Consider the following 288,358-nt stretch of genomic DNA (forward strand, 5'->3'; position numbering starts at 1 on the left):
TGTATACAATGCATTACCGTATCCAACATTGTACCTTACGTAGGCTACGTGCAGGCTACAGTGCGTCTCGTGTGAATTCTTATGTGGATTATAATAAATGGACAAATTTGTAGGCAGTAGATGTCATTTTCGTGAGGGAAAATTTGTTTTGTTTGATCAATTGTTTTATTATATGTTGAAGGCAAGCAATAGGCAGAATACATTATTGGTTACCTCAGGGCCTGTGTGGTGCAGCGGTTTACCCCGGCACACATATCCAGTGTAGGCATGGGTTTGAATCTGCCTCACTGCCCTTTCACTCATGGATGAATGCATTTTTGACACATTAATTCTTCGTGGTTACAGGGTTAATTCCGTGTGGTTACAGGCTTAAAACAGAAACAACTCAAAGGTTAATAGTTTAGCATTAAATCTGAGTAGTTAAGGTTAGGGGAAGGCTGTGGTTTTGGGAAGGCTTTAATAAAAATAATTCTAAAAGACTATGTATGTATCATCAGTGTTCATTGCCTTCTTAGTGCTAGGCAGGTAGCCGAGCGCAGTGGTCTAAGCAGCACACTCTGGCTCCGAGCCTCATGAGTTCGCTCTCAGTGCTTGGTGAGCTAGTGACAAGTCTGAGCCTACAGTAGGCCCACAAGTTAATTGCATATAAACTCAGCAAAAAAATAAACGTCCTCTCACTGTCAACTGTGTTTATTTTCAGCAGACTTAACATGTGTAAATATTTGTATGACCATAAGATTCAACAACTGAGACAAACTGCACAAGTTCCACAGACATGTGACTAACAGAAATGGAATCACATGTCCCTGAACAAAGGGGGACTCAAAATCAAGTAAAACTCAGTATATGGTGTGTCCACCAGCTGCATTAAGTACTGCAGTGCATCTCCTCCTCATGGACTGCACCAGATTTGCCAGTTCTTGCTGTGAGATGTTACCCCACTCTTCCACCAAGGCACCTGCAAGTTCCCGGACATATCTGGGGGGAATGGCCCTAGCCCATACACTCCGATCCAACAGGTCCCAGATGTGCTCAATGGGATTGAGATCCGGGCTCTTCACTGGCCATGGCAGAACACTGACCTTCCTGTCTTGCAGAAAACCATGCACAGAACGAGCAGTATGGTTGGTGGCATTGTCATGCTGGAGGGTCATGTCAGGATGAGCCTGCAGGAAGGTTACCACATGAGGGAGGAGGATGTCTTCACTGTAACGCACAGAGATTGCCTGCAATGACAACAAGCTTAGTTCTATGATTCTGTGACACACTGACCCAGGCCATGACGGATCCTCCACCTCGATCTCGCTCCAGAGTACAGGCCTCGGTGTAACGCTCATTCCTTCAACGATAAATGCGAATCCGACCATCACCCCTGGTGAGTCAAAACCGCGACTTATCAGTGAGGAGCACTTTTTGCTGGTCCTGTCTGAGCCAGCGACAGTGGGTTTGTGCCCATAGGTGACGTTGTTGCCGATGATGTCTGGTGAGGACCTGCCTTACAACAGTCCAGACATTGCGGACAGTCTGAGCACTGATGGAGGGATTGTGCATTCCTGGTGTAACTCAGGCAGTTGTTGTGCTATCCTATACCTGTCCCGCAGGTGTGATGTTCGGATTTACCGATCCTGTGCAGTGTTGTTGCACGTTGTCTGCCACCTCGAGGATGATCAGCTGTCCGTTCTGTCCCCCTGTAGCGCTGTCTTAGGCGTCTCACAGTCCGGACATTGCAATTTATTGCCCTGGCCACATCTGTAGTCCTCAGACCTCCTTGAAGCATGCCTAAGGCACATTCCTGCAGATGAGCAAGGCATCTTTCTTTGTATTTTTCAGTCAGTAGAAAGGCCTCTTCATAGTGTCCTAAGTTTTCATAACTGTGACCTTAATTGCCTACCGTCTGTAAACTGTTAGTGTCTTAACGACCGTTCCACAGGTGCATATTCAGTAATTGTTTATGGTTCATAGAACAAGCATGGGAAACGGTGTTTAAACCCTTTACAATGAAGATCTGTGAAGTTATTTGGATTTTTACAAATTATCTTTGAAGGGTCCTTTTTGCTGAGTTTATTTCAATGTGTTCAATAAGTAAAACACAATAGAAAAGTGTCTCAGCTAAATATGTTGTATAATAAATCAAGTACGAGAAACAAGCAGATAAAATATAAGGTATGAATAAAATAAAAATAAAAATAAGATGAAAAAGCCTATAGGGATACAGAAGGCTGTGGACATAGTTTGTCCATGTGTATAGTGAGTGGAAAAGGTACTGTACAGTTACAGCATATCATTTATATGAAAGTATACACGGAAAGTATGTCGGTCAATTTCTGTACACAAAGAAAGACAATGGAGTTACATATGAATCCCAGATGGTCTTAAACAAGTTTAAGAATTTACATATAAAGTGCACAAAACAAATATAACACATTTATATAAAAACGTACTGTGAAGAATGGTAATCAGAAACAAGTTCACGAAACAGGCCTCATCTCCTGCCTATGTGGTGGTGATGGCAAGACTGTTTGACAGAATGCAACGTAGCATCTGCCACACTGTCGACTTTAGGTCCTTGGCATCCATTACAACCAGAAACCTAAGCTGCAAAATAAGTATTAGAAATGGCACTTAACATATTTCCCAAACCTATGTTTGATATACCTTTATTATGGCCGTAAAGACTGATGGACAGATATTCCCAATCCTGTAAGTATGTACATTGAAGTTGTTAACAGTAATGTTCTCACCGTTATGTCTACGACCCAAACTTGGCACTTTTGGCCCGGTGTAATGACTCGATCCTGGCCCTGTCAGAAACAATAACATTACATTGAAATAAAGTACATACTGTGCAAGAAAGAACAGATTGGAAAAGTCTCATCTGGGCTAAGTGAATGTAACATTACCTATCTCATTGGATATCACATCCACATGGTGCTGTGGGGAATATGATGCTGAGGCTGGCCAATGATCTAATGGAAATAAGCTATGGATTAGCTAGCTTCTATAGATGACTAAAGAAAGGGTAAGATTCTCCTCTGAATGTAAGCTAACTAACTACATACGCTACATGACCAAAAGTATGTTGACAAGCTTTAACGTGTAAAAATTGTCTGTCCCCGGTTGTAACACTCACTACCAGTTCCAAACTGCCCCTGGAAGCAACGTCAGCACAATAACTGTTCGTCAGGAACTTCATAAAATGGATTTCCATGGCCAAGCAGCCACACACAAGCCTAAAATCACTATGTGGTGTAAAGCTCACAGCCATTGACCTCTGGAGTAGTGGAAAAACATTCTCTGGAGTGATTAATCACGCTTCACAGTCTGAACGTCTGACAAACAAATCTGGGTTTTGCAGATGTCAGAAGAACTCTACCTGCCCCAATGCATAGTGCCAACTGTAAAGTTTGGTGGAGGAGGAATACTGGGGCCATTTTTCATGGTTTGGGCTAGGCCCCTTAGTTCCAGTGAAGGTAAATCTTAGCGCTACAGGATACAATGATATTCTAGATGATTCTGTGCTTCCTTGTGGAAACAGTTTGGGGAAAACCCATTCCTGTTTCATCATGACATTGCCCCCGTGCACAAAGCGAGGTCCATGCAGAAATGGTTTGTCGAGATCGGTGTGGAAGAACTTGATTGAACTGCACAGAGCCCAAACCTCAATCACATCGAACACCTTTGGGATGAATTGGAACACCGACTGCGAGCCAGGCCTAATTGCCCAACATCAGTGCAGACCTCACTAATGCTCTTGTGGCTGAATGGAAGCAAGTCCCCACAATGTTCCAATATCTAGTGGAAAGCCTTCCAGGAAGAGTGGAAGCTGTTATAGCAGCGAAGGTGGGACCAACTCCATATTAATGCCCATTATTTTGGAATGTTCGACAAGCAGGTTTCCACAAACTTTTGGCAATGTAGTGTACGTTAGCTATAAGGTTAGTCGATGTTGTTAGCCAGGTAGCAAACCATCTAGCGTAACATTAGCAAGCTAGCGAATTAACTCAGCTAGCAAGGACACAAGCAGATAAAAAAACTAGCTAGCCAACTTAACCACATTTGCCATAATTTCGCTAGCAATGGTCAAGTTCATGTTTCTATCTAGCTAGCTAATGTTAGTAAGCTAGCCACGTAATGTTAGCTAGGCAGGCTAGGTTACATTTTCCTTGTGGACATTACACAAGTAAATCTACTAAGAAATTAAGGAACGCAGTAACATTATAGATGCATTCCAATCTGGTGCATGAACAGATGAGGACTAAAACCAAAAACAATGTTACTCCTCAGGGAGTAAAAATATAATAGTTAGCTAGGCTATCTAGCTAACAAGGTCTATTTTCTCCCACAAATGATCCACTGCCTGGCTGCATGTAAGATTCAAAATTTAGGCTAGCGAATTGTTGCGCCATCTCATCGACCGCTACTGTAATATTAAGTATTTCCAAACGTTCGGTGGTGATAAATAAAACCATTAAACTGTTCTTTAGTTACAAAATCTTGTGGAATTTTATTTCCCAAAAGCTAGCTTGCTAATGGCTATTAGCTAGCCAGTATCAGAGATTTGCAACCTCGATGGAGGATTGATTCCACTATCGTTAATTACCACAGCCACAAAATCAATTGGCTAAATCGTAAAAATGTATGAAAAAAGCAATTATCTTTTGGGTCTTAATTTAAGGTTAGGGTTATCAGTGTCGTTACATTTCGGGTTCTTCTATTTTAAGATTGGGTTGGCAGATTGCATTCAACTTTTGAGGTGCCAGTCACAGCCTACCTACATTTAAAGGCTAGTCACGGCCAGCCTACATTAAATTATCTTAATTAGTCATATTCCTCAAAGAAAGTGAAATAGTGTCCTAGACACCACTCCCCTCCCATTTTCTCCCCCTACTACACAACCCAAATCCCAACCGGCGCCGACAGAGATGGCCGCCTCGCTTCGCATTCCTAGGAAACTATGCAGTATTTTTTTTGTGTGTGTGTTATTTCTTTTATTGGTATCCCAGGTTATCTTAGGCTTCTTTACATACAGTCGGGAGGAACTACTGAATATAAGAGCAATGTCAACTCACCATCATTACGACCAGGAATATGACTTTCCCAAAGCGGATCCTGTGTTTTGCCTTCCACCCAGGACAATGGATCGGATCCCAGCCGACGAACCAGAACAACGTCGCCGTAAAAGGGGCAAACGAAGCGGTCTTCTGGTCAGGCTCCAGAGACGGGCACATTGTGCACCACTCCCTAGCATTCTTCTCGCCAATGTCCAGTCTCTTGACAACAAGGTTGATGAAAACCCGAGCAAGGGTAGCATTCCAGAGAGACATCAGAGACTGTAACATTCGGCATATACTTCCGGCGCCGACAGAGATGGCCGCCTCGCTTCGCGTTCCTAGGAAACTATGCAGTTTTTTGTTTTTTTTACATGTTATTTCTTACATTAGTACCCCAGGTCATCTTAGGTTTCATTACATACAGTCGAGAAGAACTACTGAATATAAGATCAGCGTCAACTTACCATCAGTACGACCAAGAATATGTTTTCCGCGACGCGGATCCTGTGTTCTGCCTTACAAACAGGTCAACGGAATTGATTCCATGCAGCGACCCCAAAAAACGACTTCGTAAAAGAGGGAAACCTAGCGGTCTTCTGGTCAGACTCCGGACACGGGCACATCGTGCACCACTCCCTAGCATTCTTCTTGCCAATGTCCAGTCTCTTGACAACAAGGTTGATGAAATCCGAGCAAGGGTAGCATTCCAGAGGGACATCAGAGACTGTAATGTTCTCTGCTTCACGGAAACATGGCTCACTGGAGAGACGCAATCCGGGGCGGTGCAGCCAACGGGTTTCTCCACGCATCGCGCCGACAGAAACAAACATCTTTCTGGTAAGAAGAGTGGCGGGGGCGTATGCCTCATGACTAACGAGACATGGTGTGATGAAAGAAACATACAGGAACTCAAATCCTTCTGTTCACCTGATTTAGAATTCCTCACAATCAAATGTAGACCGCATTATCTACCAAGAGAATTCTCTTCGATTATAATCACAGCCGTATATATCCCCCCAAGCAGATGGCTCTGAACAAACTTTATTTAACTCTGCAAATTGGAAACCATTTATCCGGAGGCTGCATTCATTGTAGCTGGGGATTTTAACAAAGCTAATCTGAAAACAAGACTCCCTAAATTTTATCAGCATATCGATTGCGCAACCAGGGGTGGTAAAACCTTGGATCATTGTTACTCTAACTTCCGCAACGCATATAAGGCCCTGCCCCGCCCCCCTTTCGGAAAAGCTGACCACGACCCATTTTGTTGATCCCTGCCTACAGACAGAAACTTAAACAAGAGGCTCCCACGCTGAGGTCTGTCCAACGCTGGTCCGACCAAGCTGACTCCCCACTCCAAGACTGCTTCCATCACGTGGACTGGGACATGTTTCGTATTGCGTCAGATAAAAATATTGATGAATACGCTGATTCGGTGTGCGAGTTCATTAGAACGTGCGTTGAAGATGTCGTTCCCATAGCAACGATAAAAACATTCCCTAACCAGAAACCGTGGATTGATGGCAGCATTCGCGTGAAACTGAAAGCGCGAACCACTGCTTTTAATCAGGGCAAGGTGTCTTGTAACATGACCTAATACAAACAGTGCAGCTATTCCCTCCGCAAGGCTATTAAATAAGCTAAGCGTCAGTACAGAGACAAAGTATAATCTCAATTCAACGGCTCAGACACAAGAGGCATGTGGCAGGGTCTACAGTCAATCACGGACTACAAGAAGAAACCCAGCCCAGTCACGGACCAGGATGTCTTGCTCCCAGGCAGACTAAATAACTTTTTTGCCCGCTTTGAGGACAATACAGTGCCCCTGACACGGCCTGCAACGAAAACATGCGGTCTCTCCTTCACTGCAGCCGAGGTGAGTAAGACATTTAAACGTGTTAACCCTCGCAAGGCTGCAGGCCCAGACGGCATCCCCAGCCGCGCCCTCAGAGCATGCGCAGACCAGCTGGCCGGTGTGTTTACGGACATATTCAATCAATCCCTATACCAGTCTGCTGTTCCCACATGCTTCAAGAGGGCCACCATTGTTCCTGTTCCCAAGAAAGCTAAGGTAACTGAGCTAAACGACTACCGCCCCGTAGCACTCACTTCCGTCATCATGAAGTGCTTTGAGAGACTAGTCAAGGACCATATCACCTCCACCCTACCTGACACCCTAGACCACATATGTCAGAGTCAAGGCCCGCGGGCCACATCCGGCCCGCGAGAAGGTTTTTTACGGCCCCTGGGATGATCTTGATTTATTATTAGAACCGGCCCGCAGACCGCAGCAAGCCGGCAGCCCGCAGATCTTTTACACGCACCAATACTACATTTCCCACAATGCAACGGTGACGCACCGAGCAGTAGGCTGCTTCATTTCAATATTTATTGGCACAGCAGTTGTCAGCATCACAGTAAAATTAACTTTCAGATACCCATCAAAAATGGCAAAACGGAAGGTGGACACTGAGAACCGGGGGTTTCAAACAAGGTGGGAGTCGGAGTATTTGTTCACGGAGGTAGCTGGAAAACCTGTGTGTCTTCTGTGTGGAGAAAGTGTGGCGGTACTGAAAGAGTATAATCTGAGACGACATTATGAAACGAAACACGCGGACAAAAACAAGAATATGGACATGGAACAAAGGCTACAAAAGGCAGAGGAATTAAAACGAGGCCTCAAATCTCGACAGGCTCTGTTCAAAAAAGCCAAATCACAAGGCCAGGCTGCTGTCAAGGCCAGTTTTATTTTGGCAGAAGAGATCGCTAAATCAGCCCGGCCATTTACGGAGGGGGATTTCATCAAAAACTGCATGATTAAAGTTTGTGACGAAGTTTGCCCAGAAAAAGGCAACTCTTTTTAAATGTGAGTCTGAGCAGAAACACCATTGCCGAGAGAGTAGACCAGTTGTCCATCAATCTAAAAGAGCAGCTTGTGAAAAAGGGAAAAGATTTCATTGCATATTCCTTGGCTGTGGATGAGAGCACCGACATTTCTGACATTGCCCAGTTGTCAATTTTCATCCGCGGAGTGGACTCCAGCCTAAGCGTGACAGAGGAGTTTTTGGCTTTACGTCCTATGCATGGCACAACTACGGGGCATGATTTGTATGAAGAGGTGTCAAGATGTGTAAATGAGATGGAGCTGCCTTGGGAAAAACTCGTGGGTTTGACAACCGACGGAGCACCTGCGACGTGTGGACACAGGAGCGGACTGGTGGCGAAGATACGGGAAAAGATGCAAGAGGAAAACGCGACAGGTGAGCTGACAGCTTATCATTGTATCATACACCAGGAAGCGTTGTGCGGTAAAGCCTTGAAAATGGAGCATGTAATGAGCATCATCACGCGCACAGTTAACTTTATCAGAGCCAAAGGTTTGAATCACCGCCAGTTCAAGGCATTTCTGACGGAGTTAGAAACGGAGCATGGTGATTTGCCTTATCACACAGAGGTGCGATGGCTAAGCCAGGGAAAGGTGCTTCAAAGTTGTTTCGAGCTTCGTGAGGAGATTTGTCTGTTCTTGGACAGCAAAGGGAAAGACACAACACAACTCCGAGACGAAATGTTTCTGTGTGAAATGGCTTTTCTGTGTGACATTACGAGTCATCTGAATGCAATGAACTTGCAGCTGCAGGGTCGGGATCGTGTCATCTCTGATATGTACAGTACAGTGAAGGCATTTAAAACCAAACTGACTCTGTGGGAGACGCAGATGCGGAAAGAAAATTTGAGCCACTTTCCCAGCTGCCAGACCATGAAAGAGAAGCTCTCTACCAGTGCGTTCCCGAGCGCACAGTTGGCTGATAAAATAGGTATGCTTGCCGCTGACTTTCGACGCCGATTTGCTGACTTTGAAGCACAAAAAGCAGGTTGGAACTGCTCGGTAACCCATTTGCTGTTGACGTGGAAAGCTCACCACCAAACCTCCAAATGGAGTTGATTGACCTCCAATGCAATGATGCACTGAGGGCAAAATATGCGGCAGTGGGTGCTGCGGAGTTCGCCCGTTTCCTCCCCCCGACACAATGCCCCAGCTGCGCATCCAGGCTGCTCAAACGTTGTCTATGTTTGGCAGCACATACCTGTGTGAACAACTGTTTTCTTTGATGAACTTGAACAAAACATCACACAGAAGTCGACTTACTGCTGAACACCTCCACTCAATTCTGAGGATTTCCTCAGCTCAGAGCCTTACCCCGAACATTGATGAACTTGTGGAAAAGATGGGACACCACCAAGTATCACCCTCAACCTCAAACAAGTGAACATTACTGTGCAATCACATATTTAGAGTTTTTACTCAGTTCAAGTTTAAAAGTTAAAGTTTAATATTTGTTTTCACTGCATGTTACTTCTCCTTAAACAAAGTGTTGTTTTTGATTAATAGATTTTTGCACTTTATTTTATTGTATTTCAATCCAATTATATTTTAAAAATATTTCAGTTGAGTGGATGATAGAAAATTGCTATTATTGTTTTTTTCTTTGAAGTAAATTTAGCCCACTTTTGCTAAAATAGAAAATATAGGCTACTGATGGTGCCTTGAATACCGGTTTCTTTCATTTAATGTTCATGTTATGGGGATTTTTATATAAAGGAAATTTGTCTTTTGTGTCTGTTGAAAATTAAAGATTACTGACAGAGCCATAAGAAAATATTGCTTTATTTATCTGATCATATTGGAATATATTTGTTAGGTTTTCAGTAGGTTCAATTAGGTTCACTAGACTATATGCGTCATTTAAACATTTTTCAATGAACATTCGAACAGTCCGGCCCTCGGCTTGTAGCTAAATTTTTTATTTGGCCCTCCGTCCATTTGACTTTGACACCCCTGCCCTAGACCCACTCCAATTTGCTTACCGCCCAAATAGGTCCACAGACGATGCAATCTCAACCACACTACACACTGCCCTAACCCATCTGGACAAGAGGAATACCTATGTGAGAATGCTGTTCATCGACTACAGCTCGGCATTCAACACCATAGTACCCTCCAAGCTCGTCATCAAGCTCGAGACCCTGGGTCTCGACCCCGCCCTGTGCAACTGGGTACTGGACTTCCTGACGGGCCGCCCCCAGGTGGTGAGGGTAGGCAACAACATCTCCTCCCCGCTGATCCTCAATACGGGGGCCCCACAAGGGTGCGTTCTGAGCCCTCTCCTGTACTCCCTGTTCACCCACGACTGCGTGGCCACGCACGCCTCCAACTCAATCATCAAGTTTGCGGATGACACAACAGTGGTAGGCTTGATTACCAACAACGACGAGGCGGCCTACAGGGAGGAGGTGAGGGCCCTCGGAGTGTGGTGTCAGGAAAATAACCTCACACTCAACGTCAACAAAACAAAGGAGATGATTGTCAGCAGAGGGAGCACACCCCTATCCACATCGATCCACATCGATGGGACATTAGTGGAGAGGGTAGTAAGTTTTAAGTTCCTCGGCGTACACATCACGGACATACTGAATTGGTCCACCCACACAGACAGCATTGTGAAGAAGGCGCAGCAGCGCCTCTTCCACCTCAGGAGGCTGAAGAAATTCGACTTGTCACCAAAAGCACTCACAAACTTCTACAGATGCACAATCGAGAGCATACTGTCGGGCTGTAGCACCGCCTGGTACGGCAACTGCTGCAGTGTGTGCAAACCTGGTCAAGAACTACAAGAAACGTATGATCTCTGTAATTGCAAACAAAGGTTTCTGTACCAAATATTAGGTGATGTGATTTTCTGGATTTTTGTTTTAGATTCCGTCTCTCACAGTTGAAGTGTACCTATGATAAAAAATACAGACCTCTACATGCTATGTACGTAGGAAACCTGCAAAATCAGCAGTGTATCAAATACTTGTTCTCCCCACTGTATACTCTTAAAAACGACAATCTATATATCACTCCACACATCATCTCACTTCCTCACCCCATTCTATCCTACCCTCTATCACGTTTTAGGGAAGACCCAGATGCAGACAGTGTCGAAGTAACAAAAGTTTATTACTAGAACAAGGGGCAGGCAAGACGACAGGTCAAGGGCAGGCAGAGGTCAATAATCCAGATCAGAGTCCAAAAGGTACAGAACGGCAGGCAGTCTCAGGGTCAGGGCAGGCAGAGGTCAATAATCCAGTGTGGTGGGGCAAGGTACAGGACGGCAGGCAGGCTCAGGGCAGGTAGAATGGGAAAACAGGAACTATAGTAAAGATAGGCGCAAAGGGAAAACCGCTGGTAGGCTTGATGAACAAACCAAACTGGCAACAGACAAACAGAGAACACAGGTATAAATATACAGGGGATAATGAGGGGAGATGGGAGACTCCTGGTGGGGGGTGGAGACAAGCACAAAGACAGGTGAAACAGATCAGGGTGTGACACCCTCAATCATATCCACATCTACACTTGGTCTCGGAAACCGCCACGGAGGAACAATCCCCAATACAATTGCTGGCCCTATCTCTCTCTCCCTCTGTCCATATCCTACAACCTTCTGCCCAGTTGTCCACCGTAAGCCTTCTGCTTACCTACTCGTCACTCCCAGAATTCCCCAGTTGCCATGGCCGCAGGATGTCCTCCTGAACTCCCTTTCAACCTTGCCCAGTATGTTAATGCAAGTTTGTCCTGCCTTATCCTTAGTGGCAGTTCCCCACTATCCACCTGCAATGCTTCAATAGGTGTCGTCCTGAAGGCACAAACACACAATCTCGGGGCCCTTGGCTGTGTCCGTTTTGGCTGCCGATCCATATACAAAGCACCCATAATCCAAATACGACCTGATCAATGCCTGATACGTACACAACAGTGTTAGTCTATTCAACCCCCAATCGTATCCTGCCACTGCCCTCATGAGGTTCAGCACCTTCCCACACTTAATTTCAATATACTCAACATGCCTCTTCCACGGAGACCTCTCATCATATATTTCCAACCTAATATCTTTAACCTTCCTTCTAGAAAACACTAATGCCAGACATCCAAAATCCCCATGTTAGAGACCAGTCTTCCACAACTCCCACAGCTTCTTTCATCTTCTTCTTCACATTCCCACCTCTCTTGCATATAGCCCCATCATCAGCATACAAGGCCACACCCACTCCCTGCCCCACCTCCTTAAATATGTAATCTATCATCAGGGTGAACAATACCGGACTAACCACCCTTCAACCAATCAATCAGTTGTATTTATAAAGTTCTTCTTACATCAGCTGATGTCATAAAGTGCTGTACAGAAACCTTCCTAAAACCCCAAACAGCAAGCAATGCAGGTGTAGAGGCACAGTGGCTAGGAAAAACTCCCTAGATAGGCCAGAACCTAGGAAGAAACCTAGAGAGCCTTGGCTATCTCTGTACTAACTGTCACGAGGGCATACATAGCAGACCTTCTTCTCAAGCGTAGGGTTAGGTTTAAAATCACATTTTAAGAAGAACAATTTTAGAAATGAGCGTGGTTTAAGACTTTGTGGCTGTGGTAACTAGTGATGACCATGGAGGATGGTAGCTACGAAGAACTCCGGTTGAGGCTTTTCCGTTTCTTCTGTGGGGTTTAAGAGGTGTCATCACCTAATGGCCGTTGTGATCAACACTTTTCTTCAAGTGGGTGATGCGGTTTAGGGAGTGTCATTTACAGTGGTGGGAAAGGTACCCAATTGTCATACTTGAGTAAAAGTAAAGATACCTTCGTAGAAAATGACTCAAGTGAAAGTCACCCAGTAAAATCCTACTTGAGTAAAAGTCAAGTACTTGGTTTTAAATATACTTAAGTATCAAAAGTAAATGTAATTGCTAAAAAAGTAAAAACATTAATAATTTAAAATTCCTTATATTAAGCAAACCAGACAGCACCATTTTCTTGTCTTTTTAATTTACAGATAGCCAGGGTCACACTCCAACACTCAGACATAATGTACAAACTAATCAAATCAAAGTTTATTTGTCACGTGCGCCGAATACAAAAGGTACAACAGTAGACCTTACAGTGAAATGCTTACTTACAGGCTCTAACAAATAGTGCGGAGAAAAAAAGTGTGTGTGTGTGTATAGGTAAGTAAAGAAATAAGACAACAGTAAAAAGACACTTGAAAATAAGAGTAGCAAGGCTATATACAGACACCGGTTAGTCAGGCTTATTGAGGTAGTATGTACATGTGGGTATGGTTAAAGTGACGATGCATATATGATGAACAGAGAGTAGCAGAAGCAAAAAAAGAGTGGTTGGTGGGTGGTGGGACACAATGCAGATAGCCCGGTTAGCCAATGTGCGGGAGCACTGGTTGGTCGGGCCAATTGAGGTAATATGTACATGAATGTATAGTTAAAGTGACAATGCATACAAGATAAACAGAGAGTAGCAGCAGCGTAAAAGAGGGGTTGGGGGGTACACAATGCAAATAGTCCGGGCAACCATTTGGTGACCTGTTCAGGAGTCTTATGGCTTGGGGGTAAAAACTGTTGAAAAGCCTTTTTGTCCTAGACTTGGCACTCCCGTACCGCTTGCCATGCAGTAGTAGAGAGAACAGTCTATGACTGGGGTGGCTGGGTTCTTTGACAATTTTCAGGGCCTTCCTCTGACACCGCCTGGTGAAGAGGTCCTGGATGGCAGGCAGCTTTACCCCAGTGATGTACTGGGCCATACGCACTACCCTCTGAAGTGCCATGCAGTCGGAGGCCGAGCAGTGGCCGAACCAGGCAGTGATGCAACCGGTCAGGATGCTCTCGATGTTGCAGCTGTAGAACCTTTTGAGGATCTCAGGACCCATGCCAAATCTTTTTAGATTCTTGAGGGGGAATAGGCTTTGCTGTGCCCTCTTCATGACTGTCTTGGTGTGTTTAGACCATTCTAGTTTCTTGTTGATGTGGACACCAAGGAATTTGAAGCTCTCAACCTGCTCCACTACAGCCCCGTCAATGAGAATGGGGACGTGCTCGGGGCTCCTTTTCCTGTAGTCCACAATCATCTCCCTAGACTTGGTTATGTTGAGGGATAGGTTGTTATTCTGGCACCACCCGGCCAGGTCTCTGACCTCCTCCCTATAGGCTGTCTCGTCGTTGTCGGTGATCAGGCCTACCACTGTTGTGTCATCAGCAAATTTAATGATGGTGTTGGAGTTGTGCCTGGCCATGCAATCGTGGGTGAACAGAGAGTACAGGAGGGGACTGAGCATGCACCCCTGGGGAGCTCCAGTGTTGAGGATCAGCATGGCAGATTGCTACCTTCCCTCACCACCTGGGTGCGGCCCATCAGGAAGTCCAGTATCCAGTTGCAGAGGGAGGTGTTTAGTCCCAGGTTCCTTAGCTTAGTGATGAGCTTTGAGGGTACTATGGTGTTGAACGCTGAGCTGTAGTCAATGAATAGCATTCTCACATAGGTGTTCCTTTTGTCCAGGTGGGAAAGGGCAGTGTGGAGTGCAATAGAGATTGCATCATCTGTGGCTCTGTTTGTGCAGTATGCAAATTGGAGTGGGTCTAGGGTTTCTGGGATAATGGTGTTGATGTGATCCATTACCAGCCTTTCAAAGCACTTCATGGCTACGGACGTGAGTGCCACGGGTCTGTAGTCATTTAGGCAGGTTGCCTTTGTGTTCTTGGGCACAGGGACTATGGTGGTCTGCTTGAGGCATGTTGGTATTACAGACTCAATCAGGGACATGTTGAAAATGCCAGTGAAGACACCTGCCAGTTGGTCAGCACATGCCCGGAGCTCACGTCCTGGTAATCCATCTGTCTCCGCAGCCTTGTGAATGTTGACCTGTTGAAAGGTCTTACTCACGTCGGCTAGGGAGAGTGTGATCACACAGTCATCCGGAGCAGCTGCTGCTCTCATGCATGCCTCCGTGTTGCTTGCCTCGACGTGAGCATAGAAGTGATTTAGCTCGTCTGGTAGGCTCGTGTCACTGGGCAGCTCGCGGCTGTGTTGTGTTTAGTGAGTCCACCAGATCAGAGGCAGTAGGGGTAACCAGGGATGTTGTCTTGATAAGTGTGAATTACACAATTTTCCTATCCTGCTAAGCATTCAAAAGTAAAGTACAGATACCCCAAAAAACTACTTAAGTAGTACTTTCAAGTATTTTTACATTAAAAATATTTAGGGGGCAGCATTTTCACTTTTGGATGAATAGCATGCCCAGAGTGAACTGCCTCCTACTCAGTCCCAGATGCTAATATATGCATATTATTATTAGTATTGGATAGAAAACACTCTGAAGTTTCAAAAACTGTTTGAATGATGTCTGTGAGTATAACATAACTCATATGGCAGGCATAAACCTGTTTGTAGTTTTTGAACTCACCCCTATCGAATACACAGTGGGCTATGGGTTATTTTGGGCTCTGAGCGCCGTTCTCAGATTATGCTTTTTCCGTAAAGTTTTTTTAAAATCTGACACAGCGGTTGCATGAAGGAGAAGTGTATCTAAAGTTCCATTTATCATAGTGGTATTTTCATCAACATTTATTATGAGTATTTCTGTGAATTCATGTGGCTCTCTGCAATATCACTGCATGTTTTGGAACTACTGAACGTAACACGCCAATTTAAAATAAGATTTTTGGATATAAATATGAAATTTACCGAACAAAAAATAAATGTATTGTGTAACATGAAGTCCTATGAGTGTCATCTGATGAAGATCAAAGGTTAGTGATTAATTTCATCTCTATTGGTGCTTTTTCTGACTCCTCTCTTTGGCTGGAAAAGTGGCTGGGTTTTTCTGTGAGTTGGTGGTGAACTAACATAATCGTTTGTGGAGCTTTCCCTGCAAATCATTTTTGAAATCAGACACTGTGGCTGGATTAACGAGAATTTTATCTTTAAAATGGTGCCTAATACTTGTATGTTTGAGAAATTTGATTTCTGAGATTTCTGTTGATTTGTATTTGGCGCCCTGCAATTTCATTGGCTGTTGGCGAGGTGTTCCGCTAGCTTAGTCCTAGACAGGTTAAGTACTTTACACCACTGTTAATTTATTGCTAGAAACGAACCATTCAAAGGAACCTCAAATATATAGTAGCTAATATTAACTTCTTCGAGATAGGGGGTGCTCTTTTAATTTTTGGATAAAAACGTTCCCGTTTTAAACAAGATATTTTGTCACGTAAAGATGCTCGACTATGCATGTAATTGACAGCTTTGGAAAGAAAATGATTCCAAAACTGCAAAGATATTATCTGTGAGTGCCCCAGAACTAATGCTACAGGTGAAACCAAGATGAAATTTCATACAGGAAATGGTCCAGATTTTGAATGCGCTGTGTTCCAATGTCTCCTTATATGGCTGTGAATGCGCCAGGAATGAGCCTGCACTTTCTGTCATTTCCCCAAGGTGTCTACAGCATTGTGACGTATTTGTAGGCATATCATTGGAAGATTGACCATAAGAGACTACATTTACCAGGTGTCCGCCCTGTGTCCTCCGTCAAAATTATTGCGTAATCTCCAGCTCCATGCGTGTTTCCATTTTCTTCAGAGGAGAAAGTCAACTGCCACGAATGATTTATCATCGATAGATATGTGAAAAACACCTTGAGGATTGATTCTAAACAACGTTTGCCATGTTTCTGTCGATATTATGGAGTTAATTTGGAAAAAAGTTCACGTTGTAATGACTTAATTTTCGGGGTTTTTTCTTACCCAAACGTGATGAACAAAACGGAGCGATTTCTCCTACACAAATAATCTTTTTGGAAAAACTGAACATTTGCTATCTAACTGAGAGTCTCCTCATTGAAAACATCTGAAGTTCTTCAAAGGTAAATTATATTATTTTAATGCTTTTCTTGTTTTTGTGAAAATGTTGCATGCTGAATGCTAGGCTTAATGCTATGCTAGCTATCAATACTCTTACACAAATGCTTGTTTAGCTATGGTTCAAAAGCATATTTTGAAAATCTGAGATGACAGTGTTGTTTACAAAAGGCTAAGCTTGAGAGCAAATATATTTATTTAATTTCATTTGCGATTTTCATGAATAGTTAACGTTGCGTTATGGTAATGAGCATGAGGCTATAAATAGGATCCCGGATACGGGATTGTTCGTCGCAACAGGTTAAAATCAGTGGTAAAATGTAGGCAATTTTGGGCGTAATTAATATATCATTAATACACTTAACCTTTTGACATGTACGAACACACGGGTGTGATCATTCTACAGTGCAGCGTATACTCAAACCGGTGTGATTAGAAAACGTATTTAGAAAGTCCAGTTACGATTGATGCAGCAGTCAGCGTTTGAGCTGGCCACACTGTTTTTTCACAGAAACATTTTGAACAAACAGTCTATACAATGTTATGTCCTCAATGTGAGCAGTTTATATGTGGATGCAATGTTCTGATATCCACAGAAGTAGTGAAAGCTCCTGAGTGGTGCAAGGCACTGCATCTCAGTGCAAGAGGCAACACTGTAGCCCCTGGCTCAAATCCAGGCTGAATCTCATCATTGGGAGTCCCATAGGGCAGCGTCGTCCAGGTTTGGCCGGGGGTAGGTCGTTATTGTAAATAATAATTGTTTCTTAACTGACTTGTCTAGTTAAGTAAAGGTTAAATTACACAATTCTCATCCAAACTGGAAAATGTAGGCTACATTATGTCACTCTTTCCTCGCTAAAACTACTTTCCTCGCTAAAACTGGTGTTGTCTACCATCATTCACTTCTGGAAGTTTACTCGAAAGACTAGTGAACCATCCTTTCACCTAATTTTGTTATAACATCTTTGGTCTGACAGACGTTTACATGACAACCAGAATGCATTGCATGATGCCAACAAACATGGTGCCACACATAGCTGGTAATTAGCTTAGCATTAGCTCATCATAATCAGTAAAACCTTCAAAAAAGTATTTTACACGCATCATGTGTGTCCATTACAATCTATGTAAGAATCGGAATGCATGATTTGACATCAGCCCTGAAAACATGAATATAACAGTCAATACATTATGTGCCATACAAATGGCGTGCTATAGTAGAAACAACAACACGATTTACAGAAACTATAATGATAACATGCTAGGACGCACGCATGTTCAAAGTTATTAATAGTAGTGAATGCAATGCGTGTGCCAACCGGAAAATGTGCCAGGGAGGAAAACATTTGTGCTTGGGCTCTCATCAAAAAGAGTAGTTTGTCAAGCTCAGTAATGCCTCAAACGTAAATTGTCCACAACAGTGAAATGGGCTACTTCTATGTGAATTAATGAGGAGGCAGAACTCCTCGCAATTCAAACGTGTTAGAAAATCATTTGAAATTGACAAATTGAAGCCTATAGATAATTAACCTTGTTTGTCATCAGTGAGTGTATTCTGACATCATACATCACAAAACTAATGTTGGGGTGACCGTTAGAGATATTTGGAACTCACATGTGAAAAGGTTAAACAGTAAATTATTAGATGTTGGACTGATGTTGACACGTTTTGTGTCATCAGCAATGATTGTAGGATTATGTCCACGTGTGGTTGTATTGTGTTTTTAAATTGGCAAATAAATTCAATCCAATTCAAAATCACAACAGTAAGTTATTTATAGAAACAACAAAAACAGCCTCTGTCTCAAATATATAGAAGCCTGCAAGGTGGCAGGCCGAATTTGAGATTAGAGAAATTCCTTGCTTTTGTCTTTCAAATTAACTTGTGGCTAAATGGCTTGCCTAAGGCTTATAGCTGTTCTCTGAACGGATGCTAAACGCCAGAGATGCAAAAGTGGACTGCTGTGGGCTTTGCAACAGATGCAAATCATGTCCAGAATGGCAAACTCAACTCGCCTGCTGGCGGTACAAACGTATAGACTTGGACGTTGCGCCAGCAGAAAATAGCACGTGGGGGACATTTTTGGTTATCAGGGACAATGCTTGAAAATATGAAGTGGTGTGTTGTGTTAGATTGCCCCAAACATAACATTTTGTATTCAGAACAGTTATTCAGGGCAGTTTTACTTTCGTGCCTTATTGCAAACAGGATGCATGTTTTAGAATATTTTTTATTCTGTACAGGCTTCCTTCTTTTCACTCTGTCATGTAAGTTAGTATTGTTGAGTAACTACAATGTTGTTGATCCATCCTTAGTTTTCTCCTATCACTGCCATTAAAGGTAGTCATTCAGAAATCATGTTAAACACTATTATTGCATGAGTCCATGCAACTTGTAACTTGATAAGCAAATGTTGACTCTTGAACTTATTTAGGCTTGCCATAACAAAGGGGTTGAATAATTATTGACTCAAGACATTTAAGTTTTTCATTTTAAATATTTCTAAGTGACCCCAAACTTTTGAACGGTAGCGTATATATATATTGTTTTATCAAGGCATATCAAGGTAAATCGCTTATAAATCAACTTATATTAGACCAAATCGCTTCACGACAGTTCTGACTGATTGCCCTGATTCCCTGTTTCAATTCAGTTGGCTCCGAATGACTCTGTGGTGTTGGGTTACATATCCGCAGCCAGTCAAGGCTCGGGGGAGTACCGCTTTAAACACTCATTTGCTGTTCAGACTGTCCGTCAGTGTGAGGTGGAACGGTACATCCCAGGCACACAAGCTACGTAGCGCTGCAAAGCTGAGAGTCTACTGCAGTGATAGGAAATAGGCCATTGTACAATGACAAACATACAAAAAACACCATTTGAAGACGTGAAACAAAACCACTGTGTTCGTCACAGAGGGACAAAGTTTATATTTGATGAAAACTGAGATTGTGATCAGTCAGTAGATTTGCTAGCCAACCCTTTGGTACGTTCATTGGGGGATAGAGACAACAATGCATCCCTTACCACGAGTTACTTTATACAAAAAAACGATTACAGTAGTAAGGCATTTGAAATCGTATAATAGCAAAGTTAATTATACGTAAATGTAGACTATCAAGAAAAAACAATCTACGCCCTATTCCCCAATTTTTCATGATTATAATTTTAGTGCGAAAAAAAATGCATACAAATCATATATAAAAAATAAATACCAAGTAAAAATTTGGAGCTTTATTACAGTACAAGGAATTTCTGGGTACTGTTCATGGCCCTCTCATGATGATATGTCCACTTAACATTAATATTCAACGGGTCTGGAACTTAGCTTTACAAATATTTGTCAGTTTTGTCTATACTGTCTATTGAGAGGACATATAGCGCAGCTGCCAAAGAAATGTCTGATTCATCTTAGCTGTGCTCAATAAAGACACTTAGTGATCCAATGCACCTGCAGACCGAGCCACTCTGAAGGTGTAAAAAGCAATCAAAAACGATTTCAATGGCTTTCAACATTGGATAATAGCATAGCTTTCTACTTACCTCACATTTGAATCGGTTGCCTGCATTCTCTGTCCTTGGTGCTTATGTGCATAATGGCTGTAGTGTGGTTGTCATGGAGGGGGTAATATTGGAACAGAACAAAACATTATTGTGTCATAAGTTATATTCTCACTCTTCACAGGAACTGCCATGAGATTGTGTGTTCAGTCATCGAGACCCATAGGCTGAGTCCAAAATGACACACTATTCCCTATATAGTGCACTACTTTTGACTGGGCCCTGATCAAAAGTAGTGCATTATGTAGGGAATTAGTGTGTCATTTGGGACATATCCATAGAGAGGCATATCGCCTGATTTTGAGGCCTGCGTCTGTTGCATCTCCTAGAGAGGGACACCTCATTTGGAGTCGTCAACTGTGATCAATGTCTCGTATTACTATTCAACACCCATTGTTGTTCAGCGGGAGGGACAAAGTCCTGTTTATGACTCAACCCAAGAAATGGTGGGCGACCAGCAAACAGATCTTTACAAGCAAAGGGGAGTTTTGGGGTAAAAGGATCCATTGCTTCAGCATGGTGCGGGTAACAAAAAGCCCCTGAGTGAGTTCCTTCTGTGGACTGACAATTATCTCTTCTATCTATAGGATAAGTTATTATGAACCCTCTGCACTGGTCAATTTCTAGGAATAATAAGAACTATTTTCAACAGAATAAAAAAAACTGTGGTTTTCTTTTAACCAGCAGTACAGTTCTTTCTGAGTCATTACGTATCTCAGAGAGTTGAATTCAACCCTGTGTCACCTTATGATCAAAGCACAACGTTTTTTTAAAGACACCCAGGAGAGCACTCCAATCCTACACCCAAGCAGAGCTGCTACACTGCGGGTGTCATGGTCGCATTATTACAACTCGATGTGGGTATTTAGTTGCTACACTAGCTGCTCTGTTTTCTTAATTTGAGAGACTTTAGGAAGGTTGAATGAGGCAAACAAAGCTACTACAATGAACATAGCAGCTTGTCAAAGAACAGATTGGCCATACAAAGTAAAAGGGATACATTAAAATGTCCCTACACATGGGACATTGCCTGGGTCACAGCTGTCATTGGCTGCCGTGAAGAAGGAGCACATCATGACATAACAAGTAGACAGCAGTCAGTGGCATTTGAACAAATACCAGCATTTGAGCCTCAAAGTTCAGGAGTGAGTGGCACTTCTCCCTTTGGGGAATGGGGAAACATTTGTCGGATCAAAGGTCCTGCCATGCAGTCACTCGTGGATAACCTCCAGACCTCCCCAAAGGTATTGACCACTCAGACAGCTATGCTTCAGACAGAGTTATGTTTGAATAGTGGGCTCAGTTTTGAACTTAGTGTCATTCTCTCTCAGCCGTTAAAATCCGTGCCTCGCTGTCTTTTCAATCGAATGACAAGTTTTAGTATTTGCAAACTTTGTACAAACTATGTACGGTACATAAAACGCTCTAAAAATTAAAAGGCAAATAGAAGCTTTGTTAACTCTGGTATATTTCATAAGTGATTTGCATATACATTATCTGCATATTTTCATGAAATTATTAACCAATATATGGTTGCACAGGTTAAATATTTTTTTTGTGCTCCTCAGCTGCTACATACTCTGATTGAAAATGGTATCTTGGATCCTAGATTCTTAGTCAATGGTATGGCATCTGTTGCCAGTCACACCATATGTACCCTCAAAGCTCATCACCAAGCTAAGGATCCTGGGACTAAACACATCCCTCTGCAACTGGATCCTGGACTTCCTGACAGGCCGCCCCCAGGTGGTGAGGGTAGGTAGCAACACATCTGCCACGCTGATCCTCAACACTGGATCTCCCCAGGGGTGCGTGCTCAGTCCCCTCCTGTACTCCCTGTTCACCCACGGCTGCATGGCCAGGCATGACTCCAACACTATCATTAAGTTTGCTGACGACACAACAGTGGTAGGCCTGATCACTGACAACGATGATGACAGCCTATAGGGAGGAGGTCAGAGACCTGGCCGGGTGGTGCCAGAATAACAACCTATCCCTCAATGTAACCAAGACTAAGGACATGATTGTGGACTACAGGAAAAGGAACACCGAGCACGTCCCCATTCTCATCGACGGGGCTGTAGTGGAGCAGGTTGAGAGCTTCAAATTCCTTGGTGTCCACATCAACAACAAACTAGGTTGGTCCAAACACACCAAGATAGTCGTGAAGAGGGCACGACAAAGCCTATTCCCCCTCAGGAAACTAAAAAGATTTGGCATGGGTCCTCAAAAGGTTCTACAGCTGCAACATCGAGAGCATCCTGACCAGTTGCATCACTGCCTGGTACGGCAATTGCTCGGCGTCCGACCGCAAGGCACTTCAGAGGGTAGTGCGTACGGCCAGTACATTACTGGGGCAAAGCTGCCTGCCATCCAGGACCTCTACACCAGGCGGTGTCAGTGGAAGGCCCCGAAAATTGTCAAAGACCCCAGCCACCCCAGTCATAGACTGTTCTCTCTACTACCGCATGGCAAGCGGTACGGGAGTGCCAAGTCTAGGACAAAAGGCCTTCTCAATAGTTTTTACCCCCAAGCCATAAGACTCCTGAACAGGTAACCAATGGTTAACCGGACTATTTGCATTGTGTCCCTCCCCCCAAACCCCTCTTTTACGCTGCTGCTACTCTCTGTTTATCTTATATGCTTAGTCACTTTAGCTATACATTCATGTACATACTACCTCAAATGGCCCGACCAACTAGTGCTCCCCCACATTGGCTAATCGGGCTATCTGCATTGTGTTCCACCACCCGCCAACCACTCTTTTTACGCTTCTGCTCTCTCTTTTCATCATATATACACAGTCACTTTAACGATACCCAAATGTACATACTACCTCAATAAGCCTGACTAACCGGTGTCTATATATAGCCTTGCTACTCTTTTTTCAAATGTCTTTCTACTGTTTTTTTTTATTCCTTAACTTACCTACACACACACACACCTTTTTTTGGCACCATTGGTTAGAGCCTGTAAGTAAGCATTTCACTGTAACGTTTACACCTGTTGCATTCGGCGCACGTGACAAATAAACTTTGATTTGATTTGATAGACATAGAACTATCTATTATATGATAGAATTTCGTATTCCAGATGTTATATTGAACATTATACATATTGAGCTCATCAACTTGTAGTTCTAAACCCGTAGTTCTAAACCCGTAGTTCTACGGGTTTAGACGTGTAGTTCTAAATTAGTTACCTCTGGTTCGTTCCGCCATTCCTATTGGGAAAATGAAAGCGAAAAGAATAGGGTTTGGGATAAACGGCGAAAGTAAGTTTTGAGGTTAAATAACAGGTCACAGGCTTAGGAGATCTTACACTGTATGTTTTGTTCAATGAGATAATATCAGTCAATTAACATGACCTTTATTAATTATGAAGCCTTTATGTGCTTTGTGCCTATTTACATTTGTTTTACATAAATGCTTTAAAATTCTCAAAAAGTGATGCTAATCTTCATAAGCTAACTCATAGAACAAAACGTATAAAATCTCCTAAGCCTGTGTTTACCACAGACTTTTATTTAGGTGTTTATCCAAAAACCATGAACTTCTCCCACAGGCTTTGTCCAACAAACCATGGCGGAGTTAGTGCCTACAAAAAAACACCATTACTATTTTTCTCAATTCTATGGAACTAAAACAATGATTTGTTGCATAGGCTGGCTTTTCAATGAGAATGCTTTGAATTGAGGTTTGGGTACCGGCATTGAGACAGCTCAGTATCCAGGCCATTACACACCCACACACACAGAGGACCTTGCTGATAAAATAGGGAGATGTCAAATACAAGCTAAAGACAGATGTACACACATCATTAAAGTACAACATTTGCCTCAACAATACGAAGGACAAATATGTCCCGACTGTGCGGTTGCAAACCCAAATTGTGACTTCCACTCCCTTGTTAGAGTTAATGTTATCATTTACGGTTTAGCAGAGTAGGAAGTAAAGGGCATACAGTGGGCAATAAGGGGTAAAGATTGGATATCCAGAATCCATCAGCCATCTCCTTTTCTAGAGGGTCACGGTAGAAATTAGTTGGAAATGTTTTGGGTAGTGACACCCAAGTGATTATATCATTAATACACATATACAGTGAGGGGGAAAAAGTATTTGATCCCCTGATGATTTTGTACGTTTGCCCACTGACAAATAAATGATCAGTCTATAATTTTAATGGTAGGTTTATTTGAACAGTGAGAGACAGAATAACAACAAAAAAATCCATATAAAAAAATGTAAAAAATCCATGTAAAAAATGTTAGAAATTGATTTGCATTTTATTGAGGGACCAATCTTCGGTGAGAACCTCCTTCCCTCAGCCAGAGCATTGAATATGGGTCATGGATGGGTATTCCAGCATGACAATGACCCAAAACACACGGCCAAGGCAACAAAGGAGTGGCTCAAGAAGAAGCACATTAAGGTCCTGGAGTGGCCTAGCCAGAATCCTATTGAGAACTTGTGAGCCCTTCTCAAATGTGAGATTTACAGTGTGGGAAGACAATACACCTCTTTGAACAGAATTTGCGAGGCTGTGGTTGCTGCTTCAGATAAAGTTGATCGTGAACAGATCAAGAAACTGACAGACTCCATGGATGGAAGGCTCATGGCAGTTGTTGAAAAGAAGGGAGGCTATATTGGTCACTGAATATTTCTGAAAGGCCAAAAATATTATTTCATTGTCATTTTGTGTAACTTATTTGATACACTTACTCTAAAAATAAAGTGAGTTGGTAGAAATAAATGTTGTAATTTAGTTGCCTAATAATTCTGCACACTAATAGTTGCCTAATAATTCTGCACACATATATTCCCCTGAGAAAGACACAACTCACTTTTCCTTTGTTAAACATTCAGGTTTGAGGTTCAATAGCATTTTGGATTGACTGAGAGCATTTGTTCAACAAGAGTGTTTGTTCAACAAGAAAATTCATCCTGAGGAATACAAGTTGTCTAATAATTGTGCACACAGTGTATATTACACTACTTTTGACTGGGGTGCCATATGAGATGCAGACAGTATTAATCTGTTATTCAATGTGTTTATATGGGATAATAGCCGAATAAGGCCAAATTCAATGTTATATCAATAAGAAATGTTGGATACCTTGGGAGTGTTTATTAATTAAATTAACCCAAACATGTGTTCTTGCACAAAGGAAAAGGTTTATCTTACCTTAGCAGGGATGTCCTGATACAGATTAAGATTGAGATACTGCCCAGCTTGAAGGCCATTGTGTGAATCAGAACCAATGACGTGCTAAATCAGACTACGAAAATAAAGCTCACTGAACATTTTGATCACACAGTGTTCCATTATTTATCAAAGGGCAGTGGATACAGTCACTCGTCTAATGGAGAGTAAGTGTCTTCTATTGCCAAATTTAATTTTGTAAATAATTGCCACCTTGTATGTTCAATACAAATGATCCGAGCCAGAAATTTGCCCATGACAAATATACTTAGATTACCCTTCCCTGAAATGGTCACGAAATAATAGGGTGCATGCGCCCCTCTCTTTGGGTAATAACGGGTCCATGAGCGTTCCGTTGAGATTGGCAGAGGATAATGATGATGACGGCACATGGTTCCTTAAGACTGCAATGCATATCTGCCAAGTCCATTATGATACGGCCTGGCACACAGCAAAATGGATAAATACATAGTTCCTTAGCTGTCTTTTTTTTGTTCCCCTGAGACCATTAAGAACAATTGTGACAGCAGGAACAGCAAGGAACCATACTGGTGAGTGCACTTAATAATGTTGATCCGGGAACATAAAAGACATGCCATTTAGGTTTATAAAAAGACAGTTACAAAATCCCTGGGGTAGGGAGATGGCATAGTCTCGATGTTTGAGTTGGCAGGCTTTTTTGTGATTGTCAGGTAACTTTGCCTTTCTCTCTGAAATATGTTGGTCCATAGTTTCCATTGTGATAATGGTGTGCACTTATATTTCTACCATATGGATGGAGGAGTTGTAGAGTCACACTGCTGCAACATACACTGAGTGTACAAAACATTAGGAACATAACAGGTGAATCCAGTTGATAGCTATGATCCCTTATTGATGTCACTTAAATCCACTTCAATTAGTGTAGCTGAAGGGGAGGAGACAGGTTAAAGAATCATTTTTAAGCCTTGAGACAACTGAGACATTGATTGTGTATGTGTGCCATTCCGAGTGTGCCTTTGAACGGGGTGTGGTAGTAGGTGCCAGGCACACCGGTTTGAGTGTGTCAAGGACTGGAACACTGCTTGGTTTTTCATGCTCAACAGTTTCCTGTGTGTATCAAGAATGGTCTACCACCCAAAGGATATCCAGCCAACTTGACACAAATGTGGGAAGCATTGGAGTCACAGGAGGTTGGTGGCACATTAATTGGGGAGAACGGGCTCGTGTTAATGACTGTAGCGGAATTAGTGGAATGGTAAATAAAACACATGGTTTCCAGGTGTTTGACATTCCATTTGCACCGTTCCGGTCATTATTATGAGCCATTCTCCCCTCAGCAGCCTCCTGTGATTGGAGTCAACATGGGCCAGCATCCCTGTGGAACGCTTTCGACACCTTGTAGATTCCATGCCCCGACGAATTGAGGCTGTTCTGAGGGCAAAAGGGAGTACAACTCAATATTAGGAAGGTGTTCCTAATGTTTTGTACATACTATTTCTCATTTGTGAATGTAACCAATATATTTCTAGTCAAACCATGAAGAAGGCATTCAAATAACTCACATTTTGTTCCCTTTGAGAATGCAAAAGCAGACATCCAGCAGCATTTTTCAAATAACTGTCCTACATATTTTTTGTTTCCTTTGTTTCCCCATACATTCCCCATTTATTTTAAGGCGGTAGCTAGGTAATCCACTGGACATGAGAACCAATCTACTCCCCAAATTATCCCAACCAGAAGTTGTTTGTGGTTGGTATGTCGGGTTGATGTATACATGCACTAACTATTTGTGTTGCATGCAAAAATGTCCTGGAGGACATTCCATCTCTGCAAACTTGGACCTAATATATAAATAATAATAATAATATATGCCATTTAGCAGACGCTTTTATCCAAAGCGACTTACAGTCATGTGTGCATACATTCTACGTATGGGTGGTCCCAGGGATCGAACCCACTACCCTGGCGTTACAAGCGCCATGCTCTACCAACTGAGCTACAGAAGGACCTCACTAAACCATAGCTGTGATGTGTGTTTAGATTGCTTGACAGCCTTCATAATTCCAATACCAGTTTGTATCTCTAATTCATTCCAGTACAATATGACAACCAGGGCGGTTTGAATGTCTGCAAGGAAAGATATAGATCCTTGTTTAAATATCAATGCGACAGACTATTACATATCTTTGCTTGAACATGAAACTCATTTTCAGGTGTAGTGGGGAAAAATATTGAAATGTAGATAAAAAAAGCATGGATTGATAAAGATCAACCACAAATGCGTGTCTTTCTCCTCTTTTGCCATTTTGGATTCATTTCAGATATGCTCTGTTGTTGGATTGGTGGCTAGGCTTCATCTCAATTTCAGGAAGTCAAATGTCCTGTCAAATGTCCTCGCTTTATGAATTATTTGCCTAATGGAAGGTGACTAGAGTGAATACAGTAAATCAGTGCATGGAATAAGTACCTCAGGACTTGAAAAATCCCAGTACTGATCTTATCTCTTCGTAAAGGTTAGGCTTTAAGTAGTGGGTGACAATGGGGAAAGAATTAAATAACTATTTATTTTAATACATCAAAATACATATTTTCTATCTTAATGTGATAACTCTGTTGTTGCAGAGACTTTTCCTCATAGCAGGAAATGCAAACAGTAGTATATTCAGGGTTTACAGAGGCTCTAAAGTCTGAAAAAATTGATCAACCCCTACCAAAATGTACATTTATTATAATTCAAATTTCCTGTTGCTCCAGGATTATTTTTCTGCTGTGAGAATTGGGGTCAAATTAAGATGGCGCATCTGTAACATTGACTATACCGAGTAATAAATGGCACCGTTTAGGCCCTCGACAAAATAGTATAATAAATAGCACCCAATATTTCCTATTTGGACTGCAGCCATAGAAGTAGGAGAGGGAGAGCTGCTTCCCCCTCATGGAGGAGTTGTGGTTGAGGACATGGTTGAGGACTAATTAAAGCCTATGATATTCTACTCAAATAGCACATGGTTGTCATGTGACAGGAGTTTAATGTGAGAGAGGAGAGAAAGCTGTAGGGAAGCCAGAGATGGCTTTTATTTTCCGATTTTGCACGAAATGGAAAGCTCACGTCCCTGATATTTTAGTGCTCCTTTTTGAGTGCGACGTGAGTGTTTTTTTGCTGCTGTATTAATGATACACAATATTCGATACAGATTTATTCAGTGCCCTGAAAAGGAGAGGCAGTATCTCGCCAGCTTTTATAATGTGCAGTGGCATAGTCTATGACAGACAAATGGCTAATACTTGCTTGTTTAATAATTCAATGTATTCTAAAAAATGTCTTTAGACGAAACAGTATTTATGATGGTGGCCTTCAAGTGGACTGGTATCATACAAATGGTTGGGTCCTTGAGTAGCCTATCTATAACAACTCTCTGATGATGAATTATGGCTTTGAGATACAAACAGGCAAAATTACAATGATGGAATGGATAAGCAGGTTAAAGCTAGAGAGGATACACCCAATGTTTGTAAAAGCCTTTATGGAAATGACTAGTCAATGTTACACAAGGTTTAGTGTTAGGCATTTCCTTCTACATCACATTTATGTGTTGTAAGCACATCCCTATGCTAAAACTTGATGTAATTGTGTTTTACAATAAGGAATTAATTTGGGAATACACAATCTCTGTTTTCACTGAAGTAAACCAGTGATCACATTATTTCCCCAACCCACAGTAGCTGCATGGCTTTAAAACCAACACAATGCATGTCCCTTAAAAGGGCAAAAGCTTGAGTCCTGAGCTATTGTTGGTTGTAATTGACTTCTGAACTGTTTGTAGCCCTCAGCTCTCTAAAGTGTAATCCTGGACCCTTAATTTCCCATAGTTGTGCACTGCATAACAATTTCTACAACATAATCCTTTATTTCTTCCAATCATGTTTAATAGGATCTCCTTTGTAAAGGTGCTCCAAACCTAACAGGAATCAATGAAATGAAATGAAATGTTATTTGTCACATGCGCTGAATACAACAGGTGTAGTAGATCTTACAGTGAAATGCTTACTTACAAGCCCTTAACCAGCCTATAAAAACTGGTCAGATGAAGCAGATGCTAAACTACAGGACTGTTTTGCTAGCACAGATTGGAATATGTTCCGGGATTCTTCCAATAGAATTGAGGAGTGCATCACATCAGTCACTGGCTTTATCAATAAGTGCATTGAGGATGTCGTCCCAACAGTGACTGTATGTACATACCCCAACCAGAAGCCATGGATTACAGGCAACATGCGCACTGAGCCAAAGGGTAAAGCTGCCGCTTTCAAGCAGCAGGACTCTAACCCGGACGCTTTAAAAGAAATCCCGCTATGCCCTCAGATGAACCATCAAACAGGCAAAGCGTCAATACAGGACTAAGATTGAATCGTACTACACCGGCTCCGACGCTCATCGGATGTGGCAGGGCTTGCAAACTATTCCAGACTAGAAAGGGAAGCACAGTCGCAAGCTGCCCAGTGACACGAGCCTAGCAGATGAGCTAAATTACTTCTATGTTCACTTCAAGGCAAGCAACACTGAAGTATGCATGAGAGCATCAGCTGTTCTGGAAGACTGTGTGATCACGCTCTCCGTAGCCGATGTGAGTAAGACCTTTAAACAGGTCAACATTAACAAGGTCGCAGGGCCAGACGGATTACCAAAACATGTACTCCGAGCATGCGCTGACCAACTGGCAAATGTCTTCACTGACATTTTTAACCTGTTCCTGACTGAGTCTGTAATACCAACATGTTTTAAGCAGACCACCATAGTCCCTGTGCCCAAAAACTGTAAGGTAACCTGCCTAAATGTCTACTGGCTGATAGCACTCACGTCTGTAGCCATGAAGTGCTTTGAAAGGCTGTCATGGCTCACATCAACACCACTGTCCCAGAAACCCTAGACCCACTCCAATTTGCATACCGCCCCAACAGATCCACAGATGATGCGATATCTATTGCACTCCACACTGCTCTTTCGTACCTGGACAAGAGGAACATCTATGTGAGACTGCTATTCATTGACTACTGCTCAGCGTTCAACACCATAGTGCCCTCAAAGCTTATCACTAAGCTAAGGACCTTGGGACTAAACACCTCCCTCTGCAACTGGATACTGGACTTCCTGACAGGCCGCCCCCAAGTTTTAAGGGTAGGTAACAACACATCTGCCACGCTGAGCCTCAACACGGGGGCCGCTCAGGAGTGCGTGCTGAGTCCCCTCCTGTACTCCCTGTTCACTCAGGACTGCACTCATGACACCATCATTAAGTTTGTAGACGACACAACAGTGGTAGGCCTGCTCATCGACAACAATGAGATAGCCTATAGGGAAGAGGTCAGAGACCTGGCCGTGTGGTGCCAGGATAACAACCTCTCCCTCAACGTGATCAAGGCAAAGGAGATGACTGTGGACTACAGGAAAAGTAGGACTGAGCATGCTCCCATTCTTATCGACGAGGCTGTAGTGGAGCAGGTTGAGAGCTTCAAGTTCCTTGGTGTCCACATCCCCAACAAACTAACATGGTCCAAATATACCAATACAGTCATGAAGAGGGCACAACAAAGCCTATTCCCCGTCAGGAGACTGAAAAGATTTGGCATTGGGCCTCAGATCCTCAAAAAGTTCTACAGTTGCACCATCGAGAGCATCCTGACTGGTTGTATCACTCACTGCCTGGTATGGCAACTGCCCAGGCCTCCGTTCCACAAGGCACTACAAAGGGTAGTGAGTACGGCCCAGTACATCACTGGGGCCAAGCTTCCTCCCATCCAGGACCTCTATACCAAGGCCCTAAAAATTGTCAAAGACTCCAGCCACCCTAGTCATAGACTGTAGTAAAGATTGTCTAGAGTTTTTTCCCATCTGGTTGCACATTTAACATGCTGGTAGAAATGCACGTTTCCCTGCATTAAAGTCCCCGACCACTAGGAGTGCCACACCTGGATGAGTGTTTTACTGTTTGCTTATGGCCTTATACAGGTAATTGAATGCAGACTTACTGCCAGCAACGGTTTGTGGTGGTAAATTGAAAGCTACGAAAAATATAGATATAACTATAGAAAACTCTCTTCGTAAATAGTGTGGTCTATGACATACAGTGGGGCAAAAAAGTATTTAGTCAGCCACCAATTGTGCAAGTTCTCCCACTTAAAAAGATGAGAGAGGCCTGTAATTTTCATCATAGGTACATTTAAACTATGACAGACAAAATTTGAAAAAAAATCTAGAAAATCACATTGTAGGATTTTTTTAAATTTATTTGCAAATTATGGTGGAAAATAAGTATTTGGTCACCTACAAACAAGCAAGATTTCTGGCTCTCACAGACCTGTAACTTATTCAGAAGAGGCTCTTTCTGTCCTCCACATGGTTACCCTTATTAATGGCACCTGTTTGAACTTGTTATCAGTATAAAAGACACCTGTCCACAACCTCAAACAGTCACACTCCTGGGACTACACTATGGCCAAGACCAAAGAGCTGTCAAAGGCCACCAGAAACTAAATTGTAGACCTGCACCAGGCTGGGAAGACTGAATCTGCAATAGGTACTGTTTGCTTGGTTTGAAGAAATCAACTGTGGGAGCAATTTTGGTGGAAATGGAAGACATACAAGACCACTTATAATCTCCCTATAGATCTGGGGCTCCATGCAAGATCTCACCCCGTGGGGTCAAAATGATCACAAGAACGGTGAGCAAAAATCCCAGAACCACATGGGGGGCCTAGTGAATGACCTTTCAGAGAGCTGGGACCAAAGTAACAAAGCCTACCATCAGCAAGGGCATTTTTTTAAGATGAAACGTGGCTGGGTTTTAAGCATGACAATGATCCCAAACACACCGCCCAGGCAAGATTTCTGGCTTTGTAAGAAGCATTTCAAGGTCCTGGAGAGGCTCTTCTGTCTCCAGATCTCAACCCCATAGAAAATCTTTGGAGGGAGTTGTTATCCGTGTAAAAGACCCAGCCACAGCCCCAAAACATCACTGCTCTAGAGGAGATCTGCATGGAGGAATGGGACAAAATACCAGCAACAGTGTGTGAAAACCTTGTGAAGACTTACAGAAAACGTTTGACCTCTGTCATTGCCAACAAAGGGTATATAACAAAGTATTGAGATAAACTTTTGTTATTGACCAAATACTTATTTTCCACCATAATTTGCAAATAAATTCATGAAAAATCCTACAGTGTGATTTTCTGGATTTTTTCCCCTAATTTTTCTGTCATAGTTGAAGTGTACCTATGATGAAAATTACAGGCCTCTCATCTTTTTAAGTGGGAGAACTTACACAATTCGTGGCTGACTAAATACATTTTTGCCCCACTGTACTTTACCTCAGACAAGCTAAACCTTAAGACTTCATTAATATTAGAATTCGTGCACCAGCTGTTGTTTATAAACATACATAGACCGCTACCCTTTGTCTTACCGGAGGTAGCTGTTCTATCTTCTATTTTATCCATGTTGTCATTCAGCCACGACTAGGTGAAACACAAGATATTACCGTTTTTAATGTCCAGTTGGTAGGATATTCGTGATCGTAGCTCTTCTAATTTGTTATCCAATGATTGTACGTTGGCTAATAAGACTGATGGTAGAGGCAGATGACCCATTCGCTGTCGGATCCTTACAAGGCACCCCGACCTACATCCTCGATATCTCCATCTCTTTCTCCCGTGAATGACAGGGAATAGGGCCTTGTCGGGTGTCTGAAGTAAATCCTTCGCGTCCGACTCTTTAAAGAAAAAATCTTTGTCCAGTACGAGGGGAGTAATATTTTGTTCTGATATCCAGAAGCTCTTTTCGGTCATAAGAGACGGTGGCATTGTCCTATGGCACACTATAGTGTGTCATAAGACTATTAGTGTTTGATATAGACTCGGTGCTTAGTGGAATCCTTTTTCGACAAACTGCTCCTATATCACTGTTGAAAGTTGTGTGATGTGTACATCCATCATGCCATACGTCTTATATTTTCATGTTAGGCCACATTATGGCATATTTTTTGTTTCAGTCCTAAGACCAGAGGCTTGGCTAACACTGTCACGGTGTACATTTAAACCGAAACACCAAGACAAGTAAAGTTAAACAGTTGAGTAAGCCTGTGAGATTTTACATCCACACATGGATAACGTTCCCTTAATTCTGGCTGTGCATGTCTCTGACTGGCATGGCCCTTTGCTGACTCCCCCTTGCCTGGTATGGGCGGTGCGTGCGTGGCTGTGCACACACCCGTGTGCACGTGTGCGTCGATGCAAGAGAGATGAAGAGGGCACTGTAGAGCTAGACACTGCTGTAAGATGAGAGCATCTTTTGCGGTCTGAACACTGAGAAAATAAACCCCGGGCAGCCAGAGTGCTAACCATAGCCACAGAAAGTAGGAGTACTGCAGCACACCCTGAAAAAAAATCTAACCCCCCGACCCCCACCCCCAAACTACTTTCCGTGGCTATGCTGCTAACACTACTGTTTCGGGGTAGTGTTAGACACTCCCATCAGCTCGCTGCAAAGCCAAGGAGCACTGGCCCTCAGTTCACTCTACACAAAACCTTAGCAGCATGGAGGACCATGCCAATGGATTTATACTGCACTGAACTCATTTCAAATGTCTTGTAATCTCTGTGCAGAGCTATAGTTGAGTGGTAGCACTCCTAGCACAAGTCCCATGCAATTATTCCCACTGGTGACCAAGGTTCAATCCTCTGGTTGATCACCCTTCCCACTGTACCCTCTTCTGATTTTCATTCTATCTCAATAAAATGTAAAAAAACAAAAAACAAACATATATTCTCCAATTGATTATAGCCCATAAATGGACACTTTAGTTGGTGTATTTCAGTTACTGCACCATTTGATTAAAAGTGCCCGAAAACAGCCAACACAGTACATGATCCTTTACTTAGATTTGTGTGAAATTGTTAGATATTACTTGTTAGATATTGCTGGACTATTGAACTAGAAGAGCAAGCATTTCGCTACATCAACAATAACATCTGCTAAACACGTGTATGTGACCAATACATTTTAATTTGATCCTAAAATTGCATATTAGAATAGACTGCAGTCATTCACTGATTCAGTGATGGTCGACCAAGATCAGGATTATAGCTGTATAAAGTTATGTCCCTCTTAACTATTCACATGGTAATGGCAGGTACAGTGCAATTACAGTGTATAATTGTTACATTACCTGTTCGTAACAATACAAACTAAATATAAGCATTACATTTGTAAACCAACTCAAATCAATTCCGTTGAAAAATGAGATTATGCAAGCCACTAACAGGTAGGATAACCGTGCTAAGCACAAACAAATTACGACATTACATTGTACCTCAGCAGTCAACTGCAGTCATTCGAATTGTGATTTGTGTTTACACAATTTGAAATGGGAAACAAAGTCAAAAATGTTATTTCATATAAATGATTATCAACATTTCACATGGTTTTCATGGGGGTGAATAGTCTTTGCCTCAATCATGCGGTGGGAATGGAACTTCCAGTGCACTGTGCAGAGACAGATCCCTTGTTTCCACCCCTATGGTAAAGAAATGGTTTGCTCCATGCAGATAGTGGCTCTTTGCTGAATTTCACTACAGTCGGTGCTTGCCTTGCTGCCGTGACAGTACTGTACCTTTTTCTGCGTCTGTTGATCTCTTATTGCTCTTTGAACAATTTTACTCTTGACATTTTCCTTGGTGAGTAATTTCTTCCCCCTCTTACCTTTTCTTTTTTCTCTTCTTTTTCTCTATTTTTGTTCCTCTTTATTTTGTTATATTTTTCCATTTCAGTGCCTCAATTCTCACAGATTTTTACATTTTTTAAAATGCATTTTGACTTTTGGATAGCTCGCTATTGACTTATAATTACAGTGTCCGAGGAAAGAATGTATGTGTCTTTACTCTCTTACAAAATGTGCATTACGAATAGGACATATAGCCTATCTATGTGTTGGGAGGAATTTATATTTCCAATAATCAGCAATCTGTTTTCATGTTCTCTATTTTACTCCCAAATGACTGTCATTGATTTTTGGTGTGCAGGTTTTTCTAAGCCTACAAAAAGTAACCCAATGACACACTGACCAGGTATACAATGTTTTTTGTTGTTGTTATTCTTCTGGCGTATCTCCGTTTGAGGTTATTAACCATTTTTCTTTTTAAGATGATATATATATATATATATATATATATATATATATATATATATATATATATATAATTTTTATCGCTATTTTCATTAAAGTAGTTCATGCAGCTAGATATGCGTGTGGCTCAACGTCAAAGTTTAAATGCAAAATTAACATAAGGCATTAACGCCTTCTTATTTATGTATTGTGCTCTTATATAGAACGTTCCATTGTACTTTGACTGATAGCATAGTGAAAAACAAAAAAACTAACCAAGAATACAATTTTCTCCCAACATCATGGCTAGAATTTCATATGGGGTTTCTCTCATAGAACAAATTTCACCAACAGTCCAAATAGTTCATGTCAATACAATACTAATGATCCGACACTGCAGATAGGCTATTCATGCAGCTGACTGATGACACAGGGCAATGAGAAAGCTTAGCCCGAAGACAGCCATGGTATTTGCAGATCTGTCATCATCATTATTTAGTGTTTTACCCTAATGCATCTATTATTTGTGGATGCTGTGCTGTCAAATGTTTTGTGCTCCACCTCTGCCCTGATAGAATGTCTTTCCCTTCAACTGGCGGTAACCCCATGCTTCTATAGGGTTATCCATCAAAAATACATAATTACAATGTAATGTATGAAGCAAGAGTAGAGACGGACCCATTGAATTATAGCAGAAGCATTCATTTGTGGAGGTGACGAAAGGGCAAACATTCTAGGGTCATTTTTTACAGAAAATGTATCATTGTTTAGCTACCTCTGCATTATCAGTATCTGTCAATATACTGTATTTATAAAGGCGTCGCAACTGCTTAACCCCATCCTGACCAATTCAGTACCAGTATGAAAATAACAGACCTGGGTCCAAAAAGTATTTATTTTCTTTCAAGTACTTTACCTGCGTTTAATCATGCTTTAGTTGCGCTTTAGTTGTTGAATGGAATAGTCCCAAAAGTGCAAACCCTGTCCACCTGGCACTTCTGGCAGGTTCACTCAAATGCTCAAAGTGCTTGAAAGAAAACAAATACTTTTTGGACCCAGGTCTGAAAAACATGAAACTGTTGAATGACTGTTTCTGAGAGTGGGACGCCTGCTAAACTGGGCTAAACTTGTTTAGATATAAGTCAAGGTGTTTTAATGTAGGGCTTCATTTTGGGCCAGGGAATGCTTTTAAACTGACTCAGACATACTGGTACAGACATACTCCTGTAGATATGCATCACGTAGCTTATCATTCCAAGTCTTCTTCTCTTACGTCTGTTAATTGCTAAGGCTCTCGTTGACTGAAGAAGATTCCCATTAAGAGTGATTAAAGTGCATGCATCCCAAGTCCAATTTTAATCAAAGAAATGTAGTCTTACTGAATATGGCATGAACAACCAAAATGGTTCTGAGAAGATAAACCAAATTTTTGAGTTAATTGACCTGATAATTAATTTAAGCACTCCATGAGACATAAATGTGTTTTTCATATAAAACTGAATGACAGATTTTGTGTTTTTGACTGTCATTTTTCCAGCAGTAATGTTCACTGTCACCAGGGACAGAAGTGTTAAAATCTCGGTGAAAGCATAACAGAAGTATAGCAACCGTGTGAAGTGTAAGGGAATTTTAAATGGAAAGCTCAGGTGTATTGCCTTAGGCAAGAGCAGGCTGCCACTTCTTTGCAGGGGTCTGGGCTGAAAATGACAGGTGTTTTGATCCTTTGATCTTCAGCAGGTTCTTCCAGGAGCTAACTCCAATTCACGTTGTAGAGAAAGTATGTCTTCTACCGTGTGCAAAATCCAGTGGGTAGTAACTTTTTTTCTTAAGCACGATGATCGAATATTTTCAACACAGAGCATTGTGTTATGATACGGCCATGTTTTGAGGAGCATGGTTGGGTTCTGGACAGACCAGACCTCACTCTTTGATCAACAGTACTCCTACGGGTTACCTTTGAGCTTTGGAAAACACGAGTCCCCAGATCACTTGTTTCTAACCAACATACATTGCAGTAGCACTGTACGTTACAAATAAATATGTGTAGCCTATTAGTAAGAGATTCACCAAAAGATGTTGCCTAACTATCTTTTCCCTGGTGAAAGCCATCAACACATGCAACATATCCTCTTTAAATAGGACAGAATATTGGCACATACGGGGGGGGGGGAGATCATTCAATATTTGCAATGTAAAGCTCTGTAGGGAATAATATTTTATCATCCAGATGCTGCAGCAGTAATCCTGGACTCCCTAATTGAATCCACAGGGTGTTTTTAGTGATAAGGTCTCAGGTGAGCCTCTGCTGCGACAGATTACGTCTCTGTAGTCAAATCACTCTGCTTATCATGCTTCTTTTAAATTGCAGGATTCCATTGTACAGTCCCGGGCTGAGAGCACTGGGACCAAGCATCTAGTATCAGACCTCCTCGTTACCTGGTCAGAGTAGACAGGTATGTGCAGTGGCTTTAATAACCAATACAGTATTAGGAACCTAACAATAGTCTGAGCAGTGATATATTGAACATTTAGGAAAGATGTCATATGTTGGTTGTTATCTGGTCAGATAAGCAGATTTACAACCAGTTTAAGTATTTTCGGGTTGCTCAAATTGTTTTTACAAAATAGTATACAACTAAGTATACAACTGGACCATGTTGCCATACTTGACGTCCCGTTTTGGCCGCTAAGATGCTGTCACCAAATGTTCTATGACAATAACACTCACATTTTCATTGTAACTGGAATGAAATTGTCCAACATGGCAGCAATGGAGGAAGTGCATGAAGATGACCACAAATGCCTCGTTTGCCATATTTCTCTATGTTACTCTTTCTTTGTATCGGCATTAGCATGATGCCTATTCTAGCTCCAAGACAGCAGCAATTTTAAAAAGTATATTGTGCTAATTTATTGGTGCATTTGAACCATGTCGCGCCCCATAGTTTAAAGACTCGGTGGTAAAACAATGACATCATACAGTATCTGTGCTCTGCCATCTTTATACATGTTCGCCATTGAAATATAACATTTGTTACAATGTAACAGTAGGTTATACCAGCTATAAGGACTAGCCTTTTGAAAATAATTTGAATGTTCTATATGGTCCTGTCGTATGACTGGTGGCAATACTTCGACTGGGCACCCCCATTTTATGTTAAAACTACACTGGTCATGGTGTTGATATTTTTGGCGTTAAAACAAAACTAAATGGAGTAAATATCCAACTCTCAATTGGAGTTGCTTAAATTGAACTCCAATTGCCATTTGACTATTTTCAGTGTTGTTTTTAATGAACTCCCTTGTCATTGTAAACTTTTTTATTGTGAATTAACAATCAAGCAGAGAACATTTCTCTTTCAGTTTAGTTAATTAGAGTTATAAGGATGTACAAGTTTATTTGAATATTTCACGTTAAGGTGGTTTGAAATTTTTGGAAGCCAACTTGCAGGAAGATATCCAGCTCTTTTATATAATTTACAACTTGCAATCAGAATGCCTGTCAAAGTAAGGATGAAATGGTGTACATGAAGACTACCTATAGCATGTAAACTGGAACAACAATCTTACCAATGGTTGCTATAAATACAACCACTTACAGATTGGATTAGTTTAGAAAAATGCATGTTTCTGATCTGTGTGTAGCATAAGATCAAAAGCAATCAATGTACATGTGAAAACACACAATGAAACAAACAATTAAACAAATCAACAAGGCATGCCGGGAAATATTAGGCCCCTCCCACATTTGTGGATAACTCCATAGATTTAACTCCCTTGCCCAATCCCAAATCGGCCCCGAGAGCCTACACTTTACGCAATTGTGGAGATCTGAGACGATTTGACAGGAGAAACTTTCACCAAGCCTATCAGAGGACAAGGTTAGCAATTCAAATCAAATTTATTTGTCACATACACATGGTTAGCAGATGTTAATGCGAGTGTAGCGAAATGCTTGTGCTTCTAGTTCCGACAATGCAGTAATAACCAACGAGTAATCTAACCTAACAATTCCAAAACTACTAACTTATACACACACAAGTGTAAAGGGATAAACAATATGTACATAAAGATATATGAATGAGTGATGGTACAGAACGGCATAGGCAAGATGCAGTAGATGATATCGAGTACAGTATACACATATGACATGAGAAATGTAGGGTATGTAAACAAAGTGGCATAGTTTAAAGTGGCTAGTGATTCATGTATGCCATAAAGATGCAGTAGATTATATAGGGTACAGTATATACATCAAATCAAATGTATTTATATAGCCCTTCGTACATCAGCTGATATCTCAAAGTGCTGTACAGAAACCCAGCCTAAAACCCCAAACAGCAAGCAATGCAGGTGTAGAAGCACGGTGTCTAGGAAAAACTCCATAGAAAAGGCCAAAACCTAGGAAGAAACCTAGAGAGGAACCAGGCTATGTGGGGTGGCCAGTCGTCTTCTGGCTGTGCCGGATGGAGATTATAACAGAACATGGCCAAGATGTTCAAATGTTCATAAATGACCAGCATGGTCAAATAATAATAATAATCACAGGCAGAACAGTTGAAACTGGAGCAGCAGCACGGCCAGGTGGACTGGGGACAGCAAGGAGTCATCATGTCAGGTAGTCCTGAGGCATGGTCCTAGGGCTCAGGTCCTCCGAGAGAGAGAAAGAAAGAGAGAATTAGAGAGAGCATACTTAAATTCACACAGGACACCGGATAGGACAGGAGAAGTACTCCAGATATAACAAACTGACCCTAGCCCCCCGACACATAAACTACTGCAGCATAAATACTGGAGGCTGAGACAGGAGGGGTCAGGAGACACTGTGGCCCCATCCGAGGACAACCCCGGACATGGCCAAACAGGAAGGATATAACCCCACCCACTTTGCCAAAGCACAGCCCCCACATCACTAGAGGGATATCTTCAACCACCAACTTGCCATCATGAGACAAGGCCAAGTATAGCCCACAAAGATCTCCGCCACGCCATACATATGAGATGAGGAATGTAGGGTATGTAAACATTATATTAAGTAGCATTGTTTAAAGTGGCTAGTGATATATTTTGCATCAATTCCCATTATGAAAGTGGCTGGAGTTGAGTGAGTGTTGGCAGCAGCCACTCAATGTTAGTGGTGGCTGTTTAACAGTCTGATGGCCTTGAGATAGCAGCTGTTTTTCAGTCTCTCGGTCCCTGCTTTGATGCACCTGTACTGACCTCACCTTCTGGATGATAGCGGGGTGAACAGGCAGTGGCTTGGGTTGTTGTTGTCCTTGGTGATCCTTATGGCCTTCCTGTGACATCGGGTGGTGTAGGTGTAGGCTCTCCATCCTCTCCGAGTTGGGCATCTCCGGCGCGGCCCACGCTTGGATTGCGTCCTACCTGACAGGTCGCTCCTACCAGGTGGCGTGGCGAGAATCTGTCTCCTCACCACGCGCTCTCACCACTGGTGTCCCCAGGGCTCTGTTCTAGGCCCTCTCCTATTCTCGCTATACACCAAGTCACTTGGCTCTGTCATAACCTCACATGGTCTCTCCTATCATTGCTATGCAGATGACACACAATTAATCTTCTCCTTTCCCCCTTCTGATGACCAGGTGGCGAATCGCATCTCTGCATGTCTGGCAGACATATCAGTGTGGATGACGGATCACCACCTCAAGCTGAACCTCGGCAAGACGGAGCTGCTCTTCCTCCCGGGGAAGGACTGCCCGTTCCATGATCTCGCCATCACGGTTGACAACTCCATTGTGTCCTCCTCCCAGAGCGCTAAGAACCTTGGCGTGATCCTGGACAACACCCTGTCGTTCTCAACTAACATCAAGGCGGTGGCCCGTTCCTGTAGGTTCATGCTCTACAACATCCGCAGAGTACGACCCTGCCTCACACAGGAAGCGGCGCAGGTCCTAATCCAGGCACTTGTCATCTCCCGTCTGGATTACTGCAACTCTGTTGGCTGGGCTCCCTGCCTGTGCCATTAAACCCCTACAACTCATCCAGAACGCCGCAGCCCGTCTGGTGTTCAACCTTCCCAAGTTCTCTCACGTCACCCCGCTCCTCCGCTCTCTCCACTGGCTTCCAGTTGAAGCTCGCATCCGCTACAAGACCATGGTGCTTGCCTACGGAGCTGTGAGGGGAACGGCACCTCAGTACCTCCAGGCTCTGATCAGGCCCTACACCCAAACAAGGGCACTGGTTCATCCACCTCTGGCCTGCTCGCCTCCCTACCACTGAGGAAGTACAGTTCCCGCTCAGCCCAGTCAAAACTGTTCGCTGCTCTGGTTCCCCAATGGTGGAACACACTCCCTCACGACGCCAGGACAGCGGAGTCAATCACCACCTTCCGGAGACACCTGAAACCCCACCTCTTTAAGGAATACCTAGGATAGGATAAAGTAATCCTTCTCACCCCCCTAAAAGATTTAGATGCACTATTGTAAAGTGGCTGTTCCACTGGATGTCATAAGGTGAATGCACCAATTTGTAAGTCGCTCTGGATAAGAGCGTCTGCTAAATGACTTAAATGTAAATGTAAATGTAGGTGTCCTGGAGGGCAGGTAGTTTGCCCCCGGTGATGCGTTGTGCAGACCTCACTACCCTCTGGAGAGCCTTACGGTTGTGGACAGAGCAGTTGCCGTACCAGGCGGTGATACAGCCCGACAGGGTGCTCTCGATTGTGCATCTTTAGAAGTTTGTGAGTGCTTTTGGTGACAAGCCGAATTTCTTCAGCCTCCTGAGGTTGAAGAGGCACTGCTGTGCCTTCTTCACCATGCTGTGAGTGGACCAATTCAGTTTGTCCGTGATGTATATGCCGAGGAACTTAAAACTTACTACCCTCTCCACTACTGTCCCATCGATGTGGATAGGGGGGTGCTCCCTCTCCTTTGTTTTGTTGACGTTGAGTCTGAGGTTATTTTCTGACACCACACTCCAAGGGCCCTCACCTCCTCCCTGTAGGCCGTCTCGTCGTTGTTGGTAATCAAGCCTACCACTATTGTGTCGTCCGCAAACTTGATGATTGAGTTGGAGGCGTGCATGGCCACGCAGTCATGGGTGAACAGGGAGTACAGGAGAGGGCTCAGAACGCACCCTTGTGGGGCCCCAGTGTTGAGGATCAGCGGGGTGGAGATGTTGTTACCTACCCTCACCACCTGGGGGCGGCCCGTCAGGAAGTCCAGTACCCAGTTGCACAGGGCGGGGTCGAGACCCAGGCTCTCGAGCTTAATGACAAGTTTGGAGGGTACTATGATGTTAAATGCTGAGCTGTAGTCGATGAACAGCATTCTCACATAGGTATTCCTCTTGTCCAGATGGGTTAGGGCAGTGTGCAGTGTGGTTGAGATTGCATCGTCTGTGGACCTATTTGGGTGGTAAGCAAATTGGAGTGGGTCTAGGGTGTCAGGTAGGGTGGATGTGATATGGTCGTTGACTAGTTTCTCAAAGCAGTTTATGATGACGGATGTGAGTGCTATGGGGCAGTAGTCGTTTAGCTCAGTTACCTTAGCTTTCTTGGGAACAGGGACAATGGTGGCCCTCTTGAAGCATGTTTGAACATCAGAACATCCGTAAACACACCAGCCAGCTAGTGTGCGCATGCTCTGAGGACACGGCTGGGGATGCAGTCTGGGTCTGCAGCCTTGCGAGGGTTAACATGTTTAAATGTTTTCCTCACGTCGGCTGCAGTGAAGTAGAGTCCGCAGGTTTTGGTTGCGGGCCGTGTCAGTGGCACTGTATTGTATTGTCAAATCCTCACAGATCTCCACAAGTGCATATGGTGTGGGGTCTAGGGGTCAAATTGGGATTGGGTTCCTGTCTCTGGTTACTCTTATTAATGGAGTAAAAATTACTCCTTCCAGTTATCAACACTAACTCCAGGGAGCGTATCACTCTCCTGAAGATAATTCCCAATCGAGTCAATTTAACCCATATTTTTTTTATCACTGTGATTTGTACTATCCTTGATTTACTGTGCATATTGATTGCTTTCGACCAAATAAAACAAGGAATATATTAAATCAATTCTCCTAGCTCTGACACATCCCCTCACATTTCTGTAATACTGAATAAAGGATTATTTGGTCACACTTTACATAATGTATAATTGTTACATTGACAATATTGTTCTTTCAATTTATTTAAGTAATTGCAATGTGACAACATGTACTATGTAACAACATAATACAATGTTGTTAGTGTAATTACAGAGTTGCTACAAAGGCATAAGAGCAATTAATGTAACTGGACACAATAGTTTAGAACACCATTTAATTTCTTCCTATGAGTCGTTTCCTGTATCAAAGTTTGCCACGTGCAACATACCTCAGGTTGATAATTTGACCCACCTGTCCTATCCAATTACATAATTCAAGAACAAAACACACACACACACACACACACACACACACACACACACACACACACACACACACACACACACACACACACACACACACACACACACACACACACACACACACACACACACACACACATGTATATATACAGTGGGGAGAACAAGTATTTGTTACACTGCCGATTTTGCAGGTTTTCCTACTTACTTACAAAGCATGTAGAGGCCTGTAATTTTTATCATAGGTACACTTCAACTGTGAGAGACAGAATCTAAAACAAAAATCCAGAAAATCACATTGTATGATTTTTAAGTAATTAATTTGCATTTTATTGCATGACATAAGTATTTGATACATCAGAAAAGCAGAACTTAATATTTGGTACAGAAACATTTGTTTGCAATTACAGAGATCATACGTTTCCTGTAGCTCTTGACCAGGTTTGCACACACTGCAGCAGGGATTTTGGCCCACTCCTCCATACAGACCTTCTCCAGATCCTTCAGGTTTCAGGGCTGTCGCTGGGCAAAATGGACTTTCAGCTCACTCCAAAGATGTTCTATTGGGTTCAGTACCAGTCAAAAGTTGACACACCTACTAATTGTTTGGGTTTTTCTTTAATTTTACTATTTTCTACATTGTAGAATAATAATGAAGACATCAAGACCATTAAATATCACATACTGTATGGAATCAGATAGTAACCAAAAATCTGTTAATCAAATCGAAATGTATTTTATATTTGAGATTCTTCAAAAGAGCCACCCTTTGCCTTGATGACAACTTTAGTCACCTGGAATACATTTCAAATAACAGGTGCGCCTAACAAGCTCATTTGTGGAGTCGAAAAAAACAGCAAGCTCTACTACCGGACAGCCCTTCTTTGTCTTCACCCATTCAGCATCATTCACACCCTCTTAAGCTTCAGCCCCTCCCATCTCTTTAAGGGTTGATCTGAGCATTCTTTAGTAACAACAGAAGTTAATTCTTAGGGCTGCAATCCCGGTAACGGGATGATATGACAACAGCCAGTGAAAGTGCAGGGCGCCAAATTCAAAACAACAGAAATCTCATAATTAAAATTCCTCAAACATACATGTATCTTATGCCGTTTTAAAGGTAATCTTGTTGTTAATCCCACCACAGTGTCCGATTTCAAATAGGCTTTACAGTGAAAGCACCACAAACGATTGTTAGGTCACCACCAAGCCACAGAAGAACACCACCAGCCAAAGAGAGGAGTCACAAAAAGCACAAATAGAGATAAAATGCATCACTAACCTTGAATTATCTTCATCAGATGACACTCATAGGACTTCATGTTACACAATACATGTATGTTTTGTTTGATGAAGTTCATATTTATATTTAAAAAATGTGAGTTTACATTGGCGAGTTTACGTTCAATAGTTCCAAAAACATCCAGTGATTTTGCATAGCCACATCGATTCAACAGAAATACTCATCATAAATGTAGATGATAATACAAGTTATACACGTGGAATTATAGATATACCTCTCCTTAATGCAAACGCTGAGAAGGCGCTAATAAATTAAATTTTCGCCATGTTGGAGTCAACAGAAACCAGAAATCACATTATAAATATTCCCTTACCTTTGATGATCTTCAATAGAATGCAGTCCCAGGAATCCTAGTTCCACAATAAATGCTTGATATGTTCGATAATGTCCATTATTTATGTCCAAGTAGCTATTTTCGTTAGCTCGTTAGGTACATATATCCAAACGCTCGTGCTTGTCCAGCCGAACGTTGGACAAAAACTTTATTAAGTTATATTACAGGTCGAAGAAACATTTCAAACTAAGTATAGAATCAATCTTTAGGGTGTTGTTATCATAAATCTTCCATAAAGTTCCAACTGGAGAATTCCTTTCTGTCTCGTGAAGCAATGGAACGTAGGTCAATATCATGTGGAATGCACGTGACCAGGAAATGGCTCTCTGCCAGTAACCTGACTCAGTCAGCTCTTATTCAGGCCAACAACACAGTAGAAGCCTCATTCAAGTTTCTAAAGACGGTTGACATTATTGGAAGCCCTAGGAAGTGCAACTTCATCCATATCTCAATGTGAATTCAATAGGGCCTGGGTTGAAAATCGACCAACCTCAGATTTCTGTTTGGATTTCACTTCCTGTTCAGATTTCTTCTCAGGTTTTTGTCTGCCATGTGAGTTCTGTTATACTCAGACATCATTCAAACAGTTTGAGAAACTTCAGAGTGTTTTCTATCTAATACTACTACTACTAATAATAATATGCATATATTAGCAACTGAGACTGAGGAGCAGGCCGTTTACTCTGGGCACCTTTCATCCAAGCTACTCAATACTGCCCCTGCAGCCATAAGAAGTTTTAAGCACCCCTGTAAAGGCCATTATTTAAAATAGCTACAGTTGAAGTCGGAAGTTTACATGCACCATAGCCAAATACATTAACAATCAGTTTTTCACAATTCCTGACATTCAATCGTAGTAAAAAAAATACCAGTTTTAGGTCAGTTAAGATCACCACTTTATTTTAAGAATGTGAAATGTCAGAATAATAGTAGAGAGAATGATTTATTTCATCACCTTCCCAGTGGGTCAGAAGTTTACATACACTCAATTAGTATTTGGTAGCATTGCCTTTAAATTGTTTATCTTGTGTCAAATGTTGTTTCGGGGAGCCTTCCACAAGCTTCCCACAATAAGTTGTTCAAATTTTGTCCCATTCCTCCTGACAGAGCCGGTGTAACTGAGTCAGGTTTGTAGGCCTCCTTGCTCGCACAAGCCTTTTCAGTTCTGCCCACAAATCCTTTTCTATAGGATTGAGGTCAGGGCTTTGTGATGGCCACTCCGATATCTTGACTTTGTTGTCCTTAAGCCATTTTGCCAGAAATTTGGAAGTATGCTTGGAGTCATTGTTCATTTGGAAGATCCATTTGCGAGGAAGCTTTAACTTTAACTGATGTCTTGAGATGTTGCTTCAATATATCCACATAATTTTCCTGCCTCATCATGCCATCTATTTTGTGAAGTGCACCAGTCCATCCTGCAGCAAAGCACCCCCACAGCATGATGCTGCCACCCCGTGCTTCACGGTTAGGATGGTGTTCTTCGGCTTGCAACCCTCCCCCTTTTTCCTCCAAACATAACGATGGTCATTATGGCCAATCAGCTCTATTTTTGTTTCATCAGACCAGTACAGTCTTTGTCCCCATGTGCAGTTGCAAACCGAAGTCTGGCTTTTTTATGGCAGTTTTGGAGCAGTGGCTTCTTCCTTGCTGAGCGGCCATTCAGGTTATGTCGATATAGGACTCGTTTTACTGTGGGTATAGATACCTTTGTACCTGTTTCCTCCAGCATCTTCACAAGGTCCTTTGCTGATGTTCTGGGATTGATTTGCACTTTTCGCACCAAAGTACGTTCATCTCTAGGAGACAGAACGCGTCTCCTTCCAGAGTGATATGACGGCTGCGTGGTCCCATGGTGTTTATACTTGCGTATTATTGTTTGTACAGATGAACGTGGTACCTTCAGGTTGAACCAGACTTGTGGAGGTCTTGGCTGATTTCTTTTGATTTTCCCATGATGTCAAGCAAAGAGGCACTAAGTTTGAAGGTAGGCCTTGAAATACATCCATAGGTACACCTCCAATTGACTAAAATGATGTCAATTAGCCTATCAAAAGCCATGACATCATTTTCTTAGTGTATGTAAACTTCTGATCCACTGGAATTGTGATACAGTGAATTATAAGTGAAATAATCTGAAATAATCTAGCTAACTAGCTAAACAGTGAACCATAATCACAACTCATGAGGTTACTACCCTGCATGATTCTGCAGTGAGCTAACCAACCAGGTTCAATGTTAGTTAGCCAAGCAAATGGCTCTGAGATACAAATAATAAGATCATACACGTAACGTTAGCTAGCAAGCAGTACACTTTAACTAGAAATGAAACAACTTTCTTACCCATATACATCATAGATAGACGCGTCTCCTGTCACGGATGTCATGTTTCCCTTCGTTTGAATATGTAATCCGGAGACAGGAGTTTTCTCCATCTCCAATTCCATTGAACTCGGTCCTCCAGAAAGTGGAGGGAAACACTTATGCAGTTTTAATACGCGATACATAAAAAAGCTACGTTAGACAGGATTACCAACACATACTGACCAGCTCAAATAGACAGACGCGTACTAAACTCAGCAAAAAAGAAACGTCCCTTTTCCAAGACCCTGTCGTTCAAAGATTATTCGTAAAAATCCAAATAACTTCACAGATCTTCATTGCAAAGGGTTTGAATGCTGTTTCCCATGCTTGTTCAATGAACCATGAACATGCACCTGTGGAACGGTCGTTAAAATAACCTAACAGCTTTCAGATGGTAGGCAATTAAGGTCACAGTTATGAAAACTTAGTACACTAAAGAGGCCTTTCTACTGACTATGAAAAACACCAAAATAAAGATACCCAGGGTCCCTGCTCATCTACGTGAACATGCCTTAGGCATGCTGCAAGGAGGCATGAGAACTGCAGATGTGGCCAGGGCAATAAATTGCAATGTCCCGTACTCTGAGACGCCCAAGACAGTGCTACAGGGAGACAGGACGGACAGCTGATCTTCCTCGCAGTGGCAGACCACGTGTAACAACACCTGCACAGGATCAGTACATCCAAACATCATACCTGCGGGACAGGTACAGGATGGCAATAACAATTGCCCGAGTTACACCAGGAACGCACAATCCCTCCATCAGTGCTCAGACTGTCCGCAATAGGCTGAGAGAGGCTGGACTGAGGGCTGGTAGGCCTGTTGTAAGGCAGGTCCTCACCAGACATCATCGTCAACAACGTCACCTATGGGCACAAGCCCACTAGTGGACTATAAAGGGAATCGGGTGTCATATTGAACATTGAGATACTGTCTCTGTTGTCTATGAGTTCAATGGACAAGTGTCCTGTGACGTCAACATTAAGTAAACCATTTTAATAAGCTAAGTACATGCTGTGATAGGTGGTAGGTACACGAGTGTGTTTGAGCCTTTTCCTTACTCCCCTTTAGTGTTTTACCACTGCATTGGATGACATGCTCCCTTTGGGGACAGCAATTGTGTGTGACTGTAGCCCATCTCTGAAAACCTCAAAGGCTTTTTATTCGGCATCTTACCCCAAGTGAACCTTATATTCAAGGTCTTTGTCTGTCGGGCTGGTATCATGTCAGGTAACGATAACGCACTACTGTACTGTTGACTGGTGAGCCATACAGGTCAGTAGTACCCAGGACATCCGTGTGATAGTGTATCCTATCACATGGATATACACAGTGAGTGTGTAATTGTGTGTGTGTGTGTGTGTGTGTGTGTGTGTGTGTGTGTGTGTGTGTGTGTGTGTGTGTGTGTGTGTGTGTGTGTGTGTGTATTTAAAGGGCTGGTATAGTGTGCTTACACGTGTGTGTGCATGTGACACGTGCACGCATGTGTGACAGCACCTGAGAGAACCCATATCAGCTGTCCGAGTTTGTAATCATCACGTCTCCCTTCACTGCCACATTACTTTATTGCATTTTTAAAAAGGGCCTGAAAATGAATGGGCTCACTCCCAGTTCATAACGAGTATCCTCTGTCTTGTCTCTCCAAGGGCTGGATTCAATCCGCAGCGCTGAAGTTCGGGGTTACAGCATGATTGAAATTTAAAGGCACTGTTCCCATGTTAGCAGAGACCGCATTCGCAGTGAACGCTGCATAAGTCAGCTCAATCAGAAATGACCTTAACATTTTGATCGCGCAATCTGTAAAGCTTCAGCGATACAGATTGAATTAAGCCCTTAATGTTGCTCTTGCTCGTCCCAGTGAGTTTACGGTAACAGTTAGTCAATGCTCTAGATGTCATTAAACAGCCTAACCAGCTCTGCTGCACTGAGTAAAATGGTCAGAGAGAGGTGTTCTCGATCTCTTGTGTCTGGTAGTAGCTAACTAGCATGCCAGCCAACTTTCGGCAGTTAGCTTGTGTTCTTGGTTGGGACAAGCATGCATTGACAACGAGGCTACAATTCCCCATCCTTTATCAATACAATTTTGACGGCCAACTAGTTGAGAAAGTTTGAGAGGGTTTATCTAATGTTCCTTCATTAGATTTGAGCTTATCTTGCTCTGCCTCACAACTGAGGGAGAAGAGAGCCTACCTTTTCATGGTTGTTTAATCAATAGAACTCTAAAGTTCCCAAAATGTAAGAGGACTCCCGTGGTGTTTACATATTTGCAGAAATCCAATTAGACCACATGGGTCTCCCGGTCACAGCCGGCTGCGACAGAGCCTGGACTCAAACCCAGAATCTCTAGTGGCACAGCTAGCACTGCAACGCAGTGCCTTAGACCACTGCACCACCTTGGAGGCCAAATTGCATTTTATTGCTGGCAATTTGAGTGCACAGAGATACCATGATGAGATCCTAAGGCCCGTTATCATGCCATTCATCCGCCGCCATCACCTCATGTTTCAGTGTGATAATTCACGGACCCATCTCGCAAGGGTCTGTACACAATTCCTGGAAGCTGAGAATGTCTGAGTTCTTCCATGGCCTCCATACTCACCAGACATGTCACCCATTGAGCGTGTTTGTGTGCTCTGGATCAACATGTACGACAGCGTGTTCCAGTTCCCGCCAATATCCATCAACTTTGCACAGCCATTGAAGAGGAGTGAGATAAACATTCCACAGGCCACAATCAACAGCCTGATCAACTCGATGTAAAGGAGATGTGTCGGGCTGCATGAGGCAAATGGTGGTCACACCATTGACTGGTTTTCTGATCCATGCCCCTACATTTTAAAGGTGTCTGTGGCCAACAGATGCATATCTGTATTCTCAGTTTTGTGAAATCCATAGATTAGAGCCTAATTTATTTATTTAAATTGACAGATTTCCTCATATTAACTGTAACTCTGTAAAATGTTATAAATTGTTGCATTTTGTGTTTATATTTCTGTTCAGTATATAAAGGTCTACTGTTGCTCTGATTGGCTATAGCGCATCAGTCTGTGTAGACTCTGGACCTGGACAAGACAGATGTTTTTATTGCAGTGTCTATTAATTGTCCAAATGCGCGGCAGCTTTCCCACGCTATATTGATATAGAATTTTCACAAATGTCTTAGTATGTCTAATTCCAAAACATTGTAAGAATTTATGAAAATGTGAAAATTACCATATCTAAGTGGTTGCTTATCAGAAATGTTTTAAGTGGGGGTGTATATATGAACAGATTTTAATAAGATTTTGTGTTGCTAAATTGTTGTCAGTTGTACTTAAAAATTAAACAATGTTTCACACACAGTTATTTCCAAAGAGATGGCTAACAACAGCAAGCGTGCTGCAATAAATGAGTTTCACTCACCAGATGATGATCATTTGAAACTTAACTTCTTGGTGAAAGTTATTCTTGAAAAGGGAGAAGCTAACAAATTAGAAGATAACAAAAATTGTCCCACTCATTAAGTCAAAATGTGATTGGTTGATTCCACTGTCACTCCAAAATGTAGCCCTAATACAGTTGACAGATGCCTTTATCTAGCTTCTGATGGCCTAGCCAATGACTGACTTAGCTAGCTAGATTTATCTCCCCAGAGACCAGCAAAGAGAAATCCTGAAAACTGAAGATGTTAAATCAGAACATCATTAAAAATAATATAATGATCATTATTATATTATTATTCTATAAACCCTTAGCCCTTCTCTGAAGGCATAGAAGGACCCATAGTTCCCCACTGTGTTTGGGTTAATAATAAATTATAGAGTGGCTCTATTTTCCCCCTGCATGTATTTTTTTCAATATTCTGAATGTCTAAATAATCCATATGTTGTTCTGACATTATCACAGAAATACTGGACATTTTGAACTCTTATCATGGTGTTAATTTGACAAAAGAATTCGGGTATCGGTCTTGACTCAGTCTAGGACCCCCTTGTTCCCCTCCTTGACTTGGACTCAATTTGCTTGGGTCTTGGTCTCGAACACAACACTGTTGGACACCCCTTCAAATTAGTTTATTCAACCACACTCGTTTCTGACAGGTGTATAAAATCGAGTACATAGCCATGCAATCTCCATTGACAGACATTGGCAGTAGAGGGGCCTTACTGAAGAGCTCAGTGACTTTCAACGTGGCATCATCATAGGATGCCTACTTTCCAACAAGTCAGTTCGTCAAATTTCTGCCCTGCTATAGCTGCCCCAGTCAACTGTAAGTGATGTTATTGTGAAGTGTAAATGTCTAAGAGCAATAACGGCTCAAGAGTGAAGTGGTAGGCCACACAAGCTCAAAGAACGGGACCGCTGAGTTCTGAAATGCGTGGCGCGTAAAAATCATCTGTCCTCAGTTGCATCACTCACTACCGAGTTCCAATCTGCCTCTGGAAGCAACGTCCTCTCAAGAACTGTTCGTAGGGAGCTTCATGAAATAGTTTTCCATGGCCGAGCAGCCACACATGCCTAAGATCACCAATGCCAAGCTTTAGCTGGAGTGGTGTAAACGCGTTCTCTGAAGTGATGAATCATGCTTCACCATCTGGCAGTCCGACGGACGAATCTGGGTTTGTCGGATGTCAGTAGAACACTACCTGCCCGAATTCATAGTGCCAAATATAAAGTTTGGTTGAGGAGGAATAATGGTCTGGGCTGTTTTTCATGGTTCGGTCTTAATTCCAGTGAGGGCAAATCTTAACGCTACAGCATACAATGACATTCTAGACGGTTCTGTGATTCCCACTTTGTAGCTACAGTTTGGGGAAGGCCCTTTCTTGTTTCAGCATGACAACACCCCCGTGCACAAAGTGAGTTCAATACAGAAATGGTTTGTTGGTGTAGAAAACATTGACTGGCCTGCACAGAAGAACCCTGACCTCCATCGAACACATTCGGGATGAATTGGAATGCAGACTGCGAGCCAGGCCTAATCATCAGTGCCTAACCTCACTAATGCTCTTGTGGCTGAATGGAAGAAAGTCCCCGCAGCAATGTTCCAACATCTAGTGGAAAGTCTTCTCAGAAGAGTGGAGGCTGTTATAGCAGCAATGGGGGCACCAACTCCATATTAATGCCCATGATTTTTTAATGAGATGTTCGACGAGCAAGTTTCCACATACTTTTGTCATGTAGTGTAGTTCGGGTAGCCATTTGATTATGGGGGGTAGAAGCTGTTCAGGAACCTTTTGGTCACAGACTTGGAGCTCCGGTAGCCCTTGTCATGCGGTAGCAGAGAGAACAGTCTATGACTTAGGTGGCTGGAGCTTTTGACAATTTGTATGGCCTTCCTCTGACACTGCTTGGTATAGAGGTCCTGAATGGCAGGGATCTCTGCCCCAGTGATGCACAGTGAGGGAAAAAAGTATTTGATCCCCTGCTAATTTTGTACGTTTGCGAACTGACAAAGAAATGATCAGTCTATAATTGTAATGGTAGGTTTATTTGAACAGTGAGAGACAGAATAACAACAAAAAATCCAGAAAAACATGTCAAAAATGTTAGAAATTGATTTGCATTTAAATGAGGGAAATAAGTATTTGACCCCCTCTCAATCAAAAAGATTTCTGGCTCCCAGGTGTCTTTTATACAGGTAACGAGTTGAGATTAGGAGCACACTCTTAAAGGGAGTGCTCCTAATCTCAGCTTGTTACCTGTATAAACGACACATGTCCACAGAAGCAATCAATCAATCAATCAGATTCCAAACTCTCCACCATGGCCAAGACCAAAGATTGTAGACCTACACAAGGCTGGAATGGGCTACAAGACCATCGCCAAGCAGCTTGGTGAGAAGGTGACAACAGTTGGTGTGATTATTCGCAAATGGAAGAAACACAAAAGAACTGTCAATCTCTCCCTCGGCCTGGGGCTCCTGCAGCGCCCGCAAGTTCCCCTTGCTCAAGAAAGCACATACAGTGGGGAGAGCAAGTATTTGATACACTGCCGATTTTGCAGGTTTTCCTACTTACAAAGCATGTAGAGGTCTTTTTTTTCATCATAGGTACACTTCAACTGTGGGAGACAGAATCAAAAACAAAAATCCAGAAAATCACATTGTATGATTTTTAAGTAATTAATTAGCATTTTATTGCATGACAAGTATTTGATCACCTACCAACCAGTAAGAATTCCGGCTCTCACAGACCTGTTAGTTTTTCTTTAAGAAGCCCTCCTGTTCTCCACTCATTTCCTGTATTAACTGCACCTGTTTAACTCGTTACCTGTATAAAAGGCACCTGTCCACACAGTCAATCAAACAGACTCCAACCTCTCCACAATGGCCAAGACCAGAGAGCTGTATAAGGACATCAGGGATAAAATTGTAGACCTGCACAAGGCTGGGATGGGCTACAGGACAATAGGCAAGCAGCTTGGTGACAAGGCAACAACTGTTGGCGCAATTATTAGAACATTTAAGAAGTTTAAGATGACCTCCAATCACCCTTGGTCTGGGGCTCCATGCAAGATCTCACCTCGTGGGGCATCAATGATCATGAGGAAGGTGAGGGATCAGCCCAGAACTACACGGCAGGACCTGGTCAATGACCTGAAGAGAGCTGGGCCACAGTCTCTAAGAAAACCATTAGTAACACACTACGCCGTCATGGATTAAAATCCTGCAGTGCATGCAAGGTCCCCCTGCTCAAGCCAGAGCACGTCCAGGCCCGTCTGAAGTTTGCCAATGACCATCTGGATGATCCAGAGGAGGAATGGGTGAAGGTCATGTGGTCTGATGAGACAAAAATAGAGCTTTTTGGTCTAAACTCCTCTCGCCGTGTTTGGAGGAAGAAGAATGATGAGTACAACCCCAAGAACACCATCCCAACTGTGAAACATGGAGGTGGAAACATCATTCTTTGGGGATGCTTTTCTGAAAAGGGGACAGGACGACTGCACCGTATTGAGGGGAGGATGGATGGGCCCATGTATCACAATATCTAGGCCAACAACCTCCTTCCCTCAGTAAGAGCATGGAAGATGGGTCGTGGCTGGGTTTTCCAGCATGACAACGACCCGAAACACACAGCCAGGGCAACGAAGGAGTGGCTCCGTAAGAAGCATCTCAAGGTCCTGGAGTGGCCTAGCCAGTCTCCAGACCTGAACCCAATAGAAAATCTTTGGAGGGAGCTGAAAGTCCGTATTGCCCAGCGACAGCCCCGAAACCTGAAGGATCTGGAAAAGGTCTGTATGGAGGAGTGGGCCAAAATCCCAGCTGCAGTGTGTGCAAACCTGGTCAAGAACTACAGGAAAACGTATGATCTCTGTAATTGCAAACAAAGGTTTCTGTACCAAATATTAAGTTATGCTTTTCTGATGTATCAAATACTTATGCCATGCAATAAAATGCAAATTAATTACTTAATCATACAATGTGATTTTCTGGATTGTTGTTCTCCCCACTGTATATGTGCCCTTCTGAAGTTTGCCAATCTGTATACATGCCAACATCTGAATGATTCAGAGGACAACTGAGTGAAAGTGTTGTGGTCAGATGAGACCAAAATGGAGCTATTTCGCATCAACTCAACTCGCCGTGTTTGGAGGAGGAGGAATGCTGCCTATGACCCCAAGAAAGCCATCCCCACCGTCAAACATGGAGGTGGAAACATAATGTTTTGGGGTTGTTTTTCTGCTAAGGGGACAGGACAACTTCACCGCATCAAAGGGACGATGGACGGGGCCATGTACCGTCAACTCTTGGGTGAGAACCTCCTTCCCTCAGCCAGTGCATTGAAATGGGTCATGGATGGGTATTCAAGCATGACAATGACCCAAAAGACACAGCCAAGGCAACAAAGGAGTGGCTCAAGAAGAAGCACATTAAGGTCCTGGAGTGGCCTAGCCAGTCTCCAGACCTTAATCCCACAGAAAATCCCAATCTTTTCAGCCTCCTGAGGGGGAAAAGTCGTGCCCTCTTCACAACTGTGTTGGTGTGTTTGGACCATGATAGGTCCTTCGTGATGTGAAAGCTCTTGACCCATTCCACTACAGTCTCATCGATGTGAATCGGCCCTCCGTTTCCACACTGCAAGTTCTCTGACTTCCTCACTGTAGGTTGTCTCATCGTCATCAGTGATCAGACTTACCACCGTTGTGTCATTGGCAAACTTAAATCTATATGATTAACAATAACATACTACTTAGAGCAGGGGTGTCAAATTCATTCTTCACTGGGGGCAGCATAAATAATGTGGTGTTATTTCTTCGCTGTCAAAATTGTTTTAGGAATTGTCAATGCTCCCTGACTGTCTAGCTTAGCTGATTATTAGCGAGCTGGAAACAGTTAAGAAACTGTTGGAATGTTGGTTCATTATCATTTCTATACAGTTTCGATTTGATTTCAGTAAATAAGGTAAATAAATGTTAAAAAGTATATTTATTTTGTTTTACCCATGGGCCATATGTTTGACACCCCTGATTTAGAGGATGCTCAAATCAAATCATAGCTTGATATTAAAAATGAAAATGGTTGTCTTAATCTCTTTTTTGTTGTTGTAACTAAAATAAGAATTAAATTGGTCTAGTGAATTGATTACAGTTCTATAAAAGCATCTGTTCCTTTTTCTGGGTCTAAGGATTTAATGGTTTTAGTCAGATTAGACTCTGTCTATCAAGTTAGCTACTCACACATCTCAGTTGGGGCCCATAAGAAAATGTAACCATAGGCACTAAATGGAGAGATAATTACTCAAATAGCTTTCTAGTAGCAAATTGAGATTATTTTTACGGCTTTAATGGTTATTTCTGAGGTTTCCCTGCAGCCCTCAATGGGCTTTGTCTATACAGTATGCATTCTTATTGAATATAGGTGGATACCTCTATTTCAGTTCGGCCTAATGTGCAGTTAGTCTACACATTTATGTAACCTCCCTTTTACAATGCACATTGCTTATTTCATACCTTAGAGCCAGATAACTCTCTGGAACTTAGTATTAGAACCAGACACGGGCCACTATATTTTTGTAATGAGGAAGATGCTGGGTTAGTCCTCCTGCCTGCATGCATGATGTGCCTGTCTTACCCAGCATCCACATCAGGGGTGACCAAGGAAAGAGGTTTCACACCCGGATGCCTGGGAAAATAAGGACAGTTGCATATTATAGAGCACAGCGGCTTCAAAATGCGCATTAAGAAAGTTAATGGACGAGTTATTCGTACGCCATCTATACCTCCATAAAATCGACTTTTCACAGCATTCAATACAGCTTTCGATCCTTATTGATAAAGTATGTTCATTTGACCTATAATGGTAATAATTAAGGATTTGTCGTTGGGTGGAATAAGGACTTTGACCATCCTTTGCCCGTACAGAAATGTACAGCAAGTAAGAAAATGTGTCTATCAACACTAAGCTGTTGTAGTAAACACCCTCAGAGCAGCTTTGGGGGGTGACAAACTGCCCACTTCACATAACATGTCTCCACACTCAGCCCAACCTCCACTATGTTCAAGTGGAAAGATCCGACAGTTCTGATACTGAAATCAATGGGCACAGATACCCTGTGCAGAAAATGATATGCAGGGAGCTAAGCAGCAGCCAAAACGAAGGCAAGCCTCGCCACTCCTCACACAGCAGTTGTCCTCCAATATGTCTCAACCTTCCACAATGTTTGCTGCTTCTTTCAAAATATCCCAACTAGTCAAATGGGAATGAGAAATGGCATTGTTAACTGCTGTGACATCCACCACCCTTCCCCTGAACTCGTAAATTACAGTTTGAGCAGTCAATAATCACTTCTGTATAAATAGCCTCTCAACCTAAGGGGTAACCTCGGCGAGTGAGTATGATCATTATTAGTATTATTTTCGCAGCAGACCAATGTGTTATTTTTCCCTCCTGAGTTATTCACTGTGACTGTCAAACAGGCCCACCACACAGCTGCATGGCTGTGTGGTGGTGGTGGTGGAGGGAGGGACTGTTCTCCGTTGATTAGGAATATTCAACAACAATTAGGATCAGAGTTGTTGCAGAAGGAGCCGGCCGCCGAGCCTCAGTGCCAAGAACAACAGCACAAATGTCACTAGAACTAGTCACAACGTTTTTAGATCAGCAGGATACACTGGGGCCTTCCAGGCTAGCGTTTCCAGAGGGAAAAAGCTCTCGGTTTTGACTGTGGAGATGGTGCAGGTCATTTTCGATTGGAATGTAGAGGCATTGTTAGGGAAGCTACTCTGAAAATATAGTTTACCCAAGCTACCAATTACTTCACACTGGAATAAGTTAAGCTACCCTTAAGAAAAATATAGTTTACAAATTGCAATGACAGATCACTCTGTAGTCCAATGTTAACTGTCTAATTTAGCGTATTAAACACAACTGTTTCAAGTGAAAATTAGGTAAGTATGATGTTCGAAAAGAAAGGACATTCTTGCTTAATACACCCATATTTTATTTTGGTTAAAAAAAAATTGTTACAGTAGTTGGCTACACGGCAAATAAGTAGTTAACTACAGAAAACACTACCAAGATTTTAATTGACTAGTTAAACTACCACCAAACTGCTCCACAATAGAGTTAAATTACTAGTTGAACTACATGTACTTCACTACTTACTTACACTGCATAACAGGTGTGTCTATGATTTTATTCATGTATTCGTGTGTGTAACTGAATCAATTGGCCCCATTCTTAATCTCTCTTCCCCTTAAGCCATGAAGAGCCATAGTCACAATTGCTTCTATCAACGCTTGGATAAGCACAGTTCGAACACAGTTAAGTATGCAGACTGTCAAGTCGCTAGTTTATAGGAATTCTGACCACAAACCACTTTTGCATCAGCAGTCAAATATTAATTGCCAAAATGGGCAATTCTTTCCAGTGTAAACACAGATGGAAAAATAACAGCAAGAATGCAACAATGTGAACGCTATATGTAGGCACCTCGTTCACAAACTGCGCTGTATGTAGTTGGCCTCTGTGTTGCTGATGTCAACGATGGCTGCAAACATAAAAACTCTACTGAAATGGCTGCATCACAGCTCAACACAACAGGAGTCCAAAATTATCCACTTAAAAAAAAAACTGCTACATTTTAACATAATAGGAGAAAAGACCAACAGAGTTGCATTCAAGAACAACAATACGAGGATGATATTGGGAGGTCTGTCATATTGGCAGTTATGGTATTGTGTGCCATCTTTCTGTATGAAATACACAACAAAGCAAAGGCTTTTGTCCAGACTTGTTTGTGTCCCTCCTGCTTTTCCTGTCTATTCACCTGCACCCAATGAATCAAAGTTAGTTTGTGCCATTAGATGAGTGTGTGTGTTCCCTGAATCATTATCTGTGTGCCTAATAATTTTCAGATGTGGGAGGAAGCAAGATGAATAGACTTTGCTGATGCGAGGTGTGTGCCATTTCATGTGTGGGCACTTGGCAAACAGATAAATAACACCAAGTCTTGTTTATGGTACAACAGATTGTAGAGACAGCGGACCAAATGACCAAGATCCATCACATCATTACGATTAGGGCCTGAATAGTAAAAACAAGATATCTAATGTATGTTTTAACAAGAGGCTCCCTTTATTGTATTGCTCTGTGAATTACACGTGGGTGTGAAAGTGACACATTAAACAATTATATAATTATTGAGTGTGCTGTATGAGTTGTGGGAGAGGTGGGGCCAGGATAGCATCTCTTCTTCATTTGGCTATTACAAATTGTAAGGGTCTTGTTGGAGCTAAGCAGTGTGTGTGGGTGCGTGTGTATGGTGCGAGTGTGCTTTCTCGTGTCCATGCATTTAATTGCTTTATTAAACCATCTATTCAGAGACCTGCTTATGGCAAGCGTGCCACAAGTGATCCTATTTGAACAGGGGACTGTTTGCCCACTAAAATGGCTTTGCCAGGGCTCTGTGTATTTACTAAATTACTCAGGAGCTCAATTACGCCGCCCCCAAAAGGAAATGTGCTCTGATATCCAAGTGATCTTAATGAAGGCCATTCTGATAAGCCGTGCGTTGAGTCTCTGGAAAGGAAAAGGGCATGGGCAGCAGTGTCGAAGGAAGTGTGCCAATAGGAGAACTGATGGGCTCAGCAGAAGTGTGTGAGACCGAGTGGGGACGAGAGAGATGAGGGGAGTGGGTAAAAGGGGAGAGGATTCCTTGGCCCAGGCACGTAATGGAGGTATGCGGTGCATGTGTGTGGGCAGTCACTCTGGCAAGCTTAACAGATTGCCCGTCAGTTGAGTGGTGACCTTTGCTGACAGCAGTGCACTGTACAGCCCTGTTGCAGCCTCCAATCGGCTCCCGCTCTCTGGCTTTGGTCAAGTAGAATACAAACTAGGCTAAACCAAGCACACCATGCGGTACTACTCCCCTTTGAGGAGAAACGGAGGGCCAGGGGGGATTTGGGGGAGAGGGTGCGGGTGGGGTGGGGTAGATGTGTGGAAGGGAGGAGTAAGAGGAAGATGGGACATTTTGCATTCAGAATTTGGCAGTAAAGATCTAAAGAGAGGAATGCAATTTAGCATTTTATGCAAAATGTTATGTTTGTATTAGGTACAAATATTTGTAAAAATACATTTTCAACTAACACAGAAAGTCAGAGATGGAAAGAAAAAGGCTCCCCCCCAAGTTGTGTTAGGATCTGTGGGTCGTGAGCAAAACCACTCTGCCCTTTCATCAGGCTTATTCCAAACTGCTGGCACTGGCTTGCCTAATTAATGCAGAAGCATGCAAGAGGCTCAGGAGCACACTGTGTGTGGGAGAACACTGCTATAGTGCTATGGCCCTAGCGACACGGTAGGGCAGTGTCAAACTCATTCCATGGAGGGCCGAGTGTGTCCGGGTTTTCGCTCTTCCTTCCTTTGTACTTGATTGATTAATTAAGGTCACTAATTAGTAAGGAGCTCCCCTCACCTGAAACGAAAAACAAACATAAAACAGCAGACACGAGGCCTTCCAAAGAATGACCTTGACACCTCTGTGCTAAGGCTACGGCCCAGCTCCATGGGAGACAAGCCCACAGAGAGGAAGGTGTGAGTGGGGTGAATTGAGTGCAGTGAATGATTTTCCTGAGTGGGCCTGGTGGTTTTATTTTCCAAGAATTCATTAAGTGGTGTAGTCGGTAATGGATAGATTCCATTTCCTTTCCCTGCAGGGTTGGGCTCAATTCAAATCGAAGGCAGTCAATAATCGAAGGCAGTTAAATAGCTTCTACTTCTCAGTTTATTGAAAAGAAATGCCCTTTTTTTCAATTATTGAACTGTAATTTGTTTACTTCCTGAATTGACTGCCTTCATTTCTAATTGAGCCTAAGGGAATGTGGAATGTTTCCCTGAGGTAATGTGTACTCCCACTGCCTTATTAGAAACTTAGCAGTTACTGTTGCAAGCTTACAATATGGGTTTGATTCAATGGAACCTAAAATGTTTCTGCTGTGTTACTCTGAGTAAGGAAGTGGCAACGCATGTTTTTTTTTTTTTTTTACAGGTCCAACAACAATCCTGATTGTATCCAACTAGTGGAAAACTACAGTTTAAAAAACTAAATATTTCACTTAATTAAATTCAGGAAGTTAACAGAAATGACTATTCCAGTGTCAGTCCTGATTTGAATGAATTGAAATTAAATTGAACCCAACCCTAGTGTTTACGTTTAACTACTGTGTGTGTTGGAATAAAAACAAGCCCCTGGATGGCTGTATTTCACTCAAACGTAACCAGTTTAATGACTAAAGAGCCATAGTTGAGAGACTTAATTTTCTTGTTTCGCAGAACTGAACTGTTTTAGCTTTGATTAAGGACACACAACTCAATAACTGCCTCTGCACGATAACCATTGCTTCTGCTTCATTGGAGACCGTTTTAATTAGAGCAAAAAATATTAAGCATTTGATTCGCCAAGAGTTCCCAGGCATGTTAAGCCATTGATATCTTCACACCCTAATTGATCTAAGGGTCTCTGTGTGTACATTGCAAATAGCAGTGACAACAGTGTGAGCAACATCAAACGTCATTGATGTTGTGCAGACAAATGGAGAGCCAGAGCAAAAAAATGTTTTTTTCTTTGGTATCAGAAACTCGCGTTTTGCTGGATTTAGATGGAGGTAAATATTTTGGTGTTTCACTCAAAATCCGAAGGCCTTTGGAAATGAAATAACGAAGGAGCCTTCAACAGAGATGTACTGTCGTAGTACAAAAGGCAATACAGTGGCCTTATAGCCTTCGTGCTGCCTGTAACACGAATCAAACCCACTTGACTTGATACTCTATTGAATGTGTCATGTGTGCTATTCCTTCTCTACCCCGTCACAAAGCACAAAGTTCTCTTGAAAAACCTTGGATGCTTTGATGACTTTGTGTGTGCGCTGACCAAGTGTGCGATTAGGCTAGGACTGGGCTGTCTGCAGCTTCTATTGTCAAAGAGCATTCCATGCTCCACTAGTTTCACATCATTGAAAGGCTACATACTCTCTCTGTCTGCTCTTCTCTCTCCATTCAGGTGACACACTGTTGGAGGTACACTACATGACCAAAAGTACGTGGACACCTGCTCGTCGAACATCTTGTTCCAAAATCATGGGTATTAATATGGAGTTGGTCCCCCCTTTGCTGCTCTAACAGCCTCCACACTTCTGGGAAGGCTTTCCACTAGATGTTGGAACATTGCTGCAGGGACTTGCTTCCATTCAACCTAAAGAGCATTAGTGAAATCGGGCACTGGTTTTGGGAGATTGGGCCTGGCTTTCAGTTGGGGATCCAATTAAACCCAAAGGTGTTCGATGGATTTGAGATCAGGACTCTGTGCAGGCCAGTCAAGTTCTTCCACACCGATCTTGACAAACCATTTCTGTATGGACCTCTCTTTGTGTCATGCGGAAACAGGCCTTCCCCCAAACTTTTGCCACATTTGGAAGCACAGTATTGTCTAGAATGTCATTGTATGCTGTAGAGTTAAGATTTCCCTTCACTGTAACTAAGGGGCCTAGCTTGAACCATGAAAAACAGGCCCAGACCATTTTTCCTCCTCCACCAAACTTTACAGTTGGTACTATGCATTCGGCCAGGTAGCATCCTCCTGGCATCCGCCAAACCCATTTTTTTCTGCCGGACTGCCAGATGGTGAAGTGTGATTCATCACTGCAGAGAACACATTTCCACTGTACCAGAGTCCAATCCTTTACACCACTCCAACTGATGCTTAGCATTGTACATGGTGATCTTAGGTTTGTGTGCGGCTGCTCGGCCATGGAAATCCATTTAATGAAGCTCCCGACAAACAGTTCTTGTGCTGACGTTGCTTCCAGAGCCAGTTTGGAACTCCGCAGTGAGTGTTGCAACCAATAAAATATTTTTACACGCTGCGAGCTTCAGCACTCGGCAGTCCCATTCTGTGAGCTTGTGTGGTCTACCACTTTGCGGCTCAGCCGTTGTTGTTCCTAGACGTTTCAGTTGACTGTGCTCAATTTTATACACCTGTCAGCAATGGGTGTGGCTGAAATAGCAGAATGCACTAATTTGAAGGGGTGGTCCACATACTTTTGTGGAAATATAGTGTAGGTCTCTTGTACCATCTCTCACCCCACAGCTGTTTTGAGTTGTAATTACAAAAATAAGTCTGTTCAAAAAGGGAATTTAGTAAAGGGAATTTAGTAACTTGAGGAATTTGTTATGGAGGGATATTACATTTACATTTACATTTAAGTCATTTAGCAGACGCTCTTATCCAGAGCGACTTACAAATTGGTGCATTCACCTTATGACATCCAGTGGAACAGCCACTTTACAATAGTGATTTACAATATATTAGTTTAAGAAAGGAGCAACAATCTTGTTATATATTCATGAGAATATTATACACCGGTGTCAACATACTTTTGTATTTAAATGGTATACAGTGCATTTGGAAAGTATTCAGACCCGTTCACTTTTTCCACATTTTGTTACGTTCCAGCTTTTTTCCAAAATGTATTAAATTGTTATTTTTCCTCATCAATCTACACATAATACCCCATAATGACAATTCAAAAACAGGTTTTTATAAAAATCCTAAACTGAAACATCACATTTACATAAGTATTCAGACCCTTTACTCAGTATCTTGTTGATGCCCCTTTGGCAGTGATTACATCCTTGAGTCTTCTTGGGAATGACGCTACAAGCTTGGCACACCTGTATTTGGGAAGTTTCTCCCATTCTTCTCAGAAGATCCTCTCAATCTCTGTCAGGTTGGATGGGGAGCATCGGTGGACAGTTATTTTCAAGTATTTCCACAGATGTTCGATCGGGTTCAAGTCCGGGCTCTGGCTGGGCCACTCAAGGACATTGCGACTTGCCCCAAAGCCTCTCCTACGTTGCTTGGGCTGTGTGCTTAGGGTCATTGTCCCGTTTGAAGGTGAACCTTCCCCCCCAGTCTGAGGTCCTGAGCGCCCTGGAGCAGTTTTTCATCAAGGATGTCTCTGTACTTTGCTCCATTCATCTTCCCCTCGATCCTGACTAGTCTCCCAGTCCATGCCACTGAAAAACATCCTCACAGCATGATGCTGCCACCACCATTCTTCACCGTAGGGATTGTATTGGCCAAGTGAGGAGCGGTGCCTTGTTTTCTCCAGACGTGACACCTGGCATTCAGGCCAAAGAGTTCAATCTTGTTTTCATCAGACCAGAGAATATTGTTTCTCATGTTCTGAGAGTCCTTTAGGGTCCAAGCGGGCTGTCATGTGCCTTTTACTGAGGAGTGGCTTCTGTCTGGCCACTCTACCATAAAGGCCTTATTGGTGGAGTGCAGCAGAGATGGTTGTCCTTCTGGAAGGTTCTCCCATCTCCACAGAGGAACTCTGAAGCTCTTTCAGAGTGACCATTGGGTTCTTGGTCCCCTCCCTGACCAAGGCCGTTCTCCCCCGATTGCTCTTCCATTTAAAAATTATGGAGGCCACTGTGTTCTTGGGGACCTTCAATGCTGCAGACATTTTTTGGTACCCTTGCCCAGATCTCGACACAATCCTATCTCGGAGCGTTACGGACAGTTCCTTCGACCTCATGGCTTGGTTTTTGCTCTGACATGCACTGACAACTCTGGGACCTTATATCAACAGATGTGTGCCTTTCCAAATCATGTCCAATCAATTGAATTTATCACAGGTGGACTCCAATCAAGTTGTAGAAACATCTCAAGGATGTTCAATGGAAACAGGACTCACCTGAGCTCAATTTCAAGTCTCATAGCAAAGGGTCTGAATACTTGTGTAAAAAAAGGTATCTGTTTTAATTTTTTAATACATTTGCTAAAATAGCTAAAAACGTGTTTTAGCTTCATCATTATGGGGTATAGTTTGTAGATTGATGAGGAAACATGTTTATTTATTTTATTTTAGAAAAAGGCTGTAAAGTAACAATGTGGATAAAGTGAAGGGGTCTGAAAACTTTCTGAATGCACTGTATGTCTGTGAGAGGTTAGTGGGCCTAGCCGGTCAGTGACTTGGCTGAACTGCGGGCCATGGGCAGCTAAATGGCCAGTCTGGCCCCGAGTTACCTCTTTGGGCTTCAGCATCCATGATCGAGCAGAGCATGGAAGATGTCTAAAGAGAAGAAGAGAGAGTTTAAGGGTGTGTGTGTGAGAGAGAGTGGAAGACGGCGAACATGTGTGTGGCTGCGAACATATGTGTCAAATAGATGGGTCATGATCTCTGTGTGAGTGTGTGTGGAAGGAGATGGTGGCAAATTGTGTGAGTGGGTGTGAGAAAGGGAGAAGGTTAGTGTGTGTGTGTGTGTGAGAGAGAGAGAGACAGCAAGTGTGTCTCTGTTCTGCACTTGACGGATCATTTGTAGTGTTCCCCTGTGGGTTCCCACTCTCTCTTCCAGTCAGCACACAGAGCATTGAGCACAGAGCTCACAGCTTGGAACATGCAACAGCAACGTCCCACATTCAGGCATCAGTACCATTAAATCCAAGAGGCCCAGTTTTGAAAAGAACGGCTGTATATAAGGCTTGTGCAGTTACCTCCATAGCAGCTGTTTTGATTCACTTAGTCACTGTTTTATTCCTAATTTCGCCAGTGTTGCTTACTACATCTTCTGGTAATCAGTGGCGTTGGTCTGTGTAAGTGTGTATAAGTGTATTTTCGCTGTTGCTAAAACTAACCTAGTAACCGAGATCAGCCTATTCGGATGGGATTCGTTTTACTGGGGGAGGTCGTATAATGTCATTTTGTGAACAAGGGCAAAACACCATATCTATCATTTTTGTCCTGTGCGAATCTGCCATGTCATTCATTTTTACATGGCTGGAGTGTAACAATTCCATCCAGAATAACCTACTGTATTTCGGCAAACTCCAAGGTCCTCTGATAATACTGGTCCCGTGCGTATTGGCGTCCCTTTGTTTTGTGAGACATTACAGAGTTGGACAGGTGCGTCTTGCAAGAAAATAAGAACTGATTTGTATTGTATTACCTTTTATTTAAACTTCACTTAGTCAAAGTATTGGACAAAGTATTGCTGCAGAGTTAATTAAACATTCTTTAATGAGTTTGCCCTCAGCTAATGGCTTGCTATGTTTAGCCATTTTGTGGGACACTACATAGCTAGCTCTCGCAATTCTGTCATTTGCTGAATGCAGTTTTGTGAAAAATAGTTGCTGCTTTTGCAACTGAGAAAGCAACTGTTCCGATGCACTTGCCCTCTGCTCAGAAGACACATTCCTATATTTCTCTGCATGCTTCGCCTGGAGGTGTTGGGACAAGTTGTAGTCTTTCAAGACAGCGATGGTCTCTTTGCACACAGCTTTCCCTGATACCTCAATAAAGAAATATTTCAATGTCCACTCTTCCTGGAACGCCCTACATTCATTGTCTACTTTCCTTTTCTTTGAAATCTTTCAAAAAGTCATTTTTGCGCAATTTCTAACTAGCTACTATTTGTAAGTATGATATGTGTCTGCCTGTCAGTCACTGTCTGCCCTCGTGCAGTTGTTATTTATACGTGCCTTCAAAATAAATGTCCCACAAGCGGTGGGAGTTAAATCATTACACAAAGGCGAGTATTCATTGGGCTTTTAATATGAATAACAAATGTTTTTCAAAACTATACTATCGCAAAATTTCACATCGGTTACACTCACCCCCCTTTTGACCTCCTTTTCCGCAGCAACCAGTGATCCGGGTCAACAGCATCAATGTAACAGTATAACTTTAGTCCGTACCCTCACCCCTGCCCGGGCTCGAACCAGGGACCCTCTGCACACATCAACAGTCACCCTCGAAGCATCGTTACCCATCGCTCCACAAAAGCCGTGGCCCTTGCAGAGCAAGGGGAACTACTACTTCAAGGTCTCAGAGCAAGCGACGCTACCGATTTGAAATGCTATTAGCGCGCACCACCGCTAACTAGCCAGCCATTTCACATCGGTTACACCGGCCTTTGCCCAGGCCTGATCTAGAGGGACAATCCAGGAGGATTAACATTATTATGGATGGCATACCAGAGTCTCCACATGAGACCTGGATGGAGTCTGAGGAGAAAGTGAGAAAGATGGTTATCGAAAAGCTGCAGACTAGTAAAATAGAAAAACTCAGTGAAATGACAACTATTGAGAATGGTAGCAGACTGTATTGTCACCCCTAATTGTTCTATCTTTAACCAAAGCCTAAAATAGTGTTTTTACACAGGCATGGAAGGAACCTAAAGTAACTCCACTACTTAAAAATACTAAAGCACCCGTTGCTAGCTCTAACAACTGCCCAATCAGTTTGCTGCCTGTTCTTAGTAAACTGATGGAGAGAATTGTGTTTGACCAAATATTATGCTATTTCTCAGATAAGTTAACTACTGACTTTCAGCATGCGTATATAGAAGGGTACTCAACTTGTACTGCACTGGCTCAGATGACTGATGATTGGTTAAAATAAATGTATAACAAGATGATAGTTGGGGCTGTACTGTTAGAGTTCAGTGCAGCCTTTGATGTTATTGATCATAAATTGTTAGTTAAAAAAAACACTTACTACGGCATGACATCACCTGCCATCACATGAATGGAGAGTTTATTTATCCAATAGAACCCAGAGAGTGTGGTGTCCGTCAGGGCAGTTCCCTTGGGCCATTACTCTTCTCTATTTTTACAAATGATTTGCCACAGGTCTTACTCGAAGCTAGAATGACTGTGTATATGCAGATTATTCGACACTCTACATGTCAGCACCCAAGCCAGTGAGCTCACTGACATTCTAAATAAGGATTTACAGTCTGTATCAGAATAGGTGATATCAGTCTGTATCAGAATAAACTTTTACTGCAGTGGGCTAAATCAGGGTCAAACAGAGTGATTCTTGGTTGTCTTAAACAAATCTACTTTAAAACCACAGTATACACCTCACACATAGGGTTATGGAGTTTTAAAAAATAAGCCACCTGAACCATGTCAGATATAGAGTTTAAATGTATAATTTATTTTGTTTGCATCCCAATATTACACTTTATATGCATCACAGAAGACTGAAATATAGAAAAAACATTGACATAGAAACACAGGATTTAATAAAAATTGTAATCTTTATTAATAATGAAATTATGAAAAATATTTACATTCCACCCATGGGGACAAAGAGAGCGCTTTTGGTCATTAACTCCAGAAAAGGGCTATTAATAAACTGGTCTTAAATACTGTACATATTAAACTAAAAGCATTGTATTTGGTTCAAAACATGCTCTAAGACATCAACCTCAACTGGAGTTGTGTATAAAGGGTGTGACCATTTAACAAGTTGAGGAACCTAAACTCCTAGGTATAACATTGGATGGTCAAATTATCATGGTCAAGTCGTATTGACAAAGTTGTGAAGATGGGGAGGAGTGTGTGAATATGGGCAGGGGTATGTCTGTTATAAAAATATGTTATGTGTTTGTTTTTTTACACAAAAATCAACTGTACTAGTTGTTCATGCTCTGGTCTTGTCCCATCTTTATTACTATCTGGTAATATGGTCAAGTGCAGCAAAGAAAGACCTAGCAAAGCTGCAGCTGGCTCAAAACAGACCAGCACGCCTTGCCCTTAACTGTACATACAGAACTAACATCAACAACATGCATGCCAGTCTTTCCTGGTTGAGGGTTGACGAGTGGTTAACTGCTTCTCCTAGCTTTTATGAGAAATATTACTGTGATACATTCCAGGTTTGTCTGGATAATCGAATAACATACAGCACAGACACCCATACCTATCCCATAAGACATGCCACCAGAGGTCGCTTCACAGTCCCCAAGTCCAAAATGAATTCAAGGAAATGCACAGTATTATACCGAGCCATGATCCCATGGAACTCCTTCCATCTCCAATTACTCAAGCAAACAGCAACGTTCCCTTTATGGCAAAATAGGGACAGTGAAATGACACACACACAAACACACTCTAACACACACAATCTAAACACACATTATTATTTAGTTTTGTTTGTATATCATTGTATTTTATATTTGTGTGACTGTTCTTGTCTATCAGTGTATTATTGCTTTTGTTGCTTGTCGTGTTTTATGGTTTTGTGCAGACCCCAGGAAGAATAGCTGCCGCTTCGGCAAAAACTGAGGGGATCCGAATAAACCAATTGAGCTTCAACATCGCCAAATATGTCAGTTTAATTAAATGTGCAATAAAAATGAAATTGCCCTAGGCCTATTTAATGAAACCTGGCTGTTGATGTAGGCTGTAGACCGCAAAGCAGGGCATTACCAAAACTTTGTGGAAATGGCAAATTCACTTTCTCATCCATAAACGCATCTCAAGTGCGCTGTTCAGCAGCTCACATAAGCAGGATGGAGGGCATTTTCATTAGTTCAATTCAATACTGTGAATTGATAAAATAATGATTATGATCACACTTCCTCAATTTAATTATTATGGGGACACCTATACATTTGGCAGCCAAGCACGAGTTATCCGTGTAGCTTAGTATCACCTAGACATAATATTGCAATATATGCATGTCTAGAATAAAAATCTCCAGGCTTCCATCATAAGAGTCAATTGAATTTAAAAAAAATAAAGAATTACAGGGGGCAGTACTCTGGAATCACGCACACACGCCTGGGTGATATTTACATAACCAACGTCTCTAGTCCTGTCCGAATATGTCAGCAGACTCCATCCCTGTTAGGATGGTCCTGGAGAGCTGTAGTCCAGGGTTTTGTTCTAGCCTTGCACCAACACATGCTCTAATCCAGTTCTTACTGATTATAGTATCAGGTATGTTTGTTTTATTGCTATAGAATTATAATTGCTCCCCAGGACGGGGACCACCACTGGCTTACAGAACTGTAATAGGCCTCATCTACAGTATATTGAGGTCGCAGGTCATAGTGTAACGAAAACCAATAACTAGCCTGCTAATACTGCTGCACTCGCTATGCCTAGGGGTCTTAGACCTAGTTAACTGGTTTTTAACCTGATTTTACGATGTGCATCTTTGTAAGAAGTCAGTGTCTGCACTAGGGACGCAACGGTACACAGCATGTTATCGAACCATTGTACGGTTCAATACGCACACATGAACCACAAAATTACGGTATGCCTGTCATTTTCCTATAATTTCCAAACTTGCTTATTGCGTTGCTGACTACACGCACGTCATACATTCAGATCCACAGAACCAGACGCACAGCCTGTGGCCGTTAGGGGGCTTCTGAGGACTGACAAACTTTACTCCACAGCAATGTCTCAAAATATGGCAACCGCAGTGACCGCAACCCCCTCCCCATTAAACAATCAATGGACGATTTGCAATGACATCTCAGTAGGAAACCTCCCTAAAAGGGCCCCATGAAGAGAGGGGAAACTAAAAACGAATATTAAGCACCGATGTCTTTCAAGTCCGCCGTGTGGGAATATTTTGGATTCAGCGTTCAATATGATGACGAGGGTAAGAAGACCATAAACAATCAAAGTACAGTCTGCAAGCATTGCTTTGCAACTGTTGGCTACTCAAATGGAAACACTTCTAACTTGTAATTTACATCGCCATCACCCGGCCATACCCCTTGCAGGTGGAGCTGTAGCAAGGAGAGTCCACTCGTTAGCGAAAACACAACAATCTCTCACTGCTGCCTTCCAACAACAATTTGTGACAAATTCAGAAAAACATAAAGAAATACCAAAAGCAGTGGGAGTATTCATAGCCAAAGATTTGCAGCCCTATTCGGTGGTTAAAAAATGAAAAAGAATTGGGGGGGAAATTGAACCACGTTACAATGTCCCCTCCCGCACACATTTCAGCAGCCAAGTAATTCCCAAACTCCACGAAACATCACAGAGAGAAATTGAAAACGAATTAACTAATTGACACAGACACCCTATCTAGTTCTCCCCACTGACAGTTGGACCTCCAGAGCAACTCAAAGCCACCTCACTGTGACAGTTCACTATGTACTGGATTGGGATATGAAGAGCTACAGGTTGTCAAATCTAAGAAGCACTTTTTAATTTTAATGTTTTTCTCCCCTTGATTTCATACAGTAGAGACAGAAACCAGGCCAAGTTTGATTTGTCTATAGGAAAAATAAAGAGTTCATTGTTTAAAGGGTGAAGTGTTTTTATTTTTTTCTTAAATGCCCCACAAACCGTGCTACATACCGAACTGTGGACCCACTGTACCATTGTATCCCTAGTATGCACCTAGGGGTTGAATGTACATGTGCCCAAAGAGACAGCAACCTAACCATGGTCCAGGGTCAACTCTGTCTCTTTTGGCCTCTTGGTCGGCTAGTCCAAGCGGATTATTATTTGCTCAGATAGTGACGCAATATAAATATGTACAAAAAGGAATAAAAATCACAGGCATGCCCAAACTAAAGACTGAAAAACAAAACCAGACTTAATTGGCAGTGTAACGGATGTGAAACGGCTAGCTTAGTTAGCGGTGTGCGCTAAGTAGCGTTTCAATCGGTTATGTCACTTGCTCTGAGACCTTGAAGTAGTAGTTCCCCTTGCAAGGGCCGCGGCTTTTGTGGAGCGATGGGTAACGATGCTTCGAGGGTGACTGTTGTTGATGTGTGCAGAGGGTCCCTGGTTCGCACCCGGGTATAGGCGAGGGGACGGTTTAAAATTATACTGTTACAGCAGCACCTGTCTCCTTATCAACCAGGCTTTGCAACTGGACAAGATTTCTGCTGCCCCCTGGGGGAATGGAGTGTTAAGGTGGTGTGCTGTCTAAACTATTTGACCTATTCCATAACATTATGTGGAAGGTCAGAGTAAACCTGTTCTAAATTGTAGCCCTGGAGGTTAGGCTTTATAGGCCTTAATCTTCCATGCCCTGATGTTTGTCTTTGTGACTCATGCAGCAGATGAGCTTATTTACAGCCATATCAATCTCTGCTATGAAACGACCTGTGGGTTGGCCCTGATGGAATTGTGTGTTTGCCAGTAGTTTGTCAAGACCGATGGATGTCACACTTGGCCTCCCAGGTCAGCTCCATCACGTCCTGGATTAAGTTAGCCAACCGAGGCTAGTAAACCCCAGTAACTTGACGAGGCTTGTGCTCTCTGCTCTTGTACAGGGGTTTTCTTCAAAACTCTTAGAAAAAAATGTGCTTTCTAGAACCTAAAAGAGTTCTTCGGCTGTCCCCATAGGAGAACCCTTTGAAGAACCTTTTTCACAGAGGGTCCTACCTAGAACCAAAAAGGGTACTCCTACTGGGACAGCCAAAGAACCTTTCTGGAAGGAACACTTTTTTTCAAAGAGTGAAGAACTTGTTGAGATACTGTTGAAAATACCTAAATTGTTTGAATTTGAAAGGTTTTGATCTTTTTGAATGGTTAAAAAATCGGAAATCAATCTACAAAGAGCTTACTTTACCACATGGGTTATGGCCTTATGACATGTAAACACATCAGACAGTGCAGAAGCAACTTCAGATTACCTCAGAAAACATTGTTATTCTGACTGAACATCAGAGGGAAATTTATTTGTAAATAATCTGAAAGTATATTTTGGATGCTGCTTTGATAAGCGTAACCATTGTGACTGCGGACATTTGTGTGCTTCAGGAATACAGACATTAGGACCACTTTCTGCACGGCTAAACATCTGTGCTCCTTGTTAGGGTTCTGTCTGTGTGTGTGTGCCATATGGCGTGCGTGCACGTGTCTTCAAGAGAGCGGGAGCGGGTGTGTGTGTGCGTGCGTTTCCCGGCAGCTCTTTCTAAAAAGAGTAACAATGGGAGAGGTTGAGAAGGGAGGGAGTGAGGGGCCAAAGCAGGTGAAATTTCCCTGGGATAAATGGCTGGTTTCACCCTGGCAATAATGCAATCAGAGGCTCACTGCAACAAACTGACATATGCCAGGCTGGGGGATTTGAAGGCCGCTCAACAAATAACTGAGGCTGGAGGTCAAGCTGTATTTTTGTGAATAATAATATTGCTTGTTGTTTAATTTCAGTGACATTTGGTGAGCTAGAGGGGCATCCGTAAAGGACTTAAGGGGATATAGGGAGAGAATCTCAATTGCAGATTCCTCGTGTCCTCTCTCCTAGCTGCCTTTTCAAAACCTGTTGGAAGAGAGAGCCAGAGGTTACCGCAAGGAGTATGCAATTGAGATTCTCCCAGAGTAACTCCTAGATGAAAATGCAGTCGTGACTAGCTCTTAGGAAACTCTGCAGTATTTTGTTTGTTTATGTACTATTTTTTTACGTTATTAGCTCAGGAATTGTTTTGTGTCATTACGTACAGCCGGGAAGAACGATTAGATATTAGAGAGGCGGTAACTCACCAAAACTTCCAGCATTACGAAAAGTATTACGACTTCCCTGGAGCAGATCCTTTGTTTGCTCTCACCAGAGAAATTTAACTTATTCCAGAGGCTGACCCAAAACAATGAGGGGTATTCGGGGCGGTCTTCTGGTCTGACTTAGGAAGCGTGGACACCACCCACCGCTTCCGAGTATTTTACTCACTAATGTCCAATCTCTGGATCATAAAGTTGATGAGCTCAAGGCGAGAGACACCAGGGATTGGAAACATACTTTGCTTCACGGAAACATGGCTCTCTCGAGATATACTGTCGGACTCTGTAAAGCCAGTTGAGTTCTCAGTACATCGCGCCGACAGGAACAAACATCTTTCCGGGAAACAGAAGGGTGGAGGTATATGGTTAACGACTTATGGTGTAACTGTGATAACATACAGGAACTCAAGTCCTTCTGTTCACCCGACCTAGAATATATCACAATCAAATGCCAACCGTACTATCTCCCGAGGGACTTTTTGTCAATAATAGCCACAGCGTTCTATATCCAACCTCAAGCCGATACCACAACGGCCCTCAAAGAACTTCACTGGACTTTATGCAAACTGGAAACCACATATCCTGAGGCTGCATTTATTGTAGATGGGGATTTTAACAAAGCAAATTTGAGGAAAAGACTCCTGAAATTCTATCAACAAATTGATTGTTGTACTCACGCTTCTAAAACTCTCGACCATCGTTATACCTTCCAGGATGAAAATAAGGCCCTCCCCTGCCCTCCATTCGGCAAATTGGACCATGATTCCATCTTGCTCCTCCCCTCCGAAAGGCAGAAACTCAAACAGGAAGCACCCGTGGTAAGGAGTATTCAACACTGGTCTGACCAATCGGAATCCACGCTTCAAGAATGTTTTGATTACGCGGACTGGGATATGTTCAGAGTAGCTTCAGAAAATAATATCAACGCATATACCAACAAGGTGAATGAGTTTATCAGGAAGTGCATAGGAGATGTTGTACCCAATGTGACTATTGAAACCGTGGATAGATGGGAGCATTCGCACAAAACTGAAAGAGTGAACTATTGCATTTAACTAGGGAAAAAATACTGGGAATATGGAAGGATACAAACAGTGTAGTTATTCCCTCCGCAAAGCAATCAAGCAGGCTAAATGTCAGTATAGGGACAAAGTTGAGTCCCAGTTCAATAGCTCAGACACGAGACATATGTAGCAGCGTCTACAGACTATCACGGATTATAAAAGGACCGTTGCGGTCACCGACGTCTTGCTTCCGGACAGGCTGAACACCTTTGCTTGCTTTGAGGATAATGCATTGCGACCGCCGCGGCCCTCTATCAAGGACTGTGGGCTCTCCTTCTCTGTGGCCGATGTGAGTACCACAGTCAGTGGCTGGAACTATGAGAGCATTGAATGAGCTGTTTTCTGCCATAAGCAAACAATAAAACGCTCACCCAGAGGCGGCGCTCCTAGTAGCTGGGGACTTTAATGCAGGAAATCTTAAATCCGTTTCTATCAGCATGTTAAATGTGCAACCAGAGGAAAAATAACTCTGGACCACCTATACTACACACACAGAGATGCATACAAAGCTCTCCCTCATCCTCCATTTATCAAATATGACCATAATTCTACCCTCCTGATTCCTACCTTCAAGCTCAAATAAAGCAGGAAGCACCAGTGACTAAATAAATTAAAAAAGTGGTCAGATGAAGTAGATGCTAAGATACTGGACTATTTTGCTAGCATAGACTGGAATATGTTTGAGGAGTACACCACATCAGTCATTGGCTTCATCAATAAGTGCATCAATGACTTCATCCCCACAATGACCGTACGTACATACCCCAACCAGAAGCCATGGATTACAGGCAGCATCTGCACCGAGCTAAAGGCAAGAGCTGCTGCTTTCAAGGAGCGGGACTAACACGGAAGCTTATAAGAAATCGTCAATACAGGACTAAGATCGAATCGTACTACTCCGGCTCTGATGCTTAACGGATGTGGCAAGGCTTGTTAACTATTACAGACTACAAAGGGAAGCACAGCAGTGAGCTGCCCAGTGACACGAGCCTACAAGATGAGCTAAACTACCTCTATCCTCGCTTTGAGGCAATTAACACTGAAACATGCATGAGAGCACCAGCTGTTCTGGAAGACTGTGTAATCACGCTCTCCGCAGCCGATGTGAGTAAGACCTTTAAACAGGTCAACATTCACAGGACCAGACGGATTACCAGGATGTGTACTGTGAGCATGCGCTGACCAACAGGCTGGATCCTGGACTTCCTGGCCCGTCAGGTGGTAAGGGTAGGTAACAACACATCCGACACGCTGATCCTCAACACAGGGGCCCCTCAGGGGTGCATGCTGAGTCCCGTCCTGTACTCCCTGTTCTCTCATGACTGTATAGCCAGGCATGACTCCAACACCATAATTACATTTTCCAATGACAGTGGTAGGCCTGATCACCAACAATGATGAGACAGCCTATAGGGAAGAGGTCAAAGACCTGGCCGTGTGGTGCCAGGACAAGAACCTCTCCCTCAATGTGATCAAGACAAAGGAGATGATTGTAGACTACAAGAAAAAGATGACTGAGCACGCCCCCATTCTCATCGATGGGGCTGCAGTGGAGCAGGTTGAAAGCATCAAGTTCCTTGGTGTCCACATCACCAACAAAGTAACATGGTCCATGCACAGCAAGACAGTCATGAAGAGGGCATGACAAAACATATTCCCCCTCAGGAGACTTAAAACATTTGGCATGGGTCCTCAGATCCTCAAAAGGTTCTACAGCTGCACCATCGAGAGCATCCTGACTGGTTGCATCACTGCCTGGTATGGCAACTGCTCTGCCTCTGACCGCAAGACACTACAGAGGATAGTGCGAATGGCCCAATACAACACTGATACCAAGCTTCCTGCCATCCAGGACCTCTATTCCAGGCAGTGTCAGAGGAAGGCCCTAAAAATTGTCAGACTCCAGCCACCCTAGTCATAGACTGTTCTCTCTGCTACCACATGGCAAGCGGTACTGGAGCGTCAAGTCTAGGTCCAAGAGCCTTCTACTGCTCTTTAATTACTTGCGACTTATCTCTTATTCTTATACTTTTTTAAAACTGCATTGTTGGTTAGGGGCTCATAAGTAAGCATTTCACTGTAAGGTCTACAGCACATTTGATTAATACCTTTAAGTGTGTTAATCGTCTCAAGGCTGCCGGCCCAGATGGTATCCCTAGCCGCGTCCTCAGAGCATGCGCAGACCAGCTAGCTGTGTGTTTACAGATATTTTCAATCTCTCCTTATCCCAGTCTTTTGTCCCCACATGTTTCAAGATGGCCACCATTGTCCTCGTAAAGCAAAAGTAATTGAACTAAATGACTCTCGCCCCGTAGCACTCACCTCTGTCATCATGAAGTGCTTTTAAAGACTAGATAAAGGTCATATCACCTCCTCTTCACTAACCCTCAACACTGGGGCCCCACAAGGGTGCGTGCTCAGCCCCCTCCTGTACTCCTTGTTCACCCATGCCAAGCACGCCTCCAACTCAATCATCAAGTTTGCAGACGACACAACAGTAGTAGGCTTGAAAACCAATAATGATGAGACCGCCTACAGGGAGGAGGTGAGGGCACTGGGAGTGTGGTGCCAGGAAAATAACCTCTCACTCAATGTTTAAAAAACTAAGGTGAAAAGCTTCAAGTTCGTTGGCGTACACATCACAGACAAACTGAAATGGTCCACCCACACAGACAGTGTGGTGAAGAAGATGCAACAGCGTCTCTTCCACCCCAGGAGGCGAAATAAATTTCTCTTAACTCTCCACAAACTTTTACAGATGCACAATTGAGAGCATCCTGTCAGGCTGTATCACCACCTGGTACGACAACTGCATCGCCCACAACCGCAGGGCTCTCCAGAGGGTGGTGCGGTCTGCCCAACGCATTACCGGGGGAAAACTTCCCACCCTCCTGGACACCTACAGCACCCGATACCATAGGAAGGCCAAAAATATCACCTAGGACATCAACCACCCGAGCCACTGCCTGTTCACCCCGCTATCATCCAGAATGTGAGGTCAGAACAGGTGCATCAAAGCTGGAACCGAGAGACAGCTTCTATCTCAAGGCCATCAGACTGCTAAACAGCCATCACAAACACATCAGAGTCGGCTGCCTATAGACATCGATTAGGAATCACTGGCCACTTTTAGAGATGGATCACTTGCCACTTTAATAATGTTTCCATATCTAGCGTTACTTATCTCATATGTATAAACTGCACTCCACACTATTCTACGGTATCTTAGTCACTTTTAAATTGTTTACATATTGCATCACTCATCTCATATGTATATACTGTATTGTATTCTATACTACACCGCTGACTGTTAAACAGCCATCTCCAGCACATCAGAGTCGGCTGCCTATAGACATCGATTAGGAATTACTGGCCACTTTAAGGAAATGAAACACAAGCCACTTTAATAATGTTTCCGTATCTTGCATTACTCATCTCATATGTATAAACTGTACTCTATACTATTCTATGGTATCTTAGTCACTTTAATTGTGTATAAATATTGCATCACCCATCTCAAATGTATATACTGTATTCTACACTAAGCCACTATATGTTAGTCCAATGCCGCTCTTACATATATGTATATATGTGACCCGATTCAGGAAACTAGGCGTATGTCGTAAGTCATGACTTCACAGGAGAGCTGTTTGAACTTAAGAAATATTTATTGTATCAAAATGTGTTTTTGGCCAGAAATGCCTTCTCAAACATGTGAACTTTCATGTGCCTTAAAACATCTTAGGGCTGAAATCCCGTTAACGGGATCGATATGACAACAGCCAGTGAAAGTGCAGGGCGCCAAATTCAAAACATCAAAAATCTAAATTAAAATTCCTCAAACATACATGTATCTTATACCGTTTAAAGGTAGTCTTGTTGTTAATCCCACCACAGTGTCCGATTTCAAATAGGCTTTACGGCGAAAGCACCAAACTATTATGTTAGGTGACCACCAAACCACAATAAAAACAGCCATTTTCCCAGCCAAAGAGAGGAATGAATAAATTAATGAATCACTAACCTTTGAAGATCTTCATCAGATGACACTCATAGGACTTCATGTTACACAATACATGTATGTTTTGTTTGATAAAGTTCATATTTATCAAAATATGAGTTTACATTGGCGCGTTACATTCACTAGTTCCAAAAACATCCAGTGATTTTGCATAGCCACATCATTCAACAGAAATACTCATCATAAATGTAGATGATAATACAAGTTATACACATGGAATTGTAGATATACCTCTCCTTAATGCAACTGCTGTGTCTGATTTCAAAAAAACTTAACGGAATAAGCAAACCATGCAATAATCTGAGATAGTGCTCAGAAGAAATAGTCACAATAGCCACCATGTTGGTGTCAACATAAACAAGATATTACATGATAAATATTCCCTTACCTTTGACGATCTTCATCAGAAAGCACTCCAGGAATCCCAGGTCCACAATAAATGTTTGTTTTGTTCAATAATGTCCGTTATTTATGTCCAAATACCTTCTTTTGTCAGCTCGTTTGGTATACATATCCAAACTCTCATTCTGGTCAGCGTTACGTCGGACAAAAACTTCAAAAAGTTATACTACAGGTCGAAGAAACATTTCAAACTAAGTACAGAATCAATCATTAGGATGTTCTTAACATATAGCTTCAATAAAGTTCCAACCGGAGTATTCCTTTGTGTCTTGATGAGCAATGGAACGCAATTGGATACCATGAGGAATGCGCGTGATCAGAAAATGGCTGACTGCCAGTCACCTGATATATTCTGCTCTCATTCAGTTCCACAACACAGTAGAAGTCTCATTCAAATTTCTATAGATGGTTGACATCTAGTGGAACCCCTAGGAAGTGCAACATCATTAATATCTCAAGGGGATTTCATTGGTAACTGTGGTGAATACATACCAAGCTCAGATTTCTCACTTCCTGTTTTGATTTCTCCTCATGATTTTGCCTGCCATATGAGTTCTGTTATACTCACAGACATCATTCAAATAGTTTTATAAACTTTAGAGTGTTTTCTATCCAATACTACTAATAATATGCATATATTAGCAACTGAGACTGAGGAGCAGGCCTTTACTTTGGGCAACTTATTCATCCAAGCTACTCAATACTGCCCCCCCAGCCAATTTTTTTTATTTTACCTTTATTTATCCAGGTAGGCTAGTTGAGAACAAGTTCTCGTTTACAACTGCGACCTGGCCAAGATAAAGCATAGCAGTGTGAACAGACAACAACACAGCGTTATACATGGAGTAAACAATAAACAAGTCAATAATACAGTAGAAAAAAATAAAGAGTCTATATACATTGTGTGCAAAAGGCATGAGGAGGTAGGCAAATAATTACAATTTAGCAGATTAACACTGGAGTGATAAATGGTCAGATGGTCATGTGCAGGTAGAGATACTGGTGTGCAAAAGAGCAGAAAAGTAAATAAATAAAAACAGTATGGGGATGAGGTAGGTAAATTGGGTGGGCTATTTACCGATGGACTATGTACAGCTGCAGCGATCGGTTAGCTGCTCAGATAGCAGATGTTTAAAGTTGGTGAGGGAGATAAAAGTCTCCAACTTCAACGATTTTTGCAGTTCGTTCCAGTCACTGGCAGCAGAGAACTGGAAGGTGGCCAAATAAGGTGTGGCTTTAAAGATGATCAGTGAGCTACACCTGCTGGAGCGCGTGCTATGGGTGGGTGTTGCCATCATGACCAGTGAACTGAGATAAGGTGGAGCTTTACCTAGCATGGACTTGTAAGACGTTTTAATATCAAACTTGTATGCCATCTGTAAATACTCATACAATTGTTAAATTACGAGCCTTGTTGGTTTAGCCACAGAAAAAGTGAGCAACCTTCCCACTAGCCATGATTGGCTGAGATAATGAGTGGGCTGGACATGCCGAGAGTTGAGTTTGAATTGCTCTACCATATAGCACGCGTCTGTCTATTGGAACTGGTCAGTATGTTTAGGTAATCATGTCAAATGCGGCTTTAAAAAAATATATACTGAGTAGTAAAACTGTATAAACCTAATGTCAAGTGTACTGTTAGCTAGCTAACGTTGGCTGGCTCGCTAGCTAACGTTATGTGTATGCTCTCCACTTTCTGGAGGACCTTGTTTTGAAATGAGTGGAATCGAAAATGATAGCTAAGGAGATGGAGAAAACACCAGTCTGGATTACATTGTCAAACTAAGGCAACCATGCATGGCATCAGACAGGAGACGCACCCAACCATGATCTATACTGGTAAGATTTTCAGATGTTACATGTTTCTAATTTTGACAGAAAGTGGTTTCATTTCAAGTGTACTGTTAGCTAGCTAACATTGGCTGGCTGGGTCACTAGCTAACGTTATGTGTATGATCTTATTCTTCCTATCTCAGACACATTTGCTTATAGCCATAGAACCTGGGTGGTTAGCTACCTTCAGAGTGATGCAGGGTAGTAACGTCATGAGTTGAGATTATGGTAAGAAAAATGTAGCTAGCTCGCTACATGTCTTAACAAAAGACTCCACTCTAATTTTGACGAAGTATTTTTATTTCAAGTTAAGGTGTACTGTTAGCTAGCTGGCATGCATTAGGATTTATTGTTTACCTAGCTAGCTATCTCGCTACATATCTTAACAAAATACTCTCGCCTTATTCTGCGCTCTGGCACACTAACATGCATTTTTGATCACTTGAATATGTCCGGTGTTAGTAAACATCGGCAACAATAATTAAATTGTTGCCAATTGCACAGTTAGTCACCAACGCTCTGTATAAAATGAAAAAAAGACTAATCCAGCTGTGCTAGGGCGAGTAAAATGGTCAGAGTGGGGTGTTCTCTCATTATGTGGCTGGAAGTAGCTAGCCAATGTTATCCAGTTACCTTGGGTGCTAGACTGTAGTTGTGAGGTCAGAGCTTTCAGAACAACACGACTTATTCTCTCTGTCTTAGATGTCTGGAAGTAGCTGACAAGTTAGTACAGAACGGTTGGATCAACCCTTAAAGAGATGGGTGGGGCTAAGGCTTAAGAGGGTGTGAACAATGCTGAATGGGTGTAGACAAAGAGGTGCTCACCAATAGCAGTACCAAAACATTGAAAGACAGTTTTCTCAAAAGTGAATTTACAAGATGATCAACTTTCAAAGGATAATTTCTTTCCCATTGTTTCCTCAAATGCAGCGGATGATATACAATTTCGTAGCTCTGAGTCTCTACTTTTATCCAATATAAAAAACAGAGAAACAAGAAATTCAAATGTTGCTACATAAGACTGAATCCAGGTGGTGAGTCATATATTCTTAATCCATTCCTTACTTAGATGTAAATGTATTTTGGGTATATGTTGTGAAACTGTTAGATATTAATGCACTGTCGGAGCTAGAAGCACCAAGCATTTCGCTACACCTGCAATAACATATGCTAAACATGTGCATGTAACCAATAAATTTGATTTGATCTCCACGTGACCAGGAAGTACGAAGCATAAAGTTTGGGGTGGCAATACAGCACTTTAGTGGTTTTATACTTTTGTTCACCTACTCTGCGTCTCACAAAGACACGGCGGTTGGAACCAATAATAAAATAATTTAACTCATCAGACCAAAGGACAGATTTCCACCGGTCTAATGTCCTTTGCTCGTGTTTCTTGGCCCAAGCAAGTCTGTTCTTCATATTGGTGTCCTTTAGTAGGGGTTTCTTTGCAGAAATTTGACCATGAAGGCTTGATTCACACAGTCTCCTCTGAACAGTTGATGTTGAGATGTCTTTACCTTGAACTCTGTGAATCATTTATTTGAGCTGCAATCTGAGGTGCAGTTAACTCTAATTAACTTATCCTCTACAGCAGAGGTAACTCTGGGTCTTCCTTTCCTGTGGCGGTCCCCATGAGAGCCAGTTTCATCATAGCGTTTGATAGTTTTTGCGACTGCACTTGAAGAAACTTTAAAAGTTATTGAAATTTTCTGCATTGAGATTATAGTAAAAATCAAGAAAAACCCTTGAATGAGTAGGTGCTTCCAAACTTTCGACTGGTACTGTATGTTTTATATTTCTAAGACACTTATGAATTGTAGACTTTTAAAGAGTGACTTCCTTTAAAAATCTATTAATCCCTTTGAAAATACCTATGTGGCATCAACACGAGTCAGAAACAGTTATTCTAATGTCAAATAGTACTACAAAGTGTAAATAGGATACTTTTGTCCATGAAGTCACTCTCGTCTAAAACGGAGTATGCAACACCAACAGGCAAATGAAGGATGGGTTTTGATTTGACGATGTCCACTTACCCACTAACATGGGGTAAACAACTGCGGTGATTGCTCTCTATCCAATAGCATAGACGGTGTCAGACCCGCTCAATGTCACGTCTACTCCCGCTCCTCCCCTCTGGCGTTATACTAACCACCGGTCCTGGGATCCATCTTTACGCACACCTGGCATCAATCATCGGGCACACCTGGACTCCATTACCTCACTTATTACCTCTCCTATATCTGGCACTCCCTCAGGTTATTTCCTCAGTCAGTATTGTTTGTGTTTTGTGGCTATATGTGGCTCATGTTTGTTATATTGTTCGATGTTCTGTTTATGTTTAAACTCACCACTTGCTTTCTGACTCCCAGCGTCTACGTTGCAGAATACTGACTCCAACAATGGAAGCCGCAGGAAAACAGAATATATCCCACATGGTCAATAACGTAGGGATACCTTCTACGTCAACACCATGACCAGCTGGCACAACTGGAGATGGCTATAGAAGAGGCTCTTCGCAGTGTGCATCTTCTCGAACATGCCCGGGCAGTGTTATGGTCAACTAGCGGAGGATACTCTACAACCAGTAGACACAGCGAGCCAGCACAACAGCCCATTCAGCAACCCGCTCAGGTCAGCGATGCCAGTTTGTCCCTCCCAGGATAAATATGACTGTACCCCATGGGAGCCCCCACCACAGAGAGGTTCAAGGTTGCCACGGTTATTTCTCTGCTGACTGGGCTGGTGTTGGAATGGGCCACGGCCGTTTGGGAGAGAGGAGAGGAGCTAGATTCATATGAGGGGTTCATGGCTCTGTTCAAGTGTCTCTTCGATCATACCCAGGAGGGCAGAGAGGGGTTTGAGCGCTTGCTTCAATTACAGCAGGGTGACCAGACGGCTGACGAGCACACTCTCACCTTTCGGACAGTAGCAGCATCCAGTGGATGGAATGAGCCTGCCCGTACGCTATTCTGAAGAGGTCTGCGCGAGGAGAGCCAGAAGGAACTGGCCTGTCAAGACGACAACCTCTACTTGGACGCACTCATTGCAATGGGAATCTATCTGGATAACCTCATTTGGGAGTGTCGGTACTCATCACTTCTTTCCCTCCCTCAGTGAACACTGGATCAGAGCCTGAAGGTAGGGGGTCACACACCTTCCCACGGCGGAGCAATGCAGACGGAGACAGCTGGGGCTCTGTCTGTATTGTGGTCAAGGAGGGCTCCAACGGTGTCCGGCACTTCCTAATCCAGTATCCACAAGAGGAGAGGGATGGTCATGTGATCTTCCACCTCCTGGGGCAGGAGTGAGTTCCATCTTCATCACTTTCTGCTAAACTCTTTTTGGTGTCTATCACACTAGTTGACTGTCTCTCAACTACAGCGTTAGTGGATTCCGGTGCCGTGGGGAACTTTATTGACCAGACCCTTTCCTCCTCTCTTAACATCTCATACCCACTCTCCTCTCCTTTCCCGGTTTAAGCCCTAGATAGTCGGCTATTAGGATCCGGAACCATTACATCACTCACCCTCACCGTGGAGTCCATTCATCAGGACTAGTCACCTGACTAGTCACCTGAATGCCAGAGGACCTGCTTCCCCATCCCCTGTGGTTCCACGTCGGTTGAGAGTCCTATGGTTGCCCTTCAGCTCAACATCTCAGAAGTTTACCAGGACCTGCTGGAGGTATTCTCCAAGACCCATGCCACCTGTCTTTCTCCTCATCGCCCCTGGGACTGTGCCATCTACCCTCTGTTGGTGGCTGAGACCCAGGCCATGAAGGATTACATCCAAGAGGTGCTCCAACAAGGTTTCATCCGCACAGCCACTTATCCTGCTGGTTTCTTTGTGGCCAAGAAGGATTGAGGGTTACGTCCATGTATAGATTAGAGGACTCAATGAAATCACCACAAGGTATCGTTACCCTCTCCCGTTGGTGGTGGCAGTCATAGAACAGCTCCGCGAAGCCCAGTTCTTTGCCAAACTGGACCTGCGGAGTGTATACAATCTAATTCGCATCTGGGAGGGGGATGAATGGAAGACTGCGTTTAGCACAATGTCTTGTCTCTACGAATACTTGGTGATGCCATTTGGTTTAGCCAATGCTCTGTCAGTGTTCCAGGCATTTGTTAACAAGGTGTTCAGGGACATGCTCGGATGCCAGGTGGTCGTGTATATCGATAACATCCTGGTCTACTTGGCTACGCCGGAGGATCACATCAGACGTTCAAGCAGTCCTGGAATGCCTCCTGGCTAACCAACCACCTGTTCATCAAGACTGAGAAGTGCCAGTTTCATCAGAAGGCAGTCTCCTTTTTAGGCTAGGGCAGTTCTGTCTCAACAGCAGGGTAATCCACAGAAATTGTATCCATGTGCATATTACTCTAAGAAACAGGCCCCTACAGAGAGGAATTACGACGTCGGCAATCGAGAGCTCCTGGAGGTGAAGTTGGCATTAGAGGAGTGGAGACACTGGCTGGAGGGCACCAAGGAACCATTCTTCACCGACCATTGGAGCCTGGAGTACATGCGGACAGCAAGGAGGCAGAATCTGCACAAAGCAAGGTTGGCCCTTCTCTTCACAAGGTTTGACTTCACGCTGACCTATCGCCCAGGTTCAAAAAACGCCAATGCCAATGTCCTGTCTCTACGATTCGGAAGACGGTCCTGTCCAGAATGCACCTATATTCTCCTCCTCCCAAGTCATAGCTCCTGTGGTCTGGGACGTAGATGTGGCCATTCGCCAGGCTCTGGAGAGGGAGCCCGCACCCACTAACTGTCCTCCTGAGTGCATCTACATTCCCACGAGGATAAGGGATCAGCTGCTGACCTGGACATCCAGGTATTTCTCGCACTACCCAATCCATCTCTGAGAAGTACTGGTGGCCCACCTTGGCACAGGATGTCACTCATTATGTCAACTCCTGTTCCGTATGTGCCCAAACCAAATCCCCCCCGACCGCTCCAGTAGGAATACTCCTTCCCTGTGCCTCAGCGTCCCTGGTCCCATTTATCCATTGACTTTGTCACGGATCTTCCCTCTGACGGTTGAGGATAGATATTCAAAATCCTGTTTAATCCCACTTTCTGGTCTCGCTACTGCTCAACAGGTTCTGAGGCACTATTCCAGCAGGTCTTCCGGCATTATGGCCTTCCGGAGGACATCGTCTCCGACTGTGGCCCTCAATTCACATCACGGGTATTGGGAGCCTTTATGGAGAACGTACGCCCAGAACTCGCTACGTCACTCTTCCACCGAATTGACCCCCTTCCAGCGTTCTGTGTTTTCAACTGGCCCTGGCTCTGTGGACCACAGGCCAGACGGAAACTCCTGCTGTTGAGTGAGCAGAAGGTGAGCAGAAGTGTGGAGCGACACTCACGTGAGACTCAGTGTGCCGTCCACCATCAAAAAGAGCAGGCAGACTGTCGCCGCAGTGAGACCCACGTGTACCACCCTGGGGGTCGTGTCTGGCTTTCTACCAGGAACCTCCCACTTCACCTGCCCTGCAAGAAGCTGAGCCCCCATTTGTAGGGCCGTTCATATCTCCCTTCTCAGGCCGGTGGTTCATGGTCCCCCACCTGATGTTTTCCCCCACAACACCCCTCCAGGAGGGGTCCGGGCCTATGCTGTCAGATTTCTATTGGACACTGTATGTCGTGGGGGTCGGCTCCAGTATCTGGTGGACTGGGAGGCGTATGGCCTAGAGCAGCGGTGTTGGGTTCGGGTGGAGGACATTCTGGATTCCAACATCATCCGTGATTTCCACCTTCGCCGCCATCCCTCTGGCCGGTGTTTTTTTTTTGGAGAGGGTGGGGGGGTACCGTCACATCTACTTCCACTCCTCCCCTCCGGCGTTTGATGTCACCGGTATATTAACCACTGGTCCTGGGATCCATCATTACGCACACCTGCATGTCATCAGGCACACCTGGACTCCATTACCTCACTTATTACCTCTTCTATATCTGACACTCTCTTAGGTTCTTTCCTCAGTCAGTATTGTTTCAACTTAAGTTATAGTATAGTTTGTTAACAAGAAGTTTGTGGAGTGGTTGAAAAATGTGTTTAATGACTCCAACATAAGTGTATGTAAACTTCTGACTTCAACTGTAGCTGGTAGCTTGTTAGCTAGTTAGACTTGAAATTGGCATGTGAGCTATCTAAACTAATATCTGACTAACTCGGAAATAAGTTAACTGGCTTCATGCTTTGTGACATTATGTTGGCCCATATACTCCCACTTCATGCAGATGGCGACCTGTGTGACTAATAATTTAATTTAATAATTTAAATTTCCCAAACTCTTGCCTCGTTAAAATCTTAGAAACTTTGCTAAATATTCAATTTAGATGCTTTTTAACCATGAAATGTATTCTAAATGATCATCAGATCTGGTCATAGCACTATTTATGCTACTTCTATGGTTTTACATTTGATTATTTATATGAATAGGAAGAATACTGTGGAGCTCTTTTTTTTGGCCTGTCTTTGACACTGTGGATCACTCATTACTTATTCAGTGACTTTCATCCTGGACCAGCCTGCATGTAGCTGGTTTGAAAAGGATTAAAACCTGATTTTTCTGGACAAAACAAAGAGTGTCCCACGGGGATCAATTCCAATGTCTGTTTCCCATAAACCAATATTATTAATCTGTAAAAAAAAAAATGTTTTAAAACAGTCTGACCAGGCTAGTTTGGAGCTTCAATCTTCCTTTATTGTATTCCAAAAAGCCTTTGTTAAACTGAAACTGGTAGTTAATGCAGGTAAAACCAAGTATATGTTATTTACCAAATCACGTAAAAATGTATCTGATTTATTTATACATACATACATACATTGGATGGTGCCTTCATCGACCTTGTCCCCGCTTATAAATATCTAGGCAGTTGGATTAAGGATTTCCTTCAAAAAGCATGTTGAGTTTGGTTAGAAGTTAAGAAATTAAATGTGCATATTTTATAGGAATAGGTCATGCCTTTTGTTAAATAACAGAAAATAAATAATTCAGTCGACATTCATTCTAGTCTACGATTATAGCGATATCATCAATATATATACAGTATATCGTCAATGCAGCTGCCACTGTATTGAAGCCACTGGACGCAGTTTATCAAAGTGCATTATGCTATTTGGGGGGGCTCCCAAGTGGCGCAGCGGTCTAAGGCACTGCATCTCAGAACAAGAGGTGTCGCTTACAGTCCCTGGTTCGAATCCAGGCTGTAACACATCTGGCCGTGATTGGGGAGTCTCATAGCGCGGTGCACAATTGGCACAGTGTCTTCAGGGGGAGGCTGTCATTGTAAATAAGAATTTGTTCTTAACGGACTTGCAATAGTTAATTAAATGTTTTTAAATAAATGTATTACGGGCTATAGTTTCAGCACACATCGTAGATCAATTGTTAATAAAGTCCTCTTCCATAAACTACCACCGTACCTAACTTCTCTTACCAACACATACTGACCAGCTCAAATAGCATGCTAAACTCAGCAAACAAAGAAACGTCCCTTTTTCAGGACCCTGTCATTCAAAGATAATTCGAAAAAATCCAAATAACTTCACAGATCTTCATTGTAAAGGATTTAAACACTGTTTCCCAGTCTTATTCAATGAACCATAGACAATTCATGAACATGCAGCTGTGGAACGGTCGTTAAGACACTAACAGCTTACAGACAGTAGGCAATTAAGGTCACAGTTATGAAAACTTGGGACACTAAAGAGGCCTACTGACTCTGAAAAACACCAAAAGAAAGATAGCCAGGGTCCTTGCTCATGAGGACTGCAGATATGGCCAGCGCAATAAATTGCAATGTCCATACTGTGAGACGCCTAAGACAGTGCTACAGGGAGACAGGATGGACAGTTGATCGTCATCGCAGTAGCAGACCATGTGTAACAACACCTGCACCGGATCAGTACATCTGAACATCACACCTGCGGGACAGGTACAGGATGGCAACAACAACTGCCCGAGTCACACCAGGAACGCACAATCCCTCCATCAGTGCTCAGACTGTCCGCAATAGGCTCAGAGAGGTTGGACTGAGGGCTTGTAGGCCAGTTGTAAGGCAGGTCCTCACCAGACATCACCGGCACCAACATCACCTATAGGCACAAACCCACCATCGCTGGACCAGACAGAATTGGCTAAATGTGCTCTTCACTGATGAGTTTTGTCTCACCAGGGGTGATGGTCGGATTCGCGTTTATCATCGAAGGAAAGAGCATTACATCGAGGCCTGTACTCTGGAAAGAGATCAATTTGGAGGTGGAGGGTCCGTCATGGTCTGAGGCAGTGTGTTACAGCATCATCAGACTGAGCTTGTTGTCATTTCAGGCAATCTCAAAGCTGGGGATTACAGGGAAGACATCCTCCTCCTTCATGTGGTACCCTTCCTGTAGGCTCATCCTGACATGACCCTCCAGCATGACAATGCCACCAGCTACACTGCTCGTTCTGTGCATGATTTCCTGCAAGACAGGAATGTCAGTGGTCTGCCATGGCCAGCGAAGAGCCCGGATCTCAATCCCATTGAGCATGTCTGGGACCTGTTGGATCGGAGGGTGAGGACTAGGGCCATTCCCCCCAGAAATGTCCGGGAACTTGCAGGTACCTTGGTGGAAGAGTGGGGTAACATCTCACAGTAAGAAATGGCAAATCTGTTGCAGTCTATGGACTGAGATTCACTGGAGATTCACTGCAGTACTTAATGCAGCTGGTGGCCACACCAGATACTGACTGTTACTTTTTATTTTGACTCCCTCCCTCTTTTTTCAGGGACACATTATTCAATTTCTGTTAATCACATGTCTGTGGAGCTTGTTCAGTTTATGTCTCAGTTGTTGAATCTTATGTTCATACAAACATGCTAAGTTTGCTGAAAATAAACACAGTTGACAGTGAGAGGATGTTTATTTTTTTGCTGAGTTTACAGTCTATTAGACACGGTCTCTGGGATGGCTACTTCTGGAGATCCCTTTTGATCTCCAAACAGTTCGATAGATCTGCCTTTAGTTATTTTGCGCTTTGCTTGTGGGACGGTTTAGGTGACACTGAAGCAGTTCAGATGGGTGTGTAAGGACTAAGCATGCAACGGTACACACTATGTTATTGAACCTTCGGTACGCCCCCTACAGTTCGATACGCACATGTGATCCGCAGAATTACAGTATGTATGTCTGTCATCTTCCTACAATTTCCAAAACTTGCTAGAGGCACGCTGTACCTCTTGTGCCCGTTAGGGGGCTCCTGAGGGCTGACAAACTTTACTCCACAGCAATGTCTCAAAATGTGGCAACCGCAGTGACCGCAACCCCACTCCCCCTAACCTTTTGTGTTAAACAACCAATGGACGATTTGCAATGACATCTCAGTAGGAAACCTCCCTAAAGGGGCCCCATGAAGAGAGGGGAAACTAAAAACAAATATTCTTTTAGCTCCAACGTGACAATAGCGAGCAATAGCGAGACAGAGAGAAGCAAATTTGAGGAGGCACCGACGTCTTTCAATCCGCCTTGTAGGAACATTTTGGATTCAGCGTTCAATACGATGACGAGGGTAAGAAGACCGTAAACAAACAAAGTACACTCTGCAAGCATTGCTTTGCCACTGTCGGCTACTCGAGTGGAAACACTTCTAACATGATGTGTCATTTATGTCGCCATCATCTGGCTGTTTCACTTGCAGGTGGAGCTGGAGCAAGGAGAGTCCACACGTTAGCGAAAACACAACAATCTCTCGCTGTTGCCTTCCAACAACAATTTGCGACAAATTCAGAAATAACGAAAGAAGTGGGAGTATTCATAGCCAAAGATTTGCAGTGGTTACTGACTCGGGATAGCATCACCTGATGAAAGAAATTGAACCACGTTACAATGTCCCCTCCCGCACACATTTAAGCAGCAAAGTGATTTCCAAACTCTATGAAACATCACGGAGATAAACTGAAAACAAATTGACACAGACACTATCTAGCTCTCTCCACTGGTAGTTGGACCTCCAGAGCAACTCCTCACTGTGACAGTTCACAATGTACTGGATTGGGAGATGAAGAGATACAGGTTGTCAAAGCGAAGAAGCACTTGTGATTTTAATGTTTTTCTACCCTTGATTTATTTCATACAGTAGAGACAGAAACCAGGCCTAGTCAGTCATGCTGCCATTTTTCCGAATGGGACGTTTTATTTATCTATAGGCAAAATAAAGACTTAATTGTTTAAAGGGTGGTGTTTTTATTTTTTTCTTAAATATAAAGATACCGAAACCGCGGCCGAACCGTGGGACCACTGTACCCTTGCATCCCTAGTGAGGACCTTAAGGAAGAATGTGTTTATTTCTGATGTTTCTATGCTTGATCTTGTTTCTTTTTGTTTTATTTATGTTTTTTGCTTGCTTATATATTTTATAGGTAGGTTAACTACGGATTTTCACTATATTTTGTAACTTTCCCAAGGTCGTTGCTGTAAATGAAAGTATTATCAGTCAACTCAGCTGGTAAAATAAGGAATAAATATAAATAAAGCTACATCTCAATGCCAAAAAAACATTCCACATATTACTTATTAGGCTAATACGCTAGCATGCTAGTCCTCCTTTAGCAAGCTACTGAGTTTCTGCAGGTGACCTACAGTATGTTCTGCTCTTTGAGTAGAGGGTGCAAATTCGGGAAAAGATTTAGAAAACAGTGGTTGTGTTTTTCACAATGGACAAATGTCTCCACGTGTAGCACATTTATTTGTTCAGCCTAAACTGTGTTAAATGGGAACGCTGAAACAGCTTTTTCCCCATTAGTTTGCCTGAGGACTGCTTGCCGACAACTAACATCTTGTTAATTATGGCACATGAGCAAAACACCAAACAAAAGACCTTAAGCTAATGTTTTCAATTAGGGCTTTTATTCACACCATTAGGTTATTTTTAAAAGTAGGGGTTCCTCTTAACTCTTGGGTAACTGCTAATAATAGCCTTTCGCTTTAATGCCAAACGATGCTAGCAGTTGCAGTTCAGAACAATGCAAATTAAGGAGTGATACAGCCTCTTCTTTAGGTTGGTGCATGCAGGCATAGGCATCTGTAGCCAAATGTTTGTCTTATAGAACTGCCACAAATAAAACAGCAAAAACATTTGAACATTGCTAATACACTAGCCTTGGGTTACAGTAGTTAACAAAGTTGAATGTAAAACATAACCGTCTAGGTCACAAAATTAACATGAGTGGTAACTTAAACAGAATCAGTAGACATACTAACTTGATTACATTAAGTAATACTTTTACACAATTCATTGTGTGTATCATAGCCTTTGAACTGAAATGTCTGTCATGCTTGATTGGTCATAACAAAATCGTGAGCTACTTAGATATGACAAATAAAGAAGCAATTTGCATATACTGAAAATGTTGCACACCTTGCATTTTACTTCTGGTGGATGCCTGAAGAACGGAGGCAAGAGGTCATTCATTTTTAGATCAAACGGAGCTTGACTTATCCTCAGTTCATACTGTGCCATTTCTTCCCTAACTGCCTGAAAAAGAAACCCTTTATAACGGTTCTTCCTCTTTAGATGAAACATGTTCTATTTTGCTGTTGGTTTTAGTGACTCAGACTATGTTTTTGCTGAGGCAGTGAAATCACAAACACTGTTAATTCCAATGTCATCATACAAAGAGTCTAATTTCCAAGGTACTGGACTCAATTTCAAGTTGTAGTCTGATATCAAATAAATGAATCAGTAATGCAGAAACTCATTTGGATTTGGAGAGAAAGTAATTAGGCCTACTACGTCTATGACCATATGATGAGAATGTGGAAGACCCTGTGTTGATATGGCATGGCTCAAACATCAATACATTTTCAGCTACCCTTCCTTATTGTTTCATTCAACCCCTGACGTCTCTCCATAGTTAGCTCCCTCACCACTTTCAGTGGGGCTAGGATTAACAATTGTTTCAATCTTGTAACATAGATATAGTGCCTTCAGAAAGTAGTCATACCCTTTGACGTATTCCAAATTTTGTTGTTACAGCCTGAATTCAAAATGGATTAAATATTTTTTTTCTCACCCATCTACACAATACCCTATAATGACTAAGTGAAAACATGTTTAAATCATTTTTTGCAAATGTATTGAAAATGAAATACAGAAATAACAAATTTACATACAGTAGCATTCAAAAATTTGGACACACCTACTCAAGTGTTTTTCTTTATTTTTTACTATTTTCTACATTGTAGAATAATAGTGAAGACATCAAAACTATAACACATGGAATCATGCAGCAACCAAAAAAGTGTCAAACAAAGCAAAATATATTTTATATTTGAGATTCTTCAAAGTAGCCACCCTTTGCCTTGATGACAGCTTTGCACACTCTTGTTGCATTCTCTCAACTAGCTTCACCTGGCATGCTTTCCCAACAGTCTTGAAGGAGTTCCTTTCCTTCACTCTGAGGTCAGGTGATTGTGGAGGCCAGGTCATCTGATGCAGCACTCCATCACTCTCCTCCTTGGGCAAATAGCCATTACACGGCTTGGAGGTGTGTTGGGTCATTATCCTGTTGAAAAACAAATGATAGTACCACTAAGCGCAAACCAAATGGGATGGCGTATTGATGCAGAATGCTGTGGTAGCCATGCTGGTTAAGTGTGCCTTAAATTGTAAATAAATCACAGACAGTGTCACCAGCAAAGCACCCCCACATCATCACACCTCCTCTTCCATGCTCACGGTGGATACCACACATCAAAATAAAATGTTATTGGTCACATACACGTGTTTAGCTGAGGTTATTGTGAATGTTCTTGAGATGCACCTGTTCTGACCTCACCTTCTGGATGATAGCGGGGTGAACAGGCAGTGGCTCGGGTGGTTGTTATCCTTGATGATCTTTCTGGCCTTCCCGTGACATTTGGTGCTGTAGGTGTACTGGAGGGAAGGTAGTTTGATGTGTTGGACAGACAGCACCACCCTCTGGAGATGACTGTGGTTGCAGGCAATGCAGTTGCCATACCAGGCAGTGATCCAGCCTGACAGGATGCTCTAAATTGTGCATCTGTAAAAGTTTGTGAGGGTTTTAGGTGCCAAGTCACATTTCTTCAGCCTCCTAAGGTGCTGTTGCGCCTTCGTCACCACACTGTCTGTGTGGGTGGACCATTTCAGTTTGTCAGTGATGTGTATGCCGAGGAACTTGAAGATTTCCACCTTTTCCACTGCGGTCCCTTCGATGTGGATAGTGGGGTGCTCCCTCTGCTGTTTCCTGAAATTGGTATTCCTCTTGTCCAGATGGGATAGGGCAGCGTGCAGGGCGATGGTGATTGCATTGTCTGTGGAGCTATTGGGGTGGTAAGCAAATTGAAGAGGGTCTAGGGCAGGGGTGTCAAACTCATTTCGCATCGTGGGCCACATACGGCCTAGGGAGATGTCAAGTGGGCCGGACCATTAAAATTATACCATACTCTGCTATAAATAACCAAAATATCATGTCTTTCCTTTGTTTTGGTGTAAAGAAGCACAAGAACATTAGGAAAATATTGAAATTTAATGAACTATCCTTTTACAAAACATTTCATGAAACACCTCATATTTCCTTAGACAAATGTGCAATTTACTTTTATCATTCACAAATATGCATTGCAACTGATCCCACTGATTGTACAAAGGCACAAAACTTTAATTGGTACTGAAAAATATAGTAATGCACTTTAAGATTAAATGAGACTTTTAAAGAAAGGAATTTTTAAACCACTTACACATACGCATATAAAATCTAAATGTAATCCCTGCGTACACCTTACAAACTAAGGAGAGTGATTTTAAATGTGTAATGAAGAAAGTGTTCGCCTGTCCTGTAAATCTGTAAACTTCATACATACACATACAATACATACTGAAAATGTATGGAGTTGTATGAACAGTAGAATTCCATCACACAACTTTTGTTTTGAAGCTGCTGACTAACATTAAAGTGCACATTTTTTAAATCACCACAGTAAGGATTCATCTTCACAGAGCTGTATTCTTTCAATGCAAACAGTATCTAAGGCAGCATTTTAAGGGTGTTAGTCTAGTCTGGACTTGTATTTGTACCTGAAACTTGGCATCTTTTGGCCTGTACAAGTGCATCAACACCAGGTGTCATGTCCTGACTAGCTGTCACTTTCAGAATGTCATTTAAGTGCTTGTTTGTGAGCCTTGAACGCATTTTTGTTTTATTGATATTCATCACTGAGAAAATTTGTTCACAAAGGTAGGTTGTCCCAAACATGCACAAAATTTTAGCAGCCAGGGCTGTTAATTTGGGGTACCCTGGTAGTAGATACTGATAAAATCTGTCCAGACCTACAGAGGCAAATTTGCCCTTCAAATCTGCATCACACTGCAAATCAATTATCTCTAGCTGAATTTCGACCGGCAGATCAGAAGCTTTAACTGTGAAAGGTGAGCGAAAAACTGAAAATTCTGTCTCAAGTTCACCAAATACCTGAAAACGTTTCTCAAACTCCCGCAGTAGTCCTGCAATTTTGTCTTTGTACCATTTCATGTCCGCATCAGGTCTGGTCACACACACATCTCTCAGACAGGGGAAATGAGCAGGGTTGCCATTTGCCAGTTGCATCTCCCACAAAGTCAGCTTCAACTTAAATGCATGTATGTTGTCAGAAAACTGTGTGACAACTTTTTTGCGGCCTTGCAACATTTTGTTCAGATTGTTCAAGTGTTCAGTAATATCAACCAAGAATGCAAGGTCCCGTAGCCATTCCTGAGATTGTAATTCCAACACCGGTTTTTTCCTTTTTTCTCCATGAACTGTCCGATTTCCTCTCGTAGATCAAAGAAATGCCTCAGCACAGCGCCTCGGCTTAACCATCTCACTTCAGTGTGGTATGGCAGGCTGTGGGTAATGTTGCTGTCGCTGAGAAGTTTGTCAAACTGACGATGGTTCAGACCTCTGGACCGGATGAAATTTACAGTGCGAACAACCACCTCCATGACGTGGTCCATTTTCAGCGACTTGCAACACAATGCCTCCTGGTGCAAAATACAGTGAAATGTCCAGAAACGATCTCCTCCATTAAGGGCTTGTACTTTGTCTTTGAACTTTGTCGCGACACCTGCTTTCTTTCCGACCATGGATGGCGCGCCGTCTGTAGCCAGGCTGACAGCGCGGGACCAGTCCACTCCAACTCTGTCCAATGCAGCAAGGACAGAGCCGAAAATGTCCTCGGCTGTTGTGGTGTCCATCATTGGCACCAACTCAAGAAACTCTTCAGTAACAGTCAATGTCTCATCAACTCCTCGAATAAATATGGCCAGTTGGGCCACGTCTGTGATGTCAGTGCTCTCGTCAATTGCCACGGAAAATGCAATAAATGACTTGACTCTCTGTTTCAATTGACTGTCTAAATCTGCCGATAGTTCCGAAATCCTCTCTGCTATAGTATTCCTCGTCATGCTAATATTGGCAAAAGCTTGTCGCTTCTCGGGACATACAAGTTCAGCCGCCTTCATCATGCATCGTTTAACAAAGTCACCGTCGGAATACGGCTCGATGCTAATGCTATTTCGCTAGCAATTAGGTAGCTGGCTTTTACCGCTGCTTCACTGACTTCTCGGCTCTGGATGAAAGTTGACTGCCGTTTCCTCAGACCCGCCAGCAATTCGTTAATCTTATCTCTTCTCAGTTGTCCTTGCAAGCCGTCATATTTTTCGCTGTGATGAGTCTCGTAGTGGCGTCGAATATTATATTCCTTCAATACCGAAACTTGTTGCAAACACACCAAGCACAAAGGTTTTCCGTGCATCTCTGTAAATAAATAGGACGTGGTCCATTTTTCTTTGAAAATTCTACACTCCTTATCTACTTTTCTCCGTTTGGATAACGACATTTTGGCTAATGAGGGTGTAGTGGAGAGGTAGAGACATTAACAATCTTAACAACGTCGTAACAAGCAGCAGATGGCGCATTGATACTGTCTGCTGTTTTCAGTCTGTCTCAGTGATGCGGCTTGTCTTTAAAAAAAAAAAAATTAATTCCATGTCTTTTATGCATTTTTTTCCACTTTCAAATTATCCTGCGGGCCTGATCGAACCTCCTTGGGGGCCGGTTCCGGCCCGCGGGCCGTATGTTTGACACCCCTGGTCTAGGGTGTCAGGTAAGGTACAGGTGATATGATCCTTGACTAGTCTCTCAAAGCACTTCATGATGACAGAAGTGAGTGCTACGGGGCAATAGTCATTTAGTTCAGTTACCTTTGCTTTCTTGGGTACAGGAACAATGGTGGCCATCTTGAAGCATGTGGGGACAGCAGACTGGGATATGGAGAGATTGAATATGTCCATTAATACTCCAGCCAGCTGGTCTGCGCATGCTCTGAGGACGCGGCTTGGGATGCCGTCTGGGCCGGCAGCCTTGCGAGGATTAACGCACTTAAATGTCTTACGGCGGCCACGGAGAAGGAGATCCCACAGTCCTTTTGGTGTGCCACGTTGGTGGCACTGTGTTATCCTCAAAGTGCGCAAATAAATGTGTTTAATTTGTCCGGAAGCAAGACGTCGGTGTCCGCGACGTGACTGGTTTTCCCTTTGTAGTCCATGATTTTCTGTAGACTCTGCCACATACATCTCGTGTCTGAGCCATTGAATTGCGACTCCACTTTGTTTCTATACTGACGTTTTGCCTGTTTTATTGTCTTATGGAAGGAATAACTACACTGTTTGTATTCGGCCATATTCCCAGTCACCTTGCCATGGTTAAATGTCGTCATTCCCGCCTTCAGCTTTGCGCGAATGCTGCCATCTATCCACGGTTTCTGGTTAGGGTAGGTTTTAATAGTCACAGTGGGTACAACATCTCTTATACACTTCCTGATAAATTGTAGGCATCCCAGAAGTTGGAGTAGCAGTGGTCAAGTGTTGTAGCAGTGCAAGTACTGCAGTCAATCTGTTGATAGAACTTCGGTAGCGTTTTCCGCACATTTACTTTGTTAAAATCCCTAGCTACAATAAATACGTCCTCAGGATATATGGTTTCAAGTTTAAATAAAGTCAAGTGGACTTCTTTTAGAGCCGTTGTGGTATCGGCTTGATGGGGATCATCTGTTCACCTACTCTGCTTCTCACAAAGAGACAGCGGTTGGAACCAAAAATCTCAAATTTGGACTCATCAGAACAAAGGACAAATTTCCATTGCTCGTGTTTCTTGGCTCAAGCAAGTCTCTTCTTATTATTGATGTCCTTTATTAGTGGTTTCTTTGCAGCAATTCGACCATGAAGGCCTGATCCATGCAGTCTCCTCTGAACAGTTGATGTTGTGATGTCTGTTACTTGAACTCTGTGATGCATTTATTTGGGCTGTTATTTCTGAGGCTAGTAATGACCTTATATTTTACTTTGAAAGTTTTTGAAATTTTGTGCATGTCTTATTGTCTTAAAGTAATGATGAACTGTCGTTTCTCTTAGCTTATTTGAGCAGATCTTGCCATAATATGGAATTGGGTCTTTTACCAAATAAGGCTATCTTCTGTATACCACCCCTACCTTGTCACAACACAATTGATTGCCTCAAACACATTTAAAAAAGTACTTCTCCAAAAGCTCATTTGAGTCAGCTAACCTGGGGTCCAATCAGTGAGACGAGATTGGAGATGTTAGTTAGAGCTGCCTTCCCCTTTTAAAAAACACTCACAAAATTTGAGTTTGCTATTCACAAGATGAATTGCCTGATGTGAACCATGCCTTGAAGAAAATACATCTCAGTAGACCTAAGATTGAGAATTGTTGACTTGCATAAAGCTGGAATGGGTTACAAAAGTATCTCTAAAAGCCTTGATGTATATCAGTCCACGGTAAGACAAATAGTCTATAAATGTAGAAAGTGCAGCACTGTTGCACTGTGACCGTCCTGCAAAGATGACTGCAAGAGCACAGCACAGAATGTTCAATGAGGTTAAGAACAATTCTAGAGTGTCAGCTTAAGACTTACAAAAGAAAGATGTTGAGTTTTTTGGAATTTCCTGTATTACTAAGTGAAATGAGAGTTTACAAACCACACACAATAATAATATGAGCTTCACCATAGCCCTTTGACTCTCAGATCAATTCAGTGTCTATAAATTAATTCTGAGAGTGTCAACATAATGGTAACTGAAATCTTTTATAGCAAAGATCCACCCCTCTCAACTCACAATGACGAACCATAGGTCTTAGGAAAACCGCTCAAAGGAAGACTTCTACTTGAGAGAGGAGTATCCCATAGCCAGAGAGCATTAACTATAAATTATTGTTCAGTTTGCTCTCTTAGACGAGGTTCTACTTCTCGTTCTTGGTACTTCCTATTCCCAAAATATTACCTCATCCAATGGCATATATCAATTGTCAATTCTAGATATTCCCATCTCTCATACAACCACTCCTGGACAAGCTCACGGAGAGGAGTGAGTCTCTAGGTCATATACTAGGAAAGACAAGTTTCGGCATCAGAGGGGACATACAATGGTTCCAGACACTGCCATACTCCTCCCCCAATGGGAAAAGTAGGGAGTGACTGGTGTACAGACCTTGTGGAGCCCTTCACATATTTTAACAGATACACATATGAAGACAATCCTGACCTCTCCCCTCTCTGGGCCCCAACATTTTTTCCACATAAGCATATTTATGAAAATTGATAAACATCTTATTTATCAATGTTACCTAACTAATTATGATTCTGCTATGACAACACACAACACTATGTGTGGAGACAAAAAGGCACAGCACACCAACATCAAAACCTCATCCCAACTGAAACGTATGGTGGAGGGAGCATCATGGTTTGGGGCTGCTTTGCTGCCTCAGGGCCTGGACAGCTTGCTATTATCGATGGAAAAATGAATTCCCAAATGTATCAAGATATTTTGCAGGAGAATGTTAGGCTATCTGTCTGCCAATTGAAGCTCAACAGAAGTTGGGTGATGCAACAGGACAACAACCCAAAACACAGAAGTAAATCAACAGAATGGCTTCAACAGAAGAAAATACCCCTTCTGGAGTGGCCCAGTCAGAGTCCTGACCTCAACCCGATTGACATGCTGTGGCATGACATCGAGCAGCTCACACCAGACATCCCGTGAATATTGCTGAACTGAAACAGTTTTGTAAAGAGGAATGGTCCAAAATGCCTCCTGACCGTTGTGCAGGTCTGATCCGCAACTACAGAAAACATTTGGTTGAGGTTATTGGCGCCAAAGGAGGTCGACCAGTTATTAAATCAAAGGGTTCGCAAACTTTTTCCACCATGCACTGTGAATGTTGACACGGTGTGTTCAATAAAGACATGAAAACGTGTAATTGTTTGTGTGTTATTAGTTTTAAGCACACTGTGTTTGTCTATTGTTGTGACCTAGATGAAGATCAGATCAAATTTGATGACCAAGGTATTTCCAAAGGGTTCACATACTTTTTCTTGCCACTGTATATGTTATTTCATAGTGTTGATACCTTCACTATTATTCTACAATGTTGAAAATGGTCAAATAAAGAAAATACCTTGAATGAGTAGATGTGTCCAAACTTTTGACTGGTACTGTAAGTATTCACACCCCTTTTGTTATGACACTCCAATTTGAGGTCAGGTGCATCCAATTTCCTTTGATCATCCTTGAGTTGTCACCTCATTTTGATTGGAGTCCACCTGTGGCCAATTGAATTGGTTGTACATGATTTAGAAAGAAACACACCTGTCTATAAGGTCCCACAGCCGACAGTGCATGTCAGAGCATAAACTATACCATGAAGTCTAAGGAACTGTCTGTAGATCTCCAATATATAATTGTGATGAGGCATGGATCTAGGGAAGGGTATTAAACCATTTCTAGAGTGTTAAACGTTTTTCAAGAGCACAGTGGTCTCCATCATTGGGAAATGGAAAAAATATGGAACTACCCAGCCTCTTCATAGAGCTGGTCGTCCGACCAAAATGAACGACCTTGGTCAAGGAGGTGACCAAGAACCCGATAACCACTCTGACAGAACTACAGAGTTCCTTGGCTGAGATGGGAGAACCTGCCAAAAGGACAACCGTCTCTATAGCACTTTACCAATCTTTGCTTCATGCGAGAGCTGCCAGATGGAAGCACATGAGAAAAAGGCACATGACAGCACACCTGGAGTTTGCAAAAAGGCACATGAAAGACAAGATCATAAGGCAAAAGATTCTGTGGTCTGATGAGACAAAAATGTAACTCTTTGGTCTTAATGCAAAGTGCTATGTCTGGGGAAAACCAGGCACAGCTTATCATCCATCTAACACCATTCCTACTGTGAAGCAGGGCGGTGGCAGCATCCTGCTATGAGGTTGCTATTCAGTGGCAGGGGCTGGGAGACTGTTAAGGATAGAGGGAACAATGAATGGAGCCGAATACATGAAAATCCTTGATGAGAACCTGCTTCAGAGTGCAAACAATCTTAGACTGGGATGAAGATTATACGTTTAAACAGAACAATGACCCCAAGCATCGAAGGAAAATGGCAAGAATCGTACAGGGTAACAGGTGGGCCACAAACAGGCAAATAATGGCATAGTACAACAGTGTGCAGAACGGCATCTCAGAACGCACAAGTCATCAGTCCTTGTCACCTATGGGCCATTGCAGCAGACAACCACACCGTGTCTTCACTCCTATCAGCAAAAACAAGAAGCAGCGGCTCCAGTGGGCACGTGATCACCAACACTGGACAATTGTTGTTGGTCCGACAAACATTGTCTGGTCCGACAAATCCAGGTTCCTGTTGTGTCATGCTTATGGCAGAGTCAGGATTTGGCGTGAGCAGAATGAGTCCATGGCTCCATCCTGCCTGGTGTCAATGGTGCAGGCTGGTGGCGGTGAAGGTTTCCTGGCACACATTAGGTCTCTTGATACCAACTGGGCAATTTTTTTAATGACCCAAAGAATTCATTATTTTCTGGAGGCTACAGGGGGTCCGACCTGGTACTAGTTGGGTGTACCTAATAAACTGACCACAGTGTATATTTCTATATGTTGTTGCGTAGCTGACTGTTTCAGAACTAGGAAAGTATCTGAGAATTTCAGATAGCTATAATTCCAACGTGATTAGTCAAATGTGTGATTCAATCTCTGACTGGAATGGTGATCAATATGAAACGCTGATGACAAGGGTTTTCATCCTCACGATTTGATTTAAATTCCTTACAAGTACATATCCTGTGAGGCAAAAGGGGGATCTGTGTCAATTAAAATTGAGAACACAAAATCACGGCCTGTATGCCATTATCTGATGAATCACAGTAGCACAATCTGTATTATGTGCATATTTAAGCTATACTGGGGAACCAGGGGGTAGTAAACCCAATTATTGAAATGCTTAATACATTATTTTAGTGTAACAAAGTTAAGAATGTGCTGTAAGCTCACTCAACAGCTAGTTTTTGAAGTGTTGAGGATGGAGCCATCCAATCGGTGCCTAACTTAATGGCTTAAAATAAATGCCTGAAACTGTATCCCCTACATATTGCTCTTGACAAAAAGGAGAAAAAAACATTACGGGAAGCTCTCTTCTACACTGTTCAACCAATCCAGTAAATGTGGAGGAGGGATTAAGATGGTGTCGCCTTTGTAACATCTAACGTCTAAAAGCAGACTTTGTGTAATGGGCTGTCTTTCCATTTCCCCTGAAATGGAAAGTAGAAGCTCGGGTGGGTCAAACCGTTGGTAAGTTGTCAAGGAGGGAGGTCACGTGTGTTGTGAGGCAGAGGATCACTGGTTCCTCTGCCTCACAACACACGTGTATGGGACAGTGGAGTATGCTATGGGACAGTGGAGGAAGCTAATCTGTTACTAGCACACTGACCCCTGTTACATAAAAAAATACTACAGTTTTCTATAGAATACTACAGTACTCACTATACTATACTACACACTGAAGTATCCCTCGGTCATGTGTAGACCCCAGTCCTAACCACCTGCAGGTTATGGAAATGTTTATATTTGTGTATTCTTCCAGTAGGTTTCCTCAAGGAGAAAGCCTCCACTTCTATGTCAAAGAAAAGAAAATCACTACAATAAGGTCCAACAAAAACACTACAGTAAATACTAAAGTATACTACAATCCACAAAAACAAATACATGAATTCCTATAGTCTACTGTATATAGTACAGTTCTTTTACTACAATAGTTATACTATAGTTAACCTAAATAATGCATTATACTAAAGTTAAGACTTCAGCAAAGTCTGCAGAAACACTACATTAAATACTGTAATATTAATACCATAGTATACTATAGTATTTTTTTCATGTGGTTAGCTCAGCAAACAGTTTACTAATATACATAATATGTAGCTAAAATCTCCCTGTTTTTCATCTATGTGTGGATCAGTTTGATGACAAATATCAAATTACCGGTCAGAAATTAGAGGAACTGGGTGAACTGTTTAAGGGTTTATGCAATACACATTAAAGCAACTCCTATTCTAACTGGTTTTTAATGACCGCATTGGAATTTGATTTGAGGACTGCAGTCTTTGTTAATGAGGGCAGAATTCTGAAGTACTTTGTCTTCTGCTTTCTGGGGCATATGAAAGCAGCGACGGAACTGTCTTTGCCTCCTGCAGCAGATTTTTTAAAGAATCTCAGTACTCCCCGGGTCACGAACTTCAAAGCGCCAAAAACGGGATCCCTCTCCATACTGTCAACAGCCAGTCAATGCAGAAGACTGCAGCAAATGTCATTCGTGTCCCTGGATGTGTGTAGGAGTCGTGTAGGTGAGGGGAAGAAATTATCATAAATTACAATAGAGTAAAGATAAATTTAACAGTCCATTAGCACACCATTAGATCAATCCACACCCATTAAAATGATCAATGATAATTATGAAGATAGTTATTTCTACATTGCAGAGAATAAAGTTAATTATTATTCAAATGAACACATGTAATGCAATTTCATGTTAAAATTATGTAATCAACCTCACATGAATGAAAATGGTTGAAGATGTCTATTTGTTTGTGAGCTCAATTCTATTTTTCAATTATCCTTTTTTTCTCTCTCACTGTAATTGTACCTCCTTAATGGGAAGTCTGATAATGCCTGGACAGGAAGACAGGTTTTCAAGCAGAGACATTATTTTTCTATCTGTTTACGGTATCGATAGAAAGGTGTTGGAAAAGCTTCTTGTGGTTCTGTTTCAGCTCAAACTGTAGTAAATGATGTATTATGTCCTATATACAGATGAAGTCAGAAGTTTATATACACTTAGGTTTGAGTCATTAAAACTTGCTTTTCAACCACTCTTGTTAACAAACTATAGTTTTGTCAAGGTGGTTAGGACATCTACTTTGGGCATGACAAAAGTAATTTTTCCAACAATTGTTTACAGACAGATTATATAACGTATAACTCACTGTATCACAATTCCAGTGGGTCAGAAGTTTATATACACTAAGTTGACTGTGCCTTTAAACAGCTTGGAAAATTCCAGAGAAGTATGTCATGGCTTTAGAAGCTTCTGATAGGTTAATTGACATAATTTGAGTCAATTGGATGTGTACCTGTAGATGTTTTTCAAGGCCTACCTTCAAACTCAGTGCCTCTTTGCTTGACATCATGTGAAAATCAAAATAAATCAGAAAGACCCCATAAAATAAATTGTAGACCTCCACAAGTCTGGTTCATCCTTGGGAGCAATTTCCAAACGCCTGAAAGTACCACGTTCATCTGTACAAACAATAGTACGCAACTATAAACAATGGGACCACGCAGCAGTCATATACTGCTCAGGAAGGAGACGTGTTCTGTCTCCTAGAGAGGAAGGTACTTTGGTGCGAAAAGTTCAAATCAATTCCAGAACAACAGCAAAGGACCTTGTGAAGATGCTGACAGAAACAGGTACAAAAGTATCTATATCCACAGTTAAACGAGTCCTATATTGACATAACCTGAAAGGCCACTGCTCCAAAACTGCCATAAAAAGCCAGACTACGGTTTGCAACTGCACATCGGGACAAAGATCTGGTCTGATGAAACAAAAATAGAACTGTTTGGCCATAATTACCATATGTTTATAGGAAAAAGGGGGAGGCGTGCAAGCCGAAGAACATCATCCCAACCATGAAGCAGGGGGGTGGCAGCATCATGTTGTCGGGGTGCTTTGCTGCAGGAGGGACTGGTGCACTTCACAAAATAGATGACATCATGAAGCAACATCTCAAGACAGTCAAGAAGTTAAAACTTGGTCACAAATGGGTCTTCCAAATGGACAATGACCCCAAGCATACTTCCAAAGTTGTGGCAAAATGGCTTAAGGACAACAAAGTCAAAGGTATTGGAGTGGCCATCACAAAGCCCTGACCTCAATTCTATAGAAAATGTGTGGGCAGAACTGAAAAAGCATGTGCGAGCAAGGAGGCCTTACAAACCTGATTCAGTTACACCAGCTCTGTTAGGAGGATTGGGCCAAAATTCACCCAATTTATTATGGGAAGCTTGTGGAAGGCTACCCAAAACATTTGAAACAAGTTAAACAATTTAAAGGCAATGCTACCAAATACTAATTGAGTGTATGTAAACTTCTGACCCACTGGGAATGTGATGAAAGAAATAAAACATTCTCTGCTATTATTCTGACATTTCACATTCTTAAAATTAAGTGGTGATCCTAACTGACTTAAGACAGGGAATTTTTATCAAATGATAGGAAATTATTAAACGTCAGGAATTGTGAAAAACGGAGTTTAAATGTATTTGCCTTGGGTGTATGTAATCTTCCGACTTCAACTGTATGTGGCAGGGTCTACAGAAAATCACGGATTACAAAGGGAAAACCAGCCACGTTGTGGATACCAACGACTTGCTCCCGGACAAGCTAAACACCTTCTTCACCCGTTTTGAGGATAACACAGTGCCAACGACACGTCCCACTCCCAAGGGCTGTGGGCTCTCATTCTCCGTGGCCAACGTGAGTAAGACAATTAAGTGCGTTAACCCTCGCAAAGCTGCCATCCGCAGAGCATGCGAAGACCAGCTGGCTGGAGTGTTTACGGACATATTCAATCTTTCCCTATCCCAGTCTGCTGTCCCCACCTGCTTCAAGATGTCCACCATAGTTCCTGTACCCAAGAATGCAAATGTAACTGAACTAAATGACTACCGCCACGTAGCCACTTCTGTTTTCATGAAGTGCTTTGAGAGGCTAGTTAAGGATCATATCACCTCCACCTTACCTGACACCCTAGATCCACAGACGATAGAATCGCACTGCACACTGCCGTGTCCCATCAGAACAAAAGGAATACCTATCTAAGAATGCTGTTCATTGACTATAGCTCAGCCTTCAACAACATAGTACCCTCCAAGCTCATCATCAAGCTTGGGGCCCTGGTTCTGAACCCCACCCTATGCAACTGGGTCCTGGACTTCCTGACGGGCCATCCCCAGTTACTGAAGGTAGGAAACAACACCTCCACTATGCTGATCCTCAACACAGGGGCCCCACAAGGGTGCGTGCTCAGCTCCCTCTTGTACTCCTTGTTCACCCATGACTGCGTGGCCACGCATGCCTCTCACTCATGACTGCGTGGCCACGCATGCCTCTCACTCAATCATCAAGTTTGCAGATGACACAACAGTAGTAGGCCTGATTACCAACAATGTCGAGAGCCTACATGGAGGATGTGAGGTCCCTGGGAGTGATGCCAGGAAAATAACCTCTCCCTCAACGTCAACAAAATGAAGGAGCTGATCGTGGACTTCAGGAGACAGTAGAGGGAGATTGCCCCTATCCACATCGTCAAAACCGCAGTGGGGAAGGTGAAAAGCAACAAGTTCCTCATAGTATACATCACTGACAATCAGAAATGGTCCAACCACACAGAAAGTGTGGTGAAGAAGGTGCAACACCACCTCTTCAACCTCCGGGAGCTGAAGAAATTTGTCTTGGCCCCTAAGACCATCACAGACTTTTACAGACGCACATTTATAAGCATCCTATCGGGATATATCACCGACTGGTACTGCATCTGCAATGCCCGCAACTGTAGGGCTCTCCAGGGGGTGGTGCGGTCTGCCCAACGCATCACTGTGGGCACGCTGCCTGCACTCCAGGACACCTACAGCACCCGATGTCACAGGAAGGCCAAAAAGATCATCAAGGACATCAACCACCCGAGCCATAGCGTGTTCACCTCACTATCATCCAGAAGGTGAAGTCAGTATAAGTGCATCAAAGCTATGACTAGACTGAAAACAGCTAATATCTCAAGCCCATCAGTCTGTTAAATAGCCATCACTAGATGGCTACCACCCGGTTACTCAACCCTGCACCTTAGAGGCGGCTGCCCTATGTACATAGACAAGGATTCACTGGTCACTTTAATAATGTTTACATACTGCTTCACTCATTTCATTTGTATATAATGTATTTTACTGTATTTTAGTCAATGCCATTCCGACATTTTTCATCCTAATATTTATATATGTTTTAATTCCATTCATTTACTTTTAGATTTGTGTATTGTTGGATACTACTGCACTTTTGGAGCAATAACATCTGCTACATTTGTGTGTGACCAATAAAATGTGATTTGATTTGTTTTGCTTTTGACCCTACTCATATTTCCTAGACAATGCTGTATATACACACACACTACATTGGCACTCCCACAGACATCCACATACACCACACACACACACACACACACACACACACACACACACACACACACACACACACACACACACACACACACACACACACACACACACACACACACACACACACACACACACACACACACACACACAGTACATACACATTACACACTCACACACTTTTACACTCATAATTAGCTGCTGCTACACTGTTCTTTATTTTACTCTTATTATTAACTATCCTGACGCCTTACTGTCCTGACGCTTTACACTGCCTTCAGGTACATATCTACCTCAAATACCTTGTACCGCTGCAAATTGTTGTGGTACTGGTTTCCCTGTATATAGCTTTTATTTATATTTTATTCCTTGTGTTACTATTTATTGGAAATGTTTTAACTCTGCATTGTTGGTAGCTAACCGAGCAGCTAACCGATCGCTGCAGCTGTACATAGTCCATCTGTAAATAGCCCACCCAATTGACCTATCTTATCCCCATACTATTTTTATTTATTTACTTTTCTGCTCTTTTGCACACCAGTATCTCTACTTACACATGATCATCTGATCATTTATCACTCCAGTGTTAATCTGCTAAATTGTAATTATTCGCCTACCTCCTTATGCCTTTTGCACACAATGTACTGTATATAGACTCTTTTTTTCTACTGTGTTATTGACTTTTTTATTGTTTACTCCACGTGTAACTCTGTGTTGTTGTCTGTTCACACTGCTATGCTTTATCTTGGCCAGGTCGCAGTTGTAAATGAGAACTTGTTCTCAACTAGCCTATCTGGTTAAATAAAGGTGAAAAAAAAGGTCTCATAATCAAGTATTTCAAGGTAAAGTCTAAAGCAGATGTATTCGGTACATATGACAAATACAATTTAATTTGATTGATTTTAATGTTTTTTCTATGGCTGTACCATAGCCAATATTCCAACAGAACCTTAAGGTAGGCACAGATTTATCCCAAAACCAGTACTGTATCTAGAACAGTGGCTCCCAAACTGTGGTGCGAGAGGTGTCAGCAGGACTTTAAATGGTTTTAAACTTACTCTTGAAAGTTGTAATAGTAGAATGCACAAGGTGCCATTTCGAAATTGGGTAGTGTATCATCAGTATCTCTTGTCATGTTAGTCACACCTTAGAGAGCTATTTATAACTTGTCAGAAATGTCTAGATCAATTAGCTCATGTCAGCTGTTTTTTTATTTCGTTTTTTTAGACCATATACAGTATATTGTTGCATTTTTGTTTTGTCACTCAAATATCACATGAATACGCATTAGACATGGCAAAATGTATAGAATTGCAAGAAAAGTACCTTTAAAACAAAATAATTTTCTTTGCACCACATGAAAGGTGTGGAATTACAGGAAATAATATTGAAACCTGCTAAATTCTCTACGCCAATAAGAGGGGTGTGAACAGTTTGTGTCATGAACAGTGCTTGTGCCCATAGAAATAGACTTGGCGTGTGCCAATATTGGAAGGGGGGCCCCGAGTGAAAACATTTGGGAACCCCTGATCTAGAACACTCTGTCATAAAGCATTAGTACCATTTCAATGGTAATTAAAAAGGCTAATTAAAAAGAGCATAACATTCAGGGTATGGATTACCCTTAGTCTGTGTTTAAGAAATGACAAAGTGAATTTCAAACTGTTTAATGCATCCTCATACTTAACTTTGAGCTGCAGATACTGAAAAACATCCTCCGCTTAACTACTTAGGGTCTTTGTCTTGTACCTATCAAGCGAAAACATCACAGAGAAGACCTCTGATTCACTGAGAGAGATATTTAAGAGCCCTCAGCCAATGGATGTGCAAGGGGCCGAGCACCCAGCCTTGTGATGCCGCCTTCCCATTCATTATCACCCAGTACTCCCAGCCGCCTCAATCATTTTGCTCTCCTCCTATTGTTTCCTGGTGATGAACGAGCAACAGAGGCTCTAATCTATCTGCAGGGCAGCTCCATTTATCCACGCGGCTGAAAAATAGATGGTATATGAAGTGTAATTTGGTGCCATTGCCCGGCCCTGTCCCTGTGGATGTGTCAACGCCGGTTTGATTAAATCCCCTTTATAGGAAATCAATACTTTCTTCATTAGGCCTCTCCATTCAACAATCCAGCCTTCTTCATAAACATCAAACCCATGTGGGTAAAATGGAGAAGAGAAATGGGTGGAATCAGCCACTCCTATTCACTCTGGCTTTCTCCCTCTTCCCCTATTCCCTCAGTCATAACCACCCCCGTCCTCATTCCCCTCTCATTGTTCCCACGCTACTGGAGTGGAGTAAGCAAGCTCAGAAAAGATCAATAGCAGAAATGCTAATTCTCACCAGAGAAAAGGTCTCAGAGAGGGCCTTGTAAGGGCCTGTAAACCATACACTCTTAGAAAAAGGGTTATTTGTCAGTGCCCATTGGTGAACCCTTTTGGGTTCCATGTAGAACCCTTTGTGTAACCAAAAAGGGTTCTGCAAAGTGTTATCCTATGTGGACAGCCGGAGAGCCCTTTTAGGTTCTCGATAGCACCTTTTTTTTCTAAGAGTGTACTAATGAACAAGGAAGAAGCCTTTGAGAAATATTGCAACCAAACAGCAAATCCCAGCCAAGTGGATAGATCAGACGCAGAGGAACGAATATCACATTAGGTAGCATTGACATTCAATACAGTCAAATTATTTTGTGAACAGCTGGTCAGTTAGCCAGTTAATTCTCCTATGTTCTTTGGGCAGGGGACCTGAGTCGAATCATTTTAAAGGCCGGGAGGGCGTATGACATTTTTTATTTATCCTCCCTTGCTGATAAAGAGACGGCTAGCTCTGGCCACGCTTCCGCCAGGGCTATTTTAATGTTTTCAAGTGTCACCTGCTGTCAATTTAAATTTGAGGAGAGAAGCTCCCTGGAGGCTAATTTGCTGTTGTAGTGGCTACGGGCTAGCGAATGGCAGCACCCATGCCTGGTGCCTCCCCGTCACTCTCTATCTCCCCCGCATAATCTCTTCCTTCATTCCTTCATCCCCTTATGGTGGAATGTTCTACTTTTGCCGATTGCATTGAAACTTCAGCCACCTACTGTATAGCCTGCCAAAAAAAATGCCTGGTTACACCAACCCCCAAAGGAGAAAAAAACAAGCTTATTTTTTCATCCCTTGTTATCCTGAAAGTGGTGTGAAACAGGATATCACATATCACAGAGGCCCTCATTTCAAATCAAATCAAATTGTATTGGTCACATACACACATTTAGTAGATGGTTATCAAAATGCTTGTGTTCCTAGCTCCAACAGTGCAGTAGTATCTAACAATTCACAACAACACACACATCTAAAGGGAAAATAATGGAATTAAGAAATATCTAAATATTAGATTGAGCAATGTTGGAGTGGCATTGACTTAACTTCAGTAGAATAAATACAGTATATAGATATGAAATGAGTAAAGCAGTATGTAAACATTATTAAAGTGACTAGTGTTCCATTATTAAAGTGGCCAGTGATTCCAAGTATATAGGGGAGCAGCCTCTAAGGTGCAGGTTTGAATAACCGGGTGAAAGCCGGCTAATGATGGCTATTTAACAATCTGACGGTCTTGAGGTAGAAGCTGTTTTTCAGTCTCTCAGTCCCAGCTTTGATGCACCTGTACTGACTTCGCCTTCTGAATGATAGCGTGGTGAACAGGCCGTGGCTTGGGGTGTTGATGTCCTTGATAATCTTTTTGGCCTTCCTGTGACATCGGGTGCTGTAGATGTCCTGGTAGAACCCTTTTGGAGAGCCCTGCGTTTGCCGGCTGTGCAGTTGCCGTACCAGGTAGTGTTACAGCCCGACAGGATGCTCTAAATTGTGCATCTGTAAAAGTTTGTGAGGGTTATAGGGGCCAAGCCAAATTTCTTCAGCCTCCTGGGGTTGATGAGGCGCAACAACGCCTGTCTGTGTGGGTGGACCATTTCAGTTTGTCAGTGATGTGTACGCCGAGGAACTTAAAGCTTTCCACCTTCTCCACTGCGGTTCCGTCGATGTGGATAGGGAGGTGCTCACTCTGCTGTTTCCTGAAGTCCACAATCAGCTCCTTTTTTGTTGATGTTCAGTGAGAGGTTATTTTCCTGGCACCACACTCCCAGGGACCTCACCTCTTCCCTGTAGACTGTCTCGTCATTGTTGATAATCAGGCCTACTACTGTTGTGTCGTCTACAAACTTGATGATTGAGTTGGAGGCGTGCGTGGCCATTACAGTCATGGGTGAACAGGGAATACAGGAGGAGGCTGAGCACGCACCCTTGTGTGGCCCCTGTGTTGAGGATCAGCGAAAAGGAGATGGTGTTTCCTATCTTCACCACCTGGGGCCAGCCCGCCAGGATGTCCAGGATCCAGTTGCACAGGGTGGGGTTCAGACCCAGGGCTTCAAGCTTAATGATGAGCATGGAGGGTACAATGGTGTTGAATACTGAGCTATAGTCGGTCAATGAAGAGCATTCTTACATAGGTATTCCTCTTGTCCAGATGGGATAGGGCAGTGTGCACTGTGATGGCAATTACACCGTCTGTGGATCTATTGGGGCGGTAAGCAAATTTATGTGGGTCTAGGGCCGGGAGCCTTGCGAGGCTTAACACGCTTAAATGTCTGACTCACGGTCGGCCATGGAGAAGGAGAACCCACAGTCCTTGGTAGCGGGCTGCATCGGTGGCAGTGTGTGATCCTCAAAGCGGGCAAAGAAGGTGTTTAGCTTGTCTGGAAGCAAGACGTCGATGTTTGCGACGTGGCTGGTTTCCCCTTTGTAGTCTGTGATTGTCTGCCAGAGACGTCTCGTTTCTGAGCCGTTGAATTGCAACTCCACATTGTCTCTGTATTGACGTTTTCCCTGTTTGACTGCCTGACGTTTTGCGCAAATGCTGCCATCTATCCACGGTTTCTGGTGTGAGTAGGTTTAATAGTCACAGTGGGTACAGCATCTCCTGTACAACTCAGTCACCATATCCGTGTATTTGTCGATATTATTCTCAGAGGCTACCCAGAACATATCCCGGGTAACAAACCCTTGTTGGTGATTGCTTGAATTGATACAGTAAGTACTGACCCATTTCACAAGGTGACGTCTTAACACACCTACAGGGAGCTCCAAAAGTTTTTAGGACAGTGACACATTTTGTTGTTGTTTTGGCTCTGTACTCCAGCACTTTGGAATAATGATGAGTGAGAAAGTTAAAGCTCAAGGTTAGCATTTTGGGGGGGATATGATATTTATGCCTCTAACTTTCTCACTCATCAAAAGGTAGCATCCACTTTAATGTAGAAATGTTTAGAATTATTCTTACTTAAATTATTCTTACTTATTCTTACTTAAAACTTACTTACAATAAAAGTGACTCCAAAATGACACAATACATTATTTACCATTAATTTCTATTGGGCACAAAATTATCTGAAACAATTATCCAAAACAATCACCAAAAAATGTATAGAATTCCAAGCGTGATGTAGTCCTTGCGTGCTGTGAATATGGTATCAAATACTTAACTTTTTAATACTTTAATACACATACTGTACAAGTGAATTTGTCCCCCTTCCTTTGGTCACCTAAAATGTACAAAAGGTGCTGTAATTTCTAAACGGTTCACCAAATGTGGATGAAAATACCCTGAAATTTAATGTTCTGGTGTACGGTGTGAAATCAACAACAAACGTGTCACTGTCCCAACACATTTGGAGCTCACTGTATGTTCATTTGAAAATGTCATTTTAAAATAGATGCCTCTTATAACATGAAGGGTAAATTGACCTGCGCTAACACGTCTTGCTGGCTATTCCTGTGTGAAGTGGGTTGAACCACAGGTTCCACTCTGGCCTATCTAAAGTGCATGCCTGCAATGCCCCTGCAGATGTTGAGTGTGTTACTGGGGTTTTTGTATGTTGCACTAGCAGGCCTCCACTAGCACACAGGTCTGTGTGTGGCCGCTACTCCTACTGCCCACCTCACACCACAACATGCACCACCCTTACTGCCTAACACACACCACACACACCACCCCTACTGCCTGACACACACCTCCCCTACTGCCTGACACACCACACTACCACCCCTACTGCCTGACACACACCACACACACCACCCCTTCTGCCTGTGCTAGTAAAGGCCACGCGCCATTAAAGCTGGATGAACACAGATAAGCAGAAGAGAGAGAAACAGGAAAATGGCTGCAGGGACAAACTTGCTGCGAATATCAGAGATTGTGATGGAAATTAATTCTGCCAGCGAGGGAGGGCAGGCGAGGAAAGTGAAGTAAATCAGTGGCAGCGGTTTTTCGGCTGTGTTAGGGGGAGGAAATGCAGTGAGGCAGCATGGCCCCTGGGCAAGCTGAAGGGCCCTTCGTACTGGAACTCAATTATGCATCAGTCTGGTGATCCATTGAACATGGTCGCAGCTATGCTAATGGTTTATCAAGTTGCCCAGCTGCAGCCCCCGGCCACGGCACTGTGTCTGCGGAAAGGTCCCTCTTCCCAGGCAACATTAGAAATGTATTGGTGGTTGGGAAACGTGCATCTAATTAATGTTTTTGGAGCACGGTGCAAACTTGTGCAGAAGGTTCGCCCAGTGATGGTGTGATGGAAAAGCTGGGATTTGGAATAGAATGCCTGTCAGTTTATATGTGGATAATGGCAGAAATAATATGAACAAAATGTGTATAAAGATGACACGGGAATAAAAAAATGCATTTTTAGACCTACTGGAATTTACGTGTGAGTTTTGAAAAGAACAGCAAACAATACTAGATTAATCCCCATGTCAGCGACATTGCAAACATTGCTGATTTGTTCTCTAGACAAAATAAAATATTCAGTGCTACAACTGTCCTTGGAGGACAGTCAAAAGATTCATGTTGTATTGCTCAACAGTGTGTAATGTTGTTTACCTCCCTTGGTATGACCTTTTACACAGTCGACATATAGACTGTCGCTGTTCGATAGACACATGAAAACATATTAAAAGTACAGAGGTGCTGGGCTGGGCCATAGAGTAAATGGCTGCAGGTATTAGCAATATATTTCCTGCTTGCCTGACAACGGTGGCAATGGGTGTCAGCACTTCCTATTGGCAGAAGAGAGACCCAATAACTCAAAGGAAGAAAACAATCAATACACCCCCACCTCTGTTGTTCTGCTGGCGGTTTCACAACAGAATATGATGGACTGTGACCTTCATGCCTGTGCCGCTCTGCTAGAGCTTGCTAATTATTGTGCAAATGATAGCGGAGAGGCCGGTAATAAGCAAGACATCACATTCTGACAGGGAATTAGGATCTACCAGCCCCACCACCTTAGCTCTATTGTGGAAGAGTGCTATTACACATTTATTAAGCCCTTCGCTGTTATCTCGGGAAGGACATGTACCTTCTGGGGTGACTTATATTTGTTTTTCTCAGGTGCCAAGACACTTTGGGATATATGGGGCTTTGCACTGACCTGCTTTAGTGTCATCTAAGGGTATGAACAATGATTTATATATACACTATATGACATACTGTTTTGAAGCCAATGTGCCTCCATATTGGTACTCCCCCACCGTTGTAAAAAAAATGCTTGTTTATTCTATTGCAGATAAAATAATGCATACTTTTAAAAATCTAATAAAACATGAAAAAATATATTAAAACATTTCCTTAAAGTATATGTATATTTTTAAGTATTTAAGAAATACTTAAATACAATTTTAATTGAAACTCTGTAGAATTCCATTCATTTTTTGTGGAGGTCTGCTCCTTGTGCCAATATGGCCAATATGGCCAACTGGTGGCTTCAAAGCCTCTCATTGGCAAATACATAGCATCCGCAATGCAGGGTATATATACATCACTGGGTACGACCTTGAAAGGAATATGAGCCTCAGATCTTGTTCCCACATTGCTTCTATGTCACGTTTTGACCTTAGTTCATTTGTTATGTCCCTGTTTTAGTATGGTCAGGGCGTGAGTTGGGTAGGTTGTCTATGTTAGTTTTTCTATGATTTTCTATTTCTGTGTTTGGCCTGGTATGGTTCTCAATCAGAGGCAGCTGTCAATCTTTGTCCCTGATTGAAAACCATATTTAGGGAGCCTGTTTTCTCTTGTGTTTCGTGTGTGATTATTTTCTGTTTTCTGTTGTTTGTCTGCACCAGCCAGAACTGTTTTCGGTCGTTTCTCTTTGTTATTTCTGTTATTTCCGTGTTCATTCCAATAAATATGGACACATACCACGCTGCACCTTGGTCCTCACCTTCTTCCACCAACAACGGCACGTACAGAATCGCCCACCACCAAAGGACCAAGCAGCATGGTAACGAGCAGCAGGAGCAGCGCTATAAGGAGGAATGGACATGGGAGGACATTCTGGACGGCAAGGGTTGCTACACATGGGAGGAGATCCTGGTTGGAAGGGATCACCTCTCATGGGAACAGCTGGAGGCAGCCAGGAGAGCGGAGGCAGCAGGTAAAGGGAGCCAGCGCTTTGAGGGAACACGGCTGGCAAGGAAGCCCGAGAGGCAGCCCCAAAAATGTATTGGGGGAGGGCACACGGGGAATGTGGTTAAGTCATGTAGGAGATCTGAGCCAACTCCCGTGCTTACCGTGGAGAGAGGGGGACCGGGCAGGCACCGTGTTATGCAGTGAGGCGCACGGTGGCCTCGGTGCGCAGGCATAGCCCGGTGCGGTACATTGCAGCGCCTCGTATCGGCCGGGCTAGAGTGGGCTTCGAGCCAGGTGCCATGAAGCCGGGCTCAGCGCATCTGGTGTCTGGTGCGTCTCCTCGGGCCGGAGTACATGGCACCAGTCCTACGCATGGTGTCCCCGGTTCGCCAGCACAGCCCATTGTGGGCTATTCCACATCGCCGCACTGGCCTGGCTACGGGGAGCATTCAGCCAGGTAGGGTTGGGTAGGCTCGGTGCTCGAGAGCTCCAGTGCGCCTTCACAGTCCAGTCTATCCGGTGCCACCTCCATTCTAAGAGCAAATATTATTAATAACTTTCGGAAAGTATTCAGACCACTTAACTTTTTCCAAATGTTGTTAGGTTACAGCCCTATTCTAAAATGGATTTAAAAAATACAAATCCTCTGCAATCTACACACAATACCCCATAATGACAAAACAAAAACTTATAAGTATAAAAAAAATTAAAACAGCTTATTTACATAAGTATTCAGACCCTTTGCTATGATCCTCGAAATTGACCTCAGGTGCATCCTGTTTCTATTGATCATCCTTGACATGTTTCTACAAATTGATTGGAGTGGGAAATTCAATTGATTGCACATGATTTCGAAAGGCACAAACCTGTCTACAGTATATAAAGTCCCAAGGTTGACAGTGCATGTCAGAGCAAAAACCAAGCCATGAGGTCGAAGGAATTATCCGTAGAGCTCCGAGACAGGATTGTGTCAACGCACAGATCTGGGGAAGGGTACCAAAACATTTCTGCCGCATTGAAGGTCCCCAAGAAAACAGTGGCCTCCAACATTCTTAAATTGAAAACATTTGGAACCACCAAGACCCTTTTTAGAGCTGGCTGCCCGGCCAAACTGAGCAATCGGGGGAGAAGGGCATTGGTCAGGGAGGTGACCAATAACCCGATGGTCACTCTGACAGAACTCTAGAGTTCCTCTGTGGAGATTGGAAAACCTTCCAGAAGGACAACCATCTCTGCTGCACTCCACCTTTATGGTAGAGTGGCCAGACGGAAGCCACTCCTCAATAAAAGGCACATGACAGCCCGCTTGGAGTTTGCCAAATTGCACCTAAAGAGTCTCAGATCATGAGAAACAAGATTCTCAGGTCTTATAAAAGATTTATAAAGATTTAACTCTTTGCCCTGAATGCCAAGCATCATGTCTGGAGGAAACCTCACACCATTGCTACAGTGAAGCATGGTGGTGGCAGCATCATGCTGTGAAGTCAGGATTGAGGCAAAATAGTACAGCAAAGCTTCCGAGAGCTCAGGACCTCAGACTGGGACAACGACAGGACAACGACCATAAGCATACAGCCACGACAGCGCAGGAGTGGCTTTGGAACAAGTCTCTGAATGTCCTTGAGTGGCAGAGCCAGAGTCCAGACTTGAACCCAATCAAACATCTCTGGGGAGACCGGAAAATAGCTGTGCAGTAACGCTCCCCATCCAACCTGACAGAGCTTGAGATGAATGGAAGAATGGAAGAAACTCCCCAAATACAGGTGTGCCAAGCTTGTAGCTGTCACGCCTTGGTCTTAGTATTTTGTGTTTTCTTTAATTATTTGTTCAGGCCAGGGTGTGACATGGGGTTATTGTATTGTCGTATTGGGATTTTTGTAGGCATTGGGATTGTGGTTGATTAGGGGTGTGTCTAGTATAGGCTTGGCTGCCTGAGGCGGTTCTCAATCAGAGTCAGGTGATTCTTGTTGTCTCTGATGGGGAACCGTATTTAGGTAGCCTGGCTTTCACTTTGTATTTCGTGGGTGATTGTTCCTGTCTCTGTGTAGTGTTCACCAGATAGGCTGTAATTAGGTTTCACGTTCCGTTTGTTGTTTTTGTATATGTATAAGTTATTTCGTGTATCGCAATCCTTCATTAAAGATCATGAGTAACAACCACGCTGCATTTCGGTCCGACTCTCTTTCGACAAACGAAGAACGCTGTTACAGAATCACCCACCTACACACGGACCGAGTGGCGTGGTAACAGGCAGCAGGAGCTGCGAAGGGAGGACGTTATGGACAGCAGAAGCTTGGAGTATACGACGTGGGAAGAAATAGACAGGTGGGCGGTCGACCCAGAGAGAGTGCCGGAGCCCGCCTGGGATTCGCTGGAGCAGTGCGAAGAGGGCTATAGGAGAATGGAGTCGAAGAGAAAGACACGGCGGCGCAGAAAGAAACCTGAAAGTCACCCCCAAAAATGTATTGGGGGAGGGCTCAGGGAGAGAGTGGCAGAGTCAGGAGTCAGACCTGAGCCAACTCTCCCTGTTAATCGTGAGGAGCAGCGATCAAAGGACTTCGGGACTTGGGAGGAGATATTAGACGGAAAAGGACCCTGGGCTCAGCCTGGAGAATATCGCCGTCCCAAGGAAGAACTGGAGGCGGGAAAAAGCGGAGAGACGCTGGTATGAGGAGGCAGCACGGCGACGTGGATGGAAGCCCGAAAAGCAGCCCAAAACAATTATTGGGGGGGGGGGCTTACAGGGAGTATGGCTACGCCAGGTAGGAGACTCCCTGTGCTTACCGGGGGGCTAGAGAGACCGGGCAGGCACCGTGTTATGCTATGGAGCGCACAGTGTTTCCAGTGCGGGTGCATAGCCCGGTGCGGTTCATACCGGGCTAGAGTGGGCATCGAGCCAGGTAAGGTTGGGCAGGCTCGGTGCTCAAGAGCTCCAGTGCGCCTGCACGGTCCGGTCTATCCAGAGCCACCTCCACACACCAGTCCTCCGGTAGCAGCTCCCCGCACCAGGCTTCCTGTGCGTGTCCTCGCTCCAGTATTACCAGTGCCAGCACCACGCCTCAGGCCTACAGTGCGCCTCGCCTCTCCTGTGCTGTCGGAGTCTCCCGCCTGTTCAGCGCTGTCAGAGCCTTCCTCCTCTACAGCGCTGCTGGAGTCTCCTGTCTGTTCAGCGCTATCAGAGCCTTCCTTCCCTCCTGCGCTGTCGGAGTCTCCCGCCTGTTCAGCGCTATCAGAGCCTTCCTTCCCTCCTGCGCTGTCGGAGTCTCCCGCCTGTTCAGCGCTATCAGAGCCTTCCTCCTCTACAGTGCTGCTGGAGTCTCACGCCTGTTCAGCGCTATCAGAGCCTTCCTCCTCTACAGCGCTGCTGGAGTCTCCTGTCTGTTCAGCGCTATCAGAGCCTTTCTTCTCTCCTGCGCTGTCGGAGTCTCCCGCCTGTTCAGCGCTATCAGAGCCTTCCTCCTCTACAGCGCTGCCGGAGCCTCCTGCCTGTTTGAAGCAGCCAGAGCTGCCAGTCTGCATGAAGCAGCCAGAGCTGTCAGTCTGCAAAGAGCTGCCAGTCTGCAAGGAGCTGCCAGTCTGCATAGAGCAGCTAGATCCGCCAGTCAGCCATGATCTTCTAGATCTGCCAGTCAACCAGATTCTTCCAGATCTGCCAGTCGACCAGTCTCTTCCAGATCTGCCAGTCAACCAGAATCTTCCAGATCCGCCAGCCAGCCAGGATCTACCGGAGCCTACTACCTGCCTGAGCTTCAGCTCAGTACTGGGCTTCCTCTCAGTACTGGGCTTCCTCTCAGTACTGGACTTCCTCTCAGTACTGGGCTTTCGCTCAGTACTGGGCTCCCCCTCAGTTCCGGACTGCCCCTCAGTTCCGGGCTGCCCTCTCAGTCCCGAGCTGCCCCTCAGTCCCGAGCTGCCCCTCAGTCACGAGCTGCTCCTCAGTTCAGTGGGGTTCTGGGTGAGGACTATTAGGCCATGGTCGGCGGCGAGGGTGGATTATCCCAGGACGCGAAGGGGAGGAACTAGGACATTAATGGAGTGGGGTCCACGTCCCGAGCCGGAACCGCCACCATGGACAAACGCCCACCCGGACCCTCCCTATGGTTTTGAGGTGTGTCCGGGAGTCCGCACCTTAGGGGGGGTTCTGTCACGCCTTGGTCTTAGTATTTTGTGTTTTCTTTAATTATTTGTTCAGGCCAGGGTGTGACATGGGGTTATTGTATTGTCGTATTGGGGTAACAACCACGCTGCATTTCGGTCCGACTCTCTTTCGACAAACGAAGAACGCCGTTACAGTAGCGTCATACCCAAGAAGACTTGACGCTGTAATTGCTGCAAAAGGTGCTACAACAAAGTACTGAGTAAATTGATTAAATGACGGCCATAGGTGGCACACAATTGGTCCAGCGTCGTCCGGGTAAGGGGAGGGTTTGGCCGGGATCGGCCGTCATTGTAAAATAAGGATTAGTTCTTAACTACTTGCCTAGTTAAATAAAGGTTAAATAAATACAAATATTTAAAACGTAAAGGGTCTGAAGAAATGTAATATTTGGCTATTTTGTTTTATAAATTAGCAACAATTTTAAAAAACTATTTTTGCTTTGTCATTATGTGGTATTGTGTGTAGATTGACGAGTAAAAAAAATATTTAATCAATTTTAGAATAAGGCCGTAACGTAACAGACATTGCCTCCCAGAGCTCTCCACACAGACACACAGGAGGCCGGGGAGCAGCTTCACACTGTTCTGTTCAATAGAATCAACTTTAGTCCTTTCAACTCTTGTCTTTAAAGTCCTTTTTTGTTATTTTACACACTCAATTTACATACCATAGAATTCTGAATCTCTCAAAATGCAATGCCTATAGTCAAGAGTGCGAATTACACCACGGCATGGGGGGTCTCTATATTTAAAAAATGATGGGCCTATTAGTAAAGACGGTATTTAAACGGTAAAGATGAATGACCTTTTAATGTGTCACACAACATTTCATAATTTTTTCATCTGATTGTCAAACAAATCACTTCAAAAAGTAGGCTTCCTGTGCATGTTCATCCACTCTGTCACATTCTGACCTTTATTTCCTTTGTTTTGTATTTAGTTAGTATGGTCAGGGCGTGAGTTGGGTGGGCAGTCTATGTTTGATTTTCTATGATTTGGGGATTTCTATGTTTCGGCCTAGTATGGTTCTCAATCAGAGGCAGGTGTCATTAGTTGTCTCTGATTGAGAATCATACTTAGGTAGCTTGGGTTTTCACGGTTCTTGTTTTTGTTAGTTTGTTCATGTGAAGTGATTTATTAAAACATGAATCAAAATAACCACGCTGCGCTTTGGTCCGCCTCTCTGTCAATGGAAGAAAATCCTTACAGAATCACCCACCAACCAAGGACCAAGCTGCGTGGTAAAGAGAGGCAGCAGCAACAGCAGCAGCAGGAGAAGCGACAGGTGCAGCAGGTGCAACAGCAGCAGCAGCAAAGGCAGCAGCAGGAGAAGCAGCAGTGGGAGAAGCTGCACTATTTGGATAAATGGACTTGGGAGGAGATTCTTGACGGAAAAGGACCCTGGGCACAGGCTGGGGAATATCGCCGCCCCAAAGCAGAGCTGGAGGCAGCGAAAGCTGAGCGGCGGCGATATGAGGAGGCAGCACGGCAGTGCGACAGGTACGAGAGGCAGCACCAAATTTTTTGGGGGGGGGACAGACGAGGTGTGGTACTAAGCCAGGTAGCAGACCTGAGCTCACTCCTCGTGCTTATTATAAGCAGCGCATTACTGGTCAGGCACCGTGTTATGCGGTTAAGCGCACGATGTCGCCAGTACGTGCCCATAGCCCGGTGCGCTATAGGGCAGCCCCCCGAAAGTGCCATGCGAGTGTGGGCATCGAGCCAGGGCGTATGGTGCCTGCTCAGCGGGTCTGGTCGCCGGTACGCAGTTTTGGTCCAGGGTATCCTGCACCGGCTCTGCATGCTGTGTCTCCGGGGCGCTGGGAGGGTGCAGTGCATCCTCTGCCTGCGCTCCGCTCGTGTCGGGCAAATGTGGGATTGGAGCCTAAGGGAGAGGTGCGTGTAGTAAGCACTAGATCTCCCGTGCTTACCCACAGCCCGGTTCAACCTGTGCCTGCACTCTGGAGGGTCCGGGCTAGAGTAGTTGTCCAGCCTGGGGAAGTAGTGCCAAGGTTGCGCACCAGAGCTCCAGTGCTCCCCCACAGCCCGGTCCTTCAGGTGCCTCCTCCTAACACCAAGCCTCCTGAAGGTCTCCCCAGCCTGGTGGTTCCTGTGGCAGCCCCACGCACCAGGCTGTCTCTCTGTCTCCTCCCGGCAGGTGGTCCTGTCTGTCCGGCGCTGCTGCCGGAGTCTCCCGCCTGTCCGGCGCTGCTGCCGGAGTCTCCCGCCTGTCCGGCGCTGCTGCCGGAGTCTCCCGCCTGTCCGGCGCTGCTGCCGGAGTCTGAGGCGCCAGAGCCCCTCAGCCCAGAGGCGCCAGATCTTCTGCCCCTCTGTCCAGAGCTTCTGCCCCTCTGTCCAGAGCTTCTTCCCCGCTGTCCCGAGCAGCTGCCCCGCTGTCCCGAGCAGCTGCCCCACCTCTGTCCCGAGCAGCTGCCCCACCTCTGTACCGAGCAGCTGTCCCACCTCTGTCCCGAGCAGCTGTCCCACCTCTGTCCCGAGCAGCTGTCCCACCTCTGTCCCGAGCAGCTGTCCCACCTCTGTCCCGAGCTGCCCCTCTGAGAAAGCCACGGAAGCGGACAATAAGGCGGACTAAGACAATGGTGAAGTGGGGTCCGCGTCCCGCGCCAGAGCCGCCACCGCGGACAGACGCCCACCCAGACCCTCCCCTATAGGTCAAGGTTTTGCGGCACCTTTGGGGGGGTACTGTCACGTTCTGACCTTTATTTCCTTTGTTTTGTATTTAGTTAGTATGGTCAGGGCGTGAGTTGGGTGGCCAGTCTATGTTTGATTTTCTATGATTTGGGGATTTCTATGTTTCGGCCTAGTATGGTTCTCAATCAGAGGCAGGTGTCATTAGTTGTCTCTGATTGAGAATCATACTTAGGTAGCCTGGGTTTCACTGTGTGTTTGCACGCCCAATTTTTCAGTTTTTGATTTGTTAAAAAAGTTTGAAATATCCAATAAATGTCGTTCCACTTCATGATTGTGTCCCACTTGTTGTTGATTCTTCACAAAAAAATACAGTTTTATATCTTTATGTTTGAAGCCTGAAATGTGGCAAAAGGTCGCAAAGTTCAAGGGGGCCGAATACTTTCGCAAGAAAGAAATCATGTCCAATCAAATGAATTTACCACAGGCGGACTCCGATCAAGTTGTAGGAACATCAAGGATAATCAATGGAAACAGGATGCACCTGAGCTCAATTTTGAGTCTCATAGCAAAGAGTCTGAATACTTATGTAAATAAGGTATTTCTAATAACCTGTTTTCACTTTGTCATTATGGAGTATTGTGTGTAGAATGATACTTATTTAAATCAATTTTAAAATAAGACTATTACGTACCAACATTTGGTAAAAGGAAAGGGGTCTGAATACTTTCCTGAATGCACCGTACTGTCATTAAAATATAGCCTACTTGTTGGATGGATTGGATGCACATTGGTGTCTAGCTGTAGGCTAGTTGTCTCGTGATATTGTTGACCACCATCACCTGATCCAGGAAAGAAAACAAATCATTGATACAAAATAATAAAGCTAAATAAACGGTCTACTACTTCTGGCCACGGATGGCACGGAAAACACCAGTAGCCTATTCGCGTGCACCAACAAACAGCTGACTGACAAAAGCAAACGATGATAAATGAACAGATACATCTAATGTATTGGAATTAGGGCTATTTTTTTTATCAAGGCAGCGTGGAAAACAAATGGCGAAAATAAGGAAGTACAAAGGAAAATCTATGCTTAAAGTAGCTCAGTTGAAGCCAAAATTCAGCACTACTTAGTGGACAGAGCCGCCACATAGAAATTGGTTTAAACCAATGGTTTAAACCATGATGGAGATGTGGGGGTGATAGTTTTATTTGGAAGCTTTTATTTTCATATTTAACACTACATCTAAAACAAATAGGAGAATGGTTCAATTAGCATTATTTCGAGACTCCCCCAAAAGTTAGACTTTGTTGTATTTAGGGGAGTTAATGTCTCATTCAGGGATCTGAGTCCCCCCTAGCTCCCCCATAATTTGCACCTTACCTAAAGTAACAGTAAAACTGACAGTACTGGGTGACTCTTGGAACTTAGTTTTCAAATAACTGTGTCTGCAAACCCACTGTGCACAGACGTCAATTTAATGTCTATTACACACGTTGGTTCAACATAATTTCATTGAAATGACATGGAAAAAACATTGATTCAAACAGTGTGTGCCCAATTATTTTTTTTACATGTTTTATTTCACCTTTATTTAACCAGGTAGGCTAGTTGAGAACATGTTCTCATTTACAACTGCGACCTGGCCAAGATAAAGCAAAGCAGTGCAACACAAACAACAACACAGAGTTACACATGGAATTAAACAGACATACAGTCAATAACACAATAGAGAAAAAAAAGTCTATATACAGTGTGTGCAAATGAGGTAAGATAAGGGAGGTACGGCAATAAATAGGCCATAGTGGCAAAATAATTACAATTTAGCAATTAAACACTGGAGTGATAGATGTGTAGAAGATACTGGTGTGCAAAGAAGCACAAAAAAATAACATTATGGGGATGAGGTAGTTGGATGGGTTATTTACAGATGGGCTATTTACAGATGGGCTGTGTACAGGTGCAGTGATCTGTGAGATGCTCTGACAGCTGGAGCTTAAAGTTAGTGAGGGACATATGGGTCTCCAGCTTAAGTAATTTTTGCAATTCGTACCAGTCATTGGCAACAGAGAACTAGAAGGAAAGGCGGCCAAAGGAGGAATTGGCTTTGAGGGTGACCAGTGAAACGTACCTGTTGGAGAGCGTGCTACGGCTGGGTGCTGCTATGGTGACCAGTGAGCTGAGATAAGGTGGGACTTTCCCTAGCAAAGACTTATAGATGACCTGGAGCCAGTGGGTTTGGTGACGAATATGAAGCGAGGGCCAGCCAACGAGAGCATACATGTCGCAATGGTGGGTAGTATATGGGGCTTTGGTGATGCAACGGATGGCACTGTGACAGACTGCAAGTAGTGTTGGAGGCTATTTTGTAAATGACATCGCCGAAGTAAAGGATCGGCAGGATAGTCAGTTTTACGAGGGTATATTTGGCAGCATGAGTGAAGGATGCTTTGTTGTGAAACAGGAAGCCAATTCTAGATTTAATTTTGGATTGGAGATGCTTAATGTGAGCCTGGAAGGAGAATTTACAGTCTAACCAGACACCTAGGTATTTGTAGTTGTCCACATCTTCTAAATCAGAACCATCCAGAGTACTGATGCAGGGCGGGCGGGCAGCGATCGTTTGAAGAGCATGCATTTAGTTGCAATGGGAAGTGACAGAAGTCTGTTAAGTGATGGCAACCTTGATGTTATTTGGTTTTCTTTTGTCCATCATTATCGATTGTTGAAAGGAATTCTGCATATCTTGTCTAGTATTTCTCTATTAACTCATAGCACCTCATTAAACCAACGCAGTTTTGTCCTTGCAGCAAGTAGAATATCTACCACAGCAAAACATCCACCAGGGGACTTACAGTATAATTCCAAAACAAAACAAAAAAAGTTGAAGAGCAACTTATCATCCAAAGAAAAGGAACTTACAATTTTTGTTTATCATCCTTTTTCCCCCCTCATCGCAGATATTTTGAGGTTCCTAACCAAGATGTCTCTGAAGGTTCAGACCAGCAACGTCACGAACAAGAACGACCCCAAGTCCATCAACTCACGCGTGTTCATCGGTAACCTCAACACAGCGGTGGTGAAGAAGATGGATGTGGAGACCATCTTCTCGAAATATGGCCGCATGCTGGGCTGCTCTGTGCACAAGGGCTACGCCTTTGTCCAGTACGCCAGCGAGAGGCATGCCAGTGGGGCTGTTATTGGGGAAAATGGAAGAATGCTGGCGGGACAGACTTTGGGTGAGTCCTGTTTGGGTTCTTCTCTCATTCGTCTGAATAGTGAAAAGTACCCAGCTAGCACATAACGTTCTAAGAACCATATGTTTCTTAGAGTTTGGTGAGAGCGTGGTTGACCTATGGTTATGTTTGCATACAACCTTCCCACAACTTTCTGGGAATGGTGCATGATAGCTGCTTGGTTTAGGAACATTCTCAGCCAGTGCTTCATTTGTAAATTTGGAGGTGCCGGAACAAAAAGTGAGCTCGAAAGGGGGGTGACCTGGGGAGCTCTGAGTTACCAGAATGCATGAAAACAAAAATCACCTTTATAAAGAAGCATTGCATGCATATCATCTCATTTGCGTAGTAGCATAGAGCAGTAGGGTAGAGGCACTTACAGAAGTTGCATACATGGAGAATATTTTTTTGTGGCCTAGGATCTGGGAAAATGTTGGCCTTGCATTTCATGCAATTCTACATAATAAAAAATGTGGCATAATATTTTTTTATGCCGCGTTCGAAACAACTGGGAATTCGGAACTGGGAAATCTCCAACTTCAGTGCATTCAAGACAGCTGGGAACTGTCACTCAACTCGGAATTCCAAGTTGGGAACTCGGGCCTCTTTCCAGAGCTCCAGCTTTCCGACCTGAAGTTAACGGACGTCATGAATCGACCTAGTTTTTTCTGAGTTCCCAGTTATCTTGAAAGCACCTTAATACCGCACAAATGATCAAAATGACAGGCTACTTTGACACTGACTAACTGAGAATCTAATAATGAACCTTGTCTTGAATCCATCAATAGCCTGGGTGTGTGGAGACATGTTGGCTACAATATGAGGAGGAAATTATAGTCATAAAAATACTTTCCAGTTTCACTGACTCACCCAATGATGTGTAGCTCACTTGCTGGTGATGGCCCATGCACTAGTTCTAAAAGCCTCTCTCTTTCTTGTTTTACTTTGTAAAACAATATTTGGAAGTTGATGAAATATTTCAGTAGCCTACAGCAGACAAATTGGGGTCGTCTCTTTTCAGAAGGAGCCATTTGTCTTCCAACCTGTGTTTTTCCACGATTGTATTTGAAATATTGTGAAAGGCCTGTTTTGTTTGCATGCTGTTTGTTCACGGACAGATTTGACCTGTGTTCCCTACTGTAGTCTATGCCTTGTTATTGGGCTACACTCCACAGCTCGGCTATTTTTTAAAGAAGCTATTGATCTTCTGTGGTTAAATTATAGGCTTTGTCATGGTGTAGTAGGCTATTCTGAATGATTTAATTTCTTTTTGAACAGTAGGTCTAACTTTGGCAAATTTATTTCAATAAATCAGGGGTACTGAAGCTCCACCATAAGCATTCGGGCGGCTATGATTTCTATAAGGAAATAAATAATGAAGTGCAACGCTTGAGCGATGAGAGTTGCGGACTCATGTCAATCAGAGAGAGAGATCATAGAAAGTGAATCTCATTCTAATTCTGTGAGTGATACAGACTCGCTTCTCACACAGCCATGGCCACGCGTTGGTCTCAAACATAGGTTACAATTTTGCGCAAACAATAAGCCCGGGCTGGCCCAAACCAAATCAACTCTTAGAATATCAGGCCCAGGCTGAAAATGTACTTTTGTTTTTAAAATAGAAAATCTTTTTTTCTTGGTGGCAGAAGAATTAACGAAAAGGCAACTCAAATGAACTTTAATTGCTTTTTACTTTGCAAAAAGTTAAAAAAAATTAGGTACCGGATCTGGCCAAATATGAAAGAGTCCAAAACGGACAGGTCCCAGATCCTGTTCCAGCAGGATCCAGCTCAAATTAAACACTGTTCTCAGCACATGGTAACTCTTAATAGAGAGCTTGTAATTACATTACTTTAAAATAAAATTTCCTAAAGGTTAAAACATGGTTAAATTTAATTTTCATTTTAGTATGTACCCCATGTATAATTCAGCAGCCTTGGCTACAGTTCGGCCATGTTTATTTTGGCCTTGCATCAACTACCTCTGGGAGCAGAGAGCAGAGAGAGCTTCTGGGCCAGAGCTAAGAGTAGTGGGTATATAAACTACTCTTACAGCGCTCCCTGTAGTCCTTATCAGGCCTTTGAAGAGTGGTGCTTGTTATCAGAGTATTGATCTCAATGGAACATGGAGATTAACCTCCTGGCTGTGTGGTGAGCCACAGAGGAATACCAGCACAGACTACACTGCATGGGGAATCATTTAACACCTAACACCCTGCTACTGGTTGTCTGGTAAAGCTTCATCCCCCCCATTACACGCGGAAAAGACCAGAAAAGTCACATTGCGTATTTTGATTTGTCGTGAATTTTTCTATATTTATTTATATACATTTTTTTCCTCCCAATGAGCGATTTACTGAAAAGAGATGTGTGCACTTGACTCTGAATTGGGCCTAAAGAGATTGTTATCAAATAGATATCAAATTACATATCACTCTTCTTAGCTACACATCATCTCTCATGATGCACTACTTTTGACCAGAGTCCAATGGGCATAATCCTATATAGGGAATAGGGTGCCATTTGGGAAGCAGACATACTGTTGCTAGCCACTGCAGTAAATTGCTTGACTAGTCCACTTATGCAGGCTACACAGCTTTACACATATCACCTCTGTATCACATAACGCTCAAGATACCGCTTATTAACTAGCAGCTGGAAACTTTGTCCTCCAAAATTAGATCTAGGTTAATCAGCTGTGGCATGGGCTGCTGTAACCACCGGTAATGTACCCCGGCAACAGGGCCTTTGCTGCCCTTCATGCAGATAGATGAGGGGCAGGCCAGGGCCAGGTGTTGACTCTGCAGGTGCCCATACCCAGCTAGCACATAACGTTCTGAGAACCATATGTTTCTTAGAACTTGGTGAGAGCGTTGTTGTCCTATGGTTATTTTGAATGGGAATGGTGCAGGATACTGCTCAGCTCATTTAATGACAAAAAACTTTACTTTAACCAAACATTTCCTAAAAGTTCAAACATGGTTACATTTAATATAAATGTTGGTAATGTTCTAGGAACGTTCTCCAACTAGTTTGACATTGGGAATGTTGTTAAAAAAACATTATATTGGAATTTCAGCATTTCAGCATAACGTTTCCTACTGGTTTCCTCATGGTTCTATTTAAAGTAATGTTCTAAAATTGTTCTGAGTACTTTAAGAAAACTTTCCATAAAAAAAACACAAGAACACGTTAGTAAGTTCAGAGAATGTTATTTACATTTACATTTACATTTACATTTAAGTCATTTAGCAGACGCTCTTATCCAGAGCGACTTACAAATTGGTGCATTCACCTTATGACATCCAGTGGAACAGCCACTTTACAATAGTGCATCTAAATCTTTTAAGGGGGGTGAGAAGGATTACTTTATCCTATCCTAGGTATTCCTTAAAGAGGTGGGGTTTCAGGTGTCTCCGGAAGGTGGTGATTGACTCCGCTGTCCTGGCGTCGTGAGGGAGTGTGTTCCACCATTGGGGAGCCAGAGCAGCGAACAGTTTTGACTGGGCGAGGGAACTGTACTTCCTCAGTGGTAGGGAGGCGAGCAGGCCAGAGGTGGATGAACGCAGTGCCCTTGTTTGGGTGTAAGGCCTGATCAGAGCCTGGAGGTACTGAGGTGCCGTTCCCCTCACAGCTCCGTAGGCAAGCACCATGGTCTTGTAGCGGATGCGAGCTTCAACTGGAAGCCATTTACAAACTCATTATTTCTCAGAACGTTAACAAAACGTCCCATAAAAAAACAAAAATGTACGTTCCCACAACTTCCAAGGAACCAAATGTGCTAGCTGGGTAGGATCACAGGGGGAATCAGAGAGGGCTTAAAGTGCTCACTGACTCGTGCCAACTCTGCTTTCAAAGACCCTGGTCCCGGCAGACCGAAATACTCGGACATGCCAACAGAGACACAAACACACATGCACAGACACATAAACAAAGACTTTCAAAGATACACACAACCTGATGCACACACACACAAAAACACGCACCTACTCATATACACGCACACACTACTGAAAATCACACCACACACAATCTGCAACATATAGACTGTAGGCTCACACCTACTCTCTCTCGCAAACACACACTCACACTCAAACACAGCTCGTTCACGTCACAGTCAAGTTAACAGGCTTTCAGTGTGGAGTGAGGCCCCAGCGTACACCTCACAGCCTCATCCTTAATCCCCACACGGTGGGTGTGCCCAGAGAGCACAATCAGGATTGTGTCCACAGGAGCCAGAGAGAGTGACAGCTAGGGATCAGGCCACTGATGCTAGCTTTAGCTACATTCCAGTGGAGGGAGAGACAGAGAGAGGCAGAGCATGGCTAAACACCGCCCTCTGGTGGAGATGGTAGGCCTGCACAAACATCAAGGTTGTCAGGCATTTATGTTGCCCTTTTATGGCTAGACAAATCTAGAATCAGCTTCCCCTCCCCAATACTAATTTTAATCATTAGTAGAGAAAATGCTAAACTGACCCAAGATCATCATGTAGCCTTCTGTCGCGTTCAATCAAACATTTGTTGATCATTGTTGAGTGGTCCCTGGATACCATCGCGAATATGGGATTTGAACAGAAGCAACAGGGTGTCTACATATGATGCAACAAACGCGTCTAAATATTATTGTTGTCTGAAAAGCATCGACTAAACAATGTTTTGTACTGATGGAAAATAAAGGACTTCACAACTTTATTCCTCAATTTCACCTTTTATTGTAAAAGATAAATGATAAACTTCATCATCCAATCATTACACGGAACACATTCACAACCAAATCATTCCATAAACCAGTTTAAATTACAGGATGTATTGACAGAAAACAAAACATAAGTTAGACTTGTTTACAATGCACCACTTCTCTGGTGGGCACATCAGAGAAATGTAATATTGTTTAGAAAAGAGATACGTGTCAGCTAAGCTAACAGCGGCTAAATCCATTATGATAGCAGCTATGTTTGACAGATATTACACATCTTCGATGTGCTTGTTACAGTGTATACAAGAACCGGACCACATGACTAACCATTTTTGACAAATCACAAAGCACACAGGTTATCACCTCACAGATTATCACATCACATACAGGGAAAGGAAATGGAATGGGGGATACCTAGTCAGTTGTACAATGGAATGCATTCAACCCAACCCCTCTGAATCAGAGAGGTGTGGGGGGCTGCCTTAATCAACATCCATGCCATTTGCAACCGGAAAACAGTGGGTTAACTGCCTTGCACCTTAATTGTTGACAGATTCTGATAGCCATTGAGTATAGAGCAATGATATTTTGTAATTCTAATGAAGAATCTGTGTATGAGAGTGAGTCGGCTCAATTAGTATCTGCCCCCCACCTTCTGGACTGTGAGCGTGAGATGTCTGAGGACAATGGTAACCACCTCATTAATTTTTTTGTCAATAAAGTTTTTTATTAATTTATCAACATGACACTAATAACAACAAAAACATAACACTCAACAAGTCAGTAAACAAGACGGTTGAAAAATTAAACAGCAAATAAAAATAAATTACTATATATTTTTTTAAATGCCAAAAGAACACCCATTACATATATATTTGTTCTAACTTATGCCCTAGCTTCTCACCCGCATGTCCCTTATATAATTAAATAAGTGTTCCCATATCTTGCTAAATTTCCCTTTCCTCTCCTGTAATTTTGCTATCTTTGATTCATAAGATGCAGTCTCCACCATGAGTTTCAGCCAATCTGTTGATTTCGGACTATCTGCGCTCTTCCAGTTACGTAGTGAGTCGAGCCGCAGTAAGAAAACCCACACAGGTAAGACCAAACTCTTCTTTGCTAATACCTGGTGGTAAAATAGATATCCCCTAATAAGCACACCTGTGGGGACTCTGGGATAGGCTGTCCCACCCATTCTTCAAGCTTTTTAAGAACCTTCTTCCAAAAAGGGAGCAACATGGGACATTCCCATATAGCATGAAGAAAGGTACTTACTTCACCCTTGCATTTCCAGCATAAATTGTTTCGCAATAAACCAATTTTAAGTAATCTAACTGGGGTACAGTAGTATCTATGAACAATCTTAAAATGTGTAAATGTCCCTCTTGTATCCCTGGTACACCACCCTACATTGGAAACAAAATGTTTCCATACATCTTCCTCAATGTCACAATTCAGATCCCTCTGCCAAATCAACCTTCCATTCTCACAGTTTCCATATTGTGCATATGAGACTCTTTTATAAAACACTGAAACGGAGTGTGATAAATTTTAATCTCTCTGGAGGTTAATATTCATAAGAGACCCCATGCAGCTCCTTAGTTGTAAAGTATTTCCAGAAATCTCCCTTATCTGGCAAATGAAATGTTCCCTTCAGGTCCAGACAAGACAGAAGCACTCCTTTCTCATATAGATCCCCTAGTGCATGCAGGCCTTGTCTAAGCCATACCTCCCAGATAAATGAATGTTTTCCTATGCAAACCGATGGGTTGTGCCATATGGAGGAATATTTTTGTTTAAACTGTGAAATTCCAAACATATTTTGAATCTTAACCCATACCTCTCAGGAATGTTGTAGGATTGGGTTATCCTTTTCAGTTAGCTGTCTCTGAATTTTTTGGGGTGATAAGGCCTCACTGTGATTGAGAGGTCTGTCTGAGTCCATCCCAAATGGAAATCATAATTGTCCCAGTGTCTGGACAATTTGGCTACTTCAAATGATATGTTGTACAGTTCTACATTGGGTAATGCTAGTCCTCCTTCATCCCTTGGAATATACAACCTGTTCACATTTATTCTGGGATTTTTCCCATCCCAAAGATAATCCTTAATCATTTGATTGTACTGCTTAAATAGTAAGGGAGAAATGGTCACAGGGAGCATCATGGACACATAATAATAAAACGTTGGGGACACAACAATTTTAACAGTATTTATTTTACCCCATAAAGTAAGATTAAGCAACCTCCATTTATCAAGATTATTCTTTGTTTTTTTGTAGTTGTGGCATCATATTACTTTGCATGATATTCAGTAGTTCGTTGCACAATTTTACACCCAGGTATTTCATCCCTTATGGTATCCATTTGAACTGTAATGAAGTCATTGCAACGGGAGGACATCATTTGGATACAGACATAGTTTCTGACTTCTGCCAATTAATCTTATAAGCAGATATCTGTGAGAACATGTCAATTGTGTTCAAAGCCAAAGAGATTGATGTGGCCGGTTCCCTAATGAGTAACAATATGTTGTCAGCATATAAAAAACGCTTTTGTTCTCTGGCACCTCCAATCACTCATTTGATTCCCGAATCAGCTCTGATTAATGCTGCCAAGGGCTCCAAAAATAGAGTAAAAAAGGAGAGGTGAGAGAGGACTACCCTGATGAGTTCCCCTCAACAGATTAAAAAAGAAAGAGATCATACCATTTATGAGAACTGCTGCTCTTGGATTGGAGTATAATACCTTAACCCACTTAATAAATCCAGTGCCAAAGCCAAACGTCTCAAGGGTATTCAGTTGAAGTCGGAAGTTTACATACACCTGAGCCAAATACATTTAAACTCCAGTAAAACATTCCCTGTCCTAGTAGGTCAGTTAGGATCACCCCTTCATTTTAAGAATGTAATATATCAGAATAATAGTAGAGAGAATGATTTATTTCAGGTTTTATATATTTTGTCACGTTCCCAGAGATTCAAAAGTGTACATACACTCAATTAGTATTTGGTAGCGTTGCCTTTAAATTGTTTAACTTGGGCCAAACGTTTTGGGTAGCCTTCCACAAGCTTCCCGCAATAAATTGGGTGAATTTGGCCCATTCCTCCTGACAGAGTTGATGTAACTGAGTCAGGTTTGTAGGTCTCCTTGCTCGTACACGCTTTTTCAGTCCTGCCCACACGTTTTCTACAGGACTGAGGTCAGGGCTGTGTGATGGCCACTCCAATACATTGACTTTGTTGTCCTTAGCCATTTTGCCACAACTTTGGAAGTATGCTTGGGGTCATTGTCCATTTGGAAGTCCCATTTGCGACCAAGCTTTAACTTCGTGACTGATGTCTTGAGATGTTGCTTCAATATATACACGTAATTTTCCTGCCTCATTATGCCATCTATTTTATGATGTGCAGCAGTCCCTCCTGCAGCAAAGCACCCCCACAACATGATACTGCCACCCCCATGCTTCACGGTTGGTATGGTGTTCTTCGGCTTGAAAGCTTCCACCTTTTTCCTACAAACATAACAATGATCTTTATGGCCTATTTTTGTTTCATCAGACCAGAGGACATTTCTCCAAAAAGTATGATCTTTGTCCCCATGTGCAGTTGCAAACCGTAGTCTGGCTTTTTTATGGCAGTTTTGGAGCAGTGGCTTCTTCCTTGCTGAGCGGCCTTTCAGGTTATGTCGATATAGTACTTGTTTAACTGTGGATATAGATACTTTTGTACCTGTTTCCTCAAGCATCTTCACAAGGTCCTTTGCTGTTGTTCTGGGATTGATATGCACTTTTCGCACCAGCGTACGATCATCTCTAGGAGACAGAACTCGTCTCCTTCCTGAGCGGTGTGACGGCTGCGTGGTCCCATGGTGTTTATAGTTGCGTACTATTGTTTGTACAGATGAACGTGGTACCTTCAGGCGTTTGGAAATTGCTCCCAAGGATGAACCAGACTTGTGGATGAACCAGACTTGTCTGATTTCTTTGGATTTTCTCATGATGTCAGGCAAAGAGGCACTGAGTTTGAAGGTAGGCCTTGAAATACATCCACAGGTACACCTCCAATTGACTCAAATGATGTCTATTAGCCTATCAGAAGCTTCTAAAGCCATGACATAATTTTCTGGAATTTTCTAAGCTGTTTAAAGGCACCGTCAACTTAGTGTATGTAAACTTCTGACCCACTGGAATTGTGATACAGTGAATTATAAGTGAAATAACATGTCTGTAAACAATTGTTGGAAAAATTACTGTGTCATGCACAAAGTAGATGTCCTAACCAACTTGCCAAAACTATAGTTTGTTAGCAAGAAATGTGTGAAATGGTTGAAAAACTAGTTTTAATGACTCCGACCTAAATGTATGTAAACTTCCGACTTCACCTGTATGTCAAAAAGCCCCACTCCACCCTATCGGATGCCTTCTCCACGGGAAAGGGCTGCTACCTGAGTATCCTCTGAGTATCCTCTTTTTGACTCAGCCACATGAGGTGAAGCAGGGATTGTCTGTGGAGGTTCTACTTTTTACAAATCCCACCCGATCTGTGTGAGTAATATGAGGTAAAACCTGCTCCAGCCTCATGGCTAGTACTTTGGAGAACACCTTACAATCAACTCGAATTAAACTGATAGGGTCAGTCGGGGTCTCTATCCTTCTTGAGAATTAATGAAATTAGTGCCTTGTTAAAAGTGTCAGGTAGCTGTTCCAGTTCCAGAGCTTCTGTGTCCACCTGTGTTAATATAGAAGCTAATATGTCGATATTCCTTTTATAAAACTCAACTGGGAAGCCGTCTAATCCTGGTGAATTTCCAGATTTCATTGTGAGGTCTGTTCTTATCTCAGATTCTAGTTTAGGAGCATCCAAATCCTTTATTTGATCATTTTAGTTGGGTCTAAGCTACTTTCAGACTTATAAAGAGTCAAATAAAAGTCACAAAGCAAATTGTTAATATCTTTTGTACCAGTCATTACCTCCCCACTTCCATTTTTGATAGCTGGTATTACAAAACTGGCATCGCTTTGGTTCAATTGTCTAGCCAATATTTTACCTGTTTTTTCACCACTTTCTTCAAAGTTTGTCCTCAGCCGAAACGTTGCATATTCAGCCTTTTTGTTAAATATTTCATGTAATTGAAACTTCAGATCACATACTTGTTTCAACAGTGACTCAACAGTATTTTTCTTGGATTACTATTTTTCCAACTCTTTAATTTGAGACTCTGGTTTTTCAACTCTTTCTCTATCTTCCCTTTTCTTTCTACTGGTGTGTGCTATTATTTTTTTCCCAAACATAAGCTTTAGAGGCCTCCCATACTGTTTTCAATTTGTCAGTGGCACCAATGTTTGTTTTAAAACAAAACTTGGTCTTCATTGAGAGAAAGATGAAATGTTTAATCTTGGAATAAGAACGTATTCATCCTCCATCTAATTATTTTCTTAGCCATATCAGCCTCAACTGCTATACACAATTCCACTGTTGCGTGGTCAGTCAAAGCAATAACCCCTATTTTACTATCTATGACATCTTTAGTCATACTCTTGCAAATTAGGAAGTAATCAATCCTGGAATTTGATTCATGGTTATGTGAATAAAATGTATATTCCTTCTCTCTAGGATTGGCAAGTCTCCATATATCTACCAGACCCAAATCCCTCATTAATAGTTGTATCACTGCTCTGTCCCCTGGTACAGGTTTAAAATAAATAGTTTTTATCAAGGATACCATGTTGAACCTGGTTAAAGTCTCCCATTGGATTGCCACCAATTATTCCTCCCATGACCATATTAACCGTATGGAAAAACCAAGGATCCTCCCTGTTTGGTGCATAAATATTACACATATTAACCGTATTACCATTTACTAGAGCCTCAACACAAATCATTTGTCCTTCCTCATCCTTATGTTGCCAAAATTGTAAACACAAAATTGTAACTTGAAAATGAGCTATGAAATACCTGCCCAACTCAATCCATTTTCAATTTACCAGCCTCTGAATCAACCAAATGTGTTTCTTGGATAAAAGCTATATCAGCCTGTCGGGATTTGAGATAACAAAAACATTCCTTCCACTTAATACGATTCTGTGAACAGTTGATATTCCATGAAATTAACTTTGTATATGTTTTAAGACATTTATCAAACCTTGCATATTATGTATTAGAATGATTGAAAATCAATAATTTTTGATGTTGTCATATATTACAACCTCACCCTTTGTCGTTCCAAAAACACTTGCACGCGCCATGAACCTGACGACACAATACAAAACACAAAACAGCAACAACCACCCCACCCCTCTCTTTGTTTTTCTACTTGAAGAGAAAAGCCCTCTATTACACAGTCCACGAGACACTTACAAGTGGTCACCCTAGTCCCAACCCCCTCCCCTTCTCAATTTAGCTGTCTACTTGAAAATATACAGCACACCTTAGTAAAAAAATATATGAATGCGTGAAAGCGTGCACCCCATTTCTTCAGCTTATTTAACCAGCATATACCAGAATATCAAATCAAAGTTTTTGTCACGTGCGCTGAATACAAAAGGTTACACCTTACAGTGAAATGCTTACTTACAGGCTCCAATAGTGCAAAAAAAGGTGTTAGGTGAACAATAGTTTGGTAAAGAAATAAAACAACAGTAAAAAGGAAGGCTATATATAGTAGCGAGGCTATACAAGTAGTGAGGCTACATACAGACACTGGTTAGTCCGGCTGATTGAGGTAGTATGTACATGTATGTACATTTCCATTGACTTCCGGCGCCGACAGAGATGGCCGCCTCGCTTCGCGTTCCTAGGAAACTATACAGTTTTTTGTTCTTTTACGTGTTATTTCTTACATTAGTACCCCAGGTCATCTTAGGTTTCATTACATACAGTCGAGAAGAACTACTGAATATAAGATCAGCGTCAACTCACCATCAGTACGACCAAGAATATGTTTTTCGCGACGCAGATCCTGTGTTCTGCCTTTCAAACAGGACAACGGAATGGATCCCATGCAGCGACCCAAAAAAACGACTCCGAAAAAGAGGGAAACGAGGCGGTCTTCTGGTCAGACTCCGGAGACGGGCACATCGTGCACCACTCCCTAGCATTCTTCTTGCCAATGTCCAGTCTCTTGACAACAAGGTTGATGAAATCCGAGCAAGGGTAGCATTCCAGAGGGACATCAGAGACTGTAACGTTCTTTGCTTCACGGAAACATGGCTCACTGGGGAGACGCTATCGGAGGCGGTGCAGCCAGCGGGTTTCTCCACGCATCGCGCGACAGAAACAAACATCTTTCTGGTAAGAAGAGGGGCGGGGGCATATGCCTTATGGCTAACGAGACATGGTGTGATCAAAGAAACATACAGGAACTCAAATCCTTCTGTTCACCTGATTTAGAATTCCTCACAATCAAATGTAGACCGCATTATCTACTAAGAGAATTCTCTTCGATTATAATCACAGCCGTATATATCCCCCCCAAGCAGACACATCGATGGCTCTGAACGAACTTTATTTGACTCTTTGCAAACTGGAATCCATTTATCCGGAGGCTGCATTCATTGTAGCTGGGGATTTTAACAAGGCTAATCTGAAAACAAGACTCCCTAAATTTTATCAGCATATCGATTGCGCAAACAGGGGTGGAAAAACCTTGGATCATTGTTACTCTAACTTCCGCGACGCATATAAGGCCCTGCCCCGCCCTCCTTTCGGAAAAGCTGACCACAACTCCATTTTGTTGATCCCTGCCTACAGACAGAAACTAAAACAAGAGGCTCCCACGCTGAGGTCTGTCCAACGCTGGTCTGACCAAGCTGACTCCACACTCCAAGACTGCTTCCATCACGTGGACTGGATATGTTTTGTATTGCATCAGATAACAATATTTACGAATACGCTAATTCGGTGTGCGAGTTCATTAGAACGTGCGTTGAAGATGTCGTTCCCATAGCAACGATTAAAACATTCCCTAACCAGAAACCGTGGATTGATGGCAGCATTCACGTGAAACTGAAAGCGCGAACCACTGCTTTTAATCAGGGCAAGGTGACTGGTAATATGACCGAATACAAACAGTGCAGCTATTCCCTCCGCAAGGCTATCAAACAAGCTAAGCGTCAGTACAGAGACAAAGTAGAATCTCAATTCAACGGCTCAGACACAAGAGGCATGTGGCAGGGTCTACAGTCAATCACGGACTACAAGAAGAAATCCAGCCCAGTCACGGACCAGGATGTCTTGCTCCCAGGCAGACTAAATCACTTTTTTGCCCGCTTTGAGGACAATACAGTGCCACTGACACGGCCTGCAACGAAAACATGCGGACTCTCCTTCACTGCAGCCGAGGTGAGTAAGACATTTAAACGTGTTAACCCTCGCAAGGCTGCAGGCCCAGACGGCATCCCCAGCCGCGCCCTCAGAGCATGCGCAGACCAGCTGGCCGGTGTGTTTACGGACATATTCAATCAATCCCTATACCAGTCTGCTGTTCCCACATGCTTCAGGGCCACCATTGTTCCTGTTCCCAAGAAAGCTAAGGTAACTGAGCTAAACGACTACCGCCCCGTAGCACTCACTTCCGTCATCATGAAGTGCTTTGAGAGACTAGTCAAGGACCATATCACCTCCACCCTACCTGACACCCTAGACCCACTCCAATTTGCTTACCGCCCAAATAGGTCCACAGACGATGCAATCTCAACCACACTGCACACTGCCCTAACCCATCTGGACAAGAGGAATACCTATGTGAGAATGCTGTTCATCGACTACAGCTAGGCATTCAACACCATAGTACCCTCCAAGCTCGTCATCAAGCTCGAGACCCTGGGTCTCGACCCCGCCCTGTGCAACTGGGTACTGGACTTCCTGACGGGCCGCTCCCAGGTGGTGAGGGTAGGCAACAACATCTCCACCCCGCCGATCCTCAACACTGGGGCCCCACAAGGGTGCGTTCTGAGCCCTCTCCTGTACTCCCTGTTCACCCACGACTGTGTGGCCACGCACGCCTCCAACTCAATAATCAAGTTTGCGGACGAGACAACAGTGGTAGGCTTGATTACCAACAACGACGAGACGGCCTACAGGGAGGAGGTGAGGGCCCTCGGAGTGTGGTGTCAGGAAAATAACCTCACACTCAACGTCAACAAAACTAAGGAGATGATTGTGGACTTCAGGAAACAGCAGAGGGAACACCCCCCTATCCATATCGATAGAACAGTAGTGGAGAGGGTAGCAAGTTTTAAGTTCCTCGGCATACACATCACATACAAACTGAATTGGTCCACTTACACAGACAGCATCGTGAAGAAGGCGCAGCAGCGCCTCTTCAACCTCAGGAGGCTGAAGAAATTTGGCTTGTCACCAAAAGCACTCACAAACTTCTACAGATGCACAATCGAGAGCATCCTGGCGGGCTGTATCACCGCCTGGTACGGCAACTGCTCCGCCCACAACCGTAAGGCTCTCCAGAGGGTAGTGAGGTCTGCACAACGCATCACCGGGGGCAAACTACCTGCCCTCCAGGACACCTACACCACCCGATGTTACAGGAAGGCCATAAAGATCATCAAGGACATCAACCACCCGAACCACTGCCTGTTCACCCCGCTATCATCCAGAAGGCGAGGTCTGTACAGGTGCATCAAAGCTGGGACCGAGAGACTGAAAAACAGCTTCTATCTCAAGGCCATCAGACTGTTAAACAGCCACCACTAACATTGAGTGGCTGCTGCCAACACACTGACACTGACACTGACTCAACTCCAGCCACTTTAATAATGGGAATTGATGGGAACTGATGTAAATATATCACTAGCCACTTTAAACAATGCTACCTTATATAATGTTACTTACTTACTACCCTACATTATTCATCTCATATGCATACGTATAAACTGTACTCTATATCATCGACTGCATCCTTATGTAATACATGTATCACTAGCCACTTTAACTATGCCACTTTGTTTACATACTCATCTCATATGTATATTCTGTACTCGATACCATCTACTGTATCTTGCCTATGCTGCTCTGTACCATCACTCATTCATATATCCTTATGTACATATTCTTTATCCCCTTACACTGTGTATAAGACAGTGCCCTTGTTTGGGTGAGATTGTTTGACCTGAGACAAATCAGATTCAAGAGATTCAAGAATGATGCTGACTCTACCCATTTCTTCCATGGCCTTCTGTAGGGATGATTTCAAGGCCGACAACAAGCTGGGTTCTATGTTCTGCCCTTCCAGATTCATGCTTGCTTGCTGAAGTGCTAGCAACAGAGCTAACGTTGGCCTTGTCAACCACTGGACTAAATGTACTATTCTATTCTAGGCTCCATTCAGACAACCACCTTGCTTCGCAGCATCACGTGGCTCCCCCCAACCCAACCTTGCAGGCAATGAGCATCCCTCACTTTCCCAAGATGCTGGTGCTGATGTCAATTTTGTAGGCTGTGCGGTAGAAAATATTGAAATTGAGGAGGATGGTACCTGCTGCTGGAGATCCTGCCATTTCACATTAGAGATAAACTTCAATGACACCCTTTCTGGTGTACAAAGGACCCTGCCTACCCCCTCAGAGGCAGAGTGTTTTAAACTGTTCCTTGATGAGGAATTGGTGGAGAGTGTGGTGCAGGAAACCAATAGGTAAAACCCAAGGCGCTCTTCAAATATTTAAAAATTCAGAATACCTTTAGCCTACTAAATATGCATATTTTTTTGCAGGTATGCTCATGAACTGAAAAAGAAGACTGCACCTGGACTAAAAGGGAAGCTCTCAAAATGTGTGAACACTACGAGCAAAATTAGGAATGTCCTTGGCAGCTTGGCCAGGGCATTTGGAAGAGAGTTTATGCCTCACAAACATGCATGAATGAGTCTCTCATGGCTTGGAAAGGGAGGCTTGCATTCTACCAATACATCCCATCAAAGCACCACATATTTGAAGTTGTTCTTTGTTTATGTGACTGTCTGACAGGATATGTACAGGACCTGATCATCTACACCAGCACCACCACAGATATAAGGCATGTTGAGGGTCTTGGCATATCTGGATCAGTGGTGATCACCATGCTGTATGTAGCCTTACCTCGGAAAGGGGCACACTGTATTTGCGGACAGCTGGTACAGTAGGCCTAGCCCTTTTCCAGTAACCTTTTTTAGGGAGAACACAGGGGCCTGTGGCACAATAAAATCCAACAGGAATGGGATGCCAATATTAAAAAATACAAATTAGCAATGGGGAGGTGGAGTTCCAAACCAACGGGGAGATAATGGCAGTGAAATGGCATGACAAACCTTACGTCCATGTTCTGTTCACACTTCCAAAATGTCGGACACAGAAAAAGGGGACTGTCACCAGAGAGAGGAACATGAATTCAGACTGTGTCTTGGAGTACAAGAAGAAGATGGGAGCAGTTGACAAGTGGAGTGTGTTGAGTGTGCCAGAAAGTACCTCAAATGGTTCAAGAAGCAATTGTCCCACCTAATAGTCACAGCTCTCCTCAACGGCTATATTGTCCACCGGCAGATCACAGGACAGGTGATATCGTACCAGTAGTACGCTATCACCTGATTTATAAACCTGATTCGGCAGCTCCTGGAGGACCACCACACTCATCGTCGTCCATCCACTGGGGGCCGGCCAGCCACTGACAACACTCTACTCCTAACTGAACACCACTTCCCAAGTGAATTCACTCAGACCACCCTGCAAGGGGAAGGACATATTGCAAAGTCTGTCTATCATCTACCCGGCAACCAAAACAAAGGATGATGACCAAGTACGTGTGTGCCTTGTAACACAATCTTGTGTGCAGTCCCTTGCTTTGGCGAGTACAACACCCTCAAACAGTTAAAAGTATGCATATGCGACTGACAGGAATAGCTGATTGACCTATGAGGTGTAATGACTGATAGCAGAAGGAGAAGTAAAATGTGTGTGTGTGGGGGATATCAAATACATTAATATAAACTCAACAAAAGAATAAACGCCCTCTCTGTCAACTGCGTTTATTTTCAGCAAACTTAACATGTGTAAATATTTGTATGAACATAACAAGATTCAACAACGGAGACATAAACTGAACAAGTTCTACAGACATGTGACTAACAGAAATGGAATACTGCGTCCCTGACCAAGGGGGAGGGGGGTGACTGACTGTTGCAGTTGCATTAAGTACTGCAGTGCATCTCCTCCTCATGGACTGCACCAGATTTGCCAGTTCTTGCTGTGAGATGTTACCCCACTCTTCCACCAAGGCACCTGCAAGTTCCCAGACATTTCTGGGGGGAATGGCCCTCACCCTCCGATCCAACAGGTCACAGACGTGCTCAATGGGATTGAGATCTGGGCTCTTCGCTGGCCCTGGCAGAACACTGACATTCCTGTCTTGGAGGTAATCATGCACAGAACGAGCAGTATGGCTGGTGGCATTGTCATGCTGGAGGGTCATGTCAGGATGAGCCTGCAGGACGGGTACCACATGAGGGAGGAGGATGTCTTCCCTGTGACACACAGCGTTGAGATTGCCTGCAATGACAACAAGCTCAGTCCGATGATGCTGTGACACACCGCCTGTCATGCCCTGACCATAGAGAGCCTTTTTATTCTCTATTTTGGTTAGGTAGGGGTGTGACTAGGGTGGGTGATCTAGTGTGTGTATTTCTATGTTGGCCTGGTATGGTTCCAAATCAGAGGCAGCAGTTTATCGTTGCCTCTGAGGATCATATTTAGGCAGCCATTTCCCTACTGTGTTTTGTGACATCTTGTTTTTGTGTTGTTGCCTGTGAGCACTCCAGAACGTCACGTTTTGTTTATTTTTATTGTTTTGTTGTGAGGGTGCACTTTTAATAAATATGTCAAAATGATTTCAGTGCTTTGGTCTGAATGTTATTACGACGATCGTGACACCGCCCTAGATCATGACCGACCCTCTACCTCCAAATCAATTCCGCTCCAGAGTACAGGCCTCGTGTAACGCTCATTCCTTAATTGATAAACGCGAATCCGACCATCACCCCTGGTGAGACAAAACCGCGATTCGTCAGTGAAGAGCACTTTTTGCCAGTCCTGTCTAGTCCAGCGACGGTGGGTTTGTGCCCATAGGCGACGTTGTTGCCAGTGATGTCTGGTGAGGACCTGCCTTACAACCATCCTACAAGCCCTCATTCCAGCCTCTCTCAGCCTCTCTCAACTCTCTATTGTACTGATAGAGGGATTGTGCATTCCTGGTGTAACTCAGGCAGTTGTTGTTGCCATCCTGTACCTGTCCCGGAGCTTCATGAAGTAGTCACCTGGAATACATTTCAATTATCAGTCCGATGATGCTATGTTTGAGCCAATCAGCTGTGTTGTGACACGGTAGGGGTGGTATACAGAACATAGCCCTATTTGGTAAAAGGCCATGTCCATATTATGACAAGAACAGGTGAAATAAGCAGAGAGAAACTACCTTCCATCATTACTTTAAGACATGAAGGTCAGTCAATCCAGAAAATGTCAAGAACTTTGAAAGTTTTTTCAAGTGCAGTCGCAAAAACCATCAAGCACTATGATGAAATTGGCTCTCATGAGGATCACCACAGGAAAGGACAGTGTGGTGAAGAAGGCACAACAGCGCACATTTTTACAGATGCACATCGCTCATCCATATACTTACATGTACATATTCTCATTCACCCCTTTAGATTTGTGTGTATTAGGTAGTTGATGGGGAATTGTTAGATATTACTGCACTGTCGGAACTAGAAGCACAAGCATTTCGCTACACTCGCATTAACATCTGCTAACCATGTGTATGTGACAAATAACATTTGATTTGATTTGAAAGACCCAGAGTTACCTCTGCTACAGAGGATAAGTTCATTAGTGTTACCAGCCTCAGAAATTGCAGTCCAAATAAATGCTTCACAGAGTTCAAGTAACAACATCAACTGTTCAGAGGAGACAGCGTGAATCAGGCCTTCATGGTCGATTTGCTGCAAAGAAACCACTTCTAAAGGACACCAATAAGAAGGAGACTTGTGTAAGAATATTTTGAAGATAAGTACACAACGCAGAGGACGAGAGGTCAAAAGTACTAAAGGTCAATAGAGTACTAATGGTCAATAGGTAATTTATCAATGGGAATAGTTGGTTATCATAACTACGTGTGGCACGTTCTCATTGGTTCAACCTGAAATAGGATACTTGTTATTTGGCCAATGGCACAGTTTTATTGCAAGGAATTCTAATTGGTCAACCACAGGCTATGGCTGGGTTATAAAACAACATCCTATCCTTTGTTCTGTGGAGAGAACCACGGGAGAGAATCACTGAGGACAGGGGAGCATAAACATTACTTCCATGCATGATTTGTTCGCTTTGAATAAACCTATTTCCCCCCCACTCCTGATTTACTTTGGGGCATGTGTTATTGAAGAGTAACATCAACTGCTAACATTTGGTGCCGTAACCCGGATGACTTGGTCTAAACAACAACAAGAAAAACTCAACTGGGTGTTGTTCCAGAAGAAAGAGAGAAGGCTGAGCACAACCCACTTTGGGGAGTCAACTCTTAATCTCCTGATTGATGGCATAAGTGCTGGGTGAGTCTAGACCAATATAATTTTAAAAGAACCAATCAGGTTAAAATGTGTGCATGCAATGAGTGATACGTATCTGTGATTTATAAGGGTTCAAGTCCTTTGTTTGCTCAGTTAGTGGTTAGTGTCCTCTGTAACAGGGTTGTTCTCTATTATACGGGTTCAAATCCTCTATTAAAAGGATCGAGTCATAGGATAGAGTTTGAAACCTTGTTGCATAGAAGTGAGTTGCTAGTTGAGTAGCAATTTTTACACGTATGGTTAATGTAAGGCTTCAATGAGCTTTTTGAGGTGAACATACGTTTTTTAGGGGTAGCCAGACCCAACAGAAAAAATATTTGAGTAATCAAAGGGGGATATATTTTGGGGTAAAATAAATGTATAAACATTGTGTATATCTCTGAGTTCCTCTGTCCAGTGTCTGTGTTATTTTGCCCATCTTAATCTTTTATTTTTATTGGCCAGTCTGAGATATAGCTTTTTCTTTGCAACTCTGCCTAGAAGGCCTACATCCAGGAGTCACCTCTTCACTGTTGACGTTGAGACTTTTGTTTTGTGGGTACTATTTAATGAGCTGCCAGTTGAGAACTTGTGAGGCATCTGTTTCTCAAACTAGACATTTGAATGTCCTCTTGCTCAGTTGTGCACTGGTGCCTCCCACTCCTCTTTCTATTCTGGTTAAAGCCCGTTTGTGCTATTCTGTGAAGGGAGTAGTACACAGCGTTGTACGAGATCTTCAGTTTCTTGGCAATTTCTCGCATGAAATAGCATTCATTTCTCAGAATAAGAATAGACTGACGAGTTTCAGAAGAAAGTCCATTGTTTCTGGCCATTTTGAGCCTGTAATTGAACCCACAAATGATGATGCTCCAGATACTCAACTAGTCTAAACAAGGACAATTGTATTGCTTCTTTCATCAGAACAACAGTTTTCAGCTGTGCTAACATAATTGCAAAAGGGTTTTCTAATGATCAATTAGCCTTTTAAAATGAGAAACTTGGATTAGCTAACACAACGTGTCATTGGAACACAGGAGTGATGGTTGCTGATAATGGGCCTCTGTACGCCTATGTAGATATTCCATTAAAAAATCTGCCGTTTCCAGCTACAATAGTCATTTCCAACATTAACAATGTCTAGACTGTATTTCTGATTAATTTGATGCTATTTTAATGGACAATATTTTTTGATTTTCTTTGAAAACAAGTACAATTTTAAGTGGCCCCAAACTTTTGGACTGTAGTGTATGAACCATTTCAAAGTAAAGAAGTGTAGGCAAGAGATAATAAAGAAATATTCTGTCATTGTTGACAAATATAGAATATGGAATCTGTCTGATATACAAAAATCTGGGGGGAAATACAGAGAATGTCGAATTCCTTGACAAAGACACGATGGTAAGAAAACGGGATGAGAAATCATTTCTGGAGAATCGTAACAGGACATTGAAGAGAGAAGGATAATTTGAAAGCTCTCGGTGAACAAATCAAAACCTTGAAAGTAGAAATTCAACAATTACAGGCAAGGGTAGTTAAAACAGACTTGACACCCACCTGCGGACCATTTGTTCCCTCAATCTACCCTCAGGCTGAGTTGTGCAAGGATGATCGGGTTTCAAGCATCTGGTCAGTACTGCCTGGCTTTGAGTCAACAGATACAGACAGCGGTGACGAACGATGTCTTAGGCCAACCAGAACACAGGCTGTAAAAGGTAGTAAAGACAAACCTCTTCTGACAGTTATCACGCACAAATCAGCATCTCCAAAACAGTTGGATGAATAGTCAAAAACGTTGAAACATCCACAAGAAGTGGGTATGAAAACATGGGACCATTTGAAGCGCTATAAGAAACTCTACAATCTATATCCTTATGATGGGTTACAGTTACTAGCCTTTGTTTTGAACAACAGTGAACATGGTGTACTTGAAGAAAATAGTTTAGAGCTGTGGATGGTGAAGAGCAAGATGTGGAGGATGGATGGAGAAGCATACATGTTTTCCTTAAGGGTCTGACCAATGCAAGCACTAATTGGGGAGAGAGAAACCAAATGTGTTCAAAAACCGAAATAAACTTTAGAGTGACGGTGGTTATACACAGTGGGTTACCTGACATGGAAGATGAAGATACACACAATTCCTCCAAAAATGGGGCAATCACTCATCAGCTGATGCTGTCCATACATGATGATTTGCGAAAAACGTTTGTTTCCACAACTAATGACTGGGAGAGACAAAACTACGGCAACATCATCGACAGGTTGTCCCAACTGGACAGAGACATCAATCAACGTAATAAACCGGCTGTTATCAGAGTTCTGCGGGTTACGAGTGAAACCTATAACATTATTCGTTCAGCAGAAGAGAAACCTGGTATATGTCATTATTGCTGCATTTCTGTTCACAACGAGAATGTCGGAAAAGAAAACTAAATCTAATGATGAATTGCCAGAAGAAATTGGGTCCGTCTAAGGGAAAATGGAAACAGGACAACTGCCTCAATGATACAATGCTGATGCAGAAATTTAAGAAACTCTCTACGGCTCAGCTGGATGCTGTGGAAGTAAACTAACAAGGCCCCCTCTTTACGTCCCATCTCAGCTGGTGTACATATGAATTCAGCTGGAATATATGTGAACATGATTAACAACTTTGCAGTAGATTTTTTAGTAGATATGGGTGCTGAAGTCACTGTATTGCTCATATCTTATGCAAAACATATATGTCCTCAGTACAGTACACGGGCAAAAAGAGCAACAGGAGTTGGGGGGGATATGAGACAGATATGAAACAGACTAAATCATTATCAATTTCTATTGGTCCAATGAAGATTGATGCAGGGGTGTGGATAGGCTCATTTGAACAACCTATTTTAGGTCTTGATGTTATTATGCAACTTGACTCTACATTGAACATTTCTGAAGGGAAGGAGAAGTGTAAAATTAGACAACTGCAGGGATCTACAGTTCAGAACCATCCTATTTGGACTACGAAGAAAAACGAGTGTGGAACTTTGGATATGGAACCAGTGTGCTAGCAAATAAGCTATGGCTGCTACTAAAGTAGTGGAGGCTCCTAACATCATCATACAACGTGGCACCACATGTAATCCAGCCACTCTGATGTATCTTACAGATACCACATTATTTGAACACGACTGTTGTGAGTTGGTTTTGGATTAGCTCTCTGATAGGGTTAATAAGAGTCATCTGTTGGAAAACCCTGAGTTTATCTTATACATAGGCGGTTTAAGCATTGTGGAGGGGGTTGTGAGGAAGGCAGGCTGGGCAGTTACTACAATGGACAATGTGATAGTGGCAGGCACGTTAGATTTGAGGAAAGCAGTTGTTCACCTTATGAGTGACACAATGCTTAACTATTGCATACAACTCTTTAATACAGTATGGGAAGCAGACAGACAATAGGAGTGGGGAATAAGCCCAGAGGGGGTACATGACGTAGTACCAGGACAGTGGGTGATGGTAAAAGAAATAGGGCCAAAATGGGAAGGTCCTTATCAAGTTTTGCTCATAATGAGGTCAGCAGTAAAAGTCCAGGGAAAATCACGACGGATACATGTCACTCATTGCAAGGTTGTCCATTTTGATGACAAAGCGGAGTCTGGAGAATTTAGAACTGATTGATTAGCAATCGGGGGCCAATCTTGGGTGAAGAAGCATAGTAAGATAATCAGAACCTGATAAGCTTCTATGTTGTACACAGGAGTCATCATATTAGGGATATCTATAGCCAACATTTTCCTGAAAATCGGGACATGCTTACTTAGGGAAATCTATTTCTCTTGAAACCAGGACATGTTACTTTCACTTTTTTGTTTCCTTCGTTACAGGTTATGTGAATTTACAGTCTGAAGCTGAAGCAATATCCCTTGATCCAAGAACTGTACTTGAAATGATACAAGATCACCGGTGAAGTGTTCATTAGAGAGTCCTTATCAACCAGTGGAACGGAAGAAGAATTTGAATGGAAGAAGAATTCCTTACTACCGGCAGACTGTCAGAACATAATTTCTAATAGCTATCTATGTGAGACTGATACCAGTGTGGAAGAGCTGGTCACTTTTAAAGGTCTTGGTGAATGATTACCTTGCCAATAGGACGATAAAATATTGTCTTGTAGAATTTTTTTTGTTTGTTTCCTCCTAATATGGGATGTTGTAGGGACATTATCATTACACCTGTTAATACTTGTTTTCTATTTCTTATTGTAACAGCAAGTACAATATGCCCTTTGTGTTTTATAGAAATGCAAGGAGATAAATGTCAATGATTTATGCTTACTACTGTTTTTATACTGTCTATTTTTTCATAATTTTTGTTTTCTTAAAATATATTTTAAGTATTTATTTTTTAAATGGCGAGAGTAAGGGGGAGAATAAGAATATTTCGAAGATAAATACACAACGCAGAAGACGAGAGGTCAAAAGTACTAAATGTCAATAGGGAATTATCAATGTGAATTATCAACATCTGTTAGGAATGTCAGTTCTGAACTCATAGCTACGTGGGGCACGTTCTCATTGGTCAAACCTGAAATAGGATACAGGTTATTTGGCCATTGGCACAGTTTTATTGCAAGAAATTCTAATTGGTCAACCACAGGCTAGGGCTTGGTTATAAAACTACATCCTGTCCTTTTGTTGTGTGGATAGAACCACAGGAGAGAATCACTGAGGACAGGGGAGCATGAACATTTACTTCCAAGCATGATTTGCCCGCTTTGAATAAACCTATTTGAATCTGCCTTATTTGCTTTGGAGTCTGTGTTATTGAAGAGTAACATCAACTGCTAACACTTGCTTGGGCCAAGAAATATGAGCAATGGACATAAGACCAGTGGGAATCTATCCTTTGGTCTGATGTGTCCAAATTTGAGATTGTTGGTCAAAACCGGCGTGTCTTTTTTGGACGCAGAGTAGGTTAACGGATGATCTCCGCATGTGTGGTTCCCACCGTGAAGCATGGAGGAGGAGGTGTGATGGTGTGGGCGTGCTTTGCTGGTGACACTGTCAGTGATTTACTTAGAATTCAAGGCACACTTAACCAGCATTGCTACCACAGCATTCTGCAGCGATACACCATCCCATCTGGTTTGCACTCAGTGGGACTATCCAACCCTGATCCAACACCCCTCCAGGCTGTGTAAGGGCTATTTGACCAAGAAGGAGAGTGATGGAGTGCTGCATCAGACCTGGCCTGCACAATCACCCGACCTCAACCCAATTGAGATGGTTTGGGTTGAACCGCAGAGTGAAGGAAAAGGAGTCAACAAGTGCTCAGCATATGTGGGAACTCCTTCAAGACTGTTGGAAAAGCATTCCAGGTGAAGCTGGTTAAGAGAATGCCAAGAGTGTGCAAAGCTATCATCAAGGCAAAGGGTGACTACTTTGAAGAACCTCAAATATAAAATATATTTTGATTTGTTTTTCGGTTACTACATGACTCCATGTGTTATTTCATAGTTTTGATGTCGTCACTATTATTATATCATGTAGAAAATAGTAAAAATAAAGAAAAATCATGTAATGAGTAGGTGTGTCCAAACTTTTGACTGTTATACTGTTTTTATAGAAAAATGTAATATATGTTTGTTAACCTGAATTTTTTTGACTCCTGGGTTCCATTCCTGAAATAAAACAGAACAAGGAAATAATGTATGACTTTTGTTATTCCTTGAGGTGTAATGCTTTATATTTGATAAATTTCAATCAAACTTTTCAAACTTTTTCAAATCATATTTTGCCTAGCCAACATCCTTTAGCCAAACTGTTTCATCAGCTGGTTACTACTGTTTGCTTACGTCTGCTTCCAACTCATTCTCAAACACATAGATCCCCTGAACGCAGCTCACTTTCCAGCCCACCTTCCAGCTCACACTCTCAAACACATAGATCCAATGAATGCAGCTTACTCTCCAGATCTCAATCCCCTGAATTCTGATCACCTGTTCACACACCTGTATGTCATTTACACTATTTAGTTCAGTTCATTGTACCCCATCATTGTGAGGTATTGTTTGTTTTTGTGCACATTCTATTTGGAGCGCTTATTTTCATTTATTTGTCATATTAGTCCTCCCGTGTATCGTAGTTTTTGGCCATCCTCACTAACAACGTTTTTTGTCTATCAGATTTCCTATCATCAACTTCTTGTCTGATCTCCCAGACTACGTTAGCCTTTTTTCCCCACCTGTAATGTTACCTTTTTGGATTCCCTGTGTATGACCTTCTGCCTGTCCCTGGACCCTGCTACCTGCCTCCTCCTGTGGTCCTTTACTAAATAAACACCTGCTGTGCCCTGCGCTTTAAACCAGCACTCTGTCTCCCATCATGCTCATTACACTGTAGAGTAAAGAGCACCATTTGAATTGTTACATTACATAGATTTGTCCGAGGAATATATAGTTGGTGTCGTAACGTGACTATCATATTAATGTGATGACTGCAAATAATTACCTACTACGTTTAATTATTACTCAATTAAATTAATCATGTAATAATTAACTCATTGGGAATTTGGGGCACCACGGGAAAAGTCATTTACCTAGTTACTATCTCCCGACAAACTCTCAAGATTATCTAAATATCTCTTACATCAATAAGTCAACTATTCATTATTTCCTCATATCAGTCTAATTCGTAAATCTGCACGAACCCTAACCTAAGTGATGAATCAGCGATACACAAATTGGCTTAATTATTTATTTACTAACTAAATAATTACACAGAAATACATAAAACACACACACACAGTATAGGTCATTGATTACTAACATAATGCAATGAAAACAGTCCCTAGTGGACTAACAAAAACATGACCTTCTGGTTACACAATGGAAAGGGGAGGGGTATGTAAGGAGAGAGTCAACTTCTCGTACATATATTTGGAAACTACGCTCACCGTAGTCAGAATATTTAGCACCCTAACAACCGAAATGCAACATATATTTACGCATAGATGTATTTCTCTGTTGTCTCACTTTTGAAACTATTCGATCCGTCTATGGCAAGTAGTTCGATGTACGTCTCTGTCCTTTTTAGTTGTATGCTTCTTTGTCTTGGAATGTCCGTTAGAATGGATACATCAGAGGTACATTTGGTGGTGAGAAGGAACTGTTCTTCCCTCTGACCTCATTAGGGGCGTGGCTTAGTTTGTGTGCAACAAACATGAAAACCATTATCTCATTAGAAGACTAAAATCACATTTCTATCGTTTCAAAAATAGTTTCATATTTAATCATACGTTTTACAACATTTAGATGTAAATCTGATATATACTGTGTGGAAGCTCTTAGTTACAATGTTTCCGTCATGTCTTTCTGATCAATTTAATGGCATCACAAAATAGACATTCATTTCCCATATTCTGTCATCATTCCCAACATTCTTTATGTTAGAAATATTGTTTCAATGTCCATTGTTTGATGTTAAAGTTTTGGCGGCACAGTCTCTCTGAGTAACAAAGGATTTCCAGCCTTCCATTTCTGCGTGTGGGAGAGTTTCTGCAAGGCATTTAAGTCATAAAACAGGCCAAACTACCCCCTCTCCTCTCCTGTGGGAAGAGGGGGGAGTCTGGCTATCCTCAGACATTTGTCTAGCTGATGGGTCCTTTTGATCCTCACCAAAGAGAGAGAGAGAGAGTCATGACATTGGTAATACTTGAAGTTTATTCAAATGTAACCAAGGAGATCAATAACGTGTCCACATAACAATCAGCCCGTAGATGTCGCCAAAGCATAAGCCTTGATAATCCTGTCTGGCTTCAGAGTTTACGATAACCCATTATATCTACAACTTCGCCTCACTCATGCCATGGTCTCTGTATACAATATATCTAATTACACACACACACAATTCAATTGGATGATATCTACAACCTTGCCTCACTCACGCCACATTCTCTGCATACAGTAGATCTGATTAGACGCCCAAACTACCTCACTTTGTTGCTTACTTGACTTGATCCACCCTTGTTCTAACTCCCCTCTGCCCCAGCAAGGTGAAACTTCTCCAAGCCATAATACTCACCCAAAATATCTTCCTCGCTTGGTGATGAGGCAAGAATCTCAAGTGGTGATGAAATATAGCCACCGCTGTAGCCCTCTCTTTCCAGGGGAGAATAAATACATTTTAAAAAATGAACCAAATATATTTAGATGCCAGCGTTTCCCTTAGCCGTGGTTGGCATATGTACGTACGTGTTAAAAGGCTAGGGGCAGATTCACCCTATTTCTGTGGGCTTGCCTTTGTGTTATGGCGAGGTTCCGTGCAGAGATCAAAGGGTGGGGTCTAGATATTCTTGTTATTTTGAAACGGTTTACATTGTGCCATTTATGTTGATTCACTGTTACCTGACTCCCAAATGTCAGACATAATATTGCAGCACTTACACCTTTAGCAGAAAACGTCCTCGTCTAATATTGAGAGATGAAAGGAGTCCTGCTCTTTATTGTATGTCTATGTTTGATGTAATATTAAAGTTCACCCAAATTACAAAATGACATATTGGTTTCCTTATCCTGTAAACAGTCTATGGACAAGGTAAGACAGCAGTCCATGCTTTGGTTTTGTTTATTCGACCACTGTCTCCGAAACCTAATACCAGGGATATTGACTTGTATTGGATTTGTTCCACAAATGCGGAGAGTCGGCAGGTAAACCAAACCAAAGCATTGATTGCTCTCTTACCTTGTCCATAAACTGCTTACAGGGTACAGAAACCTATTTGTAATTGTTTTATATGAGTGCACTGTCCATTTAAACGGGCAATCTGCAGTTCAAACAATAACAAAGTGACACCCCGCCACTGATTTGGTAAATAGCTGAGGGATGGGACTGGACAAAATGTAACCACTCTCAAATTCAGACAGAGATGTGTATGCAAGGACTGACCACCCATGAGATAGAAAATATAGTCTCAACAATTTTTTAGGCTATAAAGTGCTTGTTCACACTTATTGAGTACAAACAAAATGATAAAACAAGCTTATTTTGGGTTCTGATGGGGTACAACAATTGAACTAAGTTCATAAAGCATTTCTACGTTATATCCTTCAAGAATCAATAGCTATACACTAAGTGTACAAAACATTAGGAACGCCTTCTGAATATTGAGTTGTACCCCCTTTTGCCCTCAGAACAGCCTCGGGTTTTTGGGGCATCCCTGTCGAAAGCATTCCACAAGGATGCTGGCCAATGTTGACTCCAATGCTTCCCAAAGTTGTGAAACTGTTGAGCATGAACAACCCAGCAGCATTGCAGTTCTTGACACACTCACACTGGTGTGCCTGTCACCTACTACCATACCCCATTCAAAGTCACTTCAATATTTTGTCTTGCCCATTCACCCTCTGTATGGCACACATACACAATCCGTGTCTCAATTGACTCAAGGCTTAAAAATCCTTCTTTAACCTGTCTCCTCTCCTTCATCTACAATGATTGAATCGGATTTAACAGGTGAAATCAATAAGTGATCATAGCTTTTACCTAGATTCATCTGGTCAGACTATGCCATGGAAAGGGCATGTTTAGTACACTCAGTGTACTCTAAGTCCCAAAATTGGTGTAACAATCGTAGATTGCCCCTTTAATAACAGATGATAAGGGTGATGTTGATACAATTGATAATTGAGACTCATTTTGTCTCGATCCATCTGCTTTTCTCTGTAACACCCCTTTTCTCCACTCCTCTCCTCCTCAGACATCAACATGGCGGGGGAGCCCATGCCCAACAGACCCAGAGGGCAAGGTTGATATTGATGATTGAGAGACTCCTGTGACTTTTTACTACATTTTTCTAAATTTCTCTGTAACATTCTCCCTCTCCGTTTTTCCTCAGACATCAACATGGCGGGGGAACCCAAGCCCAACAGACCCAAAGGGCTGAAGAGGTCTGCCACTGCTCTCTACAGGTACTCCATAGGGAGTAAAGCTTCATGGAAGGGACGGGGCAATAAGTAATAAGGGTTCAATCTCAATTGTCTCAATACGGTAATTGCTGATAATTCCTTTACTCATTTCCTATCCTTCAACATCACTGGTCTGATAGAATCGGACAGTGGGCTTTTTGCCATACTGCTCTGATCTGTCTTTTTCTGAGACCGGGGCATACAATGGAGAGGAATTTGAGGAAATTAGGAAACTTTTGATGCTAATTGTCATTCCAGAATGTTATAATGTTGTTTAATTATATGTATACATAAATATACATTATTGTTCAAAAGTTTGGGGTCACTTAGAAATGTCCTTGTTTTTGAAAGAAAAGCTAATTTTATGTCCATTAAAATAACATCAAATTTATCAGAAATACAGTGTAGACATTGTTAATGTTGTAAATAACTATTGTAGCTGGAAATGGCAGATTTTTTATGGAATATCTATCTACATAGGCATACAGAGGCCCATTATCAGCAACCATCACTTGTGTGCTCCAATGGCATGTTGTGTTAGCTAATCCAAGTTTCTCATTTTAAAAGGCTAATTGATCATTAGAAAACCCTTTTGCAATTATGTCAGCACAGCTGAAAACTGTTGTTCTGATTAAGAAGCAATAAAACTGGCCTTCCTTAGACTAGTTGAGTATCTGGAGCATCAGCATTTGTGGGTTCGATTACAGGCTAAAAATGGGCAGAAACGAGCACCTTCTTCTGAAACTCGTCAATCTATTCTTGTTCTGAGAAATGAAGGCTATTCCATGCAAGAAATTGCCAAGAAACTGAAGGTCTCGTACAACATTGTGTACTACTCCCTTCACAAAACAGTGCAAACAGGCTCTAACCAGAATAGAAAGAGGAGTGGGAGGTCCCGGTGCCCAACTGAGAAAGAGGATAAGTACATTTGAGTGTCTAGTTTGAGAAACACACGTCTCACAAGTCCTCAACTGGCAGCTTCATTAAATAGTACCCGCAAAACACCAGTCTCAACGTCAACAGTGAAGAGGTGACTCCGGGATGTTGTCCTTCTAAAGCAAGGTTGCGCTGTTTCTAAAGAAGGCCAGTTCTATTGCTTCTTTAATTACCACAGTTTTCAGCTGTGCTAACATAATTGCAAAAGGGTTTTCTAATGATCAATTAGCCTTTTAAAATTATGAACTTGGATTTACTAACACAATGTGGCATTGGAAAACAGGAGTGACTGTTGCTGATAATGGGCCTCTGTACGCCTATGTAGATATTCCATTAAAATATCTGTCGTTTCCAGCTACAATAGTCATTTACAACATTAACAAAGTCTACACTGTATTTCTGATCAATAGAATGTTATTTTAACGTACAAAAAAATGTGCCTTTTCTTTCAAAAACAAGGACATTTCTAAGTGACCCCAAACTTTTGAACGGCAGTGTATATATATATATATTTTTTTTTATCTTTCAGTGGGTACGACTTTGATTATCACTACTACAGAAATGAATTATATGGCAGGTGAGTGGATTACACCAGAGCATTTCCATCTAAAAATACACATGAGCATCAACATGTGAAGTTCATAGGAGCACATCAAATTTGAAACTAAGAGAAATGAAGGCATACAAAAAATTGTAATAATCAAAGGTTTAGATTTCTGGTCAAACATATGGAAAAGGGGTCTAAGAAAACATTTAGCAGAAAAGGTCTTAGAAATACATCAAAACATAATGTTGAAGTAAAGAAACCTCTCAACTAATATCAACATTTATATTTAGTTTGCAGAAAAGATTAGCCTTCTGTAAGTTTAAGAAACATTGCCTAGCATCTTGTGATTCTGTTACCAAAACCCCACATACAGTAAGTATTCGCATCCCTGAGTCAATACTTTGTAGAAGCACCTTTGGCAGCGATTACAGCTGTGAGTCTTTCTGGATAAGTTTCCACACTTATTCTTTTCAAAAGTCGTCAAGCTAGATAGATTTTCAAGTAGATTTAATTAAAAACTGTAACTCGGCCACTCAGGAACATTCAATGTCTTCTTGGTAAGCAAATACAGTGTAGATTTGGCCTTGTGTTTTAGGTTATTGTCCTGTTGAACGGTTAATTAATCTCCCAGTGTCTGGTGGAAAACAGACTGAACTAGGTTTCCCTCTAGGATTTAGCCTGTGCTTAGCTCCATTGTTTTGGTTTATTTGCACAGGCTTCCTTCTTTTCACTATGTCAAATAGGATAATATTGTGGAGTAATTACAATGTTGTTAATCCATCCTCTGATCTCCGATCACCGCTATTTAACTGTTTTAAACTCCCCATTGGCCTAATGGTGAAAACCCTGAGCGGTTTCCTTCCTCTCCGGCAACTGAGTTAGGAAGGACACCTGTATCTTTTTAGTGACTGATACATCATCCAAAGTGTAATTAATAACCACCGTGCTCAAAGGCATATTCAATGTATGCTTGTTTAATTTTACCCATCTACCAATAGGTGCCCTTCTTTACAAGGGCATTGGAAAACCTCCCTGGTCTTTGTAGTTGAATCTTTGGTTGAAATTCACTGCTCGACTGAGGGACCTTACAGATAATTGTATGTGTGGGGTACAGAGATGAGGTAGTCATTCAACAGAGTCCATGCAACTTATTATGTGACTTATTAAGCAACATTTTACTCCTGAATTTAAAAAAAATTGAACCTTTGTTTAACTAGGCAAGTCAGTTAAGAACCAATTAAGATTTACAATGACGGCCTACCCCGGCCAAACCCTGACGACGCTGGGCCAATTGTGCGCCGGCCTACGGGACTCCCAATCACGGCCGGATGTTATACAGCCTGGATTCAAACCAGGGAAGTAGTGACGCCTCTTGCACCTCTTGCACTGAGACCAAGTGCCTTGGTCATAAAACCTGAGGGAGATTGTTAGTCATTCTGTTACCAAACTTTACAGCTGCACTGTTCTTCGAGTAAATGTGTTTTTGTAAAACGTTCTGTGGAAATTGTTAAAAGTAGTCCTTGTGCATAGATTTGTGTGGTTTGTTTAACTTTGCAATCAATGGTTTTTGTTTGGCATACTTTTAAAGTGAAGAATCTGTGTCTCAGCATTCTGTTACTGTGGAATTGCCCACCTGTTAATACCCTTTCAGTATAACTCTACTTAGCACAAATGAGGTAGAAAGAAGAATTTTGCAATGGCGAACATTCACAGTAAATTAAATAAAGAGATACATTGTTTTGCAATCTCCCAAAAGCTCAGTCACTGATGGCATTATAAAGCAGTCATACAGAGGGTGCAAACTATATAATCTCTATATTTACTATCCAGAGACTTTTTGTGAGAGATGTTTTTGCATTTTGTTCTCCACTCATCATCACTGGAAGGTCTTCAAACTCGTTCCCATAAAGAAAGCTCAACCAGCTTTTAAGTCCAGCTTTAGTTTCACAAAACGACCTTTGCCAAGCAAACTTTGGCAGTATCTTTCCCCCCCATCTCTTGGCCGCCCCTGTTTCAGTGGCTATAGAAGCCCCGCTGGTGCTCTCCGCTGGATGCCCGTGTTTGCAGACGTCTGAACATAATATCCAGATGAGGAACACATTTCAACCATCCAGGGGAGTTTATTTATACCCTCTCTGTGATGTCCAATTCAGAGTTACGGCTGTCAGAGGCTGCCTTTGACTGGGATCAATATATTACAGAGAGATAAACCCAATCATTTCATTGCCCTTCTGCTTTCAAGTGATCTCCGGGGAGCCGCTGACGTAACCGGCGAACCTGCTCTCTGTCTGGACTGCAGATACCGCTTTGAAGCAGAGGCCTATTACTTCAATCGCAACACACCGGATAGAAACCTTTTTTCCTCAAAATCCTTGCTTATCTAAATCTTTACAGCGCAGTGGACTCATATACCCTTAAAGGCAATATACAGGTAACTACCAAAATAAAGGAAACACTAACATAACGGGTGTTAATAGGGTGCTGGGGCACCACAAGCTGCCAGGACAGCTTCAATGCACCTTAGCATAGATTCTACAAGTGTCTGGAACTCTATTGGAGGGATGCAATCATACAGGGATGTAGTCATAGAGACCATTCGTCAAAGAAACTAAATATGACATTTCTTTTGGAAGGTGGTGGAAAAGGCTGTCTCAGGCGCTGCTCCAGAATCTCCCATAAGTGTTCAATTGGGTTGAAGTCTGGTGACTGACACACACAAAACACGCACACACACACACACACACACACACACACACACACACACACACACACACACACACACACACACACACACACACACACACACACACACACCCTTTAAACCCCATTCTTCTCTTTTGAGACGCCTCTTTGAAAGTCACTGAGATCTTTTCTTCTAGCCACGGTAGCCAAAATAATGGGCAACTGGGCATTTTTATACATGATTCTAAACATGATTGGATGATAATTGCTTAATTAACTCAGGAACCAAATCTGTGTGTGGAAGCACCTTCTTTCAATATACACTAAACAAAAATATAAACGAAACATGCAACAATTTTTAAGATTCAAGATACATAGAAGGAAATCAGTCAATTAATCTATGGATTTCACATGACTGGGAATACAGATATGCATCTGTAGGTCACAGACACCTTTCAGTATCTGGTGTGACCACCATTTGCCTCATGCACCGCGACACATCTCCTTTGCATCGAGTTGATCAGGCTGTTGATTGTGGCCTGTGGAATGTTGTCCCACTCTTCTTCAATGGCTGTACGAAGTTATTGAATATTTGCGTGAACTGAAACACGCTGTCGTACACGTTGATCCAGAGCATCCCAAAGTATCCAGGAATTGTGTATAGATCCTTGCGACATGGGGCAGTGCTTTATCATGCTGAAAAATAAGGGGATAGTGGCAAATGAACGGCATGATAATGGGCTTCAGGATCTTGTCATGGTATCGCTGTGCATTCAAATTGGCATCGATAAAATGCAATTGTGTTTGCTGTCCATAGCATATGCCGCTCATACCATTACCCCACCGCCACCATGGGGCACTCGGTTCACAACGTTGACATCAGCAAACCGCTTGCCCACATGACACCATTACACGTGGTCTGCGGTTGTAAGGCCGGTCGGATGTACTGCCAAATTCTATAAAACACATTGGAGGAGGCTTATGGTAGAGACATTAACATTACATTCTCTGGTAACAGCTCTGGTGGACATTCCTGCAGTCAGCATGCCAATTGCACACTCCCTCAACACTTCAGACAGCTGTGGCAGAGTGGCCTTTTATTGTCCCCCAGCACAAGGTGCACCTGTGTAATGATCATGTTGTTTAATGTGCTTCACACCTGTCAGATGGCTGAATTATCTTTGCAAAGGAGAAATGCTCACTAACAGGGATGTTAATAAATGTGTGCCGAAAATTAGAGAAGTAAGCTTATTGTGCATATGAAACATTTCTGGGATCTTTCATTTCAGCTCATGAAACATTGGACCAACACTTTACATGTTGCGTTTCATATTTTTGTTCAGTGTATTTTGTATCCCTCATTTACTCAAGTGTTTCCTTAATTTTGGTACCTGTAGTTCTCTCAAACTCCATAAAATGTATTCACCACTCTCAGTCCATGGTACTGTACTGTAGTATAGCTACAGTTGACCCTTTCAATGTTTCTTTTCAAGACCTTTTACCTCTGAACTGTCATAACTTAATACAGAAATGTACATTATGAATATATCAATATCCTTCCACCAAATGCTTTGTCTTTCCCTCTGTAGGCTGTTTGAATACCGGGGCAGAGTGTCGCCAGTGCCTCTAGTGGTACCAGTTAAGCGGCCTCGCATGGCCATGCCCCTGGTGCGCCGGGTCAAGTCTTTGCCCGTCAAGCTGTTGGCACGTGCTTCAGTCCTCCCCGGCAACACCATCAAGCAGAAGTGTGAGTTTCCGCAGGCACTCTATACAATTTATTCAGTAAAGTTTGAGACCTCTTCGAGACAAAGCTTTGACCTGAATTGGCTGGGTTGAACATGAACAACTCTAAAGCCAGCTCTTTTCATCTAGAATAATGTTATATCTGCTTTAAAACAGTCAATTCTAAGGTTAAATAATGGATTTAATTTTGTTGGGACAAATCATTGTTATTGTCTTGAGTAATAACCATTTGCAGTGTTGTTACCATATATACAGCAATCTTCTCTTGATTCACATGCTATTACGTTGCAATGAATGTCAGAGTGAATGTCTTTTAAAGGCCCAGTGCCATCAAAAACATTTTTCCTGTTTGTTATATATATTTCCACACTATGAGGTTGGAATAACACAATGAAATTCTGGTAATGATAATAATGACCTTTTAGTAAAAGAGCTGTTTGAAAAGGCCGCCTGAAATTTCAGGCTGTTTTGGTGGGATGGAGTTTTGGCCTGCCTGGTGACATCCCCATTTGGTAAATTAGTGAATAGATTAATAAGAAAGAGTTCCAAACCTCTCTGCCAATAACAGCTTGTTTTCAGTTTTCAGCTCCTCCCCTCCTCCCCTCCTACCCTCCTCAGACCACTCCCAGACAGTCTTAGCAAAAATTATTGCTTGAGAAATTGTTCTTTATTTAGAAGCTATTTTTTGTTTCTTTTTGACCATTTTAATTGAAAATAATCACAGTAAGGAACTTCATTGTTACCCAGAGATGATTTAATATTGAGATGAAAATAGCTGCATTGGACCTTTAAACTTAAACACTCTTCTCTGCTGTCCCTTGCTCTCTCTCTCGTTCTGTCTCTCTCTGGTGTTTTCTGTTATGGGTGGCTCAGCGGTGAACTCCAACGAGCTACAAGATATCAAATCAGAGCTGACTCAGATCAAGTTCAACATTGATGCGCTGCTCGGCCGACTGGAAAGGATCACAGAGGACAAACACATCGCTGCTGGTGAGTTCCATCTCCATCAGGCCACAAGAAAAATACAACTCGACAGAGTACTCTTTCTCTATCAGGTGGAGTCAACCAAGGGTCGAAAATGTCTGTGTGAAAACCAGGGGTTGAAACCGGTTCAGGCAACAAAATCAGAACCACAAACGAAAGTGATCTATAATGTTCCAGAACAGAACCGTTATTTTGAAAGCATGAGAACGGGTTAAAAATGTTATTTTATGTTACCGGCATTTTCCAGTCACACAAAAAGCCCTCACTCTGTCACTCAGAAACATATTCCAGTGTGTGTGCCAGGGTTTCCGTCAGGAAAAAATGTCGCCAGACAACGTTACTAGAAAGATGAAAATGTATTGGACATTTGAGAAATTTTCTACGGACATAAGCGTTCAAATCCGACCTTGCGCAGCCAGCGCCATCAAGAGATATTGGCCATATGAGCCAAATTTAATTGCCCTTACAGCCTATAAATCTTTTTGTAACTGTTAATTGGGTTTCGATGTGTAGCATATGTTAAACGTCATAGCCAATCTGTATTTATTTTTTACTTTCCCAAAACAACGATTGTCCACCTCACAGTGTAGCTGTCAGAGATTTTATCACTAACTGCAACAGGGCACTGCATGCATAGGCCGATAAGCTATAGTATTAATATTAAAAATATATATTTACAGTGCCTTCAGAAAGTATACAGCCTGAATTCAGAATATATTAAATATTTTTCTCATCCATCTTCACACAATACCCCATAATGACAAAGTAAAGACATATCTTTAGAAATGTTTACAAAATGTTTACAAATTTATTGAAAATTAAATACAGAAATATTTTGTTTGAAGAGGAGTAAGGATCGGACCAAGATGCGGCGTGGTAAGTGTTCATGATGTTTATTTAAAGACATAAACTGAACACTAAAATACAAACCAAACCAGTACCGTGTGGCGACAAACACAGACACGGAAACAAACACCCACAAACCAACAGCGAAACCCAGGCTACCTAAGTATGATTCTCAACCAGAGACAACTAACGACACCTGCCTCTGATTGAGAACCATACTAGGCCGAACACAGAAATAGAAAAACATAGAAACACAAAACATAGACTGCCCACCCCAACTCACACCCTGACCATACTACATAAAGACAAAACAAAGGAAATAAAGGTCAGAACGTGACCAGAACATTCACAGTTTTAGATGTAGTGTAGATTTGGCCTTCTATTTTTGGTTATTGTCCTGCTGAAAGGTGAATTAATCTCTCAGTGTCTGATGGAAAGCAGACAGAACCAGGTTTTTCTCCAGTATTTTGCCTGTACTTTGTGCCATTCTGTTTCTTTCTTTTATCCTGAAAACCTCCCCAGTCCTTAACGTTTACAAGCATACCCATAACATGATGCACACACCACTATGCTTGAAAATATGGAGTGGTACTCAGTAATGTGTTGTGTTGGATTTGCCCAAAACATAACACTTTCGTATTCAGGACAAAAATATAATTGCTTTGCCACGTTTTTTTGCAGTATTACTTTAGTGCTTTGTTTCAAACAGGATGCGTGTTTTGGAATATTTTTATTCTGTTTCCTTCTTTTCACTCTTTCAATTAGGTTAGTATTGTGAAGTAACTACAATGTTGTTGATCCATCCTCAATTTTCTCCTATCACAGTCATTAAACTCTGTAACTAACTTAAAGTCACTATTGGCATAATTGTGAAATCCCTGAGCGGTTTCCTTCCTCTCCTTCAACTGAGTTGGGAAAGGACCACTGTATCTTTAGTGACTGGGTGTCCAAAGTATAATTAATAACTTCGACATTGTTAAATGGGATATTCAATGTCTGCTTTTTTATTTTTACCCTTCAACCAATAGGTGCCCTCCTCAGCAAGGCTTTGGAAAACTCCCTGGTCTCTGTGGTTGAATCTGATTTTGAAATGTACTGCTCAACTGAGGGACCTTCCGATAATAGTACTTGTGGAGTACAGAGATGAGGTAGTCATTCAAAAATAATGGTAAACACTATTATTGCACAAAATGAGTCCATACAACTTATTATGTGGCTTGTTACGCAAATATTTACTCCTGAACCTATTTAGGCTTGCCATAACAAAGGGTTTGAATACTTATTTACTCAAGATGTTTCAGCTTTTCATTTTTTATTAATGTGTAAGAAATTTGAAAAGCACAATGCCAATTTGAAATTATGGGCTATTGTGTGAAAGCCAGTGACCAAATATCTCTAATTAATACATTTTAAATTCAGGCTTTAACAAAATGTGGAATAAGTCAAGGGATGTGAATACTTTCTGGGGCTAGGCCTAAACTTTTCTTCTTCAGAGAGATGACACTGAGATGCATTTCTATGTAAGATACAGTGGGGAGAACAAGTATTGGAAACACTGCCGATTTTGCAGGTTTTCCTACTTACAACGCATGTAGAGGTCTGTAATTTTTATCACAATCTAAAACAAAAATCCAGAAAATCACATTGTATGATTTTTAAGTAATTAATTGGATTTTTATTGCATGACATAAGTATTTGATACATCAGAAAAGCACAACCTTATATTTGGTACAGAAACATTTGTTTGCAATTACAGAGATCATACGTTTCCTGTAGTTCTTGACCAGGTTTGCACACACTGCACCAGGGATTTTGGCCCACTCCTCCATACAGACCTTCTCCAGATCCTGTCGCTGGGCAATACAGCCTTTCAGCTCCCTCCAAAGATTTTCTATTGGGTTCAGGTCTGGAGACTGGCTAGGCCACTTCAGGACCTTGAGATGCTTCTTACGGAGCCACTCCTTAGTTGCCCTGGCGGTCGTTGTCATGCTGGAAGACCCAGCCATGACCCATCTTCAATGCTCTTACTGAGGGAAAGAGGTTGTTGGCCAAGATCTCGCGATACATGGCCCCATCCATCCTCCCCTCAATACGGTGCAGTCGTCCTTTCCCCTTTACAGAAAAGCATCCCCAAATAATGATGTTTCCACCTCCATGCTTCAAGGTTGGGATGGTGTTCTTGGGGTTGTACTCATCCTTCTTCTTCCTCCAAACACGGCGAGTGGAGTTTAGACCAAAAAAGCTCTATTTCTGTCTCATCAGACCACATGATCTTCTCCCATTCCTCATCTGGATCATCCAGATGTTCATTGGCAAACTTCAGACGGGCCTGGACATGCGCTGGCTTGAGCAGGGGGACCTTGCGTGCTCTGTAGGATTTTAATTTATGACGGCGTAGTGTGTTACTAATGGTTTTCTTTGAGACTGTGGTCCCAGCTCTCTTCAGGCCATTGACCAGGTCCTGCCGTGTCGTTCTGGGCTGATCCCACACCTTCCTCATGATCATTGATGCCCCATTAGGTGAGATCTTGCATGGAGCCCCAGACCGAGGGTGATGGACCGTCATTCCATTTTCTAATAATTGCGCCAACAGTTGTTGCCTTCTCACCAAGCTGCTTGCCTATTGTCCTGTAGCCCATCCCAGCCCTGTGCAGATCTACAATTTTATCCCTGATGTCCTTACACAGCTCTCTGGTCTTGGCCATTGTGGAGAGGTTGGAGTCTGTTTGATTGACTGTGTGGACAGGTGTCTTTTATACAGGTAACAAGTTCAAACAGGTGCAGTTAATACAGGTAAGGAGTGGAGAACAGGAGGGCTTGTCACGCCCTGACCATAGTTTGCTTTGTATGTTTATATGTTTTGTTTGGTCAGGGTGTGATCTGAGTGGGCAGTCTATGTTGGATGTCTAGTTTGGCTGTTTCTGTGTTTGGCCTGATATGGTTCTCAATCAGAGGCAGGTGTTAGTCGTTGTCTCTGATTGGGAACAATATTTAGGTTGCCAATATTTGGGTGTTTGTTTCCATGTCTGTGTTTGTCACCACACGGTACTGTTTCGGTTTTCGTTCACATTTATTGTTTTGTATTTCTTAGTGTATTTTGTATTTCTTCAGTTTATGTTTCATAATAAACGATATGGACACTTACCACGCTGCGTTTTGGTCCGATCCCTGCTTCACCTCCTCTTCAGACGAAGAGGAGGAAGTCTGCCGTTACAAGGCTTCTTACAGAAAAACTAACAGGTCTGTGAGAGCCGGAATTCTTATTGGTTGGTAGGTTATCAAATACTTATGTCGTGCAATAAAATGCTAATGAATTACTTAAAAATCATACAATGTGATTTTCTGGATTTTAGGAAAATCAGCAAAATCGGCAGTGTATCAAATACTTGTCCTCCCCACTGTAGGTACTGTGTCTGCTATACAGATAAAGGTGTACAGAAGGGGGTTAATTTGTTCCTTTTGCATCAGAATATATTTTTTTAAGATCAGCATTATTGTTAGATTATAGGAGTAACTCTGGAAGGCCGAAAACATTCTTCCTCACCTCAAGTTCAAATGCCATAGTCAGTTGGAGAGCTGGTGCGCACTGTCTTCATATCACAGGCCTGCAGTAGGTAAAGCTTAATAATAGCCACACCTTAATTAACAAAAGTAAGTAAATCCATTTACAGTTGGAATTTAATTTGTATACTTAAAGAACTGGTTTTCATCAAAAATGGTTCTCTCTCTCTCTCTCTCTCTCTCGGACCATGGTTCTCTCTCTCTCTCTCTCGAACCATGGTTCTCTCTCTCGCTCTCTCGAACAATGGTTCTCTCTCTCTCTCTCTCGAACAATGGTTCTCTCTCTCTCTCTCGAACAATGGTATGGTTCTCTCTCTCTCTCTCTCGAACAATGGTTCTCTCTCTCTCTCTCTCAAACCATGGTGCTCTCTCTCTCTCAAACCATGGTGCTCTCTCTCTCTCTTGAACCATGGTTCTCTCTCTCTCTCTCTCTCGAACAATGGGTCTCTCTCTCTCTCGAACAATGGTTCTCTGTCTCTCTCTCTCTCTCTCTCTCGAACAATGGTTCTCTCTCTCTCTCTCGAACAATGGTTCTGTTCAAAACGAAACGATTTTCTCCCTTTCACCTGTCCATCTCCTCATTTTAATTCCATGCTGTCACTTGTCCACTCAAGCTTAACATTATTGTCATCTATCGACCACCAGGTGCCCTTGGAGAGTTCCTCAATGAGCTTGACACCTTGATAAGTTAATTTCCTAATGATGGCTCCCGCTCTTCATACTTGGCGACTTCAACATCCCGACGTCTGCCTTTGATTAATTTATTTATTCATTTTCTCTTTGCCCTCCTTGCCTCTCTTACCCTTTCCCAATCCCCTCCAACTCACAAGGCAGGCAATACGCTTGAACTCATCTTTACTAGAGTCTGCTCGCCACCTAATCTCTCTGCAACCTCCCTCCAGGTCTCTGGTCACTACTTTGTTTTCTGTCTCTCTTTCCTCCAACCCTAACCACTCAACCCCTAAACAGATGGTCATGCGCCGTCCCAATCGTCGCTCTTTCTCCCACTACTCTCTCCTCTTCTATCCTATAATCTCTCCCTTCTGCTTAATCCTTCTCCCTCCTGTCTCCTGATTCTGCCTCTTCGACCCTACTCTCCTCCCTTTCCGCACCCTATGACTCGCACTGTCCCCTTTCCTCCCGGCCAGCTCAACCCTCCAATCTGTGGCTGAGTGACTCATTGCAAGCTTACAGAACAGGGCTGCGGGCAGCTGAGCAAAAAATGGAGGAAAACTAACTAACTTCTGGAGGACCTATCATCCTTTAACTCCCTCCTCTCTACCTTCTCTTCCTCTGTATATGCTGCGAATGACACTTTCTACCACTCAAAAATGTCAAGCTTCTACTTCTAGGAAACTCTTTCCTTAATCCTCCAACGATCCCTCTCTGCGGACGACTTTGTCAACCACTTTGAAAAGAAAAGAAGGTTGATGACATCCGCTACTCATTCCCTCAGCCTATTGAGTCCACTGGTCTCACTCACACAGAACTACCCTATGCCATGACCTCTTTCTCACCTCTCTCTTCAATGACATCTTGCGACTAGTGAGGTCTGACCGCCCAACAACCTACCCGCTCGACACCATCCCCTCCTCCCTTCTCCAGACCATCTCTGGGAAACTTCTCCCATTCCTCACATCCCTCATCAACTCATCTCTGACCACTGGCTGCATCATCTCTGACTTCAAAATGGCCCGAGCTGCTGCCCTCCTCAAGAAACCAACACCCGACTCATCTGAGGTCAAAAACTATAGACCAATATCGCTTATTTCTTTTCTTTCCAAAACACTTGAGCGTGTTGTCTCTGATCAACTTTTTTGTTTTCGCTCTCAGAACAATCTTCTTGACCCTAACCAGTCAGGCTTCAAGACGGGTCACTTAACCGAGAAGGCTCTTCTCTGTGTCACTATAGCATTCTCTGTTATACTATAGGATTTTTTCATGTGGGGAGAAGAAGACTGGGGGAGAAACGGGCTCAGAGTACACACTGCACACAAGCAGGCTAGCAAGCCAAGCAATCCACAGCTGTAGTTAGCAAACAGCACAAAGCCTATACAACTTATGTGGTTTGTAAGAGTTGGAAAAAAAACAAGCCTGCCGGGAAGTTTGTTACGCAGCCGGGCCCGGGCAGCCTGCCCAATTTGAATATCCAAGTGTATGTACGTCTGGCAAATCGGTTGTTTATGTCTGGTGCACTCCCAAACCACTATGTTGTTTCCTAACAGGCCAAGCAGGGGCACAGAGAAAAGCTGTTTATTTAACATCCTTGACTTCAAAAATGGTAAGGACATCTATTTAATTCATATTGTAATTAATTTGAGGTCATAATTCATAGAAATCTGGAACAGTTGACAGATACTTTAAATCTCATTCAAGTTGTGTTATTATAACAGGACTGGTGTGCAGTTCGCATAGTTTCCTTCCCTCCCCTCATGCCCAAACTGTCCAGTAGGTGGCAGAATTACACAATCAGCCATTGGCTATCCTTCTGGTGTGACGAAAGACGATAACTCTCTCCCACTTCCTGGTCACAGATTGAACTTTATTTTACTAACAGCCCCCACATACTTTTCCCTATAATGTGATATACCTTATAGGTTGTTTGACCCTCCACAGACACCTAATTCACTGTCTACACAAACACTGTAACGGTGCTGAGTTGGCGAGGTCCTAGCCGTGTCTCAAATGGCACCCAATTCACCATGGAGCACATCACTTTTGACCAGAGCCCTATAGAAATAGGACGCAATTTGGGACGCAGCCCTGTTATATGAGCTGGCATTCACACTGGGTTTATGACCCTATTGGCTGGGCCAGCTGTGCTCCTCACTCTCTCAAACACATACACACACACAGGTCATAAATTCAAGCTGAGTTCAGTGCTCCCCTGTCTCTGACCAGGTGTGGCCTTAAGCCACAGGTTCAGGTTCAGTATTCTCTTTCTAAATATTTAAGTCAAACCGTATAGATGTGAAACACAATTCATCATGGATCATGGATCAGGTGTTTAGGGGTCTACTATACAGAGCCCTATATGTTCTAACTAATCAAATATATGTTTGCCAGTTGTTACTCTGCTGCCTGTACCGTACTTTTAGTTTTCAAGTAGACTTGTCAATGATGTGACTGGACAAATAGTACCTAGTTGAAGTGCTCTATTGAGAGCAGACACTTACCTATGGAGCATTTTTGGGACCCATTTAATCATATTGCGAAACGGTGGTGAAAGCATACCAAAAAAAATGTATGCCGTCGATGCACAAGTCCTCTGTGTTACTGGTTTCATAACTTTGGCTCATGACGTGTTTAAGGTGCAACCTAGAAAATTAGCCCCAAAGGGCAAGTCTTGTGTGGGAACTGAAAAGGCATGTGGTTAACAAAATGTGCAAGGCACCCAGACACTAAATGAGACACAAAAATGGTTACGATTCGGATAAATCCAAATTCTGATTCCCTCGAATCAACTTGTCTTTGGTTTTGACTAACTTCTGGTCTTCTGTAGCTCAGTTGGTAGAGCATGGCGCTTGTAACGCCAGGGTAGTGGGTTTGATTCCCGGGACCACCCATACGTAGAATGTATGCACACATGACTGTAAGTCGCTTTGGATAAAAGCGTCTGCTAAATGGCATTTATTATTATTATTATATATATTATTCTAGAATGGCTTAACTTTCTCAGGCATGAGGGTTTCTGTAGCTAAGCTTCATAGCTACAGCTCTAGTGTCTATAGTGCTAATAATGTTCTCCTCAGCCAAAAAGGTTTTATATTTTTTGTGACCAAATTTGTATTCATTTTCTTTGGTGGAAGGGGGGTAAATGTATAATTCCCCCAACCCCACACATTCCCCCATCCCACCCAACCACCCCCTCCCCAGAAAATGTTATCCTCAATCGCTTACCTTGCCACATTTTATCCCAATAGCCAGAAGGCGTTAGACATGGTAATCATTGAACCGTGAAGACAGTCAGCGTATACATCTCCGGACACCCTGGTGAAGAAAGCACGACAATGACTCTTCAACCTTAGGATGTTGAAGAAGAAGACTCCCAATCTTCGCCTGGTTAAAGTAACTGGGATGTTAGTCCATCTACCGAGGTTGGGTTTAATTTATTTGAGCTTTTTTTAAAGTTTCTGGCAATGGTTTTATCTAAGGAAAGAAATATACAGTATCTCCTCACAAATATTTTAAATGGGAAACAAATGGGATTACATAGAGATAGGAGTCCTCCAACGGGGTCTTGAGAGGCACTAGGGCTGATTGGGTTTGATTAATATTATAACTTGAAGCGAACCTGAAATAATTGAATCTTCAATGTGTTTCAAATCAAATGAATTGTTACATGTGCCGAATACAACAGATGTAGACTTTACCATGAAATGCTTTACGAGCCCTTTCCCAACAATGCTAAAAAGTAAGAAAAATGTGCTAAATAAAAAAGGAAATAGTAACAATAATGAGGCTATATACAGTACAAGGAATACCGGTACCGAGCTAATGTGCAGGGGTTCACCTTGACTTTTTCCACATTTTGTTGTGTTACAGCCTGAATTAAAAATTGATTTAATTTTAAGGTATTGCGTTTTTTTTTTTAAATATGATTTTTTTTGGTCACTGGCCTACACACAATACCTCCATTACAAGTGGATAAAAAAAAACTTTGTTATGGCAAGCCTGAATAAGTTCAGAAGTAAAAATATGCTTAACAAATCCCATAAATTGCATGGACTCGTGTGCAATAATATTGTTTAACATGATTTTTGAATCACTTTTGCATGTCACACATACAATTATCTGTAAGGTCTCTCAGTCCAGCAGTGAATTTCAAACAGATTCAACCACAATGACCAGGGAGGTTTTCCAATGCCTCCTTATAACCTACAATCAGAAATGCCCAGAATTTGGGCAGCACGTGGAGCAAATACAAAATAGATGATTGCTGAGTTGCAAATGTCAGTGAGAAGTAGAGACCCAGGAAGGCAAATTGCAATATTTAAAAGTAAATGGTGAAAAAAAATGTTTGGAAAGCAAATGGCTATTGCTGTAGAGATTACAATGAAAAGACTCCAATCGGTCTTTAAATTATGAAAATTCTCAACTTAATTGAGTGAACAGTAAGTAGCCTATCTTATTGGCACCAGCAGAGAGCATCAGCCATATCCCTGCATTCCTAGTCGATCGCCAAACATTTCTGCAAAAAACAACAACTATAAAGCCTTAGGTTCCTATTTTTAATGCGCTGTTGATGGTAGGTGCACCAGATTCAGCTGCCCTGCGTGCTGGATAGGCGACGTGTTCCCATTTTTTAAACCATTTTGTGTGTCTGGCCATAGGATAAACAACATGGATTTGTGCATGAGGCAAAACAATGCAGTGTGACTCGAGTTTCGCCATAAACTGGAACACAGTGTCCCTTTTTGGTTAGCAGAGGAAAAGTAGAGTGGAGGGACGTTGAGAGGCGAACCCTCAGTCTGCTGCTTTCTCCCTCCGCTGAGACTGATCATCAGATGCAGGCACCATCAGCCCAGTAAAATCAAAAAGCAAATTATTTAAATGTAGGCTCACTCAGCTGTACCTCACAAAGTAATACAACTTACCATATCTATTGCTGGTGTGATCATATAGCAACAATTCTCTCTTTTATGAACAAGTCTTACAAATGGATACATTCTTTTGACAGCTTATCAGTGTACACCCAATATGTCTCCCCTGTTGATGGTGCTTATTATGCATTATGGTTGAACCTAAAATATTACATGTAACAAAAAATGAAATAGGATTAAATATATATGTGAAATTGAATTAAACAATAATGTATGTTGATGCTAATATTATGAAGAATATTTAATTATGTTTCCATATGATAACAATAGCCTAATATATTCAATAAACAATTGTTTTTTAACAGTTTCACTTAATTCATTCTAATTAACTTAATAATTATGACACACCCCTCACTGTTGTCATTGGTTGCACTAATTGTACTGTTAATCTACATAACCTGGTTCAAACATTCACTGTCACGCCCTGATCTGTTTCACCTGTCCTTGTAATCGTCTCCACCACCTCCTGATGTCGCTTGTTTTCCACAGTGTATTTATCCCTATGTTTCCGTGCCAGTTCGTCTTGTATTTCTCCAAGTCAACCAGCCTTTTTCCCGTTCTCCTGCTTTTTGCATTCTCCTTTTTTCTGGTCCTCCTGGTTTTGACCCTTGCCTGTTTCTGGACTTTGTACCCGCCTGCCTGACCATTCTGCCTGCCTTGACCACGTGCCTGTCTGCCACTCTGTACCTCCTGGACTCTGATCCGGTTTTGACCTTTTGCCTGTCCACGACCATTCTCTTGCCTACCCCTTTGGATTAATAAACATGGTAAGACTCCAACCATCTGCCTCCTGTGTCTGCATTTGGGTCTTGCCTTGATAGTACGAACTGGCCATGACAGACCCAGCAGACTTGGACCAGCTCTGCCAAGCTGTCTCCCTGCAGGGAACCACCATTGGGAGACATCAGGAGTTGCTACAGGGCCTTTTGGAAGGGATCAGTTCCTTGACAGAACGTTTTTCATTTTTGGATGAAAAACGTTCCCGTTTTAAACAAGATATTTTCTCATGAAAAGATGCTCGACTATGCATATAATTGACAGCTTTGGAAAGAAAACACTGACGTTTCCAAAACTGCAAAGATATTGTCTGAGTGCCACAGAACTAATGCTACAGGCGAAACCAAGATGAAATTTCATACAGGAAGTGAGACAGATTTTGGAGGTGCTGTGTTCCAATGTCTCCTTATATGGCTGTGAATGCGAAAGGAATGAGCCTACACTTTCTGTCATTTCCCCAAGGTGTTTGCAGCATTGTGACGTATTTGTAGGCATATCATTGGAAAATTGACCATAAGAGACTACATTTACCAGGTGTCCGCTCGGTGTCCTCCGTCGAAATTATTGCGTAATCTCCAGGTGCGTGCATTCTTCCATTTTGAACAGAGGAGAAACCAAACTGCAACAAGTGATTTATCATCGAATAGATATGTGAAAAACACCTTGAGGATTGATTCTAAACAACGTTTGCCATGTTTCTGTCCATATTATGGAGTTAATTTGGAAAAAAGTTTGCGTTGTAATGACTGAATTTTCGGGGGGTTTTCTTAGCCAAACGTGATGAATAAAACGGAGCGATTTCTCCTACACAAATAATATTTTTGGAAAAACTGAACATTTGCTATCTAACTGAGTCTCCTCATTGAAAACATCAGTTCTTCAAATGTAAATGATTTTATTTGAATGCTTTTCTTGTTTTTTTTTTAAATGTTGCCTGCTGAATGCTAGGCTTAATGCTATGCTAGCTATCAATACAAATGCTTGTGTAGCTATGGTTGAAAAGCATTTTTTGAAAATCTGAGATGAGTGTTAACAAAAGGCTAAGCTTGTGAGCCAATATATTTATTTAATTTCATTTGTGATTTTCATGAATAGTTAATGTTGCATTATGGTAATGAGCTTGAGGCTATAATTACGCTCACGGATACGGGATTGCTCGTCGCAACAGGTTAAAGGCTATTTTAGAGCAAATCAGGGAGTTAGCTCAGACTGTCTGCCACCTCTGGAAAAACCTCCCCAAAAAAATGTCTCCCTCTGGTGAGTTTGTACAGCCTATCCCGACTCTCCGTGAACCCTGTTTACCTCCTCCAGAGCGATATTCAGGGAATCTTGGTACCTGCCGGGGTTTTCTTTCTCAGTGCTCGGTTATTTTTGAGCTACAGCCATCTTCGTTTTCTTCAGACTGATCGAAGATAGTGTATATAATTAAGCTAATGTCGAAGGTTGCTCTCCTTGGCTACGGCAGTTTGGGAACAACAATCTGCCATTTGCGGTAATTTGGTGGAATTCATGGCAGAGATGAGAAGTTTGAGTCTCCATTATCTTGGAGAAAGGCAGCCAGCAAACTGCTTGACTTACGTCAAAACTCCCAGAGTGTGGCAGTCTACGTGGTGGACTTTCGCACCTTGGCTGCCGAGAGTGCCTGGAATCCGGCACCTTTTGATACTTTTCTGCGCGGATTATCTGAGGTAAAGGATGAGCTAGCTGCTCGGGAACTTCCGGTGGACCTCAACTCTCTTATCGCCTTAACCATTAACATTGATGGACACCTAAGTGAATGTGAGAGGTGGTCTGGTCTCGGGTACACCCGATATGGTGCGTTCACCTCGTATGGAATCCGGAAGTTTCCGAAGGCAGCTCTTCCAAGAGTCGAAGTCACCCGAGCGCTCTCGTGAATCTATGACGGGTGATTTGGATACACCTGAGCCTGTGCAGTTGGGAAGAACTAAGCTATCAGTTTGGGAGCGCACATGGAGGATGAGTAATAACTGTTGTCTGTACTGTGGAGTGGCATGACATTTTACCTGCCCTATTAGGAAACCCTTGTCTCAAGTGGGTACTAGTACTATGGTGAGTCAGACTGGGAGTTCCCAAATTCCCATCACCCGCACACCCCTTTTTGCTCTTGTGCTGTGGGGAGACCAATCGAAGTCTTTCCGAGTGTTCATTGATTCTGGGGCTGATGAATGTCTTATGGATGCCATGAATTCTTCGGCGCTTGGTATTCCCACTCAGCCTCTCTCTGTGCCCATGGATGCTAGTGAACTGGATGGCCACTCTGTAGGGGAAGTCATTCATAGTACTGTGCCCGTTCAATTACGGGTTTCTGGTAACCACAGTGAGACCATACAGTTCCTCCTTATTGCATCTCCCCATGTTCTAGTTGTTGGGATTTTCCTGGCTACAAAAGCACAATCCTGTGATTGACTGGACAAAAAGCTCCATCCTGGGTTGGAGTCCTTTTTGCCACTCCCTACATAAGGGACACCGATGGCTTTTCCCATATGATTGATGAGGATCTCCATATTGCAAATGTACAGTCCCTTACTAGACGTCCGCAAATGTTTTTAAAATAGGCTGCCGGACTCAGGTCGTGCCCCAGGGTCAGATCTTCCGGGAAGTCATCAAATAAAGTCTCTCAGAGATTTGGCTTCCATTTTATAACATGTTCAACTTTGAGTCATTTTACGCTGTCCTGGAGAATTCCACCACATGGCGACTGGCTACTTATTGCAAATGGACAAAACCTCACCAAAGTGACATGGCCATTTCTCCTAAATGGAAAAGACTTCTAAGACAAAACTCGGTGAGCACAGGTTTGGCCAAATGGGCTTTTAGCCCAGAAACCATAACACTTCTTATGTTCCTCATATGTTCTACATTGCATGCAGTCTGGGTTGGTGAAGGTGAATTCAGGTGCTGCATGTCTTGGCAGGCATGGGTTTCCATGGCCTCATTCTCCCTGTGCTCCATCTTCAGATGATAACCCTGCACCAAACAGAACTCGCACTCCTCCTCTCCAAGCTTCACAAAGCTGATGTTCCTTCCCTTTACCGCCTTGCCATAGGTTTCATAACCTCAGCTGGCATCTTTATTCTTCTCCTTGTAGTCATTATGCATTAACCCGAATATTGACATCACTAGAGAGGTAGAGGCGATGTGGGGCATGCTCTCGTCTGTAGTGGCTGATTTGGGGATGGAAGGACTCGATGTGTTGCAGGATTGGATTCATGTTCCATTTGCTCACAGAAGATTTCTTTCCCCTCTGATCCTTTGGTGGAATCAGTTTGGTGATTGACTTGCCCATCATTGTGACAATCAACCTGTCATTTTTGGGGTGGTAGCCCAATGTTGTCAGAAAAAAACACTTTGCACACCTGTTGATCAGAACTGCTCTGGTTTGGAAGATGGTACAGAAACGACTTGCTGTGTTGACTGTCAGCACCAACAGTGACATTTTCTTAGATTGCTGTGCCACCATGTGGAAGATCCATGTCCTCTTCTCCTTATACTTAATCTCCTAATACTTACCCATATTTCCTTTCACCTAACCTCAAATACTCTAAGTACATTGCCTCTTGCATTTGGGACCACATGTCTTACCCATTGGTGGAATCCTGGATTTCTTGTTTGATCGGTGATCTGGAGTTGTGTCCACGGGCTCAGCTGCCACTTGTGCTGGAACATCCAACTCTGAAGGTGGATGATAATCGTCATCATCATTGGCAATCGATTACTCTTCTGATAGACTGATGTCTAAGGAGTTAGAGACCACCCACTGGTTCTCTATTTCTTCAAATAGTGTTGACACTGTGACTTCAGTTAAAGGGGGTAGATCAGGAATCTTTGTTGGAATGTGGTGCTCAAACTCAACTGAAATAAATAGAGCAAATAATCAGGGACATGCATTCTATTCTGTCATAATTAATACTGACATTTTCTGGTGTGGAAACATATGATCATAATCCTTTTCAGTTATTCTATAATATAGGATATAATCAATGTTGATTTTATCTTGTGCAAACATTATCATAATTTCCACTGTCATAACTGAGCACATCTATTAATTTCATACCTGCTCGCAAAAAGGCTCTTACATTTTTATTTACAAATACAAAACAATTGCATGGATGGACATTGACAGGAATAAAATCAAGTGTTGACGTGGTTGTACTGTCCTAATACATCCTCACAGATACTAATCAGCTAGACCACAGGGATTGGTGGAAGTCATGCAAAACAGTTTTTTTCCGCATTAATGTAATGATGGCACTGAAGCAGACATATTGAGCACACATTTGGCATGTCAAAGCTTGTTGTACTAATTACGAAGGTGATAGATACAATTTGGGATTTTAACTTTCCTGACCAGGACAGTCACGCAATACTGGAATATAAAAGAAAACCAGAACCCTGAACATGTGAGTAGATTTATTATTAATGAGCTAGCAATGCTGTGTGTGCGTGGCTTTTGACAATTCAGTATGGGGTGCACGTCCAACTGACCGTCAGCTGGCTAGAGATCATGTGTGTGGTGTAACGTTATGGATTCAAATAGCCCATTGAATGTCAGAATACAACTATAGGGATTATATTAATTCTAGGTCAAATAGATTGAAGCTAGTATAAACTGCTGCTGATCGTCTCTTATGGGAACATGTAGCACAAATCTATTGCTTCATGCTAATGCTAGCTAGGTTTTGACGATTTGGTAGGGGTGCGTCAGTTTCAGCTAGGTGGCTGTCACTGGCTAGAAATTGTATGTATGGTGTACTGATTCAAAGAAACCATCAGATGAAATTTCAGAATATAATGAATTATATGGCTAATAGTTTGATTTTAGAATCAATTGCAGATCTCTTATGAGAGCGGGTAGCATTGTTAGTCTATGCTCGCTAGCTAGCTAATTCATTTTGATGTCAGATCTACTTAGCTAGCTAGTTCTTACCAGTGTCTGGATGTCTGGAAGTGTCTGGAAGTTCAACCATCATTTCCCCCCAGGAATGCTATGCCATGGTGTTGTATCCCTAGATTAGCAATGTATGTCTGTGTAGGTGTCAGTCAGTGTCATACAGGTTCGATTGCATCACTATCAGAATAAAATGATATGATACAAAGGTAAAACACAGTAACTGCAGCCAAGGGCAGGTTGAAACCAAGCTAAAAGGCAGTAAGTTCAGTTACTGCCATTTACCTTGGTTTCACAGTAACTTTTTGCAGTTACTGCTAATACGACCTCCATTTTCTCCAGCACAATACAATAGAGGCAGGATACATGTCCACATGATTAAGCCTGCATTTAATGTAACAAAAATTACATTAACTCATTTTTGACCAAATGAGCAGTTACTACCTTTTTGCTTGGGAGGGCAGTTTAGTCCCAGGGTCTTTAGCTTAGTGATGAGCTTTGTGGGCACTATGGTGTTGAACGCTGTGCTGTAGTCAATGAACAGCATTCTCACATAGGTGTTCCTTTTGTCCAGGTGGGAAAGGGCAGTGTGGATTGCGTCATTTGTGGATCTGTTAGGGTGGTATGCGAATTGGAGTGGGTCTAAGGTATCCGGGATGATGCCGTTGATGTGAACCATGACCAGCCTTTCAAAGCACTTCATGGCTACGAACGTGAGTGCTACGGGGCGGTAATCATTTAGGCAGGTTACCTTTGCTTGTTGGGGCACAAGGACTATAGTGGTCTACTTGAAACATGTAGGTATTGCAGACGGTGAAGACACTTGCCAGTTGGTCTGCGCATGCTTTGAGTACACGTCCTGATAATCCGTCTGGCCCCGTAGCTTCGTGAATGTTGACTAGTTTAAAGGCCTTGCTCACATCGGTTACCGAGAGGGTTATCACACAGTCATCCAGAACATCTGGGGCTCTCATGCATGCTTCAGTGTTGCTTGTCTCGAAGCGAGCATAAAAGGCATTTAGCTCGTCTAGTAGGCTTGCCTCACTTAGGAGCCAATAAAATAGCAGCCAGGGGAGGGTGAGTGAGAACTTTGTATGCGGAGTAAAGGTGGTCTAGAGTCTAAGACACACACCCCCACCCTGTACTGCCGATGCATGGAAAATCCTGCCAGCTCTATAATATCCGGGACGCCATGACTTGGTGAAACATAAGATATTACCGTTTTCAATGTCCCGTTGGTTGGATAGTCTTGATCATATATCATCCATTTTGTTTTCCAATTCCAATGATTGCACATTGGTCAATCCATTGCTTCTGACACATGGTAGTGGAAGTTTACAAACTCGCCTACGAATTCTCAGAAAGCAGCCCGACCTCCACCCCCTTTAATTTCCGTCTTCACGCAAATGACGGATTTGGGCCTGTTCCCAAGAAAGCAGTATGCCCTTTGCATTGGACTCATTAAAGAGAATCTTTGTCCAGTTTGAGGTTAGTAATCGGTGTTTCTGATATCCAGAAGTGATTTTGTGTCATAAGGGACAGCAGCAGCAACATTATGTGCAAAAAAAACCTGACAAAGCACAATTGATTTGGACCCCGTAAAATGGCAGCCATTCCCTCCGGCGCCATATCTGTCAGATCTAAAGCATGAAGGATCGTGGCATGTGTCAGAAGCAATGCATGTTAGATAGATGCCCTTAGCTAGCTAACTATAGCCTACAGATGTAACTCAGAGGTGTAGCCTACTTAAAACCTTTTTGGGATAGGGGGCAGCATTTTCACTTTTGGATGAATAGCGTGCCCAGAGTGAACTGCCTCCTACTCTGTCCCAGATGCTATTATTAGTATTGGATAGAAAACACTCAAGTTTCTAAAACTGTTTGAATGATGTCTGTGAGTATAATAGAACTCATATGGCACGAGAAAACCTGAGAAAAATCCAACCAGGAAGTGGGGCATCTGAGGTTTGTAGTTTTTCAAAGCTTGGCCTACCGAATATACATTGAGATATGGATGAGGTTGCACTTCCTACGGCTTCCACTAGATGTCAACCGTCTTTTGAAACTTGAATGGGGATTCTACTATAAAGGAGGGGCTCATGAGACCTCTTTGAGTCAGTGGTCTGGCAGAGAGCCTTGGTCTCATGAAGCGCGCTCCTGACAGAGTTCTCGCATTCCAGTGCTTTTCTGAAGACAAAGGAATACTCCGGTTAGAACATTATTGATGTTTTATGTTAACATCCTAAAGATTGATTACATACATCGTTTGACATGTTTCTAAAGGACTGTAACAGAACTTTTCGAGTTTTTGTCTGGATGAAGTGCCTGCGCCTCATGAAGATGGATTACTGGGCTGAACACGCTAACAACAAGTGGCTATTTGGACATAAATGATGGAACTTTATGGAACAAATCAGTCATTTATTGTCGAACTGGGATTCCTGGGAGTGCCTTCTGATGAAGATCATCAAAGGTAAGTGTCTATCTTTAATTCTGTGAATAACACTTGTATCTTTTATCAATGTTTATTATGAGTATTTCTGCAAAATCACTGGATGTTTTGGAATCAAAACATTACTGCACGTAAGGCGCCAATGTAAACTGCGATATTTGGATACAAATATGCACATTATCGAACAAAACATGCATGTATTGTGTATTATTATGTCCTATGAGTGTCATCTGATGAAGATCATCAAAGGTTAGTGATTAATTTAATCTATTTTTCTGCTTTTTGTGACGCCTATCTTTGGCTGGAAAAATGGCTGTATTTTTTTTCGACTTGGCGGTGATCTAACATAAATCAAATGTTGTGCTTTAGCTGTAAAGCCTTTTTGAAATCGGACACGATGGTTAGACAAGCATTTCGCTACACTCGCATTAACATCTGCTAACCATGTGTATGTGACAAATAAAATTTGATTTGATTTTGAATTTCGCGCACTGCCTTTTCAGCGGAATGTTGTCGAGGGGAACCCCTGCGCTAGAAAGGTTAAGAAATAGAGTAGATACTTAAGGTTGTCGCTTAGCTAGTTACCTAGGCAAATCTTTCCGACATCACCATGAGCCAGTTTGGTATCAACAATCACAGGCATATAAGTTAACAGCTAGCAAACTACTGTACAATAAGGAGGAGCATGATGTTGTCATTGTCAATAAGTTGAGGTAGCAATTGTTAGTGAGATGAGACGTGATGCCATAATATAATTCACTTGGAATGGCATGTCATGTTTTTTTTAATCAACTCTATTGTTGTAATTTACAGACATGAATCATGAAATAGGCAAACTGATACATGAACTCTAAATGCAGGAACCATTTTCTTTTGTTAATGTCTGCAGGTTTGTCATCTGATTTCTTGGAGCCTGCTGGCTACACTATCTAGACAAAGGTATGTGGACACCTCATCAAATTAGTGGATTTTGCTCTGGCTGAAAGTTGTATAAACTTGAGCACACAGCCATGCAATCTCCATAGACAAACATGGCTAGTGGAATGGCCTTACTGAAGAGCTCAGTGACTTTAAACATGACACTTTCATAGGATGCCACCTTTCCAACAAGTGAGTTCTTCAAATTTCTGCCCTGCTAGAGCTACCCCGGTCAACTGTAAGTGGTGGTATTGTGAAGTGGAAATGTCTAGGAGCAACAACGGCTCTGCTGCGAAGTGGTAAGCCACACAAGCTCACAGAATGGGACTGCCAACTGCTTGCGCATAAAAATCATCTGTCCTTGGTTGCAACACTCACTGCCAAGTTCCAAACTGCCTTTGGAAGCAACGTCAGCACAATAACTGTTCGTCGTGAGCTACATGAAATGGGTTTCCATGACCGAGCAGCCGCAATGCCAAGCCGCAGCAGGACTGGTGTAAAACTCGCCGCCATTGGACGTGTTCTCCGGCGTGATGAATCACGCTTCACCATCTGGAAGTATGATGGACGAACCTGGATTTGGTGGATGCCAGGAGAACGCTACCTGCTCGAATACGTAGTGCCAACGGTAAAGTTTGGTGGAGGAGGAATAATGGTCTGGGGCTGTTTTTCATGATTCCCAATGAAGGACAATCCGCATACAATGACATACTAGACAATTCTGTGCTTCCAACTTTTCTGTTTCAGCATGACAATGCCCCTGTGAACAAAGCGAGGTCCATACAGAAATCGTTTGTCAATCATTATGGAAGAACTTGACTGGCCTACAGAGCCCTGACTTCAACCCCATCGAACACCTTTGGGATGAATTGGAACACCGACTGCGAGCCTGGCCTAATCGCCCCACAACAGTGCCCGACCTCACTAATCTTTGTGGCTGAATGGAAGCAAGTCCCCTCAGCAATGTTCAAAGATCTAGTGGAAAGCCTTCCCAGAAGAGTGGAGGCTGTTAGGGCAGCAAAGGGGGGACCAATTCCATATGAATTTTGGAATGAGACATTCAACGAGCAAGTGTCCACATACTTTTGGTCATGTTGTGTAGATGTCACCATTCCACAATGGAATACATTGATCTGCAGCCATTGCATGATACTATTACAAGAGCACAAAGGCCCTATACACCATAAGCTTGTAAAATCCTGGATATAACAAGATTCAACAACTGAGACAAACTGAACAAGTTCCACAGACATGTGACTAACAGAAATGGAATAATGTGTACCTGAACAAAGGGGTGGTAAGGGTCAAAATCAAAGTTAGTCAGTATCTGGTGTGGCCACCAGCTGCATGAAGTTCTGCAGTGCACTCCTCATGTACTGCACTAGATTTGCCAGTTCTGGCTGTGAGATGTTACCCCACTCTTCCACCCAGGCACCTGCAAGTTCCTGGACATTTCTGGGGGGAATGGCCCTATCCCTCACCCTCCGATCCAACAGGTCCCAGACGTGCTCAATGGGATTGAGATCCGGGCTCTACGCTGGCTATGGCAGAACAATGACATTCCTGTCTTGCAGGAAATCACTCACAGAACGAGCAGTATTGTGGCATTTTCATGATGGAGGGTCCTTTCAGGTTGAGCCTGCAGGAAGGGTACTACAGCGTTGAGATTGCCTGCAATGACAACAAGCTCAGTCCGACGATGCTGTGACACACCGCCCCAGACCATGACGGACCCTCCACCTCCAAATCGACCCCGCTCCAGAGTACAGGCCTCGGTGTAATGCTCATTCCTTCAACGATAAACGAGAATCCGACCATCACCCCTGGTGAGACAAAACCGTGACTAGTCATTGAATAGCACTTTTTGCCAGTACTGTCTGGTCCAGCGACGGTGGGTTTGTGCCCATAGGTGACGTTGTTGCCGGTGATGTCTGGTGGCGACCTGCCTTACAACAGGCCTACAAGCCCTCAGTCCAGCCTCTCTCAGCCTATTGCGGATAGTCTGAGCACTGATGGAGGGATTGTGCGTTCCTGGTGTGTGTTCCTGGCCATCCTGTACCTATCCAGCAGGTGTGATGTTTGGATGTACCGATCCTGTGCAGGTGTTGTTACACGTGGTCTGCTACTGTGAGGACGATCAGCTGTCCATCCTGTAGCTCTGTCTAGGCGTATCACAGTATGGACATTGCAATGTATTGCCCTGGCCACATCTGCAATCCTCATGCCTCCTTGCAGCATGCCTAAGGCACGTTCCCGCAGATGAGCAGGGACCCTGGGCATCTTTCTTTGTTTTTCAGAGTCAGTAGGAAAGCCTCTAGTGTCCTAAGTTTTCATAACTGTGACCTTAATTGCGTACCGTCTGTTAGTCTGTTAGTGTCTTAATTATCGTTCCACAGGTGCATGTTCATTATTTGTTTATGGTTCATTGAACAAGCATGGGAAACAGTGTTTAAACCCTTTACAAGAAAAGATCTGTGAAGTTATTTGGATTTTTACAAAATATCTTTGAAAGACATTGTCCTCAAAAAGGGCCATTTCTTCACTATGGCATTCTGCCTGTGTGATTGCACAGCATATTTTCCAGGGCCACTGATTGGATTTAATATACTCACTCAAACGCATGCTCTCATCTCTTTAAAAGTATCCCAGACTATCCTCAGGTGAGTCTGCTGGGCTATAGTACTCTAGAGCAGTGCATCAAAACACCTGCCACCCTGTTGTCAGCTATCTGCAGACAGTTCCCTGAGGAAGGATGCAAATAACCAAATAACCAACTTTTTCATAGCATGTTTGGCACGTTAGGCTCTTTTTTAAATTTTTTACTTCTGTGCTAACTTCAACATCAAGACATCACTTAGAGCTTATGATTGAAAAGGTCTAAAATCAGTGACATTCTCATGTCCAGGGTGAATTCCTTTCCATCAATTTACACCAGACACATCACACAGGTTTGTAAACTAAAACATACTGTATATTATTCCAGTCAAGATTTACGAATGGGTCAAATGGACAAAGTGAATATAAGTCTGGGCTTTTGCCTGTAGTACTTTGTATGAATTTGAGTGGTTATATCCAATACATGTTGACAGAATGGCTGTGAGAGAAACTGTTGCTGTGCTCCCAGGTAAGGTCCTTGCTTCTGTTAGCACTGAAGGCCCCAGTATTCAGTCAGGCAGCTTGAATCCGTGACAGTGGCTAACTGCAAGTATTGCAAAGCAATCACTAGCCTGATATTCAGTGGAGTGGGTGTGTGGTCCATGTCTGGGTTTAGGGTCTCTATTCCAAGTTTAAAAGGAGAAACATTGAAATGCCATGGGTCAGAAAAGGTTGAATACATTGGCCATGCTGTGAGTCCAGCATGAATGTCATGTTGAAAACAACTGGAAACAAAAACACAAGCTCCGACTGGGAAAATACGTTTTGAACAGTCATCCAAGTCGGGAACTCGGATCTCTTTTCTAGAGCTCTGACCTGAAGGGAAAGGGGATACCTAGTCAGTTGTACAACTGAATGCCTTCAACTGAAATGTGTCTTCCGCATTTAACCCAACCTCTGAATCAGAGGTGTGGGGGGCTGCCTTAAATCGACATCCACGTCTTCGGCACCTGGAGAACAGTAGGTGAACTGCCTTCTCAGGGGCAGAACGACAGATTTTTACCTTGTCAGCTCGGGGATTCGATCCAGCAACCTTTTGATTACTGGCCCAACACCAACCACTAGGCTACCTGCCACCAATCACTTTTTTTTACCTAGTTCCCAGTTGTCTTGAAAGCACCATAAATCCAGAGAATGCCAGACTTTGATGACAAAGTTTGATAACAAAATTTAACCACGAAAGACCGCCGCTTGTTCATGAGCCCTACACAAAAATGTTTTGTATGCTGCTGCATAAATGCTGTAATATGCCAGGGAGATATGTATACTGTAGCTAAGAAAGTAATACTAAGTATGCTGTGTAATAAGCTTTTAGTAGCCCATGTGCCTCACCCTAATAATTTGGTCCCTTTCCCCCTCATAACTGTTCTGACTTGTTGGTGCACATGTAGCCTATAGCCTGTTTTAGAGAAATGTAATCATCAAATATTGTAAGAGATTTCATTGTCTGCTTATATGCCACCTATAGGGAGAATACTGTAAGAACCACCCATGTTCTGAATTCTGTTGCTGTACATTTCAAAAGTGCTGAACAAATATTTAGATTGACTACGTCCGATCATTAATGTCTTAACCGAAATTATGGATTGCCTCTTATCTGCTTGTTGTCCCTGTATGCTATAGTTTGTATATCTCAATTGTCAGTAAAACCACATTTGTTTAAGCAACTCAGCCATATCAGCTATGTTTTTTAAAAAGGCAGTAAATTAGTCTGAATGAACTGTTTCGCTGCCAGTCAAGACTCCACTGATAGCCAGATGTAGCAGTGGTGAGGATTCACTCTTCTGGTGACATGATGATTGAAGCTCGACTGCCGTTTGACAAATACAAATCTTTCTCTTTTGTCCATAATAATAATAATCTCATGTAGGCTCTATTTGCACTCTAGCCCACGGTTGGCTAGAGTAGTGGCTCCCAACTGTGTGGGCCGAGGGTTCACCAAAGGGGGAGGAAAGGAACTCAGTCTGGCTTTAAACTTACTCTTGAAAGTTTCAATTGGGCAGTGCATCATCAGTTCCTCTTGTCATGTTAGTCATTGAATACCATAGAGAGCTCTTTATAACCTGTCAGAAATGTCTAGATCAACTAGCCCACGTTAGCTGACGTTTATTTATTTTTTGCCCATAGATATCGTTGTAATTTTCTTGTCACTAAAATATCACGACTACACATTAGACATGGCAAAATGTATAGAATTGCAAGAAAATTAGCTTTGTGTGGCAAATATATATATTTTTTTATCAGCCCATGATAAAATGTGCAGAATTGCAGGAATAAGCTTTAAACATGCAAAATTCTCTCCACCAACAAGAAGGGTGTGTGAACAGTGTCATGATCAGTGCTGGTGCCCTTAGAAATAGATCTGGCATAAAGATGTTCCAATGCTGGAAGGGGGCACCAAGTGAAAGTTTGGGAACACCTGGGCTAGTGCACTTGTGCCAATACCAAAGTTTGCATACTAGCTATACAAACACATTTGAGAAAACCATCAGTAGAGTTGAAAAATGCGATGTAAACCCATTTAACTTGTATTTTTTATTTGGTACATGGGAATTTAACTGCAAAACATATTTTATATACAATACTTCATCACGTACAGCCATTTATCTGCAACAAGTACATTTAATGGAAACCTCTTGTGGGGAAATATGCATGTTTTTATGCGGATTCAGAATATTCGCATGAAAATATGTCACCAACTGGATGGAAATTCACTTATATTCAGTTCATAAGCATCAACCTCTAGCGTCCTATGATGAAACGACTGCTGTGCAAGGTATTGGGCAAGAGCTTTATTCCAGGGCCCGTATTCAAAGTGTCTTCAGACTAGGAATAGTGATCTAGGACCAGCTCCCCTTGTCAATGTAATAATATTCATTGTGATCTTAAAATGCCAAACTGATCCTAAATCAGTATTGCTACTCTGATATGCTTCGTGAATACGGGCCCTGGTCTGTCTGCGGCATGCTCCTTTTTGTGATCCAACTCCCTCTCCATCTGAAATGCAACAAGAACATGAATAAGAATTACGCAAGTCAGTCAGTAACTTAGCTAACTAATGAAACTCAGGTAAATGTGCACAAGCCTAATCAGCCAAATTATATCAAAACAAAGCCTATTTGTGATAAAATCAGGAGGGGCATTTAGCTATATTGCCAACTTTTTCAGTCTCCAATGCGTCAATAAACAGGCAGGGGAACGAAGTAGTTCGACAAAAAGTGTTCAAAAGTCAGTAACTAGTCTTTAAAATATAGCTTCTTTTTTTTTTTACCTAGCTACAGTCCACTAAGGTGAACTCAACTCAGATTGTTGGTGGAAATTAACATTCGATAGTTTCCCCCAGCAGTTTCAATCTAGCAAACTAGTTAACACAGGCCACTGACGTTTGATTTTGTAACTTTTAAAAAATCAGCTATGTCCTGTTCTTTCCCTGACTTTTACTAAATGTTTGTATTTTACACTGCTCATTTGTCAGAATTTTAAAATCACAAACAGAATTGTTTAGAGCCTTAAAAAAAATAAAAAAAAGTTTTCACACCTATTCCCAACCTAACCCAAACAAATGGACTCACTGACAGCATTGCAAATGCTGCAGAATTTAGATGAGTTGGAGTTGGATGGAGGATCGGACGGACGGATTGAGCTTGAAATTGACTTTGCTAATTAGGCCTCGCCCAGCAGAACCAGGACAGAGCAAACAGACAGTGATCTCAACTGCCACGGTGAGACAGGAGTCTGGAAGGGATGGCACAGTTTGGGTAGAAAAGAGTGACGAGTTTGTGACATGCAGATGTTGCTGCACAGAGGTTGCACTGTTGCTCATGCGTACAATAAAAGGGACAGGGACATAAATGGAAAGCATTTAACTCAAAGCATTTATTGCACTCTTGTATGTCCGGGGAGCATACGACGGAAAAAGCATGGATGTGGGGTAATTTGGTTTGATAGGTATGGGGTGGGCTTTTTCCAAGATACCATGTCACTCAACCGCTTGAGAAATGGAGTCGCACCTCTGTCGCATTGGCTATATTCTCCAGACTTTCCACTTTAGTTGAATAGGCATCCACTTTAGAAGTGAGCAATGCAGGTGATTAATTTACCGATTTTAATTGCAAGTTGAGGATAGAGGTAATCTCCTCACGTACAATCTCTAATAGTAGTGGCCAGCTCTTTCTGGTGTTAAGAGCCGCCATGTTCCCGCAGGTGAATTGTGAATGGACCAGCAGCACCAGTGTGACAGAAATAAATCTATTCAGTCATGTTTGTTTCCTCATCAGCTAGCTAGCAAAGAACCGGCTAACTTTACCAGTATATTCAAACATTTGGGGGCACAGGAAGTAAAAGGGATAGCTTCTTCAGGAGAGCAATAATCATAGCAATGAACGAATGACAGATCTCTAGAATGTTGTCATCACAAACGTGACACTTAAAGAGACAGTGTACAATTTTCAATGTAATGTGTCTCGAAAGGAAAATTGTACTTTTATATAATATAGAAACCTAATATTCCATAAATGAGGGATTTGTATCAACATTTTAGCTTTTAATAATAAACATGATACATGATTACATATTTGTTTATAGGGCACAACTTGTACTTCAGAAGTAGCTGGAAATCATATAGGCTATATCTGAATCGATTTAAAAATATATATTTTCTTGTGTTTCAAGATGTTGTTGTGCTCTTACCCTTTTAAAGTAAAACAATGTAAATGTAGAGCCCTTGTGTGTGTGTGTGTGTGTGTGTTTGTGTGTGTGTAGAACTACGGACGTCAGAGGACAACAAGAGTGAGGTGTTTCAGGACGAGTCATTCTCAGACACAGAGGAGCTGGTAGACGAGCCCCATAACAGTGATGTGGAGGAGGACGTCACACAGAATGAGTGTGAAGATGACGACATGGTCAGATTGTGTGTTTGTGCTTGCAAGAATGTGTGCTTGAAGCCTGTATTGATGTGGGGTGTGTGTGCATGTGCAACCATATTTACAAGGGTGGGGGTTAGTGTGTTTTGTGTGGCCGTGCGTGAAGGCAGTATGGATGCGGGTGGAGGTGTGAAGGTATTTGAGTTCACATATGACATTTGTGTGTGTTTTGGCTTTAGCACGGTATTGTACTGGCATCACACGCTGTCTGAACTAATGTTTGCTCAATCATAAGTTCTATTGCATGATATTACATTAAATTCCCTCACATTTTCCTCACGTCATTTCACAGGAAAACAACCACCTATCAGAAATGGACTCCAACCTGCAATAAAAAGGCAAGTTGTTCTGAATGTCGAAATACTCAAGTGAAGCAAAGAAACTTTCGATTGACACTAATTACTTGAAATGTGCATGGGCACCGGGCATTTGTATGAGACAATAGGTCAGAACAGAACTACTCTGATGCACATTCATAGCTGTGCTTTTGAAAGACAGCCTGGTCCAAATAGCATGGCAGCTAGTCAATCATTATATAAATGATGGTAAAGTGCTTTATTGACTTGAATGTAGGAACATTAATAAATGCTGGAGCACTCACATGGATAACGTCTGGGTAGCTTGCTAGCTAAGTAGATCCAGTAAGCAATTGCGGTCTTCTTTGAAAAAGTGGGTAAGAATAATACTTAAAATATGCAGAAAACCAGCCACCACTTATTTATTGACCCCCAGTGAAATATAGACTGCTTGCAGATTTCAATCCGTTTTGTTTCTCTGAGAATTCGGTAGATAATGTATGGATACGTACATTACTCACAGGACCATCCCAGATTAAATTGACCAAATCACCCACGTACTGTAGTAAATGTTAACAAATCTGTCTTACTTGGCTCTAAGCTAAAATGTCAGTTACAAATATCTAGTGGGAAATTACTCTACTCACATTGAACTTGAAACAGTTGGTAAAAGTTATCAAAATGAGGGAAATTATCCCGATTGTTTTCTCTAATCTGGTGTTCAAGGTTAAATGGCTCAACTTCTCTCGCGTTTAGACCTCAGCCACTGCGCTATTGCAAGGCTTTCAGAAAACAAACACGCCATAGTGTCAGGAATCTGTTTCTGATTCCACTGTGATCACATTTCCCCATTTCTCCTCTGAGCAAACACAGAGTGAGGCCCAGGAGACCCAAGCCAAATTAACACAGCGCCAGACACCAATTTCCCCGGTTCGTCACGCTGCCTACGACCGACACGTGTTTATTTATTTATAAGTTGACGCTCACAGAGAGGGTTTGCATTGGAGACTGAATCGGGCTCATAAGGAAGGTCGTTTTAATACAGTAGGCTGCAGATATTCACATCTGAGCCTGCATTGAAATAAAATGAGAACATACACTCAGCGGACAGTAAACCCATCTAGTCCTGGGTCGGATCCCCCTTTGCCTCCAGAACAGTCTGAATTATTCGGGGCATGGACACATTGCTCAATTGGTATCAAGGGACACAACTTGTGCCAGGAAAACATTACCCCAACCAGCCTGTACCGTTGACACCAGGAAGGATAGGGCCTGACTCTGCCGTCAGCATAACAAAACAGGAACTGTGATTCGTCAAACCAGGCAATGTTTTTCCTCTCCTCAATTGTCCAGTGTTCGTGATCGCGTGCCCACTGGAGCCGCTTCTTCTTGTTTTTAGCTGATAGGAGTGGAAACTTGGTGTGGTTGTCTGCTGCAATAGCAGAGTTGTGCTTTACAATATGTCGTTATGCACACCACCATTGTAATGCGCCATTATGCCTTGTTTGTGGCCCGCCTTTTAGCTTGCATGATTCTTGCTATTCTCAGTCGACCTCTCATCAACGACACTGCTGCTGTTTGTCGCACCATTCTCGGTAATCCCTAGACATTGTCGTGCGGTGAAAAGCCCAGGTAACTAGCTATTTCTGAGATACTGGAATCGGCTCTTGAACTGCACTGTTGGTTAAGGGCTTGTTAGTAAGCATTTCACGGTAAGGTTTACACTTGTTGTATCTGATACCAATGATCGTACCACTCTAAGTCGCTTAGGTCATTCTAACAGTTGAACAGTAACCGAATGCCTAGATGCCTGTCTGCAAGCCACAGCCACGTGACTCACTGTCTGTAGAAGATAACCATTTTGAATGGTTAAACTGGCCACTGAGTGTATATCACCTCACCAAAAGGGTGCTTCAACTGTCCCCATAGGATAACCCTTTTGGGTTCCAGGTGGAAGCCTCCTTGAAAAGGGTTCTACCTGGAACCAAAAATTGTTATCTTATGGGGACAGCCGAAGAACCCTTTTATGTTCTGGATGGCACCTTTTTTTCTAAGAGTGTGTGAGCCACAGCACTGCTGATTTTTTTAATCCTTACCCTCTAATCAGGGACTGAGTGAATGGACTGAAATCAAACTCTTTGAGGCGGAGGGCAACAGAGCATGGCAGGCCTGCTCTACCTACGTAATGGTATGTGTTTGATGCCCGTGTTTGAATTCTCTTGGAGTGGGCGTTTTCCCAAAGCCTACTTTGTTCCATCCATCTATACGCATACAGGAAAGGATAATAATGTTTCAAACCTGCATATATATTAATGCCTTAGTGTGTTGCACAGGTGAATGCTACAGTTCTTATTATTCAAAACTAAAGCGAATGTACTGTATGAATGAAGCCTAGCTGGATTTTTCACACCGTACTGATGGCATACTGTGTTGAACCAGTGTTCCTTTGCCTCAGTTTTGAGTATTAGTCCCATAAAGTATGACTTTGTTACCCTTTAACCCTAGAGGTAATTCACCCTTCATTGTTGAGACAAATATTGGCAAAATCTATTGCTCATAGAATAAAAAAGGCCATACCAGACAGTATTAATCACGATCAGAAGGGATTCTTAAAAGGAAGATTGTTTCATAGAATCACTATAGAATTGTAATTTATTATTACTAGTAATAATGGAAAACTTTGAAAATGCAGGGAAAACGGGTATAACCTTTGTATAACCTTTTTCGGAGAATATTCTCATAGGATTGGTAAAGGTTGCATACAACACTCCTTTATGTAAAATAATAAATAATGGTTACTTCTCAGAGAACTTTGAATTGTAAATATGGCATAAAACAAGGTTTCCCTATGTCACCATACCCTATTTATTATGGCTATTGAACTGTTAACATTAGATCAGTGTCACGGCTGTTGGAGGAGGACCAAGCGGCAGCGTGGTGAGCATACATATTCTTTATTTAAGATGCAAACCGTCACAAACAAACCGTGAAGCTAAAGGCTGTGTCCTAAACAAAGTCAACTTCCACCACCAAGAAAAGAGGGGAAAAAGGGCTACCTAAGTATGGTTCCCAATCAGAGACTACGATAGACAGCTGTCCCCGATTGAGAACCATACCCGGCCAAAACATAGAAACACCAAATCAAATCTTAAAAGATTTAGATGCACTATTGTAAAGTGGCTGTTCCACTGGATGTCATAAGGTGAATGCAACAATTTGTAAGTCGCTCTGGATAAGAGCGTCTGCTAAATGACTTAAATGTAATGTAAATGTAAAAACAAAACACAGAATGCCCACCCCAAATCACACCCTGACCAAACAAAATAGAGACATTAAAAGGCTCTCTACGGTCAGAGTGTGACAGTAACCCACCCCCAAAGGTGCGGACTCCGGACGCAAAACCTGAACCTGTAGGGGAGGGTCTGGGTGGGCATGTGGCGGCTCAGGTGCGGGATGCAGACCCCGCTCCACCTCTGGCTCACCCCGCTTTGGTGACGCCTCTGGTGTGGGGGACTTCACCGCTGCCCCCGGACTGGGCACCCTCGTTGCTGCGGGCTCCGGACTGGAGGCCGTCTCGCTGGAGGCGCCGTGTCATGGATCATCGCTGGAGGCGCCGTGCCATGGATCATCACTGGAGTGGAGAGACACACAGGAGGACTGCCTCGGAGTAGGCACAACCCGTCCTGGCTGGATGGTGACTTTGATTCCGACACGTGCGGGGCGCAGGACGCACTGGGCTGAGCAGGCGCAGGATATCCTGGGCTGTAGAGACGTACTGGAGGTCTGGAGAGCAGGTCTGGCACAATCCGTCTGGAGACACCGTGCACTCCACAGCATAACACGGTGCCTGACCAGTATGATGCCTTTTAACTTTAAATTAACTGGACAGATTATGTACTTGGTGTACATATGCAAGAAAAGTTTAGCAATCTTACAAATATGATATTTTATCAAAAACTTAGGAACAGAGTCTCAAAACCTTGGAGAGGGAAACACCTATCCATTTACGGGGAGGTGATATCACAGTTTAAATATTTATTCAGGGTTCTACAGACTCTAGGCAGAATCCTTTTTCAAATCATGCGCAATTTTAAAAAAAAAATTGTTTGGAATGGAAAACAAGTATATTTATATAATAAGGCATTAAACCACTCTTAAAGCCTTCATTGTTTCTGGCAAGCTACTAAAAAAGGCCCATCCACACTCTCTTAGAAAAAAGGGTTCCAAAAGGGTTCTTTGGCTGTCCCTGAAGTAGAAAAATCTATGTAAAGGCTCCTACATGGAACCCATAAAGCTTCTACCTGGAACCAAACGGGGTTCTTCAAAGGGTTCTCCAATGGGACAGCCGAATAACCATTTTACGTTCTAGATAGCATAAGAACGGTAAAAGTATGTCACAAGTGTGTGTGGGTTAATACACACACACCAGTCAAAAGTTTGGACACCTACTCATTCCATGTCACGTTGGTATAAAGGGATCGAGAGACAGGCGCGTAGTAGTTGTTTTTAATTGACCCAAATTACAGCATGCCATGTTTGTAGACCAAACAAACACTATACAAAACACAGGGTTGATACCAAAACAAAAAGAGTGAGGAGTACCTCAAATAAATAACACAAGTGCACAATGATACCACATGGGACGAGACCCGTAATCATCTGCACAATACACGCGGCACGAAAGCCAAAACACAGCACAGATACTCACACGACCAACGGACATTGGAACAATAATTGACACCCCAATTGTGAACCAACAGGCACATTTATACAATTACAATCAGGGGAGTATATGGGAACCAGGTGTGCTTAATGACACAGTTCCTAGAGACCAGGACACACCGAAACTGGTGCACGGAATCAGCAAATCCGTGACATTCCAAGGAGCAAAGCTGTCATCAAGGCAAAGATTGGTTACTTTGAAGAATTGTTTAACACTTTTTTGCTTACTACATGATTCCATGTGTTATTTCACAGTTGTGTCAGTATTCGAGCATTTGAGCTAGCCACACGTTTCTTTCACAGAAACATTTTGCACAAACACTGTCCGTACAAAGTTATGCCCTGAATGTAACCAGTTTGATTTTGGATGCAATGTTCAGACATTCACACAAGTCACTACAGCATACACAATCATCCAAACCGGAAAATGTAGGCTACATTAGTCCTAGTGCTAACTGGGGAAAGATTGACATAACACAAGCATATAATATTTCGATAACTCTTGGCTGTCAAACCACAAAATAAATTAGCTGAAAGCAATGACTATTTCTAATTCATCACATCGCGGGAGAGCTCACCATTGATAAAAGTAATTGATTTAAACACTTCTTAGAAAGCAAAAGTAATCTGACGATGGGTAGTTTGTGCGCGCCGCAATGTTTCATTTCTTTTCAAGTCAACCAAAGATAAGAGACGAGATGAGTTTGGTCTGTTTGCTGAATGCATGTTGAAGGGGGTGTCATCTTCCAGAAGCTTACCCTTCACCTCATTATAACATCATTGGTCTGACAGATGTTTACGTGACAACAAGAATGCAATGTATAATATCAACAAACATGGTGTCACACATAGCTTAGCATTAGCTCATTATTAACATTAGAACCTTCAAAAAAGCATTTTACACACATCAGGTGTCCATTATCTATGCAATAATTGGAATGCATTACTCGTCACCAGTACTTGACAACATTTAAATACATTATAAGACAGAGTGCTACAGTAGAAATGACAACACGATATACAGGAACGCACACATGCCCAAAGTTATTATTTGTAAGGAAAACAACAAGGCAGGCAATGCGAGAGCCAATTAGAAAAAGGGCCAATTTGTGCAAGACTGAGCAAATGTCTGCACACCTGATCTGCGGAAACAATGGTTTAGTGCTTGGGCTCTCCTCGAAGAGAGAAGTTTGTCCGGCTCAGTAAAGCCTCAAATATATATTGTACTCAACACTGAAATGGGCTACTTCTATGTGAATTAATGAGGCGGAACACACCTAAATTCAAACTGAAAGTGAAACTTGTTTGAAAATTATTTGAAATTGACCTGTTGAAACAGGCTATAGATAATTAGCAGGCAGTGTGTGTTAACTGTCCTGTTGCGTAACAATCACATTTTGGAACAGTGCATTCTGACATTACTTGCATAAAACTCACACTGGGGCAACAGTTAGAAAAATTTGGAATTCACATGTAAACAGGTTAAGAATGATGATGGAGCCTCACGAGTGGCGCAGTGGTCTAAGGCACTGCATCACAATTGCTAGCTGTGCCACTAGAGATCCTGGTTCGAGTCCAAGCTCTGTTGCAGCCGACCATGACTGGGAAACCCATGGGGCAGTGCATGATTGGCTCAACGTCGTCCGGGTTAGGTGAGTGTATGGTGGGCAGGAATGTCCTTGTCCCATCACGCTCTAGCGACTCCTGTGGTGGGCCGGGCACATGCACACTGACAAGGTTGCCAGTTGTACCTGACACATTGGTGTGGCTGGCTTCTGGGTTAAGCGGGCATTGTGTCAAGAAGCAGTGCGACTTGGTTGGGTTGTGTTTCGGAGGATGCATGAATCTCAACCGTCGCCTCTTCCGAGTCCATATGGGACTTGCAGAGATGAGACAAGACTAACTACCAATTGGATACCACAAAATTAGGAAGAAAAAGGAAGAATAGTAAAACAATGAATTATTATTTTTAAAGAATGTGTTCTTTGGGACCTTCAATGCTGCAGAAATATTTTGGTACCCTTCGCCAGATCTGTGCCCCAACACACTCCTGTCACGGAGCTCTACAAACAATTCCTTCGACCTCATGGCTTGTTTTGTTTTTTTTGCTCTGACATGCACTGTCAACTGTGGGGCCTTATGTAGACCGGTATGTTCCTTTCCAAATCATGTCCAATCAATTCAATTTACCACAGGTGGACTCCAATCAAGTTGTAAAAAACGGCTCAAGGATGATCAATGGAAACAGGATGCACCTGAGCTCAATTTCGAGTCTCGTAGCAAAGGGTCTGAATACTTATGTTAATAAAGTATTGTTTTTTACTGTCATCTTTACTCCCCCTCCCCCTCGAAATGACATCACCAGTTGTCTCATCATTACACACACCTGCACCATCATTACGCGCACCTGCGCCTCATGACACTCACCTGAACTCCATCACCTTCCTTATTACCTCCCCGGTATCTTGGTTCTTTCCTCAGGCGTTATTGACTCCGTTTCATGTCTATACGTTGTGTCTTGTTTTCTATGTTCTAATTTACTATTCAATTTGCCCTCCCTGTACTTGCTCCCGACTCCCAGCGTACACAGTACATATACACTACCATTCAAAAGTTTGGGGTCACTTAGAAATGTCCTTGTTTTTGAAAGAAAACCAAATTATTTGTTAATTTCAAATAACATCAAATTGATCAGAAATACAGTCTCGACATTGTTAATGACTATTGTAGCTGGAAACGGCTGATTACCACAAACAGTTGAATTTGGAAGTTTACATACACCTTACATTTAATACATTTAAACTCAGATTCACAATTCCTGACATTTAATTCTGGTAAAAATTCCCTGTCTTTGGTCAGTTAGGATCACCATTTTATTTTAATATGAATGTGAAATGTTAGAATAAAAGTTGCCACAACTTTGGAAGTATGCCTGGGTTCATTTGTCCATTTGGAAGACCAATTTGCGACCAATTTTTAACTACCTGACTTATTTATATCCACATAATTTTCCCTCCTGATGATGCCATCTATTTTGTGAAGTGCACCAGTCCCTCAAGCACCAAAGCACCCCCCACAACATAATGCTGCCACCCCTATGCTTCATGGTTGGGATGGTGTTCTTCGGCTTGCGAGCATCCCCCTTTTTCCTCCAAACATAACGATGGTCATTATGGCCAAACGGTTCTATTGTTGTTTCATCAGACCAGAGGAAATTTCTCCAAAAAGTACGATCTTTGTCCCCATGTGCAGTTGCAAACCGTAGTCTGGCTTTTTTTTGTGGCGGTTTTGGAGCAGTGGCTTCTTCCTTGCTGAGCGGCCTTTCAGGTTATGTCGATATAGGACTCGTTTTACTGTGGATATAGATACTTTTGTACCGGTTTCCTCCAGCATCTTCACAAGGTCCTTTGCTGTTGTTCTGGGATTGATTTGTACTTTTCGCACCAAAGTACATTTAATCTCTAGGAGACAGAACGCGTCTCCTTCCTGAGTGGTATGATGCCTGCGTGGTCCGATGGTGTTTATACATGCATACTATTGTTTGTACAGATGAACGTGGTACTTTCAGCCGTTTGGAAATTGCTCCCAAGGATGAACCAGACTTGTGGAGGTCTTGGCTGAATTATGTTGATTGTCCCATGATGTCAAGCAAATAGGCACTGAGTTTGAAGGTAGGCCTTGAAATACATCCACAGGTACAACTCTGATTGACTCAAGTTATGTCAATTAGCCTAACAGAGGCTTCTAAAAAGCCATGCCATCATTTTCTGGAATTTACCAAGCTGTTTAAAGGCAGAGTCAACTTAGTGTATGTAAACTTCTGACCCACTGGAATTGTGATACAGTGAATTATAAGTGAAATAATCTGTCTCTACAATTGTTGGAAAAATGACTTGCACAAAGTAGATGTCCTAACAGTCTTGCCAAAACTATAGGGTGTAGTGGTTGAAAAACAAGTATTTATTTAGAAATTTGATTAAAATAAAAAAACATGTCACGCCTTTTTTTCTCCCCAATTTCGTGGTATCCAATTGGTAGTAGTTAGTCCTGTCTCATCTCATTCCTGCAACTCCCATACGGACTCGGGAGAGGCGAAGATCGAGAGCCATGCGTCCTCCGAAACACAACCCAACCAAGCTGCACTGCTTCTTGACACAATGCCCATCCAACCTGGAAGGCAGCCGCACCAGAAACACATTACACCTGGCGTCAGCGTGCATGCGCCACAGGAGTCACTAGTGCACGATGAGACAAGGATATCCCTGCTGGCCAAACCCTCCCTAACACGGACGATGCTGGGCCAATTGTGTGCCGGTCCATGGGCCTCCCAGTCGCAGCCGGCTGCGACAGAGCCTGGACTCGAACCCAGAATCTCTAGTGGCACAGCTAGCACTGTGCCATCCGGGAGGCTGAAAAATGAATTTTATTGACTCCAACCTAAGTGTGTGTAAACCTCTGGCTTCAAATGTAGGTGTACAGGTGCCCATTATTAGCAACAATCACTCCTGTGTTCCAATGGAACGTTGTGTTAGCTAATCCAAGTTTATCATTTTAAAAGGATAATTGATCATTAGAAAACCCTTTTGCAATTATGTTAGCACAGCTGATAACTGGCCTTCCTTAGACTAGTTGAGCATCAGCATGTATGGGTTCAATTACAGGCTCAAAATAGCCAGAAACAAAGTCCTTTCTTCTAAAACTCGTCAGGCTATTCCATGCGAGAAATTGGCAAGAAACTGAAGATCTCGTACAATGCTGTGTACTACTCCCTTCACAGAACAGCGCAAACTGGCACTAACCACAGTAGGAGTGGGAGGCCCTGGTGCACAACTGAGCAAAAGGACAAAGTACGTTAGTGTCTAGTTTGAGAACAGACAAGTCCTCAACTGGCAGCTTCATTAACCTCCAGGCTGTGTAAGGGCTATTTGACCAAGAAGGAGAGTGATGGAGTGCTGCATCAGATGACCTGGCCTCCACAATCACCCGACCTCAACCCAATTGAGATGGTTTGGGATGAGTTGGACCGCAGAGTGAAGGAAAAGCAGCCAACAAGTGCTCCACATATGTAGGAACTCCTTCAAGACTGTTGGAAAAGCATATCAGGTGAAGCTGGTTGAGAGAATGCCATGAGTGTACAAAGACGTCAAAGGCAAAGTGTGACTACTTCGAAGGATCTAAAATATATTTTGATTTGTTTAACACTTTTTGGTTAATACATGATTCCATGTCTTATTTCATAGTTTTGAAGTCTTCACTATTATTCCTAAATGTAGAAAATAGTAAAAAATAAAGAAAAACCCTTGAATGAGTAGGTGTGTCTAAACTTTTGACTGGTACTGTATATACACACATTCACACACAGTGTATGGAGCTGTATGCTCAATACAAAATTATAACTCATCACCTCTGTGCCTCAACATTGGAAGAGAATTACTTAAAGAATAAATGTAATAGTTAGTCTGACTGCTACCCATTGAAATGATAAATATTATATTCTACAATAAAATAAGACTCCCAAGCTGACACAATCCTTTATTTAGCATTCATTCCTATTGGGTTGAAAATAATCTGAAACACAACCAAAACAAACAGGAAATGCATCCAACAAATTAGTAGTCACAAGTTTGATGTAGTTTGTGTGCTATGACTATGGGACAAAATACTTAAAGTTAACTACTTTAATACAAATAATTTAAATTTGTCCCATAAAATGTGAGGACTAGGTACACAAAGTGCTATATATTTCAAAATGGTTCACCCTATATGGATGAAAATACCTTGAAATTAAAGCTGATAGTCTGCACTTTAACCTCAGTCATTGTAGCATTTCAAATCCAGAGTCCCCCCCAAAAAACAAAAATCCCAATACTTTGAGCTAACTGTATATTTTAACTTTACCTTTATTTAACCAGGCAAGTCAGTTAAGAACATATTCTTATTTTTAATGACGGCCTGGGAACAGTGGGTTAACTGCCTGTTCAGGGGCAGAACGACAGATTTGTACCATGTCAGCTCGGGGGTTTGAACTCGCAACCTTCCGGTTACTAGTCCAACGCTCTAACCACTAGGCTACGCTGCTATATGTCGCAGTATTGTTGTCCATTTGTTTACTCCAATTATTTATATGTTTTTATTAACCCTACAGGCCCCAGAATCAGCAGTGACTGGCCGGTGATGGGCATGCCCCCACAGAGTAAATTCCCAGACCATACCTAAATGATTATTGCACTGCCGGTCAATTCTTGCTGTTCAGTTCCATAAACTGGTGCTGTCTTACCAGGAAGATGCACACAAAAAAAAATCCACTCTTACATTCTTTGTGTGTCCAACATGACTAAAATATTTGTTTGATGGAAACATTCATGTGAAAGTAAAGATGACAATGGATCTCTCTATTCTCGCTTGGCTGTGGGCTGGAATTTTTCCTCCTTTTGTTTGTCTCTGAAGTAAGGGGGAAATAGTTCATGTTAGCTATTCAGCTTTAAAAGCAATTGAGGGAAAATAAAACCACATGTGAGGTTTGACAGTAATCCAGCCAAGAGGTTTTTCTTTTTTTGGTTTTAGCATGCTCTGGTGCTCTCCCTGTTCACAGACACATCTTAATACTGCTTTCCTTTTCTTGTCCAGTCAGCGGGGAGAAAAAAAAAGATTGTCGACTGGAAACTGTTTTAGTACCACAGACTCCACAGGAAGACACTCAAACCATAGGGTGCCGTCAAAACCCGCAACACCGGCCACAGATGAGACGGACAGACTCACAGCTCCACTGTTAAGCAGAGAGGGGGAGCCTCTCTCTTCAAACTGAGAACTCACAGAACGCCACTACACCTCCAAATGACACCACCAGACAATTAATACAGGAATCAAGGACCTGTAAAATTGTTTTAGAACTGTCCAAAATGAACAGAACATGTCAAACTGAGGAATGCTACTAGCTAAGGAAAGGAATTACGTTTTTATACTGTATGCTACAGAACTTTCGAATCACTCCTTGTCCAGTCTCTATCCTGCCCCTGTTCTTCCTTCCTCAGTCTTTTCACATTGTTTCTGTTGTCTTATTTATATGCTGATCTCAAATAGATCAAACTGTTATTTTTAATGACTGTGCATATTCTTCTGCTTGCATTCTAGAGGCTGCAAGAGATCTTTACAGATGTAAATAAACTATGTTAACTTGTGACTTGGACTTGTGCTTTCACTGCAGGTACACATATCCTTTCGAAAATCTATGCAGAACTGCAGAACCTGGCAGGGTTTTCATGAAAAAGGGTGGCAGAGTAAAGCAAGTACCTTACATTAAAGAAAATAATTAACGTTTCTGGTATGTGAGTGTACCACTGGGTTAATTCAAGTTAACAGGTCAGTAGTATTCCAAGCAGGCAATATTTGGCACAGAACGTCTTAATGACAATTTGTTTTTAAACCATTTCTGGGATATTATATAACCAGATTACAACCAACTGGTCTCTGTTACAACCAGGTAAATATTTTGTATGTTTACGCAAGTCGTTAAGAATCTTACTTGAGAAATATCCAAGTGTCTTGGCTGTGTCTGTTTAATATCAAGATGGAAGATCTGGCTTTTTCACCTGAACAAGACCATGTGCAAACTCTCGTTGCCTGAACAGGATTGGCAGAACAAATAGTATTTGGGAAGATGGGGAACAGGTTGACATGCATAAATAACAGATGGAATGCTATTTTGTCAGCAAGTAAGTGAACACTAGTTAGGGCTGCGATTTGACTTATCAAGCTCTATTTAGGAATGAGTAATGCTTTATTAGGGGTTCAGAACAAAGCTATGAAACATATTGTTATTCTCTGAATTCTTCAGGTTTTTGTTTTTAGCATAGATTGGTAACTTCTTTCTCATTTGGAACACAGAAACTAGATGCCATGAGTAACTTGGTTAAAAAGATTGGCCTATAAGCCGTTATAAGCAGTCACATAAACCCTCATATCCGTCGCCCCATTTGACAGGGAGATGTGAAACTTTGTATGTAGGCGTCTTTCCTCATGTTGAACAAATCTTCCGCAAGGACACAAGGTCCGTCAGGATAGATTTTTCTCCATCTTGGAAATTTTAAATCCTTTGAAAAACCTATTCTCATTAACCATAACCACATGTAGTATATAGGCCAATCAATGGCACATGTTTTAACGTAGTTTGAGAAAAGCTAAGGGATTGGTCAAAAGATGGCTGATTTTACATGTCCATTTAAATCACTGTAAATCTACTCCACAGTGGCATATCAATGTGAATACTTGCCATCGCTATCATGGATGTCCCTAAGATGAACCACACTTAATTACATTTTGAGATCTCAAAAAACAAGGAAATGACAACTACTAATTCTTTGCATATGTAATGCTAATGCTGAAAATCATCTACTCTTCATCTTCTCTTTAATGGTTTTGAGAAAAGATTGTTGCTGCATTCATTTATTTTACAATCCCTTAAATGGCACACAGTTCTCAATGGTTTACTGTCGCCGCGGGTTTACTAGAGCTGGTTTACCCAGCAGCCAAATCAAATTCTCTGCACGGTATTGTGACGTTTTATTGATAACAACCTATTGTTTTCAGGCACATTCATTTATTTTATTTTGCTTGTTTCATATGAAACTACAAAGTACTGGCGCATAGGCTTACTGTGATTTGATTGATGAATAGCAAGCTTGACATAGTTATAAATGGTGTCAAAGTTTCTCATATATCCTTGGTATTTGTAAATAATAAAACGTAGTTATATGTCCATGGTATCACATCGGGAAAAGTAAACTGAAGATCTCGTTTGTATTTTTGATATGAAGACCATCATGACTTGCCAAACAGTGACGTTAAAGTGAGTGAATCGTTACTAGCCTACCGAATCACATCGGTAAGAGAGCCGTTCATTTGGCTCCATAATTTGCATACTAGTAGGCTTTTTGGCAATTTAACTGATATCGTTTTCTCTTTTCTCTTAACAGGTATGGAACCAGAAGTTAATTAACCATCTGCTCTGTTTATTTTAGAGACACATTTTTCCATTTGAAAAAGTGCCCCTCACAATTGTTTTTATTTTAAATTGAACCATTAATTTTTTTTCTAGATAATTTGGGTTATTTAATGAAATTCTGTTTTAATAAAATACATCATTTAAAGAAAAATATAATTGTGGGAATCCATATCTTGCTGTAAAATACTTTAATCTTAAATGTAAAAAAAGGTTGAATGTTCTTTTACCTAGAAAATAGTCCTGGGCCCAGTTTCCCAATAGCGATGGAATTTAGGCTTACGAGTGTTTTCATAATGCATCTTTCCTACATCTAACGATGCACTTAGCTGTTCTACGATTGGTCTGAGGTAGGCATTAGATTACGAGCATTTAAATGCAATGCCAATAACAATGGTTTTGGGAAACAGCTCAGAGATTTAATGATGCTTCTATGAAGGTTCTAACGATTAACTTAGCCTTACGATGATTATGGGAACCCGGGCCCAGATCATATAGGCGTAGGCCTAGACGATATCCTAAAAAACAAACAATACAATGAATTCTGTAACAATAATGCTAGTACGAACTTGAACCCAGGCATATAGAAACAGGGCAAGGAGTGGTAAGGATAAATCCAGAACTTTTATCTAGTCTGAACAGAAACAAGGCAACCGCACAAGAGCACACTAATAAAAAGCACTCACTTCCGTTATCATGTAGTGCTTTGAGAGACTAGTCAAGGACCATATCACCTCCACCCTACCTGACACCCTAGACCCACTCTAATTTGCTTACCACCCAAATAGGTCCACAGACGATGCAATCTCAACCACACTGCACACTGCCCTAAACCATCTGGACAAGAGGAATATATATGTGAGAATGCTGTTCATCGACTACAGCTCAGCATTTAACATCATAGTACCCTCCAAAATTGTCATTAAGCTCGAGAGCCTGGGTCTCGACCCCGCCCTGTGCAACTGGGTACTGGACTTCCTGACGGGCCGCCCCCAGGTGGTGAGGGTAGGTAACAACATCTCCACCCCGCTGATCCTCAACACTAGGGCCCCACAAGGGTGCGTTCTGAGCCCTCTCCTGTACTCCCTGTTCACCCACGACTGCGTGGCCACACACGCCTCCAACTCAATCGTCACTCAACGTCAACAAAACTAAGGAGATGATTGTGGACTTCAGGAAACAGCCGAGGGAACACCCCCCTATCCACATCGATGGAACAGTAGTGGAGAGGGTAGTAAGTTTTAAGTTCCTCGGCGTACACATCACAGACAAACTGAATTGGTCCACCCACACAGACAAATCAAAATTTATTCGTCACATACACATGGTAAGCAGATGTTAATGTGAGTGTAGCAAAATGCTTGTGCTTCTAGTTCCGACAATGCAGTAATAACCAACAAGTAATCTAGCTAACAATTCCAAAACGACTACCTTATAGACACAAGTGTAAGGGGATAAAGAATATGTACATAAAGATATATGAATGAGTGATGGTACAGAGCGGCATAGGCAAGATACAGTAGATGGTATTGAGTGCAGTATATACATATGAGATGTGTATGTAAACAAAGTGGCATAGTTAAAGTGGCTAGTGATACATGTATTACATAAGGATGCAGTAGATGATATAGAGTGCAGTATATACGTATACATATTAGATGAATAATGTAGGGTATGTTAGCTACAAACGAGAGCGCACAATTTCTTAACATGCATGCAGTTTTGATGAACAACACTCAAAGCAATAATGTTCTAATCCAAATGAAGCAGACCAAAGATGATCCGTTAATGAACACAATGACCAACTTTAATGCAGGGAAACTGAAATCCATTTGACCAAATTTCTATCAGCATGTTAAATGTGCAACCAGAGGGGGAAAAAATAATAATAATAATAAAAATAAAATAAAAACTCTGGACCACCTTTACTCCACACATAGAGATGATACAAAGCTCTCCCTTGCTCTCCATGACCAAAATTATATCCTCCTGATTCCTGCTTACAAGCAAAGCAATTCAAGCAGGAAGCACCAGTGACTAGATACATTTTTTTAAAAGTGGTTGTGATGAAACAGATGCTAAGCTACAAGACTGTTTTGCTAGCACAGACTGGAATATGTTCCGGGATTCCTCCGATGCCATTGAGGAGTACACCACATCAGTCATTGGCTTCATCAATAAGTGCATCAATGACATAGTCTCCACAGTGACCATACGTACATACATCCGCACTGAGCAAAGGCTAGAGCTGCCACTTTCAAGGAGCAGGACTCTATAACCTGGAAGCTTATAAGAAATCCCACTGTGCCCTCCGACAAACCATCAAACAGGCAAAGCATCAGTACAGGACAAAGATAGAACCGAACCACACCGGCTCTGACGCTCGTCTGATGTGGCAGGGCTTACAAACCATTACAGACTACAAAGGGAAGCACAGCAGAGAGCTGCACAGTGACACGAGCTTACCAGGCGAACCAAACAACTTCTATGCTCGCTTTGAGGCACATAACACTGAAACATTCATGAGAACGCCAGCTGTTCTGGAAGACTGTGTGATTATGCTCTCCACAGCCAATGTGAGTAAGACCTTTAAACAGGTCAACATTCACAAGGCCGCAGAAACAGATGGATTACCAGGACGTGTACTGCGAGCATGCGCTGACCAAGAGGCAAGTGTCTTCACTGACATTTTCAACCTCTCCCTGTTCGAGTCTGTAATGCCAACATGTTTTAATAAGCAGACCACCATGGTGCCTGTGCCCAAGAACACTAAGGTAACCTGCCTAAACGACTACCAACCCATAGCACTCACATATGTAGCCATGAAGTGCTTCGAAAGGCTGGTCATGGCTCACATTAACATCATTATCCCAGAAACCATAGACCCACTCCAATTTGCATACCACCCCAAAAGATCAACAGATGATGCAATCTATATTGCACTCCACACTGCCCTTTCCCACCTGGACAAAAGGAACACCTATGTGAGAATGCTGTTCTACAGCTCAGCGTTCAACACCATAGTGCCCTCAAAGCCCATCACTAAGCTAAGGACCCTGGGACTAAACACCTCCCTCTGCAACTGGATCCTGGACTTCCTGACGGGCCGCCCCCAGGTGGTAAGGGTAGGTAACAACACATCCACCACACTGATCCTCAACACAGGGGCCCCTCAGGGGTGCGTGCTCAATCCCCTACTGTACTCCGTGTTCACTCATAACTGCACGGCCAGGCATGACTCCAACATCCTCATTAAGTTTGCCAATGACACAACAGTGGTAGTCCAGATCACCAACAACGACGAGACAGCTTATAAGGATGAGGTCAGAGACCTGGCTGTGTGGTGCCAGGACAACAACCTGTCCCTCAATGTGATCAAGACAAAGGTGATAATTGTGGACTACAGGAAAAAGAGGACCCCATGCCCCCATACTCATCAACGGGGCTGCAATGAAGCAGGTTGAGAGCTTCAAGTTCCTTGGTGTCCACATCACCAACAAACTAACATGGTCCAAGCACACCAAGACAGTCATAAAGAGGGCACGATAAAACCTATTCTCCCTCAGGAGACTGAAAACATTTGGCATGGGTCCTCAGATCCTGAAAAGGTTCTACAGCTGCACCATTGATTCACTGCCTGTTATGGCAACTGCTCGGCCTCCGACCGCAAGGTACTACAGAGGGTAGTGCGAATGGCCCAGTACATCACTTGGGCCAAACTTCCTGCCATCCAGGACCTTTATACCAGGCGGTGTCAGAGTAAGGCCCTAAAAATTGTCATAGACTGTTCTCTCTGCTACCGTACGGCAAGAGGTACCGGAGCGCCGAGTCTAGGTCCAAGATGCTTCTAAACAGCTTCTACCCCAAGCCATAAGACTCCTGAACAGCTAATAAAATGGCTACCCAGACAATTTGCATGTTTCCCCCCCTCCACCCCTCTTTTACACCGCTGCTACTCTCTGTTGTTATCATCTCTGCATAGTCACTTTAATAACTACCTACATATACATATTACCTCAACTAACCGGTGCCCCCGCACATTGACTCTGTACCGGTACCCCTTTGTATATAGTCTCTCAATTATTATTTTTCTGCTGCTCTTTAATTACTTGTAACTTTTATTTATTTTTCTTATCCATATTTTTTAAAATGCATTGTTGTTTATGGGCTCATAAGTAAACATTTGACTGTAAGGTTGTTTTCAACGCATGTGACTAATACAATTTTATTTGATGACAAAACAGCAGAATTCATTGAAGTCGCTGATCAAATTATTGATGAGAAAACCCAGGTGAGGAAGACGGAAAAAACGATCTCTAAGCCATTGGAGGAAATCTCATTGCTGAATCTCTCGCTCCGCACTCTATTTGCAAACCATGAGAGATAAGTATGAGGCCGAATGGAGCAAGTGCTAAAATAAGTACTGTAAGCGCCCAAGTGGACTCTGCTATGCAGCAGAATACCACCCTTAGGTACCACCTGGAGGAACTCCAGAACAGTGACGGGCTACCCAACAAAGCAACCAAGCTCGGTACACAAAGGAGTGAATATGACAGAAGGTTTCAGACTTTGCCTCTCTCAGGTATCCCTCAGTCTTTTACTCTTGGCCATTCGGCACAGAGTAATATGGCGCCTCCTCGTCAACAAGCCAAAGTTTGTCTTCTCCTCTTGTCCTCTCCACGCACTTGGCACGGAACGCCATGACAAAATCGTCAAAAATTATTCTTAGCAGACAGAGGGTGCCTTGGATGGCTTCCCCGAACGCTACGGGTACTGACAGGTTTTACCTGTTGAAGAAAACGTAGAATAGATAAATGAAAATGTTCATCCGTCTACAACAGCAATACGTGCTAAACGACTACGCAAAACTTGCCAGGGCTTTGAAAATAGAATTCAGTGGTTCTGCGACTCGCAAACATGACGGCTTGCTGGCTAACACTGTCAAACAAGCTCGAAATCAACACCCACGAGCATTCTATCATAAGCTTTGTTCAGTTTACTTTGGTCTACTCATTGAAACAGGAATGGAAGAGCTATTATCATTCAAACATGTATCCCAACTTCATTAACTACTTGGGCCCTACGGCCCACGTTTGTCTGCCAATCTCAAAAGTCAGAGTGCTTGCGAGCACAGCTTTTGAGGCTTCAAAAGTGAGCCACGCCAAGAGCCCTGACATCTCTGTTTTCAATATTGAACTTGAGCACTCACTCCAGTTAGAGGGTGCGTTATCCTGGGATAGGAGCGTTGAGAGATGACGCACAACAACGGTTTCTACCACGAAACCACGATATCAATAACCACCACAGGTCAAACTAACTATAAAGAACATTGCCAGCGAAACGACTACCACTACAATCAACCTGATCGCACACAAAATGTGCCCAACCCACACAAAGTGTCAGGGCACAAGGGTAACAAAGGGTTCAATGACGATCAAAACGTAGACCAGTGCTCTCTAGAAGTTATGCTAAGAGAAGTACAAAAGCCCCAAAATTTGACAAAGAGGAAAAAGATAAGTCGCCATGACTAGGCGTGGATTTGCTGGAGAACAGCTCCGCCAAAATGAACACCATTAGCAAGGACGTAAACGTTGAAATTACCCCCGCTCTCACTCAAAACCCTATCCAGGGCCCGCTCGATCAAGACTGTATGATGCAACACTGTATGATGCCACCCGATCAGGAAACAAATCAAGTTGTAGACTTCCCCATGAGAACAGAGAGGAGTGGGCAAGCCCTTCAACGTGAATAACCTTAGAATACATCTGAGATATCACATAGGTGTCCCACACTGGTCGTAAAAGAAGTCCAGTGGACCTTCCACCACCCCCCCCAAATTTTTTTAACAATAATCATTCCTTGCCATTCGTAGTCTCATCTATAATCCAACTCGTAAAATGCTCTATTCATGTGTTCCGGTGGGATAACATTACGGAATAAATTGGTAGGATAGCAGTACCAGTGCCAGCAACAGTCAGTCCAGCAAGAGTCAGTAAGAAGGTTAGAGACCGAACAAGTCGAATTGCCCTTGATAGCAGTGACAGAGGTGGTAGTAGCCACTCAGATTGCAACACGTGGAAGGGAATCTCCAAAACACTCTTCTGATGCTTAACACCTCCATTCTGGAATAAATTTATTAGAGGTCATGAACCATGATCACACTCCATATGACTGGTTCAGTGCTTATAGAGTAATTCCGTTGTGAGGTTAGCTCCTCCGTGGATAACATCGCTATGAAATAGACTCCTTCATACCTATCACCACTACAATGGTGAAAGACAAATTGACTTGTAGTAAAACCACTACATATGATTTGAGGTCGGCACCGATTCTTACTGACACACGGTCACTGACATGGACATTTTCTGATCATGTCATTCTGCCCAGGTTGCAGCCTACCAGGTACTTGGTTTTCTTGCCAATGGCATGATCGGTTGTGCAAGCATAAATGCACATGCACAATGGAACATTGAATGAGGATTTATACTTGGATCACTTAAAAGGTTCCAAGCAAAATACTAGTCTTAAGTTGAGTTGAAAATAGACCCTGAAGCCCCTTTTGACTCTACAGCTACATTAATCACCAAAATAAGTCTATATACGATGTGAGCAAATTAGGTGAGATAAGGGGGGGGGTAAAGGCAAAAAAAAAGGCCAAAGTAAATACAATATAGGAAGTAAAACACTGGAATGGTAGATTTGCAGTGGAAGAATGTGCAAAGTAGAAATAAAAATGTAGAAATAGAAATAATGGGGTGCAAAGGAGCAAAATAAATAAATACAGTAGGGAAGGGGTAGTTGTTTGGGCTAAATTATAGATGGGCTATGTACAGGTGCAAAAATCTGTGAGCTGCTCTGACAGCTGGTGCTTAAAGCTAGTGAGGGCGATAAGTGTTTCCAGTTTCAGAGATTTTTGTAGTTCGTTCCAGTCATTGGCAGCAGAGAACTGGAAGGAGAGGCAGCCAATGGAAGAATTGGTTTTGAGGGTGACCAGAGAGATATACCTGCTGATGCGCGTACTACAGGTGGGTGCTGCTATGGTGACCAACGAGCTGAGATGAGGGGGGACTTTACCTAGCAGGGTCCTGTAGATGACCTGGAGCCAGTGGTTTGGCGACAAGTATGAAGCGAGGGCCAGCCACGAGAGCGTACAGGTTGCAGTGGTGGGTAGTATATGGGGTTTTGGTGACAAAACAGATGGCACTGTGATAGACTGCATCCAATTTATTGAGTAGCGTATTGGAGGCTATTTTGTAAATGACATCGCCGAAGTCGAGGATTGGTAGGATGATCAGTTTTACAAGGGTATGTTTGGCAGCATGAGTGAAGGATGCTTTGTTGCGAAATAGGAAGCCAATTCTAGATTTAACTTTGGATTGGAGATGTTTGATGTGAGTCTGCAAGGAGAGTTTACAGTCTAACCAGACACCTATGTATTTGTCCACATATTCTAAGTCAGAACCGTCCAGAGTAGTGATGCTGGACGGGCGGGCAGGCAGCGATCGGTTGAAGAGCATGCATTTAGTTTTACTCGTATTTAAGAGCAGTTGGAGGCCACGGAAGGAGAGTTGTATGTATTTTGTAAATCATTTTGTTTGTGTTTTTATAAAAAAGAAAATAATGATCTTTGACACTTAAGAAGTGATAGTGCCACAAACAATTTTCCCATACGATCACCAGTTAGTGCCAGAACTCCACTCATTTGAGGAAGAAATGTAATGATGTATTTCGTGAGTGTTGTGCGATATTAACATCAGTCTAAATTACTGCCTAGATCTACCAGCCTGGACAACCAGACGACGGACCCGGAAAGACGATCCACAACTAAGACATCCCATGGCCATTCTTGTGGGGGTCTGCAGCTTGCAGAAATCCTACCAATTTAAACCAGAGGGGGGCTGTCATGATGATCCACAAACCAGGACACCACATGGTCATTTCCTGTCGTGGGTTGCAAGAATCCTTCCAAGATTGAACCCACCAGACTAGGACTGTCATGACAGTAGAAAAGGCCCATGGAGTTGGTGGAATAATCCTTTAATGCTTTGTCATTTACTCAGCTGGGCCAGGGGCGCTTTAATTTGGTCAGGTGGGTTGTAAGAATCCTTCCAAGATTGAACCCACCAGACTAGGACTGACATGACTGTCCTGTGAGGATCCAAATAGGTCAGATCAGCTTTGCAATAAATAACTTAAACCAGACCGCCTCTCACCCGCAGAGGGGGGAGGAGGGAACTGGTGGGGTTAACACCTCACGCCCTGTTGTAAATCAAGGACAGAACATTCAGCTCTCTCCATCTCCAAATTCACCAGAGGAATGTGCCTTGTTTTCACAAATTTGCCCACCAAAACTCTAACACAAATGCTGGAACAATATTTCTAACATAGAACGTGGGGAATGGTCAGAAGTGACCTGAAGGAACACTGATGACGGTTTGGTTGTTATTTTGTGATGTCATTAAAAATGTTAAACAAAATACTGTAACTTGAAAAGTATACACACTACATGTATGAAATTTCCGTCCCCTACGTTGTGCATGCTATATGAAAAATTATGAGTGTTTTTGTTAAGAGAGGCATGTGATTTTAGAAACTATAAGAGGAAATTGTTTCTATAACTGTGCACAGTAAGTAGTCACTGCCCCCTTGAGTGAGGTCAGAGAGCATGTAAATCTGACAGAACTGCCCCTTTTGAACAAACTATATAAAATGAGGGGTTAAAAATGAATATATTAGAACAGAGAGACGTAGAACTGCAGCTAACATTTAAAGTGGTTTGAACTCTGAATCTTAATACGAGGTAGAGATGATAAAATCACCTCCCGGACAATCCCTGGTACGGCTGATTAGCTGTCCTAAATAAAGTATCTAGAAAAGTGAACTTAAGTGGGACCATTCTACTACTCTTGTCAAACCATTGTAGTACGCTACTCTCATCACCCTACTGGGAACCATCGACACGGCTGGCTAGCCTATCTTCAAAGAGGCATCTTCCAGAGCGAATGGAAGGAGAATAAACGTGTAGTTCTGTTCAGGACTACACGACAAGTCACCGGATACTGGACAACTGCAGAGGAGAACAACAGAGAAACCCTTTGGGACAATCAGAGCCTCACAAGCATGCCGCGAAAAGGCCCAACCCCCTTTCCAAGAATGCCTTGTCCACCAAGAGAAACTAAGGATTTTCACGTAAATACATTAATGATTTCTTACTTCAAGCAGGTGGCGGTTCATGTGTAAAGTATAGGAGTGCTATAAGTGAGAGTAGTTTCTAAAAATGTACCAACGTTAAGTCTCTATCCGTTTCTCTCTCTCTATGTCTTTTGAAACAAGCAGCCATATTGTTGTCAGTCTGCTAGGGACCTGTTTTTAATGTATTAAGTGTGTATGCTTATCCTGTGTTACCATTTAGTTAGCTAGTAAATAAATAATTAAACCAATTTGTGTAGTACTGAATCATAAGTAAAGCCTGGGTTTTTGCAGATGCAAAGAGGTTACGACTGTTCAGAATGATATGATATGAGGTTATGATTAATAAGTTGACTGTTTAGATGTAATACGTAAAGACCTTTAGAGTTTAATTCGGGAGATCGTAAGTCTTTAAAGAACCTCTCTCGTGGTGCCCCAAATCCTAATGAGTTAATTGTTGCACAATTAATTTAATTGGGTAACAATTAAACATAGTAGGTTGATTAGATAAATAACAGTCTTCAGATTGATGTTAAAAGTCAAGTCACAACAATGCTTTCTGCGGTACAAACCCAATACACCACAGTAGGTTAAATCTCAAAGCAAAAGCTTTGATTGGTTGGAGGACGTCCTCCGGAAGTAATCAGAATTACCTTGTAGGTCAATACGGACAAGCCTTTTGCCCAAATTGATGGTGTGTCTCGCAGCTGAGAGTCGAGTGTGGAGACAAATGGGTTTGGTTCAGTCAGTCGATCTGATAAGCCCATCCCAGCTAGCTAGTTTATACTAGCTGACAATAACAGAAGCATGGTCCTAGTTGCAGTATGGCGCTTCTAAAATAAATTTTCTGAAATAAATAACTTGTAGCATTGATCACCATCTAGATGTGATGGAGGGAATGACCAGTACAGCGGTGTTGTATCAAGGTGGTTGCCGACGTGAGTTACTTCCCAGTGTGCAGCAGTTGCTTCCCACCGGGCAACTGTCACATGTCGACGGTAGTAGCGAATGTGGCCAATTTGTTCCATTTGATTTGATTTAGAGTAGGATAGCAGCCTACACGAGAAATAACTTGTAATTGGTAGTAACTATCTGGATGTAACCTCCTCTACCCAGATACTGCTGGTTCAGATGTCACCGAGATAGTGCTAACTCTCCCCATTGAGCAGTAGACTGTAATCCAGCAACACGAGGCACAGTGTCCTTCACTCCCGCTTGCAGCAGTAAGGAGAGGGAAGTAGCTAGATATTGGCTACACTATCAGGCCAGGGTGACAGCTAAAACACATTTGTTGTAGTGGCTTTTACTGAAAATGTATAACTACGATATTAATGTCTACATTTCGTCCAAAACAACAACTAACAAATACTCCAATAAAAACACTCTCCCAAGTCCCAACTTTGGCAGACAAGTTTCAAATTCTCGCAGAGGTTTCTAGCCACAAGCATAAACTAGGTAGCTGGGAAGGGCTCAACATGTCCATATAGCCTCTCCCCTATGGAAGGGAGTGAGGAGTACATGCCTCATAAATGTTATATTCAAGTCAATATAGTCAGAGGAGATGGAAAATAGCTGTCCTCCGGCTACACCATGGTGCTACCCTAGAGGATGTTGTTGAGACTACGGTAGACCATTGCAAAAAAGTTTGTTTTAATCAGGTATTTGTTGACGTGACTATATTTATAATTTCATTAAAAAAAAAAAACGTTTTAAATGTTTTTTTATTGTAAATGTTTATGAACTTTACTAAGTAGGATGGTACTACGGGGTCAAATCAGCCTCTAAAGTCCATTGCGCACGAGATGGTGTTTTCGAGCAAGATGAAACATTAAGCAAGCAACCACTGGGTTGAGAGCGCAGAGAATGGGTCCCGCAAGTGCTGTGAACAGACAGGCCAAATTTGAGAGCTTGCAAGTGTGACTTTGGGCAAACAGAAAATCATTGCTGCAGATCAAAAAGAAAACTGTCTGAATCAAAAACGCTAGAACCGTAAGCATGGTTCAAACATAAAAATGAAAAAATTTAAAGCATCAAATTGTTCACTAAAAATAGTCATGTCTGTGTCAAGTTTTCGGTCTAAATAAAAAAAAATATCTGTCAATTCTTGGCACCTTTGTGTTTCAATCTCTCTCTTTTCTTGATTGGTATCAGGCAGGCTTCGAGGCAGGTGCGTGTCTACAAACCTTTGATTGGCCACTCTGACTGGAGTAATGGACGAACTAACAAATGTTTGCCTTTAGCCAGTCCAGTATTGTGTCGTACGATTGGTTGAGTCTTCTGGGATGCATGACATCCAACAGATGCACTTCAGAGCTTCAGTTAACACAGCCACAAAGTCATAAACCTGCCTATTTCTCTAAATAATCTTCTTAAAAAAATGTAACCCTAACTTTAACACTAACCACACGGATAACCTTATGCCCTATCCTAACCTTAAATGATGACCAAAAAGATTTTTGTTTTCATTCATTTATACGATATAACCAATTTAGACTTTGTGACTGTGGTACCTCGTGGAAACTGCTACAGAGCTGTCTGTTTTGCCTCCTAGCAGGCTTGAATTATAAGCACCGAACGACTTGGGAAATTCAGCTTCAACTTGATACATAAGAAAAGTAATTGGGAAAACAATGAAACAGCTATACTATATCTTGAGTTGAGTGGAATCTACTTGCTACATTAAGCTAGCTAGCTAATTACTGTATTTGCTCGTCAACAACGTTCGTATGTTAGACAAAATGTAGACAGGTGGCTCTACCTAAGTAACAGCAGTCCACCACTAGCTAATTGTTTTTCTTCATCTTTCCACAAAGTGTCTGTTATGTGTTTGCTTAATATGAGCAAGGTAATCCCAAAGTATCAAAGAATAGTTGGAGTATTGGCATAATGTGCTTGGGATCTAACAAGTTCATTCATTATACACTAGGTCATGACCATATTTTGATATAGGTAAATATAATGACTCTAATGTTGGGAATAACATGTGGGTACATTTTATGATAATGGAATAACGATGATAACAGTGAAAGGAAGGAAGCCCTAGTGGCCTAAAGTGCAGGAATTTAAAAGAAGGCAAGATCCAACATTTTGGGTATTTAAGCCCAAGGCCACACACACACACACACACACACACACACACACACACACACACACACACACACACACACACACACACACACACACACACACACACACACACACACACACACACACACACACACACACACACACACACACACACACACACACACACACACACACACACACACACACAGCACATGGGAATGTTGAATTATATGGAGACACAAAGAGGAGAACCTGCTACATTAACAGTACATAACCAGTGCCAAATAATATAAACTTAAATGTACTGTATAGGATTAACCAGCTAAACTCAGGTTAACATGTCATCATGGTACACACATCATTCAAAGGAAGACTGAGGACAAAGCACAACATGCATTCACCAAACATTTAACTGAGGAAAATAGATTTGTTTCATAGTAATTGTCTGACTGGGAACTACCATTGTCTATCAAATTAGTGTCAAATTATTTTAATTTGCCATTGGAAGTTTTATTGAGTACGGGCAGTAATGCAGGAGTCAAATCGCATAGGGAGTCTAATCAGATCAGATGTTATCAGCAAACCAGAGCCATCTGTGGAAAGAGCACAAGTAGAACAAAGATACAGTTGAAGTCGGAAGTTTACATACACTTAGAGTCATTAAAACCCGTTTTTCAACCACTCCACAAATTTCTTGTAAACAAACTATAGTTTTGGCAAGTCGGTTAGGACATCTACTTTGTGCATGACACAAGTAATTTTTCCGTTAATTGTTTGGACAGATTATTTCACTGTATCACAATTCCAGTGGGTCAGACGTTTACATACACTAAGTTGACTGTGCCTTTAAACAGCTTGGAAAATTCACGAAAAGGAGTCAATTGGAGGTGGACCAGTGGATATATTTCAAGGCCTGCCTTCAAACTCAGTGCCTCTTTGCTTGACATCGTGGGAAAATCAAAAGAAATCAGCAAAGACATCAGAAAAAGATTGGAGACCTCCACAAGTCTGGTTCCTCCTTGGGAGCAATTTCCAAATGCCTGAAGGTACCACATTCATCTGTACAAACAATAGTACACAAGTATAAACACCATGGGACAACGCAGCCGTCATACCGCTCAGGAAGGAGACGCGTTCTGTCTCCTAGAGATGAACGTATTTTGATGAAAAAAGTGCAAATCAATCCCAGAACAACAGCAAAGGACCTTGTGAAAATGCTGGGGGAAACCAATACAAAATTATCTATATCCACAGTAAAAACGAGTCCTATATCGACATAACCTAAAAGGCCGCTCAGCAAGGAAGAAGCCACTGCTCCAAAACCACCATAAAAAAGCCAGACTACGGTTTGCAACTGCACGTGGGGACAAAGATTGTAGTTTTTGGAGAAATGTCCTCTGGTCTGATGAAATGGCCATCGTTATGTTTGAGGAAAAAGGGGGAAGCTTGCAAGCAGAAGAACACCATCCCAACCGTAAAGCACATGGGTGGCAGCATCATGTTGTGTGGGTGATTTGCTGCAGGAGGGACTGGTGCACTTCACAAAATAAATAGAATCATGAGGAAGGAAAATTATGTGGATATATTGAAGCAACATCTCAAGACATCAGTCTTGTTAAAGCTTGGTCGCAAATGGGTCTTCCAAATGGACAATGACCCTAAGCATACTTCCATAGTTGTGGAAAAATGGCTTAAGGACACCAAAGTCAAGGTATTGGAGTGGCCATCACAAAGCCCTGACCTTAATGTCATAGAAAATATGTGGTCAGAACTGAAAAAGCGTGTGCAAGCAAGGAGGCCAACAAACCTTGCCCAGTTACAGCAGCTCTCAGGAGGAATGGGACAAAATTCACCCAACTTACTGTGGGAAGCTCGTGGAAGGCTACCTGAAACGTTTGACCCAAGTTAAACAATTTAAAGGCAATGCTACCAAATACTAATTGAGTGCGTGTAAACTTCTGACCCACTGGGAATGTGATGAAAGAAATAAAAGCTGAAATAAATCACTACTATTATTCTGACATTTCACATTCTTAAAATAAAGTGGTGATCCTAACTGACCTACGATGGCATTTTTACTTGAAATAACGTCAGGAAACTATGTTTAAATGGCTTACTAAAGTCATGACAGGGAGACTCTGCATAGTGGTCACATCTGTTCCCTCTGAGAGGGTCTTCTCGAAAATGGGACAAATAATTACTGAGAGAAGAAACCGCATCAGCCCCTCGAAAGTGAGGCAGCTTGCACCTTGGAATGCAAATATCTCATTAATGCAAAAATATGGTCAGCATTGCTGTGTGCTGCTGGTTATAACATGGCAATAAAGGAGAGAAAAGAGGTTAAGTAGGATACTGCAGTTTTGCACATAGTTATTTATTTTTCTTTGATATGGTGCAATATTTTATTTTGTTGTTCAGATTGTATTTGTTTTCAATTGTTACATTATATGCACTTTGTTTATATACATTTAAAAAGGTTATACTATAAATGCACATGTGTAATAGCATCCTTTTTTATATTAATTTCAATTTGTGGGATGCTGCAGTTTTGCAAATTGTTATTTATTTGTATTTGATATGGTGCAATGTTCTATTATGCTGTTCAGATTGTATTCGTTTTGAATGGTTAAATTTATATGCACTTTTTTTATATACATTAAAAAGTTATACTTTAAATGCAAATGTTTAATAGTATTCTTTTTCATAACAAACCAATGCATTTTTACATACATTGTGGTTAAGGTAGAGTATGATTTCATTTAATAAACACCAATCATAGTCAAACTATCGCAAACGGTTTGACTTGAAAAAATACCTAGCCGAATACTGAGGTGAGCTGAGCCGAACGAGCATTTTATATTTAAAAAATATATAAAAATAAAAAAGTGGTTCACACTTCAAATAACGTGCCATAGAGTTCTGCGGCACCATGCAAGCTGCGCCGCAGTATGCTGCAACCTTTTTTCTTTTTCACAATTTTACCCCCTTTTCGTGGTATCCAATTGTTAGTAGTTACTATCTTGTCTCATCGCTACAACTCCCATACGGGCTCAGGAGAGACAAAGGTCGAAAGCCATGCGTCCTCCGAAACACAACCAAGCCGCACTGCTTCTTTAACACAGCGCACATCCAACCCGAAGCCAGCCGCACCAATGTGTCGGAGAAAAAACCTTCAATAGTGACATCACAACTATGAACTAACACACATGGAATAACACAGAGTTAAGAACAACTTCTAATTACCTAGCATTAATTGTACCATTAATGCTAGTTTGAACACCAGATGGCATCTTTGAGAAGCGTTTGATAACCTTCAATAGTGGCTGTAATAGAGAATGCAGGCACGCAGGAGACCTGTGTTCAATTCCCCAATGGGGAAGAAGGAGTAGGCTGTCCTTGTAAATTAGAATTTGTTCTTAACTGTGTGTTATTCCATGCATGTTATTTCATAGTTGTGACATCTTCACTATTATTCTACAATGTAGAAAATAGTAAAAAAATAAAGAAAAACCCTGGAATGAGTAGGTGTTTCCAAACTTTTGATTAATATTATGGTGTCTCTATTCCCAAAAAAACCTCTGGGTTTCCATTAGGATGGGACGGAAAATAGCACACTGTACAACGTGACTGTCGGGAGTACAGTAGTGGGCTATTTAGCTCAAGAATTCCAGTTTTGTGCAGGCACGCGAGACTGGGGATCAATTCCCCGACAGGGAGGAAGGAGTAGGCTGTCCTTGTAATTAAGAATGTGTTCTTAACTGACTTGCCTCGTTAAATAAAGGTTACATTAGGATCATAAGATTTCTACATCCTAATTTTCCAATTCTAGACTAACGAATACCCAAATGGAGATTCACTGAAAATAAAAATCTCATGGATTTATCAAGACCAGTCCCCATGCTTGTCTCAGAGCAGCGCGAAACGGTGCTAAAATATTTGTAGGCTATTGCTTCTAAATTAATAATAATAATAATAATCATCGCTTTGTTTAAAAAACATTATTTTGGAGATGATTTCGTTTTCAAATAACATAAAATGAGCGAGAAAGAGCCCATTCTTGAACATGGGTGTCACACCCTGGCCATAGAGAGCCCTCGGGGTTCTCTATGGTGTATAGGTTAGGGCGTGACTAGGGGGGTTTCTAGTTATGGTGTTTCTATGTTGGTGTGTGTGTGTTATTGGTTCCCAATTGGAGGCAGCTGATGATTGTTGCTCTAATTGGGGATCATACTTAGTGTGTCATTTTTCCCACCTGCGATGTAATATAATAATAATAATATAAGCCATTTAGCAGACGCTTTTATCCAAAGCGACTTACAGTCATGTGTGCATAAATTCTACGTATGGGTGGTCCCGGGAATCGAACCCACTACCCTGGCGTTACAAGCGCCATGCTCTACCAACTGAGCTACAGAAGGAATATTTTCTTGTGTTAGTGCCTATGTGAGCTACGTCCGTTATATCGTTGTTTTTGGAAGTTTCACTATTAATAAAATGTGGAACTTTACTCACGCTGCACCTTGGTCCACTTATTTATACAACGATCGTGGCAATGAAGTGAGCATTGTTACTAATTTGTAAATAAAGTCAGTTTGTTATTTAGAATTATTTATTTCTGGTTTTAGAGGGAGAGAAACCAAAAACCTACATTCTTCTCATGGGTCTCTCAGTAGAGGGTGGCCCGGGTATTGAACCAGCATCTGTAGCAACACAGCTGCTATGCAGTGTCTTAGACCATTGTGCCACTCAGGCAGGAGTGGCCTCCAGTACTACAGTAAGAGCAAAATAATCCTAACAAAATCAAATAATAACCTTAGTGTAGCAACAGTTTTACTAAGTAATACTGAAGTCGTGCACAATTATCAGTTTCTATATAGGTTTATGTAGCCCATTCATTGTCAGTTAGAGACACAGTAGGACGCAAAAGCATAATCAGTGTTCTAACTCCCCCTTGCGCTGGTCTGGAGCAATGAAGTGGTGACGCAGGGAACCGTACTTAACCACAAATTAAGTCCTGCAGCGCAATTGCAAAACTTTTAGTGGAGCAACCACTGTATGCACTAAAACACAAGAAAGGCAGAGAGAGCTCAACACTAGATTTAAACTACTCAATCAGTGTGAGGAGTGAAGTCTGATGGGCATTGACTAGAGAGGTATAGGTCAGGTATAGTTTCTGATGTTGCTATGCGCAGGATTGCTGAGAAGTGAGAGTCAGTAAGGGATGATCTGTGCTTTGAAATCCTGAAAACGATACGAAAACTCCCCGTTCAAAGCATGCAGCAGCGATGTATACTTTCTACCGCTGGTTATCTGATAGGAACAGACTAGTAGTGTCGGAAGGTGGGTGAGATTGTTGGCTTCTATTTGGCGGGTCAGGGAGAACAATTTTTCCTTGAAGGCTTTGACAAGGCTGTACAGCTGATGTGCAAAAAGGCCATTCCCTTGTAGTTTGGAATTCAGTTCATTCGAGGGCCATGAATGTAATGTGAAGGCATAAATCAGCCAACCATTCTTTATCTTGCAGTTGAGGGAAATCCACATTTTCCTTTTATTTGCAAAACCTCAGCAATATCTGACTTCAGGTCCCACACCAATTAAGCACCTTCCCCAAACTCAGCCATCTCACGTTTGTGGGGTAGGGGAGATCTGCAAGACGCATCTCTGTCTATTCCAACAGTGAGGTTTAAAGATGTTGCTCTTATGAAGTTTACCACTTTAGTGACTGTATCCACAACAGGGCTCATTTTCAGAACACATTTACAGAGCACCTCCTGATGAATAATGCAATGCAGGAGAATTATTTTCTGATCTGGGTTCAGCTCAGCTACTTGATCTTGTATCCTTTTCAGGCCAACATTTTTCATGTCAAGTTTGGGCACCCATCAGTGGTCACTGGATAACTTTTAAAAACTCAGTCCCAGCTTTGCCACACTTAACCTCAAATAAATATTCCCGGTGGTTGTGCTCTTCATTGACAGCACTGAAGCAAACTCCTCTGTAATTTAAAAGTCTGGGGTTATGCCTTGTAAGAATATCAACAACTGCACCGTGTCACGTGCATTGCTGCTCTCATTCAGGGCCAAGGAGAAATAGGTGAAAACCTTTACCTTGTTTTTCAACTGTTGTTCCATATTCTTTGTGATGTCCTCAGCATGCCGTGTCACTGTTCGTCTTGCCAGGGAAACATTTTCAAACAGGTCTTTTTTGTTGGGGCAAAGTACTGCTGCAGAGTCAATGAAACATTCCTTAATGAAGTTTCCCTAAGCTAATGGCTTGCCATGTTTAGCAATTTTGTGGGACAGTACATACAGTTTAAGTTTGGAGTAATTAAACTTGTTTTTCAACCACTCCACAAATGTCTTGTTAACAAGCTATAGTTTTGGCAAATCGGTTAGGACATCCACTTTGTGCATGTCACACACAAGTAATTGTTTACAGACAGATTATTTCACTGTATTACAATTCCAGTGGGTCAGACGTTTACATACACTAAGTTGACTGTGCCTTTAAACAGCTTGGAAAATTCCAGAAAATTATGTCATGGCTTTAGAAGCTTCCGATAGGATAATTGACATAATTTGAATAAATTGGTGGTGTACCTGTGGATGTATTTCAAGGCCTACCTTCCTTTCTATTTCAAGGCCTAAGTCCTTTCTTCTGAAACTTGTCAATCTATTCTTGTTCTGAGAAATTGCCAAGACACTGAAGACACTGTGTACTACCCCCTTCACAGAACAGCGCAAACTGGCTCTAACCAGAATAGAAAGAGGAGTGGTAGGCCCCGGTGCACAACTGAGCAAGAGGACAACTACATTTGGGTGTCTAGTTTGAGAAACAGATGCCTCACAAGTCCTCAACTGGCAGCTTCATTAAATAATGCCCGCAAAACACCCGTCTCAACGTCAACAGTGAAGAGGCGACTCTGGGATGCTGGCCTTCTTGGCAGAGTTCCTCTGTCAAGTGTCTGTTCTCAAAGGGCCAGCTACCCTTTGCCTTGATGACAGCTTTGCACACTCTTGGCATTCTCAGCTTCATGAGGCAGTCAGCTGGAATGCATTTCAAATAAAAAGTTAATTTGAGGAATTCCTTTCCTTCTAAATGCGTTTGAGCCAATCAGTTGTGTTGTGACAGGGCAGGATTGGTATACAGAAGATAGCACTACTTGGTAAAAGGCAACATTACGGCAAGAACAGCTCAAATAAGCAAAGGGAAATGACAGTCTGTCATTACTTTAAGACAAAGGTCAGTCAATCCGGAAAATGTCAAGAACTTTGAAAGTTTCTTCAAGTGCAGTCGCAAAAACCATCAAGCGCTATGATGAAACTGGCTCTCATAAGGATCGCCACAGGAAAGGAAGACCCAGAGTTACCTCTGCTACAGAGGATAAGTTCATTAGAGTTACCAGCCTCATGAATCAGCAATTAACTGCACCTCAGATTGCAGCCAAATAAATGCTTCAAACAACAGACATCTCAACATCAACTGTTCAGAGGAGACTGCGTGAGTCATGCCTTCATGGTTGAATTGTTGCAAAGACACCACTACTAAAATGTCACCAATAACAAGAGACTTGCTTGGGCCAAGAAACACAAGAAATGGACATTAGACCGGTGGAAATCTGTCCTTTGTTCTGATGAAATTTGAGATTTTTGGTTCCAGCCGCCGTGTCTTTGTAAGACGCAGAGTTGGTGAATGGATTATCTCTGCATATGTTGTTCCCCCATGAAGCATGGAGGAGGACATGTGATGGTGTGAGGATGCTTTGCTGGTGACACTGTCTGTGATTTATTTAGGATTCAAGGCACTTAACCAACATGGCTAACACAGCATTCTGCAGCAATACACCATCCCATCTGGTCTGCGTTTAGTGGGACTGTCACTTGTTTTTTAACAGGACAATGACCCAACACATCTCCAGGCTGTATAAGGGCTATTTGACCAAGAAGGGGAGTAATGGAATGCTGCATCAGATGACCTGGCCTCCACAATCACACGTCCTCAACCCAATTGAGATGGTTAGGGATGAGTTGGACTGTTGAGTGAATGAAAAGCAGCCAACAAGTGCTCAGCATGTGGGAGAGCCTTCAAGACTGTTGGAAAAGCATTCCAGGGAATACCTCTTGAAGCTAGTTGAGAGTGTGCAAAGCTGTCATCAAGGCAAATGGTGGCTACTTTGAAGATTCTAAAATATAAAATATTTTTTGATTGTTGAACACATTTTTGTGTAGTACAAATAAAGTACAAATAAAGAGACGTCACTACAGACCCTGGTTCGTTTCTGGGCTGTATCAAAACCGGTCGTGATCAGGAGTACTATAAGGCGGCGTACAATTGGTCAAGCATCGTCCGGGTTAGGGCCGGAGTAGGCTGTCATTGTAAATAAGAATTTGTTCTTAACTGACATGCCTAGTTAAATGAAAACATTTTTTTTTTAATTAATTTCTGTCAAGTTGGCTGTTGATCTCTGCTACACAGCCATTTTCAAGCCTTGCCATAGATTTGCAAGCAGATTTAGGTCAAAACTGTAACTAGGCAACCCAGGAACATTCAATGTCGTCTTGGTAAAAAACTCAAGTGTATATTTGGCTATGTTTCAGGTTGTTGTTATGCTGAAAGGTAAATTTGTCTTCCAGTGTCTGTTGTAAAGCAGACTGAACCATGATTTCCTCTAGGATTTTGCCTGTTTAGCTCTATTCTGTTTCTTTTCATCCTAAAAAAAAAAACTCCCTACTCCTTGCCAATGGCAAGCATACTCATAACATGAGGCAGCAACCACCATGCTTGAAAATAGGAAGAGTGGTACTCAGTGATGTGTTGCGTTGGATTTTTGTTGCAATTTTACTTTAGTGCCTTATGTTTCTTTTCAATCTGTCAATTAGGCTAGTATCGTGAAGTTACTACAATGTTGTTGATCCATCCTCAATTCTCCTTCCACAGCCATTCAATTATGTAACTGTTTTAAAGTCACCTCATGGTGAAATCTCTGAGCGGTTTCCTTCCTCTCCGGCAACTGAGTTAGGAAGGACACCTGTATCTTTGTAGCGACTGATGTATTGATACACGATCCAAAGGGTTTTTAATAACTTCACCATGCTCAAATGGATATTCAATGACTGCTTTGTTTTATTTTTACCCATCTACCAATTCTTTGCGAGGCAAGGGAAAACCGCTCTGGTCTTTGTTGTTGAATCTGTATTTGAAATTCACTGCTCAACTGTGGGACCTTACATATACTTTTATGTGTGGGGTACAGAGATAAGGTAGTCATTTAAAAATCATGTTATACACTTTTATTGCACACAGAGTGAGTTCATGCTACTTATTATGTGACTGGCTAAGCAAACATTTACTCTTTCCATAACTAAGGGGTTGAATACTTTTTGACACGAGTCTTTGTTAATTTGTAACAATGTCTAAAAACATAAATCCACTTTGACATGATTGTGTGTAGGACAGTGACAGAAATTCTCAATTTCATTTAAAAAAATTGTAACAACAAAATGTGGAAAAAGTCAAGGGGTGTGAATACTTTCTGAAGACACTGGTATATGTTCGAGCCATTGGCTTCTAGCGACGAAGAAGATGATTTCAGAAAACGATGTTCAACTACCCTTTCCCGCGACGTCTTTGAATGGCATGTAACGTTATGTAGCCTAGCTAAAGTTGTTATAGCTAGTTAACGTTATCTTGTTAAATGTATCTCTAGCAGGCACAACACTGAAAGTTTACATTTACATTACATTTAAGTCATTTAGCAGACGCTCTTATCCAGAGCGACTTACAAATTGGTGCATTCACCTTATGACATCCAGTGGAACAGCCACTTTACAATAGTGCATCTGAATCTTTTAGGGGGGTGAGAAGGATTACTTTATCCTATCCTAGGTATTCTTAAAGTTCTGACAAAGCCTGTAAATTAATGTTAACTGGAAACTTTAGAAACTGGAGCCTTACTGATTTGTTTATTTACTGGTTCTGAGCATATCTACTACTTGCCTGGCTACCCAGACTCTTTGCTCCAGCCAAAGGCTACGCCACGCCCACAGACATTAGTTTCTTCTCCACAATGTGTTTGGAACTGATTACCTCCTCGACCCTTCAGCCAGGGCCGGCGCTATAGGCGGGCCTTAGGGGGCCTGCCCTGCCCTGCCCTACCGTACCGTACCTCCTTGCCCATCTAAATAAAATATTGAAATATTTATAATTTATTTGATCGAGACGTGTGCCAACAAAAAGATTAATCAATTTCAGTCCAAGCGAGCGAAACAGCGCCCCTCTGTCTCAGTATGTCTAGACCATTTATTTTATTCTGTCTGGACCAAAAGAGTATGGCATATCTTATTCTTTCTAGCCAGACAGCATAAAATACATGTGCTACATATAGAGGGGCTCTGTTTCGCTTGCTCGGATGCTTTTTCCAGTGATTCTGTCCTATATAAGCCCAATGTGTTTCTATGGGAATAATTTGCAGACCTAAGCTTGTCACCTGTCTTTCCTCCTTTGGACAAAGACTCCCATTGTTAGGGCGGAGAAATGAGAATCACATCATTATGTACAGATTGCTGGTTTCTGCCTCTTGCGAATTAGAAAGGTGCACAGTGCTGTGTTAGAATGCTGCATTGCCCTAAAGTAAATTAATGTTCCGCCTAAATTACATAATTACTCCTGTCTAAATAAAATAATTGAAAATACTTCACCAGGGAGCATGTCTTATACACAGAGGATCATTAGTTTATTTTTTTCTGTGGATTGTTTCAAAACACAAGTGTGTTTGGGAAGCCCCTGATTTGGGTAGTCGCTGATTGATTTGCGGCTGTCACTGTAAAGCGTTAATAAATATGTGTTAAGAGAGTGTCTTGAGTATAATTTAAAATGTTGCATCAAGAAGAGGGGAGGGGGGTGTGACGAAGATATGGTATGTCTCTCTCCACAAGCATGCATATGTAGGAAAGTGCCCATTTGGCAATGTCTGATTTCTGATTGTCTTAACTCACCAAGTACACCACAAATTTTTTCTTCACCTCACACAAATCAACAAAGTCTGTTTTTTAATATCCATTGCGAAAGATAGTTCCTCAGTATTTGAAAAATCTTTCCAACACTTCCGGTGTTGGAAAAATCTTTCCAACACTTCCACTTCTCGATAATCAACAAGGCCTGTGAAAGAGCAAAATCTCATGATCTGATGATCCCATAAATCCACTGGAAACTTAATAAAAAAACAACTTTCTGTGCCGAGCTCACTGACGCAGGAAACTCTGAGGCCCTGGTATGGGTTAGTTGATACAATGTTGCCAGTTCGCTAGCAACAGCTCAAGTCAAGACAGATAGAAAGGGAGGAAGACAGGCGGGGTAGATAAAATAATGTGATTGGTAGAACCAGAATTTTCATCAGGACCAGGTGATGATTTGATACAATTTTGCACTTCACTAGCAATAGCTCAGGTCAAGACAGATAGAAATATAGTCGGAGTTGATAAAAGAATGTGATTGGTAGAACCAGAATTTATCAGAATATTTTCTACTGTTTGTATTTGTTGGCTTTCGGCCTATTTATTTTACTTAGTTGATGTTGTAAGTTATAGGCCTACTGGTGGATCTTCGAGTTCTATGTTTAAATTTCTTTAGCCGCCAATGGATCAGCCTGTGTCAATATGGCAGAGGCTAGTGCTCTCTGCATAGTTGAATTTGTACTTTTAGATTTTTTACATTTTACTTCAGATTGAGATATTAAACTTTATTATTGAAATGAAAGTGTTCCGAGAAAATGTGATCTGCGTGGCAGATTTTATATGCACATTTTGTAACAGTTGGGATAATGGTACAATGTATTTCTCATCCCTGGATTGAAGTACGTTTTCCGAGCCACGTCTCTGGCCGGCTCAGCGGTGCCTTAATGCTGTCCGACCCTAGTGCAGCTGTAGGCAAGTGGGTTGGATCTGCTGTCTATAAGTACAGGAGCATACAGGTCAGCAACTGAATAACTGCAGGAAGACAGTCTTCATAGATAATGTACTTAGTAGACAAGAGCAAAGGGGTCGGGGATGACCTGAAACAAAAGCAAATAACTACATAAACATAAAGCCAAAGATTTGTATAACTAACCCTTGTCCTATCTGTGATAAAGCCGAGCTAGTAGGTGCAAGTCTAATACACATCATGTGATCAAGCATCATGATACCACAGGTGAATGGGGTTAGTTAGCATCTTTTGACCATACGTTGTGTAGCTAGTACATGCCAGAGATAAAGATATTGCAGGTCATTGTGTGTGTAGCTAGCTAGCCTATTTGCGAGGCAATGTTCTTTTGCATTGTCACTGAAAGATGGTGGGAAATTATGCAGGATTTTTGCCAACGCGTTCCCATTGTCATGCTTTTTTTTACAGAATTTACTTTGTTTAGCAAGCAAAGGCAACTACAGCTTGGGAAGCTAGATAACTAGCTAGCTTCCCAAGCAAGCTAACGTTTTTCTGTAGTGTTTCTAGTTAACTAGCTCGCAAGCTAAATATTCTAAACAGTTTTTAGATGACCATGGCAAAACAGTTATACCAGGGCAAACGCATTACTCATTACAACAGCAAAGGTGAGCAAGCCTACCTTTCTTGTCAGTCCTCAGTGTCTGTGATGGTTTCATTTAGATGAAAAGTACTATCAGATCCTTCACTAATGTTAGAGTAAAAAGCGTGGCCTTTTTAAGTCTGCCTTGACCAGCAAATTCCAAGCATCTTCATCAGTGTTCTGGACTTGTTGGGAAGATAACAGTTGGCTTGGATGTCTTGCATCCAAAGTTGAGGCACCTAGGTGTTCTTTTTTATGCCTTCCAGTTGTGGAACCTCGGTCTGGGGGAGGTCACTTAAGAACCCACAGAAAGTAACAGATAATTTTTTACACACAATACTCTTCAGCACTCAGCGGTCCCATTCTGTGAGCTTGTGTGGCCTATCACTTCACAGCTGAGCCGTTGTTGCTCCTAGATGTTTCCACTTCACAATGAAAGCACTTACAGTTGACCAGGGCAGCTCTAGCCAAACTTGACAAACTGACTTGTTGCAAAGGTGGAATCCTATGATGGTGCCAAATTGAGAGTCACTGAGCTCTTCAGTAAAGGCCATTCTACTGCCAATGTTTATCTATGGAGATTGCATGGCCATGTGCTCGAATTTATACACCTGCCAGCAACGGGTGTGGCTGAAATAGCTGAATCCACTAATTTGAATGGTTGTCCATATACCTTTGTGTATATATATATAGTATATATATGTGCAGTGCTTGCTTTGTTATCCAACTGATCTTGTGCCCTTTAACTTCTTGACGCTACCAATCCCTGTTGCGGGATAATTTTAATCTGCAGCCACTGAATAGCATAGCGCAACAGTCAAATAATATTACTAGAAAATATTCATATTCATGAAATCACAAGTGCAATATTTTGAAACGCAGCTTAGCCTTTTGTTAATCGCACTGTCGTCTCAGATTTTGAAATTATGCTTTGCAGCGAAAGCAATCCAAGCGTTTGTAAGTTTATCGATAGCCTAGCATAGCATTATGTACACTTAGCATCAGGAAGCTTGGTCACGAAAATCAGAAAATCAGTCAAATTAACTGTTTACCTTTGATGATCTCCGGATGTTTTCACTCACGAGACTCCCAGCTACACAGCAAATGTTCCTTTTGTTCCATAAAGATTATTTAAAATACCCATAATACCGACGTTTGTTTGTCGTGTTATGTTCAGAAATCCATAGGAAAGAGCGGTCACGACAACGCAGACGAAAATTCCAAATAGTCTTCATAATGTCCACAGAAACATGTCAAATGTTTTTTATAATCATTCCTCAGGTAGTTTTTAAAATATATATTCGATAATATATCAACCGAGTGTGTAGCTTTTTCCATAACAGTGGGAGGAACAATGGCCGGTTTACTCAATTGCGCACCAACTCCCTCTGAGAGCCCTCACCTCTCCACTTACGCAATGTGATCCTTCACTCTCATTTTTCAAAATAAAAGCCTGAAACTATGTCTAAAGACTGACACTTTAGGCAAGCCACAGAAAAAGGATTCTGGTTGATAATCCCTTTAAATGGAGGACAGGCACGCATAGGAACACAGAGGTTTCAAAATAAGAGGCTCTTCCCTCAGGCTTTCGCCTGCAATGTCAGTTCTGTTATACCCACAGACAATGTTTTTACAGTTTTGGAAACTTTAGAGTGTTTTATATCCTTCTCTGTCAATTATATGCATATTCTAGCATCTGGTCCTGAGAAATAGGCCGTTTCCTTTGGGAACGTTATTTTTCCAAACATAAAAATAATTCCCCCTAGCTTCAAGAGGTTAAGTCATCCTGTGAACACTGTTCATTGCTGCTCGCAGCTATATTTTTTGTTCTGTCTTGTTGTAGTGTGGACAGTTACCACATCACTGATATTATCTGAGTATTTCCTAGGGAATGAAGAAATGATGTAGTAACCAAATACACAATTGCTAACTTTCTGGTTCCGATTTATACGTAATGGTTATTTGAATGAATCCTGAAGAAAATAACAATTGTTGGTAAGCATTGTGTAATTACCATTTTACCATGCAATTTCTCAATCCCAGGCAATTAGCATTTAGTTCATTTGAAAAAGATTCGATGGTACTTTTGTATACTTTTTAGCCAGTAGTTCTGAAAGTAGCACTCACGGACCAAAAGTGGACCCCGCCCATTGTATACGGTCATATACAGTATATGAAGATACAGTGCATTCGGGAAGTGCTCACCCTTTGACTTTTTCCACATTTTGTTACTGTGGAGCCTTATTCTAAAATGGTTCAAATATTTGTTTTCCCTCATCAATCTACACACAATACCCCATAATTCGACCTGTACGCTCTCGTTGGCTGGCCCTCGCTTCATACTCGTCGCCAAACCCACTGGCTCCATGTCATCTACAAGACCCTGCTAGGTAAAGTCCCCCCTTATCTCAGCTCGCTGGTCACCATAGCATCGCCCACCTGTAGCACGCGCTCCAGCAGGTATATCTCTCTGGTCAGCCCCAAAACCAATTCTTTCTTTGGCCGCCTCTCCTTCCAGTTATCTGCTGCCAATGACTGGAACGAACTACAAAAATCTCTGAAACTGGAAACACTTTTCGCCCTCACTAGCTTTAAGCACCAGCTGTCAGAGCAGCTCAAAGCTTACTGCACCTTTACATAGCCCACCTATAATTTAGCCTAAACAACTACCTCTTCTACTGTATTTATTTTATTTATTTTGCTCCTTTGCACCCCATTATTTTTATTTCTACTTTGCACATTCTTCCACTGCAAATCTACCATTCCAGTGCTTTACTTGCTATATTGTATTTACTTTGCCACCATGGCCTTTTTTTTGCCTTTACCTCCCTTATCTCACCTCATTTGCTCACATCGTATACAGACTTGTTTCTACTGTATTATTGGCTGTATGTTTGTTTTACTCCATGTGTAACTCTGTGTCGTTGTATGTGTCGAACCGCTTTGCTTTATCTTGGCCAGGTCGCAATTGTAAATGAGAACTTGTTCTCAACTTGCCTACCTTGTTAAATAAAGTTTAAATAAATAAAAATGACAAAGCAAAAGCAGGTTTTTATGTTTACAATTTGCAATGTTTGCATATTTTTTTTATGTTAAACTGAAATACCACATTTGCATAAGTATTAAGACCCTTTACTCAGTACTTTGTTGAAACACCTTTGACAGGGATTCTTCTAGGGTATGATGCTACAATCTTGGCACACCTGTATTTGGGGAGTTTCTCCCATTCTTCTCGGCAGATCCTCTCAAGCTGTGTTAGGTTGGATGGGGAGCGTTGCTGCATAGCTATTTTCAGTTCTCTCCAGAGATGTTCGATCGGGTTCAAGTCTGGGCTACTCAAGAACATTCAGAGACTTGTCCTGAATCCACTACTGGGTTGTCTTGGCTGTGTGCTTAGGGTCGTGGTCCTGTTGGAAGGTGTACCTACGCCCCAGTCTGAGGTCCTGAGCAGGTTTTCATCAAGGATCTCTCTTTACTTTGCTCTGTTCATCTTTGCCTCGATCCAGACTTGCCTCCCAGTCCCTGCCACTGAAAAACATCCCCACAACACCATGCTTCACTGTTGGGATGGTGCCAGGTTTCCTCTAGACGTGACACTTGGCATTCAGGCCAAAGAGTTCAATCTTGGTTTCATCAGACCAGAGAATCTTGTTTCTCATGGTCTGAGAGTCCTTTAAGTGCCTTTTGGCAAACTCCAAGTGGGCTGTCATGTGCATTTTACTAAGGAGTGGCTTCCATCTGGCCACTTTACCATAAAGGCCTGATTGGTGGAGTGCTGCAGAGATGGTTGTCCTTCTGAAAGGTTCTCCACAAAAAAACTCTGGATCTCTGTCAGAGTGACCATTGGGTTCTTGGTCACCTCCCTGACCAAGGCCGTTCTCAGTTTGGCCCGGCAGGCCAGCTCTAGGAAGAGCCTTGGTGGTTCCAAACTTCTCCCATTTATTAATGATGGAGGCCACTGTGTTCTAGGGGACTTTCAATGCTGCAGAAATATTTTGGTACCCCTCCCCAGACCTATGCTTCGACACAATCCTGTCTCGGAGCTGTACGGACAATTCCTTCGACCTCATGGCTTTGTTTTTGCTATGACATGCACTGTCAACTGTGGGACTTTATATAGACAGGTGTGTGCCTTTCCAAATTATGTCCAATCAATTGAATTTACCACAGGTGGACTCGAAGGAAGTTGTAGAAACATCTCAAGGATGATCAATGGAAACAGGATGCACCTGAGCTCAATTTCGAGTCTCATAGCAAAGGGTCTGTTTACTTATGTAAATAACATATTTCATACATTTGCAAACATTTCAAAAACCTGTTTTTGCTTTGTCATTATGGGGTACTGTGTGTAGATTGATGAGGAAATAAATTAATTTAATTCACATTAGGATAAGGCTGTAACGTAACAAAATGTGGAAAAAGGAAAAGGGTCTGAATACTTTCCAAATGCACTGTACAGTGCCTTGCGAAAGTATTCGGCCCCCTTGAACTTTGTGACCTTTTGCCACATTTCAGGCTTCAAACATAAAGATATAAAGCTGTATTTTTTGTGAAGAATCAACAACAAGTGGGACACAATCATGAAGTGGAACGACATTTATTGGATATTTCAAACTTTTTTAACAAATCAAAAACTGAAAAATTGGGCGTGCAAAATTATTCAGCCCCTTTACTTTCAGTGCAGCAAACTCTCTCCAGAAGTTCAGTGAGGATCTCTGAATGATCCAATGTTGACCTAAATGACTAATGATGATAAATACAATCCACCTGTGTGTAATCAAGTCTCCGTATAAATGCACCTGCACTGTGATATTCTCAGAGGTCCGTTAAAAGCGCAGAGAGCATCATGAAGAACAAGGAACACACCAGGCAGGTCCGAGATACTGTTGTGAAGAAGTTTAAAGCTGGATTTGGATACAAAAAGATTTCCCAAGCTTTAAACATCCCAAGGAGCACTGTGCAAGCGATAATATTGAAATGGAAGGAGTATCAGACCACTGCAAATCTATCAAGACCTGGCCGTCCCTCTAAACTTTCAGCTCATACAAGGAGAAGACTGATCAGAGATGCAGCCAAGAGGCCCATGATCACTCTGGATGAACTGCAGAGATCTACAGCTGAGGTGGGAGACTCTGTCTATAGGACAACAATCAGTCGTATATTGCACAACTCTGGCCTTTATGGAAGTGGCAAGAAGAAAGCCATTTATTAAAGATATCCATAAAAAGTGTTGTTTAAAGTTTGCCACAAGCCACCTGGGAGACACACCAAACATGTGGAAGAAGGTGCTCTGGTCAGATGAAACCAAAATTGAACTTGTTGGCAACAATGCAAAACGTTATGTTTGGCGTAAAAGCAACACAGCTCATCACCCTGAACACACCATCCCCACTGTCAAACATGGTGGTGGCAGCATCATGGTTTGGGCCTGCTTTTCTTCAGCAGGGACAGGGAAGATGGTTAAAATTGATGGGAAGATGGATGGAGCCAAATACAGGACCATTCTGGAAGAAAACCTGATGGAGTCTGCAAAAGACCTGAGACTGGGACAGAGATTTGTCTTCCAACAAGACAATGATCCAAAACATAAAGCAAAATCTACAATGGAATGGTTAAAAAATAAACATATCCAGGTGTTAGAATGGCCAAGTCAATGTCCAGACCTGAATCCAATCGAGAATCTGTGGAAAGAACTGAAAACTGCTGTTCACAAATGCTCTCCATCCAACCTCACTGAGCTCAAGCTGTTTTGCAAGGAGGAATGGGAAAAAATGTCAGTCTCTCGATGTGCAAAACTGATAGAGACATACCCCAAGCGACTTACAGCTGTAATCGCAGCAAAAGGTGGCGCTACAAAGTATTAACTTAAGGGGGCTGAATAATTTTGCACGCCCAATTTTTAAGTTTTTGATTTGTTAAAAAAGTTTGAAATATCCAATAAATGTTGTTCCACTTCATTATTGTGTCCCACTTGTTGTTGATTCTTCACAAAAAAATACAGAATCCTGAAATGTGGCAAAAGGTCACAAAGTTCAAGGGGGCCGAATACTTTCGCAAGGCACTGTATGTGCCTCAGGTCATTTCTCTCTCCCTCTGTCCCTCGCAATGCAACCTCATTGGAAAACGCTGGGCAGGCCTCATTCTAGCTGTCACTCAAGTGCAAGGGGCTGAATCTCATTGGCTAGAACTTGAATTTACTAGTGGACTGGCCCATGTGGGGGAATATTTAGGGAAAATGGAGTGGCTCAGCTTCAAGAAAACAGTTGATTTCAAACTAGGGATTTCGTGGCTCATTGAGGTAAAACAGTAATTCTGCTAATACATTATCCATGTATGAACTACACAGACACATCCGGCCCAAAGCGGGAGGTTTAAAACATAATTTCTTAGTCGCAAAAGTAGAGGAGCATGTCTTTAAAGTAAACCATAGCCATTAAGCATGATTTCCTACACAACCATTACCCTGATTATGTGGTACTACCTTTGAAAAAATATCAACATTTTGTCACGTCCTGACCATAGAAAGCTTTTATTTTCTTTGGTAGAGTAGGTCAGGGCGTGACTAGGGGTGTGTATGATTCCCAATAAGAGGCAGCTGGTAATCGTTGTCTCTAATTGGGGATCATACTTAAGTTGCATTTTTTTCACCTGTGGATTATGGGATATTGTTTATGTTTAGTTGCCTGTTCGTAATACATTGTCATCACGGTCTTTTATTCTTTATTTTGTTTCGTATTCGCTTAAGTTTCACTTTCTTTATTAAACATGTGGAACTCTATGCACGCTGCGCCTTGGTCCGATCATCATTATTACGAACAACGTGACAGAATATCCCATCTACAAAGGACCAAGCAGTGTGTCTGGGAGGTAATGGCATCCTGATCTTTGGAGGAGATTAGGGAGAGAACATCCTGGACTTGGGACGACATAATGGCAGGAGAGAAGAGCCGCGAAGGAGGGACAGCGGGGAGGAAGGCCACAGAAACCCCCAATAAATTATTTTTGGTGGGCAGATGGAGCAGTCGGCGGAGCCGAGGAGTGAACCAGAGCCAGTCTGGGAGAAGGAGAATTTGGAGGAGAGAGAAATGGGAGAGTTGTTGAGTTGGTGGAGGATGCATGGATTTGGACTAAAGGAACGTGTTGTCAGTTTGGTGCCACCTGAGTCAGCTCAGTGTGTTAAAGTTCCGGAACAATTGATGCCGGCTATACGCACCAGGTCTTCAGTGCACCTTCACAGCCCAGTACGTCGTGTGCCAGCTCCTCGCACTTGCCATGCGAAGTGTGTTGAAGTTCCGGTACCATTGATGCCGGCTATACGCATCAGGTCCCAAGTACATCTCCACAGCCCGGTACGTCCTGTGCCTGCTCCTCGCACTCTCCCTCAAGTGCGCTTTCCCAGTCCAGTATGTCCTTTGCCTCCTCCCCGCACTCGCCCTGAAGTGCGTGTCACTAATTCGGTGCCACCTGTACGCCTCCGCAGTCCAGAACGTCCTGTGCCTGCTCCTCGCGCTCGCCCTAAGGTGCGTGTCACCAGCCCAGTACCACCAGTGCCGGCCACACTCACCAGGCTACCTGCGACGAGCCCCAGTCCAGAGCTTCCGCCGACAGTTCCCAGTCCAGAGCTTCCGGTGACAGTTCCCAGTCCAGAGTTTCCTGCCCAGTCCAAGCATGGCGTCCAGTCCAGCTCCAAGGCTAGTCTTCTTCTGCGTTGGTGCCCAGTCCAGGCACAGCGTCCAGTCCCGCTCCATGGCGGGAGCCTTCCCCTGCTCTGATGCCCAGTCCAGACAGTGTTCAGCCTGAGTCCATGGCTGGATCTGCAGGATGAGCGGGTACTTCATCCCACACCAGAGCCGCCCCCGATGCTGGCGGATGAGCGGGTACTTCGCCCCGCACCAGAGCCGACACTAGACACCCCCCTGTTACGTCCTGACCATAGAAAGCCTGTATTTTCTATGGTTGAGTAGATCAGGGTGTGACTAGGGGTGTTTAGTCTAGTCTGTTATTTCTATGTATTTTTCTATGTTGGTGTTTGTGTATGATTCCCAATTAGAGGCAGTTGGTAATCATTGTCTCTAATTGGGGATCATACTTAAGTTGCATTTTTTTCCACCTGTGGATTATGGGATATTGTTTGTTTAGTTGCCTGTTCGCACTACATTGTCATCACGGTTAGTCTATTCTTTATTTTGTTTTGTATTAGTTTAAGTTTCACTTTCTTTATTAAACATGTGGAACTCTATGTACGCTGCGCCTTGGTCCGATCATCATTATTAAGAACAACATGACATGTGTTCACTACACAGACCCACCATACTGCTCAACCAGTTACCTCAAACCAACTCCTGGCAAAGAAGTCTCCTTCCAACTGAAATATAGCCCTATTGAGTAATGGCATACTTTATTCTTGGTTAATAGCTGAGCAGTTTCTCTGACATTATGCATTAAAACATGCATTTTTCATTGGAGCCCAATTACCCATAGGCTTATGGTGAGGCTATCACAGTTAGTCAGCCCAGGATATTTTTGGAAGTTCATGCTGACTACACGATCATGCCTGACTGTATTTCACTCTCTCTAGTTGAGCAGATCTAGGAATGCATGTGGAAAGGCCCCCTGGAATGAACTCTTGCTCAGAGTAATCCATCACATCATGTCCACAGCACACAGTGGTGCTGTGGGGCTATCTCAAAACTTGTGCAAGTCACTCAATTATCAGTAACTACTCGTAGATCCATTACTTCTAGCCAAGGCTTGTGACACTAGCAAGATACACTTTAATTGGGAATACATCAATCTGAGGTAAGTGAAGAGTTTCCAAAATGTTTGGCAAGGGAAACTACATCTTGTGCAATTAGCTACATAATTTATATCATAATTGATTTGTAGTAATCCTTTATGTTCTTTCAAGGTACATATGACTTGGATGAGCGAACGTTTGAATGTCCAATGTATTAAAGTATTTACAGATTTTGGAGCTGCCTTCAAAGACATTCCATCCCTTGACTATGTGGAAATATGCACTAGTTTTAAAGAGCCTTCTGCTCAGTCTCAGTAAGGTCAGGCTAGAAAACACGCTCATTATTCATGAGTGCCTCACCTCCTCTCTGAGTATACGGTGATGTTAACCAGGAGGGTCACATTGGAGGACATGCTGCTGCGGAGGCTGTGTGAGAGCAGCACTGGGCCTTTAATCATTAGATTAAGCACATCCTGAGTCACATGAAACCATTTTAACAAGGAGAAAAAGCAGAGCTGTTCATGAATCGTGTCACAACAGCTGCCAGTGAACACACCCCCTTTTAGTGTGAGATGGAGTCAATTAGAGGGAGTAAAACAATAGTTGGCCTTGCTAGCATTTCCTTGTCTCCATATAAAATTAGCTATTTTTTCCCCAGACCTGTGCCTCAACATAATCCTGTCTCGGAGCAGTATGGACAATTCCTTTGACAGCAAGACTCTTCCTAGAGCTGGCCGCCTGGCCAAACAGAGCAATCTTGGGAGAAGGGCCTTGCTCAGGGAGGTGACCAAGAACCCGATGGTCACTCTGATAGAGCTCCAGAGTTTGTCTGTGGACATGGGAGACCAATCAGGCCTTTATGGTAGAGTAGCTAGATGGAAGCCACTCCCCAGTAAAAGGAACGTCAGCCCGCTTGGAGTTTGCCAAAAGGCACCTAAAGGACTGTGACCATGAGAAACAAGATTCTCTGGTCTGATGAAACCAAGATTGAACTCTTTGGCCTGAATGCCAAGCGTCACGTCTGGAGGAAACCTGGCAGCATCCCTAAGGTGAAGCATCATGCTGTGGGGATGTTTTTCAGTGGCAGGGACTGGGAGACTAGTCAGGATGGAGGGAAAGATGAAAAGTAGAAATCCTTGATGAAAACTTGCTCATAGAGTGCTCAGGACCTCACAGGGCCAAAGGTTCACCTTCCAACAGGACCACGAGCCTAAAAACACAGCCAAGACAACGCAAGAGTGGCTTCAGCACAAGTCTCAATGTCTTTGAGTGGCCCAGCCAGAACCCAGACTTGAACTCGATTGAACATACCTGAAAATAGCTATGCCGTGACGCTCCCCATCCAACCTGACAGAGCTTGAGAGGTTATGCAGAGAAGAACGGGAGAAACTCCCCAAATCAGGTGCCAAGCTTGTAGCATCATACTCTAAAAGACACCAGGCTGTAATTGCTGCCAAAGGTGCTTCAACAAAGTACTGAGGAAAGGGTCTGAATACACATGTAAATGTGATACGTAAGTTTTATATTTGTAAGAAATTTGCAAACATTTCTAAAAACCAGTTATTTTGTCATTATGGGGTAGTGTGTGGAGATTGAGAAAACAACCCCTTTATAGAAAAATGGAACTCACAATGGTGTTCTTCCTTTTGCTCTACGGCCCCCACAAGCATCTTGGGAGTCGTATTCAGCCGATCTGCAAACTTGCCTAGAATCAAACCAGGGTCTGTAGGGACACCTCTAGCACTGAGATGCAGTGCTTTAGACCGCTGCGCCACTTAAGAGCCACAAATTATAGGACAGATACTTCAGACCAAACCTATAGATTTTGGGAGGGGGGGGTAAACTGTTCCATGTAGTGAATCTGTTAATGAATAATACACATCAGTTGGTCTGGTTTGAATGCACGCTAATACAGACCTTTAACTTTGGCATTCATAACACTGAGCTTTCTTTTGAAAAATGTGAAAACCTGGTGCACACACAGTGAAGGTGTAGACAAAATAATTGATTTCAAAGTAGTATAGAGTAGACAACACATTAAGTTAATCACCTTGGCCCTCCATAGTGATGGGATGATAGAATTGGGAAATATAGACAGCGTCTGATCACACAGATTGTATGCGATTTATTAATTTCTTTACAATAGGCAGCAGTAACAAATCCACACAGTCCATAAAAGCATCCAGCCTGGCCCATCCTAATTGGCTTTGGCGCGGAGCTGTGCCCTCTTGCCCGTGACGGCCTGGAAACCAGCCTTGATGCTGGCAACGGAGCAGCGGGAGTGGCATGTCTCGCACTGCAGGAAGTAGAGTCGAGTGTCCTTCTGGAGGATGGTGTCGGGGGAGCGGCATGTATGGCACGTCACATACTCCTCTGTGAAGAGAGGGAAAGAAACACTGGCGTGAGACTGGGAAGTAAAGCGGATTTATCTAATTAATCTTAACAGTAAGTTATTCAAAATGCAATAAAAGAGCCTACGCTACAAATTGACAGAATGTGATCTCTGGAGAAACATCTCCAGCAGGTCTGGTTATGAGCATGGCTTGCGAACCATGCATCCCTATCATATTAAACACATTTTTGTAAGTACAGTAGATAAACACCATCCTCTAATTTGCAATTATATGATTAACTGAAATCAGAATTATATCAATTAAATAGAGATGTGTACAAAGGTAGGACAATTGTCAACACAAATACTTACTAATATATCTCCGTAAGACATTCTCTATCTGTTTCTGCTGGAATCTTCCTTTGATGATGAGCTGATTAGTTCCGTCTATAGAACCACTGTTGCAATAAAAAACAGTTCAATTCATGAATCCATAGCATTCTTAGACTCATTCATTTAACAATTATAATTTAAGCATGATCAGTTTTTCTTCACTTGTCGACCCAAACCGTACCTTGTTCCAAGCTCAGCCAACAAGAAGGCCAGGAGATGTTTTGGCTGGCGATGCAACCTGTCAAGAAATTAGCAAATGATTAGCAAATCAACAAGTGAAAGTCATAAAAACTCCACATCTCTAAAAAAGGCAACAGGGGATCCCAGGGTACTGGCATATACGGTTGGGCGGTATCCAGATTTTCATAGTCATAACGTTTCTGTACCATACTGGGGTATACGGTATTTCCGGAACGGCACAAAGGGGAACTACAAAAAAAAAGTTTAAATTGGAACAGGGATCTTGATCCAGGTGGGAATTGAATGTAGCTTGATCTTGACATCTAGCCACTTAGCTAGCAAGTTCGAAAACCAAATGCATAGCTGGAGCCCTGCGCTGGATATTATTTGACATCGTAGATTTCTTAAAGTTATAACGTATAGTTAATAAGTAGTGGCATATTATTGAAAATAATACTGTCGGTATTTTGAAATACCCCGGTATATCGCCCAAGCCTAGTGGCATATCATTCTCACAGTTTGCAGATGTCTGTGAAGTTAACGAACGAGGACTTCTTGGTGCCCACTCGGACCACCTGGGGAGGCTTCATGACAAACTTCCTCTTCTCCCCAGCCACCATGTCAGGGTTCTTTTCCCGCATGATGTTGAAGACGCGGTTCAGCAGCTATAAAGGGAATGAGATGAGTCAGCCTGGATTTTAGGATGAAATACTTGGGAAACACCACATAAAAACATTCACGTCAACAAGACGTGACCAATTCATTTTCTAAATGAAGATGTGACTAACTATTCCTTTCTTTAAGGTCATGATGACCAGGTGTCTTGTCCTACATCTTAGGTCTCTAATGAAAATATTCAGCTGGTAATAACTTGGGTGTAATATTCCTCTAAAATCTTAAAAGGTCTCTCTTGACCCAGACTAAGATTGTACCTCGTCATATGTGTAGTCTCTCTCTGAGCCCGCCCACGCAGGGCCCGACTGTGTGCTGCTGAACGTGATGTCGTCAGTGTTCTTTCCATCTTCATCTTCCTGGGCTGTAAACCACAAGGTATGACGGACCAAAGGTCAGTTTGCATGCTGGTTGTATTAATTAAATGCATTATAGCTTTTATCCAGCCTGTAAATTTGATACACTCACCGTCATCTTTGATTTCCATGTCATCGTCCATGTCGAAATTCACAGCCTTTGATTTCCTTTTCTTTTTTCCTAGTTCCAACATCAAGTCGTCCTCGTCGTTGGTTTCGGAGGGCTCTGCCTCAATTTTCAGCTCCTGTACATCGACAGTTTTGAAATACAGTCAATTTAATACATACTACAATGTCAAGCCACAACAGATACACTGTATAATTGAAAGAAACATAACATTTTAACTTTCTACATATGCAAGGATATATCTTATCCCTAAATATGAAACATGAAGTGGACAAACTACAAAGTTGAAAGGAATCCATTTAGTAGATAAGTCAACAAACATTATCATTTAACAGACGCTCTTGTGAAAACGTGTTAAAAAAGAAGGCAACATTCTACACACTAAGGTCCACTGGGTACTTGACCCAAAACGTACCTTCATTCCATCCTCTACGTCATTGTCAAATGTCTTTGCTTTCTTCTTTTTCTTCTTCTTCTGGTTGAAGAAATTTAAGTCGTCCAGGTCATCAGAGATTTCTGGAAAACAAACAAACCAAGATCAAAAAGTTGTACTTACAACAGATCTTAGAAAATTCTGACTACGTGCAAACTCACCCTTTAGGTTTATATTATGTTAAGGTCTCGCCTTCCTCACCTTTCCTCCTTCCCTCATCCTCATCAAAGTCCACCTCTCTGTCCTCTCCTCCATCCACCTCCACCTCCTTTGTTTCTGGCTGTGGAGCATCCTCACTGGCACCGTCCCCTCCTTCTTCATCCAACATGAAAGGCTTCTTCTTCTTTTTCTTCTTCTTGGACATGTTGGGGTCAAATATCATCTACAAAGCCAAAAGAAAAGTGTTACAAATGGCTGACCCCTATGACACTGTCAGTATTACATCTTGCAAATATAGCTAGCTTAAAAGCCTGTTGGGGATGACAAATATTGGCAGATGATGTGTTCCTAGTCAATGTTGCATCATGATAAGGAATTCATGTGTAATGTTAGCTAGCTTGCTGTCAGTAACTAGTTAGTATTTCGCTAGTCTGATTGTTCAGGTGAAAATGCACAATTAATTGGTATATACAGCCTGACATTGATACCTCCAAAATCTTGTAAATGTTCCATACAAGCCATAATATTGAATACAATTCCATTTAAACTCGGGCTCCCGAGTGGCACAGCATCTCGGTGCTAGAGGTGTCACAACTAGAGGTCGACGATTAATCGGAATGGCAGATAAATTAGGGCCGATTTCAAGTTTTCATAACAACCGGAAATCGTTATTTTTGGGCGCCGCTGTGCCGATTTTTATTTATTTTATATATACACCTTTATTTAACTCGGCAAGTCAGTTAAGAACACATTCTTATTTTCAGTGATGGCCGAGGAACGGTGGGTTAACTGCCTCGATCAGGGGCAGAACGACAGATTGTCCCCTTGTCAGCTCGGGGGATTCAATCTTGCAACCTTACAGTCAACTAGTCCAACGCAATAACGACCTGCCTCTCTCTCGTTGCACTCCACAAGGAGACGTTACGCGAATGCAGTAAGCCAAAGTACGTTGCTAGCTAGCATTAAACTTATCTTATAAAAAACAATCAATCATAATCACTAGTTAACTACACATGGTTGATGATATTACTAGATATTATCTAGCGTGTCCTGTGTTGCATATAATCTGACTGAGCATACAAGTATCTAAGTATCTGACTGAGCGGTGGTAGGCAGAAGCAGGCACGTAAACATTCATTCAAACAGCACTTTCGTGCATTTTGCAAACAGCTCTTCGTTGTGCGTCAAGCCTTGCGCTGTTTATGACTTCAAGCCTATCAAGTCCCGAGATGAGGCTGGTGTAACCGAAGTGAAATGGCTAGCTAGTTAGCGCGCGCTAATAGAGTTTTAAACGTCACTCGCTCTGAGCCTTCTAGTGGTTGTTCCCCTTGCTCTGCATGGGTAACGCTGCTTCGATGGTGGCTGTTGTCGTTGTGTTGCTGGTTCTAGCCCAGGGAGGAGCGAGGAGAGGGATGGAAGCTATACTGTTTCACTGGCAATACTAAAGTGCCTATAAGAACATTCAATAGTCAAAGGTTAATGAAATACAAATGGTATAGAGGGAAATAGTCAAATAATTCCTATAATAACTACAACCTAAAACTTCTTACCTGGGAATATTGAAGACTCATGTTAAAAGGAACAACCACTAGGTTTCATATGTTCTCATGTTCTGAGCAAGGAACTGAAAAGTTAGCTTTCTTACTTACATAGCACATATTGCACTTTTACTTTCTTCTCCAAAAACCTGTTTTTGCATTATTTAAACCAAATTGAACATGTTTCACTATTTACTTGAGGCTAAATTGATTTTTATTGATATATATTCTATTAAGTTAAAATAAGTGTTCATTCAGTATTGTTGTAATTGTCATTATTACAAATAAATAAATATCGGCTGATTAATCGGTATCGGATTTTTTGGTCCTCCAATATTCAGTATCGGTGTTGAAAAATCATAATCGGTCGACCTCTAGTCACAACAGACTCTGGTTTGATTCAAATCTAATCACATTTTATTGGTCACACACGATTAGCAGATGTTAATGTGAGATTGGTGAAATGCTTATGCTTCGAGTTCCGACCGTGCAGTAATATCTAACAAGTAATCTAACAATTTCACAACAAAAAAACTAAAATACTGCAGTTTCCAATTCTAGGCTGTATCACAACCGGCCGTGATTGGGAGACCCATAGGGTGGTGCACAATTGGCCCAGTTTTCTTAACTGGCTTGCCTAGTTAAATAAATACTTCCTCCACTGGTTGTCTTAAGTTTTCCTTCTGCAGCTCAAAATTTGAGAAAACATCCACAGGGAAGTATTGTTTACCCAACTTTATAGTGCTGATAGGTATATGGTTAAGCACAGAGATAAAGTTAAGATTTAAATTGGACATTATGTTTCTCTCGTCAGTAACTATTGAGCCAAGCATCGCATGACAAAAATGTCATATTGAAATCAGGGGAGGATGGAGAACCAAAACATTTCTTTTAAAATCACAATAAAATTGTGTTCATTATCCTCCTGATTCAGAAAATACTATTTGTATTATCACAACATGAGTTGTTCAATAGCTAGTTAACGAGAGTAATCGAATATCCAATATTAAACTATTTTTATCTCGGTACTCAAGATAAACTATACTTTAAATGTGGATATTTTTTCTCACATTTTGAGCAGCTAAAGGACAAACCGCCCAAATGTAATTTTATTCAACATTCTGGCTTGTAAGGAACATTTAGATGATTTTGCAGGCTTTACCGCCAGGCTGTAACGACTATAAAGTAATTAATTGTGTTAGCTAAACAATGTATCCAATTCCTTAGTGGAGCCGTATATGCTCATATTTAAGATAGCAACAACAATTAGACTGTTGGCCATATGGATGGAAACTAGCGGCGACGAATCACTTCCATTAGAGCACACAATGAAGAAACGTCTGTTCGTTAACTATAGTAGCTAGCTATTGCATTGTCAGCCAAATTAAATTGAATCAGAGACTTTCACACAATCACAAATAGTTCGCAAGCTACATTGCTAGGATTTTAAATATTTTTTTTCGAAATGAAGCAGCTAAGGGGCGGCTAACGTTAGCCAGTTGTTAGCTAGCTAGCTAGCTTACTGCCTCATGTCATGCTCACACATGTGTAGGCCATAATGACGTTTCTCATGAAGACGAATTTACAATGGTAAATCACTATATAAAACGGGATTAGTTACCTCGTCGTCTCCCGACATGTTTCCAGACTATGATAACGATGAAAATCCCGTGCAGTATGTGTTTTAACCAACCAAATCATTCAGTTTCGGGTTTCTTGCATCAGCTACCGGGCACTAGAAGATACGCAAGCGCAGAAGTTCCATCTTTCATGCGCATGTGTAGAAATATCTACTGGGATATGTTTTTTTGTTTGTTGCTCCACCCCAACCTTTAATGTCAATGTCAATATGTACGAAGATGGAGATAGGATAGGCTTTAAAGCAAGTATCTTTCACAAATGATGCATTACTATTATTTCTAACTTTTAAACTATTTATTTTTTAAGCCACAATAAAAATATTCCATAGTTTTATTTGCATAGTATTTATATTTACTACTGTATGTATATGTACAGGGCCTCCATTGAGATCCAAGGTTCAGAACATGTATTTCATGCATGTTATACCAAACAATGTGTTAGTTGCTGGAGCATTTTAGTCAGAAACCCAGATATTTCTCCAACAATTTTATGGTCTCAAAACATAATTATTTTGCACATAAGTTATTCATTGGTGTTCTTATTTTGGGCCTGTATTTAGCATTTTATACGGATCACCATTAGCTGCTACTTTTCCTGTGGTCCAAAGAGGAACAAAAACAACACATCAAAATGAAACAATAGTCTACATCAGGTAGGTAGCCTAGTGGTTAGAGCGTTGGACTAGTAACCGAAAGGTTGCAAGATTGAATCCCTGAGCTGACAATGTAAAAATCTGTCGTTCTGCCCCTGAACAAGGCAGTTAACCCAGTGTTCCTAGGCCGTCATTGAAAATAAGAATTTGTTCCTAGCTGACTTGCCTAGTTAAATAAAGGTAATAAAACAATACATAACACAAGACATTGTGCACTATACAAACATTACATTACATTTAAGTCATTTAGCAGACGCTCTTATCCAGAGCGACTTACAAATTGGAACAACAATACAATATCACAATGTGAGTGTGTGTTAGGGGAGGGTTTCCCAAACTCGGTCCTGGCCCCCTGGGTGGATTTTTTGTTTTTTCCCCTAACACTACACAGCGGATTCGAATAACCAACTCATCATCAAGCTTTGATGATTTGAATAACAGAGTATATTACTTCCAAGTATATTACTTGCTAAAGTTCAGTCCCTGGACGATAAAGTAGACGAGCTCAAGGCAAGGATCTCCTTCCAGAGAGACATCAGGGACTATAACATACTCTGCTTTGCAGAATCATAGCTCTCTCCGGATATATTGTTCCAGTCCAGCGGGGTTCTCTCCACTGTGACGATTAGAACTTATCCAAACCAAAATCTGTGGATAGATGGCAGCATTCACGCAAAACTGAAAGCTTGAACCACCACATTTAACCATGGCAAGGAGACTGGGAACATGGACGTGTACAAACAGACCAGCTATGACTTCCGTAAGACAATCAAAGAGGCCAAACGACAGTACAGGGACAAAGTGGAGTCACAATTCAATGGCTCAAACACGAGACGTACGTGGCAGGGACTCCAGACAATCACGGATTATAAAGGGAAAGCCAGTCACGTCGCGAACACCAACGCCTAAGCTCCCGGACGAGAAAAACACCTTCTCAGCCCGCTTTGAGGAAAACACCATCGTGCAATTGGCATACCAGGCGATGATACAGCCCAACAGAATCCTCTCAATTGTGCATCTGTAGATGTTTGTGAGGGTTTTAGGGGCCAAACAAACTGAAATGGTCCACCCACACAGACAGTGTGGTGAAGAAGGCACAACAGCGCCTCTTCAACCTCAGGAGGCTGAAGAAATTTGGCTTGTCGCCCAAAACCCTGATAAACTTTTACAGATGCACAATCGAGACCATCCTGTCGGGCTGTATCACAACCTGGTACGGCAACTGCACCGCCCTCAACCGCAAGGCTCTCCAGAGGGTGGTGTGGTCTGCACAACGCATCACCGGGGGCAAACTATCTGCCCTCCATGACACCTACAGCACCCGATGTCACAGGAAGGCCAAGAAAATCATCAAGGATAACAACCACCCAAGCCACTACCTGTTCACACCGCTATTATCCAGTAGGTGAGGTCAGTACATGTGCATCATAATATATAGTAATATATGCCATTTAGCTGACGCTTTTATCCAAAGCGACTTACAGTCATGTGTGCATACATTCTACATATGCATCAAAGCTGGGACGGAGAGATTGAGAAACAACTTCTATCTCCAGGCCAAACTGCTAAACAGCAATCACTAACTCAGAGAGGCTGCTGCCCACACCGAGACCTGATCACTTTAATAAATGGATCACAAGTCACTTTAAACAATCCCAATAAATAATGCCACCTTAATAATGTTTATATAGCTACATTACTCATATTACATGTATATACTGTATTTTATACCATCTACTGCACCTTGTCTATGCCGCTCGGCCATCGCTCATCCATATATTTATATGTACATATTCTCATTCACACCTTTAGATTTGTGTGTATTAGGTAGTTGTTGGGGAATTGTTAGATTACGTGTTAGATTTGTGTATATTAGGTAGTTGTTGGGAATTTTTAGATTATTTGTTAGATATTACTGCACTGTTGGAACTATAAGCACAAGCATTTTGCTACACTTGTATTAATATCTGCTAACCATGTGGATGTGACCAGTAACATTTGATTTGATTTTAAGTCTCAGTCCAAAAGGCTCCTTAACAGCTTCAACCCCCAAGCCGTAAGAATGTGGAACAATGAATCAAATGACCACCCGGACTATTTGCATTGACACCCCACCTTTGTTTTTACACTGCTGCTACTCACTGTCTATTATCTATGCATAGTCACTTTACACATACCTGCATGTACAAATTACCCAAAAACCTTTCACTAACCTCTACCCCCGTACATTGACTCGGTACCAGGACCCTCTGTATATAGCCTCGTTAATGTCATTTTATTGTCTTTCTTTTTTGTCTTTCATTGTTGGTTTAAGGGCTTGAAAGTAATCATTTCACAGTAAAGTCTAATCTGTTGTATTCGGCGCATGTGAAAAATAACATTTGATTTGATTTTGAAGCAAGTGGGGCAAACAGACTGGGACAGGGAGAGATTAAATATGTCCGTAAACACTCCAGACACTTGGTCTGCACATGCTCTGAGGACACATATATGGGATGCCGTCTGGGCCAACAGCCTTGCGAGGGTTAACACGCTTAAATGTCTTACTCACATCGGCGACGGAGAACGATAGCTAACAGTCCTGTGTTTTCCTCAAAGTGGGCGAAGAAGGTGTTTAGCTTCTCCGGGAGGGAAGTGTCGGTGTCTGCGACGTGGCTGGCTTTCCCTTCATAGCCCGTGATTGTCTGGAGTCCCTGCCACATACATCTCGTGTCTGAGCCAATGAATTGGGATGATTGCCTTACACAGGGTCTGTTTGTACACATACATGTTCCCAGTCACCTTGCCGTGGTTAAATGCAGTGGTTTGCGCTTTCCGTTTTGCACAAATGCTGCCATTTATCCACAGTTTTTGTTTTGGATAAGTTATAATCGTTACAGTAGGAACAACACAATCTATTTACTTCGTGAGGAACTCAGTCACAGAGTCAGTGTATACGTCACTACTATTTTCACAGGCAAACCGGAAAAATTCCCAGTCCGCGTGATCAAAACAATCTTGAAGCATAGATTGCGATTGGTCAAACCAAAGTTGAACAGTTCTTACCACAGGTACTTCCTGTTTAAATTTCTACCAATAGGAGGAGAGGAGCAAAATGGAATAATGATCTGATTTGCTGAAAGGAGGGTTGGGGAGGGCCTTGTAGCCGTCCTGGAAGCAGGAGTAGCACAGGTAATGTGTTGATAGAACTTCAGTAGCGGTTTCCTCAGATTTCCTTTACTAAATTCCTCAACTACAATAAATGCGGCCTTGGGATATGCAGTTTCCAGTTTGCACAAAGTCCAGTGTAGTTACTTGAGAGACGTCACAGTGTCGGCTTCGGGGGACTTTACACCACCGTGCCGATGACTGAAGAAAATTATCTCGGGAGGCAATGCGGTTGGCATTTGATGGTGAAATATTCCGGATCGGGAAAACAAAAGGATTTGAGATCCTGTAAGTTACCACAATCACACCATGAGTAGTTAATCATGATGGTTCTTCCTTAAAAGTTTTGAGCTTATGCTGTGACTATTAGTGGTAGATGGTGGCATTCTGTCATTGCACCAAACTATCACAAGGGGGAGTTAGAACGCTGATCTATCGGTGGATATGTTAACTTCTTCGGGACTATTGTCCCGACACGGGACGGTTGAGCTAACGTAGGCTAATGCGATTAGCATGAGGTTGTAAGTAACAAGAAAATTTCCCAGGACATAGACATATCTGATATTGGCAGAAAGCTTACATTCTTGCTAATCTAACTGCACTGTCCAATTTACAGTAGCTATTACTGTGAAATAATACCATGCTATTGTTTGAGAAGAGTGCACAATTTTGAACATGAAACGTTATTAATATACAAATTAGGCACATTTGGGCAATTTTTAAACAAAATTTTGAACAGGAATGCAATGGTTCATTGGATCAGTCTAAAACTTTGCACATACACTGCTGCCATCTAGTAGCCAAAATCTAAATTGCACTTGGGCTGGAATAATACATTATTGCCTTTCTCTTGCATTTCACAGATGATGGTACAAAAAATACCAAATAACTTTTTTCAGATCTATTGTGTTATATTCTCCTACATTACTTTCACATTTCCACAAACTTCAAAGTGTTTCCTTTCAAACGGTACCAAGACTATGCATATCCTTGCTTCAGGGCCTGAGCTACAGGAAGTTAGATTTGGGTATGTAATTTTAGGCGAACATTGAAAAAAAGTGGCGGATCCTTAACAGGTTTTATTGGAGGTGTTTTCAGTCTGAGTCGCTCTTCTCTGGCACTAGAGTCCTGCATCAGGCAGCAACAACACCAAAAAATGTTGGTGATCCTGGAGCATTTAACGCATATTGAAGCCGCCTCCTAATGAGTTGCGAGCCGATCTGTTATCCAACTATTAATTTTTTAAATGATTATTAACCTTGTACCTAAAGCTCCTTAGATATTCTCAATGACCAGATTTGTCCTAATGAAAAATGCCCCTTATTAATTTGGAATCCTCCAATCCTCTAAATTTAATTAGATCTACAGGGATATTTACTGATCTGCAAGTATTTTCATTTAGAAGCCGCCTCTTAAAAATACTATACATTGGGGATATTTAAAAATTGGTTTCAATTGTGGGTCAGTATCAATAATGTACCAGTGGTCCCGGGTAATGTTCTTAAATACCGTCCCCAATTGTGAGAATTGGGTGAAGCATGATGGGACATGTTCTGCTTTTTCTTTGAATTTGGTTGAAGGCTTTCCAACTGTGTTAGTCCTTCAAAACGATCATTGGCATGTTTTACCCAATTGACTTTGTACCCCCTTAAATATTTATGTGAGGTCTGTGGTCTGTTTCTAATAAGAAGCATCAGAACTGCACCTTCTGCGACTGAATTGACTCATAGGGAGACTTTTAATAGGTGGATGTGGACGAAAGCTGTCACCTCAAAGGAGGGTATTCCTGTCCATAGGTTTCCAATAGAGATTTGTACAGAGGGAGGTTCTCTATAATAACCATCACATCAAGAAAATTGATTTGTGATTGGTCATAGTTAATGGTGAAATTAAGGTGTTCAATCATAGAGTTTAGATGAGCATGGAATTCCAAAAGTTATTCCTATGTCCCTGTATAGATCATGAAAATGTTATACAAATATCTCAGAATTAGGAGAGAAAGGTGTTAAGGTCTGGATCCAGCACCACCTGGATTTCAAACATTTCTAGATTTAAACTCAGCAAAGAAATAACACGATTCAACAACTGAGGCATGAACTGAACAAGTTCCACAGACATGTGTCTATCACAAACGGAATAGTGTGGGGGGGGGGTCAAAATCAAAAGTAACAGTCATTATCTGGTGTAGCCACCAGCTGCATTAAGTACTGCAGTGCATCACCTCCTTATGGACTGCACCAGATTTGCCCGTTCTTGCTGAGAGATGTTACCTCACTCTTCCACCAAGGCACCTGCATGTTCCCGGACATTTCTGGTGGGAATGGCCCTAGCCCTCACCCTCCGATCCAACAGGTTCCAGACATGCTCAATGGGATTGAGATCCGGGCTCTTCGTTGCTCAGTCCGATGATGCTGTGACACACCATCCCAGACCATGACGGACCATCCACCTCCAAATCGATCCCGCTCCAGAGTACAGGCCTCGGTGTAACGCTCATTCCTTCGACAATAAACGCGAATCCGACCATCACCCCTGAAACTCGTCTATTTTTATCCAATGTAAAAAACACGATTTTGCTACACAAGACTGAATCGAGCCCCCCCCACACACACACACACACACTTAAAGTTGGCAGTCCCTGGCAACAGCTATTACAGTACTTAGCTCTGGCAGGTAACCGAAAGTGTACGTTCAGAGTGCCCGAAAATCCCCACACAGTAGTGTGGTCCAGGGTGCACGTGGAGCAGGAATAAGACTGGGTTTAAAGCATTTCTAGTCCTTTCTTTCCCTGTAGTCCTTTCTTTCCCTTACCCTGTAGTCCTTTCTTCTCAGACCTGACACGATACACATGTCCTCCCTCCCCATACTGGCCCACTACAACACAAGGCTCTGGATCTCACCAACCCCCCAGCTTCCCTTGTGTCTGCCTACGCCTGCTTTCCCTCCAGAACCTTTCTCCTTGGGCTAAGTGTGAGTCCTGGGCCTTATGGTCATATTATCTCTTGTGTTGCTCGGAGGCCTGGTCAATCTTCCTCTTAGCAAGGGAGTAAGCAAAATCAACTGTTCATGATGTTCCCCCAACCAACTGTCCCTTTCATACCTGACCTGAGGGTTGTCCACCCCCAGTTCAACATCCACAGGCAGTCTTACATACCAGCCAAACATGAGGCACGAGGCGGCATAGCCAGTGGGACTGTGTTCTGTGTGTTGAACGCCTTGACCAACGCAGGGATGTGGTCCTACCAGTGACCATATTTCTCCTCTTCCAGGGTGCGGAGCATGTTTATCAAGGATTGGTGCAGCCGCTCACACATTCTGTTCTCGATTCATCCTGCTTTTGGCGACATCATAAAAGGTTAAACAGTTAAACATAAAATTTGACTCAAAATTGGGACCCTGGTCAGAGTGAAAACGTATGGGGCAACATAACTTTTCTGTCACTGTCCTTTTCAATGCAAGTAGTTCCCATTTTAACTTCTTGAATCTAGGGGGCACAATTTTCATTTTTTGAAAAATAACGTCCCCAAAGTAAACAGGCTATTTTGTCAGGACAAGATGATAGAATATGCAAATAATTGACAGCTTAGGATAGAAAACACTCTAAAGTTTACAAAACTGTAAAAATAATGTCTGTGAGTATAACAGAACTGATATTGCAGGCGAAAGCCTGAGAAAAATCCAATCAGGAAGGGACTCTTATTTAGAAAGCTCTGCATTCCTATGCGTCCCTATTGAGCAGTGAATGAGATATCAACCAGATTCCTTTTTCTATGGCTTCCCTAATGTGTCTAGTGTCACAATACATAGTTTCAGGCTTTTATTTTGAAAAATGAGCCTGAACGTCAACATTGTGTCAATGGTCAGCTGAAGTCTCTCAGAGTGTTTTGTGCGTAAAGGACAAATGCGGCCATTGTTTCTCTCTTTCCTACTAAGAAGCCACCAGTTGATATATTATCGAATAGATATTTGAAAAACACCTTGAGGATTGAGTATAAACAACGTTTGCCATGTTTCTGTCGATATTATGGAGCTAATTTGGAATATTTTTCGGCTTTGTCGTGACCGCAATTTCCGGTCAATTTCTCAGCCAAATGTGAAGAACAAACGGAGCTATTTCGCCTACAAAAACAATATTTTTGGAAAAAAGGAACATTTGCTATCTAACTGGGAGTCTCGTGAGTGAAAACATCCGAAGCTCATCAAAGGTAAACGATTTAATTTGATTGCTTTTCTGATTTTCGTTACCAGGTTGCCTGCTGCTAGCTAGGCATAATGCTATGCTAGGCTATCGATAAACTTACATAAATGCTTGTCTTGCTTTGGCTGTAAAGCATATTTTCGAAATCTGAGATGACAGGGTGATTAACAAAAGGCTAAGCTGTGTTTCAATATCTTTCACTTGTGATTTCATGAATAGGAATATTTTATAGTAATATTTATGTCCGTTGCGTTATGCTAATTAGTGTCAGTAGATGATTACGCACCCGGATCCGGGATGGGTAGTATCAAGAGGATGAACTATAATCGGCACCGTTTCTTTCTGTTGGGTGGAGGATTCGAATGGTATAAACTACCACCCATCATGAACCTGGACTAGGTTCACGCCCCAGTCCGAGGTTGCTCGCAATAGTATAGAGAACAAATGGCTGGGTGAAATCTGCATAGGCTAAAACAGGGGCCTCTGTTAAGCAGGTTTTAAGCCTTTCAAACGCAGACTGTCAATCTGGACCTTGTTAGCTCCCGATCTCTTGAAGGCAGGAAGACCGATTTAGAGGGCATTTAATGGGCAAGCAATCTTTGCAAAGCCTGAGATAAAATACCTATAATAGCCAGCCAAGCTTAGGAAGGCATGCACCTGCTGAATGATTGTGGGTGCAGGCGAGTGGAGGTTGGTGCCGTTTAAGAGTGGATGTTTGTTTTAGCATTTCCTTATTTCTATTACAGCATATTGTATGACTGTCGTTCATATTCCATTCACCCAACTCAATGTAACATTGACGGGTTTAGGCTACTACATGATACTCAAATTTGCCCTATACCCATCAAGAGGTTGCTACAACCTAGCCTACAAATGACTGCTAAACGCTACACAGCCTATAGCATTGTAACCATATTAATTTTATAGTCAACAGAATAGAACTATCGTGTTAGTAAACCCACAATCCAATCCCTTTGTACAATCACGCATTACAGTGTACAGCAAGTAGTTTAGTAGTTACACCGGCATGCCCGGTGTAATGGCAATAAATTAATAAAACCAAAAGCTTACCTTGACTTCGAAGAGTTGCAGTGTTGGATAGCATTAGCCAGCTAGCTAACCTAAAAGCATTCCTCTGAGTTAGGTTGTTGGGTAGGCTAAATTTACTGCATTAGCTAGCTAAGTAAGTGAAAGGTAAACTAAGAAGAACAAATACAACAAAATGTTGCTAGTTTGCTGTCTCTCTCTGCTGCTTCTCCTTCATTTTTGAAGAAATGTATTTGTTTCTCTCACTTTGAGTCAACTACTTACCACACTTTATGCACTGCAGTGATAGCTAGCTGTAGCTTATGCTTTCAGTACTAGATTAATTATCGAATACTTTGATTGGATGGACATGTCAGCCAATACTGCAAGAGCTTGAATAGCTGGAATACATCATAATTAATTACTGTGTCTATGGAAGGGGGTGAGAATCATGAGCCCCCTAGGTTTTGTATTGAAGTCCGAATGGAAAATAGCTGTTCTCCGACTAAACCATGGTGCTACCCTAGAGGGTGCTGTTGAGGCTACTGTCGACCTTCATTGCAAAACAGTGTGTTGTAATCAGTTATTTGGTGATGTGAATATTTTTAGTTTACTTTCATTAAAAAATGATAACCTTTTTAAATGTTTCACCATTTTTTAAAATGAAGTTTCACAGAGTAGGATGGTTCCTCCGCAATAGATATCCTTACCTCGGACTGGGGGGGAACCTTGGAACTTCCGGCGCCGACAGAGATGACCACCTCGCTTCATGTTCCTAGGAAACTATGCAGTATTTTGTTTTTTTATGTGTTATTTCTTACATTGTTACCCCAGGTAATATTAGGTTTTATTACATACAGTCGGGAGGAACTATTGGATATAAGAGCAACGTCAACTCACCAACATTACGACCAGGAATACGACTTTCCCGAAGCAGATCCTCTGTTTGGCCTACCACCCAGGACAATGGATCGGATCCCAGCCGGCGACCCTAAACAACGACGCCGTAGAAGGGGCAGACGGAGCGGTCTTCTGGTTAGGCTCCGTAGACGGGCGCACCGCTCCCGAGCATACTACTTGCCAATGTCCAGTCTCTTGATAACAAGGTAGATGAAATCCGAGCAAGGGTAGCATTCCAGAGAGGCATCCGAGACTGTAAAGTTCTTTGTTTCACGGAAGCATGGCTCACTCGAGACACGCTATTTGAGTCGGTACAGTCACCTGCAACAAGCATCTCTCTGGTAAGAAGAAGGGCGGGGTGTATGCCTTATGACTAACGAGACGTGGTGTGATCATAACAACATACAGGAACTAAAGTCCTTTTGTTCACCTGACTTAGAATTCCTCACAATCAAATGCCGACCGCATTATCTAGCGAGAGAATTGTCTTCGATCATAGTCACCGTCGTGTTTATTCCCCCCCAAGCAGACACATCGACGGCCCTGAAATAACTTCATTGGATTCTATGTAAACTGGAAAAAACATATCCTGAGGCTGCTATTATGTAGTCGGGGATTTTAACAAGGCTAATCTGAAAACAAGGCTCCCCAAATTCTATCAGCATATCGATTGTGCTACCAGGGCTGGCAAAACCCTAGACCTCTGTTATTCTAACTTCCGCGATGCATATAAGGTCCTCCCCCATCCTCCCTTCGGAAAAGCTGACCACGACTCCATTTTGTTGCTCCCAGCCTATAGACCGAGACTAAAACAGGAAGCACCCGCGCCCTTGTCTGTTCAACGCTGGTCCGACCAATCGGATTCCACGCTTCAAGATTGCTTCGATCACGTGGACTGGGATATGTTCCGCATTGCGGCGAACAACAACATTGACGAATACGCTGATTCGGTGAGCGAGTTTATTAACAAGTGCATCAGTGATGTTGTACCCACAGCGTCTATTAAAACATTCCCCAACCAGAAACCGTGGATTGATGGCAGCATTCGTGCAAAACTGAACACGCAAATCACTGCTTTAAATCAGGGCAAGTTGACCGGAAACATGACCGAATACAAACAGTGTAGCTATTCCCTCCGCAAGGCAATCAAACAAGCTAAGCGGCAGTACAGAGACAAAGTGGAGACGCAATTCAACGGCTCAGACACGAGAGGTATGTGGCAGCGGACTACAAAAGAAAAACCAGCCCCATCGTGGATCACGATGCCTTGACCCCCCCCCCCAGACAGACTAAACAACTTTTATGCTCGCTTTGAGGACAATACAGTGCCACTGACACGGCCCGCTACCAGAACCTGCGGGCTCTCCTTCACTGTAGCCAACGTGAGTAAAACATTTAAACGCATTAACCCTTGCAAGGCTGCAGGCCCAGATGGCATCCCTGGCCGTGTCCTCAGAGAATGCGCAGACCAGCTGGCTGGTGTGTGTACAGACATATTCAATCAATCCTTATCCCAGTCTGCTGTCCCCACATGTTCCAAGAGGGCCACCATTGTTCCTGTTCCCAAGAAAGCTAAGGTAACTGAGCTAAATGACTACCGCCCTGTAGCACTCACTTCCGTCATCATGAAGTGCTTTGAGAGACTAATCAAGGACCATATCACCTCCACTCTACCTGACACCCTAGACCCACTCCAATTTGATTACCGCCCCAATAGGTCCACAGACGATGCAATCGCCATTACACTGCACACTGCCCTAACCCATCTGGACAAGAGGAATAGCTATGTAAGAATGCTGTTCATCTATTACAGCTCAGCATTTAACATCATAGTACCCTCCAAACTTGTCATTAAGCTCGAGACCCTGGGTCTCGACCCCGCCCTGTGCAACTGGGTCCTAGACATCCTGACGGGCCGTCCCCCAGGTGGTGAGGGTAGGTAACAACATCTCCACCCCGCTGATCCTCAACACTGGGTCCCCACAAGGGTGCATTCTCAGCCCTCTCCTGTACTCCCTGTTCACCCACGACTGCGTGGCCATGCAAGCCTCCAACTCAATCATCAAGTTTGCAGACGACACTACAGTGGTAGGCTTGATTACCAACAACGACGAGACAGCATACAGGGAGGAGGTGAGGGCCCTCGGAGTGTGGTGTCAGGAAAATAACCTCACACTCAATGTCAACAAAACAAAGGAGATGATTGTGGACTTCAGGAAACAGCAGAAGGAGCAGCCCCCTATCTACATTGACGGGACAGTAGGAGAGGGTGGAGAGTTTTAAGTTCCTCGGCGTACACATCACGGATGTGAACTGAAATGGTCCACCCACACAGACAGCGTTGTGAAGAAGGCACAGCAGCGCCCCTCAACCTCAGGAGGCTGATGAAATTCGGCTTTTCACCAAAAACACTCACAAACGTTTACAGATGCACAATCGAGAGCATCCTGTCGGGCTGTATCACCGCCTGGTACGGCACCAGCTCCGCCCATAACAGCAAGGCTCTCCAGAGGGTAGGGAGGTCTGCACAACGCATCAAAGCGGGGCCCGAGAGACTGAAAAACAGCTTCTATCTCGAGGTCATCAGACTGTTAAACAGCCATCACTAACATTGAGTGGCTGCTGCCAACATACTGACTCAACTCCAGCCACTTTAATAATGGAAACATCGATGTAATCAATTTATCACTTGCCACTTTATATGATATAATGTGTACTTACCCTACATTACTCATCTCATATGTATATACTGTATACTATACCATCTACTGCATCTTGCCATCTTGATGTAATTAAATGTATCACTAGCCACCTTAAACAATGGCACTTGATATGTTCTCATACCCTACATTACTCATCTCATATGTATATACTCTACGCTATACCATCTACTGCATCTTGCCATATTGATGTAATGTATCACTAGTCACTTTAAACAATGCCACTTCATATAATGATTTCACACCCTACATTACTCATCTCATATGTATATACTGTACTCTATACCATCTACTGCATCTTGCCTATGCCGTTTGGCCATCACTCATTTATATATTTTTATGTACATATTCGTATTTATTCCTTTATACACACAAGTGTAAGGTAGTTGTTGTGAAATTGTTGGGTTATATTACTTGTTAGATATAACTGCATGGTCGGAACTAGAAGCACAAGCATTTCGCTACACTTGCATTAACACCTGCTAACCATGTGTATGTGACAAATACATTTGATTTTGATTTGAATTATATATATTTTAAATGTTCCATCCTCGTATGTCTGATTGAAAATGGGGTAAATCTGACTCATGAAATGTCCAACGCCCCAATTATTTGACCTGTTTTAGAATTGAAAATCATCATGCTTCTTCACATGAAGGTGACATATCTGAGCATACATTTGCGCCATATTCAGTGGTAGGCTATACAAGGCACGGAAAGGCGAACATTGTCAAATTTAATCCAAGTCACTATTTCTATCACGTTTTAGCGAAGACCCAGATGCAGATAGTGTCAAAGTAACAAAAGTGTATTACTAGAACAGGGGGCAGGCAAAAATGACAGGTCAAGGGTAGGCAGAAGTCAGTAACCAGATCAGAGTCCAAAAGGTACAGAACGGCAGGCAGTCTCAGGGTCAGGTCAGGGCAGGCAGAGGTCAATACTCCAGTGTGGTGTGACAATTTACAGAGCGGCAGGTAGAAATGGTCAACAGGATAACAGGAACTAGAAACAGACCGGAGCAAAGGGAAAACCGCTGGTAGGCTTGATGAACAAAACTAACTGGCAACAGATAAACAGAGAACACAGGTATAAATACACTGGGGGTAATGGGGAAGATGGGCGACACCTGGAGGGGGGTGGAGACAAGCACAAAGACAGGTGAAACAGATCAATGTGTGAGAATTTCCAAAAGCACATCTCTGCTATTTCTGTTTAAAAAAACGCAGCATAGCAAATCCAGAGCTCGAATCACAACACGTTTTCTGCAAAGATGCAAATGTAGGCCAATCTTTGCAAATAATTTATTTTGTGTTTAACAGAAGAAAAAGAAAGTACACTTTTAATATCCCTGCCTGCTCTGTTTGTTATTATGGACGATGCGATGCGTGCAGATTGGGTCATCAGCGGCGGTCCCTCGCAGTCCAGTCCCAACTTGGTGGTAGAGTGTTGGTCTGTGATCCACTCCAAACTGTCAATGCATAAATCATGAATCAGAATTGTGTCGATACTGCAAGAAAATATTGTAATTTCACATAACCATACCACAAGGTAGCTACTCTTCCTTCTTCATTCATTACGAGAAAACTAACTGGAGCAAGCAAGCTAGCCAAGTTGCTAGTTAGTTAGCTAACTAACCAGTAATACAAAATATGCCTAAACATTTTACAACGTTAGCTGTCACCTTGAGGATTGCTAGGGGGTAAACATGTTTTTCCATAAAGGGAAAGCAATTTCGTTATTATCTACACTTGCTAGCTACACACTAAAAATTACATTAAATTGAACTCTATTTGAAGAAAATGTTATTCTGACAAAGAAAAGAGTTGGTCCCAGTCCAACAACAGTAAAACATACTCTGGCAACAAAGTCATTTTTTTTCAGAGTTGTATTTGCTTAATTTAGTGTTGATATTTAACCTGTTGACGGGTTAGGGTTCCCATTTGGGAACGACCCCCTCCCACGTTCAGCTGGAAGGTGGCGCATGGAACGCAAAAATATTCTTAGAAATATTTAACCTCCACACATTAACAAGTCCAATAGCTCAAATGAAAGATAAACACGTTGTTCATCTACCCAGCAAGTCAGATTTCTAAAATGTTTTACGGCGAAAACATAGCACATATTTATGTCAAACCACCACCGAAGACACAGCTAATTTGCATAGCCAAGTTGAACAAAATATGCAATCAACAAACGCAGGATTAAAAGACAAATAATGCACTAACCTCTTGAAAATCTTCATCAGATGACAGTAATAGAACATGTTACACAGTACATTTATGTTTCTTTCAATAATATGCTATATATATCCATAAATCTCTGTTTACAATGACGCATTGTTCAAAAAATGCTACTCAAATGTCCTGAGAAATGACGATAGCTCCGGCAGATAACGTCAGATAACAAGCAATACACATCATAAACTTTGACTAAATATACATGTTCTACATATATATAGAAAGATACACTTCTTCTAAATGCAATCGCTGTGTTACATTTATTTTTAACGTTACAGAATTCGTTCACTAGGCTATAATATGAGACGGTGCTCAGAAATTAGCATTATGTCTCCTCTATCTTGGAGTCCACAGAAACCCAAATTTACCACATAAATATTCCCTTACCTTTGATGTTCTTCCATCAGAAGACCTGGAAGGAATTATACTTACCAAAAACAGTTTTGAAGTCTGTGTCTTTAGGTTATCAAATGCGACATATTTCGGTTGAAATGCAGCCAAAATTCAAGTGGATGCGCACCAAAACGTCAAAATTACATATTATATGTCAACTAAACTGGTCAAACTAAGTTCAGAATCAAGCTTGAGCATGTTATAAACGTGGACAACAATCCTTAGCACGAACAGAAACACACACATCGTTTAGTCAATCCTGGAAGAAAGAGAGCACTGGAGCCGAGGCGCGCATGAGAGTACCTGTTTTTTCGCGTGACCCGGAGGTTTCAGCCCGCCAAAAGTCTCGTGAGCACGCGATTCTCACAATGAGAAGCCCCATTGAAAGCAGACATCGCGCTGAAGACAGAGAAACTGTTCCTGGGTCTGTAGCTGCTTTGGAAGGGTGGGGGCGATGACTTCAAAGTTGGGCCAACTTTTCTGATGACAAGAGAGAGTTTGGGAGAATGGCTGCCCTGAGAGTTCTGCTTTCCATACAGACATGATTTAAATGGTTTTAGAAGCTTTAGAGTGTTTTCTATTCAATAATAATTATTATATGCATATATTAGCAATTTTTGACAGATTTTTTTTCTGTTTACTATGGGCACGCAATTCCTCCAAAGGGGGCAGTAGTCAGCCCTATCTTTAACTTGTGTTTCACTCTGTACAGTATTAATTTAAAATAACTCGCTTTTTTTTAAATCTCTGCAATGTTGTTCAGTATTCTAGAGTTAATTGTTGAGAGTAATATTTACTCCTACCAGTGTCATTTGTGAGGGAAATTGCAAGATTGTTATAATACTGTTATTGCATTGAATGGTTGTTTTATGCAACAGAATAGGGTTCTTAGAACTCTATTCTGCGCTCCCAAGCAAAAAGGCAGTAATTGCTCATAACGTGGAACTGAGAAAAATGGCTTCAAAGTTGTTTAATTGTCCAGCCAAATTAATTCTAGGGAGATCATTGGAGATGTAGTGATCGGTTGCCTTACTATGAGTACATTTTTTATTCATGTTGACCCTTAAAACGGCAGTTACTGCCTTCTTCATTGGCATGATATGTTATAAATTGCAGGGTCATACCAAAGAAAAGAGCAGTATCTGCCATTTTCATTTGTTAGTTTACTATACTTCTCATTTATGCTATATATACAAGGGCAGTGTAATTACTGTGACAGTGTAACAGAGTTGAAACTGCATCCTTTGTGTGTCTTCCACTAAGATACCAGTTGCATTTACATAGATATGTAGGTTCTGCGTCAGTCACATTACATACTGTGTTTGACAAGTAGCCCATGTCTTGTTATTTAGAATACATGTGAAAAGTAGCACTGCAATTGTTTGAATTACATGAAACGATTACCTGTATTGTAATATATAATGATGGAACATGATAGAAGTATGACGTAGGGTAATACTATTTATAAAAAATGACCATGAGATTGCTAATAAAAATATTTGTATTTTTTTAATGACACTTTTGAATGAATAAATAAATAACAGCTTTAAGAATACATTGTAAACATAATTTACATGTTCATATTCAAAAGAGGACACAAATTACTTTTAGCTAGAATTGATAAAATGCTGAATTTAATTTAAGTAACATTTAATTTTTAAGTAAAAAGTGCTCTTCCATTTCACTCCTCATCCTCAGCAATGCTGTTCATAGCCAAGGCATTCCAGAACTGCCTTCGATTTGCAGGCATCAGAGGACACAGCTTGGTTAATATGTCCATCTTTTTGGACTCTTCTATCCCTCTATCCTGTGTACGTAGTGTTGAGGGTGTCTCTAGAGTGACTTTCTTCATGATAAAGTCAAGCTCTGTGAAGTCCTTTACTTCATGGGAGACTTTGTAGAAGAGGCTCCTGGATCCACGCCTCAACTGGATCTCAGCCATCTCTGCCAGCTTTGGTGATGCTGCTGCCTTCAGCTTGATGATGGAATGGCCAGCTTTCCATACCAGGATGTTTTCCTTTCGACCACCTCCACCTTGCCTGCATTGGAAGTGGCGACCACATGGAGGAAGTCCCCAAAGTCATACACCACTCCTCTTCTTTTGAGACTTCTTTCCACTGGTGGCGAAGGTCTCGTGATAGGAAAGATTCATCTTATGAACAATGCTGTTTTCACACCTGACATGTGAGGGAACATGATTACTTTTTGCATATCAACACTCCTCACAGACCAGTCCTCAGGCCAATCGTTCTGTGCATCAGCCTGGTAATGGCTTCTCCTCTGCCCTGAAGACTTGTTATGTTCCTCATATTTCCTACATTGCATGCGGTCTGGGTTGGTGATGGTGAATTCAGGTGCTGCATGGCTGTTGTCTTGGCAGGCTTGGGTTTCCATGGCCTCATTCTCCCTGTGCTCCATCTTCAGATGATGACCCTGCACCAAACAGCTCGCACTCCTCCTCTCCAAGCCTCACTGTTACGTTCCCCAGTTTCTGTGTTGTTTTGGGTTTGTATGTCTTTAGCAAAAAAGTGCTCTTCACTGATGAATCGTGGTTTCGTCTCACCAAGGGTGATGGTCAGATTTGCATTTAGCGTCGAAGGAATGAACGTTACACCGAGGCTTGTACTCTGGAGCGGGATCGAGGTGGAGAGTCCGTCATGGTCTGGGGCTGTGTGTCACAGAATCATCGGACTGAGCTTGTTGTCATTGTAGGCAATCTCAATGCTGTGCGTTACAGGGAAGACATCCTCCCTCATGTGGTACCCTTCCTGCAGGCTCATCCTGACATAACCCTCCAGCATGACAATGCCACCAGCCATACTGCTCATTCTGTGCGTGATTTCCTGCAAGACAGGAATGTCATTGTTCTGCCATGGACAGTGAAGAGCCCGGATCTCAATCCCTTTGAGCACGTCTGGGACCTGTTAGATGTGAGGGCTAGGGCCATTCCCCCCCAGAAATGTCCAGGAACTTGCAGGTGCCTTGGTGGAAGAGTGGGGTAACATCTCGAAGCAAGAACTGTCAAATCTGGTGCAGTCCATGAGGAGGAGATGCACTGCAGTACTTCATGCAACTGGTGGCCACACCAGATACTGACTGTTACTTTTGATTTTGACCCCCCCCCCCCCTCCTTTGTTCAGGGACACATTATTCCATTTCTGTTCGTCACATGTCTGTGGAACTTGTTCAGTTTATGTCTCAGTTGTTGAATCTTGTTATGTAAATACAAATATTTACACGTTAAGTTTGCTGAAAATAAACGCAGTTGACAGTGAAAGGACATTTATTTTTTTGCCGAGTTTACTTAGCTTGCTAGGCTTGCCAGCTAATTAATTTTGATCTCAGATCTACTTAGCTTGTTCTCATCAATGTCTGGATGTCGGCGTTTCAGAGCAATTTCAACCATAATATCCCCCCAGGAATACTGTGCCATGGTGTTGTATCCCTAGATTAGCTATGTGTGTGTGTGCAGCTGTCAGTCAGTATCATACAGGTTTAATTGCATCACTATCAGTGTCACGTTCTGACCTTAGTTTTGTCTTTGCTTTTGTATGGTCAGGGGGTGTGAGTTGGGTTGGGCAGTCTATGTTCTTTTTTCTATGATTTGGGATGTCTGTGTTTGGCCTGGTATGGTTCTCAATCAGAGGCAGCTGTCTATCGTTGTCCCTGATTGAGAACCATGCTTAGGTAGCCTGGTTTCACCTTTGATTTGTGGGTGATTATATTTTCCGTTTCAGTGTTTGCACCATTCGGGACTGTTTCGGTTTTCATTTTGATTCCCTTGTTCTTTTGTATTTTGTATTCATTTTTCCTTTAAATCACATTATGGATACATACCACGCTGCATTTTGGTCCTCCGATCCTTCCTACTACTCCTCCTCAGAGGAGGAAGAAGAAACCCGTTACAATCAGAATAAAATTATATGATACCAAGGTCAAACTAAGTAACTGCAGACAAGGGCAGGTTGAAACCAAGCTAAAAGGCAGTAAGTTCAGTTGCTGCCATTTACCCTGGTTTCACAGTAACCTTTTGCAGTTACTGCTATTATGACACCCATTTTCTCCAAAACACAATACAATAGAGGCAGGATACTTGTCCATATGATTAAGGATGTATTTACTGTAGCAAAAATTACTGACTAATTTCTGACCAAATGAGCAGTTACTGCCTTTTTGCTTGGGAGGGCAGTATTGTGTCTGTGTGAACTGAGAGGAGCTTCTGAGATTTAACTCTAGCAACTGATTTATGATGGTCTTGTCCTCTCTTGCATTCCATATAATGAGTTAGAGTTTGTGTGCCGGGAGGTACCAGGGTGTGAGATAGCTCGGGTATGGATAATTATTAGAGGAACCTTGTTTTGGGGGCCAGATCCTGGTTTCCACACAATGAGAACAGTCTTTACAGAAGATACTGTCTGCTGTGACTTATACATTTATTTCATACAAATCCTAACCTTGTGACCCATTCCACACATCTGTTGTTTGTCATGTAGACTAAGGGGGTGTATCTTTGCTATAAAAGGTGTTTGTATTCTTTGTCTCAGGGTTCTCAACCCAACAGTCACTATGTTGTGTCGACCAGCTATCGTTATTACTCTATGCTTGTCTTATTGATAAGTTTTGAATAAAGTAATATCCTGATTGGTGATTGACCTTGTCTCTCCTCATTATTGATTAGACATTTCCATGACACATTTCAAAGTACTCTGACTCATAATACTAAATAAATACAATTTGATCAGGCAAAACACAGAAAAGTTATATTACTACCATAAATAAGTCAACACAAAATATTGCATGACATGATTTGTTTATTACACAAGATGGCAACAACAGCCCTTTGAAAGAAACATAATCTTTGAAATAAAATAAAGCAATAAGGACAGTATGAATTGAAAGGCACACCCCTGTGCCTCTGTGGGGTAATTTCTCCCCACAGGTGCATGGCCTTCTGATTTTGTACTCTTTCTACATTACATCTGTATATGTGTGCAAAAATGTACAATTGTTCTGGTACTGTGTACCAGAGTGGAAATGAAATCACATGAAGCAGTACAGGATCACAATCAAACTTGAATCATCACCACCATATGACATTTGTATGTCGAATGCTTTGTGAAACAAAATATCTTTAACAACAACATGGGGTCCCTTTCTTGTCCGTACAACTTTAAATTCATGATTTTTTTTATAAAAGACTGTGTTTGTAAATTCACTCTGGCTATCTGCTCCGATTTCAGAGCGCAGAATAACAAATGATGAATGATGAATTTACGAACAAGCAACATCTGCTGAAAATGACCAGCATCGGTAAACGTTGGCAAAAAAGTAATTGTAACTTTGCTGCTGACAACAATTGAGTAACTAACGCTCTAGATAACATGAAAACAGCCTAACCAGCTTTGCTATGGTGAGTTAAATGGTCAGAGTGAGGTGTTCTCTCATTTCTGTCAGGAAGTAACTAGCAAGCTAACCAACTTTAGCCAGTTAGCTTGGAGGCTCGGATAAACCCAACATCTTGTCCGGAGAGTCCAGTGTGCACTCTGAACACTCCAAGAGTGAAATGGTTTGAATTTACGAATGGACAATCTGACAACACTGAATTTAAGAACAACCCAGAGCGCAATTTATGAATGCAGTCTACACAGTGTGTCTAAAGCAAAAGGTAACCAGCAGTACATTGTTAACTTTTTGTAAAAAAAAGTTTGTAAAATATTGCCGACTCACAATGAACTTTAACAAACAACCAAATCTGAATGTTATACATTCTCTTGATGTTTGGCCCATTTTACACTGAAATCCTTAGTAGAAGAAGGCACCGTGAGTCCGTTTGTGCGAGTGTTCTCATGAGCTCATTTTATTACATTCAAGGACAGCATTGTTCATTCTATCTATATGTTACAGTAGGTCAAATGTTTGCCAGTTTTATGCCATGTCACTTTGGTATTTCTTGGCTAATGTTAAAGTTGTTTATAAAGCTTTTCACTTAAAAAAAAGTGTTTTCCTTGGTAGAGCATAAACCAGCTATGGAGAATTGGCCCAATTATCTGAATACATTTGGGATAATGCACCATAAAGTAATGCTTGGGTAACATCTTATTTACAGGAAATTAATGCTTAAACAATCTGGGGTGTTCTGCAATTAAGTGCTTCAAATAGACTGTAATACCATCTGATAACACTGGAGAAAATACAATGTTGACTATTTGAAGCAACAAAAGCAGCAAATGCCGGTGTTGATCATTTGGACACACCAAGTCATCAAAGATAAGTAGTAGATTGCGTATTAGACCCCTCAAGTAACTTCACTGCAGGGAGTCTGTTGTTTCTTTCCATATAATTATAGTTTAATCTCTGAATTCTCATGTCAATCTGTAGTAGCAATTTCACCTCATATTGCCCAACACCCTCCAAGATGTTATGCAGGATATCAACTGAAAAAATCTCACTTTGTATGAAAATATTGTAATGAATTTAACAGGCAAGATATTTTAACACCATCACACAGGGCAGAATGGGATTTCTCTCCAATGTTTGGCAGTTTTCCATGTGCATCTGTTTAGTTCGCAATACTATAGTGGAACTGTCTTCACTAAACTCGGTTTGAAAGTCATCTTTCTCAGCCAGGCAGAAACGGCAGCAATATCTTGCACTAAAAGATTCCACAAAACCAAATAAACCATGAATACCAAGGTTGTCACCTGTTACTTGGACAATAGTTCCATGAATTTGGTGATCGTACAAGGGAACCTTAATTCCATCACTTTCCAAAATGTTTACATCTCGTACAATTGTGTCAAATAATGAGTAAAGCCCATATGTTTTTATATCTTGAGCATGAAATAGAGAATCCAGGTGAATATTGAGCAGAGAGGAATTGCACTTCGGTGAGACATTTCTTAAAGTAAAATAAATGGCACCCAATTTATGTAAGCCACGCTTCGATCCAAGAGCTGTTTCAAAGTCATCTTTTTCTTCGCATTTCTTTTTTATATATATTTTTCTAAACTTCAACTTCAAAATACTCTCCTGCAACACGCCTCACCCAATGTGGTGTGGATCTGTTTTTTCTAAAGTATTATTTACCTCAAATCCGGAATCACCAACAGAAGCTAGTCAGCTCACTAGCTACTAGCTAGTAGTCAGCTAACCACTGCTAGTGGTCATCTTAGCTCGGAAAGCTCTCGCCAGTTTGTACAACGTGACTCAAACCAGAGCATACCGGACCTATTTTCTCTCCATACCCCCGGATTCCTACCGCAAGCTCTCGACCTTTTCACCTGGATCATCGCAGCTAGCTATCCGAGTCACTACTCCTGGCTAACGTCGGTCCCGAAGCAAGCACCAATTCGCCTGGAGCTAGCCCATGTTAGGCCCTTTCTCCCGGCTAGCTAAAGAGGCCCATCAGCCACTCCTGGGCTACAATACCCGGACCCCTTCTACTGCCGGTACGGGGCACGGACCCCGTCGATCGTTCACGACTGGCCTACGACGCAATCTGCTCGAGGGGGTACTCAACTGGCCTCTACATCGCGACGACCCCTCTGCTACTCGGAACACTACAAATTCATCACGACTGGTCTAGCGACATCACCACACCCGGAGGCTAAACCAGACTTTCCTCCGTTAAGACATCCCTCGAAGGCCCTTCTGCAAGCTTGCTAGTCCCGCCCTGCTATAGCTGTCTGAATTGCCGTGTCTCCAGCCAGCCCAACCACTCACTCGACCCCTATTGATCACCCGGCTACGCATAACTCTCCCTAATATCAATATACCTTGTCCATTACGGTCCTGGTTAGTGATTATTGTCTTATTTCACTTTAGAGCCTCTAGCCCTGCTCAATATGCCTTAACCTACCATTTAGTTCTACCTCCCACATATGCGGTGACATCACCTAGTTTAAATGTTTCTAGAGACAATATCTTTCTCATCATTACTCAATGCCTAGGTTTACCTCCAATGTACTCACATGCTACCATACCTCTGTCTGTACATTATGCCTTGGATCTATTATCTCGCTTCCAGAAACCTGCTCCTTTTACTCTCTGCTCCGAAAGCACTAGACGACCAGTCCGGATAGCCTTTAGCCGTACCCTCCTCTGTTCCTCTAGGGATGTAGAGGTTAATCCAGGCCCTGAAGCAGCTAGCTCCATCTCCTACTCATTTGTTGACTTCTGCAACTGTAAAAGCCTTGGTTTCATGCATGTTGACATTAGAAGCTTCCTCCCTAAGTTTTTTTTAATGCTTTAGCACACTCTGCCAAGATGAATGTCCTAGCCATGTCTAAATCCTGGTTTAGGAAGACCACCAAAAACGCTGAAATTTCCATCCCTAACTATAACATTTTCTAACAAAATAGAACTGTCAAAGGGGGAGGTGTTGCAATCTACTGCAGAGATAGCCTGCAGAGTTCTGTCTTACTATCCAGGTCTGTACCCAAACAATTCGAGCTTCTACTTTTAAAAATACACCTTTCCAGAAAAAAGTATCTCACCGTTGCCGCTTGCTATAGACCACCCTCTTCCCCCAGCTGTGCCCTGGACACCATATGTGAATTGATTGCCCCCGATATATCTTCAGAGCTTGTGATGCTAGGTGACCTAAACTGTGACATGCTTCGCACCCTGGCCATCCTACAATCTAAGCCTGATACCCTCAATCTCACACAAATTATCAATGAACCCACCAGGTACAACCCCAAATCCGTAAACACGGTCACCCTCATATATATCATCCTAACCAACTTGCCCTCCAGATACACCTCTGCTCTTTTCGACCAAGATCTCAGAGCGATCACTGCCTCATTGCCTGCTTCCGTAATGGGTCTGCAGTCAAACGACCACCCCTCATCACTGTCAAATGCTCCCTAAAACACTTCAGCGAGCAGGTCTTTCTAATTGACCTGGCCCAGGTATCCTGGAAGGATATTAACCTCATCCCATCAGTAGATGATGCCTGGTTATTCTTTGAAAGTGCCGTCCTCACCATCTTAATTAAATTACCATGCCCCGTTCAAAAAATTTAGAACCAGGAACAGATATAGCCCTTGGTTCTCTCCAGACCTGACAACCCTTGACCAGCACAAAAACATCCTGTGGCGTTCTGCATTAGCATCGAATAGCCCTTGTGACATGCAACTTTTCAAGGAAGTTAGGAACAAATACACATAGGCAGTTAGGAAAGCTAAGGCTAGCTTTTTCAAGCAGAAATTTGCATCCTGTAGCACAAACTCAAAAAAGTTCTGGGACACTGTAAAGTCCATGGAGAATAAGAGCACCTCCTCCCAGCTGACCACTGTACTGAGGCTAGGAAAAAACGGTCACCACCGATAAATCCACTATAATTGAGAATTTCAATAAGTATTTTTCTACGTCTGGCCATGGTTTCCACCTGGCTACCCCTACCCCGATCAACAGCCCTCCAACCCCCCAAGCCTCCCCATTTATCCTTCACCCAAATCCAGATAGCTGATGTTCTAAGACGCTCACTTTCTGAAATGATCTGCTGAAATTGTTGCAAGTCCTATTACTAGCCTGTTCAACCTCTCTTTCGTATCGTCTGAGAATCCCATAGATTGGAAAGCTGCCGCGGTCATCCCCCTCTTCAAAGGAGGAGACACTCTAGACCCAAACTGCTACTGACCTATATCTATCCTACCCTGCCTTTCTAAGGTCTTCGAAAGTTAACTAACAGATTACCGACCATTTCGAATCCCACCATACCTTCTCCGCTATGCAATCTGGTTTCAGAGCTAGTCATGGGTGCACCTCAGCCACGCTCAAGGTCCTAAATGAAATTATAACCGCCATCGATAAGAGATATTACTGTACAGCCGTATTCAACCTGGCTAAGGCTTTTGACTCTGTCAATCACAAAATTCTCATTGGCAGACTCAACAGCTTCGGTTTCTCAAATGATTGCCTCGCCTGGTTCACCAACTACTTCTCTGATAGAGTTTAGTGCGTCAAATCGGAGAGCTTGTTGTCCGGACCTCTGGCAGTCTATGGGGGTGCCACAGGGTTCAATTCTCGGGCCTACTTTCTTCTCTGTATACATCAATGATATTGCTCTTGCTGCTGCTGATTATTTGATGCACCTCTACGCAGATGACACCATTCTGTATACCTCTGGCCCTTTTTTGGAAACTGTCTTATTAACTAACCTCCAGACGAGCTTCAATGCCATACAACTCTCCTTCTGTGGCCTCCAACTGCTCTTAAATGCAAGTAAAACTAAATGCATCCTCTTCAACCAATCGCTGCCCTTACCTGCCCGCCCGTCCAGCATCACTACTCTGGACTTAGAAAATGTGTACAACTACAAATACCTAGGTGTCTGGTTAGACTGTAAACTCTCCTTCCAGACTCACATTAAACATCTCCAACCCAAAATGAAAATCTAGAAATCGGCTCCCTATTTCACAACAAAGCATCCTTCACTCACACTGCCAAAAATGCCCTTGTAAAACTGACCATCCCACCGATCCTTGACTTTGGCGATGTAATTTACAAAATAGCCTCCAACACGCTACTCAACTAATTGGATGCAGTCTATCACAGTTCCATCTGTTTTAGTCACCAAAGCCCCATATACTACCCACCACTGTGACCTGTACGCTCTCGTTGGCCTGCCCTCGCTTCATACTCGTCGCCAAACCCACTGGCTCCAGGTCATCTACAAGTCTCTGCTAGGTAAAGCCCTGCCTTATCTCAGCTCATTGGTCACCATAGCAGCACCCACCCGTAGCACGCGCTCCAGCAGGTATTTCTCACTGGTCACCCCCAAAAACAATTCTTCCATTGGCCGGACTCTCCTTCCAGTTCTCTGCTGCCAAAGACTGGAATGAACTGCAAAAATCACTGAAGCTGGAGACTCTTACCTCCCTCACTAGCTTTAAGCACCAGCTGTCAGAGCAGCTCACAGATCACTGCACCTATACACAGCCCATCTGTAAATAGCCCATCGAACTACCTCATCCCCATACTGTATTTATTTATCTTGCTCCTTTGCACCCCAGCATCTCTACTTGCACATTCATCTTCTGCACATTCCACCATTCCAGTGTTTAATTGCTATATTGTAATTCCTTTACCAGCATGGTCTATTTATTACCTCCCTTCTCCTACCTCATTTGCACATGCTGTACATAGACTTTTTCTACTGTATTGATTGTATGATTGTTTATTCCATGTGTAACTAACTATGTGTTGTTGTATGTGTCTAACTGCTTTGCTTTATCTTGGACAAGTCACAGTTGCAAATGAGAACTTGTTCTCAACTGGTTAAATAAAGGTGAAATAAATAAAAAATATAAGAGTTGAATTTGTATTGCATGCTTTTCTTTTGAGAATAGAGCATGATTCTTAAAGAATGATCCGTCACACAAGTCTTAAAGTAGACTTTCTTTGGGATCAGGCTGCAACATTTAGTTTGTGTGTATTTTTGTAAATAGACTAAAGTATGCCAAATGGATATGTACATACATTTATCTGAAACAATAACCTGGTCATATGTTCATTGCATTGCGTGTCAAATCTTGTGCCAAGAACATATTCAACTGAATCTACAGTTCCCCACTTCTATGAGAAATATTTCAACCTTTTGGTTTCAGAATTTAATACAGTATATTGAAAGGATTTTCAATTTGCCCAAAACAATTATTACACCCAATATCAGTGTTGCCAGTTTCCTGTAAAGGCACTCTTCTTTACTGACTCTTTAGCTTGACTGCTCATATGATCAACTCTCTCTTCCAAGGAATTGACTAGTGTTCACTGTTATGTCACCATCTCCTGCTGCTTTAAGTTTAGCTGTTGTTGCGGCACAATTATCCACAATATTCTTATTATACAGAGCTGAATCACAATGTGAGCTTGGTGCTGGCACATCACCAAAATTGTTTGCTGCAAAACTGTTAGCAGCGGTAGAGGGGGCTGCTTCGGTATGCTCTTCATGTGCCTTGTTAAGATTTCTAAATCCAGAAAAAGTACATGTGGTCAGGCTGGTTGTTCACATTTCAAAACGCAGAGATTTCCATGGACAAAGACCATGGATTAACTTCAGCTGTTTTACAAGGCTATTTGCTTGTGGCTGTCCGCATTTGCAAACAAAACAGAACATTTGTGTCTCAAACAGATCTGTTTAATGCAACATTCTGGCACTCGGCTCTGCTACACTGGGATTTGCCTTTGTTGTATCAACGTCAATGTCATAGATTGTCGTTTGTAGAGAAGTGTACAAGCCAGACCTTGACTGTATGAGGTACAAAAGACAAAGTGAGCTTTGAAAAGCTCAACAAAACAGCTCTGTGAATCAGATACCTTACAAGGTACCGCATGTTTGTCAATCACAATGAAGTAGGCGTGAATGCAATGCTCATTCTCTGGGTCCCCATGGCAAGCAGATAGGGCTGTTGACTCCCGATGATGCCATCAAGATGCTGCAGGATGCTGGTACAGCAACACAATTTGATACAGCGACACAATTTGTCTTTAACAAATTTGTGTTGAATTGTAGCTTGACCTTAATGAACTTCACAAGATGTTCAGCTGCCTGTCTTGCTGACATCTTTCCCGGCACCTTGCGGCATTAAGTGGAGGGAGGCAAAAGATAGACAAGGAGAAGAAGCTGTCACTGTCCCAGTCTAGAAACACAAGTTAGAATTCTGACATTAGAAAACTTTCAGAACATGTCTACCCGGACGACACTGTGCCAATTGCGCGCTACCCTATGGGTCTCCCGGTCACGGCCGGCTATGAGAACCTGGACTCAAACCCAGAATCTCTAGTGGCACAGTGCCTTAGAACTCTGCGCTACTCGGGGGGCTCTAAGCAAATATTTTGTGTAACTTACCTTCATTGTTCTATCTAGTTTGCAAACATTAGCTACTGTAGCTAAATGGCCAAGCTAGTTAACGCTAGCTATTAGCTATCTAGGTAACATTACCCTGGAAGAAAACGGTTAGCTAATGTTAGCTATTTGTTACGGTAACATTACAAAACAGTTAGTGTCCAATTGCCATACGTTTATTTGTTTATTCAACTGTGGTTAATACAAATAAAAATAAATTGCCGCTTCCAAGTACCTACCTTGGTATAACCATTCTGTCAAACTGAGCTAAAATTATTAGCTAGCTAGCTAACGGTAGCTACGCTTTGATAATGGAGCCAAGACTGGTTTGGTAAAAAAAGAAAATAGGATTTATCGATCGACTGCTAGGTAATAATGAATATTTGGCTTGGAACTAGCTAATGATAAATGATAAGGACATGACAGTCTAAATGATTGACTTTGGCCAAATATGAAATTCAAAACCATATTACTTACCTGATTGCAAAGACTACTTCTGCCCTGAAAAAGAAAAAATAAAGGGCGGCAAAAATCTAAATTGAACTGTTAATTTGTGGGCGGATCACATTGACTTTAGCAATAACGAAAACACTATTCGAAATAGCTCTCTGTGTTTTACATCCAACTACTGTGCTCACAATCAGTCACTTAATTCCAAAAATAGTTAAAGCTGCTCTTTTCATGTAAAATAATAGTAACTCGGCTGTAATGACTTTCCATTATTTGCAGTGTCCCAGTTAGATTTTACCCCGCTATCAAGCCTAACATTAGCTAGCTAGCCCTAGTGGCTACTGGCCAAATTAGCTAACGTTCATCATTCTTGTTACTAAAATAAATCAAATATATCTACCCACTTTAGCTTGAACTTCTTATAGATATTTTCTGAACAGCTTCTCACTTCTTTGTTTCTCCAATTGTCAGGTCACACTAATTTCTGGCGCCCAACTTTAGAAAATTACAGTTGAAGCTCCACAGCAGATTCTTGTTGCTAGGCTACCAGTTACAGTGTTTTTAGCTTGTGGTTTGTCATGCCTTTATTCAGAGGGAATCCAAAAATTATATGTGCATGAAAGAGAAATCTGGATTTCCTATTTGCAAATTATTGAGCATATGCTGAAAACTCAGAAATGCATCAGAAATCATCCTTATTTTCAGCATATCAAAAAGCATGTCAAGATCCGGATATGGGCCTCAGCCAAGAGCTTCCAATCTTGAATGTGCTGAGAAAGCGCAGACATGCTATTTATACAATCAGTATTTGTCAACATCTCAGGAAATGTTCATGTGTGATATTCGGATGAATCCCATATCATATACTGTTTTTTTTAAAGGAACAAAAGATCTACTCAACTGCCTAATCCACTGTCAACTTGATTCAGATGTACTACTCGTTGTGCTAGATATGGCCAGTTTGTAAATCTGCATTCCCCATGCTAAAGGCCTACATTCAATTGCCAAATTCCTAAGGTCACGTGACGACCCAATGAATCCCCCTAATACTTTCTTTTGGAGCTCTTGAACTTGGTATTTAGAAATAACTATTTCAGGTATGATGACAAATTCTACCTACAAACCAAAGGCAGAGCAATGGGCACAGCAGTAGCCCCGATTTACGCAAACCTTGTCGTTGGAGATTGGGAGGCAGTTCATATTCAAAATAAAGACAATAACCCATTTCTTCCTCACATTAAGTTTTGGAAGCCCTAAATTGATAATTTTATTTTTGGGGTTCATCTAAAGACAATCTTGATGACTTTGTCCATTATCTGAACAACAAAACGATGTTCCTTCAATTCACTGTTGAAAGTGACCCCAACAGTATCAACTTCCTAGATCTCAAAATATTCAAGGATGATGCAAACAAAATCCAAACTACCTCTATCAGAAACCAACAGAGAGGAATACTGTGCCCCACTTCAACAGTAATCATCCACGACATCTCAAAAACAGTTTCTACGCAACTGCTCTACACTCAGAGATTGATGCTCAGACAAAGGACATGTCCAATTGTCCAGCACACTCACCTCTGGGCTCGGGACATGCCCAGACCGTCACTTCTAGCTCAGAGGCCCAAAATGAACAGCATGATTTAAATCATTGCTCAAACGAAATCAAAACTGAAATCCTAAAAGACTGGCCTATTCTACAAACAGAACCGATGGTCCAGCCTCTGGTGGAAACACCCTACAGATGGAAGTGCACTATCAGGGACACACTGATTCATTCTTTCCAAAAGCCTCACTATTCAAACTGTTAAGAAATCAGTAAACTACAGTTCTATATAGGATGTTCAGATAAGACATACAAGTAATGGGGCCTGATCTGTGACATGCCACAGAATGTGTGACATGTGACTCCATCCCTCCAAACAAGGGAAGTAACTATACAAGGGAACTAACTATAAGTGTGGAAGATGTGCTCAATGTAACACAGTAAACTGTAAATACTTTACAAACTCTTACTGGCTGAAAGTTCTCTCAGAGAAAGTTCATAAATTGTAACTCTACCAACATGTGTAGGCCTATATACTTACGTGCCCTTGTGGGCCAAACAAAAATATGTTTAAAAATAAGATTCTCTGAACATAAAACAATGATCCGCACTGGCAATATTGAATATGCTATGGCAAAACACTACTTAGAAGCCAAACATGGCACACTGTTCTCTTTGCACTGGAACAGATCACATCTATTAAAGGTGGTAACCTCCCTAAAATGCTCTCACCTCAAGAGTTGTTTTGGATTGATAGATTAAATACCATGCATCCTTGAGGTCAGACTTGTGATTTCTCATTCAGACCTTTTTTGTAGATTATATGGATGCGCTGTATTTTGAAAGCTTATGTATACAGTATATATATTTTCCTACTTTCAATTACAACCTTTCTATACAGATTTGTATTTTATTTTACCAGGTAGGCCAGTTGAGAACAAGTTCTCGTTTACAACTGCAACCTGGCCAAGATAAAGCAAAGCGTTACAAATAACACAGAGTTACACATGGGATAAACAAACATTAGTCAATAACACAATAGAAGAATCTATATACAGTGTGTGCAAATGTAGTAAGATTAGGGAGGTAAGGCAATAAATAGGCCACAGTGGTGAAGTAATTACAATTTAGCAATTAAAAACACTGGAGTGATAGATGTGTAGATGTGTATAAAATGGCGGCGGAAGAAAAGGCAGCAGTTTTACCGGCGGCCAACCAATTGTGCTAGCCTCACTACTCAATAGCCTGTCTTTTTACTGTTGTTTTATTTCTTTACTTACATATTGTTCACCTACAAATTTTTTGCACTATTGTTTAGAGCCTGTAAGTAAGCATTTCAACTGTAATACAACACCTGTTGTATTCGGCGCACGTGACAAATAAACTTCGATTTGAGTTGTGCAGAAGATGAATGTTCAAGTAGAGATACTGGGGTGCAAAGGAGTAAAAAAATAACAATATGGGGATGAGGTAGTTGGGTGGGCTATTTACATATAGGCTGTGTACAGGTGCAATGATCGGTAAGCTACTCTGACAGCTGATGCTTAAAGTTAATGAGGGAGATATAAGAATCCAGCTTCAGTGATTTTTGCAATTCGTTCCAGTCATTGGCAGCAGAGAACTGGAAGGAGAGGCGGCCAAATGAGGATTTGGCTTTGGGGATGACCAGTGAAATATACCTGCTGCAGCGCGTGCTACAGGTGGGTGCTGCTATGGTGACCAGTGAGCTGAGATAAGGTGGGGCTTTACCTAGCAGAGAGATGACCTGAAAGCAGTGGGTTTGGCACCGAACAGCCAACGAGAGAGTACAGGTCGCAGTGGAGGGTAGTATATGGGGCTTTGGTGACAAAACGGATGGCACTGTGATAGACTGCATCCAATTTGTTGAGTAGAGTGTTGGAGGCTATTTTGTAAATGACATCGCCAAAGTCGAGGATCGGTAGGATAGTCAGTTTTACAAGGGTATGTTTGGCAGCATGAATGAAGGATGCTTTGTTGCGAAATAGGAAGCCGATTCTAGATTTAACTTTGGATTGGAGATGCTTAATGTGAGTCTGAAAGGAAAGTTTACAGTCTAACCAGACACCTAGGTATTTGTAGTTGTCCACATTTTCAGAAGTCAGAACCGTCCAGAGTAGTGATGCTAGGCGGGTGGGTGGGTGAGGGCAGCGATTGGTTGAAGATCATGCATTTAGTTTTACTTACATTTAAGAGCAATTGGAGGCCACAGAAGGTGTGTTGTATGGCATTGAAGCTCGTCTGGAGGTTTGTTAACACAGTGTCCAAAGAAAGGCCAGAAGTATACAGAATGATGTCGTCTGCGTAGAGGTGGATCAAATAATCATCAGCAGCAAGAGAGACATCATTGATGTATACAGAGAAAATAGTCGGCCCGAGAATTGAACCCTGTGGCACCCCCATATAGACTGCCAGAGGTCTGGACAACAGGCCCTCCGATTTGACACACTGAACTCTGAGAAGTAGTTGGTGAACCAGGCGAGGCAGTCATTTTTGAGACCAAGGCTGTTGAGCCTGCCGATAAGAATGCGGTGATTGACAGAGTCGTAAGGCTTGGCCAGGTCGATGATGACGGCTGCACAGTATTGTCTTTTATCAATGGTGGTTTTGATATCATTTAGGACCTTGAGCGTGGCTGAGGTGCACACATGACCAGCTCGGAAACCAGATTGCATAGCGGAGAAGGTATGGTGCGATTCGAGATGGTCGGTAATCTGTTTGTTAACTTGGCTTTCGAAGACTTTAGAAAGGCAGGGTAGGATAGATATAGGTCTGTAACAGTTTAGGTCTAGAGTGTCTCCCCCTTTGAAGAGGGGGATGGCTGCTGCAGCTTTCCAATCTTTAGGGATCTCAGACGATTGAACAGGCTAGTAATAGGGGTTGCAACAATTTCGATCATTGTAGGAAGAGTGTGTCCAGATTATCTAGCCTTGCTGATTTGTAGGGGTCCAGATTTTGCAGCTCTTTCAGAACATCAGCTATCTGGATTTGGGTGATTTTCTATCATTTTTTGTAGGTTTTACTGTGCAATAGGAAGTAACTAAATGCACCAAAATGTCTTACATACCTTAATGTTATTTTTCAAGTTTATTCTGCTGATCTGTGTATATGTTTTTGTATGTACAGTGTATTGTAACAATTGTTTCATTCATGTTTTTATTGCCACTATGTGCCACCCTCACACGGGTGTGGCAATTGTAATTATCACATAGGCACCTGCATGTAAAAAACATCTCTTGATGCTCTGATGAAGGCGTAACTGCCTAAACGCGTTAGCCTGCCATCTGAAAATATAAAGGTGAAATGAGGTGACATCTTCTCCTTTAAAAATAGAATGTTGAGAGTGCCTCCTTTCCCAATGTTCTTGAACTTGGGGCCTAGCATCACTCTTCAGGCAGTATTGGTTCTCCGTTAATGTCCAGACGCTGCTCGTTTTGTATCATTCTGTTTATTATTAAACTCACCAACTGCACCTGCTTCCTGACTTCCAGCGTCATTATATCACAGATTTTGCTACCGACCTTGTTATAACCTTGTTATAATGACAAGATATAAAATTCACAAAAAACTATTGTTTTCACATAGTGTTATTTAACTGAACTTCTAGTTCGAACAATGCAGTAATAACCAACAAGTAATCTAACCTAACAATTCCACAACTACTACCTACACACACACACACACACACACACACACACACACACACACACACACACACACACACACACACACACACACACACACACACACACACACACACACACACACACACACACACACACACGTGTAAAGGGATAAAGAATATGTACATAAAGATATATGAATGAGTGATGGTACAGAACGGCATAGGCAAGATGCAGTAGATGGTATCGAGTACAGTATATATATATAATATGTTTACATACCTGACAGCTGGTAGTTTGCCCCCGGTGATGCGTTGTGCAGACCTCACTACCCTCTGGAGAGGCTTACGGTTGTGGGCAGAGCAGTTGCCGTACCAGGCGGTGATACAGCCCGACAGGATGCTCTCGATTGTGCAGCTGTAAAAGTTGAGTGCTTTTGGTGACAAGCCAAATTTCTTCAGCCTCAAACTACTGACTGTGAAAAACACCAAAAGAACGATGCCCAGGGTCCCTGCTCATCTGCGCGAATGTGCCTTAGGCATACTGCAAGGAGGCAGGAGGACTACAGATGTGGCCAGGGCAATAAATTGCAATGTCCATACTGTGAGACGCCTAAAACAGCAATACAGGGAAACAGGACAGACAGCTGATCATCCTTGCTGTGGCAGACCACTTGTAACACCTGCACAGGATCGGTACATCACACCTGCAGGACAGGTACAGGATGGCAACAACAACTGCCTGAGTTACAGCAGAATTGCAACATTCCTCCATCAGTGCTCAGACTGTCCGCAATGGGCTGAGAGAGGCTGGACTGAGGGCTTGTAGTCCTGTTGTAAGGCAGGACCTATGGGCACAAACCCACCGTTGCTGGACCAGACAGGATCGGCAAAAAGTACTCTTCACTGACCATCAATCAATCAATCAATCAAATTGTATTTATATAGCCCTTCGTACATCAGCTGATATCTCAAAGTGCTGTACAGAAACCCAGCCTAAAACCCCAAACAGCAAGAAATGCAGGTGTAGAAGCACGGTGGCTAAAACTCCCTAGAAAGGCCAAAACCTAGGAAGAAACCTAGAGAGGAACCAGGCTATGTGGGGTGGCCAGTCCTCTTCTAGCTGTGCCGGGTGGAGATTATAACAGAACATGGCCAAGATGTTCAAATGTTCATAAATGACCAGCATGGTCGAATAATAACAAGGCAGAACAGTTGAAACTGGAGCAGCAGCACAGTCAAGTGGACTGGGGACAGCAAGGAGTCATCATGTCAGGTCATCCTGGGGCACGGTCCTTGGGCTCAGGTCCTCCGAGAGAGAGAAAGAAAGAGAGAATTAGAGAGAGCATATGTGGGGTGGCCAGTCCTCTTCTGGCTGTGCCGGGTGGAGATTATAACAGAACATGACCAAGATGTTCAAATGTTCATAAATGACCAGCATGGTCAAATAATAGTACGGCAGAACAGTTGAAACTGGAGCAGCAGCATGGCCAGGTGGACTGGGGATAGCAAGGAGTCATCATGTCAGGTAGTCCTGGGGCATGGTCCTAGGGCTCAGGTCAGTTGAAACTGGAGCAGCAGATATGGCCAGGTGGACTGGGGACAGCAAGGAGCCATCATGTCAGGTAGTCCTGGGGCATGGTCCTAGGGCTCAGGTCCTCAGAGAGAGAGAAAGAAAGAAAGAAGGAGAGAATTAGAGAACGCACACTTAGATTCACACAGGACAACGAATAGGACAGGAGAAGTACTCCAGATATAACAAACTGACCCTAGCCCCCCGACACAAACTACTGCAGCATAAATACTGGAGGCTGAGACAGGAGGGGTCAGGAGACACTGTGGCCCCATCCTAGGACACCCCCGGACAGGGCCAAACAGGAAGGATATAACCCCACCCACTTTGCCAAAGCACAGCCCCCACACCACTAGAGGGATATCTTCAACCACCAACTTACCATCCTGAGACAAGGCCGAGTATAGCCCACAAAGATCTCCGCCACGGCACAACCCAAGGGGGGGGGGGGGACAACCCAGACAGGATGACCACAACAGTGAATCAACCCACTCGAGTGACGCACCCCCTGCAGGGACGGCATGAGAGAGCCCCAGTAAGCCAGTGACTCAGCCCCTGTAATAGGGTTAGAGGCAGAGAATCCCAGTGGAAAGAGGGGAACTGGCCAGGCAGAGACAGCAAGGGCAGTTCGTTGCTCCAGAGCCTTTCCGTTCACCTTCCCACTCCTGGGCCAGACTACACTCAATCATATGACCCACTGAAGAGATAAGTCTTCAGTAAAGACTTAAAGGTTGAGACCGAGTTTGCGTCTCTGACATGGGTAGGCAGACCGTTCCATAAAAATGGAGCTCTATAGGAGAAAGCCCTGCCTCCAGCTGTTTGCTTAGAAATTCTAGGGACAATTAGGAGGCCTGCGTCTTGTGACCGTAATGTACGTGTAGGTATGTACGGCAGGACCAAATCAGAGAGATAGGTAGGAGCAAGCCCATGTAATGCTTTGTAGGTTAGCAGTAAAACCTTGAAATCAGCCCTTGCTTTGACAGGAAGCCAGTGTAGAGAGGCTAGCACTGGAGTAATATGATCAAATGTTTTGGTTCTAGTCAGGATTCTAGCAGCCGTATTTAGCACTAACTGAAGTTTATTTAGTGCTTTATCCGGGTAGCCGGAAAGTAGAGCATTGCAGTAGTCTAACCTAGAAGTGACAAAAGCATGGATGAATTTTTCTGCATAATTTTTGGACAGAAAGTTTCTGATTTTTGCAATATTACGTAGATGGAAAAAAGCTGTCCTCGAAATGGTCTTGATATGTTCTTCAAAAGAGAGAGTCGCAGTTGTGTCTCACCAAGGGGTAGTCGGATGTGCATTTATTGTCGAAGGAATGAGAGTTACATCGAGGTGTGTACTCTGGAGCGGGATCGATTTGGAGGTGGAGGGTCCATCATGGTTAAGGGTGGTGTGTCACAGCATCATCGGACTGAGCTTGCCATTGCAGGCAATCTCAACGCTGTGTTTTAAAGGGAAGACATCCTTCCTCATGTGGTACCCTTCCTGCAGGTTCATCTTGACATGACCCTCCAGAATGACAATGCCACCAGCCATACTGCTCGTTCTGTGAGTGATTTCCTGCAAGACAGGAATGTCAGTGTTCTGCCATGGCCAGCGAAGAGCCCAGATCTCAATCCCTTTGAGCACATCTGGGACCTGTTGGATCAGAGGGTGAGGGCTAGGGCCATTCCCTCCAGAAATTTCCAGGAACTTGCAGGTGCCTTGGTGGAGGAGTGGGGTAAAAGCTCTCAGCAAGAACTGGCAAATCTGGTGCAGTTCATGAGGAGGAGATGCACTGCAGTACTTAATGCAGCTTTTGGCCACACCAGATACTGACTGTAACTTTTGATTTTGACCCCCCCCCCCTTTGTTCAGGGACACATTATTCCATTTGTTAGGCACATGTCTGTGGAGCTTATTCAGTTTACGTCTTAGTTGTTGAATCTTGTTATGTTCATACACATTTTTACACATGTTAAGTTTGTTGAAAATTAACGCAGTTGACAGTGAGAGGACAGTTTTTTTTGCTGAGTTTATTTGAATAAGAAGCATCCATAAACACCCAATATTTTATAGGAGAAACCAGTAAAAAAACAACGTTTTTCACCATACACAATATGGCTATGAATGATACAAATTGAGATATAATGCATTTAAATATTTAATCTTATTATGTCATGTAATATATTAGCTAGATATATTTTCTATTGTATATTCAGTGAAAACCTAACCTGAGTAGGATGCTAAACCCATTGTCTGTCATTCACATTCCATTTCAAATGTAGCCATATCTACCAGTCATGCTATATGACACAATTCAAGTGATAATACTTCAGTCAATTTCTGTAGACCACAGTGAGCTGTCAAGATGTTCATCTGTATCTACTTACAGTACACAAACATGAAGTGCATGTGAATAGATGGACTTGTTTGTGCCTTCTCAAAATAGTAAATTAATGGTCATGGGAATGTCCCTGAACCAAGATGACCAACTCATTTGTTCCAATGATTGATGCATGCATACATTAGTAAACAAGCTTTCTTTGTTACTGTACTGTGTCTTTGAAGTTAATGAGCAAAATAATTAAGTAAAATCAGCAAGTGTAACAATATAACTTTAGACCGTCCCCTCGACCCATACCCGGGCGCGAACCGGGGACCTTCTGTACACAACAACAGTCACCCCTTGAAGCATCGTTACCCATCACTCCACAAAAGCCGCGGCCCTTGCATAGCAAGGGGAACCACTACTTCAAGGTCTCAGAGCAAGTGACGTCACCGAAAGAAACGCTATTTAGCGCGCACCACCGCTAACTAGCTAGCCGTTTCACATCCGTTACACAAGCACAAAGGTGTAACATTGAGAGGAATGATCCATTGTGATAAATATAATCTCTTGCATACAGTATCTCTAGTGGTAGGTTTGAAAACATTTCCAAAACTGTATTTCACCTCCTTTAATCTACAGAATTTATTTGCAAATTATGGTGGAAAATAAGTATTTGGTCACCTACAAACAAGCAAGATTTCTGGCTCTCACAGACCTGTAACTTCTTTAAGAGGCTCCTCCGTCCTCCACTCGTTAACTGTATTAATGGAATCTGTTTGAACTTGTTATCAGTATAAAAGACACCTGTCCACAACCTCCAACAGTCACACTCTAAACTCCACTATGGCCAAGACCAAAGAGCTGTCAAAGGACACCAGAAACAAAATTGTAGGCCTGCACCAGGCTGGGAAGACTGAATCTGCAATAGGTAAGCAGCTTGGTTTGAAGAAATCAACTGTGGAAGCAATTATTAGGAAATGGAAGACATACAAGATCCCTTATAATCTCCCTCGATCTCAAATCAAATCACATTTTATTTGTCACATACACATGGTAAGCAGATGTTAATGCGAGTGTAGCGAAATGCTTGTGCTTCTAGTTCCGACAATGTAGTAATAACCAACAAGTAATCTAACTAACAATTCCAAAACTACTGTCTTATACACAGTGTAAGGGGATAAAGAATATGTACATAAGGATATATGAATGAGTGATGGTACAGAGCAGCATAGGCAAGATACAGTAGATGGTATCGAGTACAGTATATACATATGAGATGAGTATGTAAACAAAGTGGCATAGTTAAAGTGGCTAGTGATACATGTATTACATAAGGATGCAGTCGATGATATAGAGTACAGTATATACGTATGCATATGAGATGAATAATGTAGGGTAAGTAACATTATATAAGGTAGCATTGTTTAAAGTGGCTAGTGATATATTTACATCATTTCCCATCAATTCCCATTATTAAAGTGGCTAGAGTTGAGTCAGTGTCAGTGTGTTGGCAGCAGCCACTCAATGTTAGTGGTGGCTGTCTGATGGCCTTGAGATAGAAGCTGTTTTTCAGTCTCTTGGTCCCAGCTTTGATGCACCTGTACTGACCTCGCCTTCTGGATGATAGCGGGGTGAACGGGCAGTGGCTCAGGTGGTTGATGTCCTTGATGATCTTTATGGCCTTCCTGGAACATCGGGTGGTGTAGGTGTCCTGGAGGGCAGGGAGTTTGCCCCCGGTGATGCGTTGTGCAGACTTCACTACCCTCTGGAGAGCCTTACGGTTGAGGGCGGAGCAGTTGCCGTACCAGGCGGTGATACAGCCCGCCAGGATGCTCTCGATTGTGCATCTGTAGAAGTTTGTGAGTGCTTTTGGTGACAAGCCAAATTTCTTCAGCCTCCTGAGGTTGAAGAGGCGCTGCTGTGCCTTCTTCACGACGCTGTCAGTGTGAGTGGACCAATTCAGTTTGTCTGTGATGTGTATGCCGAGGAACTTAAAACTTGCTACCCTCTCCACTACTGTTCCATTGATGTGGATAGGGGGGTGTTCCCTCTGCTGTTTCCTGAAGTCCACAATCATCTCCTTAGTTTGACGTTGAGTGTGAGGTTATTTTCCTGACACCACACTTCGAGGGCCCTCACCTCCTCCCTGTAGGCCGTCTCGTCATTGTTGGTAATCACCACTGTTGTGTCGTCCGCAAACTTGATGATTGAGTTGGAGGCGTGCGTGTCCACGCAGTCGTGGGTGAACAGGGAGTACAGGAGAGGGCTCAGAACGCACCCTTGTGGGGCCCCAGTGTTGAGAATCAGCGGGGAGGAGATGTTGCCTACCCTCACCACCTGGGGGCAGCCCGTCAAGAAGTCCAGTACCCAGTTGCACAGGGCGGGGTCGAGACCCAGGGTCTCGAGCTTGATGACGAGCTTGGAGGGTACTATGGTGTTGAATGCCGTGCTGTAGTCGATGAACAGCATTTTCACATAGGTATTCCTCTTGTCCAGATGGGTTAGGGCAGTGTGCAGTGTGGTTGAGATTGCATCGTCTGTGGACCTATTTGGGCGGTAAGCAAATTGGAGTGGGTCTAGGGTGTCAGGTAGGGTGGAGGTGATATGGTCCTTGACTAGTCTCTCAAAGCACTTCATGATGACGGAAGTGAGTGCTACGGGGCGGTAGTCGTTTAGCTCAGTTACCTTAGCTTTCTTGGGAACAGGAACAATGGTGGCCCTCTTGAAGCATGTGGGGACAGCAGACTGGTATAGGGGTTGATTGAATATGTCCGTAAACACACCGGCCAGCTGGTCTGCGCATGCTCTGAGGGTGCGGCTGGGGATGCCGTCTGGGCCTGCAGCCTTGCGAGGGTTAACACGTTTAAATGTCTTACTCACCTCGGCTGCAGTGAAGGAGAGACCACATGTTTCCGTTGCAGGCCGTGTCAGTGGCACTGTATTGTCCTCAAAGCGGGCAAAAAAGTTATTTAGTCTGCCTGGGAGCAAGACATCCTGGTCCGTGACTGGGCTGGATTTCTTCCTGTCGTCCGTGATTGACTGTAGACCCTGCCACATGCCTCTTGTGTCTGAGCCGTTGAATTGAGATTCTACTTTGTCTCTGTACTGACGCTTAGCTTCTTTGATAGCCTTGCGGAGGGAATAGCTGCACTGTTTGTATTCGGTCATGTTACCAGACACCTTGCCCTGATTAAAAGCAGTGGTTCGCGCTTTCAGTTTCATCAATCCACGGTTTCTGGTTAGGGAATGATTTAATCGTTGCTATGGGAACGACATCAACGCACGTTCTAATGAACTCGCACACCGAATCAGCGTATTCGTCAATATTGTTATCTGACGCAATACGAAACATATCCCAGTCCACGTGATGGAAGCAGTCTTGGAGTGTGGAGTAGGACCAGCGTTGGACAGACCTCAGCGTGGGAGCCTCTTGTTTTAGTTTCTGTCTGTAGGCAGGGATCAACAAAATGGAGTCGTGGTCAGCTTTTCCGAAAGGGGGGCGGGGCATGGCCTTATATACGTCGCGGAAGTTAGAGTAACAATGATCCAAGGTTTTTCCACCCCTGGTTGCACAATCGATATGCTGATCAAATTTAGGGAGTCTTGTTTTCAGATTAGCCTTGTTAAAATCCCCAGCTTCAATGAATGCAGCCTCCGGATAAATAGTTTCCAGTTTGCAAAGAGTTAAATAAAGTTTGTTCAGAGCCATCGATGTGTCTGCTTGGGGGGGGATAAATACGGCTTTGATTATAATCGAAGAGAATTCTCTTGGTAGATAATGCGGTCTACATTTGATTGTGAGGAATTCTAAATCAGGTGAACAGAAGGATTTGAGTTCCTGTATGTTTCTTTCATCACACCATGTCTCGTTAACCATAAGGCATACGCCCCCGCCCCTCTTCTTACCAGAAAGATGTTTGTTTCTGTCGGCGCGATGCGTGGAGAAACCCGTTGGCTGCACCGCCTCGGAAAGCGTCTCTCCAGTGAGCCATGTTTCCGTGAAGCAAAGAACATTACAGTCTCTGATGTCCCTCTGGAATGCTACCCTTGCTCGGATTTCGTCAACCTTGTTGTCAAGAGACTGGACATTGGCAAGAAGAATGCTAGGGAGTGGTGCACGGGGTGCCCGTCTCCGGAGTCTGACCAGAAGACCGCCTCGTTTCCCTCTTTTTCGGAGTCGTTTTTTTGGGTCGCTGCAAGGGATCCCTTCCGTTGTCCTGTTTGTAAGGCAGAACACAGGATCCGCGTCGCGAAAAAGATATTCTTGGTCGTACTGATGGTGAGTTGACGCTGATCTTATATTCGATCTGGGGCTCCACGCAAGATCTCACCCCGTGGGGTCAAAATGATCACAAGAACGGTCAGCAAAAATCCCAGATCCACACGGGTGGGGGACCTAGTGAATGACCCGCAGAGAGCTGGGACCAAAGTAACAAACGCCTACCATCAGTAACACACTACGCCGCCAGGGACTCAAATCCTGCAGTGCCAGACGTGTCCCCCTGCTTAAGCCAGAACATGTCCAGGCCCGTCTGAAGTTTGCTAGAGAGCATTTGGATGATCCAGAAGAAGATTGGGAGAATGTTATTTGGTCAGATGAAACCAAAATATCACTTTTTGGTAAAAACTCAACTCATCGAGTTTGGAGGACAAAGAATGCCGAGTTGCATCCAAAGAACACCTACCTACTGTGAAGCATGGGGTTGGAAACATCATGCTTTGGGGCTGTTTTTCTGCAAAGGGACCAGGACGACTGATCCGTGTAAAGGAAAGAATGAATGGGGCCATGTATCATGTGAAAACCTCCTTCCATCAGCAAGGGCAATGAAGATGAAACGTGGCTGGGTCTTTCAGCATGACAATGATCCCAAACACACCGCACGGGCAACGAAGGAGTGGCTTCGTAAGAAGCATTTCAAGGTCCTGGAGTGGCCAAGCCAGTCTCCAGATCTCAACCCCATAGAAATCTTTGGAGGGAGTTGAAAGTTTGTGTTGCCCAGCAACAGCCCCAAAACATCACTGCTCTAGAGGAGATCTGCATGGAGGAATGGGCCAAAATACCAGCAACAGTGTGTGAAAACCTTGTCAAATGTTTTCTGTAAGTCTTCACCTCTGTAATTGCCAACAAAGGGTATAGAACAAAGTATTGAGATATACCAAATAACAAAAGTTTACCTATATTCCACCATAATTTGCAAATAAATCCTACAATGTGATTCTCTGGATTTTTTCTCTCATTTTGTCTGTTATCGTTGAAGTGCACCGATGAAAATGACAGGCCTTATCTTTTTAAGTGGGAGAACTTGCACAATTGGTGGCTGACTAAATACTTTTTTGCCCCACTGTATGTGCCCAATTGTGGTATGTCCAAATCGCTGATTTCTGACGATGTTATGATCAATATTTCATCTTCAAACATCTAAAATGGATATGTAAATAGTTATGGATGTGATCTAATTCAAATGATATACAGTGTTATGCTAAAAACTGTTCATAAAACACAGGATTAGAAGCTTGCCGCATACATGATGAGAGCAGCAAACTATTACGAATACATCTTAATTCAGATGAACTATGTGCCATAGCAGATTGGTCTGTTACTAGAATACTAAAAGCAATATAATTAGCCTCAACAGGTCTAACGCTGTTTGGCTGGTCAGATGGATGACCGACAAAGGACTTGCTTTTGGGTCTTATTTATTCCTGGAAGACAGACAATTTATGAATGTCTTCACACAAGGGTCATCGCAAACATGACAGGCTCTCCAGCATGGGAATAACTTTGTCTGCTCCCCCCGCTTTCTTTTCAATATACAATTATAAGCAAAATTCTCATTATACAATTCTCCTTACTTATTATCATCAATATATAATCCACAATCCAATTTTAAACGTGATTGTATAGTTTTAGTACAATAAAAATCCAAAGCATTTTCTACTTTCTCATAATAAAACAATTACATTCAACCAGATTTCCAAATCAGAACAATCACATTGCCTTACATCGTGGGCTCTGCAGGAGAACCAACAAGCATGTATGAATGTCTTCACACATGCACAAGGGTTATTGCAAACATTTACTTTTCATAAATCACTTAATACACTATCGTCGTACATGTGCAGCTAGCATCAGAAATGTGATGAGGTCAAACACTCGCTAGTTAGCTAGCTTACAACAACGTGGCGCAGAGCAAAAAGTCCATTATTGTTAGCAAGCTAAACTGTACATCAACATCACATGCAAACATGGATAATAATTGTAATGCATTTAGCGTTTTCAACTTAGAACACATCCATTTATGTAAAACGTATGAAATAATGCAGACAG

General features: G+C 42.4%; 2 protein-coding genes across 2 annotated transcripts; one reads left to right on the forward strand and one right to left on the reverse strand.

Annotated features, from left to right (window-relative positions):
- Positions 1 to 35,169: 35,169 nt before the first annotated feature.
- raly (RALY heterogeneous nuclear ribonucleoprotein) lies at positions 35,170 to 189,662 on the forward strand. Its single transcript, XM_052527247.1, has 10 exons — positions 35,170 to 35,260; positions 38,057 to 38,141; positions 125,968 to 126,246; positions 155,249 to 155,296; positions 155,387 to 155,459; positions 156,922 to 156,969; positions 161,211 to 161,368; positions 162,238 to 162,354; positions 188,830 to 188,969; positions 189,283 to 189,662. Exons 3-10 carry the CDS (start codon positions 125,991 to 125,993, stop codon positions 189,322 to 189,324), a joined length of 882 nt encoding a protein of 293 aa, XP_052383207.1. The 5' UTR covers positions 35,170 to 35,260; positions 38,057 to 38,141; positions 125,968 to 125,990; the 3' UTR covers positions 189,325 to 189,662.
- Positions 189,663 to 238,667: 49,005 nt separating this feature from the next.
- On the reverse strand, positions 238,668 to 244,536 carry LOC118388914 (eukaryotic translation initiation factor 2 subunit 2-like). The gene is made up of 9 exons (XM_035778512.2): positions 244,369 to 244,536; positions 241,252 to 241,432; positions 241,033 to 241,133; positions 240,603 to 240,735; positions 240,395 to 240,498; positions 239,979 to 240,127; positions 239,464 to 239,520; positions 239,262 to 239,347; positions 238,668 to 238,930 (listed from the first exon to the last, which is right to left on the reverse strand). The coding sequence occupies exons 1-9, from the start codon at positions 244,384 to 244,386 to the stop codon at positions 238,755 to 238,757; spliced, it is 1,005 nt and encodes a 334-aa protein (XP_035634405.1). The 5' UTR covers positions 244,387 to 244,536; the 3' UTR covers positions 238,668 to 238,754.
- Positions 244,537 to 288,358: the final 43,822 nt, after the last annotated feature.

This window comes from Oncorhynchus keta, chromosome 10 (assembly GCF_023373465.1).
Source record: "Oncorhynchus keta strain PuntledgeMale-10-30-2019 chromosome 10, Oket_V2, whole genome shotgun sequence".
NCBI lineage: Eukaryota > Metazoa > Chordata > Actinopteri > Salmoniformes > Salmonidae > Oncorhynchus > Oncorhynchus keta.

What these genes read in the sequence shown, in the direction of transcription:
- raly (XM_052527247.1), top strand. Translation starts at nt 125,991, where the DNA reads ATGTCTCTGAAGGTTCAGACCAGCAACGTCACGAACAAGAACGACCCC. An exon ending in TCTGCCACTGCTCTCTACAG is followed by an intron (nt 155,460 to 156,921) that starts GTACTCCATAGG and finishes TTTATCTTTCAG; the next exon opens with TGGGTACGACTTTGATTATC. An exon ending in AGTGTGAAGATGACGACATG is followed by an intron (nt 188,970 to 189,282) that starts GTCAGATTGTGT and finishes GTCATTTCACAG; the next exon opens with GAAAACAACCACCTATCAGA.
- LOC118388914 (XM_035778512.2), bottom strand. An exon ending in GAGACTACACATATGACGAG is followed by an intron (nt 240,128 to 240,394) that starts GTACAATCTTAG and finishes TTCCCTTTATAG; the next exon opens with CTGCTGAACCGCGTCTTCAA. An exon ending in TTGGCTGAGCTTGGAACAAG is followed by an intron (nt 239,348 to 239,463) that starts GTACGGTTTGGG and finishes TTATTGCAACAG; the next exon opens with TGGTTCTATAGACGGAACTA.